The sequence below is a fragment of the Colossoma macropomum genome, unplaced genomic scaffold (genome assembly GCF_904425465.1).
Source record: "Colossoma macropomum unplaced genomic scaffold, Colossoma_macropomum, whole genome shotgun sequence".
NCBI lineage: Eukaryota > Metazoa > Chordata > Actinopteri > Characiformes > Serrasalmidae > Colossoma > Colossoma macropomum.
In genome coordinates, this window is record NW_023494789.1 from 36,607,571 (window position 1) to 36,882,385 (window position 274,815).

The window sequence follows — 274,815 nt, forward strand, 5'->3', positions numbered from 1 at the left end:
CGTCCTCATCTTTGCTTCTGAAAGACTCAGCCTCGGTGGGATGCTCTTTTTATACCCAATCATGTTACTGACCTGTTGCCAATTAACCACCAGGTTTTTTTTAAGCATTACACAACTTTACCAGCCTTTTGTTGCCCCCATCCCAACTTCTTTGGAACATGTTGCTGGCAAAAAAAAAAATCTTAGTTTCAACATTTGATATGTTGCCTTTGAAGCATTTACAATGAATTATATATATATATATATATATATATATATATATACATATATATACACAACCCCATGTGTGTGTGTGTGTGTGTGAGTGTGCGTGAGTGTGCGTTAGGATATAGTGTCAGTATAGTTATTTAAACAGACCATTTCAAGACTGTAATTTTATTTGTGGCAGTTTTTTTTTCAAAAGAAGTTCATGACCCCATCAATGAACACATGCTCACTGAAACCACTGAAAGAAAATACGGCGCCCGACTTTGATTTTTCCACCACTGTGCGTTAAGTATGCTTAGTTCAGTCTGGTTGGAGTTCTTCTCCAGGCTTTCTCCACGCAAAGAGTTTACCACCATCTCTGAAACAAAGTAACAAAAATAATTTTGTTAAATCATTTATGAACTAAACTGAAGAACTCCATTACAGTGCACTAGCAGTTTACTAAGTGTCTTAATACTTTTGGGGCCACTGTATAAGAATACATGTTTACATGTTTGTATACCTGTGAGTCATTGAAGGTCCATTTGAAATATTACTAAATAAAAGTTGCCCTTTTGCCATGCTCAAATGCATGTCTGCTTCCACTGCAAAAAAAAACATTCATTTTAAGCAAAATATAATAATTCATGTGTCCTAATGTTTTGCAACCCCCTCCATCCTCCCAGACACCAACACAGAGCCATTAAAGTTTTCTTCAACTTTGTTGTTTTCTCTATCTTTGACAGGGCCCGTCAAGCCTATTATGTCCAACCCATTAAACAAAAAAATAGAGAAAACAGTTTTGTATAAAATGTTTTGAATTAACTACAGTCAAATACTTTATTGTCGAAAAATGGACGTTAGAAGTTCTAATCTTGATAACAGGGAGCGTGGCAGCCTGTTGAGCCTGAAATATTCCATCCTGTCACATTCCCCTCCAGCACAATTGTACCTCTCAGTGTATTTGGCACAAAATAATAAATATGGCTTCTCAGGTGGAAACATCTGTTTTTGGTAAGTGCAATATGCAATTTAAACAAGGAGAACTAGACCGAGTTTTTAATTTTTAATTTTTCTGCATAATGATGTAAACAAAGCTGTGGTGGTGATAGGAACCAGTGGTCACAATGTCTACAATGCAGCTATCCAAAACCACCAGTGAAAACTACCACAAAACAGCTTATCATGTGATGGAGCTTTTAGAGGCATTAAACTCTTCAGATGTCTGGTGCTTATCACCACCACTGTGAACAATTCTTTCTCTACAACAGAGCATTTCACATCAAAGCACTCTGAATGACTTTATTTACATCTTAACTATTTAATTATGCAGATTTTTTTTTTTAAAAATTGTGGAATTTCCCTTTGAAAAGAACAATTTCAAATCATGTCCCATAAATGTCTATTTGGTGCTATCTGAACTAAGCCCTCTAAAAAGCCTGCTAATGAGCTTGAGGACATGGGTAAAAGATGAGTGATCTTCCCCACATCCACACTGATTGAACTGCAGATAGAACCTTATAACTCACATAGAACATTAACATTTCTAAATGCAGACAGAGAAACAACTTCCAGCACTAAATGATTAACTTCATACAACTCTGTTTCTACAAAAACACCAGATAGAGCCTCATAATTCTAAGCCCACAATGTGCATCTACCACTCTTCCTCTACAGAGGCAAAAGTTTCCCCACAGGACATACAATGCTGACAGACTTGTCAAACTCTGAAAGCACTGTTTTGAAGCCAGCAGACATGCGTCCAAAAAAGTCATTTTACCACAAAGCTAAGTAACACGAAATGTCAAAACTTGGGCTGCTAGGCTAAGCTAGCTGGAGGACAAGTCAGTTTGGGCTTGTTAGATTTGGCCTTTGAAGGTCTCGAGTGGAGAGGGTATTTGCAACCTTGAAGACGAGATTAAATAGCACCCCGTAAACGTGGTACAATAATCATAAATCTAAGACGGGACGGGTGACATTAAGAGTATAATTTAGCTGTTTACTTTAAACCACTAATGCACCATTATTAGCTACGTGCCAAAAGCCACAGAGAGAAGCTGTTCTTCACCATCGTGGTGACGTAGACACTCTCCCTCAGTTTAAAATGTGAGAAGGCTTTTCACACTCCGTTCACACAAACGCTACTTAATCCGGAATCATTCTGCTGCAAACATGAAAGAGGTCTTTTTTTTCACAGATTTACTTTGTTGGTTTTTATTGTCAAATAATTCTCTCAAAGTACAGGATCTGGAGGAAGAGAAAAAGAATCGACAAATAATTAGACAGCATGTTGGCAAGACCCAAGTGTGGCATTATTGTGGAGCAGAAACTGTAGGGCTGTGACAGTCTTTTGAAATTCCTGTAGGTCAAAACTTCTACTCGCCAATAAAAAATAGAAACATACATAAAAAGGAGAGTTCTTTTTTCATATAAATCAGAAAACCCCAAATTAGGGACTGATCTACATAAAAATCAAATATAGGAACTGAAACGGCTTTACAGATCACTGAGCTCAGTCAAAGACAGGTTATAAGGTCAACACTGGAGGTAATAAAAAAATAAATTTGTTGAGCTGTAGTTAGACTTTACTGTGATAACTCTGGCAGAAATGTGGAGATTCTGACTGTGAAGGTTTCTTCGGCCATAAAACAGGTTTCTAAAACAGTTGAGGCACAAGAATACATGGGAAGATCACAGCAATGTGAAAAGAAGGACAACATTCGCTTACATTTCTAAACAAATAATCCAAAATCACTATAATAGCATATGACTTGCCCCCTTGCAATAATAAGAAAATAAAAATGAATAAATATATAAACTTTAACATTAAAATCTGTGTATGCTCTCTCTGTTCTTTTTCTTCCCTCTCACTCCTTCTTGTCTCCTGCCAAGCCACAGTCAATATAAAATTACCAAAGCCATGGTGCTGGGGGGGGGGCACTCCACATTTTTTAAACATATGCATTTTTAGCTCCTCTTTTGTTCTGTTATTAAAAGCAGAGATTTGGACCAATAGTGGCAGAGAGCACCACCCAATCAGTGAGCAACATACAGAACGTACCTCTGCACTTCTATCTGTCACGCGAACCACACACACACCAGGACCGTACTGCTGGAACAATGGAAAAGGGGATTACATAGCACTTTGGATTGAACCGTAGCCTTTTTTTATTTCGCTATTAAAAAGAAACCAAATGACTCAAGTGGCGTTGAACAACATGTTAAACTTTCGACCTGCGCTCATGTTTATGCTTATTGGGTGACTATTGCCGATTTTATTTGATAGTATTTAGTTCGTGCAGCCTGTGTGTCTTTTTTCGGCAACAAAATCTCTGTGTCTTTTGCCAAAGACACTGCAGCTGAAGAAGACAATGAAAAACACTTGTGAAGAGACATCACATACACACAAACAAACACATACACACGCCCACACAAACAAACAAACCAAAAAATAAGCCTCTTAACATGATTTGGACACACTTTTTGCGGGCTTGATTTCATGCCTACAAAGGGACAGTTTTTGGCCGAGCACTTCCGTCCATCCGTCATCCATCCAACAGGATGAAATCTGTCGCATCACTGCAGTTTTATAAACTGCAACGTTCTATTAATCTTATTTAACTCTCTTCGTATGCGTCTTTGAGTTCTGGTTCACTGTGTGCAGGTTCGCTGTCGTTCTGGTTCTGCACAGGCATCAGAGAAAGCCAGACGGGTCGGGTCCAAAGATCTGGTCGTATTCGCTGAGGATGAGTTCCACTGCCTGGTTCTGATAGATCATATTAACAGCCATGTTTCCGCAGTCGTTCTGCGGCCGCATCAGAGTTGGCCCGAAGACAATGCCGATGTTTTGCGTTGTCATGCGATTACTGTCTGAATGCTCCATCACTCTGCAAGGGAGAGAAAGAGAGAGTGAGAGAGAGAGAGAGAGCGGGAGAGAGAGAGGGAGAGGGAGAGAGAGAGAGAGAGAGAGAGAGAGAGAGAGAGAGAGAGAGAGACAAAGAGAGTTTGGGTACTTAGCATGTGTGTGAGAGTGCAGCAGGGACACAGGGACAAAGGAATGGGTTAAAGCCGCAGTATGAGGCATTCTTCTAAAAATGCCATTCCCACTTAACCACAGATCCAGCCAGCAATTGCTCAAAACTTCCACATTAAAAAGGAAAGGGGGGAAAAGGAAGAAAGAGAGGAGAGGAACTAGAGAACTAGCAGATGAGAAGAGAGGTTCCAGCGGTGGCGGCGGTGCTGCTGGTGCTCCTTCCAGCGAACACCCTACAGAGATCTCACGAGATACACAGAGAGAATGACAAAGCAAGGAGTGAGTAAGAAAAACAGTGTAGTGAAGCCAGAGCGGAAAGAAATGAGTAGAATGGAGAAAAAAAATAAGGTTTATATAGGCAGCTGCTCTTACATATATAATAAACTTCTTTAAGAGAACAGTGCTGATTTGGGACCGGCTCCCTTGTTCATGTAATCAAATTCATTACCATATTACAGGCAAAAACCTTCATCAGCACTCTAAGATTTGATACATATGGGCCAGTGGAACTATCTATAGCACTCCTTCTATTCAATTATACTCAGTCACTTCAGCCAACTTTCTCCAAAGTGAGCAGTGAGCACACAACGTCTTCTAGTGGCTGAAAATAAAATTACTAGGCAATGAGTTCACTTCTGCAGATAGGAAGACCAAAGCTAAAGCATGTTAAAAGACTGTACATATTTACATAAATGGTAACACTTTAAAATAATGTTTTTTTGACATCTATTGGCTGTTACTTCATAATTGACTAATTCTTTTATCATTAATTAATATATTAACATTATTTTGTAAGACATATAAATCATTACTTGATCATCAAGTAGCTCTAACTTGTCAGGCTGCCTTCGTCTACAATCATTTGCTTCACCTTTTGTTTATAGTGTTTGTTTTTGCCTTAAGTTGAATAAAATCAATCAGCTCACGCCCACATCCTGATCCTGTGGTCTGGTCTTCTGTCACAAATGTAGGTGTAAAGGCAGGATGAAAAGGAGTGTTTACTGAGGCTGTTTATGTACTAATGTCTCCTTTTCTAGTTTATAGGAGCATTTATTGAGGCAGTTTATGGATTAATATATATATTAATAATATATGTGTATAGGAGTATTTACTGAGGTTGTTTATAAACTATTATCTCCTATTGTAGTGTATATTTTTGTTTACTGAGGTTGTTTATGGACTAATATTGTGTACTCTAGTATATATTAGTGTTTATTGAGGTTGTTTCTAGACCAACTGCTCATTTTCTAGGATAAAAAGTTTATAAATGGATTATGGGAATGGGTAAATAGATATTTATATAAACTGTTTTTTTTTACTTTAGACCACAGGCTGCAAAAATGTTGCTGTGAGTTTCCATATAACTTATATAACATTTTTAAGACATGACCAAGAAAATCGCTGCTGTTTGTTAATGTTTACTAAATCATTTGAAAGTCTTAAGGTTTTAGCATTCTTTTGGAGTTTCTTTTTAGATATTTTGCTAATACATTGTATTAGCAGATTATTATTAGTAGTAGTATTTTAATGATAATATATTCAAAATATATAACTGATTATAAAGTAATAGGAAAATGAGACGTATTTTAGTACATGTAGATTGTTACTTTATAAACTAATAAAGATTATATTTCTAGTTAGTATGTGATTTGTTAATTATGAAGTCATTACAATTATAATAAATAATAAATAAAGAAGAAAAATAAGCATACATCTGATAGAAAGTAATGTGAATGCATTAATGATGGATAACTCCAAATACATGATTAGATCTTGATCAGTTAAATACGAAGAGCTAACAGATGTCTTATAAACTATTGTTATTATAAAGTGTTACAAAAAGTTTCTTTATAAAACTTGTTTTTTGTTCTAGTTTTAGATCCCTTGACGTTGCAAATAATTGCTTTACACTGTTAATTAGTAAATAGAGACCAAAGAAGAAATGGTGTTTGCTGCTTGTACAAGGATATGTAACCAGAAGCTGATTCTGCAGCATCACTATGATACTTTCTGCATGCAAGTCATAAGTGAAGAATGCACTCTTACCGCTTAAGGTGGCGGAACATGTGTCTCATGGTGTCGTGGTTGGGGGGCGGCATGTTGATGACTAACAATTTCATCCGGTCCACCTTATCTAAGTAATCAGACATCTCTACAGGACAGATATACATAACTATATTAGATCAACAGTAACAACAGCACAATGGCATAATTATTTTTGTAATAGAATTCTAATATATGTTCTCTGGCCACTTTATTATGTACAATTACATTGTTTCTGTAGTTGTTGTCTATTTTATTAGGCCCTTTAACATATATGTGCACTTTGAAGTTCTACAATTATAGATTGTAGTCCATCTGTTTCTCTGTATACTTTGTTAGCCCCCTTTTACCCTCTTCTTTAATGGTCAGTAAAAGGGGGCTAACAAATCATGCAGAGAAACAGACACAGTCTGTAATTGTAGAACTACAAAGTGCACCTATATGGTAAGTGGAAATGATAATATGGATAATTAGTGAAGACATAAGAAAAAGTGTCCAGTGAGTGTATGTTTCCTAGCTCAATAATTCCAGCTGATATTAGTGAACTATAGGCTTTATGTAGTTATTGATATACTTATTTTGATTATTTCAATAAAAGATATAAAAGAACTATTGTCTCATTCTTGTCTTTTATGTGTTTTAATTCTAGCTGCCTGGAGAAACTACAGTTGTACGCAGAAGTTTCGGTGCCCCTGGTCAAATTACATGTTTTGTTGATTTTCTAAATGAAAATAAGTCACACAATTACTGTTTATTTGTTGAATTTAACATCCTGGGGGGAAAAAAAACATAAGATGTGGCCTGTGAAAAAGTTATGTCACATTTTACCTTTTATGTATTTTAACAGTACATTAAACTCAGCAAATAAATAGGAATTGTGCAATAAATTTGTAGAAAAATGCTATTTGTAAGTTTGTTCCCTATAACATGCTTTCACTCAGAAAAACTACATAATGTGTAACTAGACAGGGGGTGTTCAATGTTTTGCATACAACTGTATATAACAAAAATGTCAATTTTAGTGTCATTGTCCTGTCATGTTATACAACAGTACTCCATCCATCCACCCATCCAACCATCCATCCATCTATCCGTCCATCCAAGTAATCCATTAATGTATGTATTTATCCATCCAGACAGCCACTCGTCTCTCACTCTATCTCTTCCTCTCACTTACTGACAGTTTCGACGATGTCATGGAAGAATCCATAAGGAACCAGGGGTTCGGGGAGCTCTCTAAAGAACAGCTTCAGGGCACCTGTTATCACATGAATGTCTTCCCACTGTGGGTCCTCCAGGTCTATGCGCTCCACTGAGTCACACCCAAGAGGAGGTGAAGGAGGAGGATATTGGGGGCAATGGATAAAAGAGAGCAAAAAGGAATAGAAGGGAAAAGAAGTTGAAGGGGAGTTGTGAGGAGACAAAAAGAGAAATGATCAAAGACATACAAAAAGCAGCATAAAAACATACACTTGCATTCATCGCGGTGCTGAGCTGCTTGACATGAGGCTGCAGAAGAGGAACTGTCAGTGCAGAAGTGAAGGATAAATAAAGAGAGACAGGAGAATGCTGCAGAGCAAAACCAAGGACAAACTGTGGAAATGCAAACAGCAGCTTTTAGCATCTCTAGGTAACTTCCTGCTGTTCACACAAACACACACATGCACGACTGAAGAGTCTTGAAAGTGTCCACTCGCATAACATTTCTTGAGCATTTTAAGTCAAATGCTTAAAAGGTCAATTTAAAGCTGTAAATTTAAATATAAATATTCCAGCTGTCAACAATCCTGAAGACTAGGACTCATTTTACAATTACAATTTTTTGTCCTTGTCACTTAAACACTGAAGACCAAAATCCACTTAAGATGTTTTATGCAAGTGACCAGTGGTTCTGAGTTCCACTCACAAAACTCATAACTTCATTATCAGAGCCCATCATGAATTCCATGCAGTATTTCCTCTGGTCTGCTTTACTGTGGAGCGCAAGCAAAAAAAACAAACAAAAACATCATCAACCAAGCAGTAAAGAGCAGCATAGCAGCATGCATCTCTCAGTCAGCTGCCTGAAATAACATCAGCCACATTGTGTCAGTCACAGAGCCCATGAAGACATAAAGAAGCCATGTGCTTTTAGGACGCAGTTGAAGTTGCCCTTTCTGACTGATCTGAGATCAGGATTAGTGACTCTTATTATAATATTTAAAATACTAGTTTACCTAGTGTTGTGTTGAATCATATCCAGTGGAGATCAGTTAGCTTGGTCTCATTTTTAAAATATTAACTGACCCCTACTAGCTTTAATTCACTATTAGCAGCATTAACATTTTTGAGGGGTGAAATACTCCTTTACCCCTAAAAGTCTGGACTTATTGTCATTTTGTTATATTGTATTTTCAAAAGTACAAAAATCTGAGACCACATTGAAAATATGGATTTTTTTTTCATTTGGAAATAAACAACATAAAATTTAAAAAAAATTAAAACAAAGAAAAGTTATGACAAGTGAAATGAAGAAGAAATATTAAAACGTTCTGCACTATTTCTAGGCAAATATATAGTGGTGGTTTTCCCACAAAACGACTGTTTACATACAATAATAATTATGATATAATATCTTCTCTTCTACTTAAACACAAATGTGGTATGGATTGTAAGTTTCAACACTCTCAACAGAATTTCTCAGCTTGTTTCAATAAGCTGCAAGTGAGAAACAATTTATATACATTTACACTAAGCTTTTTGCTTTTGCTGGCGATAACTGCCACTTCTAAGAATTAACCTTTTAGCTTCTATGGTCATAGATCAGTGCAAAAGGGCAGCTTCCTCCTGGACCACAGGCTGATAGCAAGGCTTTCACTCTTGCTGAGTGGGTGGCTACCTTGCACTAAATCCTCTGGGAAAAGATAGCGTCCATCTGTAGACACCGCTCGCTCTGGAAAAACGGACAGGAGTTACAGCCCGCCCACCAACACCATACACACCAACTCTCCCTCACCCTGTTACATCAGTATCATATCAGATCTTACCTGAGCGTACAGTAGAACAGAGATATTGATGACATTTACAATGATACATTCCATTGACTTCTAATTCACTCTCTCTCTCTTTCTGTCGCCGTCTTACCGTGATTAACAGCGAAGCGAAGTTTCTGGATCACGGCCAAATTCCCACTGACTCTGTAGATGCCATCTGTGTCTAAACCTGACACACACAAAAAACAATTATCTACTGATCTACTATCTACTAGTGTCATGGATATAATAGGTAACATCTAAGCACCTTTCTTCTCCACTGTTTCTGTGCAGTTTCTAACGAACCGTGGCACTGTAGTCTTCTCTCTCTCACACAGCACCTCCAGACTGCAGCCAAACACCTGGTCTGAAATCAACAAGCACACAAACAGCATCATCCACCATGACCTGCACCGCAAATACCTACACTAACTAAGTTAAAAAAAACTGTTGAATCACAATTCAGTTTAGGATCACTAATCTCAATAAAATAAAAAAACACAAATGCTGCAGATAAATGTTTAAATGATTGTATTAAGATGTTACTCTACTTTCAATTAGTTACTAGGAAGCTGAGAAAATAAAAGAAATGTTAACACACTGAGAAAGCTGTTTTAGAGTGTTTCTGCAATTACAGGCACTCTCAGAACCCAGCAATGAATTTTTGGATATGTGTGAACGTTTTTAGCATAACAGAAACAGAATTGGTTGCTAAATGTACGGAGCTAAAGTAATTATATTGAATCAAAATACCAGTTTTGTTCATGCCACACACCTGTGATTGCAATCTTCACATGCATAGAAATTTGCATTCATATGCACAAATTACAAAAATACATCTTGCCAGTTGAAACTGCACTGTTTACATATTAAATCAAAAGATTAATAAATAAACACTGTTGTTGAACAGTTCTTCATGTTGTTTTTTTAAGTATGTCTGTCCAACATTTGTAAGTCTTTACCACAACACTGACCAAATGACCTAAAATAAAGTTTTTTTCAGAGTCAAACAAACCTACTTTTGATAAGTGGGACAAAAGTGTGGGAAACCTAATCTAGGTCTCTCTGGATTTGCAGAAAAGCAAGGTAAATATCACCTTTTCATCTTCAATACTTTCTGCATGTCCTTCCTGTAATGTATATAACTATTATGTTTTAAATTACTCTTTAAAAACATATTTGTATTAAATGTAAATATATTAGAAGCTGTCTACCAAAGCTAAGATATCAGGACATGCTGTTTGCCATTTGCAGTCAAAAACATTGAAAAAGTCTTTACCACAACATGCGCTTACCGCAACATTCAACATGTGCTGTATTCGAGACCTGGTGATCAAATCTCAGGCAAATAATTTCAGAATCAAAAATGACTATGAGTATATACATTAAACAAAATAAAAACAATACTTCTTGATTATTTTTATTTTATAACTTTTTGGTGTTCCCAAAAATGTATTGAATAAACATTGAATAAAACAGTTTAAAATACCTTTAGTATCTAGCTTATAGGATTTTAGTATACAAAATTATTAATATGTCAAATGATTCCAAATTTTTTAACACTTATGTTTATATGGTACACACTATGTACACCATGTATGGGCTGTGTTTTTTCTAGCCCAGAAGCCATTTGTGTAGTTAAACAAATGAGTGTAATTAGACAAATCAAGCAAAAGTGAGCAGCAGTATTTTATGAATATGCAGTGTTAAGACATATGCATGCTGCGTGTGAACAACTGATGTTATCTTTCTGGATGGACCTGGTCTTGGGTACATATACCTGTGGCAGCATTTCTGGCAGGAGTCCTCTGCACTTTTAAAATGAAATGACCACTAGGGGTTGCCAATGGGTGGCCTTACTGAGTTTATGTCACAACACACAGTTTAATCCCACACTGCATTGGAATCTACAGAAAGTCTTTTATACTTTTCTTAAAATATGGTAGAATGTCTTTCTTATATTTCATGTGCCAACATATGTCTTGTTCATCTGCCTTCCTATTTATCCCAAATAATTGAGAACTCGGCGTAGACAAAGCTTGTGGTGGCCTGGCTTTGTTTTAGCTGGCATATATGCAGGTGAGGCTTGCTCACCTTTGATAAGGCCTTTCTCCTGTAGTGCCTGAAGTGGAGGTCTCCTTAGAATGAGCTTCTTCAGACGACTCTTCACTCGCTTCCGCTCCGAATTCTCCAAATTAGAGCAGGAGCGAGGGACTGAACAGAAAAAGAGAAGGAGAGACAGAGAGAGATGTTTAAGCTTAGTGCATGTAAATAATCTCATTAACATGGCTATTTAGGAAGTTTGGCTATTACTATCTTAAAACCAAAAAAAGACAAGATGACAAAAAAAAAATATTTCCATTTGTCCTTGATTTTTCTTAGAGATTAGGATTAGACTTCTCAATCATTAATTTCTGCTAGAATATTTACTAATTGGATGATGTAACTTTGCCAAGGGCTATTGATTACACTAGTAATCAAGTAATTTATAGTTTATTTTGTTTTGATGACTGATTATATATAAATAAATACTATAATATCCACACCATATGTATAAACACACACTACCAACATTTGAAATCACTGTTTTATTTCCTATAAAGCCAGTTTTTTTGCAGATACATGTATAAAACAATTACAGTGTGATGCTAACATTTTAAAGACTCCAACCAACTTGCAGAAAAAAAATGATGATGAAAAAATGATTCCATGCTGTAGATGATTTCATAAAAACTGTAAATTATTGAAAAATTAGAATGAAGCTATTTTAAGCTTAATATGCAGAATGCCTCATATGCGAAAAGCAGTGACCAAATCTCACTGATCAGTTAGCTTTTTATAGTAATTTCATTACAAGATAATTACAGTCTATTGTTCAATAACATTTTCTATTTTCCTATCAAGTCATGACTTTTATTGTTCCCAAAGACTTTAAATTGTGAAGAAACCATCAGTTTACATTTTGGTGTCTAGTCTATAACATTTCCATCTACAACATATAAGTTATCACTGAATAACAATTATTAACATGACATGTGTTTCCAAAATGTGAACGTTAGTGTATGTATGTATAAGTAATATGTGGCAACAAATGCATATACAGTTGATTCAAAAGTTTGAACACCCTCAGTCAAATGGCATGTTCTGTTGATTTTCTAGGTGAAAATAAGTTAAAACTGCAGAATAAACATTTTTCTGCAAACATTAGTGTACAATTTCTATTTATTTGCTGAATTTAACATACTGGAGAAAACATAGGCCACATTTTATTTTATCTTTTTTCCCCATTATGTTAAATTCAACAATCAAACAGTAACTGTGTATTTAAAAGTGCAGAAGTGTGTCTTCTGTGAAGGATGTGTTGTTATTTTTACTTAATGAGCAAAACATGTCATTTGGGTAAATGGGTATGTAAATATGTAAATGAGTATGTAGGTTCTGTTTATTACTATAAGAAACAGCAGTAGGATAATGTAAAATATGCATTATCAGCAAATCACTACAGTTTGGAGAAGGTATATCTTTATATATCTATGATTTTAAGAATTAAAGTGACTAAATGTGACAGTCCAAGCTCCGATCAAGCTCCTCATAACTTGTTTAAAAGGTTCTGAGACTCACGTGAGGCTTTGGATCCTACACGATTCTCATCCTCGTCTCCACTCTGATCCAACATCTCCATGGAGCCTGCTCTCCTCAAGGAATACAGCAAGACGTTATCCAGAGGATTCTCTTCATCCTACAAGACACAAACACGCAAACATCATGCACACAATAATAATAATAATAATACTAATAATAATAATAATATAGCACAAATATATATGGTAAGAACTTACCAATCTGTCAATGACTTTTTGAATAGTGCAGTACCACTCCCTGATCAAAGAGTCTGTCTCTGACTGCAGCAGAAATTCATTGCCTGTAACAGTCCTCAACTACATGCAGAAACACACAGCACATATATGTGTTAGTCTGTTTATAGCTTTCACTGTTCTTTATGGAGGAAGTAAGAGAGGAACTAGTGGTAAAGTCTCCAGTAGTTCTAATACTGCAATGTTTCAAGCTTTGAAATTTAGGTCACTTACGTTTTTAGCAATTCTGCCATTTTACTTTGGTAAAACTTGCTGGTTTTTACCTAGCATCAGGCCTTCTTAAAGGGGACCTTTTTTAATCATTTTTTTTAATTTAGGCATAATTAAAAGGTTAAGAGGTAAACAAAGTCATTCAGATGATCTGATGTAAAGTAATCTGTTACAGAAAAACTTAACAAGTCAGATTTGTTCAGGGCGGTGGTGATAGGAACCAGAGGTTTATTACATGAAATGGTTATGAATACACTGCCTGACGCCTGAGACATTGTTTTATAATAGTTTTGAGACAAGCCTTTGTCTAAAAACATATTTTTTAAAATCCAGAAAGGCAGAAGCCGGGTCTCCTAAGGCAAAACAGTCCTCATATAAAACATTTTAGTCAGGTTTTCCATTATTTTACCATTACCAGCATTACACATAAAAAAAAATCAGAGGACGCATAGAGATTCACTGGTGGTTTTGGATAGTAGATGTCACAGCCACCGGTTTCTATCACCACCACTGTGAAGAAATATGAGTTGGTACGTTTCTCCACAATGAACCCCACTTCACATCAAAACCTTCTGAATCACTTTGTTTACATGTCAATGGTTGATTACACAGGAATTTTGAAAAATCTGCGGAATTCCCCTTTAACCGCAGTCTTCAATGTTACTTGAATGCAAAGTGCTTTCGGTGCTTCTCTCTCTCTCTCTCACCTTGAAGACATTCTTCCTGCTGGAGAGGTCATTGGCCCACTGTAGCTGAGCTCCTCGTAGATCCACACTACTCTCTGGACAACTGTTACCAGGCTTCTACACACACAGAAACACAGATGCACATACAGAACAAACTGAATTTGTGATGCATATAAATGTGTGGCATCATATAAGGAAGTAAAGTGCAGAGTCCAACATATTTTAGCTTTGCCTTAATAATTTTAAAAGCATTTGAGCAAGATTAATCATTTTTATGCAACCAACTTACACATCTTTGCAACAAATTCAAATGTAAACTTTCTAGCACCTACTGTTTATAAACAAGTCAGCCAAAAGTGGCAAGAGTGCAAACATTATACTCAACTCTATGATTATGAGTGTAGCAGATTGAGGGTCTAGTTTAAAAGTAGCTAAAAGTCTGGTAAATTGATGCAAAACGCAATTAATTCAGTAAACTTTTTCTAACTTAAATACACAAAAATAAAAATTAATTAAAATAATTATGATTGGTGAAAGAAGAGCGTGACCAATGTACACAATATAGAACAGCAAATATCAGCAGAATGAAACTGATATATATTTTACTTACATGACATCTATAGTAAGTTTGTGATGACTCTGTGCATAAAAAAACTTTAAAAATTAACTATTTTGAATTTATATGGGAGGAGATGGACTTCCACTCTAACTCATCCCAAAGTTAATGGATGGAGCTTCATCACTCCAGAGAACACAGTTCCACTGCTCAATGCTGGTGGCCTCTGCATTGGGCATGTTTACCTTAGGTTCTAGATGTGCAATTATAAGATATTGCTTTTCTATTAGCAATACTTTTCTATGAAGATTATACAAACTGTGTTTGTGCAGTTGAGTTGAATTCACTAATTAGATGGAGTGTCTGGATATATTTATATCTACGGTTTACAGGAAAAGCCTTTGCTGATAATCATTTCTTACACTGAGCAGTTTTAATTCTTTTCAAATGTCTAAGATTTTATTCATTTAATATGTTCAGGGCTGAAATAAAGCTCTGCAGGATAATCACCAGGAGCGAAACAAACCAAGACCCCGTCAGTTGTATTCTTTTGCTGCAGACATTTTGACAAACCTTTCTCTTCATAGACAATTACTATCCATGATCTCTTAAAAATAAAATGTTCATGTATATTTTTGTAAAGCTAGTGTTGCTTACAAAGCTCTGCCTGTAGTGTAGACGTCAAGGTTTTTAAATGATGCTGAACTGAAGGACCTCTTACCCAGCTGGCAGGACTTTGGGTCTTTGGATCTTTAAAGAACACAAGACTGTTCCCCACCAGCACCACCCAGGACGGGTTCCAGTTTTTCCTGCAGACCACACACACACACACACACACGCACAGAGATATTCTGAAATGAGAGCATGCAGGCGCTAAGTAGTGTGAGAACATGACCCACTAATCAGGTGGTTTACTTTCAGAATTAAGCTGAGCAGCACCATCTGACCCCAAACTATGAATCAACAATTTAATAAACTACCAGTGTTGACAGGGAGTTTAGCAGGGAGTTTTTCCATTCTTTGCAGCAGTAACAGTCTCTACTCTTTTGGGAGTGCTTTACACTAGATTTTGAAACATGGCTGTGAGGATTTGATTGCATTCAGCCACAACAGCATTAGTCAGGTCAGGTACTGATGTTGGATGATTAGTTCTGCATCACAAACGCTCTCCAACTCATTCCAAAGGTATTGAATGGACCTCCATCACTCCAGAGAACACAGTTCCACTGCTCTACAGCCAGATGCTGGGGGTCTTTCTAAGCGTCTAACTGATGCTTGGCACTGGGCGTGGTGACCTCATGTGTAGAGTGTCCCATTCTATTCATCAGTGCTTTTCTATGGAGATTATATAAGCTGTGTGTGTGCAATTAAACACCCGTCTCAGCACCTGCGAGGGTAAAATACAGTTTCCGCTTCTTTATAATCACCGGCAGGTATGACACTGAATGGCCAATCAGTTACATCAACAACTCGATTGCCTAGCAATGATTACATAATCTAGAACCGAAATCTGGATTCAAGTTCTAAAGTTAAAGACATTTACATTACACAAGGAATCTGATGGTTGATAATGCACATGGGCCTCCTCAAAGCTACAGGGATCCTGAAATGAGTTCTAGATACAAAGGGTCAAAGCTGGAAAATCATTTTGCACACTGAACGTTCATGTTGGGTTCCTTGCCATTAGAGCATTCCTATCAGATATTAAAATATATTGTATTAAGATATAAGATATTAATACTAATATTGTGATTATATTGCTAAATATTATGACTTGTTAAAGGGCTCATCTGCATATCACAGCTCTCTGCAAGATCAGTATCAGAAAGGATAATATTCTGATAATGATTAACAAAGATGTATTGCGTAACCCTACGATCCATCTCGCCGTGATAGTGAGAGTGAATTCTGGAGGTTGGTAGGTCTAAGCTCTTTTGTAGTGTCAGAAGGGATCACTGCCTCATACCCATAACTTCAGGGTCAATTAAATTGCTTCACAGTAAAGTAGAGAGATACAATTAATTGTCAGATGTTCCATTATCACATAAGTGAAAAGTTGTTCGTGTGGGGTTTGAGTTTAGGGAACTTTCAATTGCCAGACAAAAAACATCAATGCTGGTTCTTTAAGAAAATGCTCTAATATAAAAAGGAATAAACATGTTTAATACATCCATATCTAGTAGGTAGTCAAACTATGTACAGTCACATGAAAAAGTCTAGGTGTCCCCGGGCAAAACCGGATGATTTGATGATTTTTCGAAGTGAAAATAAATTAACACATTTTCTACACCCTCAGAAAAAAGGTACAAAACCGCCACTGGGGAAGTACACCTTTTGTCACTGGGGTGGTACCCTCAAGGGAACATCTTAGTACCTTTAGTTGGGGAACATAACTGTACCATAATCCACTAAAATTTAATTTTTTAAGTTGTACTGACTCCACACACCCTGTCTCATCTCCAGGCTTTTTATTGTTCTGCTTTAAAACATTAGGTTATGAAAAGGTACAAATATGTACTTTTCACCTGGAAAAATGTATTTAAGGTCCACAACTGGACCTTAAAATCACTGTAGTGCCTTTAAGGGGACATTTATATTGTTTGTACCTTGATGAACAATGTATTTTAGTGCACAGCTGTTGTTTATTTGCTGAATTTAACAGGTCGGGAAAAAATAAAAACCACTAATCTATTGTAGCCCATGCAAAAGTTATGGCATATTTTATATTTAATGTTTTATTTTTTCCGCTATATTAAACTCAGCAAAGGTACAGAAATTGTGTACTAAAATTAGCAGTAAATGTCATGTATGAATGTGTTTCCTGTAGAAAATGTGTTAACTTACTGTCAGTTTGAAAATCAACCAAACATGCAATTTTACCGAAGGTGTTAAACTTTTGCATATGACTGTACTTCCTGTAATCCACCTGTATTTACATACTGTAATACCATCACCACTTTTAGGATCCCAAAATGAGCTTTTTTTAGTCACAATATCAGAAAATCAGAATCAGAAAAAAAAAAATCAAGATAAAGTCAGTAAGCCCTAAATGAGTTTGACTTATTGAAACACATAGCAAAAAGCTCTTATGCTGTCTGATCTAGAAAAAAAAATCAAATTACACACAGCATAAATTTAAAGTCTAGCTTTATCTATGGAAGTCCAGTCCTTCCAGGTAGAGAGGAAATAATCACTGGCGTGTTTTTACTTCTCTGTTTTTGAGACATTTTTTAACTAGGTCAAAAATTAAAAAAGTAAGTAGTTATTATTTTATTTTTTATTAATTATTATTATTTGGGTATGTATATAATAATAATAATAATAATAAAAATAATAAATAATATAATAAATATAAGTCAATATTTTGAGATACTAAGTCATAATCTCCAGAAAATAAGTATTTATTGTGAAATGTCAAAATGTTGAAAAAAAGTATTATTTTAAGATACTAAGACAAAAATCTTTTGAGTGTGCACTTCTCTATGGAAACACTTTCACCACAAACCCACTGTATATTAACCGGCCATAAAATGTCCAGCTGATGTAAACTGTCTAAGCCTCAGAGGAGCTTCTATACATGAAATATGACACTTTGGAGTGGCATCATCTGTCGGACAAAACCTCCACGTTGCTTTATGAACATGGGGCAAAAACACAAAGGCCTAGATGGCCGTGTGTGTGCACACTTGTAAATGCGCGTTAGTGTGCATGTACACGTGTCATTTAAGATAAGCTTACCTCAGCTTCCTGCCTCCTTCTGCTATCTTGGTTTTGTTCAGCAGACCTGCTTTTTCAAGCTCCTGCATTGAGAGTTGGAAGAGTGAATGTTAACATATGTTCAGCAATGATGTGCGGTATGTTAATGTGGGCACAAGATTAGTGTGAGTTTAGCTGCAGTTCTGTGGGAACAGACTTTGGGTAACAGCTACATCAAAAACCTATTGTTTTAGTCTGCATTTTGCAGATTATATTTTTTAGATTACACTGAGCGCAAGATGAGATAACTGTACATAGTGTCTGTAAATCGCTGCTGTCGGAACAAAATGGTTGTATCTCTAAAATGGTAACTTTACAGAAGAAGGAAAAACATACTTTACATTTAATGTAAGTCAATGGAACCAGATTTTTTTACAAGTCGTTTTGGGCCGTTTCTTTTGGTCCATTCATCCATTAAATTTACAGACAATGTAAAGGGCAAGCACTGTAAAATTAAGTCAAAAACTGACAAAAATGGAGATACAAGGTTTTGTTTTCGACAGCAGCAAAATACATAACTCACTGTGCCTTTATACACAATGTATGGTGAATATGTTTTGAAAAAATACTGAAGAATCAAACTAAGTGTGATGCGTCAGAGCACTTATGGTTCATCGGTTGCTCTGGTTACTTTTGGCAGTACTGCATATATGAAACAGGCGTTCAGCAGGCCTGGCCAGACAAGAAGAACGCATAAATGCTGTACTGAGCATTATAAACACACAAGTAGTTATGAAATTGCTTAAGAGACTATCTATAGAATGTGAATAAAGCCACTGTGCTTCAAATTTCTGGAAAGGTTAAGCAAACCATTTTGGCTGCAAGCAGACACACAGTCAAAGTGCTGTGTAGGCTACTCACAAGAAGCAACACTGCCCCGAATAATGCTTTGCACAGCAAGGGAAACACTGAGAAGCAGCCTGGAAATAAGCACTCTTATGCTGCCTCTCTCTTCACATCATAAACAAACCTGATAATTGATGTTTTTCAATATGATTCAATATTCAGAAGTGGAACTGAAATGTATGGCTTTTCAGCCACTCACAGATGGAGCCCTTACAGAACAATGAAGTACATCAGAAGTTATAGCCACATAAGCCTCAAATAAGTTCAAATTCATATAGACCTCACGTTATTGTCTGTGTTTGTGTGTTAGGGCTACATGATAAATCACATTTTTTGTTATTGCGATATGAGTTTCTAAACAATGTTAAGGGTGGCTCAAGTATCCTCATACGTGCATTGCCAAAGCAACATAATTAGATGGACAGAACGCGGCATTAGAAGCCCAACTAGTGCTCTCCTGCATCATTCGGCTAAATGGCCAGTTCCAAACCCTACTTGAACTATTAAACATAATGATTAATCTCACTATCAGTGTTGTGTGTAAAATGCACAGACTATATGTAATTGAAGCAGTAATTGCTACTATCACAACAAATCTGCATCATCATAAGGAGCTTTTAAGGTATTAAATATATATTTATTAGTGTTTGTAGGCCAATATTGAAAAGGCCCTGTTTGTAGCCTGACACAGAGACACAAATAGAAGATGCTGTTCAGGGAATCCTGACTATTATAGATGAAGCACCTCATGGGACTCACATGTCACAGGTTACAAATTCTCTACAAGGGGGCACCATTAGCAGGCAAATAGCTTTTGGTACCTCATTAGACCAGAGCTTCACTTAGGTGACACGGTGACACAGTGCACAAAAATGTGCTTGCACTTCTAATGTAATTATCTGTTAGTATTTCACTTTATTCAAATTCAAATGCAAATTTGTAAATTTAAGCACAAAAAATTTTGAAAACACTAATTTAATTGTGTATGTACAATTGCATTTACTATGGGAGCGGACATTATTAAATGCATAACTCAAATTCAAATGCAAAATGTATATTTGAATCTGCATTTCTGTGCATAATCCTAAGTTAATATGGAAAAGCAAAGTGCTTTTGACATGTGGGACGTGTTTTAAGAGAAAGTGATATACTTGGTGATACTTTGGTGAACCTGGAGCAGTAGTTTAATACAATACAGAGCTAGCAATACCAACCACTGCATGACATTTTAACACTTGCTAACCAGGCAGAGGATAATTCTGTCCAAAGTGATTTTCATGTGGAAGTGATTCTTGACTGATTAGGAGAGTTTGTGGCTGCACAAGCAGTGTTAATGACACTGTCACTGGTGCTCTGATGAATTGTACTACTTCGTCGAAATGTCCTCCTAAAGACAAAGCGGAAGGTAGATTCTTACACAGATTCAATTTCGCCTTAAACGGTACAGGAGTTTTGGTGCCAGAATGTAATGCTGCACCATTTAAGGTGGAACAGGAAAATTTTAACAAAAAGCTGATTTATAGGAAGTCTTGTTAATCGTAGTGCAGATTTATAGGTAGCTCCCTACATAAAACTGTAGGTAGGATATTTTCAGGCAGAAGCTCACAGGACTGCCAGTGGACCTGGATGGCCAGTGATGGACATTCTTACTAAGGAGACATTGGGTCGCTGTGTGTTATTGAAGTGTTTCCCAACCGTGCTCCTGAGGGAACTTAACAACAAGATGATTGTGGTAAACCAGGACCTTTTTATTTGCAATGGTTAAAGCAGTGAAAGCACTAAAATGTGCAGGACAGTGTTGTGACCAGTCACAGCGTCACTGACGGTGGTGTTTGTGCAGCCACAAGCTCTCTTAGTCAGTCAAGAATCACTTCCACATGAAAATCGCTTTGAACAGAATTGACCTCTGCCAGGTCAGCGAGTGTTACAATGTCACTATTGCTAACTCTGTGTTGTATTAAACAAGCATCTAATTCTGCTCCAGTACTGCCAAAGTTTAGCCTCGTCACTTCCTTTTAAAATCTTCACTTAAAAGTCCTGTGGAAGCCTCGCTGACGGTGAAAACGCAATTGCAAACAGGATTGCAAATACATTTTATTTTAGCAGAGTGGAAGCGCGATAATGCGGAAATGCAATTGCAAATGGTCCATTGTTATTCCTTTTATGATATGTCAGAATCAGAGCATTGAGACAATGAAAATGAAATGTCCAAAAGACTTTCCACATTAACAGCCATTATGCACAGAAATGCAAATGAACATACACATTTTGCATTTGAATTTGCATTATGTCTTAAATAATACACACTTACATTGGAAATGCAGTTGTAAACACACAATTTTCAAATTTGCATTTGAATTTGAATAAAATACGAAATGTGTGTGTGTGTGTGTGTGTGTGTGTGTGTGTGTGTGTGTGTGTGTCTCACCGGAGTCATTCCATCACTGTCTGGAGAGCTGTCAGTGGAAGGTGACTCCACCACCACTTGGTACTCTGACTGTTGAAGGACATTAAAAAGGTATTAGTTTGAGACATGAGAAAGGCATTATAATGGTGTGTGTGTGCGCAATATGTGAACTGTGTGTACAGTACGTGAATTAGCCATTAAACGTTTGAACACAATAAGCAGAAAGCTGTTTAGATCTTGTCATTTTGTACCATCTTGTCATGGTAGTCAGTATAGTGTAGGGAGTGACCCTGCTGCTGTCCACATGGTTGGATTTCTCCACCCGGACAAGCGCACTTGTATATAGCACTACATTCACCAAGCTCTGAAACATGATCGTAAGTCGTTCTAAGAGCACCTGTCAAGTGCAATAGCCATATTTTTCTCCACAAAACTGAGGGAACAACTGACAAAAGTAGGGGAAATTGGGAAAAATGCCCCCCTTAAGAACAATGCCCATTACTGTAAAGCTAAAACATATCTCATCTCTAATGAGTTTAGCATGAACAAGATGATGAAGCATAAATCTATACACAGTTTGGGGAAATAAACTAGAACAGCAGTCAATTTTGTTGTTTAGCACAAAAAAGAAAATCTGTTAACAGGGAGGCAAGATACCCCCCCCCCATCTATGGTAAGAATCATCTAGGTTTTATAGAACATGTAAATTATGTCAATCTAGTCTTTCCAATTTTCAAAAAATGTGCTGTTAATGAAAGTACAATGCTAAAAGAATTTTACATTTTAAAATGAAACTGATACCTCTATTAATGATGTCTAATGATTACTAAGATAAACTTGTTGCTTGATTAATAATTAGTCATTGTGACTATCAATTACATTATTATTATTATTATTATTATTATAGCAACAATAACAATAAAAATTCAAAGCAAACAATAGAATTCAACATTTAACTGTTAAGTGTACATGATTATTACACATGACAGACACAAATTCATGTCCTAATTCTAGATAGTGATCACTATAGCTAGCCTATAACACTAATGCTAGCACGTTCAATACACAACGTTGTGTATTTGTTGAGGATAAATTATATTTCTAGGGGTCATTTAAAGGAAAACCAAATATTTTTTTCTCTCAAAACTAATTGTGCTGCTCTCTCCACAATCCCTTTGCTTGTATTTTTCTCACTTAACCCAAAAGTAACTGTGAAAAAACAAAGAAATAAAAATGTAAAAACATTTGACAGGCAGTGTATGTGAGTCTGTGCTTCATATGTACCTTGCCATTTGATGAGATCCTGTCTGTTTGGTTAGGTAAGATCATGGTGTAGGAGTGGCTGATGTGTTCACCGCCCCCAGCCAAGGCGGAGTTTCTGCGCTGTACGTCGATGCTGTTGAAAGAGGCAGAGCTGAGGGCGTCGGATGACGCTGCACGCTGCATGGTCTACAATAGAAAGGGGAATAAGTGATTCAGCTCTACACACCTGTGCTTGTTCCATTATATTTCATCTCAGGTCATTTCAGTTCAGTTCAGTTCAGTTCAGTTAAATGTCCAATATCTGCCCTTCCCTTTCCATTCAGCACAATTAGCAAACTCATTTACTGTAAGCTTGCTCAAAAGCGGCTTATTGGAGAGGCTGAAACCCCAAGTGTGCAGTGTGGCAGTAGAGATCAGCCCACTGAGTGTCCATATGTCCCAGATTACTACTCAGAAAACCCTGAGAATGAAACCCCTGGTTTAGGACCAGACACGCACAGCCTGACGCTGCTGTACCACTGAACCGCTAACAACACTCTCATACTTCACAGGAAGAGAACGTTCAGCTTCGACTTTCATAATTACACATTCAGAATAGTCCCTTCATCAATGCTGTGGAGCTTAAACACTGCTGCTGGATTTCTAGTGAAGCCGGATGACTATTTTCAACGTTTCTAAATAAGCATAATATACAATAACCAAGAGAGCACAAACAGTGTAGAAGTTGATTTGCCTCACCTGACTCAGCTGCCAAGCATTTGCATTCTGGGTACTGTAGGTGAAGTCAGGGGAGAGCTATAAGAGGGAGAGAGGTAGAGAGAGAGAGAGGGAGAGAGAGATAGAGAAAGAGAGAGAGAGAAGGTTTTGAGTATGAAAATCTTCAGGACACAATGACTCACGTACTCGATCACGCAGTGACAGGATGCTGAGGTGGACACTCTCACCACACAGGCATAGCCAAACTGAAACTAACCGTTAAAACACGAGGCAGCATTCTGTACCTTTCTGCTCTACCTAAAAAATACCTAAAGAACTACACAACCTTCTAAAACAGTCTAAATTTTCAACACAGTCACAAACCTACATGATCTCTTCATTAGCTTTCAGCAGGCCAATGCACGACTGTGTTCTATTCTATTTCTACATTCCGCTTCGTTGGCTGTGCCATTCTCTAACTATGTGTTAGTTCCTGCATGTCAGCTGAAATAACAGTCAGAGTCGAGTTTCTTCCTCTTTGGTTAAAACATCACACCCAACTTACAGCAGCAGAACGCCTCAATCTGCCCTCAGATTATAATCAAACAAACTCCAGCTTAATCCAGAGGAGAGTCTGCTACTTCCCAAAGCTCCATTTCTTTCCTTCTCATTCTTTACTACACACATATGAGCGACATACACACATTTTCTAATCTAAACCACAGCCCCTGCCCACTTCGATCACTGTTTTCTTCTTTTTTTCCGTCGTAAAGCTGAACTTCCTCGTTTTTGTTTTTGGAGGAAGGTGGCAAAATCAACTTGTAACATCACTTTCTCTCTCTCACTCACGCTCTTTCTCGCTCTCTCTTCCTTTACAGTACAAGGAAGTAGCATTTCTTATGTTTTCTGACATTTATAATCTCCCTACCTATTACAGTCCATTAACTCCTCAATATTAATGCCAGCAGATCCAGTTTTCCATGTAGTCACTAAATAATAACCCTAAGGATGTGGACATGCATAAATGTTACAACCCTTGTTACATGCACATCAAGTGGGCCTTTTTGGAGTCACTTGAGCAGAACACTGTCAGAAAAAAAGGTACTGTACAGGTCCGTTTTCATCCCACAAGGTACAAATAGTGTGAATGTACCGTCAAAGGTTTAACATCGTCATTTTGGCATTTAATGTTACCTGTTATATTATATAGTATAGCACCTCTCAGCCTCACAGGTTTGATAGAATTTGCAGCTTTGTATCATATTCGTGTTTTGTACATCAGTGTTCTTTCACTACAATACCCAGCATGCATTACGCAACGTCGCACAATCATTGGGATCGACAAATATTCACTGCTAGCTACTGATACAGAAGCTATTAAATACATTTGTGACGCTAGCTAACATCTATTGGTTGCCAAATCTTTTCCTTTGTTAAAGAAATAATTCAGCCAGCCAGCAAAAAAATGTCAAACAGCCCATCCACACGTATCTACAGCAGAGCGCTTGAAATCATTTCAAATTCAAGATACCTTTATGATACATCCTAGTCTTTAAAGCAGAAAACCATCTTTTAGAGACTACAGCATCACAGTAAAAGGCAAGTACAGGCTCAGCAATAAAGGTGTCAAAAAGGGTTCTTTGCGTGATGTCAGAAGAAACACTTTGGTTCCCAAAAGAACCCTTAAATGGATGGCACCATGTCTGTAAATGAGATGTGTGAGCGTGAAGAACCTTATTAAAGTTTAAGGAACACTAAACATAATATAAATGTTCTAGGAAGAACCCTTAAATTGGCATACATTACACAAAGGTTCCTTAAACCTTTAAAAGTTTCTACACACTAACAAATCTAACCAAAAGTGGTTATTTTAGGGCATCACTCGAAGAATCTTTTGAGGCAGCTTTATTTTAAAAGTGTAGGCATGCTTGCAACAAATGCAGCAATGACCAAATCTTTCATTTTGGCTGGAGTGTCTTTTAAGATCCAATTGTGTACCTTTAATTTTTAAAGAGTTTAAAGGCAAACTACACTTACTTTCCCAAAGGAAAAGGCATATTTGTGGCTTTTTAGAACATTTTTTAATATAATGGAATATGGGAAACATAACTAAAGGTACTGAAGACCACCCCACCCCTTAGAGATACCACCACACTGACAAATTTGCACCCTGAAAGTTACAGTTTAGTACCTGAGAGTATACTGAGTATGTGTGTGTGTGTGTGTGTGTGTGTGTGTGTGTGTGTGTCTGCATGTTATGAATATATGAACCTGCTCTGGCCCTCAGCATTAGATCAACAGGCATTAGCCTCTTAGCACTAGCAGGATTAGCTAAACAAAAAAGCCATTTGAGGGAAATAAATAAATAAGTGAAGCTGGAAGGCGTAATCCCCTTTTTAATTTGGCTCTGCCTTCTGCTCTAATCTGCACCATGAGGCAGACCCTCTGTGTGCTCGGGCAATCTGCCACTCCGTGTGTCTGAGTGTGTCTGTGTGAATGGATGAATGAGAGAAGTCTGGCTAGAAAGTAAAGGATTGTCCAGAGATAATGTCATCCAGAAAATGCAGCACAGCTTTGTACTTGTATGTCCTTTTCTGTGTAATAGCTCAATTTCTAATATGACTTAATCTGCTGTTAATCAGCTCAGTACATGCATATAGTGCATTTCACTATTCACACACAAACCCACACACACACACCCACACACAAACACATATTCAGAAAGGGAAGTAGTTAGAGAGCAGCCAGGGACAACCCTACACTTCATCTCTTGGACGTCATTATGAGGATTAAGTGGGCCCAAAGCCATACAGCATTCAGCAAGCACCTGCACAAACAACACTGAGCACAGTCACAATCTTTTTCTCCTGCTCTTCTGAAAGCAGTCTGCCATGTCCGAACACAACTTACAGATCTGTAGTATCGTTCAAAAGTTTGAAGTCAATGTTCTCAACAACATAAAACCAATATACCAATGTTATATACCCAGACAAGGGTATAAAATGGTTCTAATATGTGAGTCCTGTGCAGCTTCACAGGTTTCAACACTCTATGACTGAGGGAGCTGTATAATGCCAAAAATCATGTTATAATAAAACTAATATCCAGAATTCATCCTATTTCAAAAGTGGAAACCAACTCTCAGTATAGACAATTTGAACAAATGAACAATATATATAGATTACAGCATTACAGTTTATTATTTATCATTTTACTATCTTTCACATAGTTCTTAAAATATTGAACTATACTTTTTGGTGAATAGTTTGTATAAGTTACTATTGTATGTAAAATAACAAAAGGCTAATAATATGACATGTGATACCAAATTTTTGAATGGTAGCACGGCTGTGCATAAACAATTTGAGCTCGCAGTGCCAGTGCTACAAAAATTGCAGAATTAGACATTTTTAACTGTGAAAAACAGTAGCAGCATGTAAAAGGTACAGAATTGATTTTCTCCACAATAGTCAGATTCCCCACATGGGGGCAATATCAGTATTCACGTAGCATTTTAGGCATCATTGAGCAGCCAGTTGACACATGACATTACACCACCAAATTAAACAACTTCTGAGCATTCCAGACTTTGCTAGACTGTTTGTTAAAAACCTCTGCATTTATTTTCTAGTGTTTGAATTACCTGATGGACTACAACTACCATAAACAGAACAACCTAACCTGCATCACCGTTCGCAAGACTACACTCAAGGAGACCGTCCATGTTTCAGCCTTAACACTTCTGTAGCAGTTTATGCTTTGTGGTATTTCAGGATATCCTCTGAAGATAGTGTAAGATGCAAAGACAATCGGGCCAATGACCTTGCGTGCAGGGTCACACAAGAAACTGACAAGTAGCGAACATGTAACAGAAGCTTGTAACTCACCAATTAGCATAATGCAAACTGCATGCCTAAATCTTCACAGAATTACCTCTGTGTTAACTGTGTTAAGTTGTTGAAGCTACACTATGTCATTTATTGTTTAAAAATTGAAAGTAGCATTACTGAGTCAGGAGGAAACATGCAAGTCACCCCGTAAAGTAATGTAGTGTATTTACATCACAGGTACAGATTCAAAAAGAAGGTCAAGCTCAATGTTTAGGCCTCAAATCCAAAATCAACATTATTCTGAGGAAGATATGATGATAATAGTACATAATTCACTCACATCCTCAGAAGACATGAGTTCTGACTGCGTTCTCTTTGAAAACTCTTTCAACGCACTTGATTTTATCCGCTTGGTGAAGGGGTCCAAAGCACAGAGTAAGGGGAAAAGTTTGGAAATTCGATTTTTCTCCTAACTACCACTTTAATTGTATACACACAGGGCAGGCACACAGATACATATAGACACAGCCTCATATGCACAGCTGCTTTACCCTGTGCAATGACTTGCTTCCTGAGTTGTGTAGGGGAAGTGACAGGTGGCTGGTGTCCCGGGGGAAAGTCCCAACCTGTGTTGCAGAACCCTGAAAAAGAGAGAGAGAGTGAAAGTGGGAGACATGAGACGGAGAAAGAGGCTGGAGATGTCAAATGGCCTAGTAGTTATTGTGTGAAATAATTTGTGATGAAACTGTAACATGAAATGTTGCAGCCTCACCACCAAGTCTAGAGTTATCATTGTTTGCTTTGCTTTGAAGTCTTAGCTATCATTGTTTTAATATCCATTTGAATTATATTACATTATTTATAATAGCATAATTATTTCAGTAACACCTAACAAATTGCATGTATTACTAATTTTCTAAGTGAAAATTAGTTAATACTTCCTCTACAGAGAACACACTTAATGATACTTTTGATACCTTTGATGCTTTTCTGCAAACCTTACCTGAAAATTTCTAGTTATTTACTTAGTTTAACATATTGCAAAACAATAAATACAAAATATAAAATGTGCCGTAACTTTTGCACAGGCCATATTTTTCCCCCGATATAATAAATTCATAATCAAATCAAACTGACAGTAACTGTGCATCAAAATGTTCAGAAGTGTGTTCTCTGTATAGGCTGTGTATATATGTACTTACCTAAACATTTGCATACAACTGCAATTCATTACATTTAAATTCAGTTTAAATTTGGTATCAACTGGTTAGAGAATACACTTCTGACTTTTTTCCGTTTGTTTCAATGTCAAAAAACAAAATATGATTCTTAACTTCACAAAACAAAACAATATTACAAAATTTTAAATTAAATCATAATTCAATATCAAACATTTTACATGCAAACATTAATGTTATAGCAATTAAAAGTTTAGAATCTGCAGTTGTGATATCATTTTCCACTTGTCAACATAAATTATGTTGTTCTTATTGCTGGCAACAACTTCTTGGTGTTAAACTAAGGTTAGACTTCTGAGGGCAGATGTTTGGTGTGTTGTACTGTGCTTATTATATATGCTTGTCCAGTTGTTACCAAATTAAGGGTCATAAGTGAGCACCTGACTGGTTACCGTGCTTTGGCCATGGTCACTCTGGCGAGCTCGACGTGGTGGCTTCCATGAGCGCTCCCTGGTAACTGTATTAACATAGAAATAGCGGCCGGTGGCGGGGTCTTGGTACTGTTCCCACAGCTGCAGTATCTGTAAGGGCTTCTGACCCGGGAGTGGACAAGGAGGCTCCGCCCACTGTCTGCGCCCCTGCCCCGGCAATGAACTTTGGGAAGAGTAGGCCTGAGAGGAAAGCCGAAGTTAAGAGAGAGAGAAGAACTTTAGTTTATAGCTCTCAAATAATTTTATGTAATTAGCCTCAAACAGACTTTGTGGTTGCTCCCCACTCACAGACAAAACTCTGACATCACGAGATACTACAATTCTACTCTAAATGTAGTCAGCCAAGACATTTGGTGTCTGAAGTTCGCTTCCATCGTTTTGCAGTGGAGGCTAATTAGGCTAATGTAGCTAACAAGGAATAGAAACCAGTTTCATTGTTAGTTACAATCAGTGTTGCAGCTCTAGTGCAAAACTAAGGAAGCAAACTTTCGACACAATTGCTGCGTTTGCCATAAGTTGGAAGTAGGAAGTTCAGAGTTCAGAATTACATCATTTTCAACCTCCACATGTTCAGCTACAAAGTAGGGAAAAAACAATGACACCTCCATGAAAGCGAGTATTATTAGCAACAAGCTATCCAGCTACTGTCACTCAGCAGGAAATCACCTTAGACCCACATGAATTCATGCTGCTCTAAGCTGGTTTACACTGTTTTATGCTGGTCTGGTGCCAGTTTAGCTGGCTATCGAGCACAGGTTAAAACACAACATATGCTGACTGTGCTGTTTGTTCTAGCAGTGCAGTGATGAGTGATGACTTTAAAATCTTCCAAAAACACCAAACTTTGTGGTCAGTGTTATAGATTTAACCAAATAATGTGTCTGTATATTGATTGATCTAAAGTAAGTTCTATTATAATCTCATCTAAAAGCAGGAGAGGTGATACTTTAATAATATTGATGGTGTGAACAGCCACATTAATATGACGTCGTTTGCTCAGGGGTTCAGGGTTGATAATACCTTCCCAACTTTCTGAGTAGGAATTACTAGTTAAGGGAGCATTTTCTTTGGTTTTTCCTTTGGTCAAAGGTTGAAAATTTGGTGTGGTTGAGCAAAGCATAAATATTGTCACTGTCACATAATAACTTTGTATCACAATTTTTGTTTTGTTTTTCACTTTTTGCATAATTTGAAAACTCCAGTTACTCTTTGCATTTTGTTAACATTTAATGATAAATGGACCAACTGAAATGTACGGAGCCCTGCTGGTGACATCCCATATAAATAAAAATAATGCGTGGCCACACCTTATTAACGTGTGGAGACGAGATCCTAATGCGTGGCAACGTGTTAGTAAGGCATGGAAATGAGATAATTAAGTTGTGACCACAACTCAGTAAGCAAGATCATGCCTTACTAAGTCGTGGCCATGCATTAGGATCTCGTTCCCATGCCTTACTATGTTGTGGCCACGCATTATGATCTCATTCCCATACCTTACTAAGTCATGGCCACAATTTAATTATCTTGTTCCCATGCCTTACTAAGTTGTGGCCACGCATTATTATTTTATTTATACAGAATGTCACCAGTGGGGCTCCGCAGAAATGGTCTAAAATTACTTGAAGGAAATATTTCTACATCACAAGTTAAAATTGTTTTCCTTCTTCTATAAAGTTACGAATTTGGAGATACAAGGTTTTGTTTCTACAGCAACAAAATGTCTTTGCCGACTGACCACATTTGCTGGAAGGGGAAAATTTGGTAAATTAGATTTTTAGCCAAACTGTTCTTTTAAGAAGTATGACAGGTTCTGTGAATCACATGTGTTAGTATTACACAGATTTAATAAATATGAGAACATATAACAAACATAGATACTATATGTCAGCAATATGCTGGTCTTTTTAACATATGTTTATAAGTAAGCAAAAAAAAAGTTAAAAGTAAAATTGTCATGTGTTTGTCATGCATTATGTATTTGTGGCTTTGGTTTTCCTGAAGTTAGATTTAGTATCAGGCTTACGCTTAGTATTTTGGTTATGATGAGGTTATACTAAGGGTTAAAGTTAGACATAGGGGTAGACTAATGGTCAGAGTTACATTCAGGCTTTGATTCTTTAATTACACTGCTTGTGAGCCTAAAAGTGTTTATGTGTGTCGAGTGCTGTGAAAAAGTCAGAGACCACCATTCATTTATTTACTTTCCAGTCCAAACAAGCAAACAAGTTTTTCAGCAGATATTTCTGAGGAGATTCGATATAAGATAACCCACTCGCATAAGGAAGGAGAAAGTTAAAGGATAAGAAGTGAAGAAACAGGGGTTTCCAGAACTGGAGCTCAAAAATAATTAAAAGACACAGAGAAAACAGAACTCCTCACAAATGAGGCCTGGTAGACCACCAAACCTGTCCCCATCAGACAAACAGCACTTGAAGCTTTCATCTTTGAGAGAGGGGAGAAAATCAAGCTGCTTCAGATCTGAAAAATCAAACAGGTGTTCCTGTCCATCCTTCCACTGTGAGAAGACAACTTAACACTATGAGTCTGAAAGGATGTGTAGCGGTCAAGAAGCCTCACTGAGAAAAGGACATACAGAACAAAGAAAATCCATCAAAGAAGCTCAACCAGACCTCAACCTCACTGAATGTGTTTGGGATTACTTGGATCATGAGTAGCAGAAAATGCAACTAACTTCTAAGACTGAACTTAAACATCCCTGCAGATTTCTTTGAAAAACCGAAAGCAAGGCCGTGAAAAGAATGAGAGCTGCAATAAAGGCAGCATGAACACAGGAAACACTGAAAGATTTGATATTATATTTAGTTGTTGAGTTTTCTGCATAATTATGTTAATAATTATAATTCATATTTTGTACTTAACGGCAGTTTTGACTAGGTCTTAAACTAACACAGTACTGTATGTTTTGACTATGAACATCACAGTGAGTTTGTATGACTAAGAATAATTGGTCCTAAAAGCAGCTTAAAGTCACAACTGGCAAGTAGAAATTAGTTAAACTTTAAAGACACAGACAGGCAGAAACAGAAGGTACAGGGAGAGACAGACAGACAGACAGACAGAGACAGCTTAAGGCAGAGGGGAGAAACAGAGAAAGAGACAGCCATTAAAGGCTTTCAAAACTGCACACAGGAAAAAATCTGACTCACGAATAATGCAACTTAGACAGAAAAACCCTCACAGAGGAGCTGATGTCACCTCAAGCACTAAAGATAGACTGGAGATAAAAGCACTGACTGAAATGAACTCAGATTTAATCCTTCAGGCACCCTTGGTTTTCACTGCATTTGGGTGTATATGGGTAAAGGACTGGTCCAGGTAGGTCGAGGTGAGTGCATGCAGCCCAAATTGGATTGCATAACTCAGCTCTGGCGATGACCCACAACTTGCCTGCACTAAGTGTAATGCTACAAATTCACCAGCAGATGGCTGTCTGACTGATGTTAAGAGCAACAGGAGACGTTACATTTGATAAAACTGCAAGGTTCCATATGTGGGTCCACACCTCAATTCCTCACAGCCAGAGCTACATAACTTACAGCTTAGTTTTATAGTAGTCACTGAATAAATTGAAATAATAGATATCAAAGGGGAATTCCACCCGTTATTCAAAATTTCAGAGTAATTCAGTCACTGATTAATGTTAAAGTCTTTCATTTTTTATGTAAAATGGTTCGCTGTAGAGAAACTTACAGACTCCCAATACTTTACAGTGGTGGTGATAGGAACCAGGTATCACAATGTCTACAACATAAATACAGCCATTTATTTACTATCCAAAACCACCAGTAAACCTACATGTGCCTTATGAGTTTTATATGTAATGCTGATGATAAAATAGTGACAAAGAGTTTTCTTTGATTTTAAAAAATACATTCAGTCAGACAAACAGCTGTCAAACAATGCCTCAGGCATGTAATAACTTTCTGTGAGCTTTTAGAGGCATTAACCTCTTGATGTTCCTATCACCACCACAGTGAACAATTCTAACTCTGTAAGTTTCTCTGGAATGGAGTATTTCATCAAACTACTCTGATTTACTAGAAATTTTAGAAAAATCTGTGGAAATTCCTTTTAAGAGTAGTAAATGAATAACACGTCTGTGATTTAAGGAACTGAAAGGGCTTCTCTTATTTGTCCTGTGTGTAAGTGCTGTTCATTTTTGTGAATTGTGTGGTTTTACAAGATAGCAAGAGAGCAGGCGTGTTTTATATGAGCTTCCACAATCATACAGCATGGTCTGCCTTCACCTAAAACAGTTTTTCTTTTCAGCCCTTGCAGGCTTTAGATACTTTGTGTACATTTACATTACATTTACATTTGTAGCATTTGGCAGATGCTCTTACCCAGAGCGACTCACAATTTAATCATGTTAGAGATGTAGGTAGCATCAGGAGTCTTGCCAAAGGACTCTTATTGGTACTGTGTGGTGTTCTATCATGTAAATTCTGTCAATTTCACAGTAACCATTCAAGCAACACTGAAAAACTGCCTTATTCAAGGGAAGGTCAGTGTTCAAGGGAGTGGTCAGAGAGTACTGTGCATGGAGCCATGTTGCTGACCTTACTGTATAAAGCAAAGCTGCTTGATCCCACCTCTTCAGTCAGTATATGAATTTTTATATGATTTTTATATTCAGTTTATTACATTTCTTCCAATTATATAAGAAATTCTGGAGCATTTCTATTGGTCCATTCATCATGACATTTTTATACAATGTAAAGGGCAGCTGCTGTGCTAAAATGATGTAGAAAGACATCAATAGAAAAAAATGGATGGCTTTTTTTGGACAGTGAAGAAATGTTCATCTTTTTGTTTATTTCCTTTTTCTGAGTAAGGGCTTTTTGTCTGTTTCCTTTTTTCTCAGAAAGGCCTTCTTGACAGTTACACATCCTTTCAGACCCATAGCGCTGAGTCGTCTTCTCACAGTGGAAGGACAGCCAGAAACACCTGTGGTTTTTTTCAGATCTGAAGCAGCTTGATTTTCTCTTCTCTCTCAAAGATGAAAGCTTTAAGTGCTGTTTAACTGATGGAGACAGTTTTGATGGTCTACCAGGTCTTACATGGTTGTTATGAGTCCCATTTTCTCCTTCAAAAATCCTTTATTTTTTACTTATATTCCTTTATCTCCCCCTTCCTTATCTAAGTGGAACATCTTATATACAGTCTCCTCTGAAATATCTCCTAAAAATGAATACCATGCGCTTAATGGCTGCTTTGAGTGGAAATTAAATAAACAAAGGATGGGCTCTGACTTTCTAACAGTACTGTAGTTTACAATCTGCTCTTATGTACTGTAGAAACCTCCAAACTTCATTTTTAAAGCATGCTTTTATAGTGAGTTTCAGTATGCATAGTTATCGGCTGGAGATCCGTTACTGACGATGTCACTTCCTATGCCGTTCTAGAGGGGAAACAGTTGTGGTTTAAATGAATTTTTTCCACTGTTGTCATCTCTGTTCTTTGTGTGTGGGAATGTATGTCAGTACGTGTTTGTGTGTGCTTTTACCTCCGCTGTCCAAAACACACACAGACACATAAACACTTCCAACTAACAGAACGATCGTCTTGACCTGTACACTGACGTCATTTATGACAACAGCTCATTCATGTACTGTTCACGTACATCAGTTATGAACGCAGTTTTTGAGTGATCACCTCTCTGAGACAGAAATGAAAGCAATTCCCACCAGGAATTTTAAAAGAGATGTCACTCTAAGCTATATGGGCATGTTTGTGTGTTTGGTTTGCTGGCCGATAATGCCAGTATAAGCTGCCTGCTTCTGTAGCCAGAGTTGGCACAGACTGGCATATCAGTGGGCACATCAGTGTGTCCATCAGCAGAGTGGAAGTCTGAGGCCGTGTGCTGGAACAGCTCAGAGAGCAGAGCTATTTCTGTCTGACTGCAACTGCTTCAAGATTTTAGCAAGGAGTATTTATGGGTCTGTATAAAGAGTTCATTAAAAATAGAGGGTGCATAAAAAAAATCAGGGGCTCAGGGTGTGACCAAAGCTCCAGCTGACATGCTTATGTATCCGAGTGTGTGCTAGTTTTCACAAACTTCCAGGACAAAAAGGTCCTGATTTTGTAAGAAAAGCAGAGAGAAACAAGGCTTAACCTACAGGCCAAAAAAATTAAAAATGTTCCTCATTTTGTAAGGTGCTTATTTCAAAAGATCCATTTAAACAGAAAAAAATTACATATACATATTGAAGTTAAGATAAGGGTTAGATTTAGGACGGGGATAAAAACATTTTATGCTTTTTTCCCCAAATATGTTAAATTGCACAAATAAGGGACTGTCTACAAAGTGCATAATGTAGATGGCTTTCTGTTTAGCTAAAAGAGGGCAAAATCACATTAAATCACATAAACAGAGTGGCTGGAACCTGTAACAGGCTAAAAGGAACACACTCTCTTTACTACTAGTACTTTGACGTGATTTTGCCTTCCTTTAGCTAAACACATGGAAAATATGTTATATAGTGTTCAGACAGTCTCTTAATGACTAAAGTGTCGCTAATATGCATTTCTGAAATACTATGTTCAGCGATATTTAAAGACATAGTTTGCTCTCTGTCCTTCAGGAACGAGAAAGTGTAGGTTTGATTATTTTTGGACTTTATTCAATGAGAAATCGAGGAGAGAACGTTGAATGCCCAACAAATCTGTAATGCCTAAGGATGCGACTCAGAAAACCTGATTTTTAAGCACATTTCATTTAATATTTGGGGTTTATTTGTTTTACTTTTTTATTTATTTTTATTTTCATTTATTACTTTTATATTTATCTGGAATTTTGTCATTTCAATTCTTCATGAAGTTTTCACACAAGGCAAAGGCTAACTGGATTTTTCAAATTATGCCAAAAAAATGAAACAAACATGCAGATACAAGGTTTTTGGCCAACAGTAGGTCATATTAATATTACTTATTCTATTGGTTACGGCTTTGATTTTAACTTTGTCAGTTAACGATGTTTATAATACATATGGGTCACATTAATTACTTACACATATATGTAATACATAGGGACATGTTATTTATGTAGGTACTTACATATATATAATATGTACAGGACCTATGTACGACCCCATGCCATCCTAACCTCTGTGTGTGTGAGTGTGTGTGTGTGTGTGTGTGTGTGTGTGTGTGAACGTTATGGAGATTGCTTGGTGAGGATGAAGAGCTTTTGAGTATGTGTGTGTGTGTGTGTTATGTAAACTGTGGTGGGAAATGAGGAGCTTGTGACCTGAATGTAGCTGTAATCCCTGATTACTCAGCTTAGAGACATGAGTGCACGAGCTAGAATGAGAGGAAGAGAGAGAGAAACGGAAGGATGAAGAAAAGGAAAGAGATTGAGTGAGCGTGGATGGCTCAATGAGATGAGTCAATATCAACCCGATAATTACAGCGCAGTCCTGCGGCAGTGATCTATTATTTTCATCAATGTTTGTATGAGTGTACACATACAAACTGAGCAAACGCCTTAAGTCACCTGAGAAAATCATATTTAAAGCTATTTTTCTGCACAGTAAGCATTTATTTGCTAACATCAGAATGAATACAAATAAGCATCAATCCAATACATTGTGGTTTTATGTATGTCAGGGCGTCAGCTGGTGTGCTTGTGAACTGAATAAATCAATTACTTTCTGAACAAAACAAATCTTGTTATTTTTACTGTATTAATATGAAGTGGTTTATGTTAAAAACTAATTAACATAATTTTTCCACTACCCCAGACACAGTTGGTCTGCCAAAACATGTTTGATATTTGAAGAAGACAAAGTTCATCTTATGAGCTATGAGGGTAATATGCTAGGGGTCCGTCACCCAAATAGATTTTGGGTTGCATAGAATACTATAGCTTGTTAGCTACACCAGCTCATGTGCTATACAAACAGACAGACATCAAATTTGTCTTTGCTGACTAATTACATTTGGGGTGATGGGAAAATTATGTAACTTTTTTTAGTGAACCACTCATTTAAGCTTTTAACTCAGACACAAAAAAGGGTATTTCTGTCACAAACTACTATTTCTGCAAGACTACTCTTCCAGGAATGCTGTGCATTAGATGTTGGAACACTGCTGTGAAGATTTGTGAAGTCAGGTACTGATGTTGGTTGATTAGTTCTGGATCACAAATGTCACTCCAACTCAAAGGTAATGGATAGAGCTGCTTCACTGCTTCACTGGTGTGCAGCTGCTCCAGAGTGTTCCATTCTATTGGTAATGCTTTTCTACGAGGATTGTACAAACTGTTTTCACCCTAAAGCAGCTGAATTCACTACTTAGAAGGGGTGACTAGATACTATTGGTCATAGAAGGTGCTTTGCACTTCAAATCACATTTTATTATCACTGCCATGAAATAAATCAATAACAAGCTCCTGATCTGAAATGCTTTCTGAACAAAAAAGGCAGCATGGAGCTTCTTTTATGTACTGATAGAAAACATAAGAGCACACAGAAAGCTCTAATTCCAAGTGCTGAAACATTTTACTATATAACTACTCAGATTTTTAAGGTTATATTGCCAGTCTCAAAAATAGTTTTAAGCAAACTTCTTGTGTGGCCTAAGACTTTTGAAAAATATATGAACTGTATGTATGTGTCCAATATGTATGTGTAGTGTATGTCTGTTACCTGGATGTGTCCGTCAGTGTGCCGTCGGGCACTGGCTGCCACGTCCCACTGGCTGTAGGACTTGGTAGGGCTAGTTGGGCCTGGCCTGCTGCCACGGGCTTCCTCATACGGGTTCTGGGGTAGGTTGTTGGAGCTCTGGCTGCGTGGAATCAGGCCACCTGAACCCAGCGGCCCGCCGGGGATCGTGAGGTGACTTGGTGCGGTGGAGGAGGAGGAGAGGGGTAGCGTGGGGAAATGACCTCCTGCTGAGCTTCGTCCTACACGCGCATTTGTGAAGGCACTGTTGCTGTTCAGGTCTTCCATTGAACGACAGAATGCTTTAGAGGGCCCTGCCAGGGGAAAGAGGAGAGAAAACGAGTTGGAACAGACTTCAGTAATGCATCTCAGTTGTCGAGACCATTAACTTTTAGAGGTTGCAATTATCGCTGGTGATAAGAACAGTATGTTGAACCACCTTTGTGTTTGTAGGTAGAGAAGTAGTGACCATTTAAGGGGTTAACAGACAAAACAAAAAAGTGGAGTGAATTGTAATTGATTTCAATCACCAAAAATATATGGCTGAGCCAAAACAATTCACTCTGTGAGCTCACAATTTTCCATTCTTTGCATATTCATGTGTTGGACTTAGTTCTAAGGCAGGTATCTGAACTTGTTTCAGTGAAAGCAACGGGACTGGAATAGAAATTATTATAATAAAAGTTAATCTTATTTGTCTTATCTTATTATACTAATTTTTGGTCTTATTTATTTTCTTTGCTGTACTTTCACTAACAAATTTATATTCGCTCTTTTCAATTGCTTGTTGTTTTGTAATATGCTTGGCTACATTATAAATGAGGGTCATGGAGTTTTATGTAGAGCTTGGTTGATTGATTAAAATAAACATTCTTGTCCTCAAAAAAGAAAAGATTTCTTTATTTTTAGTCTGTATTCAGTCAGGCAAACACAAAAACATTTTTTGGCATCAATAAAGGCATTAAGATACCAGGACAGAGTACAGACGGCAGGCAAAGACATTGAGAGTTCATGAAAGTTCCCCTGCAAAATCAGCATTACACATCAGTGATTACAAATTACTTAGGAAACACTTATAAGTCACTGATGACAAGATATTTCTCAGAATAATATAACAGTAATGTAGACAAAGACCAACACACAGTTTAATCTACAATACCAAAAGGAAGGCCAATACTACTATTATGTATTTTTGAGCCACAAGGGTTTTCACAAAGTAGGGTGTCTCAAGAATGGTACCTAACATCTCATTCATGATAGATTCAAAGATTTGTCTTAGTCCCTTTTAACTCATTACAATCTGTCCCCCTAGCAGGGGATAAACTGGGATTTCAGAGGTGGGGGGCCCTATTTTTACTAGGGGTGTCAACAGTGTGGGAAGGTAATATTGTTGAGCTTGTGTGGTATTATACTGAGTTCTCAGCACTGACATCATGAGATTGTAATTAATACTAATTAAAACTAATAAAAACGAATCTCTTTCTGTCTTAAGGGCTTAATAAAGTCAATTACTGTACTTTGTTTCAAGTGTTTCTTGTTTGTCTGTTTTGGCATCAAAATAGAAGGATCAAAATATCGTCTGATTCTTTTCTGACAAAGATGAAAGTCACACTAAACCCCTAAACTATTCCAAATAATGATGCCACCCAACTGACATCAAAACACGTCTTGTCCTTTTTAACAATATGCTTGTAGCAGCTGCCTGCAGTTATCTACTGTTTTGAAGAGACCTCTGTGCAACACTTTACTGCCAAGTGTTCACTGCCGTCCAATCAGATTTGGAAATGCTTCTCTACTGAAATCCCCAGCCTTCCTGCCTAACACCAATTTAACACTGAATTGACAGAAATGATTAGCAATATTAATGAGCAAACACTATTAGCTTGCCAACTACATTCAAATGTGAGCCTTGGAGTCCAACAGTCAGTCGGCAAGACACTATAGTAAACATCATAGGTATGCGAGGCTGTCAAATGTAGTAAAAACATATTTACATGGTGCAGACCTACTTGATGAATAAATGATAGTGTGAATCACTGTTAGCTTAGTGGTAACATAGTATTAGAATCTTATAGAAGCGCTAAACTGAAGGCCTAACTAACCGTCATCATTCCCCACTGCCTTTTCCATTACTGACAGTCCTCACTTTGGGCTTCAGTTATCCAGTTAATTAAGTAATCCTGCTTTGTAAAGTAGTAAGTAGACTAACACACTAACAAACTAACACACTTGGTGTTATCACTCACAGAACACACTCATTACACATACACACATGCACTATACCTGAGCACTGTGTCTGTGAGCATGGTGTGTACGACCCTCGTGCCACCAGCCTGCGAGGAGAGGCTGTTGACTGGCTGCTGGGCTGTGGCGTATGTAGCGTGGAGATTGGCAGCTCGATGACGTACGTGGCGGGAACGTACAGCGGCTTGCTCTTCATGCTCACTCCGAGCCGCCGTGCCTGCCACCAGTCAGCGTTGGTTTTCCTCAGCAGGAGAAAGCGTTCGCCCTCCTGTATGGAGACCACCCGCCCATCCGCCCCACGGTACGAATAGTCATACTGAGCCTCCAGGACCACCGTGCCGCCCGAGACTGACCCCCTGCCTATTGGGAGGCTGCAGGTAGGCCCTGCCGTGTTCCGCCGCCAGCTGCCCGACAGCATGACTCTCAATGGCAGCAGGTGGAGGGGGTGTTGCCACAGCAGTAGCTGGCACTACAGGGTTGGGGCTGGAGATGGGGCACCGCCCACTGTGCCATGCTCTGAAACACAGAGTAGAAAGAGATGTTAGCACATGCCAGTGAATTCACAGGCACGCACAAACACACATACTGGACAATTATTCTGTGTGCAACAGTCCAATCTATCACACATGCTAATGATGCTACTTCACAATCTTCAGGTCATCTATCACTACTCTTAAATGGGAGTTCCATATATTTTTTTCAGATTTCTGTATAATTCATTGGTTGAGATGTAAACAATCTCAGTCAGAGTGGTTTGGGATAAAGTGGTTAATTGTAGAGAAACTTATTGACTCAGATTTCTTTACAATGGTGGTGACAGGATCCAGGGGTCACAATGTAAAATATAGCCATTTTATTTACTACCCAAAACAAATAGTGAATCTACACATGCCAGCTGAGGTTTTATAAGGAATGTTAATATCTCTCAAATCTAAAGAAAAAAAAATTTTTTTTGCCTTACAACACCCTTCATATATGTCTCTGCCACAAATGGATTTTTAAAATATGATTTAGGTAAAAACCTTGTTTCAACAATGTAAACAATACCTCAGACATCAGGCAGCATATCTGTAACCATTTCATACAATAATTTTACGCTAATTTAATTGAACTTTTAGGGGCATTAAACACTTCAGCCGTGTGGTTCATACAAAAACAGCCAGAGTACCTTTCGCTTTGGTGCACTTAGAGAGCAGCAGTGAATGATATTTGTTCATTTGAGCGCGTGCTGTGTCTGTTATCAGTCGAAAACTTCTAAATATCCACAACTAGAACGTAAGATAGATAGCTAATCAGCCACTTCAGCCACTTTAGGTATATACTTCTATAGTCGCATAGAACGAACAAAGAAAGACAAGTAAGTTGTTAGTTGCAGTTATCTACATGACAGTTAATCGTGACAGTCATAGCCTATCCACAAAATGCTCATAATATAACGCATTTTATAAAGGTCAGGCTGGATGACATCATGTTTTCTCTTTCTTTTTGAGTGCTGTCTGCGAAGAACTTTAGTAACAGATGCTGTGGAGAAAGTGAGAGGTACCAAAACAGAGAGAGGAAGACAAACAGGTAGACCTATGTGGTAACATTACATAAGTGCTACACTTTGTACTTCCTATTTAAAAGAACATACAGCCCCTTTTGTAACAAAACTCAATACATTTTTATGTAGTATTCAAGTGTGCTACAATTTCAAAAGCTAAAAAAAAAGAAGAACAGTTACTATAATACTACAGTTGCTACTTTTTACTGCAGGTTCAGGAATTATGAAGGCTGCTCTTACACTTCAGGACTTTTACTTTAACACTTCAGTACTGTTTGTTTGTTTTTTTGATGGACTGTTCAGCAGGGTTACCTAGAAGAGTCAATGGCCCTAACTGACTGACTGACTGAATGACTGAGAGCAATGTCAGAGATCTATAACAGATCTATATCAAATCTATATCAAAAATGACAAAAACTGCATTAAAAATCTGGACCATATCACATTGTTTTGGGACATTTGAAGTGTTTCAGTAACCCAATACCATGAAGTGTTACCCCAATAATGACAGATGGGTAAGGGTGAGTACTTCTACCTTAACATCTGCCTTTGTTACATTATCAGTCAACCACTTTTTCAAATACCATCCAGCAAAATTTGAAAGCGGAGTCCTCAAACACTGATGTATTTGCTACTTTAGATTTAATTAATTACACTGCGGTAGCACGTCTTTTAGAAAGGTAACGGCACCAGACACACTGATCTAATGGAAAGCTGAATCTACCGACTAAATGTCACATACCATCTAGTGAAGGCACACCAAACCTCACACGAAAGTTTGTTTTTTTCTCCTCTCTTAAATCAGGCATATTTGCACCAACATCAACAGACGCCAACAGTCTCAAAATGTCACATTTGACAGTGTGTCAGTCTATCACTATTCTGAGAGAGCGAGACAGAGAAAGAAAGAGAGACAGAGAGATGGATATTTGAGCACGAATATATAAAAGGGAGAGAGAGAATAGAATAGGACTTCATAACAGATGACATTCAACAAGGTTTTTCAAAAACAGTGGAACATATAAAGTGCCAAAGTTTCTCTTATCTCCAATGAGACATAGTCTGGAGGGGTGTAACAATACACAAACTTCATAATGCAATAAATATTGAGGTTTTGTCCCAAAATATGATAATATGATTTTCATTACAGGAGTAAAAAGTGCCAATGTTCATTTTGCTTTTATTTTTTTTTTAACAAATATTTTTTGGGCAATTGCCAAAGTAAGACTGCAGCAACAGTCAGTAGATTTAAATCCACACAAAGTAATGGTGCAGAGCAGAGGTGCTACTTTTTTTTGTGCATATACAAACAATAATGTTTTTTTTTGGATATACGAACAATAATGCCAGCTTGAATAATTAAACATGAAGCTGAATAAATTGATATAAATTGATATTAAACTGATTTTTATTAACATTTTCCAATTTAAGTGAACAAATTCTCATTACCACAACACTGTTAAGGCTAAGATCTGAAGATTAATCATAATTACTTTTAACTTTTCTTTTCAAATCTGTATACAGTTGTTGGACTAAATCAAATTTTTAAAGTATAGTATTTTGCAATTCTATCTCACTACCCCCACACACTAACAGCTGATAGTGTTTTCTTTCCACTTGTGCCACGAAACATTTTGTTGTTTTGGTGCACTTCCATACACTGTACAAGGGAAAAACTAAAGTAAACAACTAAAGTAAACAAACACATTTTCTAATGAAAAAAGTGAAAAAATGATATTTGTAATGAGAAATAGATGTGGGTGCAGTGCAGTGGTGAGAATTGGTGTTAAAATTGCCCAAAAAAACTTTAAATCTGACAAATTAGAGTCAGATCTTTTTATAATACAGCAAAAGGTTTATGTAATCCATAAAACGTTTGCTGTATCCTAACGAGATCTGACTGATCTCCTAAATGATATGAACATCTGATATGAATATAAATCATATGAATAATCTGCGTAAACACCCAAATATATTTCTTACTTTTTTTAACAGCTCCCTACAATTGATTTGAAATCTAAATGGTGCCAGTCTAGAATATTAGAAACATATTACAATCATAAACTGCTCTGTAACCAACATGGCTTTATATTATTGACAACTGAGCAGGGAGGCTGATGTCAGAGCAGCTTGGTATAGCAAGAGTAAATAAAAACCACAGGCCTGCGTGTGTGTATCTGTTTGCCTTTGAGAGTGTGTGTGTATGGAGCTTGGGTGGGGGAGCTTTGAAAATCCTCACTGCAGAGCGGTGTGGTTGAGCGAAGCTTGGTTTGGTTTAAGTTAAAACCCTCCCTATCAGCATATGGAGCACACGTGCAGTCCCATTACACTCACCGACACACACACACAGACACGTGCACACACACGCACACGTACACACACACACACAACACACAGACGCAACGGATTTTTGGCAGATGTCTACTCCACTGAGGTAGCATTTGTACTTGGATTAGCCTCTTTTAACCTCTTTCTGTAGGCACCCTGGTGTCCATTCTGCTGGTGGAATAGAGATCAACTTGGATATGTTTAATTAATATAATCAAATAAAATATTTTTCGTAACTGGGACACTGCTGGCTGTCTGCATGTGGAATATTGTGACTCTGTGTTGAGCTGCTAGTGAGCAATGCGTTGTGAAAGGGGATGAGTGAGAACCCCCTGCTGCGAAAATAATTCACTCCTCTCTGCAAAGACGGCCGAGCTGAGATAAAATGGACAGTACACCTGCAGCATTCTTTATATCAGAAAAATCACATGCAGCCACAATAAAACAAAAACAGTAATTAAACACAGTAAAAACACATAAATATTAGCTTGCTTGCCAAGCTATAAAGATGAAAATCCAATTCCAATTTCGCATCATGAAAATATATCCCATCATTATCGAAGAAAAAACAACGCATAAAAATACGAAATCAACTGAGCGGCCTCCTCCATAACAGGTCATAACAGGTATTTATGGCTACTGTGAACAAGCGTAAAGGCCAGTGAGCTTATGTGTGTAGGCCTGTCTGTGTTTCTATGTGTGGCCTTTCTGCACTGACCTAACCAAAGATACACCAGAGATAATAGTATCATCTTAAAAAATCTGACCACGTCTTGATACTTCTGCTTCTTGGAGCCCGCCTAGTGCACACAACATTTCTGTCTCTACAGGAAGTAGAGAGGTTCAGTGAGGACAGGCGGAGAAAACAGGAAACCGCACGTTTAACATCACTAAAAGTCCAACAGACAGAGGCCTGGTCTCTGCTGCTTTTCCCAAACACGGTCAGATGGCAGATGGCAATTAGTCTGTCAGTTCAGTTTGATTTAGTTCAATTCAATACAAGATTTTTTGAATCTTTTTGTTAGTGTTGGGAAAACATACTTGCTGTCCACTGATGTGAAGAGGCTGCGCAATGTCATGCGCAAACATCACTGAATAGTGTCAAAAACAACCAGGGGCCACAGTGCACCCAGTTCCATTATTTTAAAACATAAATGTTCTCCATTTTTGTCTATTTCTATTTTTCTATAATATCAGCAGCTGCCCTTTATGTTGTGTGAAAATTTCACGATGACTGGATCAATCGCAGTTGTTCATAATAAAATCTCTTTATTTTACCTTGCATTAGTAAGTAAAACATTTTTGCCTTCTCCTGTAAAATTACCAATTTGGAGAAACTTGTTTTCTTTGACGATGAAAATATGCCTTCAAAACAACAATCATAACAAAACATGGCGCAATAATTTGGCTCTGTCTTCTCAGTCACCTCCTTAACAAGATGTCTTTGGCAACATGCTCACGTTCAGGCACTCATGGAGTAGCAAAGTATAACATAACATACTTAAACATGAGCAAACCGCCATGTTTCAGTGAAATGTTAGCCTGTATATTTTCACTGCCTTCCCCTCATGAAGCATAACTAATCCCCAGAAAGTGATTTCAGTATTAAAAACTGGCATTTAGAACAGTTAACAGAGTACTTGAGTACCAGTGCACACCCCTAACCAGTACTGATATTGAAACCTTGAGTATGAGCTGATACCAACACCAACATATATTACTCTGTCAAGTACTCTTTTAACTGTTCTCAGGCATAACATTACGACCACCTCCTTGTTTCTATGCTCATTGTCCATTTTATCAGCTCCACTTACTATATATCTACAATTACAGACTGTAGTCCATCTGTTTCTCTGCATACTTTGTTAGCCCCCTTTTACCCTGTTCTTCAGTGGTCAGGACCCTCACAGAGCAAGTACTATTTGGGTGGTGGATCATTCTCAGCACTGCAGTAATATATATATATGTATATATATATATATATATATATATATATATATGTATGTATATATATATACAAACATCAAACTACAAAGCTTTAACATTAGCTATTTTTAATTAAAGGGACACTCTGGACAACAAGAAAAGAGAAAAACCTTCTTCTGATGATGCATCTTACAGGTGGAAGGTGGTGTGAATATCTGAAGGTGGGCTGTTTGGAACGTTTATCTTTTTTTAGCTAATGCAGAACAAAGTCAGACACCTAACATTAGGAAGACAAATAACATGTCTGTATTTATTAGCCTCTACATCAGTGGCTGGACTAGCAGTCAGAATTTCTTTACCGCTGTGGGTGTTCCCAGTGGTTGTACAATGTATTTGTGCAGTGCATTCTGGGTAACGTAGTGAGAGAACACTGACAGATGAAGACACAGAAAGAACGCAATTGTGAATTCTGTCAAATTGATGAAACGGAGGCATGTACTACTGTGCCACAGAAAATTACTTAATCTGACAAAAAAAAACACATTAGGTGCTAGTTTGAAGAAAGAATGAATCCCCATAAAAATATGGGAGTTTGAGCTCAAACTCCTCAAACACTCTACTACACAGCTAACAACAGTCTAACTAAGTGGTATTTCAGGCGAGATTTGTTACAGGATTGAAGTGAAATCACTATTTTCTCTCTGATAACATTATATGATATCATTATCGCAGGAAACGGCCTTCACGCCACATTTTGACTGCCCATCTTATCTTGACAGCATGAACACACTCACTGGATCCTTCTCCTGCTGCTACGTTATATGAAAAGCTGCTGCAAACAATGATGACTCAATCCAAGAGCATCCACCTCACCAGTTCTGTATTTTTTTTCCAATAAATAGAAAAAACACTGAACTGTGCTTAATTTTGAATTTGTAGGTTAATTTTGCACGCAACAAACCGTCTGTTGGTTCAGCCTGGGCCTTGTTTGAAACTAAATGATAGATAATGTTGTTTTTGAGCCATGGTCACACCAAGGATAGTCTACAACACCACCTGCAGATGCAAAGCCCATTTTACTTATTTTTCTCACTCGTGCTGTTGTGCTGTTGTTTTTTTTTGTTTTGTTTTTTGTTTTTTGTGCTAGACATTTAAGAAAAAAATCAATGACAAACATTCCTTCGCACTAACTGCATGTTGATTAAATTAAAATGATTTGTTATTTTGAGTGTTTTGTAAAACGTTTTCTTTTTTTTTTTAAGTGTACATAATGCCCCCAGTCTCAGTTTAATGTTTACTGCGTTGGTCTTATGTCATATGCAAACCAATACACACAGATCATCAGCAGGCTATTTACAGCCCGCACACACACATACACACACACTCACAAGCTCATGTGGTGCCACAGACACACATGTCCCTGTAGAGTGGATAGAAGCTGCTGTATACCCAGCTTGTGCCAACAATGAAGGGCAAAAAGATCAGAGAGAGAGGAAAGAGACAGAGAGAGAGGAGAGAAACAAAGAAGAGAGAGACAGAGAGATGGCGAGAGAGTAGAGAGAGAGAAAGAAAAAGAGAGAGAATGAGAGAGAGAGAGAGAGTGGAGAGAAGGAGAAAAAAAGAGAAAAAGAGAAATAGAGAGAGGAGAGAGAGAGAAAAGTGACACATGCACAATTCAGTGTAAAAGCGCATATCCAGTTTTTCCCTGATGGAAAACAATGCAAGGAATGCCATAAGCTCCATATTAAAATATTAAGTAGCAGCTAATAGGGAAATAGGTAGTACTTGTTGTTCATGTGAAAAACAGAACTAATCCCTGAACATCTGAGTTATGAGTGTACTGAGTATGGGTACGTGTGTGGTGGATAAGTGTGTGTGTGACTCCCTATCTCCATATCTCACTCTTAATCCCTGCTGACTGATCCTGGATCAGCCCCTTGAGCCACAGCTCCTCCATTCAGATCAGATTTAGAGGAGAGTTTAAACCACCGAACACTTTGCACCAGCACACTCACACGCGCACTCTACCTCTCACTCTATTACAGCATCCGCTCGCCTGGTCAGCTCGCCTCAGTGATTCAGCCATTGATCTGTGCTCCTTTGCTGTCAGAGGACACACATCAAATAACTGACTTTTATTCCGCTTACAACTGAACTAAGGCTGGTGCACACTCATCAGGGAATGGCTTTCAGAACTAGACATGTGCCAATGTTCAATAACAATAATAATAATAATGGGTGCCTCTGCTTTAATGACATGTTTTGTTGATTTCCTAAGTGAAACACATATAAGTGATTTTAACACATCGAGAACAGAAAATATGGCCTGTGCAAAAGCTATAGCACATATATTTTATGTTTTTTTCCAATATGTAAAATAAACAAAGCAAATAAACAGTAATTGTGCACTAAAATGTACAGGAAACTGTCATACTGAAGTTCTCTGTAGAGGATGTGTTAACTTATTTTCACTTAGAAAATAAATAAAAGACGTCATTAGACTGGGGATGTTTAAACTTTTACAAACGTATACAAACGTAAATCACGAGATGGATATGGACAACCTGGGTGACTTCCCAGCAGAGGAAAGTGAACAACAAGGAAAATGACTTAATGGCAGGGGGCACCAGAGGTTGCTCAAAATAAAATTATAATTAATAAAGTCCTTAGCTAAGCAGCTAACATTGGTTCATTTTAGATATTTCATGATGAATGAACAGGACACGCCTCCAGCAGAGTTGTTTTTTTTGTTTGTTTGTTTGTTTTGTATTTGTTTATATAATTTATAATTTGTCGTCATTTATTGACTGTTTTCTTGTATTTTATTTTTAAATGCATTTAATACACTAATACAGTATTACACTTATAGTGTTCTTGATACTGTGCTTTCAATATATATACATATCGCTGTTGTCAGAAGAAAACCTTGCAGGGCTAAACTGCTATAGGCTGTATAGGCATATACATTTAAATGCATTAGATTTTGAGACATCACTCAATTTTGAAAGATTTTGAAACTTTAACAATGTTTACATACAACATCAAAGACTTTTATTTCAATAAAAGAAAGGAAAATTTGGTTTTCCACAATAGGAGCCCTATAAATGATGGGTAAAAATGTATTAAGAGCACTAGGCTACTTACTACACACTAAATATTTTTAAATATTTTATTTCTTGGTACAATATTTTATTTCTTCGTATGTTTAATCGTTACAGATTTTTAACAATATGTTAAATTCAGCAAATAAAGAGTAATTGTACATTAAAATGTACAGACGTGTGTTCTCTATAGATAGTGTGCTAACTTATTTTCAACGAAATGTAACTTTGATCAGGAATTCTTGCATATTTTAATCTCATATTTTGTCTTACTGTATGTTATTAACAATGCTTTGGTAGTGTGTATAAAGAGTTTTATATTTGCAGACTTCATGGGGACGGGTCACCATAAGTCTGATGCCCAGGGTCACCAGAGGATCTGAAACTGGCCCTGTGCACCACAATATTTAACACACACAATATTGTTATAATGGACACGTCTAATATTGTCACTGCATTTCAGTAAAACTAGCAGCAGTTTCGCTAGAGATTTCAGCAGTGTTTCGGGTTTCACAAGCTCACACTACATTGCCACTTTATGAGCTCATGCTTTACGTGATGTTTGTACAGCTGTTTTAGTGAGATATTGGTCTGAGCACCTTCACAGCTCATGGTGACAGTCACTGTGCTATTCTTTTACATTCAATGTGCTATTCAACATACCCAGGGTCTACCATCTGGTCTGAACACCAACAAAATCTAGGACATGACGCCCTTTAAGGCTGTCAAAAAACACTCCACAAATGAATAAAGACTGCTGTGCAATTATACAAAGAGTCATCAGAGAAGCTTCTTAAAGGTAGAAACTCCAAAATGTATAACAGCCAGCACATTATAACTTTTAAAAAATCAGAACACTTTAAGTATGAACATATATACACTATATGTAGTGTAGTTTTCTTAAAGAAATATTGTGATACTATTTTAAACTGTAAAAAAAGGTTAGGTAATTATAAATGATATTTTTATACTGTCACATGTCCATTCAGAACACAGTTGCTTACTGTCAGAGTGAAGATGAAGGTAAATTTGGGGGAAACACACAGACACAGATACACGCCTTAATTAAAGAAAAATTCACATCGTAAAATTCCAATTTGCATACGTTTTGTTTTCCGTATTGCTATAATTTAAAATGTTTTCACAATTAAGACAGACAGCCAACATGAGCAAGAACTCTAAAGCAATGGTATGTATATACTACATGCCCAAAAATATCCAGACACCCTTTTCAAATAGTAACTTCAGCTACTTTAAACGCTTAAAGGGCCAGAGCCCACCGGCAGGCCCAAGGTTTTAATACACACATATTTAGCTTAAGAGTAGCTTAGCTAGTTTGCATTGAAGTCCCTACAGTTACTCAATAATAAGCCTTAGTATATAGTTCTGGCATTTTTAAGGGATTAAGGTGCACCCATTACTAACAAAGGCTTTTAATTGTGCACACACAGCTTGTTTAATCTGTATAGAAAAGCAGTGACCAACAGAACAGGACACCGTGGAGCACCTGCACATGAGCCTAAGGTCAACATTCCCAATGCCAAGCGTCGGCTAAAGTAGCAGTGGGTGATACGGCAAAAACATAATATCACAATACTTTCAGACATTTTCTCAATACACAATAAGTATCAAGATATTTCATTTGATATGCTGGAACAGATAACAAAGCACCAGTGGAGCCACATAAAAAAAATACATCAGGAGCCATGAATATTAGAAATTTGGTTCAGTGTATCACATACTGCGCTTCATTAAATCCAATTAACCAGGACTAACTATGCACTGTTTGTAATAAAACATGCAGTTGGTAAGAAAAGCATATTGTGACATAATTTATCACAGTAATTATAAATATTGTCATGTTGCCTGTCCCTGGCTAGCTGGGTATAAAGCCCCCCACAGCACAGTACTGTGGAGTGGTGGAACTGTGTTCTCTGGACTGATGGAGCTCCATCCAATACCTTTAGGATGAGTTGTGATCCAGAACTAATCATCCAACATCAGTACCTCACTAATGCTCTTGTGGCTGAATGCATACAAATACTCACAGCAATGTTTCAGCATCTAATACAGGACAGCAGAGGATGTTACTTCAGCAAAAGGGTCACAAACTCACAATTATTATTCTTAATTTCAAGAAAACTTTTAAAAAGATTTTATTCACACATCTGACTTACAGACACAGCTCACTAAAAGGCTCTTTGGGGAACCAAAAGTGAACCACTCCAAGGAACACTTTTTGGCACCTTTATTTTTAAGATTGTACACTGAAAATCGAACCTTTTGGAGAAGTAAAATTATTCCAAGGAAAAAATAAATCCTTATTATTACAAACATACATGATTTATTTTGACTACTTTATCACTGAAAGGTTAGATGTCTGCAATATTCACAGTGCAAGAGCTGATAAACAACAAAGACATATTTGTTAATCTTTCACACAGGTGCCAACAATTATAGATAGCATTTATGTCATATGAGGCATATATGAGTTATAACGCAATTCAACTGCACTGTAGTTTACTGAACAATCGTGCAGCCCTAACACACGGACACTAAGCTAGTACACAGCGTATCGGTAGGCACTGTGCCTGCAAAAGAGGCCAATCAATTCATGCAGCAGTCCAATACATGATAATGAATTGCTGCACAATGACCTAAAGCCACTCTCCATACAGTCAAAGCTCTCCCTGTATGTGAAGGAAAGAAAAAAAACATGGATATACAGGTTTTTGAAAGGAATAACTATATTGGATGTATAATAGAGAACATTTTTATTTCTCTAAAAAAGGTGGTATTAATCATAATATCACATTGATATTTCTTATATGTGTAAACCACACTCTCAACAATCTATATCATGAAAAAAAAGAAAATGTGCATATTCTTAAAAAAAAATGTAGACAGAGAGAGAGAGAGAGAGAGAGAGAGAGAGAGAGATCACTGTTGTCGGGACAAAACCTCATACCTCCTTTTTTTTATTTTTTGACATAATTTGAAAAAGGCAGTTGCCCTTTATGTTGTGTCAAAATTTTATGATGAATTGATAAACAGAAATGGTCCAAAATTATTTGGAAAAAAGACTTCTACATTTTCTTCCATGAAAAGTTAAGAATGTTTTATATATATATACATACATATATATGCATGGGTGTGTGTGTGTGTGTGTATTTGTGGATGGATCACGAATCACTCATAAACTGATCTGAAACTACTTCAGAGTGGAGACACATACATACAAAAAAAAAAAAAACCCATCTAATTTCTCAGACACCACCTCACTCCAGGGAGTGTACAAATGCAACAATCTTTGCATCACACCGAGCAATATCGTTCCCTCTCCAGCAAACAGCCAATGAGCAGTGCCCAAAGAACTCCGAAACAATCCTATTGGTCCGTTCGGAGTCTCAGCATGGTAACTGAAAACGTAGGAGAGAAAAGCAATACTAAAGCATCGGAGCAGAGCGACAGTTGTAAGTCACGCATTGACCAGACCAGTAAGCCGTCCACAGCTCAGCTGCAGACAGTATCACTGAAGGGGAACAAAGTTTAGCAGAGCATTAATGTCCTTATGCAAAATGTGTTATACTGCTGATGTTTCTCACCAATGACTTGCTTTATGGCTCTGACTTCAGTAGAGAGCCTGTCTGCTCAAGCCCTACATGATCCTTTATGGCAGCAGGTCTAAAGCAAAATACACAAATCATGTGTTTGCGCTCTGCTTTGCATGCTCTGGTCCGAGAGGCAGTATAGATAACCAGCAGCAAAGCAGTAATGTGCTTGTCACAAAATCATGTTATTAAAGGAATATTAGAGAGTTTTACAGCTTTATCTCTATTTTCCATATCTGAAGTATATGGGTGATTACTACATACAATAATTTCCTTTCCTTATTTCTTTTTTTACCTTGTAGAAAAAAACATTAAACCCATTGACACTTAATATAGAAGCCACTGGGCAGATGCTTCAGTTGAATTGGTCAGATGCCTCAAGCTTAAATACCTGCCCACTGGCTTCCATTATAAATGTGCTCAGAGTCAATGAGTTTTTTGTTTTTTTACTAAGTTCAGGGAAACAATCAAAGTTATGGTCCATGGTAATCAATCACACCTTACAGATGCAGTTAAAAAACACTGAAATATTCCTTTAAGGCTGACTTTGTTTGAGGAAAGGCTGTATCAAGGTCCACAGTGCATGAATGAGTTGCGCAGCTTCATTATGTCCTGTGTGTCTGAGTATGGTGTGTGTGTGTGTGTGTGTGTGGGTGTGTGTGTGTGTATACTGGGGTGGGGGGCATGTGTCAGTGTGATTTTTCCATTACAGGCCTTTGAACACAGAGATGAGCCTGGGTGCTCACACTGAGCTCATGGCACCATATCAGCATCCACATCGATCCAGTGGAAAGAGAGAGAGAGAGAGAGAGAGAGAGAGAGAGAGAAAGAGAGAGTGAGGCAGGAGAGAGAAGGAGAAAAAAAGAAAGAGGCAGCAGAAAGAGACAGAGGCAGGAGAGCGAGAGAGAGAGAAAGATAGCGTGGCAGAAGAATAAAAGAGATGGGGCAGAGGAGAGAGAGGCAGCAGAGAGAAAGAGGCAGGGGAGAGAGAGATGCAGGAGAGCGGGAGAAAGAGAGAGAGTGAGGGGCAGAGGAGAGAAAAAAGCAGGGGAGAAAGAGAGAGGCAGCAGAGAGAAAGATGCAGGGAGAGAGAGACGTACAGCGTACAGGCACAATATGACAGCAGTAAGAGATAAAGACGGCACAAGAAGGAAAACAAAAAGCTGTCAAGCACTGTGCTATTCAATACTATACAGCTATTACAACACTAGTATTTTGGATATTGTTATTAGTTATGAAGTTATAAGAGGGAAAAAATTAATGCGGGCCCACAGATGGATTTACTCAGAAGGGTTAAATCAGAGGGTTTAAACTAGAGTGATTGAATCAGAGGGGTTAAGTCACAGGGGTTACCCCAGAGAAGTTAAATTGAAGAGGTTAAATAAGAGGGGTTTAGTTAGCGTGGTTAAATCAGAGAGGTTAAGTCAGAGGGGTTGAGTCAGAGGAGTTACCTCAGAGAGGCTAAGTCAGAGGGGTTTAAGCGAGAGGGGTTAAGTGAGAAGGGTTACGTCAGATGGGTTATGTCAGAAAGGTTTAGTCAGAGGGGTTAAGTCTGAGGGTTTAAGTCAGAGGGGTTTAAGTGAGAGGGGTTTAAGTCAGAGTGGTTAAGTCAGAGGAGTTAAATCAGAGGGGTTAAGTCAGAGGAGTTAAATTAGAGGGACTAAGTCAGAGGGGTTAAGTCAGAGGGGTTTAAGTCAGAGGGGTTAAGTCAGAGGAGTTAAATTATAGGGGTTAAGTCAGAGCAGTTTAAGTCAGAGTGGTTAAGTCAGAGGAGTTAAATTAGAGGGGTTAAGTCAGAGCGGTTAAGTCAGAAGACTTAAGTCAGAGGGGTTTAAGTCAGAAGGGTTAAGTCAGAGGGGTTTAAGTCAGAGGGGTTAGATTAGATAGGTTAAATCAGAGGAGTTTAGTTAGAGAAGTTAAGTCAGAGAGATAAAGTCAAAGTGGTTAAGTCAAAGGGGTTTAAGTCAGAGGGGTTAAATGAGAGGGCTTATAAGTATGTAATAGGGGCATAAGGATTCACAAAAATTTGACTGAACCTTGTTTTGATATATTTTTGAAAACAATAAAAAAGCAGTGCTTATGTACCAAAATGTAATTATGTTAATGTTTCCAATTTAAGTTTATTAGAGTATTATTCAACATCACAAAAATACAATATTTTAGACTTTGGAATGGCACAGTGGTGTTTTACCTGATCCACTCAGACTGGTTTCTTGGCAGCATAGAAACATTAGACAAAAGCTAGCACACTAGCCACTATGTAATACAATACAATACAATACAATACAGAGCACTGTTACAACCCTAATATGTAATAATAACATGTCCCATATGAATTGTGTGTAAATCCCTATATGTATTAATAGTATGTCCCACTGCTATTGAAAGAGACACAGCATGTTGTTGACATGTTAATTCTAGGTTATTTGTTCTGCAGCATTTATTGAACATGCTACAGTGTTATACATATTACCACTGTCGGAAACAAAACCTTCATCTCTATATTTGGCTTTTTTTCTTACATCATTTGAAAGGTTTTATAAATAGCTTTATAAATAGAAATGTTCCATTAAGAAAAAAATCTCATTTAATACTAATGATGTCTTGTATAACTATGTTTTATCACCTGTCTATAAAGCACTCTGAGCTGCCACTGGCATAAAAAGTGCTATATAAATAAAAATTCTTCTTCTTCTTAATAATGTTTTAACAATGTTTTTCCCTTCTGCTGAAAAATTACCATTTTCTTTTTGTTCTGACAGTGACAATATGTTCATACCTATATGTAATAATAATATGGCACATAAGTGTTATTTACAGTCAAGTTTGAACACTCTTGGTCAAAATACATGTTTTACTGATTTTCCACATGAAAAACTGCCATTGAAATGGTGCAGCACTGTGTTCTCTGTGGAGAATGTGTTAACCTATTTTTACTTGAAAAACCAACGAAATATGTTATATTGCCAGAGGTGCACAAACTTTTGTATACGACTGCAAATGTAAGTATTTAAATATGAATAATTTAAGTGTACCTTTATCTCAGGAACTGAAAAGGAATGTTTTTGCTCTTTCAGCAAAAATGCAGCGTTTATAAATGCAGATTTTTACGAAGTTAGGAGTATTTTGCTGGTAGTGTATGTTAGTATTGTTTTTCCCTGGCCGTCTGATCACACAGATCCACACACACACACACACACACACACACCTTGATAAGGTGTGTGATTTTCAACTGCAAAGTCACTTAAAAATTCATAAATATATTACAGCGTGGCCGAAGCAGATCAGTGCAGTAACACGTCACTGCGTTCAGTTAGTGGTGTGTGATGGCACGTCAGTGTGCGTGAGAGAATGTGTGTGTTCCTGCATGTAGGGTCAGTGCTGCACACACCACGATATCACGTCCTCCTGACAGAAGCAGGTCTGCTCTGAGGCTCATTTGCTCCACTTTAACCGCTTTTAGAGAGACAGGACGGATGTTAGTAAAGTCAGCGTGAGCCCACGGCTCGAAAGAGATTCAAACTGAAACCAAGTGCTCAGTACAAATGAAGTCTAAGCATCATGATTCAAGCTGACTGAGTCGTCTTGTGATTCTGAAACAATGGCGACCACATCCTTTTTTCCATGTCATGACTTACACTGCCATCCTGAAGCTCAGAGATGAGGCCTAGCTCTGCCTGAATAGGGCGGGTATCGAAGTTCAGTCCTTCTATGGTACTGACTGAATTACTTCGGTATTACAGATTATGGATAAATTCTGTTATTCAATACCTTAATACCTAAACAGTCAGTGTTATCAGTGTCAGTGAGCTAAACAATCTGAAGAATCTAGACTGGCTGTCTAAATTACATCCACAAGCATGTTATTAACATCAGTGCCTTTTGACTAGTCTGTTGAAGTCAGCACATTTACCCACACTCATTTATGGTTTAAGCCACACCCACGTTCGGTCTGTAATGCAAAACAAAGTACTAAAAAAAGTATCGTAAGTATCATAAGAATCAGTATCAAAGCTAAGGTATCAGGAAAAATTCTGAATGGAACTCCTGACTAAGGGGCAGTATGACAACCTTTGTTGCCATGATACATTACATCACAGTAAAAAGACCAATTAAAGAGAGCTGCTAAACAAAATCAATTTGCATAGAAATTGTAGTAATAAGCAGCTGATTGGATGTCAACCTATTACGCCGTTATCTTATTTTATTAATTTATTTTCACCACTGTTTGATAACAAAGAAATCCTTTGGAAAAAGAAATCCTTTCTCACAGCTTTTTTCACCTGTTTTGGAAGCTCCTCAGTTTTGGCACTGTGCATTGTGTTCCTCATTAATGTTAATGAAATATATTTTGAAGGAAATGTCTTGGATTTACAAAAACAGAATTGGATCTTAAACTTTGTTGGTGAGGAAGCAAGTCACTATTAATAAAAGTGCTTTTATTGCTATTTTATTGCTGTGTTTTCACAAACCTCAGAAAAAGTAAATATCTCAATGTGTGGGAATGTCATAAGTACTGTAATGTTATGTTTTTGCCATGTCGCCCCGCTTTTAGTCCTGACTGACAGAGGTCACTTCATTTGCAGCCTGGTACAGTGATTATGCAACATTATAGACTCCACAGCTCTTACATAAAAGAGCACCTGCCCTCTCACTGTTCATAAAAGCGCTTTTATTGTGTTTAAATGCTGTTTTTCATTGTGATTGTACACAATTTTTGATATGAAGTAAAGCTGCCGTTGTTCTGTCCATTTTACTTGAGCTTGGCTCGGATGTCTTAGTGGAGACGTGTGACAGCAGGGGGGTCTCACTCCTCCCCTTTGACTTCTCATTGCTTACCAGCAGCTCAACATAGAGTCACAACATTCCACACACACAGAGCGATCAGGGTCCTAGTTAATTTGCCAACAGAGTTATATGGGAAAATTATTTTATTTGATTATATATATGTTTTTTAATATCCAAGTGAATTTCCATTATGCTGACCAAGTGGTCACTATGGGGCCTGCAGAAAGAGGCTATTTACACATGTCCTAACTTATTCACAAACTTCAGAAAATGCAAATTTCTCGAGGCGTGGAAATAATGTGTTTTTGCCATGTCGCCCCACTCTTAGTCCTGACTGACAGAGGTCACTTCATTTGCAGCCTTGTGCAGAGATTATGCAATATTACAGACTCCACAGCTCTTACATAAAAGTGCTCTTGCCCCTGGTACTTTCCCACTTTGAATCCTGGAGCTGTGCTAGTCTGTAGATTATCCCCTCATGTGGGCAGCCCTGCCCACTCACCCCTCTGTCCCGTCCTTTTCACGCTCGGTCCAGTTCACGCAATTGCCACCCAGACACACACACACATCGTCCCTTAGCACTCAATGGCCCAATTGTGCACTATGTCTGAGAGATACAAATAAATTCAAACTGACAACGACAGCAGCACCAGCCCCTTGTTAAAGGGGAATTCCACCTATTTTTCAAAATTTGTGCATAATTAAATGGTTAAGATCTAAACACAGTCATTTACAGTGATTTGCTGTGAAATGTTCCACTCTACAGAAACTTACAGTCAGAATTCTTCACTGTGGTGGTGATAGGAACCAGACGTCTGAAGCATTCAACATCTCTTAAAGCTCCCTCACAGAAAGCTACTACATTATATATTTACCAATATGATGCCTGGTGTCTGAAACATTGTTTTACTAAAGTTTTGAGGTAAGGATTTGGCTGTACATATAATTTCAACAGCCACTCATGGTGGAGGAGCACATGTAGGGTGTTATGAGGCAAAATAGACCCTAAAGAATTTATTTTTTTCCAGATTTACTACTATTTCATCATGAACATCACGTACAAAAGATGAGTGTAGGTTCACCGGTGGTTTTGGATAGTAAATAAACTGCCATTTTTTGCACTGTAGACAACACAACCGCTGCTTCCTATTACCACCGCTGTAAAGAAATCTAAGGCATGTTCCTCTATAATGAATCAATTCACAGCAAACCACTCTGAATGACTTTGTTTACATCTCAATGACCGAATTATTCTGAAATTTTGAAAATTCGGTGGAATTCCTCTTCAAACTGCAGAGACAGAAGCGTCAGAAATGTCCCAGACATGTTTTAACGTTAATGTTAACCCAGGCCTTGGAGGAAAACAGTAGATAAGACTTTGCAAACATTTTCCAGCAGCCCTGAGAGGACTGAGTCTGCGGGAGGCAAATAAGTAGGCTAAAAACAAAGCTGCCTGCGGAGACTGGCACAGAAAAATGCTGTGAACTCCTGAAACGCACCGAGGGGTCCTCATGAGCTAAATCTCTGAATAACACACATTTCCACTGGCTTCGTTTTCTCAGTAAACCCTATTCTGGTTATTCCTCATGGTCAAAAAAGTTAGCACTTAGCAAACAAACAACTGCAAAAGACACCTGACACGTTCTCCCTCTTCCGTGAGTGATGCAGAAATATATCCACTCTATTTCCATAGGTCTACATTATGTAGGTTATTAAAATAAAAACGCGACCCAAGTATCTAAATTATTTTAAAACAGGAAAGTTCTGTGTGTCTCACCCGCTGTTGCAGGTGCATCCGCGACGTGTAATCCAAATGTCATAAAATCAGAAGAGCATTTTTTCCGCCAGCCCTAAACTCTCCGATGCAGCACCAGCGCTCACTGTCACTCTGCCCCGAGCGAGAACCTGTTAGTCCCCCGTCACGTGACAAGGGTGAAAAAAAATACTCACTCTGGCTGTGTTCCGATTGGCGTCCTTGCGTTCTCTTGAAAATTTAGAGAACAAGCATACTAGCTAGTGCATTCTAGTAGCACTACTAGTCCTCCACTCAGCCTGGCTATGGCCGTGGCGAGCTAGCCAACATGAGCAAACTGTAAAACAAATGTAAACATACAGAAACTATACACGTTTTATACTTCTTCAGTTTAAAAAATAGGCAAACATGATTGTAACACTTATCTATAAACTGATAGTTTATTCTTAGGTCTAGAAGTCCTTAAAGGAAAGTCTGTCCAGTCCTCAGCCATCTTTGCAATACTCATGAGGGGGTAATTTACAGAGAAAGAGTAATGTCTCCAGGGTTTGTAAAACGCCAGAGTGCTCATATGGGCAGAACAGAATAGCATAAAACATTTTAATGCTGCTGTTATATTTTTATAACTACTGTTATAAAGCACTCAGTAGCAGTAATGCCAACCAATCAGCACTCAGTAGCAGTAATGCCAACCAATAAGCACTCAGTAGCAGTAATGCCAACCAATCAGCACTCAGTGACAGTAATGCTAACCAGTCAGCCCTCAGTAGTAGTTTTACTAACCAATCAGCACTCAGTTGCAGTAATGCTAACCAATCAGCACTCAGTAGCAGTAATGCTGATCAATCAGCACTCAGTAGCAGTAATGCCAACCAGTCAGCATTCAGTAGTAGTAATACTAACCAATCAGCATTCAGTAGTAGTAATGCTAACCAATCAGCGCTCAGTGGCAGTAATGCTAACCAATCAGCGCTCAGTGGCAGTAATGCTAACCAATCAGCACTCAGTGGCAGTAATGCTGATCAATCAGCACTCAGTAGCAGTAATGCCAACCAATCAGCACTCAGTGACAGTAATGCTAACCAGTCAGCACTCAGTAGCAGTAATGCCAACCATTCAGCATTCAGTAGTAGTAATACTAACCAATCAGCATTCAGTAGTAGTAATGCTAACCAATCAGCGCTCAGTAGCAGTAATGCTAACCAATCAGCGCTCAGTGGCAGTAATGCTGATCAATCAGTACTCAGTAGCAGTAATGCCAACCAGTCAGCACTCAGTGACAGTAATGCTAACCAGTCAGCACTCAGTAGCAGTAATGCTAACCAGTGAGGCCTCAGTAGTAGTTTTACTAACCAATCAGCACTCAGTTCCAGTAATGCTAACCAATCAGCACTCAGTGGCAGTAATGCTGATCAATCAGCACTCAGTAGCAGTAATGCCAACCAGTCAGCATTCAGTAGTAGTAATACAAACCAATCAGCATTCAGTAGTAGTAATGCTAACCAATCAGCGCTCAGTAGCAGTAATGCTAACCAATCAGCGCTCAGTGGCAGTTATGCTAACCAAACAGCGCTCAGTGGCAGTAATGCTGATCAATCAGCACTCAGTAGCAGTAATGCCAACCAGTCAGCATTCAGTAGTAGTAATACTAACCAATCAGCACTCAGTGGCAGTAATGCTAACCAATCAGCGCTCAGTAGCAGTAATGCTAACCAATCAGCACTCAGTAGCAATGATGCTAGCGTTCTACTGCCAAAAAACCCTTTTGCTGTAGAAAAAAAGGAACAGGTAGATTTACTTTTTTAGTGAACTACATCCTTTTACTTTCTAAAAAAATGGTTAGAAACTATTTGACATTTTTGTTTTTAGCTGTTTAGCTCCAGTCACCCCCATTCATTGAGGACATGCTCACAAGCGCCCTCTGGTGTTTGGCAGTCTGTTTCTGACATATAGAGAGGAACAGGAAGTGGCCAGCTTCCCCTTAAACTGGCTGTGCCCCAAGCAGTTCTTTCAACTCGCACAAGACCACACACGTTTCTCTTTGAATGAGGAGAGACTTTTAAAACTGAAACTAAAAGCCACATCATCATTTCAAAAACATATTTGAAAACACTGATAAAATCTGACAAAACCAGCATAACTAGTTTATACCATTTGGCTCAAATAACACATGAGTTTTAGCTGGTTGTGGCTACTGCACCTGTGTATACCCCCATAGCCAGGGGGAGCTGTTCCACTAGCAGCTTAGCAAGCCGACTGGCTCATTTTAACGAAGGGTGGGATTTTCCTCATAAACAGACACCATGCTGAGCATTTCGAGTTTTCCAATTTATTTTCCAACCAGTGGCCTGTCTCTTCCTTTATAACGTCTCTGATTAAATTCTGGGAAGGAAAAATCCAGTAGGAAGTACAGTGGACAGAATCTCTGCACCTTCAAGCACACGTGTTGAATTCTACTCCATGTGATACAGTAGGTTACACACTACTAACGGTTTAGCTTCAATTATTTTACCAGAGATATTATGAAAGAAGGAGACTGTTAATTGGTGGAAAAAGGACCTCATTGGTGAAGAATTTCTAGTTAGGAGAGTTGCCACTCAGTAGCGTCTTCCAGGTTTGTCTGACAATGGAGAGTCCAAGTCCAAAACAAATGGGCTCCTATGGCACATTTTAAATAATTTCTTATACAGAAAATGCTAAGATAGGTAACATAGAACAGCATAAAACATTTTAACATTGCTGTCTTATTTTTAAACTCATTCGAGGATTTTTTAACAGTGTCATAAATACACTTCACGAGCGCGTCAGTGAGCACAAACCGCTTCACTCAACCAAAAAGTTGATCAGCTTGCCAACCAATCAGCACTCAGTAGCAGTAACACTAGCATCCTGCTGCCCCAAAAAAAAAGATACTAGTAAGTTTTCTCTGATTTTTTTATGCAATACATCCTTCTATTTTCCAGAATTAAAGGAAGTTCCTGTATAAATGACTAGAAACGTTTGATTTTTCATTTTAGCCGCTTAGCTCCATTCATCCCCATTCATTGAGGTTACCCCATCCTGTGTTGGGGTAGCGCTGGGCAGTTTCTCTCGCTGACTGTAGAGTATTCACCTGTATGTGCAATGTTTTCCACGTCTTCTTCTGCGCCGATGCTACAATAGTTTTGTGCGTTATTTAATCCAAGTGAAACACCACCAACTATTTAAGCAATTGTCAGGTTTCACCACTGATTTCAAATATGTATTTGAAATGGTGGCCTGGCTAAATTAGTTTTTAGATCTCTCACTCATTCAAGTCTTGTGCGACTGCAAAAAAACTACTCATGGGGGACAGCTGTCTGCTGAACATACAGACATCTCTTAAAGGACTTCGAGTCTTCGAGGCCAAGCCTTCTAGAGAGTGCGCAAGTATGCAGATTGGAGCGCAGCCACAGAGCGGCTGCACCGTCTAACATGGAGAAGAGCGAGATTTCTCAATCAAAACTTTTTTTGCCCCGGTAGTAACAAACAGGTGAATGGAGTTATCTGAACTGAGGACGTGCTTTATACTGACAGCCAGCACCATACGCGTTTAACGACGTACATTATTTATAGCCGGGCTGCTTTGAAATCGCGCTTGAACGATTAGTACGTCAACAAATCCAGCGACCAATGAGGTTAGCGCACGCGCAGGCGCGTCTTCACGACACTTGTGTGGTTTCTGGGAACTGTAGTCGCAAAACGCCTCGTCGCTGTAAGCTTACGAAGTATTTTCCATACCCCAAAACTACAACATGCTGTATCTCGGATTGGTTCCAAGTTGCATCAGCGTTCAGGAGGTTGTAAAGCCGGCTGAGTTGAATGCCGTGTGTTTTGTAGAAATATTCAGAGCTGTCAAATCGATAACGCCATTCCTGTAGGCGAGCGGAGCGAGGCAGTAAGAGGGGCCAAATGAAACTGTTTATCGGCGAAGGGAACCCGCACTGTGTGAAGGTGTTAGCGGTGCTGGAGTTAGCGGGAGTGAAATGTGACGTACAGCTGGTCAGCCACGAGGGTAAGTAAGTGATTTGAGCTGAGCTGAGCGGTTAGACGAGGTTGAAGTTGGCTTTGTGTTCCCCAGCTTCTTGTTCGAATTTTCCCGTTCCACCTTAAATGGTGCAGCAGTTACATTCTGAGGCCTGAGGCACAAGAATGTAACTGCTGCATCATTCAAGGTGGAACTGGAAAATTCTGCTAGTAAGCTGGCGAATAGGAAGCTGCAGCATCGTAGCATTTGGGCTGTGTTACGCGCTCCTGTTTATGTACGTGTGAGAAAGACCGAGTTTAGCTCTTGCTTTTAGGTTGTAAGTTAGTGCTGTTCGCATTCTGCACTACCTGTGATGTTTCAGTACCTGTTTCAGAGGTTCTGTTACCCTTTAATCCCAGTTAATCTTACTGACCGTGAGGTGGGCGATATGGCAAAAATTTAACATCGCGATACTACAGGAAATTTCATGTATAACTGACGGATTTATTTTTTCAGGCACGATTTGTGCAAAGATACAAAAGAAAACATTATACATTTCAAATACACACACACACACACACTCACACACACAGTATATATATTACATGTATATTACATATATACATATATATATATATATGTACATATATATATATATATTACATATACACACACACACACACACACATATATATATATATATATATATATATATATATATATATATATATATGTATATAATAAAAAACTGTAATATAACAGTATTACTCAATACTTCATGTACTGTGCTGCACTAAATCCAGTTAGTCGGTGTTATTTAAGTACTGATCATGTTCATAATATATTTAAAATAAACATATTACACTGTATTGTGAAATATTTTATCATGATAACGATAAATAATGCCATATTGCCCAACCCTAAACTACACTATTCTCATGATTTCATTCTGAAATGAAGGTAGTTAGCTGATGTTAAAAGGCCCATATTTCCCTGCCCACAATTGATGTGTGTTTGCTGTTATGTATTAGTGCAGTTATACTCATACTAAGCAGTTGTAATTCATTTATCATGATCTCTTTTTCCAGCTGATCTCTGTCCTTTAGAAGTAACCAAGTTGTTTTTTTTTCCTGTGCCTTTAAGACTCATATATGTAAATGATTTGTTTCGATTTGCTGTGTTGAACCTCATTCAAAAAGCAGTCCAGGCTGTTCTTTTACTTGAATGGGCAGCTAAACTGCTGAAGGCTGAATAGCTGGAAATATTTATGTATGTGACATCATGAAAACAGTGAATCCAAAAAGGGCTGTTTTGCCAGCTTTGTTTCCAATATGTGGTTTGTTTGGAATGGAGAAGTGAGTGTTTTGAAACTGTAGCACTGTTCACATACATCAAACTCTTAAAACATAAATGATACAGTCCTTTAATGTGGATTAGCAAGCTGCTTTTTCCAACTAGCTTTATTTTTATAGTTTCATATGGTCATATTTAGATATTTTTCTTCCTGTAACTACTAGTGTAAACAAGCTTGCTTACAGGTTATTGTGACAGTTTAGCTGATTTCATTGTCTGTCTCCAGAAAGAGTGGTGCCCTTCCTAAACCGGCCCGTCTTACCTGTTCTGCTGCTGCCTAGTGGGCAACACCTCTTCAGTCCTAATGCCATCTGCCAGTAAGTAACATAATCCTACACTTGGCACTTTTGACGTCTTACTCTGTCGAACAAAGACTCTGTGAATTATTGGTCTTAAATGTCCATGTCTGCACAGATACCTGTTCGAAGTTGTTGGGAAAAAGGCCAGCGATGGCAGCAATCAGTTACTGGAATGGGAAGCAACAGAATTACAGGTCAGGATCTGCTGCCAGGGTGATAATAACGTTAATGATGTTGTTATTACTCATGTCCGGTTACAAGTCTGGATCTCAAGTCTAAGTTGATGCATATGCCTCTTTCTGATGGGAATGGGTTTTCTTGTTTTCCGCTCTTTCTTAAAGTTTTTCCAAGATGTTGTTCAAAGTATAATAAATTCCATAGTAATAAAAATAGTAATAACAATATGAGTAAAGATCACACAGTATAACAAAGGTTTTTTTTTTTTTTAGATGAAAGGTGTTAGAGTGATAGATATGTAGAGTAAGAGTTTTATTCCACACAATAGAAGAAGCAATTCTGCTTGGTACAAGTTTAGGGCATTGTACATGTATGTTTTTGCTGCTGTTTTTGGCAAAATAAAACATGCCTACCTTAAAAGATGACTGCAAAAGTAACTCTTGCTTGGATGAACACAGTGTCCATGATGAAATTGGTTTGGTATGATCTAATCAATGCCAGCTGTGAAAAACTGTCTACAGCAGCTTTAACTGTCCAAAACATAATCAGCTCTGAAAGTGTTTTAACTCTGGTTTGACGTCTGTTATGTAACAGTGGTAACTGTTATTTGTTTATGTGCATGTTTGTATATTAGCCTGCGGTGCTGCAGGCGCTCCACATGCTGGTGCTGCAGGGGAAATCCGGTGAGGCTGGCACTGTGCTGAAGGGACCTCTGGGCTGGCTGGAGCAGTACCTGAGCAAAAGGACCACACCATTCCTCACAGAAGTAAGCATAAAACACTAACAAAGCAGAGCTGAAGGTGTCATCTTGTACTTCTGGTCTGCATGCTATCTTGAACTTGGTCTCAGTTAAGAAGTCAGTATTAATACTCCCTAAATTTTAATGGAAGCAGTTTGATGCAGAACTTACATTTCTAGGTAAGCACAATTAGCCCATCTCACTCTTGATCTTCTAGGGCTTATCTGAACAGTCTAAAACTAGGTTTACTTCTTTACTGGTGTACATCGCTATAGCCCCGTAGCTCCGGCACACCTAACCTCTTCCAGGACAGGTTAAAGGGAAGTGGCAGCAATTTTTCAAAATGCATAATTCAGTCTTTGAGGTGTAAACAAGTTTATTCAGAATGGTTTGATGTAAAATTGACCATTCTGGTGAAACTTACTGACTTTGATTTCTTTTCAGTGGTGCTGATAAGAACCAGGTGTTGTTGGCATATACAAAGCAAATATAGCCATTTTATTTACTATCCAAAACCCATCACTGAACCTGCAGTTTTTATGTTTTAATATGTAATCTGAAAAAAGGGAACTATTTTTACTTTTTACTGTGGAAAAGTCTGTGCCTATGGTAAAATTACACGTTTTGTGATAGTGATAGAAAGTTAACACATCCTCTACACAGAACACATTTCTGGACGTTGTAATGCACAATTACCATTTACTTGCTGAATTTAACAAATTGGAAAAACAAAAAATGGCCTGTGCAATTTTCTGTATTACCTAAACTCAGCAAATACACTAGAATTGTGTGCAAAAAATAGCAGAAAATGCCATATTTAAGTGTGTTCTTTGTAGAGAAAACATAGAGAGAAAACATGTCATTTGACCAGGCGCATTCAAAAGTTTGCGTACAAATGTATCTCTCCATGACTAGAATTGAAAAATACATTTAGGCCAAAACCTTCTGAGACAGCAATGTCTCAGAAATCAGACAGTGTATTCATAATTGTTTCATAGTTATGAATGACTATGAGCTTTCGGTGAGGCTGCCATGTTGTAAACTTCACACTTTCATGTGCATGCATGCAAAGATCTGTTCCAGTATCTAAACAAGAATCCTCAATAAGTTGAACATGCCTCGTGAAAGTTTGAAACTTGTGGTGTTTCAAATCACTCACTTACAAAACCCCACACACATGTACATGTACATTACCACTGGAGGGTTAAATGTCTGACCAGTCTAATGCACTTTGTGTCACCAAACGAACCTGTGCAGAAATGTTTACAATAAAGATCCTGTGTCACTGGAGTGACTACAGAAGCCTCAGCGCAACCACTTCTCTGATCCAGTGATCTTCTGATTGGTGGCAGTTGATATTGACTTGTGTTGTTCTGTCTATTTCAGGAGACTGTGGCAGTGGCCGACATTGTGCTGTGGGCAGCGCTCTACTCCGTTCTGTCTAACTCCACTTTTGAAGCTGGTGAGAAAATGAGCAATAATCTTTAACATGTTTTCACTTCCTTTTTTAATTTAGCAGTTCCATGTGTTTAACGTTTTTTTTATTTAAATATATCTATTTAATTTTATCTTTGTCTCTCTCTATGATCTCTTGTTTTGTTTATGCTTTCTTTTAACTCATCAAAATCTTGAATGTTCTTTACCTTTGAATCCATTTTATCCATTGAATCCAAGTTTGTAAGCTTCATATGTTTGGACATTTTACTTCCTTTCCTTGTAATAGTTTGTGGTGTTTATGTGAAACACTTTTTAGCTTCTTTTCAAAGATGCAAAGTAGTATAATTCTAATTAATTTATCTGTTTGTTTGTTTGCTTGTTTGTTTCTCTCTCTCTTTCTCTTTTTCTGGTTGTAGGCGAGTTGCCCTCAGTGAGGGGCTGGTTCGAGCGTGTCGGTCAGCTCCCAGCCTGTGAGGCAGCTGTTCAGAGGGTACTGCTGGGTAAAGGGCTTGATGCCCTGAAGAGTTTCCTTCAGAAGCAGCCAGCTCCACACATACAGCGAAGGGACAGCCCACCCAGTGCTAATGCCACTGAGGTACACAGTCCTCTTTGTAAATGGAAGGGAGAAAGCTGGATGTACACATGTTGAACCCCCTGACGTGGACTTTTTTTAATGTATTTGCTCTTTAGACTGAGGACTCTGAGCCCGTGATGACAGAGGAAGAGATTGAGGTAGCTGCGCAGGCCTGGAGTAAAGGACTCCCAGACTGTTCAGACAGCACACAGAAGAAACACCCCATGTAAGATTCTAAGGCTACACCCTATGAAGATTACAGTCTTACTCCTACTCAAAAACACACCCTGTCTGCGCAAATGAGTTCACCATGGATATAAGACTCTAGGAAAGATTAATAGAACTAGGTCTCTCTAAGATTGTCACTTGACAAATTGACAAATTGATTGTTTATTTTCTATGTATTTGCATTTACTAAGGCTTTCAAGGGATACAGACTAATCAGGATTAGTCACATTAGTAAGTGTCTTTAATCACAATTAATCACATTCGTCATATTTGCCCATATTTTGCTAAAGACAGATTTTATTTTATTTAAAAATCTGTGGATTTTGTAATAGCTATATGAGTGGATAAAATGAGCTTCATCAGAATTTATTACTTTCAGTAATTCAGTGCGGACCTCAACATAAAATCACATGAACGCAGGGTGAACATTTTCCAGTTTTATCACTAAAGTCCAGTGAGAGCAACAGTGGCCCTCTCGCTCTCATACTGCTCTCGTTACGACATCCTGCATCTTCATGTACTAATGTTGACAATATTGCTGATATTGACCTTATTCTTTATGACCGGTGTTGTTCATGTGTATCACAGAGCACACTTAAGAAGATCAAGGCAAATTGTCATTGGCTGACTGTAAATATCACAGAACCCCCCTTCAGCATAGGATTATCAGAACTGCCTGAATGATGAAGGCAGATACTTTTTTATCTGTAAAAATGAGTCAAAATGAATTGGAACTGTTTGTAATGTGGTTTATGTTTGGGATCTTTTCAGTCTACCACAGGAAGGAAAGCGTAATGTGTTGGTGACCAGTGCACTGCCCTACGTCAACAATGTTCCTCACCTGGGCAACATCATCGGCTGTGTACTCAGCGCTGATGTTTTTGCCAGGTAACACAACTGGTGGATGGACCAGCTACATGCCTCCGCTTTCTGCTGTTTGCCTTCCTTTCTAGTCTGTTCCTGTCTGTTTTTAGTCCTAGTACGGTAGACGGATTGTCCTAAATGCTCCTTGTAGTATATAATAATATATAATAATAACTGCATGTATCGTGTAAAGATTATAGAGCATTACAGAATTTTTTTTTTGTTTTTGTTTTTTTTTGGGAAAGTTTTAATAATTAACCAGTAACCACTGAAATCAATATCCATTTGTCTCTATTTTTAAGAATTTCTAAGAATTCTGTCATTTCTTTTTTAGATATGGACGATTGCGAGGCTGGAACTTGCTATATGTGTGTGGGACAGATGAATACGGCACTGCAACAGAAAATAAGGCTCGTGAGGAGGGACTGATGCCGCAAGAGATCTGTGACAAATACCACGCTGTCCACTCCGCCATTTACAAGTGGTTCCAGATCGATTTTGACTACTTTGGCCGCACCACCACTAAAGAACAGACTGAGTATGGGACTGTGTGTGTGTGTGTGTGTATGTGTAAGAGTGAGTTTTATAAATAGACAATGCATAAAGAGTGTTTTATCCAATAGTAATTACCCCTAAAAATGACTGTGAACTTAGTTATAAGTTTCATATAAGTTTGAACTTATGAGTTTGAACTAGTTATCAATCCTAATCCTTATTATTAGGGCCCGAACAGCATTTTACAGGCTTTAGAAAAGTACTTTGTGATTCCAAATGAGCACCCGAATACTTAATTTCAGTACCACTCTTTAAAATAATAATATCTGCTTTTCACAATTAATTATCATTTTTAAGCCATTTTAGATTTCACATTTTGAATTAAATGGCTTGACACATTTATGCATCCCTTTTTTTGATGGTCATCCCAAAGATGCAGAAAGATGAGGTTATTTCAGATAACAGGAGACAGTTAAGCCTGATTGTATTTGTGTTTACCTAGATAGCAGCAAAGATGTGGAAGTAAGTTCAAGACGGTAATATTTTAAACTGTTTTTTAGATGGATTTTCAGAGGCATTTTTTCTGGTTTATTGAATGAATGGCAAAGTTCGTAGTCCATTGCTAACTTGGCATTCCAACTTCACTTCCAGTTCAACCACAAAAGTATCAAAAGTATAATACGAAGTAACCCAAAATCTTTTAAAATCTAATCCACCTGCCCTACGTAACCCCAAACATATGAATTCATGAGCTTCTCCTGGCGCAGATTTATGGCAACTTGCATGCTAATAGTGCACCCTGCTGGAGAAACATCAGACTGCAAGTGATATCCAAATTTTTAAAAATGTAAAAATTAACTCTTTTCCTCTCTCTCAGAATCGCACAGGATATATTCTGGCGGTTGCATGAGCGAGGTTATCTGCTGGAGGACACGGTGGAGCAGTTGCGTTGTGAAAACTGTCAACGTTTCCTGGCTGACCGCTTTGTGGAGGGTGTGTGTCCCCACTGTAGGTACCCTGAGGCCAGAGGCGACCAATGTGATAAATGTGGCCGACTCATCAACGCTGTGGAGCTCAAGGTATGAACTGAGACCTTCTCCTATCTTCTTATAGTCCAAAAGGTCAATACTAAGGCTACGTTCATATTGCAGGGAAGTGGCACAAATCCAATATTTGGCCTAATCGAGTCACATATCGGGTCTTATATTGAATACATATTGAGCATGTGGCCGTAAGACTATAAGAAGAACCCCCACCTCAAATCAGTCAATGTGAGCAGCATGTAAACAGTGGCTGATTTGGGGGAAAAAAATCAAGGGCAGTAACAGCGACTGTAGTCAGTGATCACTAATTTGATTGATATTTTGGGAAATTAGTCAATCCAGACCAAACTAGAAGGAAAGAACCCAAAAAACACACGTTTTTACTGCAATTTATCATTGAGCCTTTTTATTATTTGTTGCTGATGATGCATGTGGGTCATGCATGTGACAATGATTTTTAAAATTAGCTCATACAGGCTCTTTTCCACAAATGACCAATATCACTTACTGAGATTATTGTGAACCATCTGAGCAGAAAGCTTGAATCTGAGCAAAAAATCTGAATTGAGCAGTAAAGCTTACAGTTGATCGTAGCCGAAGAGATGCCTAATGAGTAGGAATGTTACTAGGAGTCATCTTCAGACAGATTCAGTTTAAGCGTCTGAGTAAATGATTAAATCATTTATTGAATGTGAGAGAGCGCGTGTTTCATTTCAGTAGTTTCATTGACGTTTGATGATTTGACATATGCTTTGCATGATGATGAAACTGGATGTCCTCATTTCAAGCTTTGATTAGAATTGCAGATGTGAATGTTGTGTTTTGCTGCTGATGTCCTCGTAGGAGCCGCAGTGTAAGGTGTGCCGGCAGACGCCTGAGGTTCGCTCCTCTAAACATCTGTTCCTGAATCTGCCTAAGGTAACTTCAGTATATTTACTAAGTGCAACAATTAATCAGTGACATTGCTAATAAAAGATATTCTTGGCAACTCTTCTCTTTATTGTTTAACTTGAATATAGCAACTTATGTTTATACAGCAAAAGTTCTTATGTAGAAAATGACATTTCAGTGAGGGGGGAAAATGTGTGGAAGATAGTGGAGACTGCCCCTTTGGAAAGTAGTGGACAACAGACGTCCTCTAGAGTACAGAAGCACTGATTGAAGGTGTTCTGGGAAGACAGTTTAAACAAATTTGTACAGGAGCCAGACGGTGGTACCTGACGACTAAAAGAACAAAAACATCTTACAGAACATCTTTATCTGTGCCTTACAAACCGCTGAAAACTGTTAACAAGAGTGACAGCAGGAACCCCAGGCTTTTTAACTTTATAATACTTTAGAAAGTACTCTGGTTGAAAAGTTCTTGAGGGTTAAAGGTCTTACTTTTGAAATGTGTGCAGCTGATGACCACCTTTATCAGAAATGTCTGTTTTCCTTAATTTCCCTTTGGGATTAACAAAGTATTATCAAAATCCTTTTTTTTTTTTCAAAGGTCAGATTTATTTAATGCATATGAACGTATTGTATATAGTACTAATATTTACATTTTCTTAAGAGACCTTTATGCAAGATAATGCACATTAAATATTATAGTTAAATTTGTGCTTCTTTTTATACAACCTGAATAATCAGTTAATCAAGGTAGTTTGATAATGTTCAAATGAGTCATTAGTTGCAGCCCTAATATTAGCATATACATTTAAATATTTCCCGTAACACTGTGTGTATTTCTGCATCTGTGTGTGTTAGCTGGAAGGTGAGCTGGAACAGTGGCTGGAGAAATCTACGAGTTCTGGCGATTGGACGGCGAACGCTAAGCACATCACGCGCTCATGGCTGAGAGATGGTCTGAAACCACGCTGCATCACTCGAGATCTGCAGTGGGGAACGCCTGTACCGCACCCAGACTACAGTGGCAAGGTAGAGGGAAAGAAGAGTACCTCACACCTTTTAACAGACAAACTGTTTTAGGCTATATTTACTTTAGGCACAGGGGGTGAGGTACAAATCTTCCCTCCCCCAGAGCTTAGTGAATACTAAATCTTTGCTTTTCATATCAGATTTAAGCCTCCTTCATATGTGATCCTTGACTAGAGCTAGATACATGTTACATCCAGAATATGATGAAATAGAATAGAATAGAAAACAGCCACAATAGATGGAATGACAATAAAATCCTCTTGACTTGAAGTTGTGACTGCAAACCAAACATTGCAGTTAAAGTTGCAGTTCAACTTTAAAACATTGTCATAAGTTTACTTATCCATCATTGCAGTTTTGTCCGATTATGTCGCTTTATCACACGGGCCTAATTCACTTGCTAGATCTTTCAGTTTGGACACACAATAGACAGATATGGGTCCCTTAAACACATGAGTATGAATTGTAAGGCTTCTAATGTTACAATAAATTTTGTTGCTGGCGTTCTTACAACTTACACACCTGTTTTTGTCCGTCTTTCCATACAGGTCTTTTATGTGTGGTTTGACGCCCCCATTGGCTACCTCTCTATAACAGCCAACTACACCAGTGAATGGGAGAAATGGTGGAAGAACCCACAGCAGGTACCCATTTCTAACTTCCATCACAAGTTCCAACAGTTCTGTACCATTTCAGGTTTGTTTAATATGTTTTCCCACATGTGTCCTGCAGGTGGAGCTGTATAACTTCATGGCGAAGGATAACGTCCCCTTCCACGGTGTAATTTTCCCCTGTTCTCTGCTTGGAGCGCAGGACAACTACACAATCGTCAACAGCCTTGTTGCTACAGGTGACTCACACCCACTCGCATTCAAAGACATGCTGAAAACAGCAGCACAACACATACACAGGCACACAGAAGCAGCTTTGCTGATTTTGTTGTGACAAAGATATGAAAGCAGGAACTCAACGTGCTTAATGGAAATTCTGCAGGAGCAATAGAAAAAATTGATAGAAATGATTAATTTTTAGAAATAGGAAATAAGTTTCAAATCATACTGGACAACCTCAAAGAGAAGGATTATTAATATTCTTCATTAGTCACACGGTATTAAAAACATTCATCTCAAAAATATCTGAAGATGTACAAAATGCATAGTAAAATTCAAGACTGTTTCAGTATCAGGTTGTATTGAAAATTGCTTATCAATTATTTTCACATTCCAAACCCTGAACAAAATAAAGTCTCATTTATACATTATCACCTATACAATATGTAAAATCTTTAAAATATAATGCAAATACATCCAATTAAATGAATGCAAACATGAATGATTAATTAAAATCTACTTTTTATTCTTCATGCAAAGGTTGGTCCTTTTATCTAGTAACTTATTTATTATTTAGCTATTTACTTATTTTCTTCATTTTGCATGCAGAATACTTGAACTATGAGGACACCAAGTTCTCAAAGAGCCGTGGTGTGGGCGTGTTTGGAGACATGGCTAAAGACACAGGCATTCCGTCTGATGTGTGGCGTTTCTATCTGCTCTATCTGAGACCTGAGGGCCAGGACTCTGCCTTCTCCTGGACTGATATGGCTCTCAAGAACAACTCCGAACTGCTCAACAACCTGGGCAATTTTATCAACAGGTATAAAGAGTACACGGTCACTCCATCGTCACATATACTGCTCTTTTACTGGTGATTGTAGTGCAAGCTTATGAACAGCTTATGACAGGCACACACAAGGCTACTGTCGTGACAAATTTCATAATATATATATTTAACTTGTGGGGGTTGGGGGCAGTTAACATATTTGAACTATCTGTAGTACGAAACTTGGCTCATGTTCTGTATGTTGCTGTGATAGAATCCGCAAATGTAGCCCTCTAATTCAAAAACAGCTTTTAAGTGGCTTAAAACACTACACTTTCTACATCTTTGGCGTACTACACAGGTTGTTTTGTCCACTCATATAGCTACAACAAAATGTACTGATTTTTAAATGGACAGAACCTTTTTTTACAGTCAACGCTGTGATTAATCATCACTGCACACAATAGTGAGATTTATCTTGACTAATTATTTTAATTGTTTGACAGCTTTAATATCTAATTGACCTAATGTAACCTTGGTTAGCCCATTGCATGCTGTGTATCACTGGCCATAAACTATTAACAGCACAAAGTAGATCAACGCAAGCTTGTTTTATTCCAGACGTAACATGCTTTTGTTTTTATTCGGTCAAGTGCTATGGTAGTATTTTTGTACGTGTCTGGTGATTTGTCTGGTGTCTGGTGTCCACTCGTCGTTTCTGCCGTGGTCAGGTGAGGCTTAATGCGGAAAGCAAAAGGCAGGCGTGAAAGTGTGCTTTGTGCGTGACTGCGCCAGGCCGGCAAGCACACGCACAGATCTTACCTAGAAGGACCTGCCCCTTTGCCCTGAGCCTGTACAAGTGTCCTCTTATTTGACATTCATAATAATTGTATAGCCTTCGCCATTATTCAAGATCTGTTTCAGCAAGCTTCAGCGCAGCCTCATCTGGAGAATAGACATCATGGCTCTTGGGCACCCCCCTCTGGAACAGTACCAAGAGCCTATAGAGATTTAACCTCAGTCAACATGCGCATCACTCACACCGATGATAAAACACTGATATTGTCTCTTTAAGAAAGAATCAAATTCTTTAAAGTGGTTATTTTAAACATCAGCCAACTGTACCGTCAGCAGTAAAGGCACTGATGACTCACTAAGGCAAGATTTTTGTTATTATAAAATAAAAAAGGGGGTATCATGCTCTGTGGAGCCACTAAACAAAGTTTTATTTCACTTGTTCATAGGAGGTGGACAGCATAGTCAGATCCCTGCTTGTACAGCAGTCCTGGTAATTGTGGGAGGAATTCTACATTTGCTTTTCTTGGCAATATCAGACTGTCACTCTTAAAAGTGGCTGCAGTATGCTGTAGATTAGACCATGCCAAGGCCCCATAAAAAATACAGGAGTGCATTGCAAGCTGCTCTGGTCAAAAAATGTGCTTGACTTAGTTGTGCTCTTGGAAAAAGGTGTTATGGTGGTGATGTGCCCACTACCGCGGTCACCATGTTATCATTGTGGTGTTGCAGTGATCATTGCAGCCCTACACATATGAACACCTAATCGTTTGTACACCTCAGTAAGTACACTGACTTCCCTAATGCTCTCTCTCTCTCTCTCTCTCTCTCTCTCTCTCTCTCTCTCTCTCTCTCTCTCTCTCTCTCTCTCTCTCTCTCTCTCTCTCTCTCTCTCTCTCTCTCTCTTACTCTCTCCCACTCTCTCCCTCCCTGTCTCAGGGCAGGGATGTTTGTCAGTAAGTTCTTTGAGGGTCGTGTGCCTGAGATGGTGCTGCAGGATGAGGATAAGCGTCTTATTGCTCAGGTGTGCTGGGAGCTCAAACAGTACATCCAATTGCTGGACAAAGTCAGGTCAGAAAACACACTGTACACCTTTATTGTTTTTTTTTAATTTATCTTATCATTTATTAAACATACACCGTTATTTTCTTTGTTTTTCTACCATAACCAGGTTCGCCAATATTAAAGGGGAAGTCCACTGATTTTTCAAATGTTCTGCATAATTATTTGGTTACGTTCTTAACAAAATCATTAAGAATGGTTTGATGTGAAATGCCTTGTTCTAGAGAAATTTGTGGAGTCAGAATTGGTCACAGTGGTGGGAGGGGATAGGAACCAGACGTCTGAAGAATTTAATGCCTCTGAAAGCTCCCTCATGGAAAGTTATTTCATGAAATGGTTATGAATGTGCTGCATGATGCCTGAGACATTATTTTATGATAGTTTTGACCTATAACATATTTTTAAAATGCATTCTTAGTGGAGAGGTACATGTAGGGAGATGTAATGCGAAATAGTCCACAAAGAATACTTACTTTACCAGATTCATACCTATTTTAATTATTTCTTTATCAAAATTACATATAAAACCTTACACGTAGGTTCACTGGTTGTTTTGGATAGTAAATAAAATGGCTCTATGTGTGCTGTAGACATTGTGACCCCTAGTTCCTGTCACCCCTGTAAAGAAATCTGAGTCAGTCTCTAAAATGAAGCATTTCATACCAAACCACTCTCAATGACTTTGTTATCATCTCAACAACTGACTTATGCAGAAATTTTTAAGAATTGATGGAAACAACAACAACAAAACAACATGCAGCTTACATACTCAGTGGTGTGGAACTACTGTTGGCTTTTGTTTTCATATAGTGTCTCGTCTGCAGAATGTAGATGTTCATGATTAGAATAAAAGTTTCACAACAGTCAAAATTAGGATAGAATTGTAGTTTGGAGGCAGTACTTTTTTAAGGTCAGCCGAGTCCATAACTGACAGGTGAAATTTAGATAATTTTTATATCTAAATCATGAATGATTGGCATCCCTGACCATGAGCATGTTTAAAAATGTCTCTTTGAAGCATCACAGTCCAGGTTGAAAATAATGCACATTACTGACTCACTGCTGGTTACGTTGTTCACCACATTGGCTTATTGTGATATTCAAATATGAGCGTTTTGTATAATTTTCCATGGCTGCATACATTAAATGTGTGTGTGTGTGTGTGTGTGTGTGTGTATGTGTGTGTGTACATATATATACATATATATAAATACACACACACGTAGTCAGTTATTTTCAGTTGTAGAATTTTAGGTTTATATATTTATATTATGTTTTATTATGGCTTTGCATAGTTAAGAGCTTAGATCTCTGAAACTAAGAATTGCCAGTGTTGTGGCACTTTAATTCAGTATTCTTAGTTCATTAACACTAATGTATGAAAGGCAGAAACTGATTTCTTTAAGTGTTAAAATAATTACACTGGCTAGAGTTCAGAGCTGATCCATCATTTCAGTTACATTAATTATAATAACTGTTGATGTACAAGGCAATCAACAAACTGCCTTATGGCCAATTTTTGCCTTATAGTAATTTTTCTGCTGTAATGCTGGATTTGACATGACAAGTAATAAGCAATGTCATGTATTGAATGTTTGAAAAACAGATATGTGTGTTTTAATCATGTCTGGAAATATGACAGCTTTAAATAAGACAGCTATAAGATATTGTTTGAAGATTTTGCCTTCCAAACATAAAATATGAGGAAAGACTGAATTGTTAAAAATGTGTTATGCCTAAAAGCAGAAGTATTATCAGGGGTAATATGAGCACTGAGGATACATCTGAGTAGAGCATTCTCAGGCACAATTCAGTAATATTAATTTCTTAATATTTATTTGTTATTCATCTTATACTATTTGTAGTATTTGAGTTCAAATACTCTGATTTCTAAAACTAAATTTAAATAGTTAAAAATACTGATTCTTGTATATTTTAGTAGAATCAAACAGTGATTTTACAATAAAAAATGTAATAAGTGATTTTATATACTACCTTTCTAAAAAAAATACTTGTTTGTTTTTACTATTAATACTTATTTGCAATAATTGTAATTGTATATGGAGTTTTAAACAATGTGTGTGTGTGTGTGTTTGTGTATACACAGATAAACAGACACACACATTATTTATGAATGCAGACAAGCATATATAATGTAGAACAGATTTTTTGCTCTCAAATATTTGGCTACTCTCATTACATTGTTAGGTTTTTTATTTGAAGTGTTTTATTGGCCTCGTTTCATTGTTAAAAGAAAAGACAATCCTTAAATATGTGATGAAGTTGTACTTCATGGTTGTATGTAGTTTTTAAACGATGTTTGTGTTTCTGGGCCAAAAATGAAGCATTTATTTTCTGTTGCTGTGGCTCGGCTGCAGCGTAGGTCATGTAGTGTTACTAATGTATTTGTCATTATTACAAGAGATTCTTGTGGCTGTTTTTCCTGGACAAATGCCATTCTAAAAGCATTAAATGGGTAACATTTATAAAAAATACAGACCTTATGGTATATTGTACATAATTACATGATGTCTTCTGAAAGGTCAAAGGTCAAATAGATTAAAAAGAAAAAAACATGGGAAATGGTAATAATATTTTGGCTGGAGGAGAGTTTATAAATATGGAAATAGATTTTGGTTAAGCTTATTTCATAATGCTTACCATAAATATCTGTCTGCTCGTTTCTTATTGGTTGTTGCCAGGATCCGTGATGCCCTAAAGTGCATCCTCAACATCTCTCGCCATGGCAACCAGTATATCCAGGTTAACGAACCCTGGAAGAAGATCAAAGGAGGAGACGACGACAGGCAAGTGAACGTGATCAGCCGTGTTGTGGGACCAGCCAGTGTGACTGCAGCCTGGGTCACTTTAGTCAAGGAACGGGTCACAGGACTGATACATTTTAAAAAAAAATGGACACAGCTGTTTAACGCAGTGTTTGAGTAGGAATTAACCCCAATAATTAATAATAAATAAATACATTAAGAAATTAATAGATACATTTTTATGGAATATTCTCTAATTTAATTCTTTAGTTTTGAGAGTGAGGCAGATCTGGAATTCATAACATTTGACCTGCGTCTGTGTGCACTTGTAGGAAACGTGCAGGCACGGTGACTGGTGTGTCGGTGAATGTAGCGTGTCTCCTCTCAGCCATGCTGGAGCCATACATGCCCACAGTCAGCCAGACAATCCGTGACCAGCTGCAGGCTCCAGCGCACTGTGCCAGCGCTATGCTGTGTGCTGACGGAGGCTTCTTCTGCAGCCTCTCTGCCGGCCACCGAATTGGCACGGTAATGATTGTGTAATGGACTTGTAACTACTATGTTATAACATGTAGCAGGATTGAATACACAGCTAATTTACTAGTGAATTAACCCCAAATGTATAGATCTGTAAAATATCAACTTGGTCTTTTCCCACGCCCCCCCCCCACTCCAGGTCAGTCCGTTGTTCCAGAAGCTGGAGTCTGAGCTGATCGAGGCTCTGAGGAAGAGGTTCGGAGGACAGCAGGTGTGTTAAAAATCTCCCACTTGGTTTTAAATTCACGGGAAAGTGCAGATTTCCTTCAGTGTCATTTGTTGAAAGGGGGTGATTAGTCGTTCGTTTTGATGAAGAGTCATAATATGGTGACAGGTCCTCAAGCAGGACGTGGTGTCTGGATGTTACATCATTGCGGGGTGGAACAACAAGCTCCAGACACACCTGTTGCAACATTTTTTATTTTTTTTTTTTTCAAAATGGGAGACAGGGTGCTATGTCAAGCTCCAGTCAGGACTCATCAGTTTTTTTTCACCACAGCAACAACAAAGAGCCTTCAAACAACAGTGCACACGTTTACATTTACTCTGTTAGTATGTTTCAGAGCTAGTCCTGGGGCAGCCACGCAGCTTTTCCAGTAAATTCTTTCTCGGAGCTTTAATGTAGTCCTTCTCTTATTTCTCTTTACTTGAACCTTCGTTTCAGCCGGACGAGGAGACCCCTACAGGAAAGGTAGATCTGACTGCAACTGTTGCGTGCTTTTGTGTCTCAGCGCTGCCACCTCCACTTATGCGCCAAGCATGAAATTGATCTAGCGGCGACGTCTGTATTCAGTCCGTTGCAGCGCTGGGATCAAAGCCCAGTACTGTCAGTCACTGTGTTACCTTATTATTTTTTTTTTCTCAACTCGGAATACAGTTTGCCTCTGGGCATGTAGCAGAAAAAAAGTTCATCTAAAATACGGACTGCCATCTGTGCAGATTGGCCTTTTCATTAGCATAAGAGAAAGGAATGGCAATTTCACAGCCCTGACAAGCACTAATGTTTACTAAAATGTCTGCATGTTTGTGGATTTTTTTTCTCCTGAGGATTACTAATTGTTTGCTCTTGTAAAATTATTTTTCATTGCAATTATTTTCATTTTGTTTCAACCACGGTCCCTCATCCCTGTTTGAGTTGTTGGCTGGAGTGTTGATGTGTGCATTCGTTTTTCTTAACAATTTACATTTCTCTTAAAAAAAGAAGTGCAAGACTTTTGAGGTGTAACATGCAGGTTTTTGTCTTGGTCAGGTCCCCAGCAGCACGGTGAACTCAGCACAGCCCAAACCTCCCGCCGCTGCGGCACCCGCCGTTAATGCCAGTGTGAGCGCAGCCGACCCAGAGAGAGCCAAACAGCTGGCTGCTGCAGTGGCAGAACAGGTCAGAACATTTGCAAGCAAAATGTCAAATTAAAACAATCCAATCATCATTACCTCGTCTTCTTCAACACAGGACACAATATAAAAAAATGAATAGCAGTTCTCAGCCTACTCGGATCATATTTGGAGTAATAGAGGTTTGGTCGGATAATTGCTCGCTATTATCCGTTGCCATTGAAGATGTTCTCTCTAAATAGTTGACCAAATTAGTTTGAACGTTTGGTTATAAGTTTGATGTCCGTAGATATATTATCTCTGTAATAGGAAAATTTCTGAGCTCAATTTTTTGTCAGTTACTTGCGTAACAAAACATTTGTTCAATTACAAATAAGGTGTTTTATACTGAGGCTTCTAATAGCTTTAAATCTGGGGTCCGCTTATCTTCCTATGGCTAAATCTGACTTTGTCATGCTTTCTTTCTTTTTGGGTTATGTATTTTTTACTGTGTTTGTATTGTCTTTTATGTGTGTATTTTGTTTTTTCTCCTACAAAGGCACCGTTTGGTGGTACAAGGTTTTCTTAGGACACTGCCTTGTAGGGTTTTTTTTTTTTTGGCTGTTATATTTAATATTCTATATTTGTTTATATTTCAGGGTGATAAAGTGCGTGCTCTGAAGGCTCAGAAGGCAGAGAAGTCAGTGATTACTGCAGAGGTCACCAAACTCCTCGAGCTGAAGAAGGAGCTCGCTTTGGCTGAAGGGAAAAACCCTGAACCCTCCCCTCAGAAAGGCAAGAAGAAGTGATGAGAGAAACGCAGCAGGAGTGAGGATTTCATCCTTTGGGCGTTTAGGAGGTGGTACACAGTGCAGGGATATTTGCAATAAGCGGGATCAGTGCGCTCAGGAGGGAGAATGAAGCCGTAGCCAGCCTTTACAGAGAGCTGTGGAGGCTATTTTAGTACACCGTACAGCTACAGCTGTAATAAAAACCACCACATGTGTAGTAAAGCAGTCCCTTCTGGTTATCTCCATATACTCCAATATTTCATATAGCCAATATTTAATCACTCTGTTAAAGTGCTGTACGGGTCTCAATCTTTTTAAAAATTCAATAAAACATATGCATTTGTAGCCAGACTCATTCTTTAAATGTTGTGTGTGCACCTTATATAATATAAAAATATATATATATATATAAAATTAACTGGTAATAAAATAGACTCAAACTCATTTATTTTGTTGAAAATTTTATTAGTAAATGTGTACAATACAATAAGTAAATACAAAATGATATTCTAACTGTTTGACTATGTAAATACATCAATTTGGCATGCATGCATATTGTAAATTGTTACACAATACTACAATGCTACAGTATGAGAAATGATTATATATAATGATAAAAGATTTACATAGGCAGATAAAATAGAAAAATAAGTGTGGATTGGGCTGAACTGCACATTGTAAACAGCTAATTCTATTAAAAAAGAAAGATTAAGAAAATTAGTGAAAACAAAATGAGTACTACACCCAACCACATTTCTCGCCTTTTCCCACACTTATACGCTTAGAGGCCTTGGCTTGAGCTGAGCTTCAGAAAATAAAAAAAAAACCAAAGAAACAAATATCACAAACGCAATCGCTCTCAAAAACATTCCTGAGCTGTTAATCTCTAAACTAGGCGTGGCTTTGTAATATTTATATTGTGTTTATAAGCCCTTTATTTATGAATGATATAAAAAGATGTTGAACTGCATCTGTAAATGGGTTACAATGAAATGCACCTGGAATCCTCACTTCTAACCATTTTACACTTCTAAAAATCCGTTTTTTCTATTAAGGGTAAACAGACAAATAGTACACGCTCCGTTTTTAGAGGTTGGGCAAAACCTCATCATAGCTGTACTTGCCAGTTACACCCACCCCAGGAGTCTATTACCATCTTATAAGCTGTCTGTGTCTTATTACACATACTTCTACAGTCCTCATTCGAGTCCACGAGCAATGTGTTGCAGCTGTAATGTTTAAGGAAAGATGATAAACCTACAGTCAGGTACTTGCGTAGCAAAACGTTTATTAATTTACAAATAAGGTGCCTGAAGTTGAGTCTTCTTCTGACTCCAAATCTGGGGTCCACGTATCTTTCTATGGCTAAATCTGACTTCCTCAACACGCTTTCTCTCTCGCTCTTCCATTCTTAGGGGAGACTCTTAATGAATCCCTCTCTCCCCCAGTTCCCACATGTCTTTTTCCTCTATCTTTCTCTCTTCTTTCTAAATGTGCATTTCATGGTTACCACAGGACATGTTACTAGTTATTCTTTCCTTCTTTTCAATCTAATCTCTCTCTGGCTTCCCATCCCTCACTTCCTGGTGTTAACGAGCCTCTCAATGAGCGCTCGGCGCGTCCGCTGCACCTCCTCCCCGAGCCGCTCGATCTCCGCCTTCAGCCGCTCGTTCTGGTCTGTCAGCTCCTGCACCTTCCTCTCGTTCTCCTGCTCCCTCTCCTTCCGGCTCTTCTTCCCCGAGGGAGGTGAGGCCAGGGCGCTCCCCCTCTTCCGCTTGCCCAGGCGCTGGGAGGAGGCGGACGAGGCAGAGGCAGGTGAAGAGAGGGTAGGTGGGGAGGACGGAGGTGAGCAGTTGAGAGAAGGCGACTCCGAGGCCGAGGATGAGGAGGAACAGGACGATGAGTCGGGAACGGTGGGCAGGTCCTCCTCGCTGGCGGCCGGAGAGGCGGGCGGGGGGTGTGGGGGGTGCTGGTGGTGATGATGATAGCCGCTGGTCACCATTACTGCCCCGGTTTCCACCAGCCCGACTCCACCCTCGCTCAAGAGCTCGAAGAACTCCGGAGGCAGCAGATCTCCACCGCTACCGGAGCTCCCCGCTTCTCCTGCCCCACGCCGCTCCTCCTGAGGCGGGGGGCTGAGGCAGGAGGCCGGGGGGTGGCCAGGGAGCGGCGGCGGCTGCTCCTCCATCACACGCTGCACCCCCTCCCCCCACACCTGCCCTTCCGTCAGCCAGGTGAGAGAGCAGCTCTCCAGAACGTCCAGGAACTCCGGCTCCTTCTGCAAACAGGACAGAGCAGAAACAAACAAGCTGACATGAGAAGAGGTCATCTACTGACAGAGATATGAATTCATTTCAAAATTCCATTCCACAGCACTGTTCCCTCCAAGGGTGCATTTGGGGTAAAATTTAACTCTATCAAATATTATCTCTGACCAGGTGATTCCTCTTCAAATGCCCCTAAAAGGGAACAGTGGTTGACGGCTGAGAAAAGCAGGTTGTCAAAAGCGTCAAATGCATTTACGGAGGACAAAAAGAAGGAGGGAGAGCGTAACATTTGGAGACAGAAGAGCAGAAATGTGGCAAGACGGTGCGTTCGGCGTGACTGACCTCGGCGCAGGGCGGGGCGCGTGTGTGCTTGGCCCCACCTGCGTCGGAGCCCAGTATATCCTGCAGGTCCTCATACCACGCCTCCAACTCTGCACCACACAGCGGCCCTACGCCAGGGGGGTACAGCCACTCCGCAGTCATCCTCACCAATCAGCCGCTAACGCACAGACACGATTCGATATGCTTCCACACCCAGCACAGCAGACCTGGCCCAGATAAAAAAATAAATAAAATAATAAAATTTTGGAAGGCAGGGATAAAAGTATCCAAATGCTGTTGCTAGGTCTCAGCGTGAACAAGGTGTCTCGGGAGTCTCCACCAAAAAAAACTTCACATACAGTACGGTACTGAGTGTGACTAGCGGCAAAGATGTAGTGGAAGAATATCGAAATTGCAGTGACCCATCCTCGCCGAGATCAAGATTGACAGATTAAGGCGTTTGGTGCTACAAGGACACTCAGTGGCCAGAGGGAGTTACTGCAGAAAGCACAGCTGTCCAACTGAAGCCATTCCACACCACAAGCTGCATGCACATGCTAGACGTTACAGCTGGACATTAAGAGTAATATTCTATACCAACTCCATCAAGAGTAAAAACACAAGCATTAAATTCTCATTTGCTCAGATTTGGTAAATATATCTCACCTAAAGTTGTAACTGCTTTGATAGAAACTATTTGTTTAGTAAGAAAATGTTCATAATAATACAAAAAACAAATAAACAAGAAACTAAAAAAAAAGCATATGCTCACCTTAAAAGCGTTTCTTCTTAATCAAGTGTGGTTGTGTGTTGTTGGCGATATTTTGTCCCAGAAATTCTGTAAAATAGTGATAAAAACAGTTACTGTAGTGTGCAAAAGAAAATTGAGTGTCAAATATTAATATTCTTTAGAAAAGACACTTTACAAAAATGAAAAAAATTAATAAAGTCCAATCTAGAGTTCTCTCCTAAAACACCACAAGATTAATTGTGTCTTCAAACACAAAATTATTCCACCTGTGTAAAAAATAAGTGACACTTTGCTGGAGGAAAAGACAATGTGTAACCGAGTTAAACATGTTGAAAATGTCCCATGGGTAAATCATTGAGGCTTATTGATTGTTTAGTTTAAGAATAATAAAGCAAAATTGAGGTCAATGGGTTTTTATGTAAACAAAAGGCGCATCTGATGCCCAGTGGCGCCCCCCTGTGGGGGTCTGACAGCACAGACGAACAGCTTTCAAAACAGCTCGTCCCATCCGAACGACTTCCGATACAGGGCTGCTGCCAGTGCGCTCATCTGATTCAATATCATCACAAACACGGTCTGTCCTTTTCGGAAAGAAGTAAAGATTAAAATATACATATTTTGAAAAATACTCTTTTACACGTGGGCCCAGTTTCTTGAATTTCTCTGCTCTTAAAACGGAGATAAATCACAAATCCACTGAAAACAAGTGAAAATGAAGAAGTTGTGAGAGGTTGTGTAATAACCCAGTGTTTGTGAAACAGCCTCTCCAGGCTGGACTACAGCGAATTACGGCGAACTTGAGGAGCGAATAAAAGCTCCCAAGACATTATGAATAACAGCCGTGAACCGAAATGACAGCTGAACGGGATGACTTCAAAGACTTATAGACGGAGTAGAATAAAAAAACCCTGAGGAAAAACCTTGAATGAATGAATGTAAAAGTCCCTGCCGAGCTGGACAATGGTTAAATAAACTGAAAGCCAGCCAATTACGTCATGGAAGCAAAGTACAGGACGGAGGAAACAAAAGGAGAAAAGAAAAAAGGCAATTAATAACAAAACGGCTCCCTGATTTCCCAAAACAGTGTAAGAAGTTTAGACTTTTATAATTAATTAAAAAGTTTAATTAAGCTAAATTGGTTTTCTTAAAAATGTTAGAATCCGTTAAAAATAAAAATATACCACGAGCACCGAATGAGACTTAAAATGCAGGTATATAAATTGGTGAGGCGAAGAGAAGTTGTTTAGAAATGTCGTGAGATTTGATGAACTGACAGCTGACACACATCGATGTAAAACTTCAACTAAGATTGAAAAACTAAGTCGTCAGAATTAAAACCACATATAACAGCGAGTCGTGTCGTTCATCTGCTTCTCCTCTTTTCCGTTCAGTAAGAAATGAGAGGTGGTCTATAGAAAGTCCTGTCAGATTAGAGCCGAGAAGGGCAACTGTGCTCCAAAAACAGCCGCGGGAGAGCTGCCAAAACATGAGCGCTCTTGTTTTCCAAAGGGAAGAGAAGCAGCGCCGCGAGGAGCAGAGGGGCAAAGAAAGTTGACCAAAAAACGAAACGCGCTACAGGAGAGAAAAGAAGGACGGATTAAGAAAGGCACTCACCCTTTTTCTTTTATTATGTCGCTTTCTGGTCTCTCTTGGACTCGGGGTATGTATGTATTTCTGTTGAGGTGGCTGATAGCTCATGTTAACCATTGTTCAGTTGAAGTCACCGAGTGTGAATTTCGGAAACTCCCGCGGACTTTTATACACGACGTCAACCAACCCCCGCTAGGGGCGGGGCTTCGAGCGCAACCTAGCCCAGATTAGCCGCGCTCAGCGCTGATTGGCGCCGACGCCGTCCAATCGCGGAGGAGGAATGAAACACTTTTGCTTAGAGACATCCAATGAGCGCGAGAGCTAGCGCGGAGGGGCGGGCTTAGCAGGGCTGTGCTGGTTGTGGCGCTGCGAGGAGTTTGTGTGAACAGAAAGCTGTGATGCAGTCCTAAGACGGGCAGGACGAATTTGGGGCGTAAGGGAGTCACATGAAAGGAATGATGCAATCGTTGGCAACCGGTTTCTAGTCGGAGATAAGACTAGCAGAAACCCGAGCATGTTTTATTAAACAGCCTTGTATTAAAAGGAAAACCAGACAAAATACCTTATAAGGACGTTAGAAAAATGTATCCATTTTGCTTGCGTTCGCAATACACCCATAAAAAAAAACACAGAGTATATTATATCCGTAGTTGTTATGAGTATCTGGGCAACGTATTCCTTTTCTTTTTTTTGCCCCAAGCACTTTTCTTTAAGTGAGATAATAATCCAAGTGTCGAACTGCTTTACTTTCGTATTTTAAAATTAGACCGAGTCCAGTGTTGCCCACTGGAATCACCTGAAAATAATAGAGAAATAACGCCCTCCCCACTTCCACCTTCACCTAATGATCCTCTACCTCGTGTTTCACATCAAGCCCATGCCAACTTATTCTGATTTAAAGTGATGAGATATTATATAGCAATGCCTTGAATGAACATCAGCAGTGCCTGCAATTTTTTTTAATTACATGTATTTTTCATACTTGTTCAATCAAATTTAGGATTTATATAGATTTGTTAAGAAGCCAGAGCACCACGTGACAAAAAAAATAGATTTAAGATAAACTAAGTCAGAAAAGCTCGCGCTTTGGCCACATGGATTCATCAGTTCCGTCAGATTTGTGCTCTGGCAAACTCAGCGAACGTATAGAGGAGTATTTCAGATATGGACATTATTACACTGGGGCGCCGTTCACCTTAGTGATTCTCTACCTCGTGCCTCACCTCAAATTCATAGAGAGAATATACATGTCAAATACTGATTTTCCTGTTGACAAACTGAAGACAAAGTTCCATATTCTTTAAAAGTTGCTGTGACTGTGCTTTTCTGTACCAGACACACCTCTCCGACATATTAACTATCTCTGCCCTCATAAAGATAAAGCGGTCGAGTCACACGGAGGCAGATGTTATCTTTCCAGCAGGAGTGAATGGGGTCACTTTCATCCCATGGGAAAACTGAGCTGTATTGTCTCAACATTGTTTAAACTTCTTCAAACAAATAACTGAGCACGTGCGTTCCTTCGACGGTGCTGTATTATCGTCCTGATTTGAAATTTGAAGGGAAACCCCAGAAATTTCTGAATTAAATAGTTAAGATGCAGAATTAAATGGTTAAGATGTGAAGAAAGCCAGTCAGAGTGGTTTGGTGTGAAATGCTCGGTTCTAGAGAAACTTCCAGAGTCAGAATTCTCCACAGTGGTGATGATAGGAACCAGACGTCCACTTCTAAAAGCTCTCTCACATAAAGTCGTCACGAGACATTGCTATGAATACTCAGCCTGACGTCTGGCACATTTAATCAATTTATTTTAATCTGTTCATGATGGAGGGATACATGTAAGTTCACTGGTGGTTTTGGATAGTAAATTAAATGGCTACATTTGTGTTGTAGACATCGTGACTTCTGGTTCCCATCACCACCACTGTAAAGAAATCCGAGTCTGTAAATTTCTCTACAAATGAATTATTTCACATCAAACCACTCCGGATGACTTCATTTATATCTCAACTATTGGATTATGCAGACTTTTTAAAAAACGGGTGGAACTCCCCTTTAAGGAGTTTTAAGAGTCTTGGCAGGTGTGAACGCGCGCTCGCGCTCCTGCGCTTTTTCTGGCCCGTGTGAGGTGGAGTGGTGAGGACCAGTTGAGATTGACCTGTGACTCGCGGCCCGCCGCTGCGACCTGAGGACGGATCATCTCGTTAGCATGCTGATCAACTCTTCCACAAGAACCTGGGAGTGTTTTCAAGCGCCTCGACACGCGCGGCGCGGCGCGGAGCGTGCGGGGTATTGCCTAGCAACAGCGCGAGTGGGACGCGTGCGAGCTTTTAGCGAATAGGAGGCTCACGTACTGTTTCCAGGAGCTCGCGAGCAGACGCGCCTCCCACGTCACGAGCGGGGCGGCTGTTGCTGTGTGTCCGCGCGCTCTCTCCCCGCCGCTAATGGTTATCACCTCCGAGCGCCGCACGCGATTGGCAGCTTAAGCCTTTATTCCCCAAAGTTGTGCGCTCTCTCTCTCTCTCCCTCTCTCTCTCTCACGCGCGCCCTGGACACTCCGGGTGTTTTCCAAACTTTGAGGACACAGCAAACTACTGAGGTGCTGAATGAACGTCTAGAACCACCTGCTACAGCACATACAGCCCACTGCACGCGCTATACACCAGTGCGCTCACATCTGATGGTGGTGCACTATTCTGACGTACTGTTTCACTCTTAAAAAGATGGTTCTTCAAGGGTTCTTAAGTAAAGGGATTTGGTCTATTTAGAACCACGAGTCCTACATAGAACCATCTGCATACTTAAATGGGTATTTGCATGGAGAAATAGTTATTCAGACTGATGGAGAACGTGTTGTATATACTTCTATGCAGCACCACAAAGAGTTCTATTGTCACGAGCTTGACATAACAACAATAGCATAACCCGTTTTGTTGCTATATAGAACCATTTTCAGACAGGTTCTACTTAGAACCGTATGCAACACATTTTCCATCAATCTGAAGAACCTTTTCACCATGCAAAGAACCATTTAAGCACGCAGAAGGTTCTATGTAGGACTCATGGTTCTAAATAGAGCCATTCCCGTTATTAAAGAACCCTTGAAGATCCATCTTTTTGTAAGAATGTATTATTCTTGCTCGTTCAATTAATGTCTAATTTCTGTAGTTTTGTTGAAAAGCCAGAGGACCACGCAAAAAATAATAGATTTAAGTCAACTAAGTCATAAAACATGGGTTCCTCGGTGTCACCAGAATATTTCATATATGGGCATTAAAGGGTTAAACCCCGCCGGGGTTGTTGTTGTGTCCCCCTTTTCTCTTTGTTTTCATTGTTAATCTGTGAAATATACGGCCGTGGAACACATTTATAACCTCTGTTTATACTACTTTGTAACCTTATCAAATTAGAGACCAACAAAATGTGGCAGCAGAAGCCATGAATGCCCACAGCTTTATTAGGCTTTAGCAGATGTCTGTATACTGGCTTTACCGCCCTTCTTCTCCGATTCCCCCCAGCGCGAATTCAGGGCTGTGAAAAAATAAATAAATAAAAAAAAACATCTCAGTGGGACGGAGTTCATTAACTGTCTGAAATTCAGTGAAGGACAACAAAATAAATCACAATACATAACGAATAAAAGACAATGAGCTTATAAGTGTAGGATACACTTTTATTTTTGTCCACCTGTGCCTTTACAGCCACCCAAAAGGAATAAGGAGGATTGTATGTATAGTCCTGAAAATGTCCAGTCGTCTAATATGAGAAACTTCATCAAGTGAAAGAGCGCGTGAATTTAGTTCATCAGTTTATAGCGTGGCTACAAACGTCAAAGTTGCCGATTGTGTTCCTTGTCATCTGTTTGGATTAGACTTACAAAAGCTGCATTTATTTGAGGTTGCGACTGCATTAAACCGTATAAAGTGAGGATCTTCGTGTTTCATAAGTCGTGTGTTTGTTTTGAGACCGCAGCGATGTCACACTCGTGAGCGAATCTTTCATTTTGAATCGGTTCTTTCAATAAATCGTCGAACCGATTCACTGAATCGAACATTTAGTCTGAAAAAACTTGTCACAGTGATTTTTTTTCAAAAACACTTTTTATTTATTTTTTATGTAATGTCCTTTATAGTAGACAACACGACATTGTCTGTGTGTGTGTGTGTGTGTGTGTGTGTGTGAAAACACACACACACACACACACACACACACACACACACATACACACACACACACACACACTCACATATATATATATATATATATATATATATATATATATATATATATATATATATATATATTCCTGAGACCCAGAAAAATTAAGTTTTGAGTTAGAAAATTTCAGTCATTTTAAGATAAAATGAATCTATTGGCTGAAAAAAAAATTGTAACTCCATTAATGTCATATATCATATATAATGTCATATATAATACAATATATATATTGTATTCTGAATACATCTTCAGAATAAAAAAATTAAGTATCTGTATTCAGTCCAAGTTGTAAAAGCAATATTCAGACTACAGTTACTTTTTATATTTTTAGGACAAAACTATAAAACTTACCCACTAAATAAAAAACATACAATATTTAAAAGAACCATCAATGCTTGTGTATTAATTCCTTAAATGACCAGGGCCCACCGGCAGGCCCAAAGTTTTATTAAACACTTCTATAACCTAAGGATAACCTGTAGTTGCTGAATAATAAACCTTAGTATATAATAAATAAAGATTACAAGGGGTTCACTATTTCAGAATCAGCACACAACATGTAGCAAACATGCTGGTTAGATGAACTCCAAAGAGAGACTCAGTTAATGGCCTATTTACAAACACTAGGGCTCTGACTAAAGCCTGTCTAGACTAATAAATCAGTGTGATGATCAGTTATTAATCTCTTAATAACTGATACTGTTGTTACTGAGCTCTTTTAAAGGAATGATCAAACTATTAATTCTCTTAGTACTGATCAGGGCCGTAACAAGGGTAAAAAATTTAGTGAGGTCTATTTTGCAGAAAAGTGGCCTACAACACACAGTGACTACACTAACTGCCAAGTATGTGTATAATGCCAATTGTCAGTTTCTCCTTTAGATTTTTTAACCAAATCATTGCTCCTTATTTACCTGTCCATGACTGTTATGTACTTTTTCCCCTTATTTATTCTCTTCCCATCCTTCAAGTCTTCAATAAACTGATATTACTGTTCCATAAACTGGCTACCCTGTTTAAATGTATTTAATAAATCATTACTAAATTAGTTGATAGTTACATTCATTTTATTTCATTTACCTTTCTCTCTCAGTTTCTGTGCCCTCCCTCCTTTGCCCCCTTTCTTCTCTGTCCTCACAGATAACTGAAAAGCATACATTAAAAATACTTTATGAAAGTCTGTCTCTACCAAACCCCAGCAAATGGGAAGGAAGGTACTCATACAGTTAACCAGACAAAATACAGCCAAATGTACCTGCTGATTTCTAAATTGCTTTACACAATACTGCCATTAGTACACTAATTAACCCCTTAAATGGCCACACAGGTGGGCCCAAGGTTTAACTACACACTTCTATATGCTAAGAATAGCTCAACAAGTTTGCACCGAAGCCCCTGTAGTTACTGAATAATAAGCCTCAGTATGTAATAAGCCTGGGATTTTCAGGGGTTAACAGTGAACATGCTCACTGTGGTATGCAATGAATTGGTAACACAATAAAACTTTGAACAACCATTAATTTCTCAACTAATTATTAATATACCAACAGAGCCTGTAACCAAAACTGAGCAGCTACTGGAACTTGACCACAGCATGCTAATTATGTGTAACATTACTAGTGTCCCAAATAGAGAAGTTACAGGGTTCGCATTTTGCAATCATAATCTGTTAATTACCCTCACACATTTATCTTAGCTATGTTTTATGTTAGCCTATAGTATGTGTGCTGCATACCTGTAACGTTACATTCAATTGCGTTTCATTGTTGTTCAGTCACTGCTGATTGTGTAGTTTTGTTGCTGTTCCCACACTGAATTTCATAAAATCCTTCATAACTCCAGAGGATCTCAGTGTCCTCAGGCTAGTGACAAACATGACAAGCACTGATATTGAACCAGCTTGAGGCAAATGCAGATAGCAGCGGTTGCTAAGCAGTGATTGGAAGGCTGGGAAAATAAGCTGGCGTGTGGCTTAGAGCGCAATGATTTGATTGGCCATAACATAGTAATAACACTCACAGAAAACAAATTAAAGGTCACTATCTTAAAAATTGGCTTAATAAATATTTTTTCCCCATTTGATGGAGTAGACCTGTATGGGCTCTGCCCCTGAGTTCCTGACGCATGAAAATCATCATTGATGTAGAAATTAATTAACTCTTCTGAAACTAGCTGTCTCTTCTGTCCTTATAGCTAGTTACGACCTGGTAGTGAACATAAGTTTAGATAAGTTTAGCATCGGTGTTGTACTGGACTCTTGCTTGGGGATCGTGTGAGCAACAGTGGACAGAAGCAAGTGTTGAAGGACAAAAGAATCGTGATTTTTTTTTTTAAATGCTGAGGAATTTTTCATGAAACATATTACATAATAATTACATTAAGAAAACTGCCAACCAGTAACAGCCAGAAACAGTATGAATTAAATTAAAAAAAAAGATTTTCCCATCTGCCTTACTAAGATGTATTGTAAATGTGTTCTAGATATATTCTGAATGTGTTACTTTTTATGTTTTGTAATGGAGGAATACATTACTAGATACATTTAGAAGAGTCTATTCAGTATATTCAGCCATCACTACTTTTTCAGTATTTTGCCCATGTGTTTATATATATATATATATATATATATATATATATATATATTTACATATATATAGGTAGGTGTGTCTAATAGAGTGGACAGCACTGCTGTGTCTGAAACACTCCACCAGCGCAACACACACTAACACGGCACCACCATGTCTGCATGTGCAGTGCTGAGAATGATCCACCACCTTGCTTTGTGGTGGTCCTGTGGGGGTCCTGAACATTGAAGAGCAGGGTAAAAGGGAGCAAAGTATGCAGAGAAACAGATGGACTACAGTCTGTAATTGTAGAACTACAAAGTGCACCTCTAGGGTAAGTGGAGCTGATAAAATGGACGAAGAGTATAGATACTTAATATGGCTAGTCATTGTATGTATGTGTGTGTGTATATATATATATATATTTATATATATATATATATATATGTGTGTGTGTGTGTGTATGTATGTATATTGCAGCATGGTCAAGAAATGTTTACATGTTAGTTTTCCTCTTCAGCATCAATTCACAGGGCTATCCTACTTCTGACATCAATTGTAGTGTTCATGGCTATTAAAATAGATACACCAGTTTTAGCATTCCCACAAGTTGTTGTGCTTTATTAACCTGCTGTTGTCAAACACAGCTATGCCATACATAAGCAGAGTTTTCTCTTTGCTAACAGCTTGTTTACTACTTAGCTCATGTCCAACTCTCTCTCAGGTCATGCACGCTCACACACACAGCCCCGCCCTTCACAATAAGAGTCCTTAGCAAAATAACCACAGGAATAAATGCTGAACAACACATAACCTAAAACTAACATGCAAACATTTCTTGAACATGACACTATATGCATTTATTTATTTAAAAAGGTTCACATCGTCTGAGTCAGCTCAGTCGGGCTGAGATGCTAGAACAGCATGCTGTCATCAGGCAGGCTGGGCCGCTGGGCCGTCTGTGCTCTGTACTCTGTTCAAACTGCAGTGTACACTCCAACAGCATAGACTCCAGCCTGGAGGTCCTAGTAAGGTAGGAGTAGTACCTGTAGTAAATGAAATATGTTTTATATTAAACTTCAAATGTAGTGGTGACCCCAAAAAGTTTACTAGTTTGTCTGCACCCCCGCCCACTTCAGTAGTTACGGCACTGAGCGACTCTCTTTGAATAAAATACTTGATTCATTGAATCGGACCCTTCTAATGAATCGGTTTGTGAAAGTGAATCGAATTTCCCATCACTAGTCCACACGCTGCCTCCAGCCCGAGTGCATTGTGGGTACGGAATTCCCTGGGCCGAGGGGCGCCAGTGCGCAGGTCCAAGGAAACTCCATGATTTTTTTTGGCACGGAATCCTAGGGAAAAAATAGGAACTTGAACTACGGATTAATTGAAACGGCTCATCACAGAAGCGAGATCCGACTTCTGCCCGTTCCTAACAGCTCCAGAAGCTCATGGCTGTAGTTAAAGCGCTGAATTAAACCATCGCGCTCTGCGCGGCCGACAGAGATCCGCTCGAAATTAAGATCATTTTGGGGCGACAATGCAACGGGCGCAATAAAACCCAGCTAGCGTTATTGCTCTTTGTTTTTTTAGGTAGGACGGACAGAGGGTGCCGAGGAAGAAGAGGGGGGAAAGTGGCCGAAAATCGGTCGGGGCTTTCGACAGTGCTCGCAAACAAACCGCAGCGCTTGCGAGGAAAGTCTGTCAAAAAAGCCTCCGCTATCTCTCTCTCCTGGCCACTGCAGCGCGGCTAAGAAGCAGGAAACTTCGTAAACAGAGAAGGTATGTCGCTAGCCAGCCCAGCTAGCTAACACAAGCTGGCTAGCGAGCTGTGCAGCACAATCCAGTGCAATAAATCAAACACGGCGTTCTTTATCACTTTCGTGTGCACTTTTGTTTTGTTTTTTCCCTTCATTTGTTCACGCCTACTCCTTTAACACCATCTAAACGCTTTTATTGTGGGCGAACCGAGTCTTCTTTAGCCTGTTAACTTAGCACGCTAGCTAGCTAGTTGTTATGGAGGCGCTAGCTAAGTGTTAGCTCCCTGTTTTGAACTGACTGATCCGCTCCTTATTCTTCTTCCAGGCAGCACTAAGTTCCTTGTTTCCGTCTTCGAGAAGAGTCGTCAAAGGACATTTACTGTTTAGGTCATTTGTCTTTCTAAGTTTTAGTTATAATTAGCTGCTAATCTAAAGTCTTAAGTATGGAGTTGAGTCCTGCGCTGGTGGACATAATACAGTGCCGTGTTTTAGTTTTTGCACACACTTTTAGTTTGTTAGCTCTCTTGTTTTCACTCATGTCATGGAAGGCTGTGTTTCGGACTCAGAGATTTTGTGTCTCTCTAACTTGAAGCATGTGAAAAAAGAGCAACTAATGTACTTTTAAAGTCTCAGAGCTTGACTTTTTCACAACACACCGAGCGTTTCTCCCACTATTCTCATGGTGTCTTCCTTGAGTTTCATCTCCCATCTGGCCAGCCTCTGTCATTTAACACATAGTTTGAACATCCTGTTTGTTAAGTTAGTTTGCTAAAAAATAGCTTCCTAAAATTCGCACTGGACAGACTCTCTTGTCCTCTGTATACCTAACAGGACGTTATGTGACACGTTTCTGATTTCCATTTAGCCTCACTCCTCCTCAAGCTGTCTTTCTTGTGTTCCTTTGTATAAGCAGATATAAGCAAACTCTTTGTACTGACAGCTGTCTTACACTGTCCTGCAGGAGAGCGCTTTTCTCCAACAGATACAATATATTGCCTTTGCATGTCAATGTATGACCTTGTCTCCTAACTGATTCCTTTTTTGGATAACTCTTACATAAATCACAGGCATTTTCTGTTAACTGTCTGATATTATTTCTGACATGAAATAAAATATAATCATCAAAATCACTCTCTTTGTTTCAGGTTGTCAGCTCCAAGCCAAGAGAATAGAATCCATATTCCAAAGAGAACAGAGCATTGACTGGATTTCTGTTCAGTTGTGTTGAGCTCTGGTAACACTATTTGAGATGTCCTCACAGGGGTGGATTTCATGGATGGTGCACAACCAGGCTATATAAAAATGAAAAGGTACAGTAAGTCTGCCGGTTTCCTCGTTTATGTTAAGGGAGGGCTTTGCCTCTGTAGTGTCAGTATACAGGCTTATAATCCAAAGATTTGGGGTGAAGGCTGCTTTTTCACTTGGTGAACAGACAAAAACTCTGGTTTAAAAACAGAACCTCCCCTTTAAGATTGGAATGCAGAACTCTGAAGTGGTTTTGCTCCAGTGTGACGAGTTTGTCATTGATTGATTTTGCTTGGGGTCCCATCCTTAGACACAGGCATGTGTGTGTTGCTCCCACTGCACTGAATTGTAGAATCCTTTTCTCAGGAGCTATTTGAGTTGCTGTTTCTGTCAGAATATATATTAACCAATTATAAACCAGTTGTTGATCAGTCAGTGAAATTTAGATCAGAATGGCTAGAATGTACAATGTTCAGACTCATTGATTTGACTATTGTTGCACATTAAGGGTTATAATCTTCGGAGTTTTCTAAATAATTAGGAACTTTGCATTCTTCACTCTGTTGAAATGGGAATTCACATAGTTTTCAAAATGTCAGCATTATTAGGTTATTGGTATGTAAACAAAGTCATTAGGGCTGTGTTCAGACTACAGGCAAATCAGATTTTTTCATTACCGCAGGTTGCTGTGGTAATGACGTAAGCGTCAGTAAGTACGTAGCTATGCTGGTGACGCAGATCTGAAATGTGGGTGCAGAAGAGATGGAAACGCATGTTCTTGCCCTCCAAACTCTTCACAGTTCTCTAAGCATGAATCTTTGGCGCTCTTCCTGAATTCCTACACTCCCATCACTGTGGATTTGACATCCTCGTCATTTGTCACGTTGACCCAAAGACACTTTGAAATCCAATTTGAGCGGCCAGAGCGTCCAGACTGAGATGCATCAATAAAAATTCGATTGGAATCTCATTTCTTCTGAGTTTTTGTATGGAATGTTGATAAAGGTAAAATAGTGGTACATCTGAAAAACCTAAGTGTTCTTTTTGTACTGTTTTGCCATACAACACCCTGCAAGTACTTCTCCACTGTGAGTGGGGTTTTAAAACTATAGCGGCCAAGGCCAAGACCTTGCCTTAAAACTACCCTAAAACAGTGTCTCGGTCATCAGGTGGCGCGTTCATAATCATTTCATAGAATAATTTTCTGTGAGAGAGCTTTTAAAGGCATTAAAGTCATCGGATGTGTGGTTCTTATCACCACAACTGTGAACAATTCTAACTCTAACTCTAAGTTTCTTTAGATCGCATTTCACATCGATCCGAATGACTTTGTTAAATCTTAATGATTTAATTATGCAAAAATTTAGAAAAATGGTGGAATACTCCTTTAACCTACATGTTTTGTGAATAGTCTAAAGCAGAGATCACCAGTCTTATCCATAAAAGGGCCATTGTGGCCACAGATTTTCATTTTAGCCAAGCAGGAGCTCACCTCATATAATTACTCACCTGTTTTGAAGACTGTGGTCAACAGGTTAATCAAATGGAATCCGATGTGCTTATGCTTGATTGGAACGAAAGCCTGGAGCCGCATTGGCCCTTTGTGGATAAGATTAGTGACCCCCTGGTCTAAAGAGATACTCATCACATTACAATTTATAGTTTGCCACCCTTGCTGGGTTGATAGCTGCTGGTCTAAATTAAAGATTGTTTGTATCTGAAGTGCTTCTCAATCGACAGATTTTTGGTTCTGCAGGAGCTGGATGTGTGGTAGCCGAAAATGACGGGGGGCAGTGAGAATGCAGCAGGAGAAAAAGATGGTGGTCCGACGCTCACCGCTCAGGTCCCTGTTGGCTGGCAGAGAAAAGTGGAGGATGGGGTTGTCACTTACGTCAGGTAACTTTACACCTCTGTTGCGCTTCTTCTTCCCAATGGATTTGTAGCATTCTTCAGAGATCATATGAGTAAGCAAACAGATTCATGAGAAATTGTATGTGGAATAATTTCCAATAAATTATTCATGGAATAATCATGAATTGCTGAAAATAGAAAGGGTAGTTTTTAGTACAGCAGCTACGGAGTGATTTGCATAACAACAGGGTGCCCACTAAAGTGAAGTTTGTTCAGTTACCCAGCCTTCTGTAAGAAAGCTCTGTAGTAGTCAAGGCTTGTAGTTAGGGCTGGGCATTAAAATTCAATATTTTTATGGCACTGATTTACTTCAGTGCTACCAAGTATCAGAAAATTCATGTTCATTCAGTACTGAGCTTCAATAAATAAGTAGTTCAATCACATTTAATATGCATGACATTAACGTCAGCAATACTTGGTTTATCTGCAGTTGCAGTCAGTAAATATACTCACTTTCCGCACCTCACACTCAGAGGTCTGCTTTTCTCCTTTCTGACATATGAAGTCCTTCGTTTTAAAATTTCCAGCAGTCTCTGGGAACTGTTGTGTTATGAGACAGCTGTGATTACACACAGATGTGTGTCATGGTTCACCAAAGCAAACTTAAGTCACACATTCAAATGCATTCACTAAGCTGTCAAACTGACACTCTCTCTGTGATCACAGCTGATTATCGGTGCCTTTTCTCCCCTTAGCCCAAGTGGTACAGTCCTGTGTTCTGTGGAGGAGGTGAGGGTCTATCTGTTGACGGACAGCACATGTAAGTGCGGACTGGAATGCCCACTTGTCCTCCATAAGGTGAGTTCCCTGTTAACCTTGGTAAGGCATGAAAGCATGATATCGTCTGAGTAAAGAAAGACTAATGGTTCTCTGCCGCAGTCCCAGTTGTAGCCCCAAGCGTTACTTTTGAGGTGTCGCCTGGACCACTGCTACTGCCCTTGTTTTATTTGTTTGTTTGTTTTTCTTAATAAATACAAGCTCACCATTGTTCTTTAGCCAATCAAATGACCAGATACATAGAGGCAGGGCTTGCCTTCTTCCTTTGTGCATGTGGTGCACTGCCAGTAAGTCCATGTCATTGAGTTCAGCTGGGAAATTGTACTAAAGCCAGGCGTCATTGTTACTTTATAAAGAAAGCTCTGGAACACAAATGCAGCACTAAAAAGCTTACAGTAGGTATCAGATTACTGCTACTTTGTGTCTAAAACCGGATACGTTCATTGACTTCATATACTTAATATGGATGGGTTAAGTGTTAATCAGTAGCTGAGCTGATTACTCTACATATTCAATCATAAATTATTTTTTTTATCTTGTTGGCATACTAGGCTGGGTTTACCGAAGGCATCTTAGCCCAAACATAATTCATAAATGGTAGCATGAGCGTTACACTGAACCCTCTCTCTGCCATAATCACTGAGATGCTTTGGGAAACTGGGCCTTGATTGGTTTCTAGCAACACAGGTTTCAGTTGATATTATAGATGTCAGTATTGCAGTTGTCAGTGACAAATGCAAAATTATAGCATTTTTGTACTGTCAACCAAATAGTTAAATATATTTGAAATCAAAAAATCAATGTATTGTAAAACATTTATTGCAAGAGTTCTCACAAAGCTCTTTTTTCCCTGTAGGTATTTAACTTTGACCCTGCTGCAGTGGTTCAAGCTCCAAGTCATCAGTCGGGGAAGGTGGAAGAGGACATGACGAAACTCTGCAACCATCGCAGGAAAGTGGTCGCTATGGCTGCTTTATGCCGGAGCATGGAGACCTCCCAGATTCCACTGCCAGCTCATGGCACAGGTACAGTAGTGCTGCTCTGTCACAGCCTGTTATAATACACTGTGATGTGCCATTGCTTTCTCTAGCAGTTAAGTTCGCCACAGACTTAAAAACTAATCACGGTGTGCTTAGGCTAAAAGTGCCATAGTTTAGCAGTTGATGGGTCTAATTCAGCTATACAGTGGGGTGCGAAAGTTTGGGCAGCCTTGTTAATTTTCCTGATTTACCTTTATAAATCATTGATTGTTTGGATAAAAAAATTCCGTTAAATATATCATATAGGGGACAAACACAGTGATACTTGAGAAGTGAAACGAAGTTTATATGAATTACAGAAAGTGTGCAATAATTGTCTAAACAAAATTAGGCAGGTGCATAAATTTGGGCACCAAAAAAAAACCTTAACTCAATATTTAGTAGATCCTCCTTTCGCAGAAATAACAGCCTCTAAATGCTTCCTATAGCTTCTAATGAGAGTCTGGATTGTGGCTGAAGGTATTTTAGACCATTCTTCTTTACAAAACATCTCTAGTTCATTCAGGTTTGATGGTTTCCGAGCATGGACAGCTCTCTTTAAGTGACATCACAGATTTTCAATAATATTCAGGTCTGGGGACTGAGATGGCCATTCCAGAACGTTGTACTTGTTCCTCTGCATGAATACCTTAGTAGATTTTGAGCAGTGTTTAGGGTCGTTGTCTTGTTGGAAGATCCAGCCCCCGCGCAGCTTCAGCTTTGTCACTGATTCCTGGATGTTGATCTCCAGAATCTGCTGATATTGATTGGAATCCATGCGTCCCTCAACTTTAACAAGATTCCCAGTCCCTGTACTGGCCACACAGCCCCACAGCATGATGGAACCACCACCAAATTTTACTGTAGGTAGCAGGTGTTTTTCTTGGAGTGCTGTGTTCTTTTTCCTCCATGCATAACGACCCTTATTATGCCCAAATAACTCTATTTTAGTTTCATCAGTCCACAGCACCTTATTCCAAAATGAAGCTGGCTTGTCCAAAAGCGGCTCTGTTTGTGATGTGGGCGGAGAAAAGGCTTCCTCTGCATCACTCTCCCATACAGCATCTCCTTGTGTAAAGTGCGCCGAATAGTTGAACGATGCACAGTGACTCCATCAGCAGCAAGATCATGTTGTAGGTCTTTGGTGCTGGTCTGTGGGTTGACTCTAACTGTTCTCAACATCCTTCGCTTCTGTTTATTCGAGATTTTTCTTGGTTTGCCACTTCGAGCCTTGACTTGAACTGTGCCTGTGGTCTTCCATTTTCTCACAATGTTTCTCACAGTGGAGACTGAAAGCTGAAATCTCTGAGATAGCTTTCTGTATCCTTCCCCTAAACCATGACGGTGAACAATCTTTGTTTTCAGGTCATTTGAAAGTTGTTTTGAGACTCCCATGCTGCGACTCTTCAGAGAAGATGCAAAGAGGAAAAAAACTTACAATTGCCCCCCTTAAATACCCTTTCTCATAATTGGAGTCACCTGTGTATGGAGGTCAAGGGTCACTGAACTTACCAAACCAAATTTGAGTTCCAAAAATTAGTTCTAAAGGTTTTGAAATCAATAAAATGACAACAGTGCCCAAATTTATGCACCTGCCTACTTTTGTTTAACCAATTATTGCACACTTTCTGTAAATCATATAAACTTAATTTCACTTCTCAAATATCACTGTGTTTGTCCCCTATATGATATATTTCACGGAATTTTTTTATCCAAACAATCAATGATTTATAAAGGTAAATCAGGAAAATTAACAAGGCTGCCCAAACTTTCGCACCCCACTGTATATACAGTTTTTCTCTAAACAACGGTTTTGTACTTTTTTGTAAAAGAGGTATCGGTTTGATTGAGCCCATTAGGGAGGTGAACTCAACTAATCATTACAGCCCCAAGAGGAAAGCCATTACACATGTCAAATTGATGCATCCTCATTGATAGGTTGTACGAAAATTCTTGACTTTGATTGTGATTCAGTGGTTCCCAACCCTGGTCCTGGAGTAACCTTACCATGCACATTTTGAATGTTTCCTCTTCCCTAAAGCACTTGATCCAACTAGTCAATTAATTAACAAGCCATTCCTAGGTTGGAATGGGTGTGTTAGAGCATAGAATACACAAATATATGCAGAGCAGGGCTACACTAGAACTAGGGGCGGGGGAAAAAATTGATTCTTAGATGCATCGCGATGCGGGCGTGGATGATTTTGAATCGATTCACAAATGTCCAAAAAAAAAATTCTAAATTTTAATTGATAATGTAATGTTGACAGAACATTAGGCGGAACTTCGCAAAGTGCGGAAGTGCAGCGCCCGGACAGTCTGTGGCGTGCACACTACATTAAAAGCTAGTGCAGGGGTCACAACCCAAATGTTAATAAAAGTCATTGCTCTTGGGAGCCACAACATTTTGAGTCCATTTTACCATCTTGGCTATACATGTGTCTCAGTATGTGCTAAAATCCTAGTGTAGTCTAAAAATGTACAAACAAAAACACTGACTTACTTTGTTCTGCTTTAAGCTGTAGCTCAGCTGTAGCTGTTTTTCTTGCGTCACCAGCAGGAAACATTTCCACAAAAGTAGACCAGTTTCTTTTCATTCGCCAGCTTCTCTTTCAGATTTCCCCATTCCACCTTAAATGGTGCCTGAGGCTCAAGAATGTAACTGCTGCACCATTTAAGGTGGAATGGGAAAATTCAAACAAGAAGCTGGAGTATGAGAATCTGACTTCAGCTCCATGTTTTTTTTTAGTGTTTGACAATGTCTCGTTGCAGATCAAATGTATCAGGAAACCAGCTGGAATGATTATAAATGCAAATAAGTCCATTCGTCTCCAAATTATCAATGTTCGTCTTAAATCTCTCTCTTTGCCTTTTCGTTAGCTACTAGCTAGGCGAACTAGCAGTTATAGGCTACATTAATTCAAGCGTTTAAGATTATTTATTATTAAAACTGTTAGAATGATCAGCAGAGGTTTATTTTACTGCAACTGAGGATTATTTTATTTTTACCTAGAAATCTATTTTGCTGTGGAGCCACAACAGGCCATTAAAAGAGCCACAGATTGCTGACCCCTGAACTAGAGTATGGCACTTTGGGTTCTATGGAGCGGAAGGGGAAAACCATATTACATGTTTCCACCCATTTTCCATCTGGTTGTAGTTGCTGCCAACAAACAAGCGATGTCAGAGCGTCCGCCCAATTCAGAAAGGACAAAGCGAATTACACTCTATTGCAACTTTTATTGCCAAGGATTTGCATCCATACCCAGTTGTTGAGAACCAAGGCTTTCGCACTGTGTTGCACACTTTAGAGCTGAGATTCAGCGTCCCGTCTCGAAGATATTTTACTGACACAGCGATCCCCCCATTCTCTAAAATGAGACCAAAACCGTTATAGAATCACTGAAGAAAACGGGTAGGACAGCTGTAACGTGATGCGTGGGCATCCATTGCCACAGAATCTTATGTCACTGTAACTGCGCATTTTATCACAGATGAGTGGCAGCCAGCGTCTCATGTGCTCTAAACAAGAGCAGCGAATGAGAGTCTTCCAGTTGACTTGCCACATCACTTCTGTTTGATTTATTAATAAAAAATATTGTAAGTAAATTCATAATGGATCATTACAATTACTTTGCTTTAAAAGTTCCAAGTTGTCACACAGTGAGAAGAAAGAAATCCTGTATAGAAATAAAGATGCATCAAGATGCATCGGTAATCGTTTTATAATCGCATCGCAGCCCTCGCAGAATCGTAATCGAATCGTGAGGTGCCTAGAGATTCCCACCCCTATCTAGAACTAGAATTGGGAGCCTATTCGTTCATTGCTGCATGAAAGCATAATGTGACATTTATATATGTGTGTTTGTTTTTTAGGGAGCGTTGTGTGCTCGGTGGATCAGAGAGGGTCCATAGTGGCTCGTGGGGACGTAGTCCACTGCACTTACCCAGCCCAGCCAAGACTAAACCAGCCCAGACCCAGCAGCAGTAGTAGCTTTCCTCTGCCTTCTCCTCTGGCTCTCCTGCAGAATGGATCCGTCTCCCACTCCACCTCTGTACTGACTTCAGATCAGATTTCCCCCTTAAAGAGGCCATCTGCCCAGTCACCAGGGCCCAGCATAGCTGCTCATGGGAAACAGCAGTGGAGTCCTCATCCTGCCATTGCCCAAACCATTCTCCAAAGAGCACCTCACAAGCCCCCATCTCCCAGCACTACGAAACTAGACACGCACATGCATGCATACCAGTTGGACTCCTCCCACCCTATCTCGTTTTCTTCTCCCCCCTCATCATCTTCGCCTGTGATTGGCAGGACTGGGCAGCCCCATCTGCAGGGAACAATTGTGAAATCTCCCTCTCCCCTTTCTGTGTCATCATCACCTTCTCGTGCTCTGGAGTCCTTCTCTCCACATCAGCGATCCCGTCACTCCTCCACCTCCTCTCTCTCTGAGGGAACTCCGGGATCTGTTCTCAGCCACACCCAGGGGGTTAAACCCTCTCCATCTCCACTGCCCTCCACCCAGCCCTCTGCCTCCTCACCCAAACTCCCTCTGCCCCCTGCTAGCCCACGCATCCGCCTGGAAGGCATTTTACAGCAGTACAAAGAGTGCAGCGCCACCAGTGCAAACACCAACATCAACTCCATCCAGCACCATAACGCACTCAATAACCAAAGCAACCTTCATGCACCGCAGAACCTGCAGCCGGCCCATAACAGCTCCTGCGATAGGAGGAATGGGTCAGGGTCCAGTGCCCCTGTCCCAGGTTTGTTGGGTCTCCCTCTGGGTCAGATCCTCTGTCAGCAGAAGAGCCAGCAACAGCACATCAGCAGCTCTTTCCCAGCCAGCAGTCTCCTGTCGGCAGCCGCCAAAGCCCAGCTGGCCAGTCAGAAAAGCCAGAACCAGTCTGGTACTGCGGAACCAACGGCTGCACTCCCTCTTCTGGATAAGGACCAGCAGTCAAAGGTATTGATTAGCACTTTAAACAGTAGCCTACATGCCCCTACTGCCCGAAGCCAGTCCTTGACTGCCTTTTTGCTCCCTCACTCCCCTTCCCTTCCCTTGACCCCTCCCACTCTGATGGAGAAAAAGTTACACCGCAAGCGCCAGCGTCGCTCGCCTACTGTGCTTAGCATGCTGAAAGAATCACAGATAAACCGGCCTGCAGGAGACCAACCTGCTTCTTCCCCGCTCATTCCTTCCCCCTCCCCCTGTAGCTCTCCTCCTCCTTCTATGCCTCACTCGGAGAACCACCTCCAGAACCCACGGCTTTCTAGTGTGAGTACTGCATCCTCCAACAGTGTTTTGAGGCAGCCTGAATGGGAGGAGGGCAAGAAGACAGTTCTCGCTAACTCCCTTCCTCTCTCATCCCCTCCTGCTTCCTCCCAACCTCTGTCTGCCCTGCTTCAGCTCCTCAGCATGCAGAGTGCACAGAACGCCACCCAGTCAAACAGTATCACGATATCTGCTGTGCCAAGCAAAAACACAGTCGCATTGCCTTCTTCGCACACTCCCGTTACATCTCAGACACCCAACTACGACAGCCTGTCTGGGTCACATGCACACACACATGTCCACATGCAACACCCTCAGCCCCAAAGCCTGGTGCCCTCTCTGGATCCCCTTGCTCAGATGCCAACTCCTCAGCCCATTCCTCTGATGTGCGAAGACATGGAAGGAGCCGCAATAAACCTCAAAACAACAGCGAGCGGTGGCGCTCTGAACTTGAGCCAGCCACGAGCAGGCACAAGTGCAGGGACCGAGCTTTCTGTTAGCAACCAGAGTCTCAGCGCAGTGAGCCAGCCCCCCTCAGCCAGCTGCCTGCGTGCGTCCCCCCACCTAGAGAAAAGCTGTGCATCCAAACCGGGGGAGATGGGCTCGGATCACATTTACCAAACAAATCAGCCAAACCAGTCTAGCCATAGCCAACCTACAGAGAGCAAGGGTAAGTGTGTTTTTCTTAAGATTTTGAAGATTTTTTTTGACGTTTAGTATTACGTTTAGTATTATGTGGGCAAAGAGAAATTAAACGATGCTGGAAGTTTTAAGAAGTGTATGGTGGCCTTAAGGATCCACATCTCTGTTCCTTATTCTCATAACTATCCTCATTACTTGTATATTAGTTCAATAGTGGGAACCAAGTAATTCATTGTATTCACGGATTAATAAGTCTTAAAATTAGTAACTGAATTATTAGCCGGGGGTTCAAGGGGATACACTGAGCAATTGCATCTCCTCTGCCTGCAGGTCCTGTACTATCAGAGGAGCCTCAGGACTTGGAGACAAGACTTCTTACTGGCTGTGATCCAGACCCTAGCCTCCCCCATCCCCCTGTCCCCACTGCTCCCTCAGCTGACCTCCCCAGCTCTCCGGCCGACCCAGTGAGCACCTTGCAGCTGGCAGAGTCTTTCCCCTTCATGACGCAAGAGCAGCTGCTCCAGCTGCTCTCTTCCACTGCAGGCCTGCCCTCCCTTCTTCCCCCTTTCTTAGGCTCTCTGCCTCTGGGCCTCTGGACAGGCAATCAGCCTCCTACCACAGGAAACGGCACCCAACCGCCACCACCAACAAACAACCTCATCAACCAGGCCTCCCCACTCAGCCTTCTGCCTTCCACTCTCGGAGCTCAAGGGGAGTTCCCCCTGAACCTCATCAGTCTTCTCAATCCGCCGGCTCCACCGGCTCCGGCTCCAGGGCTTGAGGTTGGTGAGAAGACCCCCGGACTGCAGGCTCTGCTCATGGCGTCTTTGCTCCTAGGGCAGAACCCTGCTGCCATGCTGCCCTTGCCGGGACTCAATCTGGAGCTTCCTCCCCCGCAGCAGGTATTTGGGGAAGGCTTGTCTCTGGAGAAGACCCCTGCTCCTCTGCTGGACTCTGTGCTGATGGGACCAGGGCTCCTTGAAGCTCTGCAGGCTCTAGCGCCCGCAGCAGACGGCCAGTCACTTCTGCTCTCCGCCCAGCTCACTCCTCCTCCCCCTCCTCCTCCTCCCGCCTTCCTGTCCCTCAACCCCACCCTGCTGGCAGCAGCTCTCGCCCAGGCAGAAACTCTCCCCAACCACACACCATCCCCCCCGCCACACACTCAGGTATACTCTCGTGCACAAATGCTGTCTGCATGACCCGTGTACAAACATACACACTTGCATGTATGTCTGCATGCTGTACGTATCTGTGATTTTGGGTGTCATCCAATGGCTCAGTGACCTTTTTATATCTATAGTTAACAGTGTTAAAATATATCTGTTTGTATGTGCTCTAGGGGACTCTTTCCAGCACTGCTCTGGTCTCTACCTCTGTGTCCTGTAACCCTCTGGTGCCCATTGCTGGGCAGGAGGTGTGTGACTCGCTAACCGAGCAGGAGAAGACCAGCACCCAGGCACCTCCGTTTTTGCCTCCACTCCTCCCTCCAGGGGTCTTGGGTGAGTAAACCAAACCTCTCCATTTTATACATTTCCCTTTTGATTTGTGTTATCAGTGATGTATTGTGGCACAGACAAAAGTCAGGCTTAGAGATGGGTAATACTGCGGTTTTAACTTTGCAGTTTAGTTCACATTGAAAGCAGTTGCGTTTTGGTCATGATTGTTATTTATTCTAATGTACTACAGTGCACAGTCATTCGCATAAGGACTAGGTGCTTACGTGTTCAGTCAGAGGCCATTACCAAACCATGGGTACCCTTGGTACGTTGATGAACTTGATTTTTGGGACTGATTGATCTGTGAGTCAAGATGGGGAAAGGTCTGCAGAACTACTATGGGCTTGCCAATACAGAGCTTTCAGAACTGCAGCTGAAGGTGACTGAATCCATGAGGGAAAGCTGATGAATGAACAAGTGTCCTTGTTAAGTCATCCTCAAGGTTTATTCATGAAGGCTGAGTTTGTTTGCTTTGTGAGCCACATATGTTCTCAGTCTTTCTTTTTAAGGCCTCACTGGGTCCATTCCTATTCAAGTATTTGCTTTACTTGACATCCACAGAGATGACGACAGCAGTTCTGTTTCCAGAACTGGTTTCTGTGTTTCTGATTGCATTGGCAATAAAGCCTTGAAGATATCTTGAAATACTGGAGTCATGACAGCAATTCCATTTTAACAGTTCCACAGAACAGAGTGAGGTGGAACTGTCAGTTTCTTTTTTCTGAGTTTTGGTTGATGATTTTGTATTTTTATTATTTTGCAGCATAGACGTGAACATGATTTTGGTTAGCTTGCACTTTACGGTTTCAATTTGAATTCATAAAACTGGCTGTAGTTTTGTGGAATGTTCTTTAGATGAGGGCCGAAGACTCTGCTGTGCAGTCCCAAATTTCGTTGACAGCAGCATTGAAGGCTCTGTTTGGTCAAGAATACTAATGCAGCCAACACTGAGTGGAGGTTGTCTGGGCATAAAAGACAGCTATTAGCATTACTAGTTTTAGAGGTTTGCTTTTGAGATTTAAAAAATGGTACTTCTGTAAGATAATCATCTTTAAAGTCTTTTAAGCTTTTCTACTTGTTCTGTCTTAAACCCCTGTCATAATAAGTAAAATAAATGACTACTTCTCAAAGCTCACTAGTAGTGGTGACAGTAGAACAACTTTTCAGATCAATAACAGATCCCTTTCTATTTCAACTTTGTTGAGGACCTTCTGTCCTGGACATTTTGGGAAATAGGGAATGTTATATAATTAAAAATAAACAGTGCTTTGCCAGATCATAGCCATGTAAGCTTTTCTACTGTTCTTGCCTGCAAGTATTCACAGTGGAATCGAGTGAAGAGCACAGTCTGTTTTTATTGTGTTTTTGAAAATTTCATTGCATGTACTTACATATATTTTTTTTTGTTCTGGTGTGCAGGTGATCTGACGGCTCTGGGTAATATTAATAGTCTACATAGTTTACTAGGAGCAGGGCCTTTGCTGCTGCCCCAGGCTCCCTCTCTGGGCATGCCACTGCCACAGAACCAGGCTGGCCTCAACCCGCTCACCTGCCTGCAGGTAAAGCATTTTTTTCCAAGTGCCAATAAGTTAACACTTCCTCTACAGAGGATGAACTTCTAGACGTTTTCTGCACAATTTCTGTTTATTTGCTTCATTTAACATACTGGGGGGGGAAACAATAGACATAAAATGTGGCCTGTGCAAAAGTTATGCCATGTTTATTTAATTTTTTTGTTTTTCCCCCATGTCAAACTCAGCAAATAAAAAAGAAATTGTGCACTAAAATTTGCAGAAAAATGCCATGGTCAAGTTCCCTGTAGAGGACATGTTTTGTTTATTTTCTTAGTGAAAATATGTTAACATGTCATTTGACCAGGGCTATGCTCAGGTCAAGTGAACCGTAACTGGCTCCAGTCACCCAAGTGGAATATGTTTGGTGTTTACTAAATTACAGTTACTAAAGAGAGCATTTTCTACTTCCATATTCCAGCTGTCTATGGCTCCAGCACTGATGGGAGAGAAACCACTGGCTCTTCATGAGACACCCCCAGCCCAGGAGGACCTTCCCCCCTCTCAGATAGCCCAGGACTCCCTGCTTAACCCCGGACACATTCAGACATCGGCTCAGCAGAGGGAGGAGTCTGCAGGGGCAACAGAATCTGGGCTCCTGGACCCTTACAGTTCCTTCATGGACACCATCTACACTTCCTTCCTGCAGGTGAGTGGGCGTGGCTCTGAGGGAGGAACTGATTCTGCGCCACTTTCATACCCTGAGCTCCCACCCCTCCTGCAGCAGCCCAGCGCTCCGCCTTCCCTCAGCCCACGCAGAGCGTGCTCTGTACACAACCCCGACCTGTCCAGGATCAGCATGGAGACAGCCCAGTCTCCGGCCCGCGGGACACCCAAACTCACCGAGGACCCCTCCACTCCACCACCTAGCAAACCTGCAGGAGCAGATGCATGTCCCGCCGATGCACCCCTGCACCTCACCTTTATGGAGGAGGCCAAGACAGACGGCTCTTCCAAACTGTGCGTCTATAGCAATGGGATCGGTTCAGGGGCCGGAGTAGGAGAAGACAATGATGATGAAGACGATGAAGAGGAAGAAAGGCAGCCACAGGGATACTTGAGCCCCAGAGAGAGAGTGACCAATGATGCAGTGGAAGAAACCATGAGTAACAGAGACGCAGAGCACAGCAGGGTGAGTATTTGTGTAGGAACAATCCTTAGGCAGACTGGCATGGGGGCCTTGGTTGAATGAATGAATGAATGAATTTATTTATTTCTGAAACTAATTAGAATTGGAATAACATGCTTTTGTTCACCTTTATCATTAGTCCTAAGTAAGGGGGTAATGATTTTGATATAGTCTGATATTATGCTGAAATTGAACTCAGTATTGCTGTTAAAACCTGTTGATTTGTTGCCTTTTTTGGAAACCACTGTCCATTATCAAAACTAGGCATTGGGATACATCTTATCAGAGTAAACTGGGATAGGAGAGGAAGTGAGATATGCTATGCACCCACTCACACTCAGATGACAGATTTTTTTTTAAAGTCAGTTATAAATTCTAAGGGGGTATATTTTTTATCAAAAATCCTATTTTAAAATTGAATCAGAAATTACCCTGAAACTGAATCTTTACACCTCTTGTCCTAAGTGAAAATGCAGTTTTGATACCTTCATAAGAGACTGTACTTTTGTTTACACAGTAAATTAGATGTTTTTGCATATTTTTAGTGGTGTAGAGCAACAAGTTAGAGATTTTATTCCAAGCAATTTGGAAGCCGTTCTAATGGTTAATTTATCATGAGTTTCACACAGTGTAAAGGCCAGCAAATGTACACAAATTATGTTGTGTGTGTGTGTGTGTGTGTGTGTGAAGTAATCTCCAAGCACTGATTTGGCTCATCACCTGTTTAATTCATGCATTTAAAATGAGAAGTTTATTGCTAGTTGTTCAAGTAATACTCAGTTTAAACCACCTCCTGATTAGGGCTTTAAAGGACTGCACAGCAAACTTTTTCTTTTTGGTACAGGCCGCAGAAATACGAACAGGTGCCAGAAGGGGCAGAAAGAGAAAGCAAACGTGAGTATAACAGTAATTGAGGAAAATAAAGTCATTAATAAAAGCCTTTCTTTTTTTTTTTTCGTCTGTAACATTTTTGCCATCTCTTTGCGGCAGGCTGCAGAGAGCACCAGAGATTCCAGGAGATATTGACAGCATAATAGAAGAGCCAGCAGCTACGGTGAGTCTCTTACAGAGAAGCGCATCAGAATGACTTTGTGGACAATGCTAATGCTCACATATCATTTATAGATAGATCCTTTGATTGCCAAGGGGAAATTGGGATGTTACAGCAGCAGAAACACGTGACGTTTTGTACACATAATAAATAGATATAAACAGTAACATCAAACAGAAGCATTTACATTTAATAATATGCATGTAAACAACAGCATGTATCATGGTTGATTTTTACTTCAGGGGATGGTTTGCCTGATAGCAGGTGCGCTGTGATTCATTTCTAATCCTGTTTGTTTTGTGTGACACAGATAGCACTGCCGAGGCCAGCGCGGGCTGTGAGAGGGAAAAGGCGGCGCATAGTCAGATAGACGTTCTAATAGAAGCCCTTATTCTACTGTACTTTACCCGCCAACACCAGCACTGTCACTATGGCAACACCACGAGGGCGCGTCACGGTCGACTGCGCTGCACTGTGAGAACCCGCGGAACACAGTCTGTCTCTCCAAAAGCCCAGTTACCTCACTCGTTCTCCTGCCCTCGTCTTTCATTGTTACCATTCTGTTTCTGACATCTGCCTTCTAGTTACACGTTTGTAGTGACAGTGACGTGAACAGTACTAGGTATGGAATTGGCTAGTCAACACTACTACATAGGAATTCACTCCAGCTGACCTTTTAGTATGGAGTAATATGTGCATTCATACATATGAATGTGGCAGTGTGCATATGCATGATCCATCTTCAACAGAAATTGGATGCTTGAAGTTCAAAATGTTTTTCTGTGTTTAATATGGGCCTATAGCACCCTCTATCGCCAGTCATTGTTGCTGCACTCTAGTTTCCTTCCTATTAGCCACTGTGCTGGAGTAGGTTAAGGTTCCATCTAAACTTTGACCAAAACAAAATATTAACTGGCTTCATTTTGTCACTTCTTGTGCGATAATCTTCAGAACCTCACACTTCAGAAAGGACAGAAAGTAGTCAAAGAGCCTCATGAGAGAAATTTCCTTCCCCATACGCAGAAGTGTTGTGTATGTGTGTATGGGAGCAGAGTATGTACTGTATGTGTGTGTAAGTTGCGGGGTCGGAGTCTGATACTGTGATCAGTGGCGGATTCTGCATGTATGGTCAGAGCCATAACTCTACCGCTCCGTTGAGTCCGAAACCCGACTGCCACTTCATCAACGCAGGCACAAGAATATTTAAATAATGGTTTAAAGTAATAATGAGGATGATTATGCAATTTTACTAATGAATTTTATGTAAATATGTACAGTTTTAGTATTTTATTTTGTACACTTTTTTAGGAAAAAAATGATCAATTTGTAAAGTATTTCTTCCTCAGAAAAACTCCTTTCCTTTCCCCATATTTACGTTTGATTTGTAAAGAGAATACTTTGAAAGTTGTGAGCAGTAGCATTTTTTTTTTTTTAAATGGGAGTTGACTTTTTATTTAACAAATTAAAACGTTTACCAAATTCTGAGTATGTCTCTGTGCCGTGTGTTTGTGTGTGTGTATATGCGTGAATAGACAGTTCTATGTAATCACATAGTGAAGTGAAAAGAACAACGCACCATTCTTCAAAGCATGTTAAATTTATTCTCACACCTGGAGACAATTTTAATTTTTATGCATATGTCAAAAAGCTGAATAACCTGTGGAGATCCGTCTCATAATACAGTAATAAGAGTTACAAGCAACTGAGTGTGATAACAGTTTAAGGTACACAGGTGTGTGTAATATATATATATACAGCGTTGTTCATGACTCGATGAGGACATATCCTCCCACAGATGTTGGCCAAAGGCAGTGGTTCTTGTATGCATTTCATTCATGGACACTTTTGAAAACTACCGTTCATAGAAAAGTGAGCTACCATTTAAACACAGACGCTTCCTATTCGGGGACGTTACATTTACAAGCAAAACAGGATCAACTTCAGTCATTCAAAGCCTATTTAAAAAAGGTTTCCACAGATATCATGGGGAGAAAATCTGGAATTGATGCTTTTAAAACTCCACCAGGAGTTAGGAGTGGAATTTAGGCAAATGGTTAAGATACAATGCTAACCACCTCCTCAGAGAAAGAACAGAAAAAGAGGTGCAAAGAGTACTGGTTTTGCTGTAGTGTTACAGGGCATTTGCTCTCAACCTTCAACTACACCTGTTTCCAACTTTATTTCCAACATTCAGCGTTGTGGAAGAAAAGGCTTATGAGGAGAAAAAGCACAAGATTTAAAATGAGGAATTAACCTTTCTGCACATCCCTCCATCGCTTGCCTCTTCATTTCAGAAAGAACCATTTTATTTTGAGAGTTTCTTCATCCTCTGTTCGAGTGCTGCAAAGTTCTCTTCCACTGAGACTAGGTTCTCCTTCATTGTTTGCTGCACCTGTACATGGAGGTGAAGGGAAAAAAGATTTACAGCACAAAACAGAAAAGGGGGTCAACAGGGGACCGAGTAACAAGTTACTAAATACAAAGATAAACATGTACACACCTGTGTGAGCAATGTGCTGTTGTCCTTCAGCGCGTTGTTGATCATCTGCTGCGTGGTATCCAGATGGGTCAGCAGCTGCCCAAATTGCATAGCTGAGAGGAGGGGAAAAAACAAACACATGAACTACATAGTAATATAAAGGGATCGTGTTCAAAACTTCCAACGACAACCACTATTCTAATAAAATATGACGAATGTGACAAATGGACAATCTGCTCTAAACATAATTGTTAAAATCACACCCACAATAAGGCTATTATCAACTTGCTTGTGAGATGAGTTAACATTAAGTCAACATATTTACACAGCTACACCCTCAAAACTACTAATGACACTTGATTTGCCCCTCACAGCCCAAATATTTGTTTTCAAATGATTTTATTTAACACCATCAACAAAAGCAATACTATTTGCTCTTTATGTCTCTTACTGAGATTCAGCTATCTTATACATTCCACATGCTAAATAATCTGTATTATTAAATAATCATAACCAAGACAACAGTCTTTCAGTAAGCATCTATTATGGGTATTTAATATATATGTTTTCATTACACAAAACTGCATTATGATAACCACTTCTCAGAATAGCAGAAATAATGCACAGAAAGTGAGAGAATACCTTGCTCGTGCAGCTCTTTAACGGCTGTCAATCTCTGGACCACTTGAGGGAGGGAGGTTGCCATGGCATCCCATTTCTGCACCACATCATACAGCTGTGACACCTGAATTAGAAACAAACCCAGGCCCGGCAGGCACCAGCATGACAAAGTCAAAGATATTCACTCAGGTAACGTCAGAACAACAATTCAGTACTCAGTTTTTAATTATTTGGTGTGCTTTTAAACACCTCTACAAACAACTGTAAATTTCTATCATTTTTATCACCACAAAGCATTCTGAATACAGGAACAGCTGACACCAACAAAGTGGAGAGAAATAAGTGTAGAGCAGAATATGACATACTTCATTCACTGAGGAGCACATTGGCTACATTTTAGATGAAGCATACTCAAATCCAGAATTTGTTAGATGAACTAATGTTTCATATTTTGGAGAAGGTTAAGTCAATAGTAGTTGCTTTTTGTGTATCTGTAAGCAATTTAGACTAAACCAAAATAACAAACAGCAAAAATACAAAATATCACCTTATAACCTGAGTTATTTCTGTCTATATGAGTTATAACAGCATTATTTGAGCCTCAGATTAGCAAGTGTCCAGTGTCAAGACTTTTCCAAAGTTTAGAAAAATCACTGTGTAAGTGGAGAAGGCATCAGCGTAAAGTCAGCAATATTCTTGCATATCTCAAGTGTGTCACAGGAAACTAATTACCCAAAGGAGCTTTTAGCTGACAGTGAAACACTCATTCCTAGAATCACTGTTTTCATAAAGTATCTTGGGTTCAGAGGTTCTGGATTCTCAGATTAGGTGCAACTAATACTGCAACTATTACAACCTAAATGAAGACTTGACACAGTCTAGTAACTACATGCAAGGTATATTGTGACTGAATACTAATGTGTTTATACTTTACTTTCAAGTCAATTCTAAGTTAACAGCTAAGTGAGGCTATAAAGAAACTGCAAACTGAAGAGAACCGAAACCCACCTTGTTTTGTGTTTCAGCGTCTTCAATCGCAGCCTTGTGCTTTGCTATTTCATTCATCTTCCCCAAAACACTCTGCAACACAAGTGTAAAAGCAAAACTCACTTTGTAATTCAAGGAGCATAGATATATAAACAAAAAAAGGTTGATGCAGGTGTTTCAAGAGATGGCTTCTGTTTAAATCAGCCCACCTATGCCTAATCTGGAATTCACTTGCTCAAGAGAAATGTAGCTACCAATGCGAAAGAAGCTACCAAGACACCATCCCATTCTGATATCTCCATCTCCATCACAGGACGCTTTGCTGGGAAACACGCTGCCACAGTAATGTGGTCCATAATCTTCTAGCAGTTTCTTACTTTCAGTAGGAAAGGTTAAATGCTGAAAGCCCTTGAAGAAGGATATGGCAGTTGCCCACTGAGGTAAATTACTCTCTGTAGTCATGGTTACCTGCAGCCTTGCTTCAACCTGGTCCAAAGTGGCAGCATCCAGAGCACTGACTCGAGCCTCCAGCAGCTCTATAGTCTCCTATACAGAGAGAGAGAATAAGAGAGGGAGGGGGTAGAATGGTCCAAAAGTTGTAAAAATAGAACACAAATACCAAGAATATGGAGGCAAATCTACTTTCACAGAACAGTGAGAGTCAAACAGAACAGTTAAAAGTCACAGCTTCTTACAAATCAGTTGCCGTAGTAGCTCTGAGTACTCACCATTACACTCGCTCCCTGAAGTCCAGCATTGAGAGGACCCTAACAGACAGACAAAACAATAACAATTTGCATACAACTACTGTGCTTATAGTAAACCTTGCTTAGCCATTCCTTCAAGACACAAGGACAAGATTCCAGATAATAGCACAGACATGACCCAAACTGATGAGTGAATACTGGTGCAGAGTAATGCCACTGAGCTTGAAGGCAGACTGAGTACAGTGAGAAGGTAAGCTAACACACCTGCTTATCTGTGCCGGAACCTATAGCGGTCTCCAGGTCTGCCAACCGCCTCTCCAACTCAGCTATCTACTCACAGATAAAGAGAATTAACAACAGTAAAAACATAATTTAATGAAAATTTCAGAGTTAGACCTTCTAAGTTTAAAAAATGTAGTACAATGCTGTCTTACCTTGGCAGATTCAGTAAACCGCTCATGTTCAGGCCGGCTGTGCAGCTCGTACAGCACAACTCCATCTGGCCCTTTGGGTCCTGATCCCTTCCCTTCTCCTCCTGCGCTGCTACGCACCCCCCGTGCCACCTCCAGCTGAGTCATCAACCGCCTATCACACACACACAGTGATGTGATGCAAAAACAATAAAGCAAACAGAAAACTGAACACACTCAGGAGTAATAAAGTCTAATGTGCAAAACAACACATTTGAAAACCGCATCCGTATTTCACGCCACACGCTCAAGTATTACATTTACATATTGCTTGAAAGTATATCATATAATCCTTATTGGTTGGATAATTCATCTGAGTGGTCAGACCATTTGATTTGATCACATGCATGAGGAAAGGCAGTGCCTTTCCTAAATACAGACTGTCCAATTCTAACTTACTATGCCGTGGCCTCAGTACTCACTCAAATTATCATTGCACCCTGTCAGAATTTCATACATCCTCTCATTTGTTCTACCCTGGTGCAATCCTGTTTCATGTACTCCATTTCTTTCACTTCCTTTCCGCCATTCAAAAATTTTCCCTACTCCCTTCTCCCTAATGGCTTAAAACAATGGTCCAAGATCACCATAAAAAGGAAACATCTACCAACAAGCCTCTTCTAACTGTACACCCCTCTCCCCTCCCACTGGTCCTTACTTGGCAAGAGCTCCATCTGGGTCAGCTAGGTTGATATGGGCATTTGGGCCAAGGAGTGAATCCAGGTGGGCTGAGACCAGCTGCTGTTTCAGCTGGGCCGCTCGCTGGGCCAGCACCACCGGCGTAAGGCGCTCCTCTGCACTGCTCTCCTTCACATTTGCCTAGAAGCATGTAGTCACACAGAGGCTGGTTAGCACTGACCACTCATCCACTGCACTCTCTCAAAACACTGTGAAACTTTACAGAGGGGCACAAACTTGTGTAGAAAACTTCAGTCACTGCCTTATGGAGCTCCTGCTTCTTCAGCACTTATTTTTGTAAGTGACTGAAGAACACAGCCACAATGCTCTAAAGACCACTGTAGAACTTTAACAGTTCTAATGAAACTTATTAAGTTTCATACAGGTCTCAATTATATGAGTCGATCGTAACTATTTAACCTTAGTGCCTTTTCCACAGGTGTTTGTATCGCAGCAAGCAGAATGTTGAATGAAAAGCATGTAAAATATATGAAAACCCATTTACTGGTACATGTCATGGGTCTTACAAAAACAGCAAAAGTTTTAACTTCTGACTGGTGCAATAACACCTTTAGAGGGCAGCAATGAGTAAAGTTTGTTTATTTGCACTTGAGTTGTGTCTGTCCTCAGTTGGGAGCTATTAAGTACAGACAGCTAAAGAAGCAAGATGGATAAGCAGCCAATTTGGCCACTTAAACCTTTTACTTTAATTGTGAAATGAACAAAAAAACGACAAATTGTCAATCGCAATTATCTATACGACAGCTGATCAGGGCCTGAAATTCAAAACTGGGGTGGGGGGGTTGCCCCTTTAAATGTTTCACATAGAGGGGATTTATACACTTTGGGGGGATACTACTTACCTTGTCTTGTTCTCTTTGAAAGCTTTTTGAAAGAAGGACACTCCATCTCTTTCATGAATTTAACCAGATGACCAAATTTTGAATTAGCCAATTAATTTCCTCCTCACACTGCAACTGAGCAACTTCAATAGCATTAGTCATCACATTCTTTGCTGGATCTGCTTCACGCTTTCTTTTCAAGGCTGCGCTATGAAAAGCACCAGCTGAAAGTTGACGTTTGTAAAATCGGGCACCGTACATTTTACAAATCAAGCAGCTCATTTTAACGTTGTTAAGTTTGAGCCACTGATATATTCTGAGCCAGTTAGTCTGAAACTTGTCTTTGGACTGCTGCTTCACCTTGCTAATGTTACTGCTACCTGACTGAGGGATCTGAGGATTAATAGTGTTAACGTTGACATCGCTAGCACTGCTGTTTGCACTTGCCCTTTCGGGTTCCGTCGTTTTTTTTTCTTAACGAGTTTCACTTCAGATGATGCAGATTTACATTTTAGTCACCAGTCCATGTTTACATGCCTTCAAGTCCACATCACTGAAACCTTTCTGTAAATGTTAGCGAGAGGTGCTCCAGCAGCAGAAGGTGCTCGCAGGCTCATAGAGGGAGAGAGAGAGCGCCAAGTGTGTTGTCCAGAGCGGAAGTCCCTCAGTCGTCCTGCATTCCACACTGGTGCTAATGTTGACTGAACAGTTCAAGAGTGCTAGCTTTGAAATGACTATGAGTAATATGGGGCTATAGCTTCTCTGACGCATGAACAAATATAAGAAACAGGCAGCCAATGTGAAAGGCAGTGTGTGTGCATGTGCTGAACTCCAACCTGAATGTGTTCCACCTCCTGAGTGAGCTCCTGAATCTCGTTAACAAGCCGCTGGTACTTCTGCTGAGGAGTCTCCTTCACCCCACACCCCTCTGCAAGCTAAACAGAAAGGAGGAAAGAGAACAGAACAATAAGAGGATGGTGTGGTTGAGTCTGGAGAGCTCAAGTGTCATGAGCCTAACAGTAAATACTGGAAGGAGAACTTACAAGCTCATATTCTCCAGACTCATAGCCCACTCTGCGGGTCTTGCTGATGCGGTCCGAGAAGTCTGAGGCCAGACAGGTTACAGTAATGAGACACAGGAAACTTAGCCATTAAATTTCACCTTACAAATTAGATGTGCCAGCCGCTGGTTTTCTCACCGAGGCCCTTAGTGCCGACACGCTTGTCTTTGAACTTGTCATAGGCAGCATTTGGGTTCACCACAATGCGCTCCACACTGTCGCTGCACAGCTCTTCCTATTAAAGCAGTGGGGGGAATCATACAGGGATGGATAAAAATGTGTTAAAAGCTTTTTTTTCGCAACTCAGGGAGGCCATTTTTACACCTGGAATTAAAATGCAAATCAAGTGTGTATATGCTATTTGAGGGCCAAGAGGGACTAGGATGTGTTTGCAATTCTAACTAACATAAAAACACATGCAGGCCAGCTGCTTTTGTTAGCCAAAACACATCAGTAAGAGAATGATGATTTTCCTCACTAAATCCAGACAAACTATAAGCAAACCTCTAAACACAAGGCAACTCTGTCTACTTCAAGAGATGGTAAGGCAGTTTGGATCACATTTGGAACTCTAATACACTTACAACTGGCATTAACTTGTTATTAACTTGTTATTTTTGTTTTTTTAAGCACATACAGCTTGAATTTTAATTCCAGACGTAAAAACGAGTAAAAAAAAAAAAAAAAAAACCAACACATACACACTTTAAAAAAACAATTTGCGCATGCAGTGATTAAGCCCAACTGAATTTTCAGAGAGAGATGTCTCACTGATCATTGAGGTAATGTACACTCCTAAAAAAGATAATTCTTTAAGGGTTCTTCAGTAAAGGGAATGTAAGAGTTTTATATAGAACCATTTCATGCAGAAATGGTTCTTTGCATGGTGAAACACTTTCAGATTGATGGAGAATGTGTATATGTGTATATGGTTCTGTGAAGAACCTTTTTGCAAGTGGTTCTATATAGCACCAAAAAAGGTTCTACTATTGTTACAAGCCTGACAACAATAGCGGAACTCTTTTTGTTGCTATATAGAACCATTTTTCACAATTTAAAGAACCAATTAAGCATGAAATTGCTCTATACAAAACTGATGGTCCTAAATAGAACCATTTCCTTTACTAAAGAACCCTTGAAGAACCAACTTTAAGAGTGTAATTATAAGGTAACAAGGCAAAGTGTGTGGTCTAAGCCTTGGAACAGAAGATTTACTAGAGAAAGGTAAACCTGATCAGGACGCTGGTCACAAATCATGAACTGTAATAATTGCAAAGTCTGATTAGTTGATTTCAACTTCCAATTTCAAAATCATTCACTCACTCTCTCACACACACAAACACAGACATTGTGACAAAGGGACCTGTGGGAAAACTACAAAACTGGATTCTTGGATTTATCAGTCAGCTATGTGTTAATCCTGTAGGGCCAGACGTGATCTTGTAATGGGAACACACGCCGGGGGACAATTTGTTAAACTTTGCGGAACACAGGAGTACAGCCTTTCTAAAACCTGCCCCTAAATTCCTCTAGCCTGCGCTCTTTTAATATCCGGAGTACAATCTATAACCCAAGATAGATAGCAAAACGAGGCCTGAATGATTTGAGCAAAATATCTAATTGCAATTTTTCTGACCAATATTTGTAAATTGTGACCTTTCTGTAAATTAAGTTCCAGGCCTATTTTTTGGAAAGAAAACCAGCATAACTACTTTTCCGGCCTGCTAGTTGTGGTTCTGCTTTTGCCATACACATCACATGGGTGTTTGGTTGCTTCTGATTGGTCTGACTCATCTATGGGCAGTTCCCCCTTAAAACTTAAGACAGCACAGTTAATAATGTATGCTATCATTAGAATGGCAGCTTTTGCAAGTTAAAAACTGCACTCTTTCAAAGTAAAAATATATACATTTTTCAGTCCTAAGCACAACAGTACTGTTAGCTAACGGAACTGTTTTTCCCTAGCAGGAGGTAATGTTTATTTTTAGCGCATGTATTGTATTCTCCACATGCAACACAAATCTCCATGCTTATTTGGAGTTTTCAGGCAGGACTTCTCAGCCATGCTAACTTACGTTACATCCATTGGCTAATGGCAGGGTTGTTGTCTATTGGACAATGTTCATGAGTGCTCCATTGCCCCTTACTAGTGGGCTTAATGAATCCAGTTTCATACATTCCACTAATAACAGCCACCAGTATGAATCACACAAACAAATTTAGGGCTCGGAATGAAATGGTTTTTGTGAAATCACCGGTGTACTACATGAAGACACAGACTGCACGGATGTTATGGGCTTTAGCCTTGCTCTCACTTAGTTACAGGGTAAAACAGCCTTTAAAGCTAATTCACTACAAGAGACGACTACAGATGCAGAAAGAGCTATGCACTATGGTGCGCAGGTTAGCACTCATTTCATAAAATGAGGAAGTTTTGAAATGTGGGTGCAAACAGTCTCACAACAGGCCAGAAAAGCAGTACATAACTGATAGAAAGATGCACTGAAAGCAAAAAACACTTGTACATAGTCATTTCGAGAAAAACAAGAAGGTTGATTTTGATTAGACTGTGAGGAGTGGTTAGATGTTAGGGGGAATCACTCAGGCTCTTACCAGCTCCTTGGGTTCCCAAAGACAGTTAGAGAAAAAAGAGCAAAGAAGGAGAAAAGATAGAAAGAAAAAGACATACAAGGGGGAAGGGAGAAAAGAATAAGGAGAGAGAGAGAAAAAAAGAGAGAGATAGATATTAATGTGGTTATCACATGACATGCACAACAGGAGCTGGTGACAGAGAGAAAGAGAGGGCTGCTTGTTGTAAGCATCACTGCTGTTAACTATTCATCTATTCATCGTGTGGCCTTTCTCCCCTCTCCCACCCCCACAGCGCAAAGAGGCATTAGTTCTAGCTCCAGTAACTTCTCACACCACAGAAAAGATGTGTTTGAGATTACATTGCAGCAGGGTTTCTCAACTCTGGTCCCAGATTACCGCTGCCCTGCATATATTCCCCTCTAACACACCCACTTCAACTCAAGAAGGGTTTGTTAATTGGGCTATTATTCATACATCAGGACCAGGGTTGGGAACCACTCTGTTAAAGTATGCCACATATGCTTATGAGTTTAACACAGCAAGATTTCTCAATAAGTTGGACAACATAAGCCAAAAGTGAGAGCTGAACATCCCTGGCCTCTCCTATTGGCCAAGATTGACTTTGGGCTTAAAGGCGGGGTCATCAATTTTAGCTGAAGCTAGTTATGTTGAAACAGCCAAACAAATACAGCACCTAAAAGCCTCACCAGTAAAATGCATGCATGTGTGCTTCCTAGTGTAGAATGCCTCAGTGCTGATGCACACCGGGTTTGTAATTTATTGTCACAAATAAAATGATGAACAGACATCAATACAGCCAACTAACATCAGCTAACACTACAGCTAGGTGGACCGTTGTAGGACCAATTCCCTTGAAGCCCAGAGCCTACTTTGGTACCTTGATGTGCTATGCAAAATAATTACCTGTCAAGCAGATATAGAGCAATGTCAGCATCTTCATGCTCTTCAACTACCTTAATGGTAGAAAGCTACACCAAATGTTCTTGTCTTTGCTCTAGATTGGACATTTTAGAATTGAACATCAGAATTGATGTTATTTTCTCAATGGGTTTTATTTGTAACGTGTTAGCTATAAGGCTGCACTATGTGCTGTAGGAAAAAAATGATTTACGAGCAATAAATGCAGAGTCTTGTCCTCCTTCTTGTTGGACACTGTATTTTGTCCCCTGAGGATATATTTTGGCAGCTCCTGGAACATGAGGAGGATTTCGCCAAATACTACAATAAGTGACTGGGGGAGAAAAAAAAATTGATGACCCGACCTTTAAGACATCCAGCTAACTGAGAAATGCTACTTTGTGAAACACCTCACAGGCCTGCAAAGCTCAGAGAACAACCCAAATACAGGCTTCAGAGAACACAGTAAGTCGTAGGCCGGTCCGAGTTAGAAGGAGAGCAGTGGAGCCTCATGTATAGTTAAATGCAGGCTAGGCAACAGGAGACTTGATGCTAGTCACAGACTTTAACAGCTGTGCAAGTGAGACTCTGTCTCCGCGCCTGAAAGAGAAGGATGAAAGGGCTGAAGCGTCTTCTCCTTCAGATCAGAGAAACAGCAGGTGCTACACATATGGAGCTTGCACTGAAGGCATGTGGCAGTTAGTGAAAAATCATACACATTAACTCATACACACACTCATACTTCCTTATTTCCTTTATTCATTTCCTCACATTTGCTCTCACTAAAAGCATTGTGCCACTGATTAAAACTACAGACAGCATGGTGTCTACACCTACCATGGGATGATACCTATAAATAATCTTAGCTCTAAATGACTAACTCTACATCAAATAAGTGTTAAAAATAATTTAAGCATGGCTGGCAAATGGGTTGTCCTCCAGTCATATCCACATGTGCACATTATCTAGCTAAAGTGCTTATAAATGCTTTTCCATCAAACAGTGTGGTTTGGAATAGTATGCCTATATATAGGTAATCACATATTATGCTGTCATTTCCATTGCCCAGTGTTCTGTACCTTACCTGAGCACCTGTGCTGAATTTGGTTACCCTTCCTACCAAACAAGAACATAGGGGTGGAGCTAGAAACACCACAGACCAATGAACGGTCAAATGCAAACCACACAGAATCACCTAGCACTGTCACTCAGGTCATACAATCTGTTCCCATAAAACCAAATGCTGGAAATAAATCAGAAGATCCCATATTGTTGTTACTGTTTTTGTGTAGTTCTAAAAGGAAAATAACAACATTTTTTCATATGTACTCATAGTTCAATCTTTAAAAAGTAAACACTTCATTAGGAGTTTTTCTATGTGAAAAGCTGCTTTATATGTTTAATATATTTACACCGTATACATCATTATCCCTGATTTTTGTCATCACTATTGTAAAAATACATATATATTTTTATTTTATATATTATTTCTAATTCGAATTTGTAACCGTAACAAGGCCACACTGTCCAGTGGAAAAGTGTCGTATAAGATATGTACAATGAGAACTACAATCAAGGACATCAGAACAAATCAAAAAGGTGATCAAATTAGAGAAAAGAGTCAGACAGCTCCATATCTCTACGAATCTACGATTGTTTCCCGATTGAAACACAGGAGAGAAGGAATATGATTACAACCCATGCAGTCACTTTTGGCAGAAAAGGAGGACCTCTTACTTGCACGAACTACAGTCCAGGGCGGATCAGAGCAAGGAGGGTGGGTGTTGTGACAGGGGAGGGAAAGTACTTATTAGGTTAAGTGTGTGTCAGGCATAAGCACACCTTCAATACAACAGCTTAAAGGACAACCCTGTATGTTTAGCTTTTGACCACTCACCGACTCAAACTGCGCTTGGTCATCCTCGGGCAAGTCGCTGGTTTCATAGACGTCAGGCTCGTTAAAGGCCTGTTGGGAGATGATGTCATTCTGTTAGTAAATAAACCTCTCTCTCCAAGGGCTTAAGAATGGAGAGATACCATGCAATAGAAGTTGTGTGTCTCCCAAAAGGAGAAAAGCGAATCCTGAAGCACATATCAGTGCTGATGAAGTTGCTGACCTCCGTGGCCGCCGCCCTTTATAGAGTCGCTTCCACAACACTGGCTGCCAACATGGCAACTAACGTTACTGGCCCAACATGACTCCACATATGTTCGTGATATTTTAGCAATAAACTCGTAGTGAAGAGCTTTTTACACACCAGGTTTAGCTAATAAGCTGCTTGACTAGACGTTTCTCCTGATCCAGCTAGCGCCTCCAACACTGCCAAAACAATAACCTAGCTAGCATGCTGGTTAGCTCATGTCTACACCAATCAATTCGCAATTATGTCCAGGAATATGATTTCTTTTTGCACAAAACATTATATTACGTTCATAAGACATGTTTAACCCACTATCTTGTCGTCATATTAGCTGCTGAAAATGATGACAGATGCTAACCGGCTTTTCTGGGTGGAGTGATGATGGGCAGCTAGCCGACAGGCTAACTAACGTTAACGTTAACGTTAACCTACACAGCTAACTTTATCGGCTATTATCACTGTTTTGCCAAATAACGTTTGCAAAGCAATAGTCAGATGATAAGTATCAGCCTAAGTGTCCTAACAATAGCGCAGCATAAAAAAAGAAAATCTGAATTTAGGCGTGTAGGAAGCTAACAGTTCGTTCAGCCATGTAGCCGCTAACGCTACACGAAACGGGACCCTGTTAGCATTAAGCTAACAAGCTGGTTTTGAATTATAAAGACTTACGATGCCTGGCAAGTTGGCGTACTTCGGGTCTGCCATCGTCACAAGGAGACTAAATCGGAATTCTTAAAATATTTGATGATCTCTTCAATGATTTCCAGACTTTAAAAGACGTCAATTGTTGCAGAGAGCGAGCTGCCTCCGTGACTCGCTGACAGCAGCGTCAAACCCGCTGGAGTCTCGCGTGAAGTGAACTGCAGCCAAAGCCCAGTTCAGCTCAACCACCACCGTCCACCTCACTGACTGTTCACAATCACTGTTCACTAACACTGCCCAGCTCGAATTAACCGTTCATAAACACTGCGCATCTTAATGTAACCAACACATATATTCCCAGTTTAATCTAACTGTTCACAGACGCTGCCCAGTTTCATCAGCTGTTTACAAGCGCTGGTTTAAAGGGGAATTCAACCAATTTTTTAAAAATTTCTGACTAGGCTGAAGTTGGCTTTTTGTTCAGTTGTTTCCGTTCACCTTAAGTGCTGTAGAAGGGGCCTGCATGTAAGTACGGCCCCATTTAAGGTGGAACGGAAATTTCGAATAAGAAGTTGGCGAAAAAAAGCCTACTTCAGCTTCATACATTTCTGCATAATTATATTGTTAATATATAAACAGACTTATTCAGAGTGGTTTGAAACTTGATGCCTCTAAAAGCTACATCATACAAAGTTATTACAGTAAAGCAGGGGTGCACAACTCCTGTCCTGGAGGGCTGGTATCCGGCAGAGTCTGGTGGTTCCCCTGCTCAAACATACCCACTAAACTGGCCATTAACAGATGAGTGTAATCAGGTGTGCTTGAGAAGGTAAATTACTAAACTGTGCTGGACACAGCCCTCCAGGACTGAAAAATGGGTGTGCACCCCTGCAGTAAGGGTTCAGTCCCTGTTGAATATGATGCTGATGACTGGAACAATAGCTTTGAGAAGGTTTGGCCTAAAATGTATTTTTAAAAATTCATTAAAGATGGCTGTGCATGACATGCTAAGGTAAAACAGCCTGTAAAGAAAGCTCTTTTTCCTGAGACTTACTACTGTTTTACCATTATTAGCTTTACATATTTACAAAAGAACTGGTGGTTTTGAATAGTGAATAAACTGTGACTGTATTTGCACTTTAGGCGTTGCAACCCATAGTTTCTATCACCACCAAAGAAATGTTTAAGTTGGTAAGTTTTTCTACAATGAAATGCATTTCACACTAAACCACTCTGAATGAATTTGTTTACAAAATTTGAACTATTAAGAATTTTTGCAAGCAGAATTCCTCATTTAACCAAAACTATGCACACGCTCCACCTAGTTTTATCTAACTGTTCTTGCACAAAACCTGGATGACTGCACTGATTGGTGATAGTCGCCTCTCGCAGATGTAGGCTACTGAACACAAAACAGCAATTAAATGAATAGAATCAGTTTGCAGGCCAGTAAAACACAATAATTACGCTACCATTCAAACTGTTTGGAATAACAGTTCAAAAGTTTGAAATCACATTTCTCATTAACATAAAACCAATGTTGTTGCAGTGCAGGCAAAAATGTTTCTACAACTTGTAAGAGAATCTACAACTATTAAGATGCTACAGCTTTATACACAATTTTAATAACTGATGGTTCTTCAAGAGTTCTATAGTAAAGGAAATGGTTCTGTATAGAACCTTAAACACTCCTTTCATGATTAAAGGGTTCTTTGCATCGTGAAAGTGTTCTTCAGATTAAAGGAGAATGTGCTGTAGATGGATCTATATACAACCTTTTTGAAAATGGTTGTCTATGGCACCAAAAAGGGTTCTGCTACTCTTAACATGTCAGGCTTGTTACAATAGAACTATATGCAACACATTCTCCATTAATCTGAAGAACGCTTCAATCATGCAAAGTGTTCTTTGAGTGTTCAAGGTTCTATATAGATATATATTTTAACTAAAGAGCCAATGAAGAACTATCTTTTTTAAGAGTGGTACTATGTGCTGCATTTTGGAATGGGGTAATACATGACTGTGGTGATACGACACACATAGACCCCAAATGTTAAAGCCACTGTCATATTCAATTTTACACTAAACGTCCTTTTAACAGTGCATTTCTTTTTGGAAAAATACACCATAGAGCATCATCAGCATCAACGTTTTTAAAAATCCTCTGTTACCTGCCTTGAATACTTGAATCCACCCTATTTAAGATAAGGGTCTATTCCATGAGTATGAAGTTGTACTTAAGCATATAGAGTCCAATCTATTTTCCTTTTTAGTTCAGCTCCAACATGCCTCATTTACCACGTCAGGTGTGTTAGATAAGCTCTCTGTGATCAGTCTTGCTGACCATCGCTCTATCCTGCCACCTGCCAGGCTTTTGTTTTCCTCGGTCTTGTTTTCACATTAGATGCTTCAGCATGAGTGGTCCTGATGCGAGCATCACGGTGACGCCACAGGGCCGCTCCCTAAGCCACGCCCCCTCGCCGATAAAGGCCAGTCAGCGTGGAGCTGGGCCGAGCGCGTGCGTCCGGACTGCTGCAGCATCGCACACCTCACACACCGCTCTGCAGACTGGAATAAGCACAACCGCAGAGCTGCCAGCACCAAGACCCGCTTTAATGACAGGTGAACAGCGCAAGCACTGACCAGACAGTCCGCTAAACTTGCGCTTCTTTCACAGAGAGGTGTTTTGCGCGTTGGATGCTGGAAGGCTCATGAACTGCGCATCTCTCGTCCAAGCAACTCCTACGTCGCCTGGCTATTTCGAAGTCTGCTTTCAGATCACCATCTACCAGCACTTTTGCACGCCGAGCAACGCTCGGACACGGCGAAGAAAGCGAGCGTGGTCAAGCAGTTGAGCTACTTTTCCAAACGTAGCGCAGCGCACAATGGCTGAGCCTGGCGCAGAATGCAACATCAAGGTGCTGTGCCGGTTTCGTCCCTTGAATCAGTCAGAAATTCTTCGCCGAGACAGATTCCTCCCCGTTTTCCAGGGAGATGACACTGTCATCCTCGGGGTGAGTGCAAGGCATTATCTGACTTTTAAGATTTTTTTTTTAATCTAAGAGGATTTCTCTAAGGGTTTATGGATAAAGTGACGCAGAGAGGCTCGCTAATCTCTCCCTTAAGAAGTTGCCTACAATCAATAAAAGGCTGTAAGTCGTGTGTGTATATATATATGTATAGATAGATAGATAGATAGATAGATACATACATATGTATATATAAGCATAATTATTTTACTCTGTTGTTATAAATAGGACTGATGTTTCTCAAGGGCCACATTGCTTCAGATTGCAGGAATGTGTTTATTATGAATTCTGAAAGCGTGAAATATATTAGTAAGGCATTAGAGTAGCACCATATCTGGCTCTAAGGTGGGCTGGGTTAGCCCTACCTAAGCAATTCTAAGCAGCAAGAAGATGCTGGGAGTGTGATAAACAGCAAATGGATCAAATTGTCTCACACTGATTGCCCACTTTGACACAGCAGGCCTTATTGCCAGCACTTTGGGCCAATTTGCAGTGGCAAGTCAGAGCTGAAGTCCATTTCGTTGTCATATCCATTGTACAGCACAAATGAAACAGAGATTCATCAGGATACAGTGTTATTTAACAGTGACTGACAATAGCTGTAGATGAGCAGTACTGAAGGTAAAAGTGAGATGCACATAAACAGTGCAAATACTGTGTCTATTGTGGAGTGGAGATGAGGGTGTGGATGGGCGGGTCTGGCTTTGTTTTGTGTTAGGGGTGTGTAGCCTGTTTATCTGTGAAGTTCACTCAGTGAATGCTCATCTCAGACAATGTGTATCACCATTTTTGTCGTTTTTCAGCTTTTGACATAATTTGAAAATGCCTGTTGGCCTTTACATTGTGTGTAAATTTCATGAAGAATGGACAAAAAAAATACTTGGAAAAAAAGCCTGGTAACATTGACTTTTATTAAAAGTAAAGTATGTTTTTTCCTTCTCCCATAAAGTTAACATTTTGGAGGTTTTGCTCTGACAACAGTGATGTAATAGGGAATAATGTGAAAGCAGGTGCTGTAAATATCATGGATGCCTTCATTATATTTATCTCTGAAAAAGATATGAGTGTCGCATCATCTCTGGCTATGTGTACAGCTCTCTTAGGAACAGATGCACACACATACATGCCCAGTATTTGCACAGCTAGGCTTAAGAATGATGTAAGAGCAGCACCCAATGCACTACTACACAACAGTGTCTCTGTGTTGCAGTGGCAAATACCATTAGTGTCCAAACTAACCTGAACTTCTGTGACATGCATGTCAGAATTTCAGTTTAGGGAGGCCAAGGTTACAGGTTGAGGGGACAGCTTGCAAGCATTAAACCAGAATTTCACTGATTTTTCTGCATATTTCAATCACTGAGATGTAAACATAGTCATCAGAGTGCTATGATGAGAAATGGTGCATTGTAGAGACTTGAATATCTTTACAGTGGTGGTGATAAGAACCAGAGGTCTGACATGATGTCTACAACAAATATAGGCATTTTATATACTATCCAAAATGACAAGTCATCCTACGTGTCTCCTGTGTTTTTGTATGTTGATAATGGTAAGATAGTTTGAAAAGTCTGTGGGGACTATTTTGACTTACAACACAACACATGTACCTCTCTGTCATGAATGTATGTGAAAAAAAAAAGTTTAGGCCAAAACTTTGATCACAACCATAATCATAAAACTAAGTCTAATGCATCATAACCATTTCATGTAATAGCTTTCTATCATGTGGCTTTTAGAGACGTTAAACTCTTCAGATGTCTGGTTCCTATCACCACCACTATAAACAATTTTGGCTCAATAAGTTTCTCTAGAACTGAGCATTTCATACCAAACCACTCTGATGGACATTGTTTACATTGTAGCTATTTTATTATGCATAATTTTTTAAAAATGGTTCCTGCTTTAAGACCCAGAGACATCACTATAGTGAACATGACAACCAGCCAACTTTACTACAGCTACATCATTAAAACATTACCCACCCATTACTATAATCAGAGTTAGGGGTTGGCAACATGGCAAGATTTTATTTTATTGTAATAAAACAATTTATAAAAGGATATTTATTGCAATTTTTATTGCGACAAGTATGCTTTTCTGAGCTTGATGTGGATTTTGTCAGTACTTCAAAGCACACTAAATATCTGCATGTTTGATCACAACGAGAGAATTAGTAGTCCTGTTTAACTGCATTTAGGACAGAGCACTAAATCAGACGTTGAATAAAAATCATTGCCTCATTTGATAATGTTTTGTTTGAACCTGTGTTTCATGAAAATGTCTTCAAGTATTGCGATTTTATATATTTGCCATAGTGCCACCCTTAATCAAAGGGGAAACGTTAAACACAACACATGATTGCTTACCTCACATATAGCTGGCTAACGTTAGTCACTGTAACAACAAGTTCTATCATTGCAGAACTAATAGTAGAGGTCTAGGGTGAATGGTTGAAGATCGTGATATTTGCTTTTTCACTGTATTAAACTTTTTACCATGATCAACCACTACTGCTCGCTAGCTAGGTAAGTAGTCTATGGGATGTAGCTCATCTGAGCTAAGTTATCACAGTGTAATATTTTCATCGGCGCCATTTTTTTTACCTTCAGAAATCCTGGGGGTTCCAAGTCAGTCAGCTACGCCCCCTCAGGCCCCCGGTAGCTACATTCCTGCTACATATACTAAAGTGCACACGTTGTTGATTAACTTCAGTTGTTGTGGATGGCTGTGTGTGTGGAGAAGCATTAGAATGTGTGTGTGTGTGTGTGTGTGTGAGAGAGCGAGAAAGGGGGAGAGAGAGAGTAGGCCTCTATTGATCTGCAGTGAGACAGAAGAACTGACACAACACCTAGAGACTGGTTTGTAGTGACAAGCTCTTAATAATTCTATCTCCTCTCTCTCTCTCTCTCTCTCTCTTCCTCCTCTGCAATTTCTGTTTGGTCTCCTGATCTCCAAGGGTAGATAGGTTTTTCATTAGTGTCACTATGAAGATGCATGTGCGTGCAGTGCTCTTCCATGAGCCATTAAGCTCACATACAACTGCGTGGTCTTTGGTTCATCCAGCCATGCTGAATCAATTCCCTTTGTTAACAAGGGGACCAATATGGCTGTCTGATTAGATTAAATCCAGTGACATCACAGCAGGCAGGGTTTAAAAAACTCTCTTCTTCCATTCATACCCTCATGAATAAGTTTCTGCAGTGTGTCTTTCTTTGATGATGTATAATTTTCACTGATCCTATACTGCAGGGAGTGCTGTTCTCCAATTAGTTTTGCAGATCGGAGCATATGGTTGGTAGTAAATAAGTGCAGAGATCAGCTGCCCCAAGGTCAGCACTGCTGCTGTGAGAGCAGGGCTGCAGATGTTAGTGGTCATGCTGTGGCCTGTGGGGAGGGTGTGTGTGTGTGTTAACACAAGCCAGGCGAGAGGTCTCTTGTTTCTCTGTGACAGTCGAGAAGAGGTGCCAGTCACGGTTCAGCACGAACCCCTACCTCCTCCTCTTCCTCCACACAACCAGCTCACAAGTGTGAGTCACATCACTCCCACAGCAAAGAATGAATCAGATGAACTTGACTGTAGGTTTATGTGACTGCTGTTCACATCCATCCATCCATCCATCCATCCATCCATCTAAGCATTCATCTGACCCTCCGTTCATGCGTTCATCCATCCAGCTTTCTGTCCATTCATCCAACCATCAGTCAGTCTGCCAATCCATCCATCTTTCAAACCAACAATTCATCTGTCTGTCTGTCCATCCATCCATCCATCCATCCGTTAAACTGTCCATCTGTCTGTTTGTCCATCCATCCATCCATCTATCCATCCCTCCATCCATCTGTCCATTTATTTGTCCATTCATGTCCATCCATACGTCAATACATCCACCCATCCTTTCATCCTTGCATCCATTCATCCATCCACACGTCCATCCATCCATCCATGTGTCCATCCTTTCATGCATTCATCCATCTGTCCTTCTGTCCATTTATCCATCCATCCATATGACCATCCATTCATGCATTCTTCTCTCTGTCCTTTTGTCCATTCGTCCAACCATTAATCAGTCCACCCATCCATCCTTCAGTCAAACTACCATCCCTTCATCCATCCATCTGTGCATCCATTTGTCTATTTGTGTCCATCCATCAAAGCATCCATCCATTCATCCTTGCATCAATTCATCCATCCACCATCTATCCATCCATTCATTCCATTCGGTTCATCCATCCTTCTGTCCATTCATCCAACTATTAGCAATTAGTCATCCATCCATGAATCCATTCATCCACTTATACATCTGGGTCCATCCATCCATCTGTCCATCCAGGTCCATCATTTCATCTGTCTATCCATCCATCCATCCATGCATCCATTTGCTCTAAAAACACACTCTGTTGGTCATATTTCAGCTGAAGAGGCACTTTTATTGAAACACTCTTCTAAAGAAAATGTTCAGTAGTAAAACAGAAACTACTGCCAGACTTTATAATTACCCCTCTCTCTCTCTCTCTCTCTCTCTCTCTCTCTCTCTCTCTCTCTCATCCTTTCTTTAACTTTACAAATATGTATTAATAAAGGCCATTGGAAAGGTCCAACAAAACAAATGAGACTCTGTAAATAAATAAATGTGCTCTGCGCTGCGTACACTGTGTTCACAAAAGAGAAGTGCCGCCATGAGAACTGAGCCGTGCAGCCGATGACTATTCACACAGAGCTGAGAATGAGCAGCGGCCTTGGCTCCTGTGTGAGCGAGGGCAGAGAAAGAGAAGAGGAGAAGAGGCTGTGGAAATGAAAGAATCTCCTGAGACTGAAGGATATGTAATAAAGCTGGGCCAGACAGAGAGAGATCAGTACAGAGATAAGATTTTAAAGGCAGATTGGGGGAGATAAAGGGTTTGTTTTGAGAAAGAGAGAGAGAGAGAGAGAGAGAGAAGAGAGAAAGATTGGGAGTGTGAAGGGGGGTGAGAAAGAAAGGGCAGGGACAGGAAAGAGGAAACAAGAACAGAGAAAGAAAGCGAGAGAGAAGCAGATAGAAGACAGAAAAAAGGAAATGGAAGAGAGAGAAAGAGTAAAGGGAGAAAAGAGAGAGAAAACAAGAGACAGAGAAAGAGGTAGAGAGAAAAAAAAGGAGGGGAAGATAATGAGACAAAGAAAGAGAAAGGGTGAAGAGAAGATGGGGAGAGAGAGAACAGCAGGAAAGACAGAAGGAAAGAGAACAAAATTCAAGAAAGAGAGAGAGTGAGACAGGGAGAGAGAGACAGAAAGAGTGGAGAGAACAAACAGAAAAAAGAAGTAGAGTGAGAGAGGGTACAGAAAAAAGAGAGAGAAACAGCGGGGACAACAAGAGGGAGGAGGAAAGCGGGGAGGTAGAGAGACAGAGAGACTTTATTTGTGTTGCAGAGAGAGAACGCTGCATCTCTTTTCAGCAGCTGAAAGCTAGCGTTGCCAAACTGAGCTTGGAACGAGTCGCCCTGGCCCGACCCAGATACACCAGATCACCGGACATGTTCCAGAGAGCACATTTCTGACATATCAGCATTCTGGAGCTTCAGATTAGTGTTTGATTAGCTTTTTATCTGTGGTAGGTCACATAACTGTACACGATTAATGTGCTTTACTGTGAAACACTACATGTAGACATTATGATTTTAATGCTTTAAACTGACAAGCTGTGCATTGCATAATGGGATTACTGGTTACATAAACATATGTTAATGTGTTGTGTGCAGTTGTTAGTCCACCTCCTTTAATCTTGGATTTTTGTATGTTTGATGTCTCCTATTTGTATATTGTATACTGCACATTAGTATACAGCGTCGGTGATGGAAATAGAAATATAAAGCATACACACCCGTCCATCCCCTCCCTCTTACCCTGAATGTAGTCGATAAGGCAAAACATGTTTGTGAAGTTTGCTTCTTTAGTTTTCCCCTGAAACTATGCTAGCTAATGTAGCTAATGAGTAATGTAAAATGCCCCTAACAATTAGCATCATGCAAACAGCATGTCTGCATCGTCACAAAATCGCCTCAAACTGTGTTGAGTTGTTGAGTAATCTCAAACAGACTTGTTTATGTGCTTCTGACGCTGTACGACATACAGTGATTTTTCAAAGATGGACAAAGAAATGATTTAAGATGCCTGATACTCATTTGTAGCTGTGCAGCACATGTTTGTACATTTTTCCTAGATCATACAATGTTAGAAATCACATAAGCATGACTGTTAGAAATTGCTCATCAATTAGACATAGTTTGAGGCAAGTGTGTGATGATTTAGGCAAACAATTTGCACAGTGCTAATTACTGGAAAAGGGGGAGACTGGGTACAGTTGCATTTCTCTCAGTTACTCAGAGACTATTTGGACTAGGCCAACCAAATCTTTGCATATTAAACTTAAATTTGTCTGCTAATTATGCATGCCACTGAAATATGATTACATATCACATATCATTCACAATATTTATTTGAATGGAAGACGTCAGATGTTGCAACTCACCCCAACCCTGGGGACAGCTGCAACATGGATCAGGGATGGTTACTACATGTTAAACTACATTAAAATTCACTAAATAACTTTCGCTTTTGGTCTCAATAAGCATAGTATTCTGAAAATAAGCAAAATATATTGTTAATATAAAATATATTGTTTTACAATAATATTTTAGCATTATTTATTTGTACAATAATATTATAGTATTATTTATTTATTTTGTATTATTTATCAAACAAGATATTGAGTTTATGCATAGAACATAGGCCTACCTTGAGTTATTGTGCAGATGTTACACTTTTCTGAAGGTCCAGTATCCTGCACGTGGTAACTGCTCTGATCCCTCACCTGCATTTCTCTCTGTTTTTCATGATATCGGAATAAGGTGGTTTGGCAAAGGACAAAGGCCTTGTCCACTGCCCTGACTGTCCTGTCCTCATCCCTGATTTAATTTGAGGCTCTCTCCAAAATACTGTGGGGAACCCCTCTGTTAGTATCCCTCTTCTGCACCCTTTTTCTATCTCTCACTCAAATTTAAAATGGGCATATATTTTTCAAAAAACAATCAAATTTGTCAGTGTCAACATTTGATATGTTTTCTTTGTACACTCAGAAAAAAGATATGAAACTGTCACTGGGGCAGTACCACTCCTGTCAGTGGGGTGGGACCCTCAAGGGTACATCTCAGTACCTTTAGTCAGGGAACATAACTGTACCATAATCCATTGAAATAATATTTTCTAAGTTGTATTGACTCCACACACCCCGTCTCGTCTCCAGGCTTTTTATTTTATTGTTCTGTTTTAAAACATTAGATTATGAAAAGGTACAAATATCTAGTTTTCAACTGGGAAAAACATATTTAAGGTACACAATTGGACCTTAAAATCACTGTTGTACCTTAGAGGGAACGTTTACATTGTTTGTACCTTGATGAACGAAAAATGTACCTGCACAGAATCTTTATTTCTAACAGTGTACAATTTTCAATTAAATATAGGGTTTCAATCAGTAAGGCTAAACAATGTCATTTAGAGTGTTTTGACATGAAATGGTGCACTGAAGATATCTTTAAAGTGGTGGTGATAGGAACATGGGGTCACAATGTCTTGAACTCTTATTATCTGGGGGCAGTCGTGGGCTGGAGGTTAGGAAACTGGAAGGTCGCCAGTTCGATCCCCTAGGCCGACTAATACGTGACTGAGGTGCCCTTGAGCAAGGCACCTAACCCCCAACTGCTCCCCGGGCGCTGCGGATAGGGCTGCCCACTGTTCTGGGCAAGTGTGCTCACTGTCCCCTAGTGTGTGTCTTCACTAGTGTGTATCTGGTGTTTCACTGCATGGATGGGTTAGATTGCAGAGGTGAAATTTCCCCATTGTGGGAATAATAAGGGTCACTTAATCTTATCCAAAATGACCAGTGAACCTATACATATAATGGTAAAATAGTGGTAAACATGAAAAAATAAGTCTCTTTAGGTACTGTTTTGATTGTACCTCTCCTCCATGATCATAAAACAATTTCTCAAGCATCAGGCAACACATTTATAACAATAATAATAATAATTCAGAACACATTCATGTAATTGCTTTCCGTGAGAAAACGTTCAGGGGCATTAAGCACTTTAGATGTCTAGTTCCTTTCACCACTGTGACAACTAGACAACAGTTCTGACTCAGTAAGTTCCTCTAGAATGGCACATTTCACATCAGACCCCTCTGAATGGTTTTGTTGCCATCTTAACGATTTAATGATGCAGACATTTTGGTGGAATTTCCCTTTATGTTAGCTTAAATGTTTCTAGACATGCATCTCAGTAAATTGCTATTTAATATGATTGTTACAGGAAGCTCTCATGCTCTCTGTTTCTCTCCATCATATTTCCATCGAGAACCTTCAGTGAGTTTTCCCATCATGCTTTGAGGCTCATTAGGCCTCAGTGCTGTGCTGTGTGTGTGAGCAAGAAAGTGCACATGCACACACACGTGCACACAGACCAGCGCCTTCCAAAAGGCTTCAGGCCCCTCACTGCATCTTGTCTTGGTCTATATTTGTAGCCCCTGTCAGTTCGGCGTTTTCATGTATATCGTGCCTCCATTATTGCTGAAAAAGTTCCTCACAGTCGGATGAAATTGGACACTATGGCCGGCAATTTGTGCTCAGCAAAATATCCATCGCAGGGGGCACGAGAGTCGCACAGCTGGACTGCTCCATCAAGATTGGGGTCAGTCTAAGTTTGAGTTTGTGAATAGGTGAGTGTGCGTGTTTCTTCATGCGTATTCAGGATCTGTCAAGATCTGAATTGCATTCCTAGCAGTTCTAACCTCGTCTCGCCCCATTTTTTCTTTCTTTTTTTCCCCTTTTTTGTTTTCTTCTGCTGGTTTGCCTTCTCTGTTTTTTCTCCTGCAGCACTTATTTGGCCTTCGGTAAATTCTGTGTTGCCAAGCATGAATGAAAAAACTGAACATTTGCATTTTTACAACACAACCTAGTCACATTGCAAATTCATCAGAATGTAGTCTCTCTCTCTCTCTCAGTCCTGGTCTGATTAATAATGCAGCGTGCTCCACTTAGAGAGGGAGCTAATTGCTCTAGTTCTGATAAGAGGTGTCGAGAAATAATTGCGGCACATTACTGGTGGAGCTGGTTGTGGTCAAGGAGGACGTCTAATTACTAAGGCTGGTGAAATTAACAAGTCTTTTGTTTTTAAAAATGCAAACAAGAGGCTTCAAACAGAACATTGAGTTTGTGCAGCGGGAACAGCGAGGGGGGAATTGGAAAGAGAAGCCGTGTGATGCTGAAAGAAGGATGAATTCTCAGAGGAAAGTTGTGTTGGTCTGAGACTATTAGAGCATGTCCTCCAATCCCCCAATCTCAGCTCAGCTGCCCTCTTTTTCTGGCTCCCTCTCTCTTTCGTGCACTTTCTCACATGCTCTCTGCTCTCTTTCTTACCCTTTCTCTATTTTGGGTGCCTTATGACTCTTTCGCTTCTCTCTTTCTCTTTCTTTTCCCACACTCTTTCTTTGTCTCATCACTGTCTTTCTCTCTTTCTTGTTTTCTTTCTCAATGTCTCTCTCTCTCTCTACTCTCCCTCTCCTTCTACCTCTCACTTTCTCTCCCTCTCTAAGCTCCCTTTACCTCTCTCCTTTTTCTTTCACACTTTCTTCCTTTCCTCACTCTTAATCTCTTTAACTCTTTCTCCCTCACTGTGTCGGAGTCTTTATTTTATATCCCTCTCTGTCTTTCTACTCTCTCCACTCTCTCCCTCTCCTTCTGCCTCTCTCTTACTCCCCCTCTCTCCACTCTTCCCCTCTCAATTTAATTCAGTTCAATTCAATTTCATGTTGCTTTATTGACATATAACAGGTGTAATAATTATAATACTAATACTACCAATACTACTACTACTAATAAAAATAATAATAGCAAAATGATTCTATAATGATATTATAAAATATTAAATATTAAACATGATATTATAAAACAACAGCAATAATAATAATAATAATAATAATAATAATAATAATAGCAAAATTCTCTCTCTACTTTGATTCTCTCTCCGCTCTCTGTAAATATCCTATATCTCCTATATCCTACATACACTGATATCTCTTCCTCCCCCTCTCTCAACTCCTCACCCTCTCTCTTGTTATTCTCTTTCATGCTCTCCTTTCTTTTTCCTCTGTCATTCTTCTTTATGCTGACTTTCTCTGTCTCTCCACTCTATCCTTCCACCTCTCTATTCTGCCCCTCTCCTGTCTCTCTCTACATCATCCTCTAAATGCAGTTCTCACTTTGTTCTTGCCTTAATTGTACTTTTTCTCACAGCTGAGTGAAGAACGTCTGGCCAAATATTGATAAGATTCCACCCACAAGCTGATCCCTTCAGTTGTGAGGTGCTGATTCTGTGTGTCTCTGTGTGTGTGCTACGTTTGGATTAGCATCACTCTCTCTTTGCCCATAATGCCTAACACATTATGCATGTTAAATACGGCCTAACCACTTTCTCCAGTTACATAACCATAAATATCCTCTCACTTAACCACAGAGCCAGGCTGAGCAGAGGACTGCTGTTTAACAGCGAGGCACTATAGGGATTACTTACCAGCTCAGAGAGAGAGAGAGAGAGAGAGAGAGAGAGAGAGAGAGAGAGAGAGAGAGAGAGAGAGAGAGAGAGAGAGAGAGAGAGAGAGAGAGAGAGAGAGAGAGACTTTGTCTTTGGACCCCTTTATTAAAGCATTATTAATTTTACTGTGAACTACTAAATTTACTGTGAACAATTTTTAAACATCCACCTCCTGCCCTTCAGACGCCAATCTGAAGGACTTCCAAACTGCTAACTTTGCTTGTCCCACTAAGAAATTAGCCAAAGTACATTTAGAGCACTGAACTTTAGAGTATCTACAGCCAAAAAAACATAGTCCGGGTGAGCAGATACCCCAGCCCTCTGAGAGCTCTGTCCAGGAGCTGAAATAGAGGACCCAGCCCTCTGAGCGTTCTGTCCAGGAGCTGAAACAGAGGACCCAGCCCTCTGAGCATTCTGTCCAGGAGCTGAAACAGAGGACCCAGCCATCTGAACGTTCTGTCCAGGAGCTGAAGTAGAGGACCCAGCCTTGTGGGCACTCTGTCCAGGAGCTCGAATAGAGGATCTATCCCTCTGAGCGCTCTGTCCAGGAGCTGAAATAGAAGGCCTAGCCCTCTGAGCATTCAGTCCAGGATCTGAAATAGAGATTCTCAAATAGAGAATCTATCCCTCTGAGCGCTCTGTCTAGGAGCTGAAATAGACGACCCAGCCCTGTGAATGCTCTGTCCAGGAGCTGAAATAGAGGACCCAGCCCTCTGAGCGCTCTGTCCAGGAGCTAAAATAGAGGACCCAGCCTCTAACAGTTGGAAAATGTGTGTAAAACAGTATCAGTAAAATGCAAAGTGGTCAAACAGCAGGGTTGAACCACTTATGCTTGTAGGTGTATTTTGTTTTTTCCATCTGAATTTACATGGCCAAATCGTAAGGCAAATTATTCAGTAACTGCATGAAATAACTGTAATTTTTATTTTTTTTTGTAAAAGCTCCCCTCAAATGAACAGAAAATGTGTTTTATGATCATAAACATATTGCTATGTGCTTACAGTTTACTGCTGAAAGCCCAAAATCTTAGACACTCTCTGTATTTTTTTATAAAACAAATTTTTACAGAGCAGATCACTGAAGAGATGCCATCTGAGATCCAGTTTATAAGATTTGTGGAAAAATGGGTCAACTTTCAGTAGAAAAAAAAAAGTTCAGCTTCTTTTATTATAAACGTTCTAAAATTACATTACCCATCTATTAGTTTGAAAAGAAGACAGTTACAGCTCTCATATAACACCTACCTTTTGAATGAAGCTTATAAAATATCAAAGTTATGAAGTAAAGAATATGACGAAGTGTGTTTTGGAACCACCGGTGGTTCCAAGGAGATAAAGAGGTTAAACTTTGACACAAAATCATTAGCAGATACAGCACAGTGAAGAATTCTCCACTGGAGACCTCTGGAACATTTAGGCAAGGGGCTTTTGTACAGGAGCCTCCATGAAGCTTGCAGACCCTCAGGGATAGAGGGATGGGCTCTCCATTAGGAATTCCATCTCTCTTTCGGTTCATGGAAATGAAAGGATTTAACACAGCTCTGGTACAATGCCTTCTTACCAGCTATTGAGAAAGGCAACTTCTACAACCCACCCATGAAGAGAAGTTGCCCCTCGCTACACCCAGGTTCAGAAACAGAGGGGCTGACAAATAACTCTGGTAAGGACACTTGAGCCAATCCACCAAAAGAATAAGACAAAACACAGAGAGAGAGAAAGAGAGACTGAGATTCTGTGTGTGAGAGAGAAACACTGAGACACTGTGTGAGAGAAAGAAAGAGAAGATAGGTAGACAGACAGAGAGAGAAAGAGAACAAGAGACTGAGAGAGAGACTGAGACTGAGCAGAGAGAGAGAGTGAGTGAAAGAAAGAGTAAAAGTGAGAAAGACAGAATAAGAGAGAGAGATAAACAGAAAAAAGGAGCAAGAACCGAGAGACAGATTGAGAGAGACAGAGTGAGAGAAGAAGAAGAAGGAGAAGGAGAGAGAGAGTGAAAAACAAAGACCAAGAGAGTGAAGGAGAGAATGATGATTTTGAGAGAGATAAGACTGACAAAATGACAGATAAGTGAAAGAATAAGATAGAGAGAGACTGAGAGAGAGAGTGAAGAGAAAGAATGAGAATGTGTTGGAGCCTGTCCCAGTGGTCATCAGGTGGAAGGCAGGAAACACCCTGGACAGGTCGTAGTCCATCACAGGGCAGACACACCGACATACTCAATCACACACACACTCACACCTAGGGGCAATTTAATGTGCCCAGTTGGACTGACTGCATGTCTTTGGACTGTGGGAGGAAACTGGAGCACCCAGAGGAAACCCACGCAGACACAGGCAGAACATGAAAGCTCCACACAGAAAGGACCCTGGTCGCCCAGCCAGGAATCAAACCCAGGCTCTTTTTGCTGTGCTAGAGTACAGATCCCAATTAACAAAAATTCACCAATGAAAAAATAACACACCTGTAACATCCACAGACACTAATCATGCATCAACACACCACTTATTCTCAATCCCTGAAACAGTCTGAGTGCTCTGACAGAACACAAACTCCTATTCATGATTCCACTAATGGATAAAACAGTTTTACAACGTGTGTGTCCTGCCCTTCAGATATGGCCTAAACAACTGAAAGATGAGCCTAAATGAATGAGAAAGAGACTGAGAGAGAAAGACACAGAAAGTGAGACACTGGGAGAAAGAATAGAGAGAGAGAGAGAAAGAGAGAGAGAGAGAGAGGGGGAGCAAAAGAGAGAGAGAATGAGTGCAAAAATAAGAGAAAGAGAGAGAGGAAGAGCAAAAAAGAGAGAGAGTGCAAAAATAAGAGAAAGAGAGAGAAAGAGAAAGAGAGCGAGAGAGAGAGAGAGAGAGAGAGAGAGAGCAAAAGAGAGAGTAAGAGTGAGTGTAAAAATAAGAGCGAGAGAGAGAGAAAGAGAGAGAGAGAGAGAGAGAGAGAGAGAGCTTGCCCTGTAGCTCAGCTGTGATGTAGCTTTAGTGAGGCAAGCTCAAAGCAGCTCTCCCTGTGGAGAGGGAAGTAGAGGGACTAATTAATGAGTGTGAAGCAGCTGATGAGGGGAGTGTGTGTGTGTGCGTATGTGTGTGTGCGTGTGTGTGTGTGTGTGTGTGTGTGCGCTTAGCAACCTCAGAATTATAAACACTGTGCCTCACAGAGTGACAGAAGTGTTCAGAAAAAATATTCACTCCATGCCATAGAGATTTTAGATTTCTCTCAGGCAGTACGGGGGAGTTTTTAAGGCCTTGTCTGTAGTTCATATTTGATCAATACTCCAGTCAAACCCGATAAATCTGAAGTCTGTATGTGCATCTTAGAGTGCGCTGTCTGTGTGTCTGCTAGACTGAACCAGCAAACCTCAGTCAATTACTGTAAGCCTGTTTTTTGAAAACCTATCCATCCGTCTATTGATCCTTCCCCTCCTTCTGTTTTTTGTCTTTCTTTGCTTGCTTTCATGTATTGCCTTGTCCAGCACTCCTTTCTCATCTCTCATCGGTGTGCAATGTCCTCAGCTCTGATCTCTCAGTCAGTAGGGACTGTGACTAATTGCTCATGTGCTGTTCAGCACAAAGTGAAAGCTTGTCTAAAGCAGGCCTTGTTGTGCTGATGTGAGGAAGGCCAACTGTTTTTCCTCAGTGGGCTGTGAGTACTGTATGGGTGTCAATAGGGCTGGGCTATAGATAACAATTTATTACTATCATGATAGATCACAATATGCTTTTCTGAGCAGATGGTGGATATTGTCAGTGCTTAAAAAACACTGACCAACTACATATTTCATTACAAAGAGAGAATCAGAATCACTTTATTTCACCAAGTATATTTCACATACAAGGAATGTATTTTGGTGAGAGAACACATGTATAACATACTGTAACATACTAAACAGACCAGACAAGTACAAGTTCGGCCTTTTCTCTCTCAGAGTGACGCAGAGAAACTTGTTCATGCATTTGTTACAGCAAAGTTGATCACTGTAAAGAGCTGCACTGGCTGCCTGTATTGTTCAGGTTGGATTTTGAAGTTCTGCTACTAGTTTTGAAGGCTCAAAATGACCTTAAGACACTGCTTACTTCACATAGTGTCTGTCTATGTTCCAGGACGTTATCTTAGATCTGCAGATACTGACCTTCTGCAAACACCTTTTGTAAAATACAGAAAACATGCAGAGACTCGCTCAGTTATTCTGCTTTTAAATTGTGGAGCTCAATTTCACCTTTTATAAGACAGTCAATCTCAGTGCTCACTTTTAAGAAGCGTCGAAAGACATGTTATTATTATAACAAATATTTTTAAAAAATTAGACATTTCACTCACAAACAAATAAATTAAGGATAGAATAAACAGAATAAAGAAAGCAGACAATCTTTAAGGAGCTAAAAGAGATGAATATGTGAATATGTACATACGTGGAGGGGCTGAGGAAACAAAACAAAGTAGGCAGCAATTAGTCATATTTAATTGGATTCAGTAGAGTGCAGTAAATTAATCACTGAGCAAAAATTATTACAATGACAGTTTTTCATAGTATTTTTTTTAAAATAGGACACAAATTTTTGTCTGTAGGACATTTCATCAAATGGTCATTTGTACCGTGCATCATTAAAATGTTCTTAAATATCATGGTGTTATATCTTTTGCTATATTGCCCATCCCTAAGTATAAAATCTGACCTTGTCAGTCCACAAGCACCACTAGCATATTCGGTTACATATACTTAAAGGCCTAAATTGTTCTTGGAGTTTAATTTCTCTACCGATATGGCAGCCATGTGGTTTCAGATAAACTGTAATTCAGTAACTGTGCTGCAATAAAATTTTTAGTTCAGTCGAACTTCAAATAATAGATTAACACAACGTATAACACAGATTTTGTCTGTTAACTTAAAAATTAAAGTTCAATTAACTCAAAATTTAATTGCTGCATAGTAACTAACATATAATAACCAAGTTAAGACACTTACATACAGTGTAATAAAAACAGATATATTTCATGTTTACATCACCAATTTCCAGCCTCTCTTTTATCCTTTAGAACTGAAAATGTTCTGTACATGTTGCTGTGCCTTAAGGACTGGTATATCTAAATGAGCTCTGTTCTGATTGGCTACCCCGTATCGCGCTTCATTCAAAAAGCAGTTCAAGCTGAAACGCTCTGAACTGCTGTAGTCTGAATAGGCAGCTACATACAAACGTGTGTGACATCACAAAACTGTGAATTTAAAATGGTCTGACTTTAACAGTGTTTTCATACTACATCAAACAAAAGTGAGGCAAATTCAGTTTTCCATGATATGGGCCCTTTAAGTCAAATTGTGATGGATTTATACTTTCCAGAGTATACTTTTCAGATGATAATATTTTACTTACTCAAGTATATTTGTGAGGAATCTTTTTGTGTTTATCTTCATTATGTTTTGTTGGTGACCGCATCTGTACTGCTTTGCTGATTGGTCACACCTCTGACTTTTGAGTTTTGGCATTTTATTTTTGGCTAAGAGTGCATCAAGAAGTGAAGAACAGAGCCTGATAAACTTCAGTTCCTGTACTGATAGGCGCTGGATGTGCTAAGAAGTTAGTGCTAACGTTACTCAGCAGTTTTTCGAGCTGCTACTTTTGTGGTCCGACTCAAGAAGGGTTCTTTTACTTCACCCTATCATTTCATTGCAGTAACAATACGTGTACTTGAGCATATGCTCTCTCAATGATTTGACTCTGTTAAAATTATTTAGGAAAATGATTCCATGCAAAAATTTCACGATTTGATTTGTTTAGTATGATGCAGAGTTATTTGTTAAAATATACTGAATACACAAATAATGCTGAAGGAACTATTTATGCAGTAGTGGAATATGGCAATAAAAACAATGAACAAGCTTTGGCTGTTTTGGCCAGAAAATGAGCTCATACTTTACTGAACTGAGGCAGTTCAATGTCTATCTTTAGACTGATGCACTTCAATGCACTGATGCATTTCTATTGTACCTTATTGTACTGTATTGTATGGTTTTTGTTTGTGTGATTCCTGCAGGGAAAGTCCTTTGTGTTTGACCGAGTCTTTCCAACCAACACCACACAAGAGCAGGTCTACAACAGCTGCGCCAAACAGATTGTCAAAGGTGAGTGTGGTGTACACTACCAGTCCAAAGGTGGGCACACCCAACCAAATATAGATTTTTCATAATAATTAAGACCTTTATATGTAATGCAATTTGTTTCTAAGGCAGATACAAATAGTGGTTTATATATACACACACACACACACACACACACACACACACACACACATCATATATATATATATCATATATATATATATATATATTTTATTTATTTTTTTTCAGCAGCATCAATGCAGCATATGTGAATTTTTCTTTTGGAAAAGTTTCTTGGAGGCTCTTCATGGAGCGCCCATAGATAGAAGAGTGGGTAAAGCTACATTAGGATAATGGGGGGCTACTTTTAAGAATCTAAAACAGAAGATAGTAGGGATGCACAATGATGAGAATCAGAATCAAATCAGTATCAGCAGATATAAAAAAATCTTTAGGTGACACTGGGTTACTTTGCTAAAATGTCTGCATTATATTCACTTTACTGCATTTGTAACCCTACAGAAAATATTTGTAACCCTGTAGAAGCATTTATCTGTAGTTGGCCCATCATGAAATTTTAGCTGATGATTGATCGCCATATAAATAATTGCAATTAACAATTAAAATGTCTCTCCTTGTTCATTATTTTAAAATATTAAAGTAAAACTGATTAGCTGTCTTGCTGTTTAGCTGTCGATATTTAATAGCTCCCAACTGATGACAGACACAGCTCAAATAAACAAACGTTACTCGCTGCTGCCCTCTAAAGGTGTAATAGCACCAACTCAGAGGTAAGAACTTAATGAGTGTCTCAATAAGTGCATTTTCTGCTTTCTTTTAATTACCTTCTCTTGGCTCAAACTAAATGATGAAAATGCACCCTGTTCTGTTTGTTGTGATGTAAACATATGACTAAATGCAATAAGATGACTATGTAATAACTGCGACTGGCCTACTCTGTAATGCTAGCACAGACAGATTTAATCCCAGTTTTGTATTTTATTAATAGATATGTGTCAGTATTGATCAGCCCACAATGATCATATTGGTGAATCTCTACAAGATAGCTTTGGTTTGGTTTTCATTTCTTCTGGTCACTGCACAAACCCATATGTGTGATGTCTGCACTATTATTCTAAAATGTGGAGTATAGTAAAAATAAGGGAAAGCCTACTGAAGGTAGGTAATGTGTGTGTTAATGTGTGTTTCTGAGTTTGTATATCAGTACTGTTTATCTTGGTACTCGCAGCGGGTGTAGATAAATTATGTATTTAAAAAACCAGGGCATTACACTCACTACTCGTCTCTCCCCAAATTCTCCTCTTTTTTTTGACTTTCTTCTTTCTTGCTTAGAAGTGCAATGATGACACATTTTTTTCTCTTTCTTCACTGTATCTCTCTATAGTCCTGTCTTCTGTCTTTTTCCATTTGTCTGTCAGCCACTGTTATACTGCAGTGCATCAGTCAGAGAATGGCTTCAGTTCAAAAAAGAGAGAGAAGGAAAGAGAGAGAGAGAGAGGATGAGAGAGAGAGAAAAGAAACAGAGAGAGCAAAAGCAAGAGCAAAAAGAGAGCTAATGACAGAGAGAGAGAGAGAGAGAGAGAGAGAGAGAGAGAGAGAGAGAGAGAGAGAGAGAGAGAGAGAGAGGAGGGAGTAAAACAGACAAAAAAAAACTCCACACCCTCACCCAACTGGCCCTCATCGAACCGCTCACCATATAAAAGAGACAAAAGCAAAGAGAGATATAAATAGAAAGGGAAAAAGAGAAAGAGAGAGAGAGAAATAGAAAGGGAAAAAGAGAAAGAGAGAGAGAAATAGAAAGAGAAGAAGAGAAAGACACAAAGAGTGAGAAAGCAAGAGAGGGAGAGCGAGAGAGAGACAAAAAATGGGAGAGAGAACGAAAGAAAAATTCCACACCCTGTCCCCACCGACCTTCATCAGACCACTGTATATAAGAATGTAAATACTATATATCCTGGTTTACAGCTTTCTATTATTATTATTATTGTTATTATTATTATTATTAGTAGCGGTAGTAGTAGTATTATGGGCGGCATGGTGGCGCAGTGGGTAGCGCTGTCACCTAATAGCTAGAAGGGCCACGATCCTTTCTGTGTGGAGTTTGTGTGTCTGCCCTGTGATGGACTGGCGAGGGTGTTTCCTGCCTTCCGCCCAGTGACTGCTGGGATAGACTCCAGCTCCCCTGTGACGCAGAACTATAAGCGGCTTAGAAAATGTGTGTGTGTGTGTGTGTGTGTGTGTGTGTGTGTGTGTGTGCATTATCATTAGTACTATTATTAGTAGTAGTATTTAATTTAGTAGCCTTACTTATTTTCTGAATTATTATTACTATTATTTTTTTTTTTATTTAATTTTTGTTCACAGAATTTGTTCAGCTTTAAAACAGCTGACATTTTCTGAGACAGTTATTCCAGTGAAGCTACTCTGAATTGAATTGAATTTAATTGAATGAGACGAAAGCAGAGAGAGAGAGAGAGAGAGAGAGAGAGAGAGAGAGAGAGAGAGGGAGAGGGAGAGGGAGAGGGAGAGAGAGAGAGAGAGAGAGAGAGAGAGGGAGAGGGAGAGGGAGAGAGAGAGAGAGAGAGAGAGAGAGAGAGAGAGAGAGAGTAACCTTTGTAAATAAAAAAGAGAGGCACAAGTGTTGGAACATAAAACCAAAAAAGAGAACAGGAGTGGATGTGTGTTGACCAGCTGCCTAGAGGAGATAACCTCAGCATGGATTACCGCACTGTTCCGCCATTGTCTGCTGCATTGTCTCTCTCTCTCTCTCTTTCTCTCTCTCCCTCTCTCTCTCTCTTTTTCTGGCAGGTTTAGATGAAAGTCTGTCTGCTTTTCACTTTTCTTGCTCACACGCATGAAATGATCTGCTTCCTGCAGCCACACTGTTCAGTCTAAACACAGGAGAAAAAGGAGCTTTCTTACACTTTATTAGTGAAGGCAGCTTCTTCATGTTCTTCTTTCATAGTTCATTTTGAGAATTTAAAGAAGTTTCTTTAATGAAACTGAATTTCTATATTTTAGGAGAACGGTTAATTTGTAAAAGTAGCTGTTTTTTAATAAAAGGCCTGTTTGCTCTGCTCTGTTTCCTTCTTCAGCTCATTGTGGGACAGTGGATGCTGGTTGTATTGAGGGATATACTGTATTAAAAGATTTCCAATTAGTCTGATTATTACACTTATAAATATTATGAATGAGGTAAATAAAGAGCTTCTGCTTTATTATTATAAAATTAGAGTTTTTCAGTGAGAACTGTTGTACACGTCATGTCAGTCAGTTCAGCAGGTATTACAGTAATTATCGGTCTAATGATAAGAAAGCGAATAGAGTAGCTGCTCTGGTACACTAAAATGTCTTTTCTTTGCCAAAATCCAATAAAATCATTCATTTCTCTTGTTTTTTTTTTCTAATTCAAGAATTTATTTTTGAGATCACAGATAAGCAATCATCTCTTTAAAGTAACAGCAATACAGCAGTAAAGGTGGAAATCTTGACATTTTCTGTTTATTGACAGTATTTCAACCAAGAAAATTAATTTCCTGTCATGTCTGGAAAATTGCTTACCATAATTATGAGGTTCATGCACGAATGATCCCATATTAAAAAGTCACAGTTTAAATAGGATTATTAAAACATTAAATTGCTTTACATGAAGAAATACAAATAAATGAAAATATACACATTTTCACTATGGTTGCATTTACAAATGTTTACTGTTATTCAACAGTTTTATCCTGGCAACTTTGCTATTTTTATGACTTTGTATTCTATATATATATATATATATATATATATATATATATATATATATATATATATATATATATGTTTAGTATTCCCAAAAGCAGAAGTTAAATGTATGTTTTTGTCTGTTTTATCAGATGTGCTGGGTGGATACAATGGCACCATCTTTGCATATGGACAAACGTCCTCAGGCAAAACACACACCATGGAGGTAAGAGAGTAGCCTTCTTTGTCATCATACTTACCAGTGTTTAAAAGCTTGGAATCAATGTTTTCATTCATTTAACACCAGTGTAGGGTCAGATAAGTATGTAAAACAAATTCAATATGCTAGTATTATGTAATTTTATAGCTTTAAATAATTTGCAGGAAGCTGGAAAAAGTTAAAGCTCTATTATGTAAGATTTTTATTTAAAATTGAAAGAAGTACAATCTTTAAAAAGATAGTTATTCAAGGGTTATAAAGGCAGTGGTTCTGTTTAGAATCATGAGTTCTATATTACATATTAACATCACATGCACTCGCAATGCACCAAATCAAATTCAAAATGTGCTTTCACACATTGTGTGTGATTGCATATTTCCACCAGAGAGGTCTCCAAATCTCCAAATCCACATTACAAAGTGTAGATTTGAGAAATGAAAGAGTATGTCCAGAATGCTGAACAGAGCTGTGGGTGATTCCATAATGACAAAGAAAAGCTATACAACTTCAGGAATGAAGTAATAATAAATTGAACCCGAGTGCGTTGTATTTGAAAACTGATGGTCAAATTTTTAGGTAGATAACATTATTGAAAAAAACAGTACTGTTAACAAACAAAACAAATTTATTTTCCTGTATACTGCATGATATCATTGAAATGTTGACTAAAACAACTATAAATACCTTTAGGTATGTAGTTTATAACACTGAACTCTACATTGTACAATTATTTGTATATGTAAAATAACACAAAATTACTAATATAACAAGTGACTCCAAACTTTTATAGTAGTCTACTGGTCCAAAGTAAAACAGCAGTGCTCCTTAAACAATAGTTGTTTGTTTGTTTCTTTTGCGCAGGGGAAGCTCCATGATCCCAACAGCATGGGCATTATTCCAAGGATCGCTGATGACATCTTCAACCATATTTTTGCCATGGATGAAAACTTGGAGTTTCATATCAAAGTATTGATCATTTTAAATCATTTTGATTTCTAATTGAATTTAGTGAAATTTCCTGTGAGGCATAATCGCTCAGGTTGGTTGATTTTGTTGTAGCAATCATTAGTAGAGAGAGATGTTTTGCATTTGCTTCTTTGCGATGATTGTTATGATGGTAGGCGTACGTTATATAAATTTTAAAGAATAGATAGCATAATAAAATTATGCTAAGAATTAAAATATATACCCAGAATAGGATATGAACAGTTTTATGGTATACAATGTTAGGCTTTTGAAAGAAAAATAAAGATCTGGCCACACCCCCCAGAGGAGATTTGTTTAGTATTGATTAGCAATATGATAATAATCATAATAATAATCATAATAATAATAGTAATAATAATGTGTATTTATACAGCACAGTGCTTATTTGTGCAGAACATTGACATGTTTACCTCCTTTTTCCTTCAGGTTTCTTACTTTGAAATCTACATGGATAAAATTCGAGACCTGCTAGATGGTACGTTTGTGTATAGCGGTGAAGAAATTGTTTAAATGCAAGCAGCATTGAAAGCACACTTCATTTTAATCCAATTAAGCATGAAAAGAGAGACAGAGAGAGAGAGAGAGTTAGAGAGAGAGGATACAGAGAGAGATGTAGAACACGGGGAAGTACAGGAATACAGTAAATGTTCATGTTGCATTATGATAATAATGAGTTGAGAAAAAGTGCTGTGACAGAACGAAGCTGCTCATCTGCATTCAGAGTGGAGATTTGGCTTTGAGTCACACAAACACTCAGACAGCGACAGAGAGGGGGGGAGGGAGAGAAAGAGAGAGAAGCTGTTATTTGGAGTTCTTTGAAACCCAGAATCAGATTAAAATATTAAAATATTAAAATATTAATATTGCATACAGCAATCCAGCAGAGACTGATGTTCATAACCAGTCCTGTCAGGCCTGATTCCTGTGAAACACCACTCCATTATTCTGATGTTTGAATTCGATGGCTGTTCATGTGTAGAGAATGTGAAAGTCACACATTGTCAGAATGTGTAGTTTCATCATCAATATTAAACTGCTTAGACTATCTGGGAGTGAGGATGTATGTTGTGAGCTGGGACTATCACAGATTACCATATTAGTAAATGTTTTGCATCACTCCATTCAAAAAGCACAAGAGCTGACCACATGGTTATGTTGTGCTGGCCATGAGATAAAGTTGTGCCAGTGTTTATTTGCATGGAAGTTCTTGGTAGATAATGTGCTAAATTGCCCCCCCCCCAACCCCCCCACCCCCCGGCGCAAGACTGTGGGCAGACTGTTGGTAATTAGCACCTCTCTTAGTAAATCTGCCACTTAAATTAAAAAATTGATTTGTTAAACACACAGGTTTGTTAAACACACTCTTTTCTTACTGTAAGAAAAACCTTAAGGAGTTTATTATCCCCACTTACATATCCACTAATCACACATATACCCATATATAAGTGTGTATATACCTATATACATTATCACCACTTATACACCCACTAATCACATATATACCCATTTATCTGTGTGTTTAGATCCATATACATTATCCCCTCTTATATACCACTAATCACATATATACCCATATATATGTGTATAGATACCCATGTACATTATCCCCACTTATTTACCCACTAATCACAGTTACTATAGATGGTAAATTTTAATTTATATATTTTTTCATAGAGTAATAGAGATTTCTAGATGAATTGTGACAGCCCTATTGTGATGCTGAAGTCTTATTACTCCTCTTTTTCCCCGGCTGTTCTGTCAATTTGATTTTGTTTGCTTATTGAATTTCCTCTCCACTCCTTTGCTTGATTTATTGTCATTCGTTTCTTTCACCGTCTATTTTTTCCATCATATGGTTGTGATTTTCCCCAGAGACTGTCAAGTGCTGAGAAATCTGATGAGTGTTGTTTTTTTTCCCTCTACATCTCTCTCTCTCTCTCTCTCTCTCTCTCTCTCTCTCAGTGAGTAAGACCAACCTGTCAGTGCACGAAGATAAGAACAGAGTGCCATATGTTAAGGTAAGCTGGAATGGGGGCCGACAGGCCGCAGGGACATTTTGGACTGGAGTCATGACTAGCATAATAATGAACATAACAACACGCACACGCTGGCTTGACTCACATAAATATCAGATTGAGTCTAGAGCTGCCAGCATTTCTGTGGCATGAAAAACATGCAGTCGCAGCCTGAGCAACGACATGTGCATATGCAGAATCACTACTGAACTGTCAGAGCAAATCTAATGACTGAATCTCTGACTGAGACAGACAGGTATGACCTAAGGTTGTGTGCACTCACTTTTCAGTTTAACTCTGAACTGTTTGTGTGACAGGGCTGCACGGAACGTTTTGTCTCCAGCCCAGAGGAAGTGATGGATGTGATTGATGAAGGGAAAGCTAACCGCCATGTGGCAGTTACCAGTAAGCATTCCAGCCCATTTGTGCCCACATTTTCCCTGTGATTTTATACTCAACATATGCGTATACTTGCAGTGACCCATTTAAACAAGTACAACATTTATTTTTCTTAAATCTATAAAAGCCAGTGTTCGTAGCAAGTGTTCTTTTTCATGCTGTGCTGTGTTGTGAGAGAAGTATCTTTGAGAATGACAGAAATAGGAATAAGAAATTGACCAAAAGTGGTCAATGCTTTTGGAATAACTTCAGATGTTTTAGAGGTCACATTGAAGAAGAAAACAAGGGCAAAACTGTGAAATCTCCTGGGGATAGAAACACATCCAATGCACAGTGTCTATCTATCTATCTATCTATCTATCTACCTATCTACCTATCTACCTATCTACCTATCTACCTATCTATCTACCTATCTATCTATCCATCCATACATCCATCCATCCACCCATCCACCCATCCACCCACTTACCTATCTATCTGTCTATCTAAACTCCTTTGTAAGGGTGAAAGGTAACTGTGAGTGATGTACTCTTTACTGATAAATGGGAACATGTATTCATTTCTTATCAGTCCAATTTCATTTGGAGTCTCCTTTGTGCACTGATGCAGATATAGTTACTAGTGAACAGCATAGTGGCTAACACATCTGTCCCACACACAGAGACATTTTGGTATTGGTCACAACAAGATACTAATCATCAGTTATCAATATTGGCCCAAAAATTCCCCTGTTGGTGCATTTGTGCTTTCATGTTTCATTTTTTTGGCACCTTTCATCAATGAAGGGCATCTCAAGGTACCTCACAATATATTTGATGTTTATTAATCCTAAGATATTAATAACTAAGTTATAGAAGTGTGTAATAGACATTTGGACTGGTGGGCAATGTAAATAACAAAGTAAATAGCAAACAGTAGCATAAAGCTATTGAAAATGTAAAATAAGTAAAGAAATCAGTAAAGCAATTAAATTAAATATAATTAAAATTCTAGTTTTATATATACATATATATATGTATTTATATACTGTAGTCCATCTGTTTCTCTGCATACTTTGTTAGCCCCCTTTTACCCAGTTCTTCAGTGGTCAGGACCCCCATGGACCCTCACAGAGCATACTATTTGGGTGGTGGATCAGACACAGCACTGCAGTAACACTGATGTGGTGTTGGTGTGTTATGGGATTTTGCACTGGTACGAGTGGATCAGACACAGCAGTGCTGCTGGAGTTTTTAACAGTGTCCACTTGCTGTCCACTCTATTAGACACTCCTACCTTGTCAGTCCACCTTGTAGATGTAAAGTCAGAGACGATAGCTCATCTGCTGCTGCACAGTTTGTGTCGGTCATCCTCTAGTCCTTTATCAGTGATCGCTGCCCACAGGATGCTGTTGGCTGGATATTTTTGCTTGGTGGACTATTCTCAGTCCAGCAGTGACACTGAGGTGTTTAAAAACTCTCAGAGTTCTTTGAAACCCAGAATCAGATTAAAATATTAGAATATTCATATTCCATCCAGCAATCCAGCAGAGACTGATGTTCATATCCAGTCCTGTCTGGCCTGATTCCTGTGAAACACCACTCCACTATTCTGATGTTTGAATTTGATGGCTCCTCAGGTTTACGTGTAGAGAGTGTGAAAGTCACACATTGTCAGTATGTATAGTTTCATCATCAATATTAAACTGCTTAGACTCTCAGACCAGCGCAACACACACTAACACACCACCACATCAGCGTTCCTGCAGTGCTGAGAAAGATCCACCACCCAAATAGTACCTGCTCTGTGAGGGTCCACGGGGGTCCTGACCACTGAAGAACAGGGTAAAAGGGGGCTAACAAAGTATGCAGAGAAACAGATGGACTACAGTCTGTAATTGTAGAACTACAAAGTGCACCTATATATTAAGTGGAGCTGATAAAATGGACAATGAGTGTAGAAATAATGGTGGTCATAATGTTACGCCTGATTTGTATATATATATATATATATATATATATATATATATATATATATATATATATATGTATATACACACCAACTTTTCATTACTACAATACTATATTTTTCTACTATTTACATAATTTATGTAAAATGTTTATGTTTATGTGAATATATGTACCAAAAACAGTAATTCATATTTACTTGACCATTTTCCAACCTCTCTTTACAATTGTATGCCAAAGTTCCTGGACAAATTACATTTTGCTGAAGTGAAAATAAATTAACATATTCTGTATAGTTAAACTCAGCATCTTCTACTCAGTGTTTTCTATAGAGGATGTGTTAACTTATTTTCACTTAGAAAATGAACAAAACAGTGGGCTTAAATGGGTTTTAATTAAACTGGACAGTAACTAAACTAATGTCGTGACTTATAAGGTCATATTTAAGTTTGTATTCAGTAACCCCAGTGATGTGAGATGTAGTTGCACTGTTGTTTTTTTTCATCAGATATGAATGAGCACAGCTCGAGGAGTCACAGCATCTTCCTCATCAACATCAAACAAGAGCATGTGGAGACTGAGCAGAAACTGAGTGGCAAACTGTACTTAGTGGACTTAGCTGGGAGTGAAAAGGTGAGAGCAGCGTTTGCATTTCTCAATTTCACTGTGAAGGCATGACTGAAGATCTGGAACTTTGATATACAGCCACATATATTACTTGCACAGAGCCCTACTGTTTACATCAGTTACTTGCAACATGCACTTTATGAACCGCTGCTCTACATACTTGCACATAAGCACATGTAACTTTAATTTTTCTTTCAACTTTGCACATATAACTGTACTTTTTTGACTTTTACTATTGTTTTTAGTGTATTTCTACTTATTCAGTGTATTTAATGTATATATTTTTATATTTTCAATTTTTTTCTAATATTATATTAGGTGAATGGAGGAAGAGCACAGTGAGAATTTTATTGTACAGTGTAACTGCCTGTTTCTGCTGTGCATATGACAATAAAACTCTTGAATCTTGAATATAGGTCTTATTGTATGTTGCTTAATATCTCTGTACACTTGCATTCAGTGGTTCACATTCTGATTTTGTTCCCTTAAAACTTTATACAGCTAAAGATGTTGATTTGGCTGTCAAAGAAATCCCTTATGTCTAAGACAGACAGATTTATACCAAACTGTCCAGGTCGAGTGGCTCTGACGTCATATGCTTTAGAAATCCTGACATATCACCTGTTGTTGGATGCTACTGGTAATTTGGGATGTTAATGTCTTACTTTTATCCTTGGACGACTTTCGGCTTGTTTAAAGACTGGGAGTACATAGACTGCAGATTGTAGGAGCTTTTAAGGCAAAGGCTAAAAACCTTTCAGTCTTCATAGGGAGCTTGGCTTCATTTATTTAATTTCCAGTCAAAACATTAAGTACATTAATTACATTATTCATTTTTCCAGAGATATTGCTGAGGAGATTTATGAGAAGTGAGATAATCCACTTGCGCAAGGAACGGCCATATCATGGTGAAGAAACAAGAGTTTCCAAAACTAGAGTTCAAAAATTTATTACAAAAGGGAACTCCTAACAATTGTGCAAGACCTGGTAGGCTGCCAAAACCAAAACTGTCTCCATCAGATAAACAGCACTTAAAGCTTTCACCTTGGTGAGAGAGGAGAAAATCAAGCTCCACTCTTGTTTCAGATCTGAAAAAATCCACAAGTGTTTCTGTCCATCTTTCCACTGTGAGCAGACAACTCAACGTTATGGGTCTGAAAGGATGTGTAGCTGTCAAAATTGTAAATCAAAGAAGCTGCTGGTGTTCTCAGAACAATAGACTGACCACCCCAGAGTCCAGACCTCAACATTACCAAATGTGTTTGGCATTGGTTGAATCATGAGAAGCAGAAAATGCAACCAACTTCTAAGACTGAACTTTGAAGTAATGGAAAAATATCTAAAGCAGATTTCTTTAAAGAAATGAACACAAGTCTCCTGCAAAAGTTTGGAAGCTGTAATAAAAGTAAAGATGGATGAGATTTTTGGTTGTTGAAGCTTCTGTGTCATTTTCTGGTTTTTCTTTTTTCTGATGCCAAAAAATGAATAGTTTGTACTTAATGGCTGTTTTGACTGGACTGTATCGAATCCCTTTGGTTAGAGATATTTTAAATGTATGTTTTTGTAGCAGACATGTAGGGAAGGTTCACTGACCTTAATAGACTGACTTTTTAAGTATAAAAGTAAGCACTGAAAGTTTTTTTGTGTGCTTTGAAAGTGCTGGTATTTTATGTGGCGCACAAGTTTAGACGTCTCTCTCTCTCTCTCTCTCTCTCAGGTGAGTAAGACAGGTGCAGAGGGCTCTGTCTTGGATGAGGCCAAAAACATCAACAAGTCTCTGTCTGCACTGGGCAACGTCATATCAGCTCTGGCGGAGGGAACGGTGAGTTCAACAACATCAGGCCCAAAAAGAAACAATAAATTCAGTATGTCCATTTATCAATGCACCACTGCCATCCACAAAATATGATCTTCTTCTGCCACTAATGATTCTATAATGTACATTAATCGAATGTTTAAAGTTTTAATTAACTCCCTTTTTTGCCCTTTCTCCCTGCAGAAGACCCACGTGCCGTACCGGGACAGTAAGATGACAAGGATCCTGCAGGACTCTTTGGGGGGAAATTGCAGAACCACCATGTTCATCTGCTGCTCCCCTTCTTCCTTCAACGAGGCCGAGACCAAATCTACGCTCATGTTTGGACAACGGTAACATCCCGGGAACACACAAGCAAAAAACAAAAAGCATACTCAGCTCAGATCAATAATTCATGAACATATACTCAAGAGTAGCCAAAGGTTACATCCATTAGTCTCAAGTGCTCTTGACTCTCTTCATCCTACTCCTTAGAGCCAAGACCATCAGAAACACAGCCTCTGTGAATCTGGAGCTGACCGCGGAGCAGTGGAAGAGGAAATATGAGAAGGAGAAGGAGAAGAACAAGAGCCTGAAAGAGAGCATCCAGAGACTGGAGGCTGAGCTTAATCGCTGGCGTAATGGTGAGACCTTTAGAAACAAATCTATCTCTTACACATTCTCTCTCAGTCTCGCTCTCAGCATGTGCCTGTAACTGAATTATCTCTGTGATTTAAGTAATGTCAGTAATGCCTGGAGAAGGGAGGTGCAAATGTGTATATATATGTGTTTAACCCATTAGTAGTCTAGGGTTATTATTAGTCTTTGTTGCTATATGTGATTCATGGCCCTGTGCAAAAATCAGAGATTTCCACTCAAAATTTGTAGTTAAAAGAACAATTAAGTACAAGTTATTCATTTTTAAAGCAAGAGTGGAGTTTCATCTCTCTAAGAAGAATTTGCTAAAAGCTTTATGTTCTGTTTATCTGAAAGTGACAGTTTTGGTGCTCTACCAGGTCCAGTTTTCTCTGGATCTTTTTAGCAGTATTTGAACTGCTAATTTTTAGAAATTCCTTTTTTTTCAGTTACTTTCCTATGACTTAGGAACTTATTATCCTACACTAATCTCCTCAGAAATAACTGCTGAAGAAATTAATAACCTGACTAAAAATTAAATAAGTGGTCTCTGACTTTTGTACAGTACTCTACACTCTCAGAAAAAAAGGTACTATACCTCACTGGGGCAGTACCCCTCCTGTCACTGGGGTGCTACCCCAAGGGTACATCTCAGTACCTTTAGTCAGGGAACATAACTGTACCATAATCCATTGAAATTATATTTTTAGTTGTGTTGACTCCACACACCCCGTCTTGCCTCCAGGCTGTTTATTTTATTGTTCTGTTTTAAAACATTAGGTTATGAAAAGATACAAATATGTACTTTTCACCTGCAAAAACTTATTTAAGACACAGATCTGGACTTTAAAACCACTGTACCTTTGAGGGAACATTTACATTGTTTGTATCTTCATGAACAAAAAATTTACCTGCATAGAACCTTTACTTCTAAGAGTGAAGGTCCTGTAGTCTTAAAGACAACCTCACACTGCTTTGTCATACTTTCCTGAGTTGTTTTTTAAAGATTTAAAGGAAATGCCTCAAACATTCATCACTGCTATCCACAGATTATCTATAATGACTGATCTTTTCTTTGGATTTTTTATGAACTGTCTGGCATATTGCATTATATTGTTGGAAGATCCACCATTTGTTGTGGTTTCCTCCTGAACAATGAAAAAACAAATTGAAGCAAAGTGGCTGATATCTTGTGAGCTAATTTAAAGAACAAAGTTCGGCTCCAGTTAAGCAAATGCACTGATGTATGTGAAATTGCTACATTCTTGTTTCCAAATTATTTGTATTTATTGTAATATTAGTGTTTTCTGAGCAAATTAAATCTTACTGACCAGAAAAATAACTTTTTAAATCTCAGGTGCCTGAAACTTTTCCACAGTACTGTACATGCATGTGAGCAGTTGTCTGTATATGTTGGTGTTTTAGGCAAGCTGACCCTCCAGGTAGAGCTGGTTGGTGTTTGTGTGTGTAATAGTAATAAATGTGTGTTGTAGGAGAGGCGGTCCCTGAGGTGGAGCAAGGCGGTGTGTGTGGTGTGGAGTGTGAGCTCAATGAAGATGCTGCTTTAGAGGACAACACCAGAAACAGCAGCACTGCTCCCTCCTCCATCCTCAGCACAGCTACAGAGGAGCAGATACGCCAACTCTACAAACAGCTCGATGACAAGGTGACAACACACAGCTGTTCTGTGAGAAATCCACAATAATGTAATTTGCCATCTTGAAGTTTAGTGGGAAAGATGGCGAGAATTGTCTCCCCCTGCTGCTAAGTCTTGTACCAGCCAATCAGATGTGTATATAATCTCAGTAATCTGAAAAGACACATAACCTTTGCCCTTTTGTGAGCAGTGGGCAAACTAATACAAAATTAAAAAGCAGCAGCACAGCCAGTAAAAATTGGAGCCGCATCTCATTTTATGACTTCCATGGCTACATAAATTATTTTTAATGGACCTGGCTTGTAACTAACTAATCTATCTATCTATCTATCTATCTATCTATCTAGAATCTATCTACCTATCTGATGTAGCTTGTAGTTCTTGATAAGAGTGTGCTTTGCATCAGGAACACAGTATGTCCTTGTTAGTATCATAATACATTGCAAACCATCTTTGATCTTGTCAAAAATCTAATGCGTTTTTATTTGTAGACATTTTTGTTTATCCAATGAAATTAGAAAATATAATTTTATAATATATAGTTAGAAAATAAGTCATACATATACATATATACATATACATACATACATATATATATATATATATATATATACACACACATATATACTATATATATATATATATATATATATTGACAAACATGTTTGATCTCAGAAGACACCTTGAGTGAGCAGGTTTCTATAAACCTTTGAACATTTTTTGTTCACTTGCCAAGATATTTTGCAGTGTAGTTAGGAAATAAATCATAGTAGTTTCTAAATAATAAGTCTAAGCTTTCAAAACCATTTTGTACCAAAACAGTGTGGATGAAATATGCAAGTAATTCAAATATTAATGTAATCTTGCAAAAACTACAAGAAAACATGGAACTCACTGTCTAGAAAAAATGCTGCTGTCATCACACGCTCTACATCAACTGCCTCTTCTCAATGAAGATGAATTGCAAGTCTGTATATTCTTTTGTTGTCAAATCTGAGCTGGTTCAGGACTTTTTTCTTAAACAATAGCCATCTATAGATTTTATTTCAAAAGCAGGCAGTGTAATTTGCTTCAGTCAACCATGAGCTATATCCCACTGCCTGGTGAGTTTCATCTGAAATCTAATGACGGCATTAGCATTCAGAGATTGGTGGAGCAGCGGGTGCAAGTACAAAAGTAGGACATCAGAAAACTACTTAAAGTTTTAAACTACTTAGAAGCACTCCAGCCAAAATAAAAATGCATCCATTGCCACATCTGTTGTAAACATGCCTACATGTCTCCTACTGTGGTACCACAGTAATCCTGAGAGTGAGATTTTCCAGTGTAAAGGATAGGAAACCCGCCTTCTGATGATATATTCTGAAAGTGTGAGGAACTTTGGGTTGTGCTTTTGAGGGGAATTTTAAGATTGAAAATGCTTTTTGTTTTTTGGCTAACTGGTTAATGCAGAAGAAAGCCAGATAGCTAACCATATTGAATTTAAACATAAAAAAAGGAATGAGTAACTAAATGTTTATGACTGAAATGTAACTGAGCAAAAAGCAGACTCTTTTCCTCATAGAGATACTTAAGTTGCCATAACATATTTTCATTTGAAAATACTCATGAAAGTAAGTTATTAAAATTTTACCTTAGTAAACAGAATAGAGTAAAAGTAACTGGTAACACCTCTGATAACAGAAGACATCACGCCTCTTTAAGCAGACAAATTTCAGAAATCACATTTTGTTTATGAGGACACAGTGAGATGAGGACAGCCATAAACTGAGGCTGAGTGAATGCTCACCAGGAATCCTCAGCCAGATGAGTGTGCACGCACATGTTTGGATGCCGTTTATTTATTTATTTTAGATAAAAATAGCTGCTTCAGTATTTTGACATTGATGAATGTGATCACTGTTTCTCAGTGTTTAAAAAAGATGCTTCAAATCTCCTCATCTCTCATCATCTCTCTATCGCTCCATCTCCTCCTCTCTCTCCCTCATTGATTGTGCCTTCTATGTCTGTAATTTGCAATTTAAACATCCATCCTCAATGCAGACAAGGAGCTGTAATCTGTCGCAGTTCTGTAGCTCAACTCATTATCAGGCCTACCATAAAACAAAATGAACATTTACTGTAGACGTTTCACACCAACACAGCTCTGATCTCTGTTAAAAATCCTCCCCTCTCTGAATCACTGTCATTTTAACACTTCTGCTGATTTATTACACCTAACTTTTATTTACTTTATTTATATTTTAATGTACACAATCTGAAAATGAATGGGTAATTGTAACACATTTTCTTCTGTGATGTATTTTTAGTGAAATACAGTATCAGGGAGGGTCTCTGAGCTAGCGGAGCATTTTTTGTCAGTGATAGATATGTTGGGAGGAGGAGGTGCAACATGATATTATCCATTAACCCCTTACATGACCATGGCCCACCGGTGGGCCCAAAGTTTTATTGCACACTTCTATGACTTAAGAATAACTCAGCCAGTTTGCATTGAACTGTAGTTGCTGAATAATAAGCCTTAGTATGTAATGAGCTGGTATTATTTTCACAATTTGCAATTTAGGGGTTAGGGTTTGGGACAGCCACCTTCAAAAAGAAAGTACCCTATAAATTATAATATTTTTAATACATTTATCTTCTTCTTATTATCTCTCATAATGGCTTAGGTATAAATAGATCATAACATATTCTTTTAAATATCTAAGGTCTGAATTGTTTTTAAATTAGTTTCAGTATGTAAGTGTAGACAACCTACTACATCTTTGTTGTAGCCTTACAGTTGGACTATTTTTGCATCACTCTTAAGTGGCTGTAGATAAAGGTGGCAAAAGAATATATGTAAATATTTAAATTATCTTTGAAATTCTTTGTTTTGAATACCTTAGTGGCATTTTCTTTCGTTCCGCTGTCTACTTCTGTCTCTTTTTCAGGATGATGAGATAAACTTGCAGAGTCAGCTGGTGGAGAAACTGAAGAAGCAGATGCTAGATCAGGAGGAGGTGGAGAATTCACTTGTTTCTTTCTATCATATCTATTTATCATTTCTTCCTGTCCTTTCTAAATAAGACATCTTCAAATTCATTCCAAAGCTTTACTCTCATGTTGTGTGTATATGTGTACCTGTATCTATGTGTAGTTATTGGCATCGTCACGTGCGGACAGTGATCGTGTGCAGTGTGAGCTGGAGCGACTGCAGTCCGAGAGCGAGAGCGCTAAGGCAGAAGTTAAGGAGGTCCTGCAGGCTCTGGAGGAACTGGCCCTCAGCTACGACCAGAAGAGTCAGGAAGTCCAGGACAAGAGCCTGCAGAACAAACTGCTCACAGAAGACCTCGCCCAGAAAATGGTCAGTCTGTTCTCTTAATCAGCTGCTTTTTTAGAGTGCTCTAGTTTGATAAGGCTAATTAGCAATGCATGATAGTTCATTTTTAACATAGTTTGAGGTTCAGTATGTCCCAAAAAATAGAATCAACCATTAATAGTTTATTTAATTTGACAACATTGTATACAATGTAAAGCCCTAGATGTTTTATTCAGTGTTTTAAGTATTATGAAGACATAAAAATGTAAATAATGTGACCTAGTACGTTTGTGACAACCTTTTCGTCAACCTTTTAGTTGTTGTTGCAGTTGCTACTAGTGAAGTAGTTGTTGTTTGTCCACTGTCCATATGTGTTTTGTCCTTCCACATTGCCCCTTCCCTGGTTTCGTGCTGGGGTAGCAAAAGGCTGGACAGCATTCATCTATACGTGCTATGTTGTCTGCGTCTTCTTCTGCGCTAATGCTACAAAAAAACTTTTTACAGCTTCATATTTTTTAACTATTTAAATCTCATGATTTTTATAGTACTAACATTGGAAGTTATTAGACTGATCATCAGCAAAACCAGCAGATGTTGTCTTCTGGATGTTAGTATGCTGGTCAACCAGGTCAACCATTCAGGACCTAGAATACAGTAGGTCCTGAAAGCCCTCATTACCTGGACCAGGACCAGGACTGAGCACCACTGGCCTAGAGTGATGTTGTTTCCCACCTATTGCAAATCAAAACATGGCTGGTTGATTCCACTTTCAGTCTCTATTTCTGTAAGTGGTCAATCAGACACATAAGGCCTGTAGTTCACCTCTTGAATTCCTGGCCAATGGGAGCACTCATTTGGCTGTATCTACCTATATATCAGAAAGAAAACTATCCTTATTGGATAATGTTTCATTGGCCATCTAAAGATTTTAACCCTTTTGTTTCCAACCAAAACTTAACAATGAAGTAAATAGTACAAGGATATTCGCAGAGGTTAAAAACCACAAGCAAGATGATTCTATAAAATAAAAAAATAAAGAACTAATTACAGACATCTTTTTTCACATAAAAATTACTCTGACTGCCTAGAAAGCCCTGAATGTTCCTTTTTTCTTTCAGACCGATCTGATGTGCTTGGAGACAGAGTTCTCTCGGCTGCAGGAAGTAAGCGGTCAGCAGAGGAAACGCTTCACTGAGGTTCTAAACACTCTGCTGAAAGACCTGAGTGACTTCAGCTTCATCCTGGGCAGCAATGATATCAGACTGGTGCGTGTTTAGGCACACAAACAGGGACATAAGCAGCTATGTGCAAAAGCTCTGCCATGTTATGTACATGAGGCTCATTATAAAGCTCCTCACTCCTTCTTTACGATTCAGATACGCTGTTGTGGGCCTTGTATCATTCGGAGCATCTGCCAGCTGCCAGCATTAACTCTGAATTATGTGCACACCAGTGTACACAGTTCATACTCTCTCCATCTTTTATACTTGTCTGTCTTTATGTCTCTTCCTGTTTGTTCGTTACTATTTCATTCACACCTCTGCTCTCTCTCTCTGCAGCCGCGTGATCTCTCAGGTGTGTTGGAGGAGGAGTATGCTGTGGTGTGTGTGTATGTGAGTAAGGTGAAGTCAGAGCTGAAGTCAGTAGTGAAACGCTGCAGGCAGCTAGAGGGCTTTCAGACAGACTGCCACCGCAAAATGGAGGAGACCGGAAGGGAGCTATCGTCCTGCCACCTTCTGATATCACAGGTGAGGAAACACGTACTCACACCTGAACACTTGTTCTGTCCCAACTGCAAACCAAACACAAATGGTTTTATAAGAACATCTCAGATGTCAGTACATTTAGCTCAAGTTCAAGTCAGGTGATTTATTGTCATATGGTCATTTGCCAGATGAAGTTATTGTACTAATGCATCATACTCTGTAGTACTATACCATCTTCATTTATGTTTTATTTTTAGTCAAAAGCCATTAAATACAAGTAATTCATTTTTCAACATCACTGAATGTGCGTTGGGATTAATTGGATCATGAGAAACAAAAAATGCAACCGACTTTTAGCACTTAAGTTTGAAAGTGAAAAAACCCTGCACATTTTCTTTGAAGCTGCAAAAAAGGCAAAGTGTGGACACACTAAATATTGAAAAATTGATAATACATACTGTGGCACTGACGTAGAGTAAGACACAGGGTGATGATTCTTCTATGAGACGAGCTTCTTTATTAAATACCAGCAGAAAAGGCACATACGATCACAGACGAGGAGTAGGTCACCCTTAGCCATACAACTCCACACCAGGATAAACTCAGCCCACTCTAACTAAACCCACTCCCCAACACAGAATAACAAAATAAACACACACAGATATCTTTAAACTAACAAATGTTAACATCATGAATATCCCTTTTTATGGGACGGTACAATATATTTTTTTTTCTGATGCTGAAAAACAACTTGTACTTAATGACCTTTTTGCCTAGAAAGGAAATAAATGAAGGGTGGTCTCTGGCTTTTGTGATGTGCATGGGAGAAAGCAACAAGGGAGAGGGGTATTGCACATACAAGACATACAAGTCTGCCAGACAAGAAGTAAAAATAAATCACTGTAAGGGCACCAAACAGTACAGATATCTGGCAATGTGGAGTGATGTGGAAATGTCAGGAATAGCTAAATAGATGCAATAGTGCAAAAATGCCAGGTACATCGATATAAGGAGACATCAAAGTACAGGGTATATCATACCACAGAATAGGACAGCATAGCAAAGTGTGATACTAATGAGCAAAATAATGCTTTGAAGAAGGAAAATGACAAAATATTGCAATATAAAAGTAACATGATTTTGTTGGAAGCATTTTGATCCTTTCTTTTTGTCTATACATCATGCAATATATAGAATTTCCCAAATGATATTTTGATGTGATAACAGCAATATAAGTGCCAAAGCTGAGTGTGCTCAAAAATCCAGCATGCATATTTAGAATGGATCTATTCTTGTGCATACAAAAACTCCACATTGCCATATTAAATAGTGTGACAAAATAGCACCACCAATAGTAGTGCATTCAGTAGTGCAGTATGTATAATATGGTAAGTTTTTGGGCACGCTATTGTCTGACAGTAGGAAACAGAAAAAAGGAGTTTTTCTGAACTAGAAAATGTTGAAATGTCAAAAGACAAGCTGATTTCTCCTTTGATGGCTGCAAGAATAATCATAGAATGTCTGTAGTAAAATACTTAAAAAACTTGTTTGGCTTAAATTCAATGGTATTTCAACTTATGTACATTACAAATCCAGAAGTATGTGGACACCTGAACATCACATTAACTTGTGCTTGTTAAACATTTGATTCCACTATTAATATTAATAATTAGAGTGTCTCCACTCTTCTAGAACTATAGAACTACATATAGAACTACAAATAGAACTACAAATATAAAGTATAACAAGGCTGTTGAGCCCAGGGCTTTGTGCAGACCAGTCAAATTCTTCCAAAGCATTTCACTAAGGGGCTCAAAGCATGAAAAACATCCCCAGACCATTATGGAACACTGCATTCCAGCAGGTAGCATTCACCTGCCATCCGCTAAACCCATGTTCATCAACCAGACTGCCAGATAGTGAAGCATGAGAATGTGTTTCCATTGTTCTGGAGTCCAATGACAGTGTGCTTTATACCACTCTAGGTGATCATAGACTTGTGTGTGGCTGCTTAGCCATAGAAACTCAATCCACTAAGCTCTTGACGGACACCTCTTGTGCGGATGTTGCTTTCAGAGGCACTTTGGAAAATGGTAGAGTTTTGCTTCCAAGGATACACTTGCGTGGCCTCCTGCTGTGCAGCTAAGTTGTTCTTAGATGTGTTCACTTCACAATAACATAGCTCTAGCAGTGCAGAAATTTGACAAATTGACTTGTTCAGTACGACCCACCCATATGCAAATTACATAGCTGTATACTTGAGGATAAGCAGCTGTAGTAATGGCTGTGGTTTAAATAACCAAACTCACTACTTAGAAGGGGTTTCCACATACTTGTAGTGCATAGCAACATCACCTCCCCTAAGTACAAAATGGTTACTTTCATTAATATTTTGCATTCATTTTATTAATATTTGGCACACATCAACACTATTCAACACTTACACTATTAAGATTAGTACACAGTATATACAGTCACCAAGCCCGTTATTAAGAACACTACTCTAATCTGTGTCCATCAGCAGCAATCAAGATTCATCAGACCAGACCACATTTTTCCAGTCTTCAGCTGTCCAGTTTTGGTGAGCATGTGCCTGCTGCAGCTGGAGCTTTCTGTTCTTAACTGACAGAAAACGAACCTGATGTGGTCTTCTGCTGTTGCGACCCGTCTGCCTCAAGGCCCAATGTGTTTTGCTTTCTGAGATGCTTTTCTGCTCACAATTGTACAGAATGGTTATCTGAGTTACTGTAGCCTTTCAATCAGCTCAAACCAGTCAGGCCATTCTTCATTGACCTCTCTCATCAACAAGGCATTTCCATCTGTAGACCTGCCATTCACTGGATGTTTTTCTTTATTGCACCGTTCTGAGTAAACTCTAGAGACTGTTGTGTGTGAAAATTTCAGGAGATCGGCAGTTCTAGAAATACGCAAATCAGCCCACAATCATGCCATGGCCAAAATCACTGAGATCACATTTTTTCCCCATTCCGGTGGTTGATGTGAACATTACCTGAAGCTGCTGGCCTGTATCTGCATGACTATGCACTGCACTGCGGCCAAATAATTCACCGATTTGATAATTGCATGAATGAGTAGGTAGACAGGTGATCCTAATAAAGTAGGTAAGCTAGGTAAGTGTACCTTATGGTATGAGTGTATAGCACTTTTAGCTACATAATATTCCCTGGCCCATAAATATTAATCATTCTCATTAATTGATCAGTCTCATATTTTAATAAATCAGTCTTATATAAACACACATTATCTAAGCTGCATATCCTTCTGGGTTGCAAGGGGTGCTGGAGCCTATCCCGGCAGTCATTGGGCAGAAGGCACACAGTCTTATATGTAATCAAATCTTCAATATCAATTTCTAATTTCTGCCTAAAAAAATAATATGAATGGTTTGATTTCTTAAGGATTTAATAAGTGTGATTTCCTTCATATAGATATTGGTAACAACCAAGACAGACAATTTGGTGAAAATGAAACATCTATTAATGCACAGTTTACTCTAAGATGCAAATGAAATCAACAATCATCAGTATATTTACTGTGAACATGAGCTAAATGGCTATTTAGCTAGTGTGAATATGTGAGTGTTAGAGAAAGTGAGAGAGAGGGGGAGCACGTGTAGATGAGTGAAAGAGTGCTAGAGAGAAAGTGCACATGAGTGTGTGCGTAATTAAGTAAGAGAAGGAATGTTGCTTCTTTGACAGAGACAAAAATAGTTGCAATTTTAAATGGTGGAACATGCCGTTCGCAGGTGGTTCTCAAGTTATCCTTTGGTCAGGGAAAGGCCAGAGAGAAAGAAGCATGGTTTGAAGAGGTCTTTTAACACCTGGGAGCACTGAATACACCCCTTTTCCTCTTTTGAGGGAGCTTGTTTTGAGCAGTTTTCCTGCAGTACTGATACCTACTGGTCAGCATAATACCTAGAAGTGTTTTGTATATAATTGGGACAGAGCATCTATCTATAGCATTGACTGTATTTTGGTTTATATGTGCTAGCATGAAGCGAAGATCCGCTCTCTGACTGAGTATATGCAAAACATGGAGCTGAAGAAGAGGCAGCTGGAGGAGAACTATGACTGTCTGAGTGAAGAGCTTGCAAGACTGCAAAATTCAGGTATGTCCTGTATTATGTTCAGTATCCCACCAAGCAAATCGACGCATTTCAGTGTTAACATTCAAAAATGGTTCTGCAGTCCAACATGTAACAGTCAACAGCTTACTATGCTGACAGTTGTTTTCGAACCAAGTGATTCCATAAATAAGCCAGAACATTATGACCTCTCAACACTGAAGCAAATCATTTTGATTATCTCAGAAGAACAGCGCATGTCAAGGACTGGGATATATTAGATGGTAAACAGTCAGTTCTTGTAGTGGATGTGCTGGAAAAATGGGCAGGGATAAAGACCTGAGCGACTTTGACATGTCTGGAAGGGAGCATCTCAGAAATGGCAAGGCTGATCCAAACCAAAGAAGGGCTACTGTGGTGCAGAAATTTTTAATGGTGGTTAAGGGAGGGACGTGTCACAACACAAAGTGCATCACACCCTTCTGCATATAAAGGCTGTGGAGCTGCAGACCCTGTCCTCTGTCAAAAGAGTGTCAGAACTGGGTCTCAGAGCAGTGGAAGATCATTTGGTCCTGTGTGTCCTGTTTTCTTTTACATTACATGGACGGCCAGGTCCATGTGCACTGTTTGTCTGGAGGAAGTGATGGCACCATTATGCACTGTGGGATAAAGACAGATCGGTAGAGGAAGTGTGAACTCTGGGTCCAGGCACTCATGTGGATGGCAATATGACATATCTACCTAAACATTGCTGCGGACTAGGTACATCCATTCATGGCAGTGGCCTCTTTCAGGAGGATAATGCACCCTGCCACCGTACATATATTGGTCAGGAACTGGTTGAGGAACATGAGATCCACAGAATATTAGCCTGGTAGTTATAATGTGTTGGCTTATCACTGTATATGAATCATTTTAATTTTTCCACAGGGACACTGCTATAATATAAAACAAAACAAAAAAAACAAACAAAAAAAACTCTAGAAAACTAACTGAAAACCTGTAACCACTTTGTTCTTAAAGAATGCTGCTACGTCATTCCTGTGCTAAACATAGAGATACCATCTGTGCTCAATAGCCTCTTTATTTACAGAGAGCCTTCTAGACAACCAGCAAGACACTGAGGAGTCTGGCGATATGAAGGTAAATGTAGACATCTGTGATAATCAACTGTTCACCGACACCAGTTAGATGGTGCTGGCAATGTCATAAATGCAAATTTCTGTCTACAAATGCTGCTAGCGCAAATGCTTGTCCTGTTATGTACTGATCCCAGTATAGCAAATAAATCTTGTGGTAGTATTAATATTGGATTCTCTTTGTGGGAACAGCTGCGAGAAAACCATTGCGAATCACAGCACAAACAGCTCGGGCGCCTGCGTGATGACATCAACCACAAACAGAAGATAATCGATGAGCTCACAGAGTCAGTGATTTCAACACTCCAGACTTCTTTTATTACTTCCATTTTTCATAATCTCAGTGGATCACTCTACAATCTCTCTCTACATGTAGTAAAAATCAGCGGCTGGTCTTGGAACTGGAGCAAATGCATTCCGAATTTGTTGGCCTGAAAAGCCGAGAGCATGAGAAGAGTGTCCAGCTGGAGGAGCTCAAGTGAGTGCTTATGTTATTGTTCCAGTAATCTCAGAAAAAATACTTTAGGTGCTACAGTAGTGTTTGATCCTCTTGAGGTTTGTTACAGCTACTTTTTTTGACAAAAAAAGTAGTGCTTGATTTATAGTAATTACAAGTTCTTGGAATACAAGAGTGACACCATATTTCCATTACAGTTTGAAATGGTGTATTAATGGGAGCATATTGAATATGTTTGGGGCACAACTGGAGACATCACATGTACTAGTATGAAAAAGAAAAAAATCATTTGCTTTATTTGAACACACTAAATCCCCAATTAGGGATTACTGAAGTGCTACACATAGCCAAAGGATAGTAGTAGACAAAAATGCATTTGTTTTAGTAGTTGTACTTTTCTATAGGATGTGGCCTTTTATGAAACCCACAATATCATCTGCACTAAGATACATCAGTATCTTTTCTTTGGCAGGTGCTGAGATTAAATTAATATACATGTCTCTTTGAGATGCCCTAAACTGTATAGAATTGTAACCATCAGTGTGTTCAGCTTTAAACATGCTTACATTATACTGTAAAATATCCTAGTATTATAGAAATGAAATGTTTAAAATTAGACACCTGCAGTTTAACAGTAGCTGTGAGACATGGCCCTATTCCAAGACACCTGACCATCCACACTTAACTGATGTTATGTGCCCCCTTTAAAAGTGTATAAACTCTATGGGCTCTTTAATACAAGAGAATAAGCTTGTCTTCAGCAGATTTAGCATAGAAAGCCAGCTGAGCCACAGTTCGCCATAAAAATCCAAGAATCTGTTTTAATAGGAACATCATTTGTAACACACTGCAAAAACTAGTTAGTCTTTAAGATATGTAGTGACAAGGATTTACCAATGTGATCTGACTACCTGTTTAGGTAGTGCCCTAAAACTTGTCTAGTGCAGCTGATCACAAAAATCCCCCAGTGTCAGAAACAAGAGAAAGTCTGGGACAAAAGTTTCCATGCCAAAGCCACTACAGCCATCAATTTTATGAACACCATTATCCTGTCTCATCATCCTGAGACTCCAGACTTAAGCTTGTGGGGCACTACACTAATGGAAGTATAACATCTGACTCCAGGTACAGCAGTTCTATTTTGAGTCATCTATACATGACATTAGATCACAATCACTGAAACTTGCAACCTTAAGTTCAGGGTTTCTGAAACCTGTTGTAGCAGGACACCAATCAACATCACACCAATATGAAGCCTAGTATTCGACTACTTTATTGTACAACAAATGAACACAAGTTGCAGACAGTGAAAGATATGGACCACAACACTGGAGAAACTGAAAGGGTTACTGGATGAATTGGACATGTAGTCACTAGGGCAACTAGAGGGGTACTTTTAGGGTGCACCCATAAGTCACCATACTGGTAGAACAGGATACTGATCAGGATCATAAACAAGATCATACCAAGTAGGTACAGTAGGAGCTGTAGTGGTTGTTGTGCTAGCTGTAGTGGTTGGAGCAACTGTAGGGGGATGTGTGGGGTGAGCCCATGGATAGCCATATTTGTAATAAGGCCAATAGCGGTAAGGAGCATAGCCAAAGGGATAGATCTGATCAAAAGGCTTTTGGGCATCACTGGCAGGAAGAGGAGGGGCTGTTGAGGTAGTTGTGCTAGCTGTAGTGGTTGTTGTGCTAGCTGTAGTGGTTGGAGCATCTGTAGGGGCAAGTGTGGGGTGAGCCCATGGATAGCCATATTTGTAATAAGGCCAATAGCGGTAAGGAGCATAGCCAAAGGGATAGATCTGATCAAAAGGAGAGGCAGGCTTTTGAGGATCACTGGCAGGAACAGTAGGGGCTGTTGAGGTAGTTGTGCTAGCTGTAGTGGTTGTGCTAGCTGTAGTGGTTGGAGCAACTGTAGGGGCAAGTGTGGGGTGAGCCCATGGATAGCCATATTTGTAATAAGGCCAATAGCGGTAAGGAGCATAGCCAAAGGGATAGATCTGATCAAAAGGAGAGGCAGGCTTTTGAGGATCACTGGCAGGAACAGTAGGGGCTGTTGAGGTAGTTGTGCTAGCGGTAGTGGTTGTTGTGCTAGCTGTAGTGGTTGGAGCATCTGTAGGGGCAAGTGTGGGGTGAGCCCATGGATAGCCATATTTGTAATAAGGCCAATAGCGGTAAGGAGCATAGCCAAAGGGATAGATCTGATCAAAAGGAGAGTCAGGCTTTTGAGGATCACTGGCAGGAACAGTAGGGACTGTTGTAGCTGTTGTAGTGGTGCTAGCTGTGGTTTGTACAGTGCTTGTGGGGAAAACCCAAGGATAACCATACTGGTAAAAGGGATGCTTATAAGGTTTGTAGCCTGGGAACAGCCCAGGCTGTTGAGGGTCACTGGCCAAGATGGATTCAGTGGCTGGAGTAATAGCATTTGTGGCTCCCTCTACAGATGAGGCAGGACAGAGTATGCTCATGGGAGCTCCCCACAAATGCAGTGTCAAAATGTAGGTCTCACCCTGCAAGAGAGATAGTTCAGAAAATCAAGAACACTGCTTAGAATAACCAATTAGTACAGCCAGATGCTCAGCATGTTCTGGCAGATGTTACCAGCCATTTTTCACAAATGCCCAACATGCTACAAGACAGTGTTGGGGAGTACTGATCAATGCTTATAGCATGTGGGTGTGGACCTCTGGACATGGAGGGCCAGTGTCCAGAACATTTGTTCATTCCTCTACTCAACCCTAATTCATCTGACAATTAACAGGAGTTGGATCAGGTGTTGGGGCAACAAAGACCAGACACCAGCCCTCCTGGACCAGAGTTGAGCCCCTGGCTTATAGAAATAAGCTCAAGACAGTAACACGATTCATTTGGCCATTTTACACTGAGCTCTGGAGAATTCAAATGTCAGTTCAGTTTGAACTGAGATACCAATTTAGTTGACAGATCAATTATATAGCTCCATAATTTCTTTTGAACATTATCTGATAAGCACAGTATGTTACTACAGATGTACAGGTCAACATAACTAAGTAATTATTTAAGCCTAAGGAATGTGTAAGCTTGTGAAAATGCCAAACTAGCAACTTTACATAAGCACAGACCTCTTGCATAACATGACAGCCTTTATAATTAGCAGTTAGGAGAACATCCCTGCGAGCCCTTTTCACTGAGAAACCACAGTTGGCAGGCATCTGTGACACAGGAAGCAGACCATCTTCACCTGAGAGGAGAGCAAAAGCCATATTACACCATTTGGCCCAATCAACCTATTAAACCAGTGGAGGTCAATAAACCCACCTCTGTCAACCATGAAGTTAGGCACTCTAGATCCTTGAACACGCAGAGCCATAGCATCATCACCACAATGTACAGAAGGATTCAAGCGCTGCAACTTGGACTCTGCTGCTTTGTACCATGCAACATGTAGTGTTAGACATTAGACAATTAGACAAGACAAAAGTAGCACAAGGTTTCTCTTTTTGGCTTTAAAGCATCAAGTTTAAAAAGATGCTTCTGAAAACCACCCATTTTATCAAAAAAACCAAAATGGATGCCAAGGAAGACCAGCCAGCATCAACTCCATGCAACAGAACTCATAAAACAAGTGCTAATTGAGATGAGAAATCAAAGCCAGGGGACATATAGGCATGAAAAAAAAAAAGGTTTGATTTGAGTGATCAAGTTAAATTTGCCTCAACTACCAAAAACATGGCACTCATTTAAAGACAACCAGGAATAAAAAAAAATAAACACCCCACACACTACTTAGAGGGGTTTAGGGGAATGTGTCAAACCATAAGACCACCAAATTTCAATCCTATACCAGTGAAAAACCCAAATGATCTCCCCCCTATACATTCACTGCATCTCATGCCTGTCTGTGCAAGAAGCAGTTCCTATCCTACACTCTTACCTTTTGACCATCTGCTTAATAAAGGAAGTACATTTACAGCTTAAAGGAAACAGCTAGTATTAGGTTGTCAGTCGAGGATAGATTTTCAAAGAAAGTCTGCATATCCCTACAGTTTTACAGGCCAGGTATGAACTCAGAAATCAGAGGATGCGTTTTGTGCATCAGGACTTACAACTAAAGACGATTCATTTCTGTCGGCTGTCGTTTTGTTCTGCTCGTTGCTTTAAAAGCACGCAATTCACTCAAAGCCTGACAAACTCAACGGAAAAGGCTGGCCCAGTCAGCCCGTGACTGCTTTAATACTTACCCGTTGACCCCTGTTGATCAGACTGGTATCCTTCGGAGTGGTCGATAAGCCCATCTTGCACTTCACTGCCATTATTTTTCTCTGCTCCTCCTGAGAGCAGCTTTACTCCTTTCCCAACAACCAGCCGCCCGAGCCGGGCTGTTCCAGCGGTCACTTCAGAGGGAAAGTCAGCTTTCTGAGCGGTTTCCTGACAAAACGCTAAAGAAGCCAGCGTTGCTGAGATCAAAAGGAGCAGCTTGTTCCTCCGCATTGTGCGTCAAGTTAGCGTGAACGTGACTCCTCAGATACAGCGCTAGCGCAGACAGCACGACTTCCTGAGGATGCTGTGGAAATATATAATAATGCCCCCATGTTGCTGCTTTTGAATGATACCTATTAAATGGCTGCCCAATGAAATCAGGGGACCGGTCAGGGCGTCAGATTTGGCCAATTTAGAGTGATAGCACAATTAACAGCTGAAGGAAATAAGCTCAAGCCTCTCATCTGCTGTTCATGTGTGTTCAGTTGTTTCCAGTTGACACCTTGTAGTTTAATTCATTGCGGGGTTGAGAACGGGAGCTGGCACAGGGGGCTTTCCATGAAGCGATCTAACTCAGTAAGCCAGGCTTTTTTTTCGGTGAACCCAGCTAATTGTCGTCAATTTCGGGTCCATGAAAGAAGCTAATCTTCAGCCCTGCTCAGTTACAGTTTTCCTTTTATTGAGTGACAGTGCAAAATGACAGTGCAAAAGGGGAAACAGTCAATAGAAAACACGAAGATGAAAAAATGAAACTACATAAGTGTCATTACAGCTAACAATGAAAGGTCACGAGGCAAAAACAGAAAAACAGGTACATAAAAAAGAAAGAAAATAAGTTAAATTAGGTGTTTCGTCTTGAGTTTATTTACAGATTTTTTCTTTTTGCTAGGTTTCTTCATAAATGTACATCTTTGAAGGAATTGAGTAAAGTCACAAATAAATGAAAGAAGGTACATTTTTTTCCAGTTACAAACATATGATATTCACCCAAAAGAATAATGAAATTAATAGATTCAAATAGGTCCAGCTCCGATATGTTTAATAACAATAGTATCATGACATCCTAAAGGAGACACATTATTAAAGCTGCACTATGTAAGATGTTTGTTAAAACTGAAAGACTTCACATCACTGAGTCAAGAGGAAAACAATCTGCTAAAATATGGTGTTACTGCACTGCTGTGAATCTCCCTGTAAAGCCTAAAATATTCATTTAAAAGTCAGAGCTGTCTGGTTGGATTTGGTGGGAAGTTTTTTAGACCACGTCAGACGTCTTTATGTATTGATGTCACACACAGACTCAAAAAGACAGTCTGGCTTGATAGGAGTTGTTTACCTGAGCAACGTTGGTGGAGGCGTAGCTCACAGTGCTGAACTTTAGTGAAAAGAAGTAAAACGATATCACTAAATATGTAGACATAAGAATGGCAAACCCAGTCGTCCTCTGCGGCAACACCCGTGTTCAAAGCAAAGAAATGTAGAACTAAAGAGAGGCGGTGTTCTAACAATTCCTACCCATCGAATGGGCCTATCAAGCATTCGCATATCATTAGTACAGCGTTGAAACTCAGTGTTTTAAGAGGTTTATTGGTTTTTAATGTTAATTCAGTGCAGACTCAGTGTAGTGTTACTACTTACCCTCTGATAATGTGATTAGGCTATCATAATTAACTAATTATTCTTTTAATGCTGGTAACATTTTCTGATAAGGACATTCTTGTTTCTTTGAATTTTCCTGTTCCACCTTAAATAGTGCAGCAGTTACCATTTAAGGTGGAATGGGAAATATTGATCTAGAAGGTGGCGAATAAAACGCTAACTTCAGCTTTGTAGTTTCAGTGCTGGTAAGTTTTTCTTTTGATAAGGTGATTTATCCTACTCCTCAAAATATCTTGCCTAGAGGTTTTATGCAGGTAAAGAGCTACACTATATTGCCAAAAGTATTCACTCATCTACCTTCACACGCATATGAACTTGAGTGACACCCCATTCTTAATCCATAGGGTTTAATATGATGTTGGCCCACCCTTTGCATCTATAACAGCTTCAGCTCTTCTGGGAAGACTTTCCACAAGGTTTAGGAGTGTTTATGGGAGTTTTGTCCCATTCTTCCAGAAGCAAATTTGTGAGGTCAGACACTGATGTTGGAGGAGAAGGCCTGGCTCGCAGTCTCTGCTCTAATTCATCCCAAAGGTGTTCTATTGGGTTGAGGTCAGGACTCTGTGCAGGCCAGTCAAGTTCTTCCACACCAAACTCGCTCCTCCGTGTCTTTATGGACCTTGCTTTGTGCACTGGTGCCTAAATTGATACCTGACTTAGTGGAGGCTTGCATGACTAATAGACACATATACGACCCAGCTGTCGTATGAATATTTGACTGTCTGTGGTAAAGCAGGTAACATATCCGCACTCTTTCCCTTAGCTAAAAAACGAGCAGTTCAGAATAATCTGCTTGGTGAAATGGATCTCAGGACAACCCACATTTCAAAATGTTCTGCGTGTTTCATGCAGTTACATAGTTACAGTTGTCTCTACAGCAGACGTACAAAAACACAAGGCTCAGTCTCTAATTTAAATCTGTTCTGAAAAAGCTTGCTAACTGGATAGATGTTAAATATAATTTGGTAATGTCTGTCTTTAGCCTAAACAGCAACAAGAAATAACTAATAAAAATAAAATCCTTTGTCTCCCACTGACACCTCAACGGTAGGATAGTGAAAATTGTTGCTAATCAGTCTGTTTACTACATTTTTGAATCAAACATGTCTACATTAGAGACTTTCAAAGTAGCCAATGAGAAAGTGGACTAAAATAAGGAACTTTGAAGATATCTTTGGATGAGACTTATTGTTTATTTTACAGATGTTCTCATAGCCCTTACATGTAGTTTTACACCATATTTTGCAGTGAAACAGTTTAAAGACAAGAAACATCAATCACTGTCCATTAAATCCTGTACAAAGATGATTCCTTTCTATTTTAGACTTTCTTTAAAGTATAGACTTATGGGGAGAGAAATTATGGGTAAATATCATTTTCCAGAAGAGGAAATGTGACAATTTCAAAGGGGTTTTTGAAAGCTGATAGTCACACTTAACAAGGAATTCAAGGCCACTAACCCTTTCAAAATTTTGTGAGGAACATGATATCAAATAGAATGTGGTTTAGTAATACAGTCTCTCAGCCATTTAACTCTGAACATCCCAAAAAACTTATGGCTTTTAAACCTCCTTGATCAGAATCTTTAATTACCTAACTCAGAGAAGTATATAAAGAGTGACATGGATTAATAAGCCTTGATACACCCTCTGTTTTAGACAACTTTTGGACAAGGCTGCTCCATACCAAGCTAAAGTTAAGGCTTAGCATAGCTTGATCAGTTCTATTGGACAAGCCATGTGACGTCACCAGCTTGCTGGGTTAAAGCGCTACTCTAGAACAATATTTTGCTTCGATACTTACTGTCCAATATACTACTACATAGCATGCTGTATTTAATATTATGAATATACTGCCTAACAAGATTTGACATAAGGAATATATGTAGGGTTTTTTTTTATCATATGGTTAAAAAGTCATATATGAAGTATGGGTTTAATTGAGAATGAGCAATTAAAAGGTTTAGTTCAATTCTCAGTAGTTCTTGGTATGAAAAAGTAAACAAATACAGAAAAAATATAAAAAAGTCTTTAAAGACATGACCATTATTTAAATAAGAGGTTTATGCATGGTACAGATATTAAAGACCCCCACAATTTTAGTTACTACTGCCTGTATAAATGTATTGGTAATGCTTACTATTGTGTGTGTATTTTCTGGCTTACTGTGAGGAGTTAGTAATGTCTTTCTGCATACAGCCTATTCAGAACCTGCACTTAAAAATGCAAAATCTAGACCACATGCAACACCTCTTAATCACCCCACAGAGAGCATGTGACCCAGCCTGTGCATTTTTTTACACAGTGTGGATGACAATACTGTAGGCTGAACTGTGGAAAGATCTTTGAAGACTCACATCGATGGTGGAGCTTTAAAGGACATTGATTCACTCTCCAAAAATTAATGGGCAAAGATTTTAAAACAAGTGCATTTTCTTTAACAAGGAAAATGCACCCCTTCGTTAAAAAAAATAAAATAAAACAAAACTTTTCATAATTTTATTCAGCCTGTGGCAGGAATCAAGCCTCAAATAAATTTAATAACTATTTTACACTTATGTCTTTCTCAAATTCTGTAAATTTTCATCTCCGACATTCTCATTTTCAGTTATACTTTCACTTCTAGGAGGAGATAATTTGTCATATGAACATCTTTATTGTTTCTTCTTGTCGGTTCTGAACATTACAGGCTCTGATTCTTCCAGGAAACACCTCCTCAATTCACACCTTTGGCTAACCTGAAACCACACCTGACACTATTAATTACAATTAAGCACTAGGTTCCACAAGACAGCCTTGTAACCAACAGAGTCAAGCTAAAGTAAGTCTCAACTCAGAGCCTACCTTTACCAGCAGAAAGACAATATTCAATTAGAAGACAAGCACACTACATTCCCCAGTATTGGTAAATAAAAAGAGATTCACAGGGGAGAATAATCTCTGAAGATGTCCATATGATGTTTCTGAAATGATGGGGCACCTTTGTTTCTGATCCAGTGCTACTCCTCTACTAGAATGAGATCCATTACAGGAGACCCCCAACCCACCCGAGGCAGTAACAGGAGCTTTGTCTTTGGCTAAATGTAATGTGTAATATTCATTTGGTTGCTATACATATCAGTTCATATTGTGTACAAAAGGATGATCTTACACTGTTCTGGAGTTCTCTTTATATTTTACCTTCACCTGCTCCCACGTGTTTTTTTTTTTTTTCTTACTCCATCATTTCAGTTGAACAATGTATACTGCAGTTTTCTATCAAATATTGCTGCTTGAAATTATTTAGTCTAATTATAAATGATTTCTCCAGTTTCATGAATTGAGAATAGCGTACACAAGTCAGTAGATAGTATTAGGATGCACAGTATGTGGAGTTTTTACAATATTTTGTAGTATTTTATACTATAAAGTTCAAGGATTATTTAAGTATTTTTTGTATTAAGTATTAGTTGCTTGCCTTAAACAAACTAAACATCTAAGTGTTTTAAATAATATTTTCAGGTTCATTTTTCTTTTCTTTTTAGCTGATATCGCTTCATCTGTCTGGGCTGCTTAAATATTGCATGCATGCTTGTGAGCTTTAGCAGGAAAATTAGCAGGAACAGATCTTATATGGATTGTGTTAGTGGAGTCCACTGAGCCTGAAGTCAGCTTGGCTAAATTAAACAAAGCTAATTCAAAATATAGCTGCAAGTGGCAATCTGTGGGGTCCAAGCACCAGGAAGACATTGAGGATTTAAGTAGTGGCCTCTGGTCGTAGAATGCAGCAGACACTTAGATTTTTAAGAAAGATCTCCTTTTCTTATAATTAAGACCATTAGGTGATACATTTGCTACAATCTACACAACTCAGTTTAACATCCATGGCAGGGATTTGAACCCACTACCCTAGAGTTCACAGGCAGAGGCTCTCATGGTGAGCCACAAGACATCTGTTGAACAGCTGCAGTTTTTGAAACAATTTATTGAAAGGAAGCAACAAGGAACCACGCAACATTTTAGGACAAACTAGCAGCATAAACAAATTTCATGACTCTGGACATAGAAGGCAGCAAATCATTGGATTTGTAAGAAAGACCCTTCCTTAAGATTAAGAGTGTGTTCACAACAAGTGCTACAGCACCATCCAACATCTGTGACAGGGAATCAAACGCATGACCTCAATCTTCAAAGGCAAATGTTTTCATGGTGAGCTACAACAGGTCCACAGGAGGCCTGTTTTTTGAGACAATTTATTAATACACTGTCAGTTTGTGATTTTGTGTATTTGTGTCAAATTTGGTTATAATCAGACAATTATTTGTATTTGTATTTGAGGTATTTTTAACCTTTTATAGCAGAATAAGCCATTTCACACCAATTTATTCAAATCTTCAGCTACACTGCGCTTAAAAGTCATGATATTTTTAATAATTTAGATTGTTTCAAGAAAAATTTGATTTAAACTCAAGAATTAGTAAGAAAATGTCTATGCTCCATCTTTTTTCAACTGTGCAATTACTGAAAGTTTTTAAGACTTGTATTTGCAAAATTGTTAGGCTCAGTGGAAAGCATAACTTTCAGAAATGCTCTTTGCTTAAAGACGTACAGTAAAGCTTTCCATGTATATTTCAACAATGACATTTGCAGTTACTGATTTGACTCCCTCTGGTGGACAGAGAAAAATACAACACTTGTTGCTCTGACCAAAATTTGCTGAAATCAAATTATAGGATTTCCTGTACACTACAACCTACACATATTTGCAAAGTGACAATTCTCATTAAGATGCATAATTAGAAACAATTTTCATGTTTTTATTTTATTCTTGGGCAGGAATAATAACATTTTAGATTTTTGGCAGTAAATTGAACATTGTAAGAGCCAACATAAGCAGAATCAAGCCAAATGTCATATGTTTCCACAACTGATTATTATCAATAATAGATTTTGGTTACAATCAGAGCATAACTGACAACTTTGTGGTGCCCTGTTTCAGAATAGGCCAGACCGAACTGATTATTCCATAACTTGCAATAACATTGTGCTTAAAAGGCAAGATTTTTAAAAATAATTATTGATCTTGAGACTTCCATGGTTGAGACTTTGAGACGAGAATTTGAGAAAAGTGTTAATTCTCATTAAAGTGCATAATTTGAAACAATAGTCATGTCTTTATTTTAATCTTAGACAGGAATGATTACATTTTAGATTGTTGGCAGTACATTGAGCATTGTAAGAGCCAACTTCAGCCAATTCAAGCCAAATGTCATGTTTCCTCAGCTGATTATTGTCAATGTATTTATCAATTTTCGTCACAATCAAAGCATAAGTGACAGATTTGTGGTTCCCTGTTTCCAAATACGTTGGACCAAAGTACTTGATCCATAACTTGCAATAAAATTGTGTTTAAAAGACAAGATTTTTAAAAATAATTATTGATCTTGAGACTTCCATAGTTGTTTTGAGACAGAGAGTTTGAGATGATGCAAAAACATTTCAGCAAGCAGTATGAAAACATCTGTTTTCAAACTCTAATGATTTACAGAAAAACAGTAGTTTTTTTATAAACTGTGTATTTGCAAAATTGCCCGGCTCGGTGGAATATATAAAATTCAGAAACTTCCTTTGCCACAAGATAGATGTTGCAAAGCTTACGACCATAAGTATGTTTGAAGTCATAATTTGTATTTGATGCTGATGCTCCCTCTGCTGGACAGAAAAGATATTACCATTACTGATTATGTGGCCAACCTGGGTTTAAGTCAAATTTTCACATTTCCTGTGCAATTTTGGAGCATACATATAATTGCAATGTTTTAGATGTTAATGAGATGTGTAATGTGGAACCAATATCTTTTCTTTATTTCAATCATAGAAAGATATAATAACATTATAATAATTATGCACTAGATTAAGTATAGGGGCTAATGACAATTATTTTAAATGAATCTTGGCATGCTTCCTCAAAAATAGCAATGTATATTTTTACCAAGATTTATCACAATCACATAAAAACTAAAGAATCTACAGCCTCCCATGTCAGAAAAGGCCAGGCCGAACAGATTCATCGATGTCTCATGGCCATTCTTTGCAATAAAGTCAAGGTTTTTCTGATAATTATTTTCCTACAGACTCCACAGATTGTTTTAAAACCAACGTTAAAACAATTGTCTTAATATCCACAGACTAGTTTGAAAAGCTAATGTTTCGAAAAAAAAAAACTTTAAAGCATTTTAAAAGACGTGTATTTGATAAAATGTCATTCTCAGTGTAAACAATGATATGAATTGACTTATTTTGATCTACGATAAAATATGTGGGACTTGTTTATGCTCTACAGCGCCACCTTATGTCCAATTGAGGTCACACTTTATAGGCTATTAGAGAGTGGACACATGATATAATTTTTGCAATGATTGGCCAATGCTAAGCCCTCCAAATGCCTGTTCAAAGCTTATTGGCCAATGGTGGCCATATTTGTCCAATGATTTGTCCTTAACAGACCACGTATATATTAGGCCATGGATGTATCATGCAAAGTTTCAGTTCAACTGGCCAAGCGGATGCTGAGAAAAAGATTTTTGGTTGTTATAGCGCCCCCTATTGAGTAATCAGCGTCAAACTTGGTGGGCTTCTACAGAATCATGTGGGGTACAGGTCTGTTAAGGTTGATGAGAATTGGCCAAAGCAATCTCGATCTGTAGCCATTTATGTGAATTAGGGTGAACTGAGGGGCTTAATTGGCACGTGGCAGCCATATTGTTTACAAATATTCCATTTTTTTTTATAATTCTTGAGCTCCAGACTCCCCTGAACATGAGTCCTCAGAAAACCTCAGACTAGTAGAAAAATGTGGAGGTCACATATTTTGCCAATGATGATGGAAAATATGGGGGCGGAGCTAAATACATGCAATGGGGCATTTATGTAGAATAAAGCAAGGATTATGACTGTAGGCCCCACGGTTCAGGAAATATGGGCCAAAATGTAAAATGTTGCTCTATAGCACCACCACCAGGCCAATTGGGGTCATTTCACTTGCCCAAGTAGTGGGGGGGTTCTACACCTACCCTACAAGTTTGGTCTTTGGATGACTTACGGTGTCTTCTCCACAAATAGTTTTAGGGAAGAAAAGGAATAAGAAAAAAAAAATCCTAGCAAAAGCAGTAGAGTTCCATGTACCTAAAGGTGCTTGGACCAATAATAAACACGGGTTTTATCTCTCTCTGTGTGTGTAAGGGGTCTCACAAAAATAAGATAAATTGCCTTCTTGACAAACATTTATTAATTTTATCAGTAGTTCTGAATGTTACTGTGGCAGCATATTTGGGACTTTTTCTAATTCAAATGCAAATTTGAAAATGCTAATTCAATAGTGTATTTGCAAGTGGATGTGAGAGTGTGCATTACTTGAGACATAATTCAAATTTAAATGCAAAATGTGCATTAGCCTTAGCGCATTTCTGTGTATAATGGCTGGAAAAAGGTTAATATGGAAAAGCAACATCTTTTGGACATTTAATTTTTGTCTTAATGCTCTGACATAAAAAATATGGAATAACATTCCCCGATTTGCAATTATAACTTCATTTTTTTTTTTTTGAGTGAGTCAGAAAACAAAATGTCAACACATTTCATGCTTATCCTTTTCTATCTTTCATATTAACCTAGAAATGCAAACAAATATACGCTATGAAATTAAATTTGATTTGTTCTAAATAATGCACACTCATGGGAAATGCAGTTGCAAATACACTTGAATTACAAATGAATTAGCATTTTCAAACTTGCATTTTAATTAGACAAGTCAATTAGCTATTTTCATGACATTTTCATATATGATTTGAAAATCAAGGACAAGTGACTTTTTTAAATGACACTTTCTCAAGTAATATTTTAGATATTGTGAAAAAACATTCCCATAAGATGTGCCACTAAACTACATTAAGGCTGAATTTAATCATGAATTATCTGACAATTATTGCATACTTAGATTCTCAATTATTTGAGCTAACTGCAATAATTTTTCCACAGATGTTGGATTTGTCATATGTGGCAACAAGCAAAATGTGAATTGAGGCGTACCCAGCTGAGGCAGATACATGTTTAAAAACAAACATTGAAACTTATAACCCAAAGTTAGGGCTTTCTGCAACCTGTAGCAGGACATTCAACCCCAAGAACATGCACTCCAGTATTTGTCATTTAGTCACTTTATTGCATAAAAGATGTGACCAAGCAAGTATTACAGTGAAAGACAGACCACAAACCCTAGACAACCTGAAAGCTTTACTGACTAAAATATTTAGCAGACTGTGAAAAAGGACATATGAAATCAATCCAACAAACACTGGCATATTGAAGTTGAGCAAAAGGAAATAGACTGGTGGTCTCTAGCAAGGACAAGAGGAGCAGTTGAGGTGACTGCCAACTGTAGTTGCTAGGGCAGCTGTAGGGGGTACTTGTGGGGTGTGCCCACAAAATCACCCACACTGGTAATAGCTAGCATCTTGCTAGTCACTGGCAGGAAAAGTAGGGGCTATTGAAGTACCTGTACCAGCTGTAGTTGGGGCAAGAATTGCAGTACTTGAGGCAAGCCAATGGATAAACATTTTAGAAAAGGGGACGCCATTGGTGGTAAGGAAAATGACCAAAAGGGTACACCTTAGCAAAAGGAAAGCCAGGCTCTTGAGGGTTCATTGGCAGGAACAGTAGGGGCTGTTGAGGTAGTAGTGCTAGCTGTAGTAGTTGGGGCCACTGTAGGAGTACTTGTGAGGCAATCACTTGGATAACCTTTTTGGTAATTAGGATGCCAGTAGCGGTGAGGAACAAAGCCAAAAGGATAAAACTGATCAAAATGAGAGCCAGGCTCTTCGTCTCTGGCAGGAAGAGTAGGGGCTGTCACGGTAGCTGTGCTAGCTGTAGTGGTTGGAGCAACTGTAGGGGTACGTGTGGGACGAGCCCATGGGTAACCGTATCGGTAATAAGGATGCCAATGAGGAACAAAGCCAAAGGGATAGATCTTATCAGAAGGTGAGACAGGCTTTTGAGCATCACTGGCAGGAAGAGTAGGGGTTGTTGAGGTAGCAGTGCTGGCTGTAGTGGTTGGAGCAACTGTAGGGGTACGTGTGGGACGAGCCCATGGGTAACCGTATCGGTAATAAGGATGCCAATGAGGAACAAAGCCAAAGGGATAGACCTGATCAGAAGGTGAGACAGGCTTTTGAGCATCACTGGCAGGAAGAGTAGGGGTTGTTGAGGTAGCAGTGCTGGCTGTGGTGGTTGGAGCAACTGTAGGGGTACGTGTGGGACGAGCCCATGGGTAACCATATCGGTAATAAGGATGCCAATGAGGAACAAAGCCAAAGGGATAGATCTTATCAGAAGGTGAGACAGGCTTTTGAGCATCACTGGCAGGAAGAGTAGGGGTTGTTGAGGTAGCAGTGCTAGCTGTAGTGGTTGGAGCAACTGTAGGGGTACGTGTGGGACGAGCCCATGGGTAACCGTATCGGTAATAAGGATGCCAATGAGGAACATAGCCAAAGGGATAGATCTTATCAAAAGGAGAGACAGGCTTTTGGGCATCACTGGCAGGAAGAGTAGGGGTTGTCGAGGTAGCAGTGCTTGTGGGGGTAGCCCAAGGATAACCATATTTGTAAAAGTGGTATCTATGATGGAGAGGCATGTAGCCTGGGAACACTTGCCCAGGCTGTTGAGGGTCACTGGCCAAGATGGGTTCAGTGGCTGGAGTTGTAGCATTTGTCTCAGGTGTAGAGGTAGCCATAGGACAGGATATGCTCACGGGAGCTCCCCACAAACGCAGTGTCAAAACGTAGGCCTCACCCTGCAATAGAGACAGTAGATCTAGAACATCTTAGAATAACCAATATTAGTGCAACCAGACGTGGTAGGGATGTGTAGGCTTGTAAAAATTGCCAAACTAGCAACTTTACATAAGCACAGACCTCTTGCATAACATGACAGCCTTTATAATTAGCAGTTAGGAGAACATCCCTGCGAGCCCTTTTCACTGAGAAACCACAGTTGGCAGGCATCTGCGACACAGGAAGCAGACCATCTTCACCTGAGGGGAGAAAAAAAAAAGCCATATTGCACAATTTGGCCCAATCAACCTATTAAACCAGTGGAGGTCAATAAACCCACCTCTGTCAACCATGAAGTTAGGCACTCTAGATCCTTGAACATGCAGAGCCATAGCATCATCTCCACAATGCACGGAAGGATTCAAGCGCTGCAACTTGGATTCTGCTGCTTTGTACCATGCAACATGTGTAGAATTGGACAAGAAACAAGATCAGAGTAGCACAGGATTTCTCCTTTTTTGGCCTTAAAGCGCCAACAGTTTTAAAACAGATGCTTCTGAATTAAGAAAGCTGCCTGCTTAGTGCTCATATTAAATGGATGCTAAAGGAAGATCAGCCAGCATGGGGTATGGGAACTCGCCCAAACAGCGCATTTGTTTTAATTGAGTTGAGAAATCAAAGCCAGGAGAACATGCATTGTGAAACATGTAGGCATGCCGCAGAAACAGCTTCATGAGCCTTGAGGGCATTTAACTACTGATCAGTGTTGAAAACCCAAGGCTGAATTAGGCTTCTTATTCCAAACTTCCATTCAAGGTGCCAGCATATAACCACAAAGGCAGAATGGAACACTCAAATAAGCCCAATTCAGTCTTGTGCAAAAAAGGTGATCATTTGAAGTTTATCAAATTCAGTCAATTTGCCTCAGCTGGCCAAAATGGTAGTCTCATTTAGAGATGATCAGCAATAAGCTACTTTGAGGACAAAGTTCAGGGCATGGAGAGGGGTTTAGTGGCATGGTTTTAGACAGACAAACACTAAATTTCAATCCAATACCAAGTAATACCAAGGCCAATATCAATATTTTTGGGTAAAGGGGAATTCTGTATTCTCTATAGTAAAAATTCATTAAAAAAAACCAAAAAGGTATCCAAAAGCCACTGCATTAGTATTAAACTGCCACAAATGAACTGTTGAGGGAAATAAATCCAAGTGATCTGCCACTACAGAACATTCACTGCGTGCCTGTCATGGCGAGAAGTTCTTATTCTACACTCAATTTTTCACCATCTGCTTAATGATAAGGATGCACGTTTACTGCTTAAAGGGAACAGCCAAACACTAGAATTGTCGTTTTAGGATTGATCCCCAAACAAAGTCTGCATATCCCTACACAGTTTTACACGCCAGGTATGAACTCAGAAATCAGAAGACGCGTTTTGTGCAGCAGAACTTACAGGACTGACTTGATTCACTTCTGTCGACTATCATTTTGTTCTGCTTGCCTAGCTTAGTCAGCCCGTGACTGCTTTAGCACTTACCCGCTGACCCCTGTTGATCAGACTGGTATCCTTCGGAGTGGTCGGTAAGCCCATCTTGCACTTCACTGCCATTATTTTTCTCTGCTCCTCCTGAGAGCAGCTTTACTCCTTTCCCAACAACCAGCCGCCCGAGCCGGGCTGTTCCAGCGGTCACTTCAGAGGGAAAGTCAGCTTTCTGAGCGGTTTCCTGACAAAACGCTAAAGAGGCCAGCGTTACTGAGATCAAGAGGAGCAGCTTGTTCTTCCACATTGTATGTCGAATTAGCGTGAACGTGAATCTTCAGATACAGCGGTAGAGCAGACAGCATAACTTACGGGAGCCTTACTTCTGCGGCAGTACATAATAAAAGCCGCCAAACTATCGTTAAAAGGCTGACCAATGAAATCAGTGGACCGGTCAAGGCGTCAGATGTGGTCACTTAAGAGTAATAGAACAATTAACAACTGAAGAAAATAAGCTGAAGCGTCTCATCTGCTGTTCAGATGTGTTCAATTGTTTTCAAATTGACACCTTGTTGTTTAATTCGCTACTGGGTCGAAAAAGGGAGTTGGCACAGGTTTAACTCTTGTGTGTGTGTGTGTGTGTGTGAGAGAGAGAGAGAGAGAGTGTGAGTGTGAGTGTGTGTGTGTGTGTGTGTGTGTGTGTGTGTGTGTGTGTGTTTTGGGGTGATTCACAAAAATATAAGATACAAATTGCTCTGTTGACAAACAATTCATTTTGTCTAGAGCTTTGACCATTGCAGTCTGTTAAGGTGGAGTAGAAATGTCAGTTAGCTAGTTTTTCTTATATGATTTGAAAATCAATGACAAGTAATATGATTTTTTAATTGTACTTGATTAATGTGGACAAATATAAGCAGACATAATAAAAATTTAAAAAGATGTAAGGAATACATGGAAGACCTCTACAACAAAGATATCAGTTGCCAAGACACTTTTGTTGATATTGGCTATACAGAAGAACCTTTGAAGAAGTGCTGGAAGATGTAGTCAGACAGGCCCTGAGATCAATGCCAAATAAGAAAGCCCCAGATAATGATGGGTTTGATAAGTAATGCTGCTCAAAGAGGTTGGTTTAATGCTTATGCATTGTAGAGCATAGCGGGAATAGTATAGTATAACAGTGCAACATGGAGGTTGGAATGTACATTGTATGTTGAAAGTTCAAGCCTGAAAATTTCTCCTCTGCAATGACAATAAGTGTGTTGATTATTAAGTAGACATTCCCATTATAATATGATGTAAACAGTTCACAGGGGCATATTCTAAGAGTTATGAAACTATAATTGACTAAAATTGTTGGGATGTGCTTTCTGTGGACAGATATCTTAATGAACGACATGAGCAGGCCAAGCAGGACATGAAGGGGCTAGAGGAGACTGTCGTGAGTATTTCCTCTATGAAAAGTATCTGGAATGTAACTCATGGAATAATACTGAAAGGTTTGGCGCTGGTGAGACCCTCTCTCTACCCTCTCTCTTTCTTACCAAGGCCCGTGAGCTTCAGACCTTGCACAACTTGAGGAAGCTTTTTGTTCAAGACCTCACAACTCGAGTTAAACGAGTAAGTTATAGAAAATGTGGCCCATGTTGAATGTTGCAAAGATGAGTGTTCTGATTTTTGTCTGAACATTACAGCACTGAGACCACTACCACTTAGATCAGCTTATTCATTTTTCAGCATCAGGACAAAGGTCAGAAACACATATTTAATTGAAAATTGCACAGAAGCCTCGACAACTAAATATATCAAGTTTGTCAGTATTTAGTTTGTGCACCCTTTGCCTTTATTGACGTTTCCATTCTTTTCAGGAGACTTGCTTTCAGTTTTATAAGAAATCTTAGAGCTAAACATCCTTTCAGACCCATTGCTTTGAGTTGTGAGTTGTCCTCTCACAGTGGAAGAATGGACAGAAACAGAAATACCTGTGGATTTCTTCAGATCTGAAGCAAGAGTGAAGCTTGATTTTCTTCTAGTACTGTTTATCTGTTTTTGACAATTTTGGTGGTCTACAAGGTCTTGTATGGTTGTTAGTCCCATTTTGTCCCATTTTCTTAGTATCTTTTAGTGAATTTTTGACCTCATATTTAATCTCCTCAGAAAGACTTCCTAAAATCTGAGCAATTTGAACTGAATAACCTGAAACTGTTTTGACTGGAAGTGAAATAAACGAGAGGTTGTCTCTGCCTTTTGCACAGTACTGTTTTTGTCTTTTGTTTGCAGAGTGCAGAAATGGAGCCTGATGATAGTGGGGGGTTTTCCACTCAAAAGCAGAAGATTTCCTTTCTTGAGAACAACCTGGACCAGCTTACAAAAGTACACAAACAGGTCAGTGATTTCACTGTGGATTGGTAATAATAAATTGCAAGATATGGTTGCATGTTCTGCAGGGGCAGTGAATCGATTGAATGTCTCCAATGACCAATAAAGCTCTATCATTAATCAAGGTGCCCCCACATATGCAATCTCTTCAGTGTGCTCAGATGTGATACACATGCACATCACCACCTTCACAATACCATCACTTCACCTCATTTGTTTTCTCTTATCCCTCTTTTTTAATCCTGTTTTTCACTCTTATCTCAGTACTATCTAAATGGACTCTCTCTCCCTCTCCCTCCCTCTCTCTCTCTCTCTCTCTCTCTCTCTCTCAGCTTGTCCGTGATAATGCAGATCTGCGCTGTGAGCTTCCTAAACTGGAAAAGCGTCTTCGTTCTACAGCTGAGCGAGTTCGGGCATTGGAAGATGCACTGAAGGAGGCAAAGGAGGGCGCCATGAAGGACCGGCGCCGCTACCAGCAGGAGGTGGAGCGCATCAAAGAAGTGATGAGAGCCAGGCACCCCTTCCGTCGCCCTCACGCTGCACTGATTGGTCAGAAATCTTACAAAACACCTATTGGCCAGATTAAACACTGCAACAATTAAGTAATGTAATGTCAACATTGATAAGAAAATAATGGGACAAGTAATACAATTAAAGGCAGTAAGCAATATAGTACAGCTTGAAATATTCGTCTGAACCTGTTTGAACACCCCAGTCACAAATTGTGATTTTGCACAATTTGTGTTTTTTTGCTAATTTAACATATTCTAAAAAAATAAACATAGTTTTATGCATTAAATATGCCAGATAATATTTGATGTGAACCTTTTTTCACTTTCAGAAAATCATCAAAACATATCAATTGACCAAGGGCGCACAAACTTTTGATTGTATGTGTTGGGCTTATGTCAAATTTTAGATTTTGAAGTAATCTTTTATTTTATCTTTATTATCTTTTTATTTTAATGGATTTTATCTTCCATTTCTCTCTGCTTTTCTCTCTCCACTTTATTCTTCCTCTCTCACTACTTCAAAACAGTTTGGCATTCTGCACAGCATAAGAACAGAACATTTAACCAGACTAAAGAAAAGTTTAGGATGTTTTTGAAAGCATTGCTTGATGAATAAATTTGTACAATTTTCTTTTTTATTATTTTATTATTTAGTTTGTCCATGATCTGAGAATGCCTGTTATTGTCACTACATGGTAATTTAACCAGTGATATCATATCAGGTTTTATCCTGTATTTTGGGTGATGATGATGGGTCAGGTCAGTTTTGAACAGAATTGTAATTGTCTCAGGTCAGGTTTGGCCTGCAATGCTGTAGGTTGGGTCAGGCTCAGACAAAAAATTCTCGGGCTGTATTTGGGTTCGGACCAAAATTTCAGACTCAATCAGAGCCTTACAACAAGGTCACCAACTGCAGTCATGGAGTTAATTCCAGTACAGAAAAAAACAACCATAACATAAAGGAATCTTACAGTTTAAGCCTTGTTGTGTCTTAGGATAGACCTTACTGTAAAAGTTAGTGGTTTTATTATATTTCATTAAATAAAAAAAGGTGCTGTTAAAATCAATTAATTAATCTGATCTCAGGTGTATGACTACCTAGACTTTTTGTGTGGAAGACAGACTTTTAATGCTGATCTTGTGAAAGATAAACCCATTTAAATAAGTAAGTAAGTAAGTAAGTAAATAAATAAATAAATAAAAATTTCAGTGGAAGAGCATAGAATACATTTTTTTCAGGAGCTTATTCTTGTGTAAATTGACAGACAAATGTGCTTTGACTTTGTGTGGAGAACATAATTTGTTAACATTTATATTTTATATAGGTTTGCATTAAAATGCTTTGTATTTTATTTCCTGTGCTCAGCCAAACCAGTTCGACCAGGTCACTACCCGGTCGGCCCTCCAGTCAATCACATGTTTGTTCGCAGCAGTGATCCCTCCATCACGTTTAGCAACGCACTGTTCCAGAGTGCTGCTCCACCTCCATTTTCACCCACTGTATCAACCCACATGAAGACTAACATAAGTCATAATAACAAGTGAGTTATTCAGTGTTAATGTTTCATTTTGTGTATATATACATACATTCATTAATATTCTAGATGTATACTCTTTTTGTGTAGTGAAGTAAGGTCTGTATTTGTCCATCTTGTACAGAGCTCCAGAGGGAAGACACAGGACAGCCAATGCCACAGAGTCTCTGGACTCCTCTCACAAGCTCAACATAGCAAACGGTAGACTACTGCCTTACATCACAGGTTCTGAAAACAACTCTCACAGGGAGCACACCGTGTATTTTTTGTAGCTCTCGGCAAGATCTGACATTGCTTCCTGGCTCAGATTAAAGCAATAAGTCTTGAAGAGCTTTGTGTTAAAGTGATTTTATCATTTTGTTAGGCATAGAACAAAGCGGAGAGATAACATGGTGACAGAATGATAAAACACACCAATGTTCAATAAATAATTACATTTATTTTCAATAATAATCACAAAAAACAGTAATACAGTTCATTAACAGTAAGCTATGATTGCCAAGGAACATAATTGCTATTCCAATAATAGGACCCTGTTTTAAATGTCTTGCTGCATTAATGCACAATATAGTATGCACAATCACATGTATATTGAGTATTATACAATAGCGATGTGAGCCATAGGAGTTCTTATCTAGGAATTGTGCAATAGCAGCACATCCCAACTAATTGATTGGAGTTATTTCATAAAAGATCCTAAACACCATTTTTAAATCAACAGGCTGTCAATAGCACTGATTACAGCATTGGTATTTACCTAATGTTGGTATTTCTTCACAGGGAATGCCACAGACATCAATGACAACAGGTAAGCTGTGAAGAACATGTAATATTAAATGCATGTGAGTGATTTGTTAAATACTCACAAAGGCTCGTGCCTGGATACCAAAACCAATTTTTGCCTTCTTCTGTGCTGCTGGGTCATTCTGTGTGGTCACTAATGCCTGCTATTACCTTCCATTCCCACTGCTACAGCGTGCCTCTCAGTAACTTCTCTGTGTGTAGCAGTGATGGGCACTGCAACGACCCAGCTGACCAACTCCAACAAAAACAACAACACATTATCCAGCAGGAGCCTGCAGCCAGTTAATCACCTAGGGCAGGTAACCAAATGGTACACATAACAGAGCAGATAAACACAAAGCTCAACAAAGTAGGAAAATGTAGTTAAAATATAGTAAATATTCTTTATTTTTACTGTTTTCTACTTTTTTAAATAATACTGAAGATATGACACTTTGAATACATATGGAATCATGCAACTGGACTTAAAGAAATGACCCAAAATTACTTTGATTATATATATATTTTCTTTTCAGTACTACAGTACTATATTAACATGTAAAATGTTTTGGAAATTGTCTCTGTCTGTCTCTCTGCAGGTGGTACATTGTGAATCCTGTTCTGTATATGTGCATGCTGCCTGTGAGAAATCCTCAGTGACGGCCCTCTGACTATTATCTATTAAACCATCTCCCGTTACGTTCTTGTATTCCATATAATGTAATATTAATTCATTGAGAGAAATGCACTGTGGTAAGCTGTTGCGTGACACATTCTGAGGGTACTGTTTCATCTAATCCCCTGTTATGTTTTTTAAAATGGGACTGGGAAGAGGTAGGAAGGTTTGAAGGCAAACCCACGACCAGCAGGGGGCACTGTTTAGTGGCTCAGCTCAGAGCCAGTTTAGGGGGAGCCTGCACACTTCCAATTTCTAACCCATTGTGTCAAAAACATGACTGAAAAATGTTAAAGTTCTCAGTGAATGGGAGGGGACGTGGCTAAAAATGTTAAGAAAATATATTTCTAGTCTTTCACACAGGAACTTTCTTAAAAGGAAGACATTTTGAAAATTGAATTATGTATTACATAAAAAAATCAGTAAAGCGTACTGTCAAATAGGTTTTTGACAGTAGCACACTAGCATTAATGCTGCTGCATGCTGATTAGTTTAGTAATTAGTACTGATTAGTACAAATTGCAGTTTTCCTCAAAAGCTCATTAGGCCTCCATTCATTTTAGACTCTTGCAAACAACACTGGAGCTCCAGCCCAGATGAGATACTCGAGTTGCAGTTCTCCCTAACTAGAAATTCTTTGACTCAGGATTAGAGGTGGAATTAGAATTAAAGAGGGATTCTGCTTTAAAACTAGGATTTATTATGCTGTTTGTTAGGTTGTGTAGTGCAGAATGCTTTTGAGCTCACAATTTTGTATTGTTTTTATGTTTTCAATCTAGAGGCTAATAAATATATCTGCAAGCTAGCATTAGTGATATAGCATTGACCTCAGCTGGTCATCAGACTTTTCTTTGTTTAGGGAATAATTCAGTTAAACTATTAGCCAGCTAATGAAAAAGTGTCCACCCTGTAGAAGTTCTAGTCTTTCAAAATTCACCGCCACCTTCAAGATGCATCATCAGAAGGGAGGTTTTTGGTCTTTAAAGCAGGAAATCTTGGTTTAGAAACAATTGCAGCACCACAACAGGCATGTTCTAAACAGATGCAGTGGTGGGGAACCCTTTAAAAGGGAATTCAAATCTGCTCTCCACTTACACACAACGCCCCCTGCAGCATGATCTTAGTGACTCATCTCCCAAATCATATTTTAAAGAAATAGATGAATCTTCCATAAATTGGTGGAATAGTTGTTAACAACTGAAAATGGCTATAGGAGAACTGTCATGGGTTACTGTAGCATTTGTAGACAGAACTTTTGTGTAACGTATGAGGCACTTATATGTTGTCTTGCTGAAAAGCAAGCGTATGAGATTATAGAGAGAAATGTGTAGCAACTATTTTTATACATAGCATTAAATGAATGCATTGATTTGTTCATATACCTATACATATATATTTGGTGTGCATAAATTTATAGGAATGATTTATCTTATTTATTCTATCTCTATGTAGTAGACTACAGTTCATCATATGAATAGAGGAGCTGAATCTTGAGAGGGTGAATAAATCAAGAGATATATGTTTGTAATAATAAAATTAAAAGGCACTTGTGTGAATAGTGAATGTGTCAAATAGTTAAAAGTCAAGTTATTACTTTTAATATGCAGCACTGTGCAAAAGTCAGAGACCACCTTTTGTTTGTGTAATTTCCAGTCAAAACAGACATACAGTGAAGAAACAGTTCAAAAACTGTTTAAAAGATGGACCCACATAGAAAAAATGTGGACATGTATTTTTTATATATTTAATATATGTTTCAAATACAGTGCAATACTTTCTGAAATATATTCCAAATGCTAAATTGTATTTCAGAATATATTGCCATATCAACCAAACATGTTTTAAAATACATGTATTTTCAAATGTATGGGGAAATATCACACATAGAAATGCACCATACAAAAATAAATGTATGTGAACATATTTACCAGATACATTTGAAAATGTATGAGAATAGCCAAAATGCTTGTCTAATGCACTTTACTGTTTGGATACCTTTTCAAATGAATCTGTATTCCAGTATCTTAATTTTAGTAAGGAAGTCATCTTAATATCAGTAAGTGAACCTTTAACATGGCAAAACCAGGTGTTGTAGGTATTGATATACTGTGGAAATGCAGTTATGATTTGATATCTTGTTTATTTCCAGTCCATTTTGTGTGAGCGCTGTCTTACCACATACGTACATGGTTAATGCAAAGTCAGTACTTTTCATTCAGTTTTTGTGTAACAAATGCAATATTTGGCCATTTGCACACATTGCAAAAATATATTTGACAAAGACATTAGGAATATATTTTTTTTCCAAATGGGTACAGTGAAAATGGGATACAACCTGGTAGACACCAAATCTGTCCCCATCACATAAACAGTGCTGAAGCTTTCATCTTTGAGAGAGAGGAGAAAATGAAGCTCCACTCTTGCTTCAGATCTGAAAACATCCACAGGTGTTTCTGTCCATCCTTCTACTGTGAGAAGACAACTCAACACTTGAGTCTGAAAGGATGTGTAGCTGTCAAGAAGCCTCACTGAGAAAAGGAAATAGAGAAAAAAAGAAGAACATTTGCAAGTTAAACAAAGAAGCTGCTGGTGTTCTCAGAAAGAATGGACTGTCCACTCCAGAGTCCAAACCTCAACATCACTGAATGTGCTTAGGGTTACTTGTGAGAGGCAGGAAATGCAACTAACTTCTAAGACTGAACTTGGGAAGTGTGAAAAAATATCCCTGCACATTTCTTTGAAAAACTAAAAGCCAGTATCCTGAGAAGAATAGAAGCTGTAGACACACTAAATATGATGAAAAATATGATAGTTGTAAAATTGGTAATTTTCTGTTAAAAATATTTTCTGCCAATAATAAATAACTTATATTTAATGGCCGTTTTGACTGGAAATTAAATCAATGAAGGTTGATTTCTTGAGATTTGCAGAAGAGAAACTTATATTTTCATGTGGTTTAATGAAATTAAAGAGAAAAATTTAATCGGGGTCATGAGGTTTTAAACTGACAGCAACAACTGTCTACCATCAGGGCATAATGAGATGGGTGACTCCAACATGGATCAGGGTTTAGATCGATAAAACTTGGAAGCATAGTTCCACACACACCCAGGCATACTACTGAACAGGCCCAGTCACATCGCTCAGTATGGGCCTGATCTCATAGAGGAAAGAATCTGTATCTTTCAGTTTGTTTGTAGGCTTGGCCAGAATCTCTCCACGTCTCCTAATCAGCCAGTTAGGATGAGAGAATAAGGCAGGCCACAGCGCCTTAAAAGAAAGCTCCAGAAATCCCAACACAGCATACAAATTAACTCAAATGCAATGATGATGAAAATGGGGGTCACTGCAAAAGACTCAGAGGCACTTTTATGTGGAAAGCAAATAGGCATTTGGTCTATTTGGGTACACCGATGATGTAACTTGGCTTGCATCCTGCTAAACGCATTTCACAAGTTCTGTGAAGACTATTGACTGACTGGCCACAAACTTTAACCCATCAATGAAAATTGTGATTTGTGCACTACTTTCTCTCTGATTTGAGATCCAATGGTTTAATTGTGGTTTGTTTTATGGACTACAAGCTTGTTTTCTGGACTGGGCTAGACTCTGCATGCAAAAGACTGACCCAACGTGTATTTTGTTTCTATGATACAGTAGCCATTCAACATGGAGAAATGTGATGTAGTGAAGGCTTACAATGTTTACGCATATGGGCCAGTGGTTTGTACAGTTTTCTTTTATTTCCCTTTGCTTTTTGCCGTTCTCTTGTGACTATAGATATAGTGCATGCCGCACAACATGCCTCTGTAGCAGATCAGAAAGTGCTGTTCAATAAAATGAATCCTGTCTACATGCTGTGCTTGAAATGGATTTGACTTGTTTGTGAATGAAAAGTAGATTCAGTTAGGATTAGTTTGCTGAGATTGAACATCTTTTTCTGTGATAATGAGGTAATCTTCCTCATAATCTTCCTAGGGGACAGAGAAGAACATCAGAAGTGTTTTCTTTTTCTGAGTCATCGCTGTCGCATTAAAACTTCATTAATAACTTCATTTCTATTTTTTTTTAATTATTGTTTTACACAGTTTGAAAGTGCTAGTGATATTTGTAAATGAGCTCTGTTCTGATTGGCTGCCCTATATTGTACCTCATTCAAGAGGCAGTCCAAACTGAAACACACTTTATAACATCAGCATGAATGAGTGGAGGAGGATGTATGCAAATGCCTTGTTTTTCCATGACATCACAAAAACAGTGAATTCAGAAAAGGCTGTTTTTGCAGATTAGTTTCCGTACATGGACTGTATAGACTGAGGAGTGAACATTTGGAACTTTAACAGACAGTGTTTACTGTGTTTACATACTACATCAAACTCTTTTATTTCAAAACAGTGAGAAAAATTTTGTTTTCCATGATATGGGTCCTTTAAAGTACTTTGCTGTAATGAGATTTTATTCCAAGTCATTTTTGACCATTTCTATTTGTCACGAAACATTTACACAATGTAAAGGACAGCCAGTCAGAACAGAGCTCGTTTACAAATAACTGCATCTCAAAAGCACAATAACAAAAAGACACTGATTCTAAGGTATAAAGAGAGGTTTGAAAATGGTCCTGTAAAAAACGACAACACAAAAATGACATAGGTGAACTTGTGGGGGGATAAAACTAAATTAAAGAAAATTATATGATATATATATATATAATTGGGACACCTACACATTACACCTACAGGAGCTTTTGTGACACCCCATTCTAAATCCATAGGCATTAACATGGAATTGTTCCCCTTTGCAGCTATAACTTCTGGGAAGCTTTCTACAAGATTTTGAAGTGTGTCTTAGGGGTTTCTTTGCTCATTCATCCAGAAGAGCATTTGTAAGGTCAGACACTGATGTTGGACGAGAGGGCCTGGCTTGCAATCTCTGTTCTACTTCATCCAAAAGGTATTTGATGGGGTTGAGGTCAGGGCTCTGTGCTGGCCAGTCAAGTTCTTCCACACCAAACTCACCCAGCCATGACCTTTATGGACCTTGCTTTGTGGACTGGGGCTCAGCCATGTTGGAACAGAAAAGGTTCTTCTTACTTCTTACAAAGTTGGAAGCGTAATTGTCCAAAATGTCTCAGTCTGCTGAAGCATTAAGATTTCCCTTCACTGGAACTAAGGGGTCTAGGCCAACCCCTGAAAAACAACCCCACAGCATTATCCCTCCTCCACCAAACTTTACAGTTGGCACAATGCAGTCAGGCAGGTAACGTTCTCCTGGCAGTCACCAAATCTAGACTCGTCCATCAGACTGACAGATAGAGAAGCGTCATTCATCATTCCACAGAATACATTTCAACTGAGTCCAGTGGTTGCATGCTTTACATCATGTTAGTGAGTGATTCAACAGAAGACAGCCGCTGTGCGTTTCAGCAGTGCCACTCTGTGAGTTTGTGTAGACTACCACCTCATGGCTAAGCTGTTGTTGATGCTTCCATTTCCCAACAGTAGCACTTACAGTTGATTGGGGCAGATCTAGCAGTACAGAAATTTCACAAATTAACTTGTGGCAGAGGCGGCATCCTATGTCAGTGCCATTTTTTAAAGTCACTGAGCTCATTAGTATGATCCATTCAACTGCCAGTGTTTGTCTCTCCATGTTTGTGCTTATCAGTGTCTAAAAAAAACAAGAATTGACTTGAAGAACCACTTTTGGTTCCCTAAAGAGCCTTTCAATCAATTTTTGAATGATTCATCAGTGGAAAAGTTCTTTAAGGAATCAAAAAAATGGTCACTCCAAGGAACTCTTTTTGTGTCTCTTTTAAAAAGAGTGATGCTGATATATGCTGGTAGGACCTTAAAAAGAATATATAGAACCGTGAACACAAAGAACCATTTGAATGCATGAATGCATGGTCCTTTGCATAGCCAAATGATTCTTATCTGTGATTGATAAGCTGTTGTATATGTTACTTTGGAGAACCTTTTAAAAGAATTTACCATATAGCACCAAAAATACTTCCACTATTGTTACAAGTCCAAAAAATAGTTTTGTATACTGTGTAAAGCCCTTTTTGCTAAGAGTGTAGAGGAAGGAAAGAAAAGAGAGATAACAATGGAAACTGTAGTTGGGTCACACAGGCCGAGAACCTTACAGAGATAAAGGGCAATTAAAGTTACCATAAGGATACAGTCAATGGCACTAAAGTCCAAATGCATCAACAACAGAGAGAGTTTGGCCCAAAACCAAATCCAGCCTCTCATTCTGTGCCCCTTTAAAGCAGATAAGGCTCTTAACAGAGTTCACATTCGTAGGAGGCACCTGTGCCTGTTGCTGAAAATGCAGATAGTGACAGATAATGCAATCAAGCCCTGATATCATCAGCAATCTGAATGTTAATGCTGAGGAAACAAGAGACAGAGCAAGTGAGAAAGAAAGACGAGAGGTCTTTCTCTGACCTAGAAAACTGAAGTTCAGATGTGACAAAGATCAGTAAAAGGGGGGCTGGTGGCCAAACAGATCAATAAGGGGGCACAGGTAGAACCCAGGGCTGGAGAAGAGACGGCGGCTGAGCTGTGGAGTGCAGCTGGGACACAGAAAGCAGGGAAAAGTCAGGGCAGAGGTAACAAAGGGACAGAGGTCTTAAACATACACTCACACGCAGCTGGCAGACTCCGGACAGAACACACACGGTCGGTCCTGGTCCTCAGAGGAATGATGTGGAGGGTCTGATCCTCAGAGGAGGTTCATGTGAAAGGTGAGTTCAGGAAGACACTATAGACCTAAATAGTATGTTTTAATAAGAAACTTGTTACAACCTTGTCTGCCATTGAAGATTTATCTTCCTAAATCAGCTAGCAGTGAGTCAACATGAGCACGACTGTGGTGTAATCTAAAGACTTCCTGCCACTCATTATAGTGGCTTTATCACATCACTAGTTTGGAGTGCCCTGCTCTGAGTGAGAAGTGATGTTTTGTGTTTACACTATCTGGTGAAAAAGGCTACAACTACTTGGCTTACTGACTAAACAGTGATGTCCAATATTTTATCTTAAAAAATCTAAGCTGAGGCAAAGATAATTTTTTTGTCTTTTTTTTTAAAAAATAATTATAACCATAAAAGACGCTTGATGTAATGAATGGCTTTCTTTGAGAATATACTCTGTCTCAAAAAAGAGACAAAAAGATAAAACACAGACACAATATTTTAATTTTATAATTAAAGAATATAATTATAATTATAAATTATGATCATACTCTTATCTGCTATAATATAATGTGAGGGTGTTATGACCTGTAAAAACACTACATAACACTACATAAGAAAGAATACAAATAAACATAATTGTAAAAATGTAGAAAGTATCAAGGCTTTCTTGTTTTAGAGACATAGTTGATATGAGCTGGTTAGAAGAACAAATAAATAAATAAACAAATTAAATAAAAAACTGTGCAAAAGTTTTAGGCATCTGAGAAAATGATATGGCTCATTCTACTAAATTAGTTCAAACTCAGAGTTTAGAACAGACTTCTAATAGAGTTGGACTTTAGACTACAATCCTTATGCTTTGAGTGACTCAAAACAAGTGTATGTATATACATACATACATACATACAGAGTGGCGCAGTGGGTAGCACTGTCGCCGCACAGCAAGAATGGCCTGGGTTCGATTCCCGGCCAGTGACCTGGGTCGTTTCTGTCTCTCTCTCTCTCTCGTCGGAAGAAAACTTAATGTAAGTCAATGGAACCAGACTTTTGTCCAAGTCGTTTTGGGCCATTTCTTTTGAAATTTACACATTCCTTTCTTTTGAAATTTACACATAATGTAAAAGGACAACAGGCATTTTCAAATCATATATATATATATATATATATATATATATACTGCCCTGCGATGGACTGGCGACCTGTCCAGGGTGTATCCTGCCTTCCGCCCAATGACAGCTGGGATAGGCTCCAGCACCCCACCACGACCCAGAAGGATAAGCGGTTTAGATGATGTATGTATGTATGTATATATATATATATATATATATATATATATATTTTCTATTTCTACTTCAAGAATGCTTAGTCAGATGGTCAGGTGGAATCCACACACTGCATAATGTGAGGTCATTAATGTTGATTAAGAAGGCAATTGTAGCATGCCTGGCTTTATAAATGATGACACTACCATTAAAGAGGGTTTTATGGTCAAGTTTAAAGTGCTTTATTTAGATATAAGTGCAAATTTACACTTTCTCATAATTTTGAACCTACAAAGATGAAAATATATAGTAAATTCACATTTGTGGAAAGTTGTGATTTACAGAAACATGCACTTTTCAGTCACCTTTACATCTGTTTTGTTTTTATGATGTTTTCTCCTCTTTTGCCAATTTGACATGATGCCAATCACTTGACTAGAATCAAGATCATTAATGACACATCAGACACAATGCAGGATCATAATAGAACTATAATAATCTCAGTAAATACACACATATTTAATCTAAATAGAAGCATTCATAACTTGAAGTATTTTTAAATGGATTCAAATCTGAAGTGAATTTACAATATATGTAAACGCTAATTATAGGTGATGTTCTCATGGTTAACTTACACTTTAAATATGCTTTGTTTAAGGGAGATGTGAAATATTTTATAATATTGTGGAATCAAATGTAGGATACATTTCTTTTAATATTGACTGATTAAATGTTTCCAAAAGAAAATTTTAAATGGTGCTCTGGCACTCTTATACTCTACTGCTCTCCAACCCATCCATAAAAAATGAACATCAAACATTACAACCGCAACATTTATCCAAGTCATATTAGCTTATAATAATCTGTTACAATAATAAATAATAATTAAAAAGATACATATAGATAGTCAGACACATCTCAAACATGTGGAAAGCATTTCTGTAGCCAATATCCTTTGTGATAAATTTAAAACAAGCTAAAGTTCATTATTATTATCGTGGAAGATGAAAAGGTACATGTTAAACATGAGTCATTTGTTCTTGTTTGATATGAGTCAGCCATGCACACCAAGACAGCAGCGTCACAGACTCGGGGATAGACACAGGTTACTGTCAGTCAGTGACCTCTCTCTATCTGCCTGTCAATACTGTGTACTCGCTCAGCCAAACACTCATTTTTACCTATCTGTAAGTTATCTGGGATAAAGCAGTGAACTCCCTTCAGGACAAGCTGATCCTTGTTCACATTGTGGGGATGATATCCCAGAAAAACACCACAGGTAACTAGAGGTCAAAATGACTTTGCAGTTCACAAGGTTTGGGGGCGCTAAATGTTCATGTATTTTACTGTTATCCTAATTAGGCAAAAAAATGGAGTAGCCTCAGCCCATAATCAAGCAAAAATACAGGTACTTTTGTGAATTAATAAGTCAAGTAGAAGTAAAAGTATCCTAGCCACAGCCCTGTTCTTATCTTGTTGATGCACTCTTGGTCTAAATGATTGTCTGGACACTAAGTTACCTTTGATGCCATTATCTTTGGCAATTTGGCATTTGAAAGTTGAAATCTGAAAAAAAAAATGTATGTAAATGCAACCAGTTACTAGCACCTAAGTTCTGTTCTGTTCTATTCTATTCTATGCTTTTATGACGGTAATGAGGAATCATCTGCATTTATATCTAACGTTTTCTCCTTTCTACCACAGACATCAAATCAGGACTCATAAATTATAACCGAAACATCCTGAAACCATAGTAACAATGGCAACCAACAACTCAGGCAGCAGTGCAGTGCATCGCAACCATGGCAAGACAACCATCAGCAGGCCGTCTCCCACAGAGAATGGCTCTATCAGACAGGGTGCGTATTAAACTGTACATCCTACCTGGATCTATGATCCCTTACACCTTACTTTGATGTGTGCTGTCCATTTCAGGTAGTTAGAGCCGAACGTATCTTTTTAAGATAAAACTGCACTGTAATGACCATGAAAAGCTGTAACCTCTGCACATAAATATTAGTGCATTAGCACAATGCACTACTGGAATGTTAGGGCCCTTAAAAACTGTGTGCGCTGGACAACAAGGAATGTGTGTAGTTGTGGGGAGCATGTCTGAGGATCCCAAAAGAATAACATGAGAATCTATGCCTAAACATTAGTGTGTGTGTGTGTGTAAAACAACTAAAATGCAATACAGTGTAAAAGTCAGAGACCCTTCTTTTGCTTACTTTCCAGTCTAAACAGCCTCAACAATTGAATATAATATCAAATTTTTCAGTTTTTAGTGAGGCTTTGTCTTTTTTACAGTTTCCATTCTTTTCAAGACACTTGCTTTCAGTTTTTCAAAGAATTCTGCACACTGTAAATGGAAATAGTTTGCTTTACTAAGCAAGTTGATTTATTGTACACCGTAGCGCTGAGTTGTCTTCTCACCATGGAAAAATGGAGAGAAACACCTGTAAAGCTTTAGTGCTGTTTATCTGATGGGGACAGTTTTGTTGGTCTACCAAGTCTTGTACAGCTGTTAGGAGTCCCATTTTCTCCATATCTTTTAATTATTTCTTTAAATTCCATTTTTTTTCACTTATTTTTCTCTTTCTCCTTTCTCATGCAAGTGGATTATCTTTTATCTAATTTTCTCAGAAAGAGCAAATAACTTGTCCTTAATGGCTGTTTTGACTGTAAGTTTATATATAATAAATGACTCTACTAGCCTAGAGCAGAAGCGTCCCATCCAGAACTTCAGCCCAAGTTCTCAGAGTTCCACCTTTACAGCCCTACAGTCGCTTCTCATTCTACAACCATATGTTGGTCTGAACTCACAAAAAGAAAAACATACAAAAGGATGTAAATTTTCACATTTGCAGATTCCGGTCACAAAGAATTTCATTCAGAAGACATGGTGCAATGGGCAAGAGATGTGGAGGTAAAAAAAGATTTTCTGTTTTAGTCTTCAAGACTTCCTTGTAAGGATTTAAAGTTAATGAGCATAACAGGTTGCAATTTGTTGTTTTACGAAGTAGTTAATGTCCTGGCAAACACATGATGGTGTTTTACCATTCTCTAATCAGAGGATAAAAGCAGAGGTCATTGAACAAGTGAAGGTTCAGATGAGTGAGATATTGGACAAAGCACTAACAGAGTCTCTGAAGTCCCTCTCCCAAAGCACACACTCAGATGCAGTCGGGAGTACAAGCTCACACATTGATGAGAAAGCTAGGAGGTGAGAATGCTCAAGCTGAGTAACGTAATCTTGCACACAATAGAAAAAGAACCATGTTGTTGCAGTATAATAGAGTGGAGTTAAAAAAGCTGAATGGATAATTATCATTTCAGACACAGAATGGAGGATGGGAAGGTATTTGTGGCCAGACGGTCCATACTTGAGTAAGTCTGAATAGAAAATGAATATGAAATACTGTGTATTAGTAATACAAGAATTATTCAGACAAAATGATAAATTCTATAATTTCTCTTTCTCACTGTAGTGAACTGTTTGAGATCAGTCACATCAGGACCATCTATCACATGTTCATCGCAGCTCTCTTCCTCTTCATCATCAGCACACTGGCAGTGGATTACATTGACCAGGGAAGGTGTGCATCATACCTGTTATGCCTCTTCTAAACTCATTTGCAATGAACATCCTATTTTACTCAGAAACATTGGCAGCTGTGCTACAAAGTGTGCAAGTCTAACTGCTTCTTGTGTCCTAATCTCAGACTGGTTCTAGATTTCGACTTGTTCTTCTATGCCTTTGGCCAGCTGGGCACTGTCATATGGGCCTGGCTCATCATGTTCAGCTACACCTTGCTTGGACCGTACTCTGTTCTTAGCCAGTGGGCAGAGCTGTACCATCTTAGCCACTGGAAGATGTCAGTGTCAGTGGCCACAGCTGTGACCCTGTTGGTGGCTCAGATGGGCTTTTTGGGGTATTTCCCTGTGTATGTGGTCCTGCACTACCAGCTGCCCCCAGCATCGCGTTTAATCATCATCCTAGAACAGGTACTGTCAAGTTGCAAAAGAAAGCAAGAACAAGTTGATTTAGTCACAATTAAAGTCTCATATTATTGCTGTTAAAACAAATTTTATATTTTTCATGTAACATTTCAAAAACACCAGCCAGGAGTGTTCAGAAATATCTTCTTACATTAACATACATTAAATTGTACAATGTTTTTTTCTTGGTCCTACATTTTTCTAGCATTTTACTTTTGCATCAGCGTTCCACTTACAATATCTTTGTGGTTTTGTGCAGCAAAAACAGTCATAAGTCCTTGTTAAATGACCATTTTCCAAACTTTGTATTCTTTAGAATTAAACAGGCTGTTTTTGTTACCTTTATGCCTTTAAAACTGATATATGTAAAGGGCCTCTGCTCTGATTGGCTGCCCTGTGTTGTGCTTCATTCAAGAAGATGTCAAGGCTCAAAACGCTTCTTGTAACTGTTATAAGCTGAATAGATGAATATGTGTAAATGTTTTGTTTTTTCATGACATCACAGACACAGTGCAAATAGGCTGTTTTTGGCACTAAGTTTCCATATATGGTCTGGAAAGTGACGAGTATGTTTTGAAATTTTGACGTTTACATACCACACCAAACCATATTATTTAAAAAATGCTGACTGGTTTTCCATGAATTGGGCCCTTTAACTTCTAGGTACACACTTAAGAACCAGTATATAATTTTGGGTAACATCATAGTAAGTTCCAGGACAATTAAACCAAATTATGCGCGACTTCACAATATGACTGCCCTCCTAAAGGGTTTATGAATGGTTTAAAATTATTTCTTTAATCTATAATTAGTTTAGAATTAGTAATTCTTATTTCTTATCATAAACACCTTAAAATCATTGATTAGTTAGAACACATAGATAAAAAGGGCAATAGTGACCTGCTGCTTGTCAAATAGTGAACCCACATTCATCTAAACTGTTAAACCCCAGATAATGCTGACTGACGGAGAAAAGACAAAAAGATAAAACAGGATAAGTAACCAGTCCTTATCTTGCCTTATCTTCTCCATCAGTCCGCATTAAACATGTCAGCTTCATCAGATGCTTGTTAATAAGTTACTGCCTTTTAACCACCAATGGGATGTCTTATTACTCAGCAAAGATCTAATGTCGTAGAGAGTGGGCAAGCAGTAAGCCAGTAGAGGAAGGTTATCACAACTGTGCCACACTTGGAATGTTGTCCTTACAAAGATGTCACCCAACCCCAAAGATTACAATTGCATCCAGTGTACATGTCAGCCTAGGAGCATTATATCAAGCTATGTGACAATCATGAGGATGATGGCAGATAACATGCTGAAAATGTCAAATTAAATAATATTACAAGGATCTTCATCTAGTAATTTCATGTGTTACTGTAGGCCAAATGATCACTTCTGTCTAATAAGACATCCTGTGGGTGGTACAATGGTAGTAACCTACTAAGAAATATTTGATAGCTGTCAATTAGCAGGTTTAATGCTGACTGATGGATAAATAATACATTTTAAAACATGGTAATCTTATTTTAAAGTGGTAATAACTCTAAAATGCCTAACAGGTTTTAGGTATTAACTGGGCACGTGCTGTGAAATTATTTTAGGTAAAACTGAAGTAAATAACCAGTCATGCTAAATTACAGTACAAATTCACTTGAAGACGTAAGAGTCTTATATAGATTGGATCTGTCTATTACTTAGAAGCAGAACTGAATCTGGGCTGTAAAGCAGTCTTTACCATTCTCTTTGAGAATTTTAATTTACTTTCCTGTTTAAACACATGACTTTAGAATGGAATGTTTATCACAGTGTTGCTCCAAATAAACATCCAATTAGGAGATACATTACTATTTATTCCTTATTCAGCTTAATGGCTACAAATTTCAAGGAAAAAATGTTTGACTGTCTGGTTACTTACTCTAATTTGACCCAAAATAATTGCACATTTGATGTTTGTAGCACACGCTTACCCAGTTAATACTCAGAACCTCTTGAGCATTTCAGTGCAGTCTAGTTTCCATCATATTACCCAAAATAGTTACCTAGTACTTGAAAGTTTGTACTACACACTACACCAGTTAATACTTAGAACTCATGGACTGCAAAAGAATGTTACCTTTTCATTCTACAAAAACCTCTACAAAAAAACATTTTTCAGATATAAGATGTTGTCACAAAAGTGAGTCAAAACTAAAATAAATGCTATTTAAAACTTAGCTGACATTTGCTCATCCTGGCTGTTTAGTCTGGAAATACAACTCATATCAATGAGTAACAAGTGAGACAAACTTCCTTGCGTTATGCTCAGGGATCACTTTGTCCAGCGTCCTCCATTTACTGCTGGTCCAAAGTCTTTTTCTCTCCTCAACGCAAACGTAGAACATTCCAATATGTTACTCACTTCACCACCCAGATAACACAAGCTCATTTAACCAGATGTTACAGTGCAACCACATGAATAATGCAGCTCTCACTGAACATGAACAGCAAGAAAATGGCCAAAGGAAAGCAGGAGTACATAATGGAAAAGATGGTACTATCAGAGGAAATTCCAGGATAACCCTCAATTAAATTCCCCTTTTTGAATGTTCATAAAAGTGAAGGTGATGCAGGGAGACTGGGTCTGAAGCAAAGTGTTGTCTCCCCTTGGAAAGAGGACCAGATGCAGCTTTGTACATTAAGACTAAGAGAAAGAAAAATGCAGGAAAATGGTCAGATCAAAAAACACGAACGTTTTGATGACTGTCATATTTTTTTGCAACTGGGGAAATTTACTAGAAAAGATCATTTTCAGAGATAATCATAGTAGTATGATTGTAGATTATTGTAGTTTATTTTCAACTGAATCAACAGACATGGATAAGGTTAGTTGAATTGTGTCATGTGTCCATTTATTAGTGCTTTTAGCCCATATGAAACTGTTGTTCTGGTACAAAATTAAAATGAAGCGTAATGATAGGCTATAATGCCGTGCTCAAAACATGCCCGTTGCAGAACAATGCACGCTAAAAACATTTACATTTATGCATTTGTAAGTCGCTCTTAGCCACAGTGATTTACAGTTTGATCATGGCACCGAGGTACGCAAACACACCGTTAGGCGACCTGCCCAAGGACTCTTGGTGGTATAATATGGTGAGCTTGTCTAAGTGGGGGAATCAAACCCCAGTCTATTTCATAGAGCACAGCAGTGTAACTCACAACACTACATAACCAGATCTTGTTGTTCAACAGATTCGTTTCCTAATGAAGAGCTACTCCTTTATCCGGGAAACAGTTGTGGCCGTCCTCAGAGCCAAACCAGTGCAAGGTAATTCCAGCAAGGTTACTTTCTTGACCTTCTAAAGCTTACATTGACCAAAGGACATAGGAACTCATCCTAGACCAGTCCCTCCTATTTGAACAAGTTCTTTAGAAATGCAGAGCCAGGATCCGAGTATTCCTGTGTGATTTGACTCTAATTGGTGTTTGTTCCAGGTGAAGCTTGCAGATTCCCTACTCTTTCCAGCTACCTGTACTTCTTGTTTTGCCCAACTCTGATTTACAGGGAGACATACCCTCGGTAAATGTCCCTCACTTTGTATTACCATTAGCCCACTCCTACTGACTGATTCAAAGACCACTGACATTATGACATGAAAAGGCAACATGCTAAATATGTGTTTTATTTTTTGCCCTCCTTTAATAGAAACCCCTACATAAGATGGAACTATGTGTGGAGGAACTTTGCAAAGGTATGACTGACTGATTTTTCTTGCTACTGCTAAAATGACTGACTTTTCTGACATGATTGATTCTGACCTATGTTGTAGATTTTGGGCAGTCTGTTTTACCTGTACTTCATCTTGGTGCGTCTGTGTATCCCTGTGCTTATGAACGAGAGCAACAGGCCATTCAGTACGCGTACTCTGATCCTGGCTATATTCCACTCCACCTTGCCAGGTACATACTACACATTTTTTTAACATACTAGGCAACCCTGAGACACGCATATTGTTATGCTTGAAAAATTTTACCATCTCTGTATCTGTTGTAATGGCCTACTTGCCTCCTTCAGCAGAGCCACAACAGCCTCTAGAGCAAGATTTTCAGTTTAAAGACTAGGAAAACCTTCTGATGATGTATGTTGAAGGTGGAAGGGCCCTTTGAAAACTTGCAAGCACTTTGGACTTAATTTTTGGAGCTGGACTATTTGGAATGTTTGCTGGCTGACAAAAGGAAACCCGATAGCTAATTCTACTTCCAGTAAGCTGGGCATTGCATCTGTATTTATTAGCCTCTACAACAGCGGCAACGCTACCACGATTTCTTTATCGCTGTGGGGGGAGTTCTAATGTTTGTGAAGTATCTGTGTAATGCATACTGGGTATTGTAATAAGAGAATATTGAGGGACGAATATACAAAAAAGTCTTAACAGATAAACAGTAATACATCAACAACATATGAGTGAAGTAGCAGTAGTGAAGCATCTGAATATATTGAAGTAAATATCTTGTTGATGTTCTGTTGATACATTACTTACATTAAGTAGATGTGTTGTTAATATGTTACTTGCATTACACAAAACCTAACCTTACCAACCTTACCCAAAACCTAACCCCCCCCGCCCTAATCCTAACCCTAACCTTAACCTCAACCCAAAACCTAATCCTAACCCTGCCCCTAATCCTAACCCTAACCTTAACCTCAACCCAAAACCTAATCCTAACCCTCACATGTTTTTGACATGTTACTGAGAGTCTGTTGAGACTTTGTTTCATCTAAAAAGGACCACTCAAAATAAAGTGTCACTGAATTTTCTTCTTAGAATGTGGCCACTTTTCATTTATTGAGTACAGATGCACAGTGGGTTTTAATCTAATCTTCATAGATGTATTGGGGCTGTTTATGTATTTGGAGAGATGAGATAGGACTGTTTAGATTATTGCGTAAAATTTGCCAGTTCAAAGTTCTGTAAAACTCACAGAATAATACTAAGCCAAAGAGCCATGGTTCCTTTTAACAGCTGTTCTTTATAGTGTTGTACTCGGAAAGTTATGAGCTTATATCTCTTTTGCTAAAGCAGCTGTATGTGATGTGTTGCTCTGCCAGGAATGCTGATGCTGTTACTGAGCTTCTTTGCGTTTCTGCACTGCTGGCTCAATGCCTTTGCAGAGATGCTGCGCTTTGCTGACCGGATGTTCTACAAAGTGAGTGTCCTCTGTCTTTACTTACTCTAAATGCATGCAATGTAATTACAGGCCTAACCACCACTATTTTACCCCTTCCCTATGATTAGGACTGGTGGAATTCTACCTCTTTTGCTAACTACTACCGTACCTGGAACATTGTGGTGCATGACTGGCTTTATTATTACGCCTACCGAGATTTCCTCTGGGTAAGTCACTGAACTTTACTCACATTAGAATTCACAGTCCCTACAGCACTGTTTCCAGTCCTGGGGACCCCATACTCTGCACATTTTCTGCTTTCCTGCGTCTAGCACACCTGATCACCTCAGTAACTAATTAGCAAGTTCCTCGTGCTGCTACAGATGGGTTAAAGTAGGGAAAATACAAAAATGCCCAAAGGGCGGGGTCCGCAGAACTGAGATTGGGGACCACTACTGTAGTCCCTGTTGATCTGACCTCTGACCTTCCCTAATCTCCTCCTCAGCTATCGGGTCACCGTCTCCGTCCAGTGGCCACACTGTCCGTGTTTGTAGTTTCAGCTGTTGTTCACGAGTATGCTTTCACCATGGGCTTCGGCTTCTTCTACCCTGTGATGTTCTGTCTTTTTGCAGTAATCGGAGGTAACACATGCAGTAATCTGTTCACAAAGAAAGCACATATGAAAGGGGAGTTCCAATGATTTTTCAAAATTTCTGCTTAGGTCATTTGGTGAGATGTAAAAAAAAAGTCATTTAGAGTGGCTTGATGTGAGATGGTTCATTACAGAGCAACTTATTGACTCAGTTGGAGACTGTTTTGCTTTTAAACATCCTGAATGGAGCTCTCTGCCATGAACGGATTAAATACAATACATTTTATGCCAAAACCTCAAAATGAAAATGATATAAACAATATCTCTGATATCAGGCTTTTAGAGGATAAAACTTATCAGATGTCTGGTTCCTGTCACCACTATTATGAATGTAAGTTTCCCTAGAATGGTGCATTTAACATCAAACCACTCTGAATGACTTTATTTACATCGTAATGGGTTCATTTTGCAGATAATTTGAAAATTGGTGGAGTTCCTCTTTAATGCTATGAGGTCCATCACTGTGCCAGCCTTGTATCTTTTTTTTTATTATTTGTGTTTTAGAATTTCATCAGTATGCAATACCAGTCAAAGGTTTGGACACACCTGACCAAATTTGTGTTTTTCATGATTTTATAAACTTTGATCTTAAAAAAAATTAAGGCTTTTGCTTAAATATTTGATAATTGTTGATAAAAATAGAAATAATGCAGCTGTAGCATACAAATTTAGTTCTAATTTTTTTTGTTTTTAAACAAAAAAGGATAATTGCAAGAAGAAAATGAAGTATACATATATATATATATATGTATGTATATATATATGTATATATATATATATATATATATATATACATATATATATATATGCATACCTCAAATACCATATATATATATATATATATATATATATATATATATATATATATATATATATATATATATACACACACATCATATACACAAATAGTGTTACCATATACCACTGTGACGGTAAAATACTCAGAAAAACCAGATGAACTGTTGAATTACAGTAAAAAATAGTATTTCTAAGAAATTAAATGTCTGTAATTTTACAGATCTTTACCAACATACTTTTACTGTTAAAGGGTACCCTTACTTGTGGATTTTTTAAACTTTTTTATGTTTTTTTTTTATTATAGTGTTTGACATTTTGCTAAAAATATTATTACACCCTTGCTGATATGTGAGGGAAATTTGGGAAAAGGACTGCTCAGGAGACCAGTCCATCTCAGGAGAAAACTGGCTCAATGTTTATAAAAACTTGCCAAATTTCCTCTGCTGTTCATGAACTTAAATTTTAATTTGTTAATAATGTATATTTTACTCCAATTTGTGCTTCAAATGCAAAAAAGTGTAAAAAAGTGGTCATTTTCTGGAACAGCACCCACACTATGGTAGAAAACATCTTTCAGTCATGATTTCAGACATTCTGCCCTGTATCTTCTGGGGACAAGGGCAGAATGTATTTTTGATACTGAAGGCAAGTTTCTGTTTCTATTGTTATTTTTTGATGAAAAAGTATGTCCTAATTCAGTGGGCCAGTCCCTCCCCACTATCTGCTGAACTATGGCTTTCTCAAGCTTCAGCTCTTCTTCTCGTGGACTGACTTATGATCTACATCACGAAACAGACACATTCTGTAAGAGTTTGGACGCCCCCTGGTGGAAGTTTTTCTTAAAATTTATTTTTTTGCATCGACCAACTGGGTGAGATCTAAATGTACACTTGTCAATGTTTAACAGAGTGCAAAAAAAAGTGATTGCAGGTGCATGTGTCCAAACTTTCATTGGTACTACATATGATTTCTTTTCCAATGAGGCTTTTGCACTGTGCCAATGATAGACATTCATGTTCTCATGAAATGCCAAAGAAGAAAATATGGTGTTGCATTTACTCCATCAGGGGTCTTCAACTTCACTCTGAATGACAAGCGCAAAGGCCCTGCATGGAACATCATCATGTGGACGTGTTTGTTCATCGGTCAAGGTGTGCAGGTTTGCCTGTACTGCCTAGAGTGGTATGCCCAGGTGCACTGTCCACGTACTGGGGTAAGAGCCACTACCTACCATTCAGAGCATGCTGCTATGTCATGTTACATCACACTAGCATGTAGTATAGATGCTGTAGTAAGTAAAACTGTGATGATTAAGTTGTGATCAGGATTTAACTCTAGGTTTTAGGTTTTAACTCTATAAGACCAGCTAAGCCCTAGATGTGAGCTCCATGACTGGACTGACAGATGGTGTTAGATGTACTTAAAGCTCAGAGCAAATTCAGAGGCCCAGAAGGAGGACAGGACACAATGCTATAAATAGACCTAAACTGCAGTAGCAGATAAATGTAAAACTACTTTGGCCACTTGGTGGGGCTGGAGGAGCAGATAAATCTTTGAGGAAATATCACATCATACACCAATCACATTCTAGTCCACTGCGTTACAAATGTATTTAAATCATTTTGTTGCCTTTTTCTGCATACAGACTGGTTTCTGGGAGTTGGTGACACCAAGATCTTGGACGTGTACTTGATAAGTGATGACATTATGCCTCTACAATGTGGGAGTGGTGGATGTGCTGCCTGGTGATGATTTACATGAGGTGACATGTATCATCATTTTGACAGGTGCTCCTCTCATTTAAAATCATATGCCTGTGCCTTACCATGCGTGAAGCATCCTACGACATAAAAGCGCAGAACAAATCAATAATGAACAACAGTGCCAGTGATTCATCACAGCTAACAGTGAGATGAGCCTAAGTTTATTTATGGGTCAATGACATGCATTTGTTTGTGTCCAAGTCCGTTATTGTCCCATTAAATAACTTAATAAATACATGACATATGTCACTTTATTCTACTTCTGTTATGTGAATAGATTTCTAGTGCATCAAAATAAAATGGTTTTTATTCCTGCCAGTCTAAAAATATCAGGTGGTGCGTCCGTCCAACCATATACACAGATTAAGCATTTAAACATTTTAACATTGCAAAACAGGACAGTTTTAAAAGTAGTCAGCTTACTGTAAAACTTTTATTTACAAATTCTGTTTTCCTCAAAAGTCATGCAGTGCAACTGACAACAAAGGACTAATTATTCTGACATGCTTTTAAGAAAGAGTGGAGAGAGCACTGCACAAAAAAGACCCAAATTCCCAAAGGAAAACCATGAACGTGCGCTACTAATATAATGATTTAATAATATTTAATTTACTGAAAAAAAATATATGTATAACCTTGAGTCCAAGGACAAAAGTTTATACATCTGTCCAAGTACAAAAACTAGGTTATAGATGTTTTTAGGAGTCACAAATAAGATTAAAATAGAACATTTTAAACTGTGAATTTAAGTGCGGTTGTGCTACCTGACATTTTCTGGGAGGTTCAATTGGTTAGACTGTTCAAAAATAAATTTTTTATCTTTATAAAAGCTACGAAACAAATATCAATAGATTTTTGCAGATAAAAATCATATTTTTTTAAATACATTTTTGTACACTATTTTGAAAGCCTTATTTTTTGTTGACTATTATGAGACTGAAAGCAGCATTACACGTTAAACTGTATGCTTAATCAATGATTCAAAGATTTTCAAATTTTCTGCTCTTATATGTAGGGCTATTTACTGATATATTTCTTTCTTTAATTTAAAATCTGTAATAATTGTACTTGTGAAGTGTGTGAGAGATGTATGAGTTATTCATGCTTGTTGTATTCCTCTTGGACTGTTGTAAATGTATGTGTGCTCTATACAGTTACATGTGGCATAAACTATTGAAATAAGGGAAAGACAGTGATAATGGTCTTCATAACCTGCTTACTGATCATTTTTCATCAGCTTAACTCTGTCTATGAAACACTTGTCTTGTGCTCCAGTTGTTCTGTAAAAGACAGCACTCAAAAGTGTTTTCACATTTCTGCAATAAAGGTCCTGCCCGCAACTGTACTGTTTTATTATTAATAGTCTCAGTATCTTCATTTTTACAGCCTCTCAGTACAGGTTTAGGCTGTGGCCCACATTTACAGCAGGAGCTTTAAAAAAGCCCTTTTATTTCCTAACCTGGCCTGCAGGGTGTGTAGGGCCTTGATGTGCCCACGGTTCACGTTCATTTCTAAGGAGGCAAGTGAGCTGAGCTGGGGCTACAGGTGCCTTACTAGCAAGACAAACTGATTGCAGCATCTTCTCTACTGGCCACATTGTCACCAAACCTGTGACAGTCCCAGTCCAATATGTGTATCTGTGTCACTGAATCTGGCTGAGGCGACACATTACTGAGGATCGTCAGCATAAAAGTAAAAAAACAGCACTGCGTTTCTTAATTATGTGCCCTGGAGGCTGTAAATAAAGGGCCCTAAAACAGAGCCTTGAGGGACACCACATTGCAATCTTCTATTTTCAGAAAACTCTTCATTTAAACTGGGCTCTTTTGCATGTAATATGCTGTCGAATTTACAGAACATTGCTTGTAATGCAGATGTCCACAGAACAGTACTTACTTTACTGCAAAAGTATTTTCAGCTTGACTCCAAGCATCGATCCTGTGATAACCAGACATTCATGTATATGAATGAACACTAATTTATGTTTTTAATCTGATTAATGAATCACATTTTTTACCACAGAGTTTGAAGCAAAGAGTAGGGGCTGGAAAATGTTTCTAAATTGTGGCAACATGTTATTTCAGTCACAGCACGAGTGGTTGGTGCTATATACTGCGATTTTGTTATTCTCTTTTAAGCATAGTATTTAGAATTGTATGAATTATGAGTCATGGAGGGGAGGGCTTTGGAAAAGCTGATTTAGGAATCTGCTTTAAGCTGTTGGTAAGAAAAAGTTGGTGTAAATATTTGTCAGTGTATATTAATGACTATGTTATGATTTCAATTTATTTTAACCTCTTAATGTTTTCCTTAACGTATAGCTATCCTCTCCCTGCACCTTTAAATTTTGTGTTTCCTAGAAATACAGTACAAAGAGTACCTGGATGAGTGTTTGTAATGTGGGCAGGACAGAGGTGAAGGGTGACAGGCAGGGCCGGGTGGTGGAGGTTGCGGCCTCTGGATCAAACTGAGGTTCGGTCTCATGGGTGTTACAAACAGTAACGGCAGTGATTTGTCACTCTGGCATGGGTACAGGGCTGCCAGATGTAACCTATAATCTACTCTCATCTAAAAGGGGCATCAACATGTGCACGAAACATTTCACTAATTTCATTTTAATACCACTTGCACACTATAAAATTCATACTGCTACTTATGTACAGGGCTCGAGTAGTTCTCCCTGACCTGTTGGAAAAGGCAATGTATCTTCTGAATCTCTGGTTAATACAAACTTGCTTGACACTCCATTTACTCATCACTGCATGTTGAAAATCTCCCATTGTCTGTAGAAAACAGTGCAGGTCTTTGATGGCCTTTCTATTTTTCGTGTCTAGTGCCAGTCGATGTTGGGCATCCAGTGTCCTTCTGTGTAAAAGTGTAGAACAAGGGTGTCAAACTCCACCACTGAAAGTGCCATATTAAAAATCTCAACAAATTTCTGGGCCAGCTGTGTTTTATTTTTGCTTAACATTTTGCCACGACCCCAACTGGCCATTGTTTGTTCAAAATACGCCAAAACTACAATGGCGAAAAATAGGCACTGAATACTTCAACAATTCAAAAATCAATTTGTTTTATATAAAATAGACTACATTAGCTGCAGATAACTATCTTGTTGGGGAGGGGGTGGGAGCACACATTATGTTGCAGTGCATGCTGGGAACTGTAGCGCAGCTCATGGTGAAATGGGCTAATATTAATAGAAAATTTATTTTGCGGGGCGAATAGGGTTGTGCCTGATTTGGCCTGCTGGCTTTGTGTTTAACACATGGGGTTTAGAACATTATTATTATGGCAATATTTGTGAACAGTTTGCGTTATATCTTTTTATGTGGCAGCTTTTAGATCTACTACTGTACTTCATTTTTAAGCTCACGTTTTCCTTTTAAAATGTTATTTCTAAAGTATACAGTACATATGTAACAAAATATAGTTCATGTTATAATATACTTTTTAAAATTTCAATTTAAAATTATCTACATTCTCTCTGCCCCCCCCCCGGCCCACCATAGTCATTGCACTTTTGCCCCCAGTACAAAAAGTTTGGGCATTTAGAGGCATTAAACTCTTCGTACGTCTGGTTCATAACACCAGCGCTTTGAATAATTCCACAAGCCTTTGATACGTTTTTCAGTTTTCAGTTTAAATGTGTGGTAGGCGATGCTGTCACTCACAGGCACTGGTGACCCACTGCAACAGTGAGTGGACATCTGTCTTTCTCTCCTCGGCTGCAGTCAGAAAAACCTTCATGTTGGCAAGTAGCTCCTCTCTCCTCCACCACATGTCCAGATCTGGTAGAAATGGCAGGGAATCCTCCTCATCATGCCACCCACCTCTCCCTGCTTGTAGACCAGCGGCCTAACGGATTAGGCTACTTCTTAGAGCAGTGAAACACATTAGCTCCTGGCAGGGGCGTTGCTAGGCAGGTTTTAGGGTGGCTTCAAACATCACCATGACCATGTCACCTAGACTATTGAACACGTAAGCGCAACTACAGAATAAGATCACTCTCTATCTGGTTGCACAAACTGAGACTGTACCAATCTATAATCTCTGTATTGAATAACAGATCTAGTAGCTGCAGCTTATCTAAGAGAGAGGAATAGCACTGCTTCACTTTAATACCTTTGTGTGTTTTATGCCTGTTGTAAGTGGATAGATATAGTAAGCTATTCAATTCAATTATTTTTGATCAATTTTCAACCTAACGCTACTCTAAAAGTACAGAGTGAACAGACATTTTGGTGAGCATGCCCTCAGACCCCCTTAGTAAAGGCTTAGTCCCCCATTCATAAATCGCTAGTGTTGCCTGGCTAATCCAAATCTAATTAATAAACAGAGATTTGATTATTTCAGATTAAAGCTAAATTTAACCAGAAACAGTCAGTTGTGTAAAATATGATAATGGAGTAGGCCAGCAGTCTTACCTATAATGTTGTGCCACCTCGAAACACGCATTCAGAACACATAGCAGCGGGTGAAGGAAACAGTTCAGTTCTGTTCCTGATTAAATAAATAATTATGTAATTTTTTAAATAACGGAGTAAATAATGCAAAGATGTGGACACTTTAGATGCATTCTCCAGAACACGCCACGAGGAGAAAGTTAGTTAATCTGGTGAACTACATATTGCCATGCTAATGAGTGTACTTCTAATGGTATGTGTGATATTTGTATACACCGTTTAGTGTGCTAGTATGTGGTTTGGGACGGGACACTAGTAATAGAGTGGGAAATCTCAACAATTTTATTTTTCAGCTTTCATTCATAGTCGCTACAGCAACAATTTAAATAAAATCAAGGCAGCACACTCAAATATCAGTTAATTAGGTTTAAAAATGAGATTTAAAAAAAAGTGATAAAAACGTGTTCTACAGCCTTTGCTGGATCAATTATGGATTTCTCTCTTTACAAACCGCCACAGCACTTCTGAATGAACTTGATGCTGCCCACCAAAACGGTGGCAGCGCGACTGTGATGTCATGGGAATGCTATTAATTGGTCAATAATGTAAATGGCGGCAACATTACAGACCTACATTACTTATATAGTTCATTAAAGAAAATGGAAAAAACACACAATCTAAGTTTTCTAAAGTAACCCTCATTTTTTTGTTTTCAAAACACACATTGAAGTGTATCAACACCCTTAAGAGCCCTTTAGCATTTAATACTCTTGTAAGTAAATACAACATTCCTTTGGGAACTCTTATGCCCTTATTTGTTTTTAATTGTCAGTCCCTTTCCATGGACATGACAAACTGTTAAAGTGTAGTCAAAATGAAAAAGAAATCAATTACAATGCATGTAATTAAAGCCGAGTTTAAACATAGGAAATATTCAGTGCTAAATACTCTTGCATAAAACACTGGCATCAATGTTTCATTTCCTTAATAACTGATTCACTGATCCTTCGAGACGTTTTGTTTTCATACATTATTTATTCATGATCCTGAATCGGCATTACACAGCACAAGCAGACACTGAATAGAATCACAATTCACTGTCAGTACTTGCACAATCAAAATGCAGTGGATCGTGGGCAACTGCTGAACACACAGAGCTTTGAAAACGTGAATATTGGCAGTCTAATAATTATAACAATAACAATTCACATTAAAATAAACAAAACTAAGGAAAAGACAGTACAGTGTTAAATTATGTGTACCTTAAACTCAAATTACATCTGAACCTAAAGCACTTTCATGGGTTAGCTTAGAGACTGACTCCTAGTCCGTCCAAACTCAGAACCACACAGTAATAGTACCAGTGCGTGAATCAAGAACAAAATGGCCACTGAGCTGAGTGGAACAGCTGTATGAAGTCAGCAGAGTGGCTGGTAAATTCACTGAGAGGAGTGGAGCGTCTGAAATGTAAACATTAGGATTAAGAGCCAGCGAATATTGTGTTACTCTCACTGACTTTCCACTCTCGGTCACATGGCTAAGAGGATAAAACCCGCTTTCGCCAGCCAGACACTGTAAATAAGTGCTTCAGCACAAAACAGCTTTATTTAGAAATTTTTTTCTAATGTATCAACCACATTAATAATCAGGGTAGAGGCTGTTAGTCTGACAAATCACAGTCGAACACAGCAATCAAATAAATTATGCTGTGACTCCAAACAAGAGACTCAGTCTCCCTTTCTCTCTCTCTCTTTTAAGCTACAATACTGTGGCTAAGCCCACATGCTAAGTCCAGATGTAAAGTAAAGCAAAAACAGTAAGCCAAAAGGAAGCACGCAGGTGCACAATGATTAGCCTTACTCCTACAGGCTACAACATACATAATCAAAGGAGGAAATTTAGAATTTCCTTCTGAAAGAGACTCATTTCACAGTAACAAATCAATAGCAGTGCAATACAGGCAAGCCACTGAACCGATAAAATACACAAACATAAACTATGAAAAAACATGGGTTTTAACAAACAGGATGTATTAATGACCAAAAACAAAGTTTTTAAGGAACGCTTTGGTCCTTGTCCCACTTTGGTCCTGCAGGCTTGGCCGAAAAGCTTGGCAACTATTTAACGTTGGTCTGATTTGGCTCAACTGTTGTGGAGAGCAACAGCATTTCAAGTAGAGTCCCTGCATTTCAAGCTGAGTCTCCTGACAGCTTAAGTGATGTTTACATACCAATAGTCCTTTATCCCGGTGTGAGGGGAGCAGCCATCAACTTTTCAGCACCAGAAAGTTCAGAGTCCCTTATAATAAAGTGGTTCACTAGCATTCTGGTGGTCAAGCTTATTGTGTAGATTATTTTACACATCCTCTATACCTCTTAACTATACATCTATAGTAGTTTGGATGCGTTCTTCAGCGTTTCTAAAGAATAGGGCCGCCACACATACAGTATTTAGTCTATTCCACCCACTGGAAGCTAGTTTCTACCATCAAGGGGTTGCTTAATTACTGGATAGAGTTCATGAACAGTGTGTGGGCTGAAAATGAATAAGTACCTGGAAGGGCTTGTCTTTAACTTCACAAAATTCAGTGCAACAGTCTGGATAGTTGCATAAATACCATAAAAACTATGGTAAAACATTTATGCCATGCTATATAGGAACTCTCTATAAACGTTTCTTATATGAAAAGAAGGATTTAAGATATCAGAACACATGAAAAACACATGAAAACATTTTTCAAAGTGGTTCATCCTTGGAACAAAACAATAACACAGCAAGGTGCTGACTTAAGATTTGGCCCCATGTGCATTCGGCAACAGCTTGACATTCGTAACCAAACACGGTTAGGCCTTCTGTGGCTTAGAGACAAAGAGTGAAAGGAGTGTGGGTTTACTAAGCGTACTTACCCACTGTATCACCTCCTTTCCTTACACTCACTGCTAGTGCACACTTTGTGTGAGTTAATATTCAACCCAAAAGTCAGTGGTGATAATGTGAGTGAAACAGTGCAGGCATGACAGGGCTGTGTCTCACACAGGCAGTCGGAATGATGATTATGGTAGTGGAGAAGCAGAACCATGATTTCTCTTCTATACATTTTTTAACTCAGGCTTACCACCAGAAGTCAGCATACTTCAGCGCTCAGTTGAAGTACAGACTTGGTTTTATTTGTTGTCCATATCATTCCTTAATTGGCCTCACAGTACCTTCTGCAGGGAAGTAGGTAAATTTCCTACTTCCTTATTTGAGAGCGCTGCCTGGCCAGTCGCTTCATGAAGCAGCAGGTTACCGTGGCAATGATAACCACTCCCACAAACAGGGCAGAGGACACTCCAACCACCAGCGGTATAAGAAGGAGGTCAGCAACTGCACAGGAGAGAGAAAACACATGTAAACACCAGATCGTTACATAGTAAATCTGACCACGCTTAGTGATGCCTTCAAGTTGTCTCTTGATGATAATACTCATTATTTATGCTGGCAAACCAAAGCACACCTTTTCCAATTGGGCAATTCCACCAATTTTACAGAATTTCTAAATAATTCTACCATTAAGATCCAAACAAAGTCATTCAGAGTCATTTAATGAAATGGTGAAATGAGCCATTCAAGAGAAACTTACTGAGTCAGAATTGTTTACACTGGTTATGATTGGAGCCAGATGTCCGAAGAATTTAGTGTCTCTAAAAGCTACCACACATAAAGCTGTAATATTAAAAGGGATATGAATACATTGCCTGATGCCAGGGATTTCAGATTTAGTACTGTTCACCACAACCAAAAGAAGATTCAATGATCATAAAATAGATAGATGTATTTGGGTTGTAGACATTGTGACCCCTGGTTGTTATCACTACTACTGTAATGAAATCAGAGTTTCTCTACAACGCACTAGGTCACATAAACCACCTTCAATGACTCTGTTTGCATCCCAACAACTAATCTTCAAACAAACAAACAAAGGAAAAACAGTGAAGTCCCTTTCAGCACTTTTGGGGGTGGTTAGTTCGAATTTTCACTGAAAGCAAACACATTTTTTTAAATCATGAGTGCTGAAAGAAAACAGAAAATGTAAATGTCTGAGTATTTCAGGACATTCAGCAAATGTAATGAAGCAAACAGCCATTATTTTCCCTGATTTCTTTTAGGTTTTTCATTACATAAATGACCCAACCCAATAAAGTACTCTTATTGATTTTAAACTCATTTCATGTTGCCTGAGACAACACTAAAAATCCCAACATTTATCCCACCTGAATCTAAAAGTTATGATTGTATCCTTGTCATGTCAGTGTTACTAGGCTACCCTTCCTATCACCAGTAGACCTGCCAACCCTCAGGGACTGGCTAAGAGCTCCCAGAATTCAGAAAATTCAATCCTCAGTTTTAATGAGATTGACAGTTTTGTACGTAGTGGCTTCAAAGAGGTATGAGCTGAGCAGCACCCGGGAAATGTTGGCTGTAAACAAAAAGCCCTGATTTATTTTTTTTAGGCAGGGTTAGGGCTCAAAGTTTAATCATATATCGAAACTGCAATTGTCAAATCGCAAGAGCGGCAATTTTTTTTAATTACAGCCTACATTATCAACAATGTTGTCTTAACAATTTTAAGTGGGGAAATTTAAACTAATAACAATGAGTTTGCAAACCCCCTGTTAGACCAATCAGAATCAGAAGCAAACAAACACCCATGCGCTATGTACATGACAACACAACCACAACTAACTATCAGTCTGGCGCATTTTGTTCAGCATTAAAGACTCAAGCCAGGAAAAGTGGAAAATGTTGGTCTTGTCCAAAAAAAATTAATTAATAAATAAAAAATAATAATAAAAATCAAGCCTGGACCACAACTTATATAAATAATTCAAATTGTGCAGCCTTAGACAGGGGAGTCCAACCTTATCCGCAAAGGGCCGGCATAGCTGCAAGTTTTCACTGCAAACAAGCACGAGCGCTTTCAACTTGTTTATCAATGGGTCTCCGTCTTCCAACAACTGATCATCTGCGCTCTTCCTTTGCTGGAATGAAAACCACACCACAACAGTGTTTTCTGTAAGAAAAGCACTGTATTCCAGATAAATTACTTTCACATGTGACCACAAAGAACAAAAGCAACCATCTTCAGAATCATACTCTCTCCTATTCGCGCCCGAGTGTTCACCCACCGTCTTTGCCAAGATACAGCGTCATGTTTACCAAATATCTGTAGTAAACCAAAACATATTTTTTGGGGTTTTTCTGCAATAGCCTGTACCGTTTGACCTTTCCCTTTCTATTGCTATCGTTTTACTCTGATCTAAACTGTACTTTGCAAAACTTTTGCCAGTTTTTTTCCAGATATTCTGTGAGGTAAATGAGATGAAGCAAGCAGGCTACTGAATAAATCTATTAAAACCCCCTGAGTCACTGGAAAAGCCCACGCAGACACAACGCAGTCTAACGTAAAAATGACAACTATGGCCTTTTGTGGTGTAAATACTCAGATAAGGCAAGTAGGCTATGGAATAACCGCTGTTAAAAATATCAACTTACTGGAATAGTGGGAAAAAGAGCCAGCTCATAGAAACAAAACACAATCTAACATAAACGTCAAAATGACCACTAACGGCTTCAGAGGTAGAAATACTCAGATTTTGTGTTCTGCAATACTGATCTCATATTGTGCATAAAAGTGCATCGAATATGCACTAAAAGTCTGGGAACAGTACACACTGGGGTTTTATTTTGTCGAAAGGCAGTCACAATAACCATTTTGGCCTTTCTACTGTTAAGGGTATGCAGTGACCTTTTTCAATCCAGCAACCACAGCTTGCTCCAACAGGCTTTGTTCTCAGTGTTCAACGACTTACTCAACCACAAAATTATTTGAAATGCCAATCTCTAGTTTCTACAGGGCCACATTTCCCAAAAACTCCACACATTATCATTAAAGAAAGAATGGTCAAAGAATGCTCCACTACTGGCCAGATCTGGTCTGGATATTTTACCCACATTAATGAAATGAAGAGGTAATGAAACTAAACAAACTGAAAATACAAACTTTTAACAAAGAAAGAGGAAGAACTAAATGAAAGAAGGAAAAGGAAGAGAGATATAAAAAGTTAGGCACAAGACCACATAGCCTTTTCCTCTTTTCTCTCTTTATGATGGTATTTCTTGAAGCTTACCTCGTGCATACAGGTACACGCGCACCATGGCTGACTCCGTCTTGGCACCTGTGCTGTACCAGCCTCCATGGGGGTCCTGTGTCCACACCTCTGCCTGGCACTGGTAATATCCCTGGTCTCCCTCATGTGCTGAGAAGATGCGGAGCCTGTAGGTCCCGGCAGAGATGCGGTCGACGCTTAAATCACTTCCATTACTGTAGATACGAGACATTCCATCGTATGTCAGAGTGGCAAGGACGCTGCCTTTGGTGTCTTCTGAGGGCATCTCCTCTTTCCCATCAGGGTCCTCTTTCTTTTGCAGCCACTGCACTTCCACCTGGGCTGGGCCTGTGGTCATCACAGAGATGTTGCAGAGCAAGGTAACGGTGCTCCCGCGCTTCAGGAGTGGTCGCCGTGGCAAGTCTACTACTGCGGATACACTGACATCTGAGCAAACACACAGAAAAACAAAGCCTGTCTTACAAAAACTCTCTAGGTACTAAATTCTCAGTTCACACTAGGGTGGAATTTTATAATCGAATCAGTTATTCAATTAACTGATTAATCGCATCAATATGCCTTCTGTGGTTCCTCTCACTTTGCCCTGCTCACAGCACCACCATGATTCAAAGTTCTGTCTATGCAACAGTAGTTTCTACTTTTATGGTACAATGAAACGGGAGCCGTATTTCTCCAAATTCTTCCTATAGTGTATTGCAACCTGTTGGAATGACCGCAGGTGTCACATGAACACTGACTTCTCTTTCGTGATTGATGTTGTCGACCACTCATCTACTTTGTTGACTAGGACAATTACGTATTTTTATCCACATTCACTCACCTTTACTCCTAAGGCTGACTGTTACTCCCTCTGACCTCTGAGTGAGGGTGGCAGGGCTGGATGGTTCTGGACTGGGTCGCCCGGCGTACACACTCACAGCACAGCGATAGACTCCAGCGTCTGCCGGATGGGCAGAAAAGCGCCTCAAGGAGAACCTCCCATCAGCCTCCTTTTCCATGCTGCCCCCTCCTCCCCTGCTGGTGTCGTCCCCCCAGCTCACCACCCCGTCAGGCCCCATCCGGGCCACCTCAACCTCCACACCCCCTGATGGTCCACGTCGCATCCACTGGACCAGCAGAGCCGAGCGGTTCCACCAACCAGCACCCAACACCTGGCATGTAAGGCTAAGAGGAGAACCAGGCTGCAGAGAAACTTCACCAACTGGCACCACGCTGACGGATAGACTGTCCGCTGTGGAGACAGTTATTACTCAGTTATCGTACAGCAATACTGTAATATGTGTAACTACATAAATTAATGCAGTGGTTTTTAGTCTTGTGCTGCACATTTACAGACATGAAAATTCCTGAACAGTAAAAAAAAAAAAGGTAATCTTAAAGTTCAGAAACCAGCCCCTGTGGCAAGGTATGGCAGCGTCGTTCCTACACTGCAAACATCATGCAACTTTCCAACCAAAAAATAAAGTTAAAAAATCATTAACATAAATTGTTGAGTTAACTCAACTTCAAAAAATAAGTTAACAAAAGGTAAAACACAAATTATTCTTCTTTCACCTTAATACTGGAAGTTCAGTGAAAATTTTAAGCAAATCAGGAAACTTACTTTAAGTTAAAAAGTTGCATCGTTTTTTACAGCATAAGAAAAGTTTAGTGATTTCAATGTGAACATTGTGGTGAACCTGGTGGGTTGGCTGAATAAAGACCACAAAATGCTACTGTGCTGTGTTTGTGGAACGAGGGATTCTCTTAGAATTTTCTGCTGGTAGCAGACACCCACTTCCACTTTCCCTTCCACAAAATGAAAAACTCCGCAAATCTCATTTTGATTTCATGTGAATGGCATGTTCATTACTCAAAACAACAAATTTCCCTGAAAGGCGCCGAGTTTGCATGTATGCTTTTAGGTATTTTCCTTGCTCTAACTAACACACTCACTTCAACTCATGAAGAACTAATTAGTTAAATAGCTGATTAGTTGGATCAGAAGGGAAAACAGACCAGGCACCTATCTCTTTAAATGGGGAGAGACCTAAAAGAGGAAAACTGATAGACATGTTGTTGTTTTAAAAACATATTTGAAATCAAGGGGAAAATCTGACAAAATTGCGTAACTAGTCTGTTGCTTTTTCTGCAAAACACAACATATGAAAAACATGTATTTCAGGTTGTTCTATCTTCTGCCCATGCGCATATCTACACAACAAGGGGGGGCTTTTCCCTATTAAAGCTTTACCCGAAAGCCGACTGGCTGTTTTCACTGAAAGGCGGGGCTTTCCCTGTAAACAGATGTCATGTTCAGGCTTACAAGCTTTCACATTCGCTTCTCAACCAGTGAACCAGCCGCCTCCTCTTATTATAATGTCTCTGGTTTAGCCCAAAGCTTCAAGGTACATTAAGTCTTGTTTTGCTTGTAAGATCCTGGCAACAGTGAAAGAGACTGACATTTCCCCCCCAGGTCACATATTATAGAACAACTGAAGGAGAATGACAGTGGAGCATTTTTAATCAGTAACTGTTTATCTAACCGCCTTAATCTTGAAATAATACTTCTTTGAAATTGAACCTATATAAGGAGCCTGAGAGCAAAAAGAATATACCATTACAAGAAGTACAAATCTGCTTATCACCACACTTCAGCCAGTCAGATAAACAAGCAAATGTGTCTACAGAAAGCAGCATGTATTTTTAAAAACAAGGTAGTTCTGATTATGTTTCCAACTGGATGCTTTGTAAAGGTTGTACATTTCACACAATAAAACAACTGCCTTTACACTCAACTCACACTCCAACAAATGATCACAACAAAATGTATCATTCAGACACAACTGCTAGACTTCTCTTAGCACTGTTGTGGATTTTATTACGCTCCCTTGACCAGCCTTGAATTATTCTCATCAGTTAGAAACAGACCAAGAGAGCTAAGAGTTGGAATATCTGACCTAGTGGTTGGACAGAGAGGTTTCCCAGCTCCATGGTCCTCTGAGCGATTCGTTCCCACTGGCCGGACGGGTCCAAGATCCATTGTGCTGCCTCACAGAAGTACGAACCGGAATCCTCTGGGGCTAGCACACTCATCTTCAACACATACAGGTCCCTCCCTCCATCCCCACTCCTCTTCTCCAGAGTGATCTCCCCATCTTTGTACCTCTTCTCGTAAGAGCCGCCCCGGCCAGGCGTCACACGCAGATCACGGTCGAGGGAGATGATCTCTCTCAGGTTGTGGCCTAAAGATCCAGAATCCGTGCTACCTCGCACCCCAAACGTGACAGACAGGTGAGTGTGCTGGGCTGACTGGACAGATGCGGCGCACGTCAGCTGTAGCTCTGTCCCCTCCATGACGGGTTGGCCACTCAGAATTCGAGAGTGTGTTATCAGCAACGTGTCTTGAATCACTGCATGAAACGGTAAACAAGTGAGATGCTTCATTTCAAAATGCTGTATATTCACCTGTAATACCTGTACCCGTATAAGTACTATTAATCATAATATATCACTAATATTTCTTACATGTGTAAAGCTCACTCGCAGTAATGAACAAAAGGACATTCCTGAAAGGGATCTATAATGCATTTTGGGAATGAAACCAAATATAAAGGGCCTGATCACTTCTGAATGTGGTCTGAGTGATCTAATTATCCCTAGGTGTGTTTATATCTGCTTTTGCATGTGGTCAGGTGAACTCCAAACATGATCTGATCACTGAAAAAACACAATGATGTCACTTTTCACAGACAGGTTTAGTTTGTGACTGTAATTCAGCATGTGCAGCGTGCTGGGATAACTGCTTAGCCATGAGCATTTTGGTTATGTCTCTGTAGTACTGCTTTATGTTTTAGTGCTTTTCAAAAACTTAATGGATACTGTTACAGTGCTGTATGTGCACAGTACATGTTCATGAACATGTTGCTATTCACTGATCACTGTACAGGCACAGACTCTCCCACACATGCAAATGTGCCCAAATATTGACTACTGCCTCTGGGGCTGCTGTCCTGTATACCAAAAGTGAAGAAAGATCATTCTTCTGCCTCCCTATGCTCTAGAGTGAGCCACACCTACGTTATAGACTGAGTCACACCTATAATATAGTTCTGTAAAGCTCCCCTGCATTTTTACTCATTATTCTTGTATTTTGTAAACTTAAATTTATGGTCAATATTAAAAGGCCTGTATCCAACATTTTCTTGCTTTATCCCTTAGAATTAAACATGCTGTTTGGTGGTGTGCCCTTAAGACTGACATACAGAAATGAGCTCTGTTCTGACTGCCTACCCTGTTCTGTGTCTCATTCACAAAGCAGTCCGTGCTGAAATGCTGTTTATTACATCAGCTTGAATGGGTGGGGGTTAACCACTGTAGGCTGAATAGAGGGATATATGCAAATAAGTTTGTTTTTGTGACATCATAAAAACAATGAATTAGTAACAGTTTTTAGTAGCTGTTTTTGCAGCTTAGTTTAGGCCATATTTGGACTATATGGACTGGAGAGTGAATCTTTTACAGTTTTATATACTACAACAAATTTCCATGTCAAAACATGGAGAAAAAAAATCAGTTTGCCAAAATATGGGCCCTTTAATAATAATAATAAAAAGGTAATCATTCTCGCCAATCTGAAGAGGCAAACACTAAATAACAATATCTGCTGGACATCCAGTTTGCCCGTTTTGTCATCATATTATATTGTATCGTGTTGTGATGCTTGTATTATGATACGTATTGTATTGTGAAGTTGCTAATATGAGCTCTATGTTGATGAAGGTGCAAACAGCTTCTGTAAGCGAGGTACCTTTGATGACCACAGAGGCACTGTAATTGCCTTGATATCGCAAGTCAGTGCTCGGTGTGTAACACTCATAGCGTCCTTGATCGTCCGGGCGGAGCCTTTGAATTACCAGCCTGGCTTGGTCACCGGAGTCCCTCTCCACTCGAACCTCGCCTGAGCGAACCCGCCCCTGGAACGGGGTGTAGGGAAACCCCTGATCTCTAGTGGACACCACCCCAATCTGCAATGCACCTGCACCCTCTTTGTACAGGAACCACTCAAAATCCTGTGTCCGTGGACCCTCATAGCCGGAAACGGTGCAACGCAGGGACAAGGGGAACCCTGCTACGCGGTACAGTGGACCAGTGGGAAGAGTGACCTCACGACATACAACAAGCTGGGACTCTATTATAGTGACAGAAAGGACAGCAAAACAAACAGAAAACAAGAGGGAGGGGGAGAGATAGAGAGAGGGGAAGCAAACATGCACCACATTAAATATGTCACTGAGTTACATGTTCACCACAGCAATCAATAAGTGGAACAAAACAAATTAGTTTTCATCAGGCAATCCATGAAGCCCACATAGTCAGTCAGTTACAATGCACAACTCAATCAGACCGCTACTGGTCAAAGACGGCAGTCACACCCTTTCATAATCTAACAAGCACACAAATACTGTGGGATAGTTAACATCAGCATGGAATCAGAATGGCACCAGCATTGACAATATTTCCTTAAAGCTCACTAAACAGATTATCCTAATAAACAAATGGATGGTCAGATGAATCAGTGAGGTTGAGGAAGTACTGCATGCCTGCATTCACACTGTCTGTCAGAAGTCTGGTGACTTAGCTTTTTCAAAATGCTTTCAACAAATGATAAACTTTTCAGTAACACTTCATCTAAAGGCTCTAGAAAAAGCTACAAAAGCCTGACGCTGTTGGAATAAGCTTTTATAAATGTTTATGTAGGTTTATGTCCTGTTGTCATGAAAAGCTATGTATTTGCCACGCCCTACAAAAGCTGCCTTTCAGTAAACCGTGACCAAGTTTACTTTGGTTTCCAATGACTTCATATGACAATGAATTATCATGTTTATTTTGAGGGTAAATATTTGTGGCAATATTTGCAACACTGCTTTGCTACACTTTTATCCCTTTGTTGTGATGTCAGCACTCAAGTCGTTCAGGTGTTTAAACCATCTTTGGCACCTCTGGACCTCTGGAGTTTCAGTATGTAACTTTAACAGCAGTTTAGAAAGGAGAACTGTCAAATTATTATTTAGACAAAACCTACTCTGTGTACGAAGTGTTGTAAATTATACCCTTTGACACAAAAATATACTTTTGCCATGCATCGCATGATCCTTCCCCTCTGAAAAACAGTCATCTACATGAATACGGTTGTTGTTTTACTAATGTGTTCAATGTCACAGTTTACACATCATATGGACTTCATTTGGGGATTCCCACGGCCTGCTTCTCTGGGCTTAAGGGCATTGTCTACCGATGCCTTCCCCACAGTCGGCACCCCCTGCTTGGTCGCCCAACCCCCAACACAAGCGTCTGTTGTGCAATGTGAATAAAAGAGCTTTATCTGAGTACTACCTAGTGCTCAGACTGCGCTGTGAAACTATGATGTCAGAGCAGTGAACTCATGTAGTCCTTCTCATGGCATGTATAAAATGCTGATGAGCTTCTTTTTATGTTATTGTGTAAATGTGAACGGACTCAACAGTTTAACAAGCATTTATCAAAATGTCCTCAGCTTACAGGATCTCATCAAGCAGGAAATGCAGGTTCCAAAATGAATCGTATAATCAACACTGATGAGTATATTCAAAAAATCCAATCCCTAGTCTATGGATTAAAACGCGTCCCATGGAGTAAATTCATTCTGCCAAATATGATTTCAAACTGCAGACAGTAATGGGAATACTATGGGAGCCCACTCTACGTCACGCAAGTACATCAAATTTGACTTAGCATCTCAAGATAATGATTCATTCTTGAAACACTGACTTTATATCTTAAAAGAACGGCTTATTTTCAATTACACTAAAATTACTGTATTTAATACTGACTTAGTATGGATTTATTTTCTTGAGATTTTGATATTCTGCATTATAAATAGTTATTAAATAAATAAAAGTGTGTAATTATTTGGAGATAATAAGCCATTATCACAAGATGCTACGTTATTATTTTGACACAGTAAGTCAAAAATTTGACAGAATTAGTCATTACTTATTTCGAGATACTAAGTCGATTTTGCTGCTAGAAACAGAAAAGGCAATGTTTCTCTACCTGGCGGGAATGGGTTTCCACAGAATACCCTTCCCTGGAGTGTCTTCATCATAAGACACAGTGCAATTCTAAATATCCTTTAACTTCCCTTTACCTGTGACTCAGTTCCTGAGGTGATGCTAAGCGTACCTCCACACTGTAATTACTTCTCCGTATTTGGGCACACAGCCCAGCCACACCTCACTGTATGGCAGTTTGATGACATGGTGATGTGAGTGTAAAGACACACACCCCGACGCAACACGCAGAACCTGAAAAACGAGGCAGGTGTTTCAGGAGGTGGGTTTGAAGTGGGCGCTTCCTCCCGCACTAGCTCTGGAACAGGCTTTAAGCGGATCACACAGGCTCATTACAGCACCACTGGGTGTGCTGAAGAAGCAATCCTGGAAAGCTTTTACTCAATGAAACTTGGGCCTACATGTTAAAAATATGACTTAGAACAGCATAACGACTGAGTGAAGCCAGCAACAGGGCCAGATTAATATCCGGTGCTGCCCCTGGGCATCACAGCAATAGTGCCCATCCCCACAGACCTACTGATAATAGATAATAAAGACTGTTTGCTGAAAAGGTCCTGCTTTTACTGAAAATTCGTAATATCGGTTCTTTGCAAAATAACACTGCTTCAGCTAAGACCTTGTCAAGATCAGTCAGGTAATACTATAATGTGCCAAAATAAGATGTCAAAATGATCCTGTCATAGATGCCACTGTCTGCCAAATTTACACAATGATGATGCTTTTTGAATATTTATAGCTGGTTTTGAGGCTGACTTTTGTGGGCGTGTGAATAGATTTAAGCTGATTTAAAAAGTGCTATGATAACAGCTTAAAATAATTTAAAATCAAGCAATTTTTGGAGCCATCTTTTGGTGCCTGGGCAGTCACCCAGCTCACCCATATATATAGCTTGTAAGGTTAGATCCAGACATGACCAGCAATACACCATTATCGGTTGCATCTATCTAGCCACAGTTCTCATTGGTGGTGTAGCATCTAATGCGTTTTGAATGGAGACGCAAACTTCCATCATCACAAATTACACGACCTGCTGGTTCCCTGCTAATACGATACGACGCAATTTCGGAATCTAACTTAGAGCCACGAACTCAATCGGATCAAACAAACCACACTATTACATTTAGGCGATGTTCCGGGCTATAGGCAGCAATCTGATTGTGGATTAAAGTAACAGATGGGTGCAGCAGGATGGACTTACCCCACACAAACCCGATGATGAGCAGTAACGTTAGCCGCCTCGGTGCCATCATCATCCCGCTGTGGTCGCCACAACACAGTCGCACGCCCATTCACGCCTTTAACTCTTCCTATTACGGCGTGATTTGACACGCATAGCCGCTTGACAGGTCTTTACTAGCCCGGGTGTAGGTCTCCAAATCCAGAATACAGACGGGTAAATTAAATAATTAATTGGAAGAACAAGCAAACAAAAATCCAACGTTAGCTCAGTCTGGCTAACGTGGCTAACCAGCTCGTTCAGTCAAATCGTGTTATTCAGTTCAGCTAGCGTTAACTATGCACCTCAGTACCGTCTACACACAGTTATCCCATTACTCGTAGGGTTATGTCCCAGCACTGCGGCCAATATAGAAACATTTAGTTACAAGTAAAGTAGATATTATAGTTAAAATGTAAGGCTGCTCTGTTTTAAAGCTGCCCGCCCGTTTATCCGTGCAGTGGGCGGTTTGTCACCCCCGGCCGTTCGGCAAGGCTAAACTGCCCTGCCACGGCCAGTGAACACCCTCTCACCTGATTGGTCAAAAAAACATAAGCGATGTTGTCTCAGCCAATAGAAATTAAATGCGATAGCCCGGCGCTGCATCGACGTGTGCCTGAGCCAATCACAGATTTCTTCGGTATCTGAAAATCGTTGTCACTAAAAAAATGTTTGTTTTGGTAAACCGTAGGCCTGTGTTACATGATACAGAGTGAGACACACGACCATTTTCGTTATTGTCGTATACATTTGTCATCTACACGTTTATTTCTCCCATTTTATGTATATATAGGTCAAAATTGTTTTCTCATACTTTGAAACACTGATTTGCCTGCGTCCACACAAAATCCCACACACACAAAAAAAAATAAATAAATAAAAAAGGCCAAAATAAAAATCCCCAAACTTCTCCTATTTCCACATGATATGCACAATCTACTAGATGTCAATAAAAACTAGGTATATAATGAGGCTACAATGTGCAGCCAACCCCTTTAGGATTCCCATTTGTTAAATAAATCACGCACACAAGAGCAATTTTATAGGAATTCCTTCCATGCTACCAGTCTGAGTCAAATTCAAATGAAAATACAAGTCTCTTCAGGGACTGTTTTAACTTTGACATTAAAAAAAAAAGCAAATTAAATGTGGAAAAAAAATGTAATTGTGTAATTCAGTGTCAGGATTATTTTCACTGAGCTCTCAGTGTGTGAGACAGGACAGACATCTGTGCACTGTGGCCCTGTAATACTAGTTAACCAAAGTGAGGGACATAGAGAGGAAGAAATTATATCAACTGCAAAGCACGTTACAACACTAAAAATGTTGTTATCTAATTAGGAGAAAATGTTTTAGCCTTATACCTGTTTTCAATAAGTGAATGAGCGCAGTAAAAAGATACAGACTTGTAGTTAAAGTCTATCAAAAGGTCTATAGAAAAGTTTTGAAGGGAAGCGACTAAGAGTCCTATATTAATATCAATTTAAAATGTTTTTTGCACTGATTAAAAAGAACATCAAACACTTAGTGGAACAGTTTGCCAGAAAATTAAATTTACATAATTTTCCTCCTTACCCCAAGTGCAGTTGGTCATCAAAAATGCAAGACAATGTGCAAAAAAAAGGCAACACATATAGGATGATATACATTTACCAACAGAAGAAGCAAGCAAGCAAAGTTTATTTATATAGCGCTTTTTTACGACAGGTGTTGTCACAAAGCAGCTTTACAGAAAAATCCAGGTCCAAGCCCCCACGAGCAAGCCAGTGGCAAGGAAAAAGTCCCTAAGAGCAAGAGGAAGAAACCTTGAGAGGAACCAAAACCCAGAAGGGGAACCCATCCTCCTCTGGTTGACACCGGATAGCAAACAGCGTTAGTATAATGTATTACAGTGCAAAACGGGGAAAACAGGTGGTTAAAACAATGGTTAAAAAGTGTCCATGCAGACATATACACCAACTAGCCAAAACATCTAAAAGATCTAAAATTCTGTTGGTCCTCCACCTGCCACCAAAACAGCTCCAATGCGTGAACTATTTAAGTCTTCTGAAGGTGCTCTGTGGTATCTAGCACTAAGACATTTACAGTAGATCCTTTAAGTCCTGTCACTTGTGAGGTGGAGCCGCTGTGGATTGGACTTGCTGTTCCAGGTTGATTGGATTGAGATCTGGAGAATTTAGAGGCCATGACAACACTTTGAACTCTTCGTCATGTTCCTCAAAACATTTCTGAACAGTGTGTGCAGTGTGGCTGGCTGCATTATCCTGCTGAAAGAGCCCATTGCCACTGAGGAAAACCATTGCCATGTAGAGGTATACCTGGTCAACTGTGATGTTAAGGTGTATGGCACGTGTAAAATCAATGTCCACATGAATTCCTGGACCCAGAGTTTGCCAGCAGAACATTGACCAGAGCATCACACTCCCTCCACCAGCTTAACTTCTTCCCACAACGCATCCTGGTATAGTCTCTTTCCCAGGTAAATGGCGCACATGTACCTGGCCGTTCATTCACTTCAAACAAGGATGAACCTTGGTGCCCAACACCCTGTCACTGGTTTGTGGTTTGTCTGAACCACAGTAGGTGCTCAACACTGCTGACCAGGAGCACCCTTGGTAATACTCCAACCCAGTCATCTCACCATAACGATTTGACCCTTGTAAAGGTTGCTCAGTGTTTTTCCCGCATCCAACAAGGTTGACTACGAGAACCAACTGTTTGCTTACTGTATAATATATATCCCAGAACTTGTTACAAGATAGTCAGTGCTTTTCTGCCTGTCTGTTTAAGCAGACCATGTGGCATCTGCTAGCAGGCGAAGATGCTCAGAGCAAACCATGCCTTTATGTCGATGCTGGCTAGGCCTTCAGTTGCAAACTTGCCCTTTTACTACTAATTACTATCTACAGTGTTTTGAAACAATGGACACTCTGCCATAGTTTGCCTACTGTGCTTTTAACTTTTGTTACTTGATTTACTGCTGTTGCAAGCAACATTTTTCATTTACCTTTCCAAGTTACTTTGTCCAATTACCTTGTCTAAGTATAGCACCATTACCTCAGCTGAAGCCTACAGATAGTCTTTCATTGCTTTGCGTGTATAAAGGCCCACGTGCATTGAAAATTGTAAAGGTTAGTATTTTAATTGCTACGATGATTACAACTATGCAGGTTTCACTTAGAATAGTTGAAACAGACATGGATTTAGAGAGAAAACAGTTTAATTAGTACTGAACGCCTAAAATATTCACACAAACATTTATCTTTCAAACAAAATCATGTATCTAAGCCAGCTAAGAAACAAATACATGATAAGGTTTGGCTTTTGTGGGGCCATTTTACCTGAATGATAACATGTGCCTCAATTATAGTAACATGAGGCAGCCAAAAAGAAACCAAGAGAGGAGCCAAAACTCAAAAGAGGAATACATCTTCTCAGAGTCAGTTTTTGCCAGTCTCTGGAGAATCTGCTCTGATTGGTTTTAGGAAGTGTTGGGCGAGGAACAATAGAAGAAGATCAGGGTGAAAATCAGGGTTATTGATGTTAAATAGGCCTGACAGGGGACTGTGTGTGTGTACAAAGTCTAGACTTGCAGAAAAACCCACATGGACAGCCACAAGAGCAGCGCAGCACATGGGCTGAATCCTGTTCTACCACTGAGACAGGCAGACTGAGGAATGTGGCAGATGTTGCGATGCTCCTCTGGGCAGATGTTTCGAGGTAAAGAGAGAGGAAAAAAGAGCTCCTACATGTGCTATTATAATGATTTCCCAGTAGGTTTGGTAGCTCTTTATTAACTCTCAGGACCCATCGGTGGGTTCCAACCTTTATTCCTCGCTCTCATAACTACATCTTTTAAATAGCAGTTTCATAGAAGTTACTGGATAATTCAGCTGTAAGTTACTGGACTATAAGCCTGAAAGCAACGGTTTGGTTAAAATTTTAATTTGTACAGTTTTACACTTACCCCAGAGGCAGTCAATCAGCCAAAACATGTATGGTGTCCAAATTTTGCTTCTTTAGTTTAGCACTGGAGCTACGAGGCGCATGTTGCTAAAAAACACTAGAGGTCTATAGTCACCCAAATCTTTTCTGTGAATACATGCACAAAACGTCTCTCAATCAACCTCATTAAGGTTGTTCAGACTTGTTGATGTGGTTTAGGACATAGTATGATTTACTACAAACTATAACAATGGACAAAACTTCACTGTGTAGCTGAATGCTCAAGGCAGACAACAGGTGCAGAAATTCGAATTCTACCAATTCAAAGTTTACTAATTATGTTGTTCCTTTTCATAACGAACTGTTTGTCTTAAAATTTCCAACTGAAGATACAAATAAAAATTAAATCTACAGAAATAACAGATCTAATGAAGCATCCACACGCCTGTATGAGGGTGAATGCGTGTGAAAGGGAGCTAAATTCTGGCACAACACCATTGTCCAAAATGGCTGACCGCAGCATTCAGCTACACGTGGAGGTCTCGTTCATTTTTATAGCTCACAATAAGTCATACATACTGACTTATAGTGTTTGTTGGCCATGTTAGTCCTGTAGCTTCAGAGCTAAACTAAAGAAACTAAATATCTTGGCCGATCCGCCACATCTGTGTAAATTTGTGTAAATTTGATTTTTCAGTGAACGATTGATTTAAGATTAGTAACTGAATGAGAAAACAAGAGTTTAAGAGGAAAAAAAACAGCTGTCTTGTTAGTAGACTGGGTCCTACTACTGAAACAGTAAACTCTAGAACAGGGTCTCTGGGCTGCAGACCACAAGTGGGCCTTGAAGCACTCTTTGGTGGTCCTTGCTCTAACCATGGTGGGGGAGCAGTGTTCCATAGTGGGCTGGTGAGGGCACTTTGTTATAAAAAAAATGAAAGAATAATTGACTTAACAATAATAAAAAACCCAAAAGGTTTTCAAGCCCAAAAAAGGCAGGTCTTGCCTCTTGAAACAAATTACACAACAACTGATATGAAACATTCCACTTAAACTGGCACCATTCTGCCTTATTTCTGGTATAAAATGAGCTTACATTAGCCTAATCTGTTGTTATTGTATGTTCACTGATACACTCTGTGTTTTGCGAGAATAGGCACCTAAACATAGCTGCTCTGAAAATATTTAAGTAAAAAAGTTGAGTTTTGTTTTCCTGGGCGTGTGATGAATAGGTGGGCATTAAAGTGGAAAAGGCTGAAAACCACTGGTTTAGAAGGAATTATAACATAAGTAATAGGGAATACCGATACAATTATGATTTTAGATGATTTAAATTATTATTTTTTTTCAATTAGATTAATGTAAGGAATGCATAATTATATTTTGTAAATTGTTTACATTTTGTAAACTGTTTACATTCATATTAAATTAATGTGATTTATGTCTAGCACAATCAGTTGTCCACCACTTCTTCTTTTGACAGATTTTTACAGACTTTAATCATCAGCCAGCAGCTTTTCACCTGGATCTAAGTGCCTCGATTAATCGCTTAAACTTCTTTATATGTTTATTACATCTTTATGCTTGGTATTTAGTAAGTACACAGATGACAATGCAAAAGGACTGAGTTATTATAAAGTTATCGAAGTGAGGGATGGAGTACTTATTTGGCTGATGGACTACTTTTGGCTGTACTATTTGTATCTAAATTCCCTCTCTGGCATTGTCCACAGGACACGGGTTCTCCTTTTGACTTGTAGTTCCTCAGTGTTTCTTCCTCATGCTCTTTAGTGATTTTTTCTTCCACTGTCACTCTTGGCTTGCTCATTAGGAGTCTGATGTTGTTTTCAGTAAGGTTGTTTTGTAACAGTGCCATAAAAAGTGCAATACAAATACAACTAAATTGAAGTAAACTGAATTTCAGTACGTGTTTGGTGGATGCCAAAAATTTACTGTTCACAGAGAGGTCTCAGGTATCAAACTTTAATTGGAGAGTGGATTTGTGAGGATTACATGTAACATACACTCTTTCTATGATATATCCTTGTAATGTCACTGCTACAACAATATTATGTCATTTCTGTATCACTGAGAAGCTACAAGGATGAGCCTCAGTCTTAAGAACAGAGGCCCATCAAGCATCCTCCAGATTCAAAAAGTCCTTTTACTTCTCAATGCTGCCATCTAGTGGCTTCAAGTTAGAGTTTCAGAACAGAAGAGTAGAAGCAAAAATTCCATAGTAGATAAAATATGTTTCACCCTTAAATGATTTAATTTCTATATAATCAAGCTAAGAATGTGCATTTGCCTCAGATAAGTAAGAGCTGTTCAGCGTCTTTGAAAACGCTGACTGATATAGAGAAATATCTTAGGAAGTATGTAGAATTCCCCAAAAAGCCTGAGAGGGGCAGCAGTCCACTACTGTAAACTGCCCTGTGTGCGGCAGTCCATTTGTCCCACCATTGAAATACCACAGCCGCTGTTTAGTCAGCTTCGATTCAAATTAGTTGTTCTTAGTCATAATTTATATTGATTAAACGATGGTGGAGCATTAACAGTACAAGTGAGAGTAAAAATAACACAACAAAGCATAAAAGACTGTTATGTGTAATTTATGGCTAGAAGATCTTTTATTTTTTAGGTCTTTTTTGCATATAATAAACAGAATCAGGGCACAGAAGCTTCAGAAGGTACAGAAAATATATAGGTTATGTTTAATCAGGGACGGATCATGGTCACATGAGATCTCTGGGCACAAGCGTCCATGGAGCCCCCACCACCACACTCTGACAATGATTAAAAAAAATAACTAGATCAGAAAAAATATTTTTAATGATCAGCGTGTGTTTGTTTATGTTTTGTGTGCATCTTTATCCGCACTGGAAGAAAAATGTAATGTGAATAGATGTATTAATTCTCAATTAATGTACATATTTCTGTTGCTCTCAGCAGAGTTATACTTACATTTTTTGGTGTTAGAAGGCTTTTAATATTTTAAAAATGTTATAAAAGCTCATAATGTGCCTATATGCATGCATATCTGTGTGGGTAGTTATTTGAGGTGGGCTTGTCGTTCATTTTAAAGGGCTACATTTTTCTTGTATTTTATTTTTTTCTATGCGGTACACTTTAAAATAATATTTGTGTGGTGAATTTGCAGGAGGCTGCAGGGTACTGGGCTGCATGGCCTGACGACAGATAATATTTCTTCACTTATTTAATTTGCATATTTACCTATTACATATTCAAGAGCTATTTTGTCTAATTCATCTAATTGTAGCATTTGCAGTGGATTGTCCTGAGTACTTGAGCGACTTTGGGCCGAGAGGTCTGAGGCCCCCAGAGACCCCTGGCAGTAGGGAGCCCCTGGGCACTGCCCCCACCATCCTTTTCAGTAATATTTCCTGTGTTTAATTTAAACATTGTGATGAGATCTGGATAAATTGCAAACACTGTAAGAGAATCGTTTACAGTGGTATCTGTGAAAAGAAAAGAGAGAAATTTCACTCAAAGTGAATTATTGTCACTATGTTATTATACATGCAGCACTGTGCAAAGGTCAGACACAACTCTTCATTTATGTAATTTCCAGTCGCCGTTAACTACAAATGATTCATTTTTCAGCAGATGTTTCTGAAGACAAATGGGAAAAAAGTCAAATGGGAAAAACAGGAGTCAGGAATCAAAGAGAAAAGATACAGGGAAAACAGGCCTCTGAACAACTGTACAAGACCTGGTAGATCACCAAAACTGTCCCCATCAGATAAACAGCACTTAAAGCTTTAATTTTAAAGGAGATAAAGGAGAAAATCAAGCTCCACTCTTGCTTCAGATCTGAAAAAGTCCATAGGTGTTTCTGTCCATCCTCCCACTGTAAGAAGACAACTCAATACTATGAGTCTGAAAGGATGTGTAGGTGTCAAGCAGCCCTCACTGAGAAAACAAAATGGACAAAAAATTCCCAGAACAATAGACTGACCACCCCAGAGTCCAGACCTCAGCATCACTGAATGCATTTCAAATTAATTGGATCATGAAGAGCACAAACCAACCAACTTCTAAGACTGAACTTTGGAGGTGTGGAAAAACATCGCTGCAGATTTCTTTGAAAAATAGAAAGCAAGTCTCCTGAAAAGAATGAGAGTTGCAATAAAGACAAAGAGTGAACACAAATACCGAAAAATTAAATGACATTTAGTTGTAGGGAATGTTAAATGTATGTTTATTGTTTTTCTTTTTCAGACAATGAAAAATGAATAAATTGTACTTAATGAGCCCTTTGAGTAGAAATTAAATAAATGAATGACAGTATTTAATGTTTGCGCTGTGCTGTTTGTACCTTGTTTATATATATTTATATATGCTTTTTAATGTATACATGAAGTTCAGAATTCTCATGGACTCATTTTTTTAAGTTGAATAATTTATCCATATTTGAATAGCATGATAAAAGAATTAGCAGCTAACTTGAAACACCCTTCAAAGTACTAACATTTTCAGTTTTCAGTTTGAGCTTCATTTAATTAATACAATATGCAAGCAAAGTAAAGTTTTAGGCTTGATAAGGTGGAGCAGAAAAAAAGGCTCAGCAGTGGCACTTTTAAAAAAACTGTGAAACTACGAATCTAATTGTTTTTATTCAATGTTTCACAAACTGCTTCGTGCTTAATCCAACTAAACAGGACTAAGGCTCGCTTTGTAATGAAACGTGCAGTTTGTCAGTATTGTTTAGGTACTGATGAAGTTGCTGATACACATAGAAAAGCACAGTACTGTAATGTAAAAGCACAGGACTTTACTGTAAAAGCACAGGACTTTACTGTAAAAGCACAATACTGTACTGTAACATACTGGGGCGAAATTTAGCATGATAAACATTGTCCTATTGCTCTCCCCTATGTATCACACAAACACATTAATGTATGCAGTGTTGTTTGTTGGTATTCAGTGGGACTGAATGACTTTCTTTATCATCTTTATTTATGTCTAATGTGCAGTAACACATTCCGGATCCCGGTTCCGTCCTCTAACCTTGAGCATAAGCATGAGCATGAGGAGCAACCAGATTACTCTCTGCATTTCAGGCCTGCTGTTTCTGCGGGCCCCAGCAGACGGTTCCTGTACCCCACCGTGCTCCAATTACTCCTTCACTTTCCCTCTAATGCCTTCAATCTGATGATTTGGTGAAAATCCTCGCTGCCTTGTGAATTATGAATGTAGCTGCCGCTGCTGAATGAGCCGCTCTGAAAAAGGAACCACCGCTCTGGGCAGCGCATTTCATCAAATCTCCATTCAGCACGCACAGACGCGCGCGCACGCGTACACGCCGCGCGCTTCCTCTCCCTGGACTTGGCCCGCGTCTGTAGAGTCGATTCTGTGGGTTCGCTCTAAGCCAAAATCATCAGCAGATTCTGGGTATCTTATAAGAAGTGGAGTAAAGTTATATGAACAATTTTTTCCTTCCCCCCTCAACCCCCCCACCGCCCCGATCCGCTGTGTTTCCTTTTTTGTGTGTGTTTTGATCCCGGCTCTTGCGGTGGGCTGCTCTGCGGTCAGGCGCAGGCTGGAGTGGCGCTGGCGTGTTATTTTTGGCGGCAGCGGCGGTTGGTGGCTCTCGCGGAGATGGAGTGGAGCGCTCCGGGTCCAAACCGAGGCTGTTTAAGGGATTTCTCGTCGGAGACAATCACTCTGTAATGATCAGAGTCATTATGGGCTCACACTAAATGCAGGACGAGCTCTCGTGCGCCGCGTTAATTTTCGGCGCAAACTCTGAGCTGAAGAGCGCGAGCGAGGAGTCTGGACAGAGCCCGGGGGTACTTGGAGGAGAGGTTGACCAAAAAATCTAACTGGCTTAGTTTACCCTTTGAGTCTAATATAATAGAAATCTATAGACCTGCATTACTAGTTACACTCTTAAAAAAGATGGTTCCTCAAGGTTTCTCCAGTAAAAGGAAAGGTTCTATTTAGAACTTAAACATTTCATCCTTAAATGGTCCTTTGCATGCTGAAATCGTTCTTGAGATTAATGGAGAATGTATTGGGCATAGTTCTATGTACCACCAAAAAGGATTACGATGCTAAGCTTGTAGCAACAGAAGAACCCCCTTTTTCAAAATGTACTACATAGAACCAACACAGTCTCCATCAATCTGAAGAACCATTTTACCATGCAAATGATCATTTAAGCATGGAATTGTGCTATACAGAACTTATGGTTCTAAATAGAACCACCCCCTTTACTAAAGAACCCTTGAAGATCTTCTTAACAGTGTACATTAGCATCTTTTAGCTCCAGTGCAGTCTAAAGAAGCAAACTTCAGACAACATGTGTCTTGTCCTATCATTTAGGTTTGAGGTATTAAAAATTGTGATGATGATTTTACTGGCTTTGTTTCTGCAGGGAGAAGCAGCGGTTACAGCCTTGCATACCACGAATACTTCTTACCTTCATGTCAAATGTTATTTTACTGAAAAAAGAAAATATAAGCAAACAACATCAAAGATAACAGATCATTGAGTAATTTACTGCAACTCTATGAAGCAAATGGCAATTATAACTGGTTGATTTCCCTGAAAAAGAAAACATGCAAACAAATAATAAGACAACAGATAACAGCTGTTCAACTAGTTATGAAGCTCTTCATGACAGTCATAGCATATCATCAATAACTCTTAAAGGCAAATTCCACCAATGTTTCAAATTTTCTGCAAATTGTATTTATTTATTTAAAAAAGAAGAAAAACATTGTCTAAACAGCTCAGGTAACTGTCAACACTTTCACGAGTTGAACCATCCCATGAATAACTCTTAACTTATTGTGTTATTTTCCTGAAAAAAGAAGACTTTTAATAATAATAATAATAATAATAATAATAATAATAACAGATAACAATGCTTATTCATGACAGATATAGTATATCATAAACAACTCATAAAAGAAAATTCAAACGACTTTTCCCATTTCCTGCATGATTAAATGGATAAAATGTAAACTAAGTCATTGAGTGGTTTGATGTGAAATGTTATGTTCTAGAGAGAGAACTGTTCACAGTGGTGGTGATAGGAACCAGACATCTGAAGAGTGTAATTCCTGTAAAAGCTCCCTCACATAAAGTTTTGAACACGCTGCCTGATGCCTGAGACACTGTTTTGCGATAATTTTGAGATAAAATGTATTTTTGAAAATCAGAGGTGCACACAGGATGTTGTAAGATACAATTTGACTGCTGTTTTATCATCAACTTTACATCTAAAAACTAAAAAACGTGTAAGTTCAGTGGTGGTGTTAGATAGCAAATAAAGTGGTTACATTTGTATTATAATCTCAATTCACTACTGCAAAGAGAGATGGTAGGTTTTCTGTAATTCCACAATACTCTGATTACTCTGATCTAAATACTTTATTTCCCTGAAAAAAGAAGACTTGGCTAATTGGCAGTTGGCTAATGTAACAGATACCAGTGTGCACTGGTTCCACATGAATAAAATGTACATTGCCAGTCAAAAGGTTTAAGTCACTTCACTGGACATGCATTTTCCATAATCATATACATTTTAATCTAAAGAATTCTGTCTAAATACGAAAATGACATTTGATTCTAAGCTAAATACAAATAGTGAAATGAACGCCTATGTATGAAATTATTTTCAAAAAAGGAATTTTAAATTAAAAAAACTAAGAAATACATTTAGTCCATTACAAAAAAAGTAAAACAAAACAAAAACAACAACAAAAAGTTGTCAGCAAGGTCTCAGCAGATTCTATGTTTCTAGTCTAGTCCTGTTGGCAAAGCATCTCATGAGCCTCTTCATGAAGCTGCATCATTAAAAAGGGGGGTTACTTTGTAAAAGAATCTAAAATAAAAAAAAAAAAACTTCCATTTGTTTAAAACTATTTGGTTACTGCATAATTCCATGTGATCTTTCTTAGTTTTTATATCTTTGCTGTTATTCTGAAATGTTTAAAACTGTAAATATAAGGACTTCTATGAGAAGATGTGTCCAGATAGTAGTTTATTATTTCAGCAGGTTTGTATTATTTCAGCAACGACTGTGTTGAATCAAATAAATTCGGTTTCACAGAAACTGGTGAAATGCACAAAACTCACGTGAGTTACAGCTCATGTTTAACTATTCTGAGCTCCTGTGCGTGGATTCCTAGACTAAAGGCCGTTTACTGGACTGAGGGACTGAGGGAGGACTCCACTGAGCTACTGGTCACAGTATATTTTTACTCAAAGGAAAAAAAGCTCCAGGATTCAAATAAACACAAAGCCGGGGGTTCTGAGCAGCGCTACACGGCACATCGACTGAAAAGTATGTCAGCTGTCTGAACTGAGGCTCCCCCGCTTTATTAGGACTCGGAGCGGTTTGTGCAGCGTAAGACATTTTTCCTCTTCCCATTACACTCAGCATCACGCAGAAGACGGAGAGGAGCTTTTAACCGTTCTTGGCAGCAAATGAGAGAATGAGATTATTTAAGTTTATATATTTATTTTCGGTGGTGAACGCGTGCACATATTTACTTGTAAGTTTGTGGGTATGTGTGTGTGTGCGTTTGTGTGTGTGTGTGTGTGTGTGTGTGTGTGTGTGTGTGTGTGTGCGCACGATGGCACATTAGTGTGCGTATGTGTGTGCGCGCGTGTGTGTGTATGTGTGCGCGCGTGCGTGTGTGTGCTCACCCACAAAGATATTTCAATTGCTGCAGGATATTAAATAAGCGCGGAGTGGCAGCAGCTCTCTGCCTGCCAGTGGCTTAGTTTGGGGGTGGTGGGGAGGTGTTGTGGCCGTGACTCCGGGGGGGGAGGAGGGAAGAGAAGGGGGAGACTCATGGTCAGAGCCCCCGCCGGACACACTGGCGCCTCTTTCTGGAGGACTTCTGAACCACCACACTCCTCCGCCAGAACCCTGCCAACCCTCCGGCAGGCCAAGTCAAATCACTCACTCTTAACATTCTCTCTCTCTCTCTCTCTCTCTCTCTCTCTCTCTGTCTGTCTCTGTCTCTCTGTCTCTCTCTCTCTCTCTGTCTGTCTCTGTCTCTCTCTTTCTCTCTCTCTCTCTCTCTCTCTCTCTGTCTCTCTCTCTCTCCCTCTCTCTCTCTGATTCTCATTCCATGTTTCTCTGTAAATCCTTATTCCTGTTTTGAGTTGTTTTTTTAGTTTATTTTCCCCTGATCATTTCGTTTCTATTTCTTCTCATCCTCTTCTTCTGAAAAGAAATAAAATATGAATATCTCTGTCAGCAAGTTTTTAAAAGCAAAAAAGCAACTTTTTGTCCATTATTTCTTCCTCTTTTTGATTATTTTTTCACTGTATATTTAATTCTGAATAGGCTGAAGATATTCAATAAAAATACTTTCCCCTCTTTTAGACATTATTTATTTTCTCTAAGGGTTTTATCCTACATTTACAAGCTAAGCAAATTGTTTCTGGCTCTTTCTACCAAACTGGTTTGAAGTTTAATACCCAGTTCAGACTTTTAACTGACCCAGACTTTCTAACAACATCATTTTGCTTTTAATAAGCCTATACCTTAAATATGTTTATTTTATTAAAATAAATGATTGACTTCCAAAATAATCATAACACTAACAAAACTTTACCAAATGTTTTGGTAATGACAATTTTAGCTAATTTTGAGCACAATTCAAATCGCGAGTCAGTACAGGAGTAGAAAACAAAGCTTTGAACAGCTGTACACACATAAAATTATACTACTTTTAGTAAAACACTAAAAAGACTACTTAAATGCAGAAAATATGTGTTTCAGTAGTGAAAAATCTCAGACTTCAGACTTTGGGAGACATTTACTTCAAAATCAAGGGATTAATTGCTCACCATGTGGCCATGAGGGACAGGGATGCAGTCTCAGTTCCTGCTCTAAAATGGCTGAAATGAGGCTCCGCCTATGGACTGAAAGTCTTTGTCTTTCATTAGTGACTTTAAAAACTTGGGGCAGCATGTTTTGAAAAATTTTACTTAAAAATAATCTCATGATAAATATAAATCTTTCAACCTCACTTTAAAATAAATCAAAAACATCTTTTTAAAAACATTGGAAAAAAGCATTACTTTCACAATCTTAGGGTTTGGGTTTGCAACAGACACCTCCAAATAGAAAGTGCCCTATGGATGATGACATTGTATACATTAAGCCTGTTACTATCTCAATTAACATAAATACTTTACATAATTCTTGTACATTTCTAAGGACTGAATACTTAATTGTTTTTTAAAATATTTTTTTCACTGGTTCTGCAGAACTAATTTAGTAGAATGGTCTATATAGTGGTGATTTTATGGGCTTTTGTTATTGTCACACAAAGTCACAAATGACATTAGAGCTTAACTCACAACTCTCCAAAACAGGCAACATGTTATTTCTCTGAAAAGAAAAAGATATAATAGTGTAACCGACAATGCAAAATACCATAGAGAGGTAGAAATGCTAATAGAATGTATTTTTCATTCCTTAAAGGAAAAAAACATTCATACAACATTCAGAGTTAAACAATAAAACAATGTATAACAGTTGCAAACTCAAATTTGCCACATATAGTGATCTCCCGATTTAATATATTATTTATGTGAGCATAAATGAGGACACTTGTATAATTTCAGAATAACTGATAGAGGAAATTTGGGAATGATGAGTGCATGTAGCAAATACTGTACATATGAGGGACTAAGAAAGAGCACATCTACTTTCAAGGTGGAGCAGAACTGTGAATTTGAGGAATTAAGAAGAGGATGTCTATTTTGAAGTGTCACACTCCATTTCCTTAGCTTCCATTTTTTTCTGGAAGCAATTTGTCATCCGGGGGACATTTAATAGGGAACATATTATCTTTTTACAGGGATATGGAGCCTGCCACAGCCTGCCCACAGTTCCTATAAACAGAATTGGTCCATTTAGTGGTGTGTTTGATACATTTCAGAGCAGAAGGGAGCTCAGTTACAGAAAGAGGCCCATAAAAGCTGCTGTGAAAGCCCTAGATAAGTATTGCTAAGCACCACCCTGTTGCCAACGCAGTTAATTTAAATGGACTAATGATGATCAATCTTGGGCCTCTTTTGTGGGACTGAAAGCGTCCTTCCTTTTTCTTCATCAGCGACCACCTGACCTTTCCTGACCTCTCTCTCTTGTTTTAACTCACTGATTTCTCTCGTCTCTCTCTTTTTCAGCTGCTGTTGTGGAAGCACCCCCTGAGGCCTAGTGTTCCACTTCCACCCCCCTGCACACCCTTAAAACAAAGGTCACCTGCACACACCTGAGCTTTTTCCTGTTGAAATGCATCCCTCCCTTTCTTCAGGGCATGGGGAAGGTTTAGCACCAATAGCCTGTTGAAGATTTGAAGAAGGCCTATTGTTCCAACTCTAACCTACTGTAAATGCAAAGTGAGGCCATTCAGACAACATATGGGATTTGAATAAGCTTTGAGCTAGCAGCGTTGTGGCTGTGCTTAGTGTATTTAGACTCTACAGGTACTTTAGTACTAACCTTTTAAGATTTTTTTAGATGAAGTTTTTGTTAAAGTTTCATTTTGGGAACAAAAGGGATCAATTTTTGAAACACTTGGTATCTAAGTAGATACAGTCAAGCGGCATCTGCCATTGTTTAGGACTTCAGGAGCTGAACTGAAGGCCTAACACATCTAATTAGCCCCTAACATAGTTAAGAATTGACTGTAGAATCAACCAATCATGTTTTGATTTCCAATGGGTAGGACAGGTTTTGTGAAAAAAGTCACCCTAGATCTTCTTGAGGTCCTAGATATGTCACTGTCTGTGAATACCAGCCGTAGCCTGACCAACAGGTTTCAGTGAGAAAACAGTGGCAGTTATCTAGGTGTCTATACTTAACCTAAAAAACTACCACATACAGGGTAAAATGTGTTAAAATATGTGTTACAAGCTTCAAATAAAACATAGAAGGTCTTTTACAAGCTTTAGATGGCTGTGCTTAATTTAGAATGGCCAAAAAGCTTAGTGCTAACATACCACCAGAATCCCATAGGGGCACTAGCAGAAATTAGCATTATTGTACAAGTTTTTTTTTCCCTAGTTTTTGACATTTATGGCCCAAACTGAAGGCCTAGCTCTAATAGTCATAGTTTTCCACTGCTAAATAAAGAATAAACTGAAATGGTGGTTTCTGTCTGGTTAAACTTTCTGGTTTACTGTATAAGGCTGCCTTCAGTGTAATTTAAAAAAAAGAAAAACAGAAAAAAAACCCAATCAAAATAAGCTGTGTCAGGTTTGTAGGACCTTCTTTTAAAATGAAGTAGCAGTACTCAGGAAGTATGGGTTCATTCATTTTAATAATGCCAAGTTAAACAACACTTAAATCATGATACCATAATATATTTGGAAAATTTTCCAATATTTTGATCAATACTGCCCAGACTGGCTTAAGCAAAACCTCACGTAGAACAGGGAGGGAGAAAAGGCGAGAGGATTCTGTGTTTTTCACTCTTTTCCTTTTCTCTCCTCTCTTTCCTTCTGTCTTGTCTCTCAATCCTCACTTGCTTCGTTTCTCTCACGTCTCTGAGTATATTTATCTTTTTACTGCCTCACTTGAGGCACATAGGTTCTTTTCTTTTTTTTTTACTCTTCGAACATAAAGTTTTAAAAATAAAACAAGGTTACCATCACCACAGGGGAGTATAAAAAGGCAAAAATAATAGTCGCACTGGAGTCAGAAGCCACGGACCCTCCCCTACCCCCCATATATCCCCCAGTAGACACATACACACACAGATACATGCACACACATACACACCCCACCCAAACCCTCTGCCTGTGTCTTTAAAGCTGTGGACTCGACCGCGCGCCCACTTCAGACCTCCATAAACATGTCAGGCCCTGATGACAGACTCGGCCCCGGGACCAGCTGACCTCAACTCCAGCTCATTAGAGTCAGTAAATTAGAACCATACCCGGCCGGGGGAAGCGAGAGAGGAGGAGAGGTGCGGGAGGCCAGAGTGCTGTCACAAGTGTGTATGTGTGTGTGACAGGGTTACTGTGCGTACGGTGCTTCTGGAATTTACCTCTTATGTAAGTTGTGATTACTACTGCGTTTAAGTTGTGTAAACTTATTCCAGATCAAACATTAAGACAGCATGTGATTGGACATTTTTTAAGCAATGAAGACAGCATGTCTTCATTAAATAAAATAGATTATACACACACACGCACACACATGTGAGTATACATATATATATATATATATATATATATATATATATATATATATATATATATATATATATATGTACACACATATGTGTGCGTGTGTGTGTGCATAATATATTTTATGACAACTCAGATAACCACTCTGTACAATTGTAGTGAGCAGAAAAGCATCTCAGAATCCACAACACATTGAACCTCGAGGTGGATGGGCTACAACAGCAGTTCATATGGCATTACACTTCTGTCAGCCACGAACAGACATCTGAGGCTACAGTGGACACAGGCTCACCTAAACTGGGCTGAGGCAATTTGGCACCAACTGCATGAATCAATAGAGCCAACCTATCTTGTATTAAGGTTGGCTGGTGGAGGTGGTGTAATGGTGTGGTGAATGTTTTCTTTAGGCCTATTAATACCAGTCAACCATTGCTTGAATGCCACAGCCTACTTGAATATTGTTGCTGACTATGTGCATCTCTTCATGACCACAATTTACACATGTTCTATTGGCTTCTTCTCCCATGATAATGCACCACGTCACAAAGTAAAAGTCTGCTCCAACTGATTTCATGAACATGACAATGACGTCAGTGTTCTTTAGTGGCCTTCCCAGTCAGTAGATCTGAATCCAATAAAACACCTTTAGGATGTGGTAAAACGGGAGATTCGCAGCATGAAAGTGCACCTGAAAAATCTGCAAGAACTGCATGATGCAATCATGTCAACGTGGACCAGTTTTTCAAAGGAATGTTTCCAACAACTTGTGTAATCCATGCCACGAGGAATTGAGGCTGTTTTGAGAGCAAAGGGAACCCCTGCCCAGTCTTAGTGTAGTATTCCAAAAGAAGGGCTCGGTGAGTGTATATAACATACCTCCAACGTCTATAGTGCAAAATACAGTTTTTTTTAAAAATGATGACACAGGATTTACATGACACATACTCTTTTTGTACAAATCGTAATGTATTTTTTTAAACACTGCTTTAGCCCCTCAAAATCCCAGGCTTATTATATCCTAAGAACTATTATTCAGTAACCACATTGAAAACAATGCAAACTGGGACTCTCCGGCCCAAACGAAAACCTTTACCATTGCTATGTCTGTTGTAAACATGCCTACTTGCCTCTTACAGCAGTGATACAGTAGTCTCTAAAGCAAGATTTCCTGTTTTAAAGGCTAGGAAAACCCCCTACTCATGCTGTGTCTTGAAGGTGTGAGTGAATTTTGAAAGTTGACTAATTATTTAACTGGAAAATACCTTTAACAAAAGACAAAGTTCTTTAAAAGAAGAAAAAGTTTGCCGATCAACTGCTGTTAGTGCTTTATCACTAATGCAAGCTAGCACCATAGATGTATTTATTAGCTTCTAGATCAGCAGCTAGCAGTCAGGATTTGTTGAGCATTGTAGGGACTGTGGAATATATTTGCTTAACAAATGCTTGCTACTGTAATCAGAGAACACTAATGAACAAAAACAAAAAAACAAGGGGGGCAATGCTTCACTATAGAATACTACATAACATAAATAATATAGTTAATGCTAGTTTTAGGCTTGAAGTGCTGCCTTAAGATATAGGAGTGTGAAATTGGGGCTTCCCTCAGTCAAAACATTGTACTCAGCAGGATGAAGATTCTAGTAATGGTATTCACAGACACTCCCATTTGTATTTGTTCAACAGAGTTGTTAATGATGTTAATATCATGCTTACAGCATGTAGACAGCCAATAGCCAGTCTAGACTTTGAGACAAGCATGGTTTATTGATTCAGTGATGCTGATAAGACTGGACTAGTTATGTACTGAAGTTTGGTATTGAATGACAGAATTTTTCAATACTCGGTAGACTTGAAGTAATTCAGTTGGAATCATAAAGGTATCAAACTTCACAACCAAGCCCTACATGGCACAAATTTCAACACAGGCTTTGGTCAATTTGGCTTACCAGACTGAGTGTTTCGTCAACAGGGAATAACTTTTCAGAAATGTTGCTCAGTGACTCACTTACAAAAGGGGGAAAAAAACCTCTGCTTACACTCAGTTGCTACAGGGCTCCCTGTATTTGGACGCCGGCAAACATTAGCGCCAGAGAATTTTGTCTTTGGTTTCTGAAGTCTGTTGTTAGTTCACTGCCACATGGACAGCCCACAATTCTGTAAACAGTATAGTGCCTCTGCTCCCCCCACCACCACCACCATCTCCTCTCTTCTGTTCTCCTCTGCTCTGCTCTCTTCCGCTGCCCAGTCTGTAGCAGTGATGTGGGGTAATTGTCCAGTAGCAGGGCTGGTGGGGGTAAATTGGTGCACGCAGACAGCGGGGGAGGTTTAATTTTCTTGAGCGGACTCTCAGCGGTGCTCTGTGAGACACATTGTATCAACTGAGAGCCCCGCTTTGTTTGGGCTGCGAGAACTAATTAAGGCATTTGTTCAGCCATAAGATCACAAAGACTGACAGGCCAGGGCGCAGGGGATGGGGTAAAAAGACGGGAGTGGGGAAGAATAGACAGTTAAAAGTACGAGGAAGGGTGACTTGGAGATTCCAAAAGCAGAGATATGATAAAAGCACTCCACAGTTGTCACAGTGCATGACAAAACTTGACTGGAAAGGTCAAATAACTTAATCGCTGGAGAGAAATAGGACTTTACACCCACAACATGGTCATCATCTTCTTATCACCTATTCTTTTCTATTGTGAAAAAGCTCTGTCTATTGTGCAGCTTTGGTGCCTTTGTCTCGCTGATTTCACAGTACTGAAACTGTAGCACTTGTTTCAAGCTAAATTACACGTCAGTTGACTCGTGTAATTCTACTAGACTTGAACGCATCAAAACAATGGGTCTGTCTTGAAGACATGAAGATATATGGAGTCTTAGATGAGTAGCAACTATTATGGGGCCTATTTAGAACAAATGCATAAACAATGCCACTGAGGTATTTAGGGGAAAACAAGTTATACATTTTCCTTTCCTTCTTATTATTATTACCATGACTTTATGACTAGTACTAGTGATATTGTTTCTATTGTAATAGTTGTTGTAGCTGTTCTTGTTAAAATGCGATGAGAGGTCAATAATAACATTTATGTGGTGCTTTTTTCCAGCTTTTAGGAGTGATATAGGTTCCAGAGGTATTTTATTCAGTATACCAAATCATATGTTTCACATACACAGTAGGTAAACAAGGCATCATGAGAACAAATGGAGGCAATGCAATATACCATTGACTACCAATAGCGGCTGCCTACACTGAAAAAATGTTGCTTTGAGTTTACAAGATTCAAATGTGCCAAGTAGTTGCAAATGAATAAAAAGTATTGAACGGATGATCATAATTATTGCCAAAATAAGTAAAATTAAACAAAGCAACTGTGTTGACATTATATATTTTCATTGCCCCTATTGCTGACAATGTGTTTTGCTCTATGCAAGAAAATACAGAGAACAGAGAACTGAATTTAATTTCACTTAATTTAATCGTAGACAAACAGTTGGCTGGGGTTTGAAAACATTTCATGGTTTGAGTCTCATATGTACATAGTGGTAAACAAACAAAAAAGTGATTAAAATAACATCATTAAAAAAAAATCCATTTTAAACCTTAAATTTGGCTTTTTAATAATACTATGAAGAGAATTCATAGAACAGCCAGCAAAATCTGAAAATCAAGTGTCTAAAAAATAAATAAATAATCACATAAAATGAAAAGTCTTAATGTCTGGCTTTGATTCATTGTCTGTTTTCCATTTTGCCAGTAATGTAAGATTGTCTCTCAAATGTTCATAATTTAAGACATAAATTAAATTTCATGTAAATAGGACATTAAATAAGACAAGCAACGGATCAACATGGAACTCAAAGCAAAGACTAGACTGTACACCTGACTCCCTCATTCCAGCCAAACCGGCTGATGAGCCCTGATCTGCTAGGGGCTTCTGAAACAATCATTATGCCTTCAGAAAGGTTTGCAATTAAAGAAGAGAAACTAAAAAGTCTCTACATGTAATAAACATTGTAAATGTTTCGTAAAGGAACTGCTGGTAAAGGCCAAAGTGCCAGGCAAGCCGTTGGATAATGACAAATGACATCTGTCCGTGTATAATGCTCAGAAAGGACAGAGATTAACAATTCAACCAAACACCCTAAAAGAATTGGAATCTACAAAAACGGTGCCAAAACATCAGCCTTACTAGATGGCCATCTATATGCCTGCCTAATAAATGAATGAAAACCTATTCATCTCCTGTTCTTTCTTGTTTCAATGTTCCTTCATGTCGCACAGGAGACTACCTGCGTTAGTGGTAGACTGTTTCCCTCTGAGCTGGTGAAGTCTTTTTCAAGACAAATGTCATTGAAAAGCACATTGTGTTCACGACGCATCATTTCTCATGTTGATTAGCACCGATGTAAAAGTAGCTCCATCTGAAGACATTTCAGACAGGAGGTTATATCTCCAGCAGTCCGCTGCTGTTCTCCACCACGTTCCCTGTGGCGTTCTTCTCCTCTCCATTAGCTGTGTGATCCTGAAGGCCGTTCCCTGGACCAGATGGGGCCCCATCGGTGCTGGGGTCCACAGATTCCTCTGGTCCCCTGGGCTCTGCCTCACCCTCTCCTCCTCCAGCCTTTCCCTGCAGGCCAGCCTCAGAGTGGGTCTTCTGGTGCTTGCTGAGGTGGTCACTGCGTGTGAAGCGCTTGTTGCACAGCAGGCACGTAAACTTCTTCTCACGCGTGTGCGTGCGCACATGGCGCTCCAGCTCGTCGGAGCGCGTGAAGCGCTTGCCGCAGAAGAGCCAGTTGCATACGAAGGGTCGCTCACCAGTGTGCCAGCGCAGGTGGGCCTTGAGGTGGGAGGCCTTGCCATAGACCTTCCCGCAGCCCGGGATGTGGCAGCTGTGCACAGGCTTCTTGCGCAGAGAGGCGGCTGATGCACCCAGCCGCTCCAGCTCTTGACAGTTGGGGCAGTCGCAGGAAGATCTGCTGGTGCCAGTCGTACTGCCCGTATAAGCCCCAGAGCCACGGGCTGGCTTTAGGCCCATGGGGTTCTCGATGAGGCCAGTACTAGGGACTGGCTTGGGCTTGTACATGTCCTGTGGGAGCATGTGCTGGGAGGACTGCAGGAGGTGCGAGGAGGAACCCAGGCCCACAGAGGGGTATGGGGCTGGGTTCAGGGGGGTGAAGTCGGAGCTGTAGCTGGGCATAGGAGGGCTTAGTGAGGCCTGTGGAGCCACAGGCTGCAATGAAGCCTGGAGACCATCCGGTTGGGTCTGGCTGGCACTCAGCCAGTTGGAGCCGGGGTGGACGTCCCACCAGGAGGAGGTGGCATTAGCCGGAGCTGCTGTTATGCCGGGGTGAATGCCTGCCTTGTACCAGGAGCCATATGGGTGCGTCATGTCCAACGAGGTGTAGACACTGGTCAGGCAGTCAGCCGTGGCGTGGGCTTTGGTCACCAGGAGTGAAGGGTCCTGAGAGGCCGTGGAGGTCTGGAATGAGGAGAAAGGGTTGTAGTCAGAGCCGTAGGCTCCTGGAGGCGGAGGTGGGCTGCCTGTGGGGGTGAGCAGACCTCCCCCTGTGCCAAATGAGCTGCTGTAAGAGTCCGCGAGGCCCTCGCTGCCTCGCCCGTTCTTAGGTGCCTGGAGGTCAGAAGACATGCTGTAGGGTTTCTTCACTGGTGCGGCGCTCACTGTTTTGCCAGGTGTGGCCGTGTCGCGAACTGGACTGGTGCTGCCGAACTTGTTGCAGGTGGCAGTCAGCATAGCCAAAGGACTCGAGCCATAACGTGTTTCCTCCTGAGAAGAGACAGAACAGCGCCATTCAGCATTAAACCTCCTTTACGTGGGCTGAATTTTACTGCTCAAGTGTTTGTATGTCTTTTTTTGTTCTGCACTAATAGTTTTCATTTTATGTCGTCATTCAGTCCCTCAACTACACACATAAACAAGAGTAAACACATGAGCAAACAGGATTCCTGGCGGTTTCCAGACAGAAATATGCAACAACAACCTTCACCTTAGTGATTAACATGTCATCACCCATACAATTCCTGTTAAACACGTTTGCCACTGCACGGTTACCATCAGTTGTGGAAGAGTAAGACATTGTTTTTGAAGACTGTCCTTACAGACTTAGCTTTTTAATTGTTCTGTCAATCTCCTGGTCACTTGACTGACTAAGTACAAAGGACAAGCTTTGAAGCCCCTATTGACTACAATGGATATGGTGACGAACGACTGAAAAAAAAGGATGGAGAAAAGTTTGTAAAGCTGTTAGACTGGTGATTATAACAGTTATAACTGTGTTCTTCATTGGTCTCTATAAATGAATCAGAAGCACCCATTATATTAACATCAGCTTCTGGAGCTGAATGGAGAGACTGAGTCGTGTTCAGGCCCAAAAATACAAAGAAGCGCAAAGCTCGAAGAGGACAGAAACAGAAAACGAAGTCAAAATGAGGTTACATTCTCTGGATATCTGTCTCTGAATACATGTGAATGAAAAAAAGAAACCCAGCAAGACAACTTGTAGAAAAGCAAGACATGTGAGACTTGTAAGTAGCCGATCAATAAAAACAGGTGGTTTGAATAACTTTTCTAACTTTTCTGTCAGATGAACATTGTCAGTCTTTTATCTGCTTGACAGAATTTAGATATACAGCCTTACACATATTCGAGTATCAACTTTCCACCCTTTGCCACATTCGAAAAGTCACCATCGCAGTAGGACACAGCAGAACGGCTTCTTTTCCCCTGGTGAAAGTCATCTGGCTGGGGGGAGCACTAGGGCTCCTTGCTGCGGTTCACCTTGGCCCAGTCTGCTGCTCCCCTTTCCACGTTCCCTGCTCACTATTACCACGTGGGGCTTAAACTGAACTGTAATGCCTACACCAAAGCCACTACCGCAGCTTTTTATTTCCCATTTCCTTCATTTTTTTTTTAAGTTCAGTGGGAGGGCTATAGGAAAGCCTGCATGGCCAGAACGTGTGGGGCTCTATAATTATCCATTATTATCCATTAGAATATGTTGTTCCAGTATAACTGATCCCCTCGTTCAACACCGATGGAGCAAAAAAAAAAATGAATTAATGAAATATCAAACAAACCAGCCCCAAATGAATGAAATATCAAACAAACGGCTCGACCAGACTCATTTGCTTTGCTGCCCGTCTACATCAGCGTGTAATTACTTTCTCATAAGTTTATTACTACTTTATACCTTACTAGAGCCGTACTATACAACTTCTGACCAGACCACTATAAGATGCCTGACGTAAATCTAGCTTCATTTCTTAATACCACGTAAGTAGCGCACGTCTCTGAATCCAAAAAATCAAAAGTAGAACGGCAAAGTCTCCTATATTAATTTTCGTTTGCAGTGCGCGCGCACTATGACTGCGCCCCGAACTGAAGAAGTGAGCCCGGTCGCGTGCGTGTGAGCGTGCAGTTTGTGGTTCCTTACCTCCAGAACCGAGGCGGCCATCCCTGAGGAGCAGATCCCAAAAGTTGAGCTCGAGACGGGCAAGGAGTGAGCTCGCGGGCCCGGGAAGCTGTGTGAAGTCACGGATGCACCGATGACTTCTATGTGGATTCAGAGACACGCCCTCTAATGACAGGGTCGGAAACGACTGATGCACGGCCAAAGGGGGGAGAGAGAGAGAGAGAGAGAGAGAGAGAGAGAGAGAGAGAGAGAGAGAGAGAGAGAGAGAGAGAGAGAGAGAGAGAGAGAGAGAGACCGACCCACTCCCCCTGCCTGCTAGCCCCGACCAGCCTACCGCTGACAGTGAAAAGTAGGTAATGGTAATAGTGAGCAGAAATTGAAAATATAAAAGGTGGTTTTCATGTTCTCGTGATGTTACGGTCATTTAGCATAGCTACCGCTACGGCTGTAGAGGGTTCAAACTTTAAAACGTTTTAAAAGCCATTTCTGATTTTATTTCCAGCCAAGCCCTACTAGAATAGCTATATGGCACCAAATAACACACGTTTTTTTGTGAATACATGTAGGAAAGTAATCGCCTCCTAACTGAGCTCATACACGCGGCCATGTTGGCTACGTTTGTCATCAGTTTCATCCCCCGGAGAGGCGCCTACATGAGGTGCGAGGCCGATGAATAAACTAAGTAGACGGCAGGGAGTGGAAGTGGGGCTGGTTTAGGCAGACTGATCTAGGAGTGGGCAATATGGCAGAATATAAGTTCAAATACGTTTAACTATAAACGATACGTGTCACGATATTTCGACACAGACACAACCCACTAGTTATGCTACGTTTAAAGGGGAAGTTTGGTGAAAAGTGGCTCATTTGTAGAGAAATTTGCCAGCTCAGATTTCTTTACAGTGATGTTGTTGGGAACCATGTCTGCAACACAAATGTAGCCATTTTATTTACTATCCAAAACCACCAGTGAACCCACATGTGACTTTTGAATGTTATATGTATTGTTGTTGATAAAAAAAATGTGGAAAAGTGTTCTTTGAGGACTATTTTGCCTTGGAACCCCATTCATGTATCCCTCTGCCATGGCTACATTAAAATAAGTTGATACAAATACATTTTAGGCCAAAACATCACAAAACTACCATAAAAAATGTGCCAGACATGAGGATGAGTTTTCATAACCATTTCATATGATAACTTTCTGTGAGGGAAATGTTTAGAGCTGGACGTCTGGTTCCTATCACCACCACTGTTAACAATTCTGAGACTGTAAGTTTCTCTAGAATGAAGCATTTCACACCAAACCACTCTGAATGACTTTACATCTTAACCATTTAATTATGCAAACATTTTGAATAATCTGTGGAGTTCCCCTTTAAGATCAGCCATTAAAAACTCTGGGTACAGTGATGTTTTTTCAGTGTTTCACGTATTATATTGCACTAACTCCAGGACTAATTATGCTCTCTTTATAATGAAAAATGTAGCTGGTCGGTGTCGTTTGGGTAGGGATCATAGCCAGGGTACGATCAGAAAATGTTATTATAGCGATAACTTAATTGATCACAATAACAATAAAATATTGTCATATTACACACCTGTACGTTTAACGTTTCATAAAGTTATTGATATGTAGAGCTATTCCGAGTCTTAGTGTCACACTGTAAAGGCATATTAAGGGGAATCCTACAGATTTTTCAGTTTTTCTGCACAGTTCAAACCTGAAGGTGTAAACAAAGTCATTCTAATGGTTTGATGTGAAGTGATGTATTGCAGTGAAAATTGCCCATTCTGATTCCTTTGCAGTGGTGGTGATAGGAACCAAGGGTCACAATGTCTACAACACAAATACAGCCATTTTATTTACTACAGTGAACCTATGCATGTTTTTTGAGTTTGCATACATAATGTTGATGGTAAAATGGTAATAAATCTGAGGTTAAAAAAACAAGGTTATTTAGGTACTATTTAGTCTTGAAACATCCTGTGTGTATCTCATAGCTGTAATGTATTTAAAATACATGCATTAGGCCAAAAACATATCTCAAAAGTGTCATAAAACAATGGCTTTCTCATCACATAATGTAATTATAACTACTCTGTGTAATACTTTCCTGTGAGGTCGCTTTTAGAGGCATTAAGCCCTTAAAATCACAGGCTTATTACATACTAAGGATCATTATTTAGTAACTACACGGACTTTAATACAAACTGGCTGAGCTATTCTTAGTTTTGAGAAGTGTGTAATAAAATTTTGGGCCACCCTGTCCATTTAAGGGATTTAAATGATTCAAAAGTCTGGTTCCACTGTGAACAGTTCTGATTTGGTGAATTTCTCTAGAATGACGCATTTCATATCAAACCACCCTGAATTACTTTGTTCACAACTCAACAATTTAATGATGCAGAAATTTGAAAAAGTTATCATGGTAATTGAAATGTTATTTCACTCTTTTACTATTTTATGGGCCGTAGTTATGATCCAGTCCCTTTCTAACATGTAGGCATGTGAATTGTATATAGGCCTTGCTGTTATTAAAGAGATTACACTGTTAACTGTTATTAAACAGATTACACTGTTAAAAGAATGGAAATATGCTTGGAAAGTTCTATTAGTACAATGAAAACAATATCAACAACAATACTGATGAAAGCAATGACAGAATGTAGAAGGCATCTACTCAAGTGCTACTAAAGAGCTAAATCCAAATAACTGTTTAGGAAAGAAAAGCAAGATAATTATAACCCAATTACACAAAATAATTAGACTGTAATCTAAAAATGTTCGCTTGTACTGTATCATAAAGAGAGTTCAGGAGAGGATCTGGTCGTGCTGGCATTGGAACATTGTTCATGCTGTAAAGCGCACCACTGAACTCTAACCAAACAGGAGTTGAGTTTCTTACATTTTCTGATCCTCAACTTCCCAGCATGCCTCATTGTAATTACATTTCTGTCAGATCTAAGCAATATTTTAAAGTGTTTTGCACATTTAAAGAAAAAAAAAAAAAACATCTTAGAATTCTGTCATATTCTACCAGAAATATCCGTTACAAGATTACTTCTAAACTGCCTCATAGACATGGAGTCCTTCACTTAAGCTCCATCGTATTGCACTAGCATGATCAGTAAATCATACAGTTAGACTGTAATATAAAAGTTAAATTACATGGAGGCAGTGTAAATTTGGATCATACGGTGGATCATAATTTTTAGAGAAACACAGGACTCCTTCTTAGACTATGTACCATACATATAACAAGGTGCTAAGTTTGTAACCTGATTTCAGAAACTCCTATGTTAAAATAGAAATCAACTTAAATTAGTCAAGATATCTCATGGAATTTAGTATAGCAAATGTAACATATTCATTATGATGACCAAGATAAATCATTTAAAATGAAATAAATAGGCTATGCCATGTATTGTATTGTAAATTAAAAAGTGTAGACTCCCTCACATGCTTAAGTTTACTGTACTGGCGTGTTCAGTTTTACTAAACTATAGATTTGGAAGTTAGAAAAGACTAAAAATGTTGATATTATGCTGTTATGTGTAGCGGTCAGCTGTTCACCCTACCCTTACAGTATGTGCACCTTAGCCATAATATAGTAGTACATTTGTAATTTGAATAAAGATACTCTTACATTTACAGTCATAATATAATCAAAAACATCACAATAAAAAAACAGTGTAATTGATGAGTATTTTTCAGTGACTTTTCTCACCAAAACAATGAAAATGGAAAGGTTGGGTGGAAATAGATTAAGAATGATAAGAAGCAATGGACATATTTTTTGAAGACTAGAATTTTAAAAATATGCATGTGTGCATTGCATCAAATGTTTAACTTACAAAATAAGGTATAATAAGGTATTTGGAGGAGACAGGGAGTTTACAGGGAGAGTAAGGGAGAGCTAAAAAAAAGTTGAAACTACAAAAAATGATTATATAATGATACAATGATTTCTCACCTCTAGCATTGACCACTTTTGCAGTCCCTTCAGCATCTTGATAACAGCAAAAGAAGGTTAAAAAGAAGCTTTGCGAAGTTTTGCAAATGAGAATCAAAGCCTGTGGTGTTTAGCCACTAAAATATGATCTGCTCTGTAAATGTGTGATAGCTGTATTCATTTGAACAATTATGGGGAATAAAGCATGTTTTCAATTAGAATGAAAAGTAGGGTCTGAACCCAGCACCGCAGTACCAACCCTACAACTATAGACCAAAAACTATCTGTCGGTATGTCCAGATGAAAATATGGTCACTTAAAGACAACTATGGTGACCCACCACCAAAGAAAAATGGTAAAAATGAAAAAAAAAACAAACCAAAAAACAAACAGAAAATGTTGTAAAATGAAACGGAGCAGAGCTGCAGTGCAGTGGACCCAGAAGGATAAACTGTTTCTGCCCTCCAGCAGGCCACCAATCATAATGAAACAAGTCGTGTACACAACTTCATAGCACAGTTCATGATTTCTATAACCTGAAAGTTGATAAAAGGCCATTCCTCCTGTGTTTACAGAAACGGAGACCAACGTCATGTAAAGCCAGTAGAACTGAGGGAGTGTGTAGACTTGTGTAGGCTCAGAATGACTTAAACCTATGATTAAAGGTCTTTAAAGGGACGCTCCAGAACTTTTCGATAGCAGGTTCATTAAGCTGAGCATGATGCTAATGTCAACATGTGCAACCCGCATTCTTTCTATGGTTTGTGATTCATAAGATTTGGAACGTCTAAAGAAATAAAAAAAACTATCGCCAAAACTATCGCCTGCAGCACTGCAGTAAAGGGAAGCGTGCTTTCAAACTTACTAAACTCATATTGCTATTTTAAAAATATCCCCAGATGATGTCATAACACTGAACTGCTTAAAATCTGCTTCAAACTTTTAAACCACACGCTTTAGAAAAATGCTGCTGTGTTAACAATAATACAACAGTATCCACTTCTTTTTTATCAGCCTTATTCATGGCATTTGCTATATACATACTATACATTTGGTGTCTGTTTAAGCTTTCAGAAACGTGCAGTATGCTTTTCCACTGTGTGTGAGGCTAGCTTACAGACCTTTATCAAATAAATAAACAGTTAAAATGGTCTTCCGGTAGCCCATCTTGGTTTTGAGTGTCCTTGTGGGCGTCTCTTTTTTTTCCAAAATGAGGGGAGAGAAGATTAAAATTGTTTTCAAAAATAAACATATAATTTCATTCTTTATTTTTTCCCTCAATTACAAGGCTTGGTCAGCGCAGGCTTGTAGTTTGTGAGAGTTTGGCCCTAACTGTAACACACAGACTATATTTAGCAGTCTGCTCTTCAACTGACCCTCTCGCTGTGTCTTTCGTTCTCTCTCTCTCTCTCTCTCTCTCTCTCTCTCTCTCTCTCTCTTACTCAGTCACTCACTCATGCACTCACTCACTCAAAAAAGTCAATCGTTTAATCCTTTATCGTCGTCATGCAGGGTGACACACTGGCTCCTGATGAGATTCAATTAGAGGGCACTATCAGGTCCACTGGAGATCTGTTATTACATTTACATTTGCTTGCAGTGTGTCTGACAAATGCACTATATGTTCTAAAGTATCCAGACACCTTTTCTTAATGGTGAATTTAGCCAAATCATCCAACAGAAAGAACTAAACAGTAGTTGTGCATTAAAATATGCAGAAGTGTTTTCTCTGTGTAGGATATTTATCTTATTTTCACTTAGAATATCAGCAATATGTTACATACATGCATGTCATATTCATATATTTGTTATTTTATATACAAACATATACAGTATGTTTAATTCCTTACATGGCCAGGGCCCACTGGTAGGCCCAAAGTATTATTACACACATCTGTAACCTAAGAATAGCTCCACCAGTTTGCACTGAAGTACATGTAGTTAGTTAATAATAAGCCTTAGTATCTAATAAGCTTGTGATTTTAAGGGTTTGAATATTAGGTTTTCTTCTTAGTAGTGAATTCAGATACTTTACTATTCAACACAGTTGTTCGACTGCACACACACAGCTTGTATCATCTAAATAGGAAAGCACTGACCAATACAATAGGCTCCTCTGGAGCAGCTGCACATGTTAAGTTCACAATTGTACCCCTCTAGCAATGACAAGCGTCTGCTAGAGGGGTACAGAGTCCCCAGCATTGGGCTGTAGAGCAGTGGAATTGTGTTCCCTGGAGTGATGGTGCTCCACCAATACCTTTGAGATGAACTGGAGTGGTGGTTATGATCCAGAACTAATCATCCAACATCAGTACCCAACCTCACCTAAAGCTGAATGCAATCAAATCCTCACAGCAGTGTTCCAACATCCAGTAAAAAATCAGAAGAGTATAGGCTGTTACTGTAACGTAGGGAAGTCAAGCTCTCCTAAATAATACCCTTGATTTCAGTAGAAAATATAATCATGTATTAAAAACTAATGTTTCCTCAAATATGCATGTGACAATTACTAGCACACTCCTTTTTCCAAGAAGTCTTGTTCCAAGAACACAAAGGCAAATATGATGTAAATTTTTTGAAATTATGCGTATAATTTTGGGGTTTGTGGGATAGTTGTCAAAAAAAGTACACAGCCGAATTGCAAAAAAGCTGTGAGATATCAATTATTGTATAGCACTCAATTACATTTTAAGACTAATGAAGACAAAATAGATTGTTGTTTTGTTAAATTATAGTCAGTAATGGTAAAAATAAAGAAGGACTGATCTGCCTTTGAATTGGTAAATTCTTTACTGTATTATTATGTTCATTTATGCCATAACAGTTATTAATAATCTTTCCTTTTTCTTCCTAATTATCAACATATTTATAATTGTTGGGATACAAATACTGAAGGTCTGCATACAGATGCCACATTATCATGGAATATTCATATACATTTTATTTGCAGCAAGACACAGTATTATCAGAATTATTAGTGTCATAATAGCTTTCTTCGCAGGTCACAATCATTTGGTGCAGACAAATTAATTTTTGTTTTTCTCCTACATTTCAAGTGTGATGCAACACTGTGCTACAATGCAATATAGTTTCTGTTAAGTAAAAATAATAACTAGAGTGTTTAGATTACTATGAATTTGTTTGAAGATTGTAGGCCAGGCTCAGGAGAGTAGTTTATAACAGCTTGCAGGAAGACTATGAAAAGACTAGCATGCAGTACTTCTTCTTACTCGTCACTTGTGTTACATGGTGAATACGGTATTATGTCTTTAAGTAGATGCTTTAGAGAACCTTCTACTCCTCAGTTTTGCTACTTAACCAAAAGAGCAGGCTATTCAGATAAGTACAAATCTAGTCATACATACTTCCACTATGTGAGTGTGTGTTGATGTTGTAAGGTGTTTTGTATGTGTGTGTGTGTGTTTATGTAATGAAGCTGCTGTGATGCAAAATTAATTTCAGAAATTGAGAGATTATGTTGTATCATATTGTAGGTCATTGTAAGATAACTGCACTGGATTTTCTCCTGTTGAACTGGTTGAGCTGAGGAGACACATGAAGAAACCCAAAAAACAAAACATACACAGTCATATGAAAAACATTTGAAAACCTTTGGTTAAATTACAAGTTTTGTTGATTTTCCATGTCAAAATAAGTGAACACATCCTCTACAAGGAACAAACTTATATACAAATAGCACTTTCTGTACACTTTTTTATTTATTTGTTTGAGTTTAATTTATTGGAAAATAATACACATAAGATATAAAACATGCCATAACTTTTTCACAGGCCACATTTCATATTTTATTTTCCAATATCTTAAATTCAGAAAAAACAAAACAGTACTTGTACATTAGAATGTGCAGAAGTGTGTTCTCTGAGAATCTGTTAACTTATTTTAACTTAGAATATCGACAGTATGTGTAATTTGACCAGGGATGCCGACACCTTTGAACAACTGTACAGTGCTGTTTAAAATTTTGGAATTACATATCATATTAATATTTTTGTTATTTTATATACCAACATATACAGCACGTATATGGCAGTTTTATTACACTCTGCTATAACCTAAGAATAGCTCAACCAGTTTGCACTGAAGTACCTGTAGTTAGTGAATAATAAGCTTTAGTATGTAATAAACCTGGGTTAAATATTAGGTTTTTAAATAAAAGCTTTTAGGTTTTATACAATATTCAAAATCATTGTATGTCAGCTTATCTACTTAAAGATTCAATTACCACTTTTGAAATACTAGACTAATTTTATTTCACTTCTCGACAGCTTTCTGCATTACTTTGAAATCTATGAAGTTACACAGTACTACCATGATATTAGAACGAACATATCTGCAGTGAAAATAGTCTTTCTGTGGCATTTATTGTGGGGACTGGGACACTGCAAAAGCTTGATTTTTTTTTGTGAATGAATGCCTTCTGGTATGAAGCTTGAGTGAACTGCTTTCCTTGCGATTTACATGTGGTTTCCCCATTTCAGCTAACAGCTTTGATATTTCCCTTTGATGATCAGTAATAACACATCCTGAAAGCGTGCATAAATTGAATGGAGAGGTGTAGAAGTCACAATATCAAGCACCAGTTGATGTAAGCAGTTTACAGGGATGTTTTTTCTAGGCTTATACTCAGTTTATTACTTTAATTATTATTACCTTAGAATTATTGTATCTGCAATGAAAACAGTCTTTCTGTGGGGTTTATTTTGGGGGCTTGGACACAGCAAAAACTTGACTTTTTGTGAATGAATACCTCCTGGTATGAAGGCAGTGATGTCATGAATCCTGATAAAAATCAAAGGGTCTTTGGAAGAAAAGCAGACTATCATCATCACAGATCCACCACCATACTTCACTCTGGGGATCAGGTTCTGTTCTGCACTTTTATACTGACTCACCTCAGATATTTGTTGCCAAAAAGCTTAATATTGATCTCATCTGACTACAGGAAACATTTCTCATCAAAGTTACAGTGAAAAACAAACAACGTCTGCAGATGTAGAATTATGATCAATGGAAAAATTATCTTTGCTTCCTGAACAAGTAAAAATAAGCTGGCAAAATATTTGTGTCCTCTTCCAGGCATGTTCACAAAAGAGTGAGAAAAATTTAATAATTCAACAAGGTCACATTATTCAAACACAATAAATTCTTGTAAAACATTAATTTTTCATTATAACCCCAGTCATTTGAAACCTCTGGGCCTTAATTATTGGCCTAATAGTGGAAATGGACATTTTCAGTTGTGAAGGTATTTTAAGCAAAATTTCCAGAGCAATGTTTAGCATTAGACCTACAGGAACAGATGGGTTGATTAAAACCAGTTTGTCCCACCCTTTTATTCTGTGATGTCCAAAGTGAAATTGCTATGAATGGCATGTTTGACGAGCAGTTCTAGGAATGGAAAAGTCTAAATTATAAAAGAGCAACATAAGTTATATCCAGTCTCTGTTTTCAAAATAAACATTCTAAGTCAAATATATCATTTAGATAGGGTGCTTGGGTGGTTCCTCGAAGTATAATTTACACTTGAGAGCAGAATTCAGATTTGATCAGCACTCTACCATGGCAGAAGGGTCATGAATTGACATCATATGAAACCCAAATCCAGTAAGATGGATTCTTAACCACAACTGAAGTTGTAACAGCATTTTTCATTTCATTTCTGTAAAACGAGTGATTCTTACTAGTTGGTTACAAATAATGTACTGTGCAAAATAAGCCATGAAACTGCTGACGAAATTGTTGATTATGATACCCTTTGTGAAGAAGACTAAGGTAAAAGTTTGGGTCATGATGGTATACATATGCATCAGGGGGGAAATGCAGAGTAAAAAAATGAGTTTGCAAAAAAATAAAAAATAATCTTAGTACCGATTTCAACTAGCTTTTTCGTGTTTACTGATCTTATGTAAATAAATACTTATTCTAATTAAATAAATAAATTTGGTATTGTTTTAATATACTAATATGTATTTTAAAGAAATTAGTTAATGGCAAGATTCTGCTATAAACACATATAGAAATGTTTAGTTTAGCTACCATAAAATATTTGTTGTTTTAGGCAGAAAAGGTCAAAGGTTTTCTTTTTTTACATTTATTTTACATTTGTGACATTTGGCAGATGTTCTCATCCAGAGTGACTTATGCATTATTGCCATCGAAACAAAACCTTGCACCTCCAAAAATAAAAAGAGAGAAGGAAAAAAACATTTCTAGCTTTTAATGGAAGTTAATGGAACAAATTTTCCCCAAGTGTAAAAGGCCGCTGGCATTAAAAAAAAAAGTTTTTTTCAGACAGTGTCCTCATATTACAGATGTGAGCAAATGTAGCATTAGGTCTTGCCCAAGGTCACTTATTGGTGTAGCATGTTATACTTGCCAGGACAGGGAATTGAACTCTGGTCTGCCGTGTGGAGGGCAGAGATGTAATTCAGGACATATATATTGCACTCCATTAGTTAAGAACAGCTATTGGTGTGATGAAGACAGGCCAAGTGACTTTTGATATTTGCTCATTATGGAGTTTTGAACTTTGCATGGTGGAAAGATCAGATGTTTTCAAATTTTTGCATATTGATGCATATTATTCCTAGCAGGATGTGGTATGTCCTGTTCTGTCTTTGCAATGAATTTTCTGTTGGTGTTTATTTATACCTGATCTAATCTTATCTAAATTGGTAATAACAACTAATAACATGTTAGCAACAAAAGTCTGTGCAGTTGACCCAGTAACAGATGATAAGTTGGCAGAGAAATTTTAAATGAACTATTAGGTATTGTCTATTAAACTTCATAAAGCAGTCTTTATTTGTGTTCAAGAAACTTATCATTGCTCTGATGTTTTTTTTTTTAAGTTTGAAGGTTTTTTTGCCCTGTCAGCTTGATTAAAGTAGTGTTTTATACTTTTGTTAAGCTTTAGAGTGTGCAGGTGGCCAATTCATGTACATTTAATGTAAATAGCAAAGTATGGTGCCACATGTGGAGGTCTTGATTGATGTAGCTTGAGGAAACTGCTCTCCTTGCGATTTACATGTGGTTTCCCCATTTCAGCTAATGGCTTTGCTATTTCCCTTTGATGATCAGTAATAACACATCCTGAAAGCGTGCATAAATTGAAAGGAGAGGTGTAGAAGTCATAATACACAGCGCCAGTAGATGTAAGCAGTTTACAGGGATGTTCTTTCTAGGCTTATCCCCACCAACAGTTCCCTTCAAAGCGGGAGAGAGTCTACATCTGTAATTAGAGATTTAGTAGGAAACTGGGGGAAATCATTTTGTGTCTATTTTTGAAATTTGACATGAAAGTTTCTGCACTTTTGGGCAGAGAAACGGCTTGTAAAAAAACAGATTATTGCACTATAAGGAAAGTGCGCTTGTATGCACATGTGAGGGAAGGAACTGAGGGGAAGGGGGGAGAAAGTGCGAACAAGAGAGTATCATATAGCATCAGGATGGCTCTAGAGAAGTATAAAAACAGAAAAACCCATTTAACCCATTTAAGTAACTTTATTTTATTTGAATCCCTAAACAAATGGTATAATGGGCTTCTCTTTATCATAGGCACATGGGGTCGTTGGGACTGTAACATTAGTGCAAGTAGTTCTTGGCTTGAACAAAGATTACATTACAATTCCAGAGGCATTTCATATGAACTGTAAATCTCTTGAGTGAATGATTGTCTTGGACTTCATTTCAGAGTTTTTTTTTCTTCTGGGGTCAGTATGCTTTCATCATCAGCCTGCGTGTCGTCAGCGTGGCGAGTTCTCCGGAGTGGTTAAACGGGAATCAGTGGAATCAAGTCTCGCTGAATTCCTCTCTCCACTGCAGCCCTCAGAAAATTCAGCTTCTTAATAACGCTGCCACGCAGGGAAAAAAGTGAAATGATTAGACGTGTGCGAGTCGCTCTGGAGATGGAAATGTGGTGAGGGAGAGATACAGGGTCAGGGACAGACTCGCCTTGCAGCATGACTGCTTTTTCCAGCCCGTGTGGTCACAAAAAAAATGGGAATTTCAATGGAAAATGAGGATGAGAGACAGACACGAGCGAGTGAGAGAGAGAGACTTTAAATGAATCAACAAAAGAGCCTTCTGCTATTAAGGTCTGTTCTTAAGTGCGGAGCGTGTACATTTCAGCTATAAACTTGTGGCTTTGACACGCTCCTCCACTGATGGTAACAGTGTGGCTCTCGAATGAGGCCTAGAAGTCTTCAGCAAAACTAATCAACTCAACATAGAATGAAGGAACAGTGCAATTTAAGTGAATGGTACTAAACGATGTTACTGCATGTTTGTCAGCTTGAGGTAAGATCATGAATAACTTCCACATTTCGTATCCTGCAGGATCAGATACTGCGGCCACATCCTCGGCACAGGGAGATGAACCAATATAAACCCTGAAATAAAAAACAATGCACGTCCACCAAGAGAGGAAGGGAGAACTACAGGAAACCCGAAGAGAAAAAAAAATGAACCGAGAGAGAGACAGAAGTCTTTTACATCAAGGTAAAAATAATCATGTTCTACCTAAAGAGAACCTTTCCTTTAAACCCCAAAAACAAAACAAGAAAGGCCAGAAAGCCACACCATATGTAAGCTAGAGGAGACTCAGACCACCCAACGCTGCTCCCACACCCTGCAGCTAAAAGAGGGAAACAGCAGCATGTAAAATATAGCTGTTACACATGAAAACATTAGACTCCTAGAAGCATAACACTGACACCACCTTTAGTTTTGTGCTCATAAGCTCTTGTGTTTTTTAGATTTAGTCAAGAGCTCCACAAATGAAGGGCCACCTTAAAACAAAGCATTTGTGTCATTAGTGTATGCTTATGTAATAGAAGTGAACTCGTTCAGAAAAAAAGAATAGCTTTTTTCAGCTGTATGTGAAGCATCTTCAGTAAGTGTGGTGCATGTAAATGCAAAGAAAGAGCGCTTGCCATGCAGTCTGGGCCTGAAAATAAAGCAGGAACCCTTCCCTTCCCCTGGCTGAGGCGTGCGGTCTGAGACTGCCTCTAAATCGGGCGGCCTGGCTGGGCTCGGCTCAGCGCGGCATCCCCCACAGCGAGCTACAGTGGTGGGTGTGGCCCCCGAGGAGATGGTTTTTGAGGGGGCCCCTCCCGAAACACTTCGCCTCATGCCAGCGCCCAAGGGCTCCAGTCAGCCTGACCAAAGCCACCACGAGCTACCCACGCCACGTTAGCAGCACAGCTTGAGCGAAGAGCTCCCCCTACAGGAGCTGCATAATCACTTTGACCTCCAAAGGACAGTTCCCTCCAGCTCTTGTCCGGCTGTGAACAATTCCATGCACTGATGCTTACAAAAATAGGAGACGCATGTATACAGACACGAGAGCAGATTACAGCACAGGCACAATGGAATTCCTTAGTTATCTATCTACCTCTCTAGCTTGTAAGTGAGCTCACTTTTTCCGGAGACGGCATTCGCGATATGTTATTACGCTATTTTCACAGAAGCCGCAACATAGCACCCCACCCTGCCAACTGACCAGCATGAGGTTTGGGACACCTCCATTGCACATAATAAAACATAGACAGAAATATTACGCTATCAATAATATGAAACAGTAGCCGGAGCCTTTAGTGCTTTGTTTTGCATCTGACAGGAATGGAACTACAAGTATTCTGGGCTCAATTTGTGTTGGGCTCATTTTTCAGGACACTAAAGTCTAGACGCATTAGAAACTATCTCTTGCACAGTCCCAAAGTCAAACACGGCAGCTCCTGTTCCTCATCCACTGACCCATAATCATTTGATGGATTTTTAGAGCTAACTGTTATTTAGCAAGTTAATAAGTGCTTCCTAAACAATCAGAGGTAATGTGGCACTAATTTGAAAAGTAAGGGAGTTGCAGGGCGAGCGGGGCGGCTGGTTTGAATCAGTGGAGGCCCCTGCCAGGGCTCCGCTTTACTGCTTCCCCCCCTCGGTTTTAAACTGATCTGCGTGTTTGTGGAAGTGCGGCCGGCGGTCGCCTGCCTGGCCTGCGAGGCAGCGCTGTTTAATTGGCCTTTGTTGTGGTTGAAGGAGGGGGAGCTGTGGTCACATCTGTACAATGGTGATGACTGCTGCCAACACACACATATATATGCACGAACACATACACACATGCGTGCATGCACATATCAACTCACATGAAGAAATGCGGGAGATTGTGATTAATGAAAGTAAGAAATAAGGTGAGTTCACAGAGTGACAGTGAGAGCCCAATTGCAAGCCCTGGGTGGGAGGGGTCGGGGGGGACATGGAATGACTCAGTGTTAAAATGCTATGATATATTTCCTCAGTGTAAGGGGATTTTGAGAAGCGTATAATTATCGCATTTACAAAGGAGAGCTTCTGAATAATAAGATGGTGCGTTGTTGTAGAGTTTAGCAGTGTGGTGTGTGGCCTGTCCCTCTTCTCCAATCAGGGCAGAGACAGAGAGAGAGAAAGAAAGAGAGAGAGAGAGAGAGATTCCTTTACTGTGATCTTTCTTACTCTCACTCTCCTTTGTTCTGACTCCATGTTTGTTGTTAGGGTTCAAGCATGCAATGCATATTGTAATTGTCAAGATTTTTCTTCATATTCTTTTTCCTCCCCGAAATGGAACGCACAGCCCAAACCGTAAGTCCTAGAGACTTCAAACTTGGTCAATAGGTAGTAGTCTCTCCCGCTACTGAGGCGCAAGGAATCAGCCCAGTTGGCCACAAGGGGGCGCTATAGCGCAGGTCAACGCGTTTGGGTCTATAACTCCTAAACCAGATTTTTGCCAGACAAGCCATATTTTTTTCCTAGTTCCTTGGGTCCAACCAAACAACTTTGCTATTTGGACCATTTAGCTCTGCCCACTCAGATTTTGAGCTAATTTGCATAATATGCAAAACCTACTTTTGTGAAGTAGTCCTGCAATTTTTGCCCGATCCTCATGTTTTTGGTGTCAAAAAATTCAGAAGAGCCTGAACCTCAATAATTATCAAAAACATTTTGACTTTTCTAAACAACATTGCTGTCATATGCAAATGAACCCTTCTGGATAAATTCAAAATAATTCAGAATTAATTTAAAATTCTGTAACTCGACAACCCTTCAGGCAAAAAAATTCAAACTTGACAGACACATTTGGGAGAAGATTCTGAGGTAGCCGTTCGATTTTTGTGCGCATAGGTCATTAGGGGGCGGAGTTAATGCTACATGGCTGTTTCTCAGCATCCGTGCATCTGATCAGGCTGAAACTTTGCAGATACCATCTGTTGGCCAGACTATACGTGAATCAATAAGGACAATTTGATTCATTGAAGTATATGGTCACCATCGGCCAATCAGCATTTAGCAGGCTTTTGACAGGCTTAACATTGACCAATCATCATGAAACTTGAATGGTCTCTACATATAGCCACTTTCTAACAACCAATCAAGTTTGAAAAAATTTGACCACTGGGGGCGCTATTCATAAAAAATTAACATATTATTACATATTATTACTATTTTATTACAAGTTTGCTTGAAAATCCTTGTGTATCATATGTAGTATGTTATTTTCAAACAATTTTGCAAATGTTTGAACAAATGTTGGACTTTTACTCATATTTTTGCCTGTTTGATCAGAGTGAGATAGAGACAAAATTCTTTTTTCTGCTGATTCCTTGGGATGTGCTGAATAAGTGCACCCCAGTCACTTTTAGCCCCACCCCCTTAGTTTTTGAGCTAATTTGCATAATGTGAAAAACCTATTCTTGCGAAGTAGTCTCTGGATTTTTTGCCAATTATCATCAAATTAGTATCGTTAGATTCAAAAGACACTGATCCTCAATAATTATCAAAAACATTTTGACTTTTCCACTCAGTGTATTGAGGATCAATCAATTAATTACTGCAAACATGGCATTGCTAGCTTGATTTGCTATAACTCAACAGTCATTGGTCAGATCATCTCCAAACTTGCAATACTTTTACAAATTAGGACTCTAATGGTCTTGCCCAATTTTGGTCCAGATTGACCTTTAGAGGGCACTTCAGCACTCAAAAAAACTTAAAAATCAACTAAAATGCTATTACAATGTTATTACAAGGTCGACAGATAAACAAATGGAGCCATGTGACTCAGCTCACTCCCATGAACAACTTTTTTAAGTAAATGTTATGTCAAAAATTGCACTGCTTGTCTTTTATTTTGGCTTATTCATTCAAAGATTTCACTATACAAAGGCTTATTATACAAAGGTCAAAAGATCATTCTGACCAAAACTTGGTGAACCTCTTTGGATATGGTCCCTAATCAAGAATGAAACCATATTGTGGCCTTTTCACTAATTCTGACCCACTTTCACTGAGCTCCTCACACCAATAGGGCCTCTTATGAGTGCATTGGGCCTCATTATGGCCTACATGAAATCAATGGCTTAAAATAGAACCAATCCACGTGCAAGTGCTACTATGTGAGAAATGCTGCCATTAGTCATGTAGTTTTGACATCTATGTTGACAACCTCTTGGATATTCTACAAACCAGTGTAGATCAGTACATATGAACATAAACCTATAATGTGTTTAAAGACCTCTGATCGTTGGTTATGGCAACTGAAGGCCTTTTGATGAACTGACTTCCTTTCAGTTCTATTCACTCTGCCTATAAAGAAGATGGGCTAAACAAAAAGCTTGAGGCCTTTTTAGGCCTAATGGGCTAAACCTGCAGAAGGGCCCGTACTGCTGTTGCATGCTTGAACCCGCTCATTGCTGTTTGCGGCTATATTTGTTCTTATGTTTCTGTCAAACAAAGCCAGAACAGTAGGGTGGTTGCTCATCTGAGACTTTCATAGCTCAGTATCAACTCATAACTGACTTGATATGTCCAATATATCATCACTATCATCTCAAAACCTCATAATTCCATATTTTATTGATTTTACACCAAGGCTGCCCATAATGTGGCCCATGGGCCGTAGTCCGGGATTGGGCCTCCCTAACACTCTCTCACCCAACAAGAGAACATATTTTTATGCTCCATACAGTACTGCGCAGAAGCCAGCGTATATATATAGTACAAAACACAGACAAGGAATTTAAGACAAGACAAGCCACAAAGAAAAAACACACAAAAAACTCATAACAGACAGACAGTACATAAGGCAAACAAATAAAGCCAAAAAAATAATAATAATAACCTTTCATTTAACTTTGACCGAAAATGACCATTAAGTACAAGTCATTCATTTTTTAGCATCAGGAAAAAAACAGAAAAATATATTTAACAGAATTTTACACAGATGCTTAAAAAAAACTAAACATAATAGTGATTTTTTCAATATTTAGTGTGTCCAGTCTTTGCCTTTAATACAACTTCATTGTTTTCAGGAGACTTGATTTCAGTTTTTTAAAGAAATCCACAGCGACATATCTCCACACCTCTAAAGTTCAGTCTTAGAAGTTGGTTGCATTTTCTACATCTCAGAATCAAAGTAAAATTATTTTGTTTAAATCAGTCCATAAAACCAGTGTTCCAGCACAAATCAACTTTTTTTTAATCTATATCCTTTTCTAACAGCTTCTTGACAGCTACAGACACTTTTAGATATATAGTGTTGAGTTGTCTTCTCACAGAGGACAGAAGCACCTCTGGATTTTCATGTCTCTCAAAGGTGAAAGCTTTAAGTGCAGTTTTCGTGGTCTACCATGTTTTTTAAGGTTCTAAGGAGTTTAATTTTCTCTGTATCTTTTACTTATTTTTGAACTCCAGTTTTGTAAACTCCTGTCTTTTTCATTCTTCATTCTACCTTTCCTTATGCAAATTATGACTGGAAATTATAAATAGAAAATGATAGAATAAATAAAAAAATAAATGAAGGGTGGTCTTTCTGCACAGCACTGTAAAACCTCTTATATGTTTGATTTTTCTTTAAAAATTATACTCATGTAGTATTGTAGTAACAAAACATAGAGTGATGTTATTAAATACATTTTTAAAAAAACTCTTTAAAACCTACCTACATTCTTTATTTCTGTTCCAGGTACCCTGTTATACACCACTTGAACACACCACCAGCTGCTCTTTACATTGTGTGAGCATTTTATAATGCTACCACAAAACAAATCAATAGAAATTATCCAAAATTACTTTGAATAAATTCTTCTTTCATTAACTAAAGGTAACTTTTCTCCTTCTCCTATAATTACTATTATGGAGATAAGAGGTTCTGTTATAACAATAAGTGACGATATTCAAAAAGCTAAAAATCTCTTGTGTTGTTTCTTCCATCTAGCACATTTTAATCTAATACTACAAAAGTATATCAAAGAACCCATCCCCCTCGTCCTTTTCTGTTCCCTCCCCCAGTCCTTCTTCGCCTCTAGCGGCTCCATCTCTCTCTCTCTGTCTCATGTGGGACTGATTGAGCTTGTGGATTGAGCCTCATCAAAGAAGGCTGTGGCTGAGTGGAGGCAACCCACTGCAGCTCCGATCTCCCCCTGCCCTAATGAGGCTGCACGCACATGCATACACTCACGCACAGGCAAGATGCCAGCAACACTCTTCGTAGTAAGCATTCCACTAGATTGTCGTGTCACCCATCTGTCCTAATTTACATCATCCCCTCTCTCGCTCACTCCTGCATATTCTCTCCATCCTCTCCTTTCCTCTTGTCATGGATGTCTCGCTGTGCTCCCGCAAAACCACAGCTTTCTTCAGAGTCTCTCCCAAACCCACCCAACTGCCATCTGCCTCGCCTTCCCATCCCCACACTCAGCCTGTGTGTGTTCTTGCATATAAACATGTGTGTCAGA

General features: G+C 39.1%; 9 protein-coding genes across 15 annotated transcripts; 4 read left to right on the plus strand and 5 right to left on the minus strand.

Annotated features, from left to right (window-relative positions):
* Nucleotides 1-2,354: 2,354 nt before the first annotated feature.
* Nucleotides 2,355-59,197, minus strand: arhgap9 (Rho GTPase activating protein 9). Of its 3 annotated transcripts, none has more exons than XM_036571177.1 (20): nt 59,073-59,197; nt 40,038-40,514; nt 37,740-38,068; nt 29,017-29,247; nt 27,950-28,039; nt 23,611-23,667; nt 22,894-23,058; nt 21,631-21,699; nt 18,339-18,400; nt 15,322-15,409; nt 14,066-14,161; nt 13,113-13,211; nt 12,895-13,012; nt 11,368-11,487; nt 9,542-9,640; nt 9,386-9,463; nt 9,141-9,194; nt 7,440-7,574; nt 6,266-6,371; nt 2,356-4,073 (listed from the first exon to the last, which is right to left on the minus strand). In XM_036571177.1, exons 2-20 carry the CDS (start codon nt 40,414-40,416, stop codon nt 3,881-3,883), a joined length of 2,568 nt encoding a protein of 855 aa, XP_036427070.1. In that variant the 5' UTR covers nt 40,417-40,514; nt 59,073-59,197; the 3' UTR covers nt 2,356-3,880. The 3 variants fall into 3 exon arrangements, with proteins under 3 accessions (XP_036427072.1, XP_036427070.1, XP_036427071.1); XM_036571178.1 differs by having other exon boundaries at nt 3,881-4,073; nt 29,029-29,247; XM_036571179.1 differs by lacking the exon at nt 9,141-9,194 and having other exon boundaries at nt 2,355-4,073.
* Nucleotides 59,198-62,839: 3,642 nt separating this feature from the next.
* On the plus strand, nt 62,840-81,373 carry mars1 (methionyl-tRNA synthetase 1). Of its 2 annotated transcripts, XM_036571181.1 has the most exons (22): nt 62,840-63,081; nt 64,613-64,703; nt 64,801-64,879; nt 65,497-65,628; nt 66,988-67,063; nt 67,455-67,633; nt 67,729-67,838; nt 68,612-68,728; nt 69,039-69,242; nt 70,077-70,278; nt 71,086-71,160; nt 71,992-72,162; nt 72,711-72,806; nt 72,895-73,012; nt 73,602-73,815; nt 75,496-75,627; nt 78,321-78,425; nt 78,716-78,911; nt 79,060-79,131; nt 79,585-79,611; nt 80,170-80,298; nt 80,891-81,373. In XM_036571181.1, exons 1-22 carry the CDS (start codon nt 62,979-62,981, stop codon nt 81,038-81,040), a joined length of 2,778 nt encoding a protein of 925 aa, XP_036427074.1. In that variant the 5' UTR covers nt 62,840-62,978; the 3' UTR covers nt 81,041-81,373. The 2 variants fall into 2 exon arrangements, with proteins under 2 accessions (XP_036427074.1, XP_036427075.1); XM_036571182.1 differs by lacking the exon at nt 79,585-79,611.
* A 97-nt stretch (nt 81,374-81,470) lies between these two features.
* Nucleotides 81,471-86,089, minus strand: ddit3 (DNA-damage-inducible transcript 3). The gene is made up of 4 exons (XM_036571183.1): nt 85,976-86,089; nt 84,383-84,448; nt 83,632-83,837; nt 81,471-83,300 (listed from the first exon to the last, which is right to left on the minus strand). Exons 3-4 carry the CDS (start codon nt 83,770-83,772, stop codon nt 82,599-82,601), a joined length of 843 nt encoding a protein of 280 aa, XP_036427076.1. The 5' UTR covers nt 83,773-83,837; nt 84,383-84,448; nt 85,976-86,089; the 3' UTR covers nt 81,471-82,598.
* A 7,929-nt stretch (nt 86,090-94,018) lies between these two features.
* Nucleotides 94,019-112,095, plus strand: mbd6 (methyl-CpG binding domain protein 6). The gene is made up of 13 exons (XM_036571185.1): nt 94,019-94,518; nt 95,642-95,806; nt 97,498-97,637; nt 98,348-98,450; nt 99,286-99,454; nt 103,325-105,391; nt 105,694-106,529; nt 106,703-106,862; nt 108,279-108,418; nt 108,852-109,562; nt 110,404-110,453; nt 110,550-110,613; nt 110,921-112,095. Exons 3-13 carry the CDS (start codon nt 97,522-97,524, stop codon nt 110,978-110,980), a joined length of 4,476 nt encoding a protein of 1,491 aa, XP_036427078.1. The 5' UTR covers nt 94,019-94,518; nt 95,642-95,806; nt 97,498-97,521; the 3' UTR covers nt 110,981-112,095.
* Nucleotides 112,096-112,191: 96 nt separating this feature from the next.
* On the minus strand, nt 112,192-125,016 carry dctn2 (dynactin 2 (p50)). Of its 4 annotated transcripts, XM_036571186.1 has the most exons (16): nt 124,776-125,016; nt 123,863-123,931; nt 123,703-123,711; nt 121,069-121,074; nt 118,594-118,690; nt 118,438-118,499; nt 118,231-118,329; nt 116,533-116,693; nt 115,839-115,989; nt 115,669-115,734; nt 115,426-115,464; nt 115,166-115,243; nt 114,719-114,790; nt 113,732-113,834; nt 113,111-113,202; nt 112,192-113,002 (listed from the first exon to the last, which is right to left on the minus strand). In XM_036571186.1, the coding sequence occupies exons 1-16, from the start codon at nt 124,809-124,811 to the stop codon at nt 112,916-112,918; spliced, it is 1,227 nt and encodes a 408-aa protein (XP_036427079.1). In that variant the 5' UTR covers nt 124,812-125,016; the 3' UTR covers nt 112,192-112,915. The 4 variants fall into 4 exon arrangements, with proteins under 4 accessions (XP_036427079.1, XP_036427081.1, XP_036427080.1 ...); XM_036571188.1 differs by lacking the exon at nt 123,703-123,711; XM_036571187.1 differs by lacking the exon at nt 121,069-121,074.
* A 2,287-nt stretch (nt 125,017-127,303) lies between these two features.
* On the plus strand, nt 127,304-192,279 carry kif5ab (kinesin family member 5A, b). The gene is made up of 29 exons (XM_036571190.1): nt 127,304-127,762; nt 144,445-144,532; nt 148,408-148,481; nt 149,337-149,441; nt 149,889-149,937; nt 151,425-151,480; nt 151,795-151,882; nt 154,331-154,455; nt 156,167-156,271; nt 156,449-156,597; nt 156,740-156,888; nt 158,374-158,546; nt 161,471-161,539; nt 161,677-161,883; nt 162,957-163,103; nt 163,398-163,586; nt 167,556-167,673; nt 168,722-168,771; nt 168,960-169,054; nt 169,144-169,245; nt 187,794-187,854; nt 187,962-188,033; nt 188,694-188,798; nt 189,125-189,341; nt 190,671-190,845; nt 190,964-191,040; nt 191,620-191,647; nt 191,815-191,942; nt 192,222-192,279. Exons 1-28 carry the CDS (start codon nt 127,634-127,636, stop codon nt 191,927-191,929), a joined length of 3,117 nt encoding a protein of 1,038 aa, XP_036427083.1. The 5' UTR covers nt 127,304-127,633; the 3' UTR covers nt 191,930-191,942; nt 192,222-192,279.
* A 6,302-nt stretch (nt 192,280-198,581) lies between these two features.
* On the plus strand, nt 198,582-213,983 carry soat2 (sterol O-acyltransferase 2). Its single transcript, XM_036571191.1, has 16 exons — nt 198,582-199,046; nt 201,965-202,119; nt 203,128-203,186; nt 203,332-203,483; nt 203,597-203,647; nt 203,749-203,856; nt 203,983-204,265; nt 207,494-207,569; nt 207,737-207,821; nt 207,948-207,993; nt 208,072-208,201; nt 209,352-209,449; nt 209,539-209,637; nt 209,916-210,051; nt 211,928-212,073; nt 212,506-213,983. Exons 2-16 carry the CDS (start codon nt 202,020-202,022, stop codon nt 212,551-212,553), a joined length of 1,617 nt encoding a protein of 538 aa, XP_036427084.1. The 5' UTR covers nt 198,582-199,046; nt 201,965-202,019; the 3' UTR covers nt 212,554-213,983.
* A 4,061-nt stretch (nt 213,984-218,044) lies between these two features.
* On the minus strand, nt 218,045-231,995 carry igsf8 (immunoglobulin superfamily, member 8). Its single transcript, XM_036571192.1, has 6 exons — nt 231,492-231,995; nt 227,989-228,369; nt 226,139-226,591; nt 224,020-224,430; nt 223,200-223,625; nt 218,045-220,395 (listed from the first exon to the last, which is right to left on the minus strand). Exons 1-6 carry the CDS (start codon nt 231,580-231,582, stop codon nt 220,262-220,264), a joined length of 1,896 nt encoding a protein of 631 aa, XP_036427085.1. The 5' UTR covers nt 231,583-231,995; the 3' UTR covers nt 218,045-220,261.
* A 20,100-nt stretch (nt 231,996-252,095) lies between these two features.
* sp7 (Sp7 transcription factor) lies at nt 252,096-256,192 on the minus strand. Its single transcript, XM_036571194.1, has 2 exons — nt 256,095-256,192; nt 252,096-254,428 (listed from the first exon to the last, which is right to left on the minus strand). The coding sequence occupies exons 1-2, from the start codon at nt 256,113-256,115 to the stop codon at nt 253,088-253,090; spliced, it is 1,362 nt and encodes a 453-aa protein (XP_036427087.1). The 5' UTR covers nt 256,116-256,192; the 3' UTR covers nt 252,096-253,087.
* Between the last annotated feature and the right edge of the window lie 18,623 nt (nt 256,193-274,815).

Excerpts from the sequence above, each read along its gene's own strand:
- arhgap9 (XM_036571177.1), bottom strand. The coding sequence starts at position 40,416 with ATGCTGTCGGGCAGCTGGCGGCGGAACACGGCAGGGCCTACCTGCAGC. Across the intron at positions 21,700-22,893 it reads GGATCTCATCAAATGGCAAG|TCAGAGTACCAAGTGGTGGT; the intron begins GTACATATGAAG and ends GTCCTTCAACAG. Across the intron at positions 15,410-18,338 it reads GAAGGAGGCAGGAAGCTGAG|GAAAAACTGGAACCCGTCCT; the intron begins GTAAGCTTATCT and ends TGTGGTCTGCAG.
- mars1 (XM_036571181.1), top strand. The coding sequence starts at position 62,979 with ATGAAACTGTTTATCGGCGAAGGGAACCCGCACTGTGTGAAGGTGTTA. Across the intron at positions 68,729-69,038 it reads AGCGCTGATGTTTTTGCCAG|ATATGGACGATTGCGAGGCT; the intron begins GTAACACAACTG and ends TTTCTTTTTTAG. Across the intron at positions 73,816-75,495 it reads CTGGGCAATTTTATCAACAG|GGCAGGGATGTTTGTCAGTA; the intron begins GTATAAAGAGTA and ends TCCCTGTCTCAG.
- ddit3 (XM_036571183.1), bottom strand. The coding sequence starts at position 83,772 with ATGACTGCGGAGTGGCTGTACCCCCCTGGCGTAGGGCCGCTGTGTGGT. Across the intron at positions 83,301-83,631 it reads GCGCCCCGCCCTGCGCCGAG|AAGGAGCCGGAGTTCCTGGA; the intron begins GTCAGTCACGCC and ends TCCTGTTTGCAG.
- mbd6 (XM_036571185.1), top strand. The coding sequence starts at position 97,522 with ATGACGGGGGGCAGTGAGAATGCAGCAGGAGAAAAAGATGGTGGTCCG. Across the intron at positions 106,863-108,278 it reads CCTCCCTCCAGGGGTCTTGG|GTGATCTGACGGCTCTGGGT; the intron begins GTGAGTAAACCA and ends TCTGGTGTGCAG. Across the intron at positions 108,419-108,851 it reads ACCCGCTCACCTGCCTGCAG|CTGTCTATGGCTCCAGCACT; the intron begins GTAAAGCATTTT and ends TCCATATTCCAG.
- dctn2 (XM_036571186.1), bottom strand. The coding sequence starts at position 124,811 with ATGGCAGACCCGAAGTACGCCAACTTGCCAGGCATC. Across the intron at positions 115,735-115,838 it reads GGTTTACTGAATCTGCCAAG|ATAGCTGAGTTGGAGAGGCG; the intron begins GTAAGACAGCAT and ends ATCTGTGAGTAG. Across the intron at positions 115,244-115,425 it reads TTCAGGGAGCGAGTGTAATG|GAGACTATAGAGCTGCTGGA; the intron begins GTGAGTACTCAG and ends CTCTCTGTATAG.
- kif5ab (XM_036571190.1), top strand. The coding sequence starts at position 127,634 with ATGGCTGAGCCTGGCGCAGAATGCAACATCAAGGTGCTGTGCCGGTTT. Across the intron at positions 149,442-149,888 it reads ACTTGGAGTTTCATATCAAA|GTTTCTTACTTTGAAATCTA; the intron begins GTATTGATCATT and ends TTTTTCCTTCAG. Across the intron at positions 191,648-191,814 it reads ACAGACATCAATGACAACAG|CGTGCCTCTCAGTAACTTCT; the intron begins GTAAGCTGTGAA and ends CCACTGCTACAG.
- soat2 (XM_036571191.1), top strand. The coding sequence starts at position 202,020 with ATGGCAACCAACAACTCAGGCAGCAGTGCAGTGCATCGCAACCATGGC. Across the intron at positions 202,120-203,127 it reads GAATGGCTCTATCAGACAGG|ATTCCGGTCACAAAGAATTT; the intron begins GTGCGTATTAAA and ends TCACATTTGCAG. Across the intron at positions 207,570-207,736 it reads CAGAGCCAAACCAGTGCAAG|GTGAAGCTTGCAGATTCCCT; the intron begins GTAATTCCAGCA and ends TGTTTGTTCCAG.
- igsf8 (XM_036571192.1), bottom strand. The coding sequence starts at position 231,582 with ATGGGCGTGCGACTGTGTTGTGGCGACCACAGCGGGATGATGATGGCA. Across the intron at positions 226,592-227,988 it reads TGCCTCTGTGGTCATCAAAG|TGATTCAAGACACGTTGCTG; the intron begins GTACCTCGCTTA and ends CGTTTCATGCAG. Across the intron at positions 220,396-223,199 it reads CGTGTACCTGTATGCACGAG|TTGCTGACCTCCTTCTTATA; the intron begins GTAAGCTTCAAG and ends TCTCCTGTGCAG.
- sp7 (XM_036571194.1), bottom strand. The coding sequence starts at position 256,115 with ATGGCCGCCTCGGTTCTGGAG. Across the intron at positions 254,429-256,094 it reads TGGCCGCCTCGGTTCTGGAG|GAGGAAACACGTTATGGCTC; the intron begins GTAAGGAACCAC and ends GTCTCTTCTCAG.